The 237,979-nt window shown below is 57.8% G+C and overlaps 10 protein-coding genes across 24 annotated transcripts; 6 read left to right on the top strand and 4 right to left on the bottom strand.

The window, feature by feature from the left end:
• Positions 1-1,076: 1,076 nt before the first annotated feature.
• PRELP (proline and arginine rich end leucine rich repeat protein) lies at positions 1,077-11,615 on the top strand. The gene is made up of 3 exons (XM_071578909.1): positions 1,077-1,215; positions 7,415-8,366; positions 10,041-11,615. Exons 2-3 carry the CDS (start codon positions 7,430-7,432, stop codon positions 10,217-10,219), a joined length of 1,116 nt encoding a protein of 371 aa, XP_071435010.1. The 5' UTR covers positions 1,077-1,215; positions 7,415-7,429; the 3' UTR covers positions 10,220-11,615.
• Positions 11,616-12,742: 1,127 nt separating this feature from the next.
• On the top strand, positions 12,743-17,899 carry OPTC (opticin). 3 transcript variants are annotated; one of them, XM_071578649.1, is made up of 7 exons: positions 12,743-12,816; positions 15,065-15,359; positions 15,755-15,890; positions 16,735-16,893; positions 17,002-17,204; positions 17,343-17,438; positions 17,552-17,899. In XM_071578649.1, the coding sequence occupies exons 2-7, from the start codon at positions 15,138-15,140 to the stop codon at positions 17,720-17,722; spliced, it is 987 nt and encodes a 328-aa protein (XP_071434750.1). In that variant the 5' UTR covers positions 12,743-12,816; positions 15,065-15,137; the 3' UTR covers positions 17,723-17,899. The 3 variants fall into 3 exon arrangements, with proteins under 3 accessions (XP_071434750.1, XP_071434752.1, XP_071434753.1); XM_071578651.1 differs by lacking the exon at positions 12,743-12,816 and adding an exon at positions 12,831-12,996 and having other exon boundaries at positions 15,110-15,359; XM_071578652.1 differs by lacking the exon at positions 12,743-12,816 and adding an exon at positions 12,893-12,996.
• A 30,092-nt stretch (positions 17,900-47,991) lies between these two features.
• ATP2B4 (ATPase plasma membrane Ca2+ transporting 4) lies at positions 47,992-92,929 on the top strand. 4 transcript variants are annotated; one of them, XM_071578813.1, is made up of 22 exons: positions 47,992-48,149; positions 68,009-68,450; positions 71,078-71,275; positions 71,764-72,021; positions 72,877-73,002; positions 73,268-73,393; positions 75,102-75,137; positions 76,710-76,871; positions 76,979-77,193; positions 77,285-77,527; positions 77,637-77,878; positions 78,132-78,366; positions 78,882-79,061; positions 79,295-79,382; positions 79,504-79,610; positions 80,993-81,184; positions 81,473-81,686; positions 82,097-82,308; positions 82,785-82,892; positions 83,195-83,377; positions 85,360-85,449; positions 89,363-92,929. In XM_071578813.1, the coding sequence occupies exons 2-22, from the start codon at positions 68,255-68,257 to the stop codon at positions 89,666-89,668; spliced, it is 3,717 nt and encodes a 1,238-aa protein (XP_071434914.1). In that variant the 5' UTR covers positions 47,992-48,149; positions 68,009-68,254; the 3' UTR covers positions 89,669-92,929. The 4 variants fall into 4 exon arrangements, with proteins under 4 accessions (XP_071434914.1, XP_071434913.1, XP_071434911.1 ...); XM_071578812.1 differs by having other exon boundaries at positions 85,360-85,552; positions 89,363-89,487; XM_071578810.1 differs by lacking the exon at positions 85,360-85,449.
• A 3,413-nt stretch (positions 92,930-96,342) lies between these two features.
• On the top strand, positions 96,343-114,573 carry ZC3H11A (zinc finger CCCH-type containing 11A). Of its 3 annotated transcripts, XM_071578906.1 has the most exons (18): positions 96,344-96,457; positions 100,544-100,595; positions 101,796-102,013; positions 103,251-103,370; positions 105,017-105,140; positions 105,533-105,736; positions 105,944-106,060; positions 106,552-106,632; positions 107,047-107,157; positions 107,768-107,830; positions 108,064-108,165; positions 108,353-108,418; positions 109,268-109,759; positions 110,307-110,380; positions 111,114-111,435; positions 112,216-112,385; positions 112,749-112,816; positions 113,296-114,573. In XM_071578906.1, the coding sequence occupies exons 3-18, from the start codon at positions 101,960-101,962 to the stop codon at positions 113,558-113,560; spliced, it is 2,433 nt and encodes an 810-aa protein (XP_071435007.1). In that variant the 5' UTR covers positions 96,344-96,457; positions 100,544-100,595; positions 101,796-101,959; the 3' UTR covers positions 113,561-114,573. The 3 variants fall into 3 exon arrangements, with proteins under 3 accessions (XP_071435008.1, XP_071435007.1, XP_071435006.1); XM_071578907.1 differs by having other exon boundaries at positions 96,343-100,595; positions 106,552-106,629; XM_071578905.1 differs by having other exon boundaries at positions 96,344-100,595.
• Positions 114,574-115,474: 901 nt separating this feature from the next.
• SNRPE (small nuclear ribonucleoprotein polypeptide E) lies at positions 115,475-118,612 on the top strand. Its single transcript, XM_071578582.1, has 5 exons — positions 115,475-115,576; positions 116,436-116,462; positions 117,087-117,149; positions 117,367-117,445; positions 118,361-118,612. Exons 1-5 carry the CDS (start codon positions 115,523-115,525, stop codon positions 118,414-118,416), a joined length of 279 nt encoding a protein of 92 aa, XP_071434683.1. The 5' UTR covers positions 115,475-115,522; the 3' UTR covers positions 118,417-118,612.
• A 17,577-nt stretch (positions 118,613-136,189) lies between these two features.
• On the top strand, positions 136,190-159,209 carry SOX13 (SRY-box transcription factor 13). Its single transcript, XM_071578561.1, has 14 exons — positions 136,190-136,343; positions 151,579-151,780; positions 152,335-152,440; positions 152,628-152,714; positions 153,202-153,374; positions 153,955-154,023; positions 154,175-154,289; positions 154,415-154,497; positions 154,581-154,740; positions 154,950-155,059; positions 155,174-155,270; positions 155,353-155,496; positions 156,304-156,520; positions 156,976-159,209. The coding sequence occupies exons 2-14, from the start codon at positions 151,580-151,582 to the stop codon at positions 157,247-157,249; spliced, it is 1,836 nt and encodes a 611-aa protein (XP_071434662.1). The 5' UTR covers positions 136,190-136,343; position 151,579; the 3' UTR covers positions 157,250-159,209.
• Positions 159,210-160,148: 939 nt separating this feature from the next.
• ETNK2 (ethanolamine kinase 2) lies at positions 160,149-169,203 on the bottom strand. Its single transcript, XM_071578873.1, has 8 exons — positions 168,966-169,203; positions 165,173-165,432; positions 164,551-164,688; positions 163,306-163,448; positions 163,117-163,200; positions 162,542-162,711; positions 161,825-161,898; positions 160,149-161,679 (listed from the first exon to the last, which is right to left on the bottom strand). The coding sequence occupies exons 1-8, from the start codon at positions 169,182-169,184 to the stop codon at positions 161,607-161,609; spliced, it is 1,161 nt and encodes a 386-aa protein (XP_071434974.1). The 5' UTR covers positions 169,185-169,203; the 3' UTR covers positions 160,149-161,606.
• A 2,977-nt stretch (positions 169,204-172,180) lies between these two features.
• On the bottom strand, positions 172,181-177,162 carry REN (renin). Its single transcript, XM_071578639.1, has 10 exons — positions 177,056-177,162; positions 176,366-176,522; positions 176,132-176,255; positions 175,720-175,838; positions 175,406-175,602; positions 174,861-174,869; positions 174,390-174,512; positions 173,628-173,772; positions 173,449-173,547; positions 172,181-172,835 (listed from the first exon to the last, which is right to left on the bottom strand). The coding sequence occupies exons 1-10, from the start codon at positions 177,154-177,156 to the stop codon at positions 172,674-172,676; spliced, it is 1,236 nt and encodes a 411-aa protein (XP_071434740.1). The 5' UTR covers positions 177,157-177,162; the 3' UTR covers positions 172,181-172,673.
• Positions 177,163-182,203: 5,041 nt separating this feature from the next.
• On the bottom strand, positions 182,204-183,813 carry GOLT1A (golgi transport 1A). Of its 2 annotated transcripts, none has more exons than XM_071578697.1 (5): positions 183,707-183,813; positions 183,138-183,229; positions 182,865-183,043; positions 182,709-182,772; positions 182,204-182,544 (listed from the first exon to the last, which is right to left on the bottom strand). In XM_071578697.1, exons 1-5 carry the CDS (start codon positions 183,744-183,746, stop codon positions 182,506-182,508), a joined length of 414 nt encoding a protein of 137 aa, XP_071434798.1. In that variant the 5' UTR covers positions 183,747-183,813; the 3' UTR covers positions 182,204-182,505. The 2 variants fall into 2 exon arrangements, with proteins under 2 accessions (XP_071434798.1, XP_071434799.1); XM_071578698.1 differs by having other exon boundaries at positions 183,722-183,813.
• A 1,092-nt stretch (positions 183,814-184,905) lies between these two features.
• On the bottom strand, positions 184,906-231,422 carry PLEKHA6 (pleckstrin homology domain containing A6). 7 transcript variants are annotated; one of them, XM_071578472.1, is made up of 29 exons: positions 231,116-231,422; positions 230,659-230,735; positions 230,058-230,115; positions 202,577-202,657; positions 202,217-202,331; positions 202,016-202,120; positions 201,832-201,904; positions 201,299-201,399; positions 198,906-199,081; positions 198,200-198,694; positions 197,189-197,699; positions 196,737-196,823; positions 195,997-196,050; positions 194,063-194,143; positions 192,633-192,701; positions 192,184-192,264; positions 191,782-191,931; positions 191,309-191,404; positions 191,063-191,174; positions 190,777-190,916; positions 190,091-190,243; positions 189,378-189,495; positions 189,195-189,289; positions 188,677-188,859; positions 188,400-188,564; positions 188,065-188,198; positions 187,838-187,980; positions 186,956-187,079; positions 184,906-186,512 (listed from the first exon to the last, which is right to left on the bottom strand). In XM_071578472.1, exons 1-28 carry the CDS (start codon positions 231,196-231,198, stop codon positions 186,964-186,966), a joined length of 3,852 nt encoding a protein of 1,283 aa, XP_071434573.1. In that variant the 5' UTR covers positions 231,199-231,422; the 3' UTR covers positions 184,906-186,512; positions 186,956-186,963. The 7 variants fall into 7 exon arrangements, with proteins under 7 accessions (XP_071434573.1, XP_071434575.1, XP_071434576.1 ...); XM_071578474.1 differs by lacking the exon at positions 195,997-196,050 and having other exon boundaries at positions 231,116-231,421; XM_071578475.1 differs by lacking the exons at positions 194,063-194,143; positions 195,997-196,050 and having other exon boundaries at positions 231,116-231,420.
• Positions 231,423-237,979: the final 6,557 nt, after the last annotated feature.

Genomic DNA, 237,979 nt, shown 5'->3' with positions numbered 1-237,979 from the left:
TAAATATATCTAAGTGTTGTAGGGAGCCCAAGGCAAAATGGGGGAGTCCAGTCAGTGGGGATTTTGGGGGAGCTCTGATTTTGGCTGTTTGCCACCATGAACCAAGTGTGGAAGTGCAGGATCAGCCCCTCCTGGAGGGCTGCCAGGCCCTGGCAGGGTTTGGGCTGGGATTTCAATGAGCCAAAGCAGCTCAGGTTTCCTGGCCCCTGCTGCAAATGGGCTTGGCTGGAGAGAGGATGGTTGGTGGGGATGGAGGGGACCCCCAAACCTCACATCTCAGGGGGGCTGGGATGGGGGTGCCTGGAGGAGGGTGATTCCCATGGCTCCTGTGCCCCCCCAGGCTTCTCACTCCTGCCTGGGCTGTGTCTCAGAGCTGTGAACATGCAACAGGTCATGGTTTCCTCTGAGAGCCTTGGAGCAGAAATATCCCCCCTGAGCCCCCTGTGTGTGTTCCCTCAGTGCTCAGTGATGTTCCAGCCAGGACCTGGATGACTCTCCATGCAAACCCCAATGTCCTCATGCCCAGGGACACTCGGCTTGTGGCACTGCTGTGACTTCCCTTCTTCTCTTTATTAATTACCATCGGGATTTAAATTAAAGCTCATCACCAGCTGGGAGCAAATGAACCCCTGCATCGCGTTTTAGAGGTTCCATCTGCCAGGGAGGAGAGGGGACCCAGGGGGCTGGCTCCCTTCAGCAGGGCTGGGGGGCAGCTGGAGGTCACTCTGGGGGTGGCACAGGTGGGACATGGGGGGGCTGGTGACACCTGGCGAGCCCCTGCGCTCTGCTGGAACACCCCACCCCAAACACCCGCTCCTGGAAACCAGGGACTGTGGCGAGGGAAGGGCTTATTGAAATTATTAATGGGCTTTGTTTTTAAACACGGGCTGGGAGCAGCCTCCGCAGCAGAAGGGATTGTTCCCGAGCGCCAGCCCTCGGCGGGCCGGCCGTGTGTGCGCCGAGCCCGCCGCGCTTGGCTGCCAGAGAAAGACGTGATTGTTGTCATCGTGCCTCCGTCCCAGCCCTCCCAGCCCTCCCAGCCCTCCGCCCCCCGCGCTCCCACCGCCCTCGGCTCCCAGGAACAAAACCCCCGCGCTCGGCCCAGGCTCGCTCGTGGCGGAGCAGAAAGGAGGAGGAGGAGGAGGAGGGAGACAGCCAGAGAGAAACTTGTCTTGGGGATTAATAAGAGGCAGGAGGAGGGAGAGGTGCACACAGGTAAGCTGTGGGCAGGTGTTTTCCCCCAGGCTCTTCTCACCTTGCCTGAGCCTCCGACCCAGGACGCTGCGCTGGTCCACGATGCTCCTGCCCTCTCCAGCCTCCCTTACATCCAAAGCAGCATCTGTTCTTCCCCTTTTTTCTCTCTCCTCTGGTTGATTTTTCTGTTCTGAACACTTGGAGTCTTTGTTCTTTCCCCTTGCTCTGGTTGTCGGAGTTTTTCTCGGTGTGGGGCAGGTTGGGGTGGAGGAGGGGACTGGGGGCTGCAGAGTCGCAGGGGGGTCCCTGCGTGACAGAGTTGCAGTTCCCCCCAGGGCTTTCTGAGAGGAGTGAGGACCCCTTTGTGTGGCCCCCACACCGCCCTGTGCTCTCACACACTCACAACCCCAGGCACGTTTCACTCTGGCTCTGCAGCCAGACAGGGGCTGTTTGGGGGCTGCACAGCCAGACTGGGAGCGCTGGGGGGGCTGCACAGCCAGAACTGGGGGCTCGGGGATTGCTGCACAGCCCGAGCCATGCCAAGAACTGTTCCACGCCTTGGGAAGCAGGAGGGAAAACATGCAAGGAGTGGGGGGAGGCTGAGAGGGGAACGGACACCTCCGGAGCCAGGACTGCCACCAGGAGCCTCCGGGAGCGTCAGGTCACCTTGTCCTTCCCTGTGCCCGAGCTGAGGAGGCAGCCGGGGCTTGGAGGGCTGCGGAGTCCTGCTCCCATGGCAGGGGGGTGTGCGTTCCCCTCTCCCCGTGCCGCAGTGGGGACCAGGGAGCTTCCCTGCCCTGCGGAGGGGACCAGCATCGCGCTGCTTCTACTGGGAGGTGGGAACGAGCAGCCCAGCAGCGCCAGGGCCACTTCCAACAAGCTGGTTTTCTGCCCAAAATGTGGGGGGTAAAGCCCTTCTTTCCTGCCTGGATCACACAGAGCATTCCCAGGGCATGTAATCCCACTTTTCGTGCCTCAGCCATGGAGATCGGAGCCGGCTCAGCTCCAGGCAGGCGGAGAGGTGCAGCCCCCTCCCCGCACCCGCCACGGGGGTCTCTTTGTCTCTGCTGCGGCAGGAGCTGATGGGAGGAAGCAACAGGGCAGTGATGTTCGCTGAAGCCCTGGGGAAAGGGTTTTATTGCTTCAAAGAGATTCATCCCAAACCTGCCTGTTTGAGAGGTTCAGAAAAAGCATCTACAAAGCAAGACATGGAAATTCAACCCTTTGGCACTGAAGGCAAAGCATGAGGGCTTGGAAACTTTCCTGGGATCCTGCGATCCCGGCCCTGCCTTATGTGGTGCTCAGACGGCATCCCAGAGCTGCCTCCAGGGACAGCACGAAGGATGGAATGCTGGGTGTCCCTGCTCTCTGCGGAAGGAGGGGGGACAGGCTGAGGTTTTCCACCTGGGAAGAGATAAAAGTGCAGCCGTGGGAGGTTTCCTCTGCCCTGGAAGAGGCTGGAGGGGAGGGCTGAGGTGTCGGAGCAGTTTCCCACCCTGCGGGGAAGCGGCGCGGGGTGAGGAGGCTGTTGAGGCGGGTGGGGAAGCAGGGCGTGTGTGGGGTCCGGGCTGCCGGCGCTTTGGCAGCATCTTCTGCCATGATTTGCTTTTGTCTGTGTCCAGCCAGTTCCACTGTGTGTGGCAGAGGGATGTGAGGGCAGGCTGTGCCGGGAGCAGCGCTGGGAAGGGTCGGGACATGCCGGGAGGGAGGAGGAGGAGAGCGAGGAACTGCTGACACAGGGAAGGCAGCGGAAAGGTGTTCTCTGCCAGGGCTGCCTTCCCACGGACCCTGCAGTGGGAGGAGGTGGCTGCAGGGAGCAGAGGACGCGATGAGTCTTTCGCAACCAGTCTGGTGACTGTGGTACAGTGAGGAAACGCTCCTGGCACGCAGGAGCCCCGCATTATTGTCCCCATGTCCTGCCGTCCTTGGCTGGAGGGCGGCAAAAACCGCTGGAGAGCCCAGGAGCGTGTCCGAGGCGCTCCCTGGCAGGGTCTCCTGGGACACCCATCCCTGCAGGACGCAGCACCATCCCTGCAGGAGGAATGCGGCAGGACCGAGTCCCCGCGGCTGCCCCGGCTCCGAACGGGCTGCCTGTGGCTCCGCTGCTCCCTGGGAAAGGGCTGGGAAAGGGCGAGAACAGCGGGGTTGTTGCACCAGCGCTGTGCTTCCCAGGGGACCCTGGGGACGCCTGGGTGACAGCCCGCCTGCCCTCCCCTCTAGGACAGCCTTTTCCGTCATTCCCAGCGCTCTGGAGCTGCTGCATAAAGAGCTCCCTGTTTGGTTCCAGCTGATCAGACCCAGATTCTTGCAGAGACACGAATGGGCTGTGGCAGTTGGACACGAGGAAAGCCAAGGAGGGAGGTTTTCTGGATCTTTTTGGTTATTTTTAGCTTGCTCTCCTTGTTCTGCTCCAACATGCAAGTTCCCAAGCTGGGTGGGGGCAATTTCTCCACTAGGGCTGATGGAAACTGGAGGTCCCAGCAGGGAAGGTGTGAAGGAACTAACAATGGACTGGAAAGGACCCCTGTTCCAGCAATCCAGGCTCTCCCCTCCTGTCCCAAAGTTAGAGCTCCCTTTATCCCTCCCAGCCCCTCTGCAGGAGGGGGTCTGGGACAGCTGCTGCTCCCTGCATGTCTCACTGCTGCAAGAGGAGGGCAGGAGGCACCCAAAGGAGAGCTCTGGGATTTCTGCCCGTGTCCAATCCCCCCATGCCCTTTACACAGCTCCTTCCTGCCCTGGGGGGTGGTTTCTGCCTGCCCTTGGCACTGGTCCCCAGCCTGGCAGGGAGCACTGCTGGGACCTGTGGGTTACTGGGAGGCAGCAAAGGTAAACTATTTGGAAAGCAAACACCAGAAACACCAGTGGCATTTGGGGCTGGAATTTCCAGCTGTTGCACCGAATTTTTGTCAATTGTAATGGGATGACTGAGGGAGCAGCTGCCTCTTTCTGGGAAAAACCCTGGGTTGGGATCAGTTGGGTGCCTTGGTCTTGCACCCAGGCCAAGTTGGGCAGCACAGTCTGTGGCTCAGGAGGTGTCAGGACTGGTTTTGTCCATGAATTGAGCCTTTTCTCCACGCCAGGCAGTTGGTTTCCTGAATACATTCATTGCTTCATGATTTAACTTTATTCCAGTTGCACGGATTCCTTGTGGATAGCTGGGATCTGAGCTGTCCTGTCCATTGGGAACGATGACAAAGGTCAAGTGGAGAGGTTTGCAGAGCTGGGGCTGTGCTGGGGCTCTGGCCATGCCCTCATCAGCCACTGCTCCTGCAGAATCAGGGTGTGGGATTTGGAAATTTGGCTTCCTGCATTCACGCCAGTAAATTCAGCTGGGTGGAGAACAGACTTCCAACTGTGCTGGTTCCAGGGAGAGCTGGCTTTGAACCTTGCAGGGTGTTGGAGGCAATTGTGAAGCTTGTGGTGGCCTCGGGCTTGTTGCTTGCCCGTTGTTCTGGGGGCAGGGCTGTCAGCTGGTTTCCTGCACACTGCCTGGAAGGGGGTCCTGCTTTGCCCAGGCAGGCTGGGGAGGGGTGGGCAGAGCTGTGGCTTTGCAGAGAGAGGCTGGTGGGGACCAGCAGAGAAGGATGGTGACAGTGCTGGCTCTGCCCAGTGCCTTGGGTGGAGGGGCTGTGACAGTCCCCATGGGGATGTGGCAGCAGATAAAAGGGTCTGCATCTGCCTCCTGACACTCCCTTCTGTGCTGACAAATGCCACAGGATGCTGTCACTCTCCAGCCTGGATTTCTGGCACTGTGACTGTTCCTGCTCTGTGCTGAGCCCTAAACATCTGCACTGTTAAATCCTTCTGTGGAGGGGATGGTGCAGGCTCAGCCAGCTCCTGACATCAGCTCTCCCCTGTCCCCCACCCTCCCTGGGACATTGCTGGGTGGCCTGGGCTGAGCATCACTCACGAGTGGAGGGAGCCCAGCACCTCTCTCACAGTGTGTCCCAGCTGGCACAGGGTGTCCCAGCTGGAATGTCACATCCCAGCTGCCTCTTCACCTCTGCAATTGGCCACACACAGAGCTCAGCCCTCGCCACTCTCCTGGGCATTGTGGGTGTCACAATCCAGGTCTGAGTTTTGCACCAGACCCAAAATCCCACGGACTGGTCTGGGACAAGATGGGCAGAGTGTGCAGGGTTGGCTGTGGCTGGAGGAGGAGCAGAATGCTGAAGGAATGGGGAAGGAACTCCCTGTACAGCAGATCCCTGTCATGAACTGACCCGTTCTCTGCAGCCGGATGCTGAATTTGGGCTCTTTGAGACAGAAGCACATCCATCCCTAACAGGGACCCACTGCAGCTCTGCTGGGCTGAGGGTCTGGCAGCATTTGGCTGCCCCCCTGATCCTCCCTCCCCCCAGCGAGATGCCAGAGCCCTGATTGGAACCAGCCGGCATGGGAGGCGCGTGGGGTTAAACAGAGCCAGATGGGAGCCGAGCAGGCAGCGAGGAAAGGAACTGGCTGGGCCTGGAGGGGGGTGAGAACAGGATCTTTTCTTGGAGAAAGTCAATTACTTGGAGCCCCAGGAATGCGTGGGATTGCTTCAAAGGGAGCCTGGCTGGCAAAGGCAGCCCTGAGAGCAGTGGCACATCCAGGGACAGTTCTGGGTGGGATGTAGACCCCAAGGGGGAAGCTGAAAGCAAAAGGTGGTTGGTGTGGCCCCAACCCTGACCCTGGTCCCTGTGGCCACATGGCAGTGAGTTCAAATCTGCTGTGTCACATGGGAAAGCTGGAAGAGCCTGATTTCACTCCAAAATCAGCATCACCAGTTCCAGCATCACCAGAGGCTTCTCCCATCCCAGCAGCACTGGCTGCCACAGCAGACACCCTGTTTCCACATTTTCCTTTGGCTTTCCTGATCTTCCTCTCTCTCATCTCACTCCATTCTCTCTCTCACCCGGCCTCTGCTGAGCTCCTCCATCTGCCCCACTGTGCATCCAGCTTGGCTCTGATCCTGCTGGGGTGACAAGTCCTGCTGGGAAGAGCCTGGTGAGCACCTCCAGGAATGTGCCCAGAAGGCTTGGCCTGCTCCAGCTGGTCCTGGGAGTCAGAGCATCTGCATGGGGCTTTCTGGGGAGCTCATCTGCAATGAGCTGGATCCCTCCATCCTCCAAGGCATCAGCTGGAGAGCTCCCAACAAGTCTGGCAAGGATGATCACTACTGTTCCAGGCAGCAGCAGGGAGAGCAGAGATGGGACAGGCAGCCTTCACGGGCTTGATAACGACCCAGAGAAGAGGGAGGGCTGACGAGGTGTCGGGCTGTTGTCCAGAGGAAACTCTCTGGCTTAGGGCATGCAGAGACCTCGCCTGGTGCCTCCTCATCTCCCACTTGTACTATAACCATCCCTTCAGTGGGGCTGGAGTTGATGGATGGATTATTTGGGCAGCACGGGGAGCTGTAGAGCCAAACACCTTCAGTGTTGCCCATGTGTAAACTTGCAAATGCCCTTTTTGTCACTCAGCCTTGAGCAGGGGCTGTGCTGCCTCCCAGCCTGGTCCCTCAGCACAGGGCCATCCATCTCTGCTGCCCTGCTAACTGCTGCTGGCCTCCCGACACCCTTCTGCAGCCAATTTCCTACTGAATCATTGATTTGCTGGCTTAAGTGCAAAATTAAGCTTAATCCATCAAGACTCTGAAGGGGCAATCCATCCTTCGGGGAGAGGGGATGGTGATGTCCGCCCAGGGTGGGGGGCCAGGCTCTGTGGGGTGGTGCTGGGAGTGGCATGTGAAAAAACCAAAGAAACCAAATAAAACAATCCAGCATCCCCCATGGCATAAAGACTGAGCCAGAGAGAGGGACCTCCCTGACTCATGCTCTGGAGAGGGTTGGATTTGAAGATGACTTCCAAAGGGAAGGAAGGAAGGAAGGAAGGAAGGAAGGAAGGAAGGAAGGAAGGAAGGAAGGAAGGAAGGAAGGAAGGAAGGAAGGAAGGAAGGAAGGAAGGAAGGAAGGAAGGAAGGAAGGAAGGAAGGAAGGAAGGAAGGAAGGAAGGAAGGAAGGAAGGAAGGAAGGAAGGAAGGAAGGAAGGAAGGAAGGAAGGAAGGAAGGAAGGAAGGAAGGAAGGAAGGAAGGAAGGAAGGAAGGAAGGAAGGAAGGAAGGAAGGAAAACAACAAGTTACTGGCAGGGATTTGGGGTAAATTCCCACCTGTCAGTGGTGGGGTGATGACCAGTACCTAAACTGGGCACTTTTTAACCCACCTCCTGTTGCCTCTCTCAGGGAAACACGTGGACCATGAAGGTGGCCCTCAGGTTGCTTCTGCCACTGGTTCTTGTGCTGGTCTCGGAGGTGAGCGGGCAGCGGAGGAAACCTCCCCGGAAACCCACCCGCCCGCCCCTGCCCTTCGTGGAGCCTGTGGAGCCCACCGAGCTGCCCCCACCGCTGCCCCCAGGGCCCCCCTCCATCTTCCCTGACTGCCCCCGGGAATGCTACTGCCCCCCGGACTTCCCCTCCGCCCTGTACTGTGACAGCCGCAACCTGCGCAAGGTGCCCGTCATCCCGCCCCGCATCCACTACCTCTACCTGCAGAACAACTTCATCGACGACCTCCCGGAGGAGTCCTTCAGGAACGCCACGGGGCTCAAATGGGTCAACCTCGACAACAATCGCATCCGCAAGGTGGACAGGCGGGTCCTGGAGAAGCTGGAAAACCTCATCTTCCTCTACATGGAGAAGAACCAGCTCAAGGAGGTGCCCGCCTTCCTGCCACCCAACCTGGAGCAGCTGCGGCTGAGCAGGAACCAGATCTCCAAGATCCCTGCCGGGGTCTTCAACAAGCTGGAGAATCTGGTGCTCTTGGATCTGCACCACAACAAGCTAAGCGATGGGGTCTTCAACAAAAACACCTTCAAGGGACTCAAGAACCTCATGCAACTCAACCTTGCCCACAACATCCTGAGGAAGATGCCCCCTGGGGTGCCCAGTGCCATCCACCAGCTCTTCCTGGACAGGAACAACATTGAGGACATCCCCAGTGACTACTTCAAGGAGTTTCCCAACCTGGCGTTCATCCGGCTCAACTACAACCAGATCTCTGACAAAGGGCTCCCCAAGAACTCCTTCAACCTCACCAACTTGCTGGTGTTGCACCTGGCCCACAACAAGCTCACCAACGTCCCATTCATCAGTCCCAAGCTGGAGCACCTCTACCTGAACAACAACTCCATTGAAAGTGAGTTCCACTGGCTGGTCAAGGTGTTGGTGAGGTCTGGGGGGGAGGAGATGGGCTTGAGGAGGACGGGAAGTGTTTCATTGTAAAGGTCATTTTCACCCAGTGGGATGTGAACCCTTTGAAGGGGGATGTAGAGGTGAGAAGAGCTGGGAGCTCCAGGGTGAACAAGGAGCTGAGGGGGATGGATCTGCATGAGGGGGAGGATGGAGTGAGGATCTGGGTGATAGGTGAGGAGCAGAGCTAAATTCTCCCTCATGCTGCAGGGCTTTCCTTGTTCATTTTCATGGGCAGCTCTTTGGAGCCACCTGCCATCAAAACAGCTCCTTCCCCAGCAGGGCACCGAAATCGGGGTATTTTCAAAGGAGAGTCTGTGCACGTATTTTAGGAGCAGATGCCAAACACACAGTCAAGATGGTTAGAAAAAGCCCAGCTCAGCTCCTGAGCCTTGCCTGGCAGGGAAGGGACAGGAGAACAAGGCTGAGCTGGAGCTGCCTTGGCAGAGCAGCCGGAGCCTTTCACACCGTTCCAGGCACAGCCCTGCAGTTCCACGGGAGAGGTGCTGGCCTGGGAAATGTGTAAACAGAGTGAGCACAGATGGGAAGGCAAACCCATTGCATTCCCATTCAGCCTCCCAGTGCCTAAAGGTGCTCCAAAAGAGCTGGAGAGGGACTTTAGATAAGGGCCTGGAGTGACAGGACAAGGGGGAACGGCTTCCCAATGCAGGGGCAGGGCTAGGTTGAATATTGGGAAGAAATTGTTCCCTGTGAGGGTGGAGAGGCCCTGGCACGGGGGGCCCAGAGAAGCTGTGGCTGCCCCACCTCAGGAAATGTTCAAAGTCAGGTTGGATGGGGGCTTGGAGGAACCTGGTCTAGTGGAAGATGTCCAGTGACAGAGGGTGGCACTGGGTGATGTTTAAGGTCCCTTCCAACCCAAACCATTCCATGATTCCTGGCCTCCCCTGACGTTTCTGCTATTAGGGGTGCTGTCTGAAAGCAAGGGCAGGATGCTCTGATAAGTGTCTGGTTCAAATGCTGGATAATCTGCATTTTTCTCAAACACACCGAAATGGAGCTGTGGGGACCTTGGGGTGACAGTGGTGAGTTCTGCTGGCCTCACACACCCCAGTACCCAGGTTCTGGTGCAACTTTCCATGGAGAGGTGCCCTTGCACACCATGTCCCAGCTTTTCCTCGCCTATTTTACCCACTCTTTATAAGGTTTCTGTCCCTGGAGCTGGGGGATGACATAAGAATCCCTGGGTTTATTTTCCGTACTGCAGGCCCTGGGGTGGGGAGGAACACGTGGAGCTCCAGAAGCGAGAAACGAGCTGGGTACTGATGTTATCTCCAGCAGAGCAGGGCTGGAGCAGCTTTCCTTGATGTTTTTTTGGAAGTTCAGGGCTGGCTCGACAGGTTTCATGTGCCAAACGATCCCTTTTCTCTCTCAAATGACACTGCATCCCTTGCCACGCTTCGGATGAACGTGACCTACTTCGTTTCTGATCAAAAGCAAGATTTTCCTGCACCATCTTTGGGAAAAGGCTGAGGATTCTCCCCCTTGGTAGCAAAGCAGCCCCGTTTTGGGGTTCAATACACAGGCAGGGAGGGGGGGTCTCAAGGGAGGGGCTTCTCCCTTCCCTCTAACCCGCCTCCTGCTGTTCCTCTCCTCCCTGCAGAGATCAACGGGACGCAGATCTGCCCCACCTCGCTGATGTCCATCCAGGATTTCTCCCCGTCCAACCTGGATGGTGTTCCCCGGCTCCGGTACCTGCGGCTGGACGGGAACCTGCTGAAACCCCCCATTCCCTTGGACCTGATGATGTGTTTCCGCCTCCTGCAGTCCGTGGTTTTCTAGCCCAGCCCTGCCCCTCCCAGGACTTGGCTTTGCACAGAGACTTGACCCCTCTCGGCGTTTGACACGTGGGACCCCTTTGCCTCCCCTGCCCCTGCTCACGCCCTGTCTCCCTTCCTGTCCTTTCCCCCTTCCCTGCCCTGCAGTGGCTGTGGGTGGCCTGTGCATCCTTGGGGACCACTATCTGCAGGACAGCACCATGTCCCTGCAGCCACCCCAGGGTGCAGCATCAGCTCAGGGTGGCAGCCACGCTCACCCCAGCACCCTGGAGCTGGGCTCTGCTGTGCCCTGTGTGGGTCACACCTTCCCCTCAGCCACCACCACACACCCTGCTTTGGCCCAGCCCCTTCCCAGCTTCCATCCCTCATGGACTGATGCAGCTCCCCCAGCAGTGCCACAGCCCAGCCCCGCATCCTGCATCCTTCCCTCCCGATCCGGGGGATCGAGGGCTCAGTGCCTCGGCCACTCCCCACTGCAGGCAGCACCCAACACCCACAGGCCCCCGATGCCAGCGCTCTCCCCTGGGCAGGACCCCTGGAACAGTCCCAGCTGCTTTCCAGCAGTGCCAGCAGGACACTTGTCCTTGTTTTTGGCCCCTGGGGCCAGATGCTGATGTGGGTGTAAACCCAGGCTGGGCTGGGCTGTGGGGTCTTGGCTCTTCTCTCACACCCCTCCTAAATCCCACCTGCTGGAAGTTTTGCTCCCAGTCACCCTCTGAAACCAAGCACATATGAGTGGTTTTGTCTTTTTTATTAGAAAAAAAGGAAAGAAAAGGGAAGAATTACTCTTTGGAAAAGCTATTTTTATCCCTATTCTCCCTGTCCTCACATGTATTGCTTCCCTCTTTGATAGCTGTACCTGCATATATAGGGTGTCCGGGTTTAGGGGGGATTATTCTCTTCTTTTCTTCCTGATTCTCAGGATTTGGATTTAAGGCTGAGCATTAGAGGGGAAAAAAATCCAACTGCATTGAGCGTTAAAGCAATAAACCAAAGAACCCTCCTGTGTGTTCAGCCACCAAAACTGACCCTTCCCTGAGGTGGGCACGGACGGGCACCGTGTCCTGCTCCCTGGGAATGGGGCAGGGATGCTCCCCACAGCCTCCCTGAGATGCTCCCCCTTTCTGTTAATTAAAACCCTGTGCTAATTGAGGCTTGTTTTCTCAAGGTAAAAGCCTCTTCTCCAAATCTTCCTGCAGTTGGCTTTGTTGGGTTCGACAGGTTTGAGCCTTAAACCCGGAGCCCCTATGTATATATTTATATATAATGTGTATATAGACTGGTAGACTGTACAGATATATCTAGAGACATATGTACCTCTCGACTGATTTCAACTTAATGGTATTTTCACTCCTACTCTCTGCAGCAGTGAAAATAAAATGATTCACGAGGGACCCAGAGCCGCAGTTGGATCTTCCTCTCTCTGATCCATCCTCGTCTTCCTCAGGTGTGGGAGCTGCTGCTTCATTCAGGACCAGATTTCCTCTATTGGGGCCAATTCCCAACAGTCAGAGCCTTTGAGACTGCTGGGGGTTGGTGGGCTCGGGGGGGGGGGGGGGTCTGTGGTGTGCACTCCTTAAACCAGTGGTGGTTTAGATTAGAATTTGGGAAGGAATCCTTCCCTGTGAGGGTGGGCAGGCCCTGGCACAGCTGCCCAGAGAAACTGAGGCTGCCCCAGCCCTGGACGTGTCCAAGGCCAGGCTGGACAGGGGTTAGAGCAAACCTGGGCTGGTGGAAGGTGTGTCTGCCCATGGCAGGGGATGGAATGGGATGATCCTCCTTAAGGTCTCTCCCAACCCAACCCAGTGTGTGGTTCCATGGGTTGGACTCACAGGTGTCAAAGCAGCCATCACACCTGCAGCGTGGTGGTGGGCAGGTTCATGGACCATGTGCCTGCCTGAACAAGCATCCCTGCTAATTAAGAGAGCCTGATCTTGGCTGCAGCTCCCAGGGCTGTGGCTGCTGGTGGGTGTTCCTTTCCCTGCAAAGCGCTGGGAGAAGGCGATGGCTGTGAGTGCTGTGTCAGGGTGGGTGTGTGAACTCTGCCTGACCTGCCCCATGTCACCAGGGAAGCCCTACAAACACCCCCAGGGCGAGTTTCCCAGCATGGAGAAGCTTCAGGGTGTGTACAAAGTGGGGAGGCATCTCTGCCCCCCCAGCCACGAGCTGGGATCCAGCGCAGGGCTCCGGCTGCGCGGGGCGCGTGTGTTTCCACACGAGCAGAGTGGGCGTAGGCAGCGACTTCTCCTTCTGCCCATCGCCTCAGCTTCAGCAAACCCCCTCTCGCTGCTGCTCTCCCCACGTGGATCCCGAGCCAGCAGGGAGGACGGGCCGTGGGCGCGGTGTGAGCGCGGGGGCTGCTCACGGGAGGGTGCAGGGAGAGTGTGAGAGTGAGTGTGAGAGTGAGTGTGTGAGTGAGTGTGTGAGTGAGTGTGTGAGTGAGAGTGTGTGTGTGTGTGTGTGTGTCTCTGTGTGTTCTGTGTGTGTTCTCTTGTGTGTGTGTGTGCAGAGCAGGCACAGGCAGCCTCCTCCCCTCAAAATCGCTGTATTTTGTAACCAGGATGTGAATCACCAACCCCCAGGTGTGTATTCACTCCTCAGGTAAGTCAGCCCTGTCTCCTGGGGCAGCTGAGCACCCAAAACCTGGGGGCTCATTTCTTCTCCCTGCAAACAGTCGCCGGGCCTGTCAGCGAGGGAAGCCCCCACTGTGTGTTGTGGGAAAGCTGGAATCCCCTTCATTAGTGGGGCTGAGAGGGGCACCCAAGGGGGCTCCTCAGCGTGGTGAGTGCAGATCATCTTCCCGGTGCTGGGAGGGGCTGGATTCGGTGAGAGGCAGTTTGGAGCAGGGGGAGTTCTGCTCAAGTCGAGCTCCCTTGTAGCTGGTGACCCCCAGACCATTTGGGGGTGCCAGAGCAGGGACCTGCGCTGCTGGGAGGGTTTGCACTGTCCCATCCTTGCAGGTCTTTGCTGTGGCTGCTGAGGGGCCACTGAGGACAAGGAAAGAATGGGGACAAGGACAGGACTCCAGCAGCTTCTCCAGGGCAGCAAAACAGCTGCCCCGGGAGACCCATTTCCCTGGGGACCCCTCTGCTGTGGGGACCCCGCTGGCCTGGGGACCCTGGGCCAGCCCAGGCTGGGGCTTTGCAGCAGTGCCCCCCGAGCTGCCACATCGCCTCCATCACAGTGCCCACCGAGCCGCCTAATGAGGGGCTTAACCAAGATTAGAGGCTGCTCCGTGCTGAGCGGGGCTGGGGCTGCCCCGGTGGGGGGCACGCCGTGGGTTGGGGGCTGCGGGTGCGTGGCCAGAGCTCGTGCCCACTGGTGGGGGCTGCGGGGGTGTCCCTGCCCGCCTGGCGGGCACTGGCAGATGGGTGAGCTGCGGTGGGTGGGTGGGTGGGTGGGTGGGTGAGATCTGCCTGTGGAGACAAGAACATTTTCGCGGCGGTGGGTGGCTGTGTGTGCACGAGGCTTGCCCAGCGCTGTGAGGAGCTGCCGTGCCCACCCTGCCCAGCCCGGGGTGGCCGAGCCCCACAGGGCACATCCCTGGTGATGACACCCCCCCTCAGAGGATGGAGCAGGGCTGTGGACCCCGAGCTGAGCCCTCCGTGGGAGTATCAGGGAGTTCCCCTTGCCCACGTGGGTGCACACAGTGGGGACGGGGGGTGTCTCCCATCCTACCCCAGTGAGAGGAGCAGCACCGATGGACACAGCAGGACAGGGAGCTCAGCACATTTCCCCTCCCATCCACCCCACCCGTCCCCCACAGCCCTCGCCCCCAGTCTGGCCTTTTGGACGACAGCCACTACTGGGGCTGGCTCGCCCCTGGAGACAATATAAGTTCCCAGCGGGGGCTTTCGGGCTTGATTGGCCGCATCCTGCCTCTGCCCTCGGCGGCCATGCCAGGCCCCTCCGTGCAGCCCCCTCCTCCTCTCCATGCATTAAAAGCCCGACAGCCCTTCCCCAGGCGGTGCAGCAGCCCGTGCAGCGGAGCGGGAGGGCACGGGGGGTACGTCCATGCCACCTTCTTTGGCTCCTCCAGCGCCGAGCAGAGCCCCCCGGGCTGGGGTGAGCTGGGGGGCAGGGAGGGTTGGGGGCTGGCAATGTGCACTGCTAAAGGTTTGATCTGGGGGACACCGGCAGGAATTAGGGAGCAGCACCCTCAACTCAGAGTGCAAAAACTCTGGGCTGGGTCGTCACTTTTGCTTTTGGTTTGGGAGAAACAAGTGGGATGTGAGGAGTGCCGGGACCCTCCGGCTGCCCCCGGGGCGAGCAGCCTGGTGGGAGGGAGCGCCTTTGGGAATGGGCTCTGGCGGGTTTGGATGTGGAGCTGTCAGGATTGTGGGGTCCTGTGCAGGCAGCCCCTGTGCTCAGGGTGCAGTCACAGGCACCCTGCGGCCTCTGGTGCCCCAGGATGCTGGAGGCTCACAAGAAGCATCCTGGGATTTAGTCCTGGGTGTGGGAGCAGGGGGAGTGAAGGGGAGAGCAGCAGTTCCAGGTTCCTGGGGCCATTTCTGCCCAGCTGCTGGTTTGTTGGGCCAGTGACCAACTTCAGTCATCACCCCAAGGAACCAGAGTGGACCCCGACCCCCTCGTCACCTCCCGACCTCCCCCAGTGCCGTGGGGCTGGGAAAGTCGGGAAAGTCGGGAAAGTCGGGAAGCACAAGCAGCCCCGCATGGCCATGGGGCCTCTCCTGCACAGCCGAGCGTGAAATGGGCTGAAAAGAAAAGGGCCACGTAACGTCCCCGGGCCGGGGGCTGCCCGTCCCCCACGGCTGCAGAGCGGGGCTGGCTCCAGCCACATCCCAGCTCTGCATCCCATCCCACTCTGCTTTCACTGCCACCATTCCAGGACACCTGAGTCCCTCCCGAGCTGGCAGAGCCCTGTGTCCCCCAGGACCGCAGTGACCCTGGTTGGGTGCAGGATGTGGACCCTGGCCTGGCTGGGCATGGCCAGCCTGTGCCTGGGGGCAGCTTGGGCTGTCCCAGCCAAGGAGAGGAGGAAGGCTGAGAAGCCAAAAGCTGCTGTGGCACTCTATGAAAACCTGGATCTGGACAACTATGACCTGACATTGGACAACTACGGTGAAATCCTTGACCTGAGCAACTACGAGGAGCTCTATGACTATGGTGACCTTGCTCCAAAGGTGAGGGGGTGCAGGGAGCATCTGGTGTGTTGGGCAGCCCTTCCCTGGGTGAATCCAAGGGTTGGACGGGGCACAGCTGGAGAACCAGCCTCTTGTACAAGCCTACAAGCCCTGGCAGCTTTCCTGACTCTCTTGCTGGTGGTAGGAAAGGCTTTACCTGACCTAAGCCTCTGCCAGAACCTGATTGAAGCATCACAACAGGACCCTGGACTTGAGGCTTCCTGCATTTCCCTGGGCAAGGAGGGAGGGGGGATTGTTGGAGAGCTGGAGAGCTCTTCAGAGAGGGGCTGTCTTCTCAGTATGACCTACCCAGACCCCTCACCCCTTGCCCACCCTGGAGGGGAACAGGAGGATTTGCTCAGCCTCTCACCCTCACACCCAGGCTGTGTTTGCAGATCGAGGTTGGCACTCTGGCTCCTCGCCCCAAGGACCCCAAAACTCTCCCAAACCTGGATGCCACAGCTGAAACCCTGAAACTGCAGCCTCCAACCACTGCTGGTCCCATCCACCCAGCTCCCTTCCCTGTGCAGGGTGAGTGTGGAGCTCTGGGTTTGGTTCCTGTGGGATGCAGCCACGTGTCCCAGGGGTGGCAGGGCTGGGGCTCTGGAGGATAAGGAGCGAATTCTTGTGCCACCAGCAGGCAGCAGCAGCTATTGGCTCTGCCAGGCCAGCGAGGAGATGAGGTGTTGGGGGTGAACCTTCTCACACAGCAGGCAGAAGGGCTGCAGAGAGACAATTCTGGGAAACAAGAGCTCCAGCAAAGCAGCAACATTTTAATGAGCAGAGGCATTGCGACAGTCGGACAGAGTAGCAATTAGATTAGTGACAATTAAAATCCTGTAGCGAGGGATAAATATCTTTATTCATTTTCTGTCACTCAGGACTGGGACAAATTAAGTAGGAGGCAAAGGGAAATTGTTGCCTTGCTGCTTTGAACTCCCCCACTAATGGATGCAGAGTCTTGTGGGAGACTTGGATGGATGTGGGGGAAAGGGAGCACGTGGAGGGGGGACAGGACTTTACCCCTCCTGCCACCCCTGCCCTGTGTGTTGAGACCCTCAGGCAGCTGAGACAGATGTTTTGCTCTATGCAAAACTCTTTTTCTCTTGTTCTGTTTCCTTCAGTGGCCAAATCCTTCAGGGAGTTGACCCTGAGCAGCTCATTTATTAGCAGCTCTTTTGGCTGGGAGAGTCTGGCCCTGGCTGTGGTGCCAGGGCTGGTTCCCTGGTGAAGGTGTTGGGGCTGTGAGAGCTCTGCGTGATAAGGACCTCGTGTACCCACAGCATGGGCAGGGTGGGCACGTCCCCCCGCCTCGCTTCGTGCTTTGGGGGGGTCGGGGAGCTGTGCCATGCCAAGGGTACCTCTGCCCCCCCAGGGCTGCCCAGCTGCCTGCTCTGCCTGTGCATCGGCACCTCCGTGTACTGCGATGATGCCGACCTGGAGCACATCCCGGCGCTGCCCCCGGACACCACGTACCTGTACGCGCGGTTCAACCGCATCGGCGCCGTGCGCGCCGGGGACTTCACGGGGCTGAGTACGCCGGGGCCGAGGGGCCGGGGCAGGGCTGGGCTCTGAGCGGGGCAAGGGGCAATAAACCCCCCTGCCTTCGCCCCTCTCCATCTCCTCCCTCCACTCCCACCAGAGAAGCTGAAGCGAATAGATCTGAGCAGCAATTCCATCTCGTGGGCGGATGTGGACGCGTTCCGGCTGCTGCCGAGCCTGCAGGAGCTCATCGTGCCCGAGAACAGGCTGACGGCGCTGCCCGAGCTGCCCCGCAGCATCGTGCGCCTCGATGCCCGACTCAACAGGATCCCCAGCGCCGGCCTCCGGCCCGAGGCTTTCCGGGTGTGCTGGGGCTGCGGCCCCGGGGGTGATCCAGGCTGGGTTAGCCCAGCCCTGCCATGCCAAGGGCTAACAGGGAGGGTGCAGAGGGCTGGAGTGGGGTTTGGAGTGGGGAGGTTCATCTCTCCCCTCTTCCCACAGGACCTGAAGCAGCTGCAGTTCCTCCATCTGTCCGATAACCAGCTGGACTTTATCCCGGCGCCGCTGCCCGAGAGCCTGCGCTCCCTGCACCTCCAGGTGAGATGGACCTCAGCCCAGGCTTGTCTGCACCTGAGCCTGCCAGAGCCCACCTCTTCCTCCTCCCCCCCCAGCCCTTTGACTCTGATTTGGCCCTTTCCCACCTCATCCAGAACAACAACATCCAGACGATGCACGAGGACACGTTCTGTGACAGCCAGGACCACAGCCAGGTCCGCAGGGCGCTGGAGGACATTCGCCTGGATGGCAACCCCATCAACCTCAGCCTCTTCCCCGACGCCTATTTCTGCCTGCCCCGCCTGCCCACGGGCCGCTTCTCCTGAGCCCCAGTTCTGGGGGGCACGGGGGAACATTCCCAGAGCACTGTCCCCCCAGCCAGGGCCCTCGGCCCCTGCTGCCCGTGGAAAAGGCTGATGTGCTTCACCCTGGTGTGAGCTGAGCCTCTGTGTAGGGCCGAGCTCAGTCCTGGGGCAAATGGAGCATGCATAATAAAATGATAATAAAATGAAGACTTTTAAATGCATTCAATGTCTTGTTCTTGAGAGTGAGAGCAACGGGAAGCCCTTGCCCAGCCCCAGCCCAGCAGCTGTTTTGGGAACGGTGCTGGTTTGCAAAGATGGGACATCCCTGTGTCCCGTTTCTTCCTGAGTTCCCTCCCAGGGCCTTGGGAAGATCCCTTTGGGTCTGCTTTTGGGGTTTCCTGGATAGGGATTAGGAACTGTATTGCTGCAGAGAGGCAGGTTTGACCCGTCCCCAGGTCCATCTGGTGGGTCTGTGCAGTTCCAGAGGGTGTTGCACATCCAGGTTTGAGCTGTGGCCGCACCTGGACTGTCCCTGGGTGCTCCCAAAGAGGATTTAACAGGAAAACCCAGCAAAGGGCAACTGGAATCCTCCATCACCTCATCCCAGACCCACTGCAATCCCATGGGACTGGGAGCTGTCCTGGCACTAAGTGGGATCTCCAGGACAAGCTCTGCCAGGAGGGAAAGTGTCCCTGGGTTTGGGACTGCAGAGAAACCTGGAGCAGCACCAGAGCCCCCAGTCAAACAGCCCCAGGACCAGCAGGAAAATCACTCAGAGTTAAAATATCTCCTATCAGCCCAGCTCTCTACACCCAAAAAGAGCTGCCCAGTGGTGAGATATTTTAAATCTAATGTATTCATCCTCTATATTTTTATACACATGTAACAAACACGCACGGTGAGAGGGATGACACATCCCTGGAGATTCCAAACTCCTGAACTGAAACCACTGAGCTCAGCCCACATCCCCCAGGCCTGGGGAGGCAAACGAAGGCGTTTGGAGAAAACCTCAGAGGAGGATCCAGCTCCTCACCCGTGGGCACCTGGTGCCCAAGAGGCTGCAGCGCTGGCACAGCACTGAGAACATGTGTGGGCACCACCTCTCTCCCCTTGCCTTTCTTTCCCATGCAAACCCCAATTTAGAGATGGATTATGTTGATCTAAAAGCCAAGGTCCTTAGTAAATGGGAATTTGGAGCTAATCCAGCTTTTCCTTTCAGCCTGGATCTAAAATGCCAGGATTTATTACCGCTGCTGTCACGTCATCCTTGACACAGCTGCACCTCTCGATCCCTCTCTGTCCATCCCCACACCTCTGCTCCTTCCCCATCCATCCTTCTGACACCTTCGCTCCACCCTTTACCCCAGTGATGTCACCTGATCCCGTGGGATGAAGGATTTTGCCGCCAGCCCAGCTCGGTTCCAGCGGGACGGACTTGGGGCCAACTTTTCCCAACAACACGTCCCGGTCCTTCGCATTCGTCCCGCTAGATGGCAAGGCAGAGTGTGTGTAAACGCCTGACCTTAACTTCGGACTGCAAACTCCCTGTCTGCTGGTTCCCTCCCTTCTGGGGTGGTTTGGCATCTCTGGGGAATGCCCAGGGGCTGGGAATAGCCCAGGGGCTCCGAGTCAGCAGAGGAAGGATTAGCAGGAGCTGCAGAGGGGAGAAGGGTTGGTTTTGTGGGGAGGAGAGAGAGGTGGGTGAAGGGGCATCTCTGGAGCTCTTGGGTTTGCAGAAACCCAACTTTTCTAAGAGTAATGAGGGGTGTTGGTGCAGAGTTGAGATTCAGGGGTTGTCTTGCCTTGTGTGGCTTTTGGGTCCCCTCATCCCCCGGGGAGGAGGGAACAGGTTGGGCCAGCAGGTCTTTCCTTCCCGAGAGCCCTGGAGGGGGCAGAGAGGGGCTCAGCCCACTGTTTGCTGTTATTGATTGTGCAGTAATTGATAAGCCATTATTGACTGTGCCCTTGTGTCCTTGTTGCTGCCATGGTGGGGGAAAAAAGCAGCAACAGGGGGGCAGGGAACAGCAATCCCCTCCCACCACCGGTCCCACTGCCCTTTCCTGGAGGAAAAGTCCCTGGGGATGGACTGTCCCCAGGCTCTCCCTCAGCACCCCTGGCTGGCTGGTGGATCCTGCCCTGGTGCAGAGAGGAGACTCAGAGCCTTCCCTGAGGCTGGAGCTGGCAGTGGGTGCCAGAGGGGCTCTGCGTCCTGCCTGCCCCTCTCATTCCCTCCATCCCTCCTCCCTCGCCCAGAGAGCATCTCCGTGTGTAATTCCTGCAGCTCTGCTCCCTCCCTCCCTCCTCTCTCTGCCGCTCAAGGTCACCTTCCTCGCCTGGGCTGGATTTTCACATATTGATTGCTTGGCTCTCGCAGTGTTGTCTCCGAGAGCTCCCGAGCTCCCGCCAGCTCAGCATCTTGTCACTCTCTGGGAAAAGCTTCTCCATATGGGCCCCCCTCCTCCTCCATCCTGCCCTCCCCCTCCCTGCTCTCTTCCCAGCCCCAGCCCTGCATCATGAACCAGCACCAAAACACACACGGGGAAGCCTCCAAGCCTGGAGAGCAGGATCCTTCTCCCTCCTCTGGCTCTCTGTCTCCTGGAGAGCGTGACATGAGCACGTTCCTTCCCTTGGGCTGATTGAGGAGGAGCTGGGACAGGTGTTGTGGGACTCTGCTGCTGTGTCTGCCCATGAGCTGCCTCCCACAGGTTCTCATCCCCCACTGAGCAAGGAGCTCCCTCTCCCTGTTCCTCCCCCAAAGTTCTTCTCTGTTTCCCCCCACTTGCATGACCAGGAGCCACCTGGTGTCCCTTGGCCACCACCTGGGGACAGAGCCATCCTCTTTTTGTCCCTTTGCAGCTTCTCAGCCCAGGCTGGGGAGGTCTGGGCCAGCAGTGGAGCTGAGTCAGGGACCTGAAATAGGAATCAGAGCAGCAGGAGGAGGAGGATGGAGGCTTTTAGACTTCCTGGGCCCCAGGCAAGCTGGGAAGAGGCCACAGGGATGAGGCAGGTCTCTGTTTGGGACAGTGGTTGTGTTTCCCTTGGGAAGGCAACTGGTGGGTTCATCAGCCAAGTGCCAAATCAATGGCAGGCTGGAAAAAGGCCACTGGAGCAGGGATGCTGACAAGCTCCTGGCCTCCTCCAGGCTAGAAATCACCCTTGAACGCTGCTGGGGAGGAAATGCTGTGGCCCAGCTCGCTGAGGGAGTGAGGCACAGATGATAACAGTGTTATTTATAGCCCTTCACTGGCTCTTGGCTCAGGGCACTGGTTTGTGCTCCGCGTGCGATCGCCCAGGGCGGCTGTTTGTGCCGCTCCAGGCTGGACCAGAGCCCTCCCACCACCCACCATCGGGGCTGGGTTCCACGTGTCCCACTCCCTGCCCCTGTCCCAGGCAGCTGGGCTGGGACCAGGCTCCTCCAGGCTGAGCAGAAACTCATTTTCCTGCCTATAACTCACAAAGTACAGCATCCAGAGGGGTCCCGATGGGTCAGAGGGGTCTCACGTCCCCAACACTGCTGGAGTCACTGACAGCAGCCACCCTGGGAGAGCCCTGTTGCTGCTCCAACTCCACATCTCTCCCTGTTTTTCTGAAGGATCCCAGTGCTGGGATTCATTAGGTGGGAGCTGCGAGGGCTCTGGAGATGAAAGCGCCGTTCATGAATTATCTCCGGGGTGCAGACAGTTCCCTGGGTCCCTCCAGGGAAACTCAACAATGGAAACAGAGGGGGGGAACTGCTTAGGCTTTTCTTCTCCCCATTTTCCACTTCACCACTGGAAAAAAAAGGAGGAGGAAAAAACGCAGCAAAACGAAGAAAACACATTCTTTGCCTTTTCACATCCCCCTCCCCGCCAAATTGCGAATGTTCAGTGTAAAAATAATCTGTAGAAATTCAGATTTCTGCAGATCAGCCCCCTCCCTGCAGACACCCCGGGGCTCCGAAGGGATGGGGGTGCCTGCAGCACCCCAGGGCTCTCCTGGCTCCCCCCACCCTGCTCCAGAGAGGGACCCCACGCCCTGAACGGCTCCAGGGTGGGAGATGTGACCAAGACACTGCTATTTATAGCAGCGACGCGTTAGGTCCTGTCAACAGGAGCCCTGACGCCTGGGAAAGGCTCCGTGAAGGGAGCACGTGGCCCTGGGGAGGGGGGCCCAGCCTAACCCAGTTCCTGCCCAGGGGAGAGCTCTGAGGGGCCTGGCTGTGCAGGGACAGGGGGGGATGGAGCCCAGGATGGGGAGTCTCTGCTGGAAGTGCCTCTCCCACGGAGATGGAGGGGCTGGAGGATTCCCATGGTGTGGGAGCTGCTGTCCCTCTTGCAGGGAAGAGTGACAGTGTCACCTCTTTGGAGGTGACAGGTGAGTGTGTTCCCAAACAGAGGGTATCCCCACCCTGATGGGGATCCTGGATGCTGCCCCTGAGCATCCTGACCTGTTGCTGCACAGGGAAGAATCTCTCCAGCATCATTCCCAAGGTGACTCTGTTCCTGCACCAGCTCCCTTGGCTGAGTGTGCCAAGAGTCTGACCAGGGAGAAATGATGAAATGGAGGAAAATTCCAGTAAGTGACTCTTCCATGCTGCAGTCCAGGCTTTTCCAGGGCTGCTGGAACCAGGACCAGTGTCCTGCTGGGCATAAGGGTCTCCCTCTCTGGGAATTCATCTCCCAGCTCGGGGCTTCCCCACTTCTGACTTTAGATTTTTTCAAGCTCTTCCAAGCATGATTTGGGTGGTCACACGTTGGTTTGGGGGAGCTGCTCCCCTCGGGGAGGGTTTGGGGAGGCAGCAGCCGGTGTGTTGGTGAGCTGTGGAGCCAAATGGGAGGAGGGGAGCTGAGCCTGGCTCTGATTGATTGGTGCCTTTTAAAATAACCACCCGGAGCCTGGATCTTCCATTTCTGTAGGATGTGGAAAACCTGGAGAGGGGGAAGAGAGAAACAGCTTTGAGCGAGTGCAAGTATTGCTAATTTATGATCAGAGAAATATATGTTTGAGTTGGAAGATTACAGGGAAAGGACCTGGTGTTCAGCTGATGAGAAATCTGTTTTCTCAAGAGGTTGGGAAAAGGCTTCCCCACGGGGAAAATTGTGGGAACGCAGAACATGCTTACCCCAAATTGCTATTTGAGTAATTATTTCTACGTACCTGTCCCTCCCCTGGTGCCTTCAGCTGAATGGAGAGGTTTGGCTTTTCCTCTCCTCTGCTGAGCAGCCAAAGCCACTGTGCAGCTCCGAAGGGCTGTGCCAGCCCTGTCCATGGGGATGCACTTCCCTGCGAGGCTCTGGGGCTCTCTGCCATTCCAGCCCAGCCTGGCAGCTTCCCTTGGGCTGTTTGTGCCCTGACTGCTGGGCAGGGACGATGCTTTGTGCCACCACATTTGCACCCAGACAGACAGACCAGGGCAGGGGCATTTGGGCTATTTCCAGGGCACTTTCCTTGCAGAGAGGGCAGCAGAGAGACCCCCGGGAAGCCTCTGTGTGCTGCCAGGACGGGTTTTCCCCACCTGGATGGAGGCTGGAGGGTCGCTGGTTGCTGGGGACATGCAGCCCCCTCCGCTGTGCCCCCCGGGCTCGTGGTGATGAGGTAATGAGGGTTTTACTGCAGTGGGCCGTGGACAGCTTTGCTAAGCACCGTTGCTGAAGAGCCAGGCAGGCTCCCAGGCACATTAGGAATCGATGCACATCGTAAATGGATTGCCTGTGCTCTCTCCTCCACCTTTCTGTGCTCTCTGTCTCTGTGCCTGTGCCCTCCCCAGGCTGCCACTGGGGGCTGTGCAGTCGGGATGGGTGACTTGGGTCAGGGTCCCACTCAGCAGCTTAAATGCTCTTTTTTCTGTTTAAATGGAAATTATTCCATTTTGCTGCCTGGGTCCAGAGTGCCCAGGGCTGGCTGGAGAGGCACAGGACACGTGCTGGGGACAGAGGGACACCTCAGGTGGACAGAGAGGGCTGCGTCCCGTGGGGCAGTGGGTGGAGAAGGAGAAGCAGAGGGAGCTGGTCTCCAGCAGGTCATTAGGTGGCTTTGCCAAGAGGTTAATTACGCTGGGAGGTGGCAGAGCTGGGTTTGCCCTTCCCATCCAGGTGCCCTGCACTGCTGGCACGGCGATGCCCAGGTTTGGGGGGGCTCACGTGGCTGTGCTGCTCCAACTCGCCCGAGGACACACAAGAAATCAATGGCTGTGCCAGGGAATTAATGATTCCTGAGAGGATCGATGCTGCTGCTCCCTGTGTGTGCTTCATTCCTGAGGAACAGCAGCGGCAGGAGCGCGGGCAGGGCCACTGAGGTGCTGCTGTGCCCTCCTGCACCTCCCTTTCCTTGTCCTTTGGGTGTATTCACTTTGCATTTGCTCCCAGGGCTCCTTTAAGCAGAGAGCAGGTGGATCCCACGGAAAGGACCCGGTGGGTGCTGCTGCTTTTTGGGGGAGATGTTGGAAAGTGGCGCTGGCTCCGTGCTGGAAGGGAGGGAGGCTCTATAAATATGGCTGTGGGTAATTTCTAATGGAACAACACAGCTCTGGGTGCTGGCATGTGTCACTCCCTGTATTATCTCTGCAATTAGAGCTTTTTTCCCCACAATTGCATAAGGAGCTCTGGTGACTCACCGGGCTGGGGGGAGCGGCTCAGAGGCAGCGGCTGAGGTGTGAAAATCAGGACTCAGGTGCTCCGTGGTTTACAAACCTCACCCCAGCCCCCACCACTTGCTCCCCTCACAATGTCACCACCCCACCGAGGCTTGGGGACACCTGGCTGTGCCATCCCTGCCCACCCAGCATGGCCTGCAGCCAGAGGGGGTGATTTGTCCTTGCCATCGTGGCTCTGCTTGCACAGCCATGACCCTTTGGTGCCAATAGTGGTGTGTCCCAGATCCCTGACTAAAACCCTGCAGTGTCAAAATCAATAAACATCAACTGCTGAGACCATGATAAGTATAAAAATCCCCATTAGGGTAATAAATAAATAAATAATGGTGGGCAGAGTGCAGAGCTCTGGGGTGGTGATGCCATGGATGAGCTTCGATCGGCCCAAGCCACGGCAGGGACAGCATTTCCCTCCCTGACTGCTGTCCCTGCCATCAGCTGAGCCCCAGGTTGGAAAACTGGCTTTGCATCCTTCATTAATGGCTCTTTGGAAACGTGTTTGATGGTGGCACCAGCATGGGAGAGGGGTCAGGGCTCAGGAAAATTGCTTATCCTGCCCCAAAGCTGAAAGAAAACGTGAAGAGTGAGATTATGGAAGAGCAGGAGAAATTCCTGCTCTGACCCATCCTGCTGATTTTTCCTGCAGGGATTGAGTGTGGCGGGGTCAGGAGGGAAGGGACCTCCAGTGCCATTAAGTGCTTGCCTGGGAAAAAATAGGAATCAATATGTAATCGTGGCCATGCAGTTCTGCAGGAGGGTCCCAGCAGCTCCGGGATGGAATGATGCCAACACTGTCCAGGTGAAAACTGCGGAATTTTGCCTTAAATAGAACCAAGAGAGAGCAGCAGTTGTGGCAACCGGAGCAGCCACAGGGGTCCTTCACAGCAGGGTTGTTGTTGCTCCTCCAGGGCTTCCCCAAGGTGCTGGAATGATGCTCCTGGCCCATGGAATCTCCTTGGCCCCCTCCAGCTGCCAGAAAACACCTTCACCACCCACAAAGCTGCCAGCCAAGCCCTGCTGCAAGCCATGGAAATGCTTCCAGAACTGGGGAATGGTGTGAAGGGGCTCAGGGAGGCTGTGCACGTTTTGGGGGCAATATCAAACCACGTGCTGTGGGAATGAGACCAGGCCCAGGCAGAACCAGTTGGGAATTTTTAGACAAATTGTTTTTGCTGGAAAAATGGAGGTTTGTTGAAACCCAGCATGTTTGTAGGAAAACATTGGTTTCAACAGATTTCTGTCTCAACATGTTTTTCAGGAGGGAAAGGAAAGCTTTCCAAATTGCCAAAGACCCCAGTTGAACACTTTCTCTGCAGAGCATAATCCATTTCTCAGCTCCAAAATTACTTTTCATTTTGCAACGCAAGTAAATGTGTTGCAAAATCCCCTTTGAAAGGGGGCTGAAAAGCTGCTGAGGCGGCTGGGGAGGATCTGGGCGACAGACTGGCATTAACTCCTTCCAGCCAGGGGGCTGGAGTTTCAAACAATGCCCTTTTTCCTTTCTTTTCCCTGGTGGTTTTTCATCCTGCTGCAGGATGGTTAACACAGCAATTCTGTCCTGGGGTGGAAATTGCTTCGTGTACAGGCACCAAATGTTAAGGGCTGGCAGAGGACCCTACATGGGGGCAGAGCAGCTCCTTTTTGTGCTGGCTTTCTCTGCTTTCTCCTTTTTCTGCAGGATTTTTGTTGGACTCAGTCAGGGAGAGGATGCTGGGCAGTTATTCCTCCCATGCTGACAGGTGATGCTTTGTGGCCAGACCACTTGTTGTTACATTAATCCAGCAATAATTCCTTTCCACGAGCATTGGGATGGCATTTTGGGTAGGGATCTCCTCCATCCTTACCCAAGCCATTGCAATTGGAGGTTGGAAATGCAGACTCTGCTGATTTTCCTTGGGAGTCCAGAACAACTTATTTATTCAACTGGGACTTCCATAGATTTTTCACCCTAAGTATTAATCAAACTGGTAACTCCAGATTTTATGTTTGCTGTGGGAAAGATGATGGGGCAGAGTGAGGGCTCCCTGAATTTGCAACAGCTGGAGCCACAGGGATGCAGGAGGATCCAGGGAAATATGATGGTTTGTGTTGGAAGGGACCTTAAATCCCATCTCATTTCAAACCCCCTGCCAAGGGCAGGGACATTTTCCACCAGCCCAGGGTGCTCCAAGCCCTGTCCAACCTGGCCTTGGACACTCCCAGGGCTGGGGCAGCCTCAGCTGCTCTGGACTCCCGTGGGTTTGGGTCTGATGCCTCCCTTGCAATCAAAAAACCCGCAATTATCACAGAAGTGCATCTGTTGGAGTCTGGGATGGTTGGCAGTGGGATACCCAGTTCCCTGCTGGGAAAGGTTTGAGGAGGGTGGAAGGATGTGGGGAAGAGCCAGGAGCTATTTCAGCTCCCTGTGCCACCCCCTTCCTCCTTCTGCTCCAACTCCAGTGCCACCAAATGCTTCCCAGGGAGCTGTGCCAGCGCTGCTGGGGGCACACGGGCATCCCGTGCCCTGCCCCACACAGGGAAATCCCTTGGATGCTGGAATGGCTGAGGGGAAGGAAGGGGAGTGGGCACAGAGAGGGGCACGTTGAGCAGAGCCCTGGCAGCCTCTGTCACGTCCTGCTGCTGCTTTGCAGTGATTCTGTCGGATGTAGCAGCTGCAGCAGCCTGGCTGCCTCCTCCCCTCTGGAAAACGCTGTTTGCTCCCTGATCCCACAGCAGGAAGGGTCTCCTACAGCTGGGAAAGGAGGGAAATGCATCCCTGCCCTCGGGGGCTTGGAGAGGAGGAGAAACCCGCGTGTGGGGCGAAGGTGCTGAGCCCTTGGGATACAGCTGGGAGAAGGGGCAGGGTATTATGGATAAATCCCGGGGGTTTCAAGCAGCTCGTTGTGCTCCAGTTTTCCCCTTCCTTCCCAGAGCACAGGGAGTGCTGGCAGCAGGACAAGGCTCAGGTGGCCGCTGGGGTGTTTTCCGGGGCTGGGAAGGGCCTGGCCAGTGATGCTGAGGCTGCTCGGTGTTGTCACCAGTGACGCAGACGTGTCACCGTCCCGCGGGGTCCCGTCGCAGCCCGTGCCAGCTCCTGCTGTCGCGACAGTCCCCGGCTCTGCAGGCACCTGGGCAGGAGCGTCTGTGCCCACAGCGGGACCCTGGCCACGGGTCTGGGGAGGGCTGTGCCCCTGTCCCGGGGATGGAGAGCCCTGCCCGGCCCCGAGGGGCTCCAGGGGGGTTGGGGAGGACACCCTGGCTCTGCCGGACCCCTCGGACACCCCATTCCTGTGCAATCAGATGCCAAAGCTCCGTGGTTTGTCCCGGGCAGAGCTTGCATGTCCCAGGGTTTTGGCAGGGTTGCTGCAGCAGGATGGGGCAAGGGAGGAACTGGGGGGAGCACAAGGACCAGGGCATGTCCCCTTTCCCAAACCATCCTGGGAAATCAGGGAAGACACGTGGAGCTGGGGATAAAACCCTGGACCAGATCTCAGCAGACGGAGCAGCTCCAGCTCCAGCAGAGCCCACACTGTGCCTGGGGACAGATCCCATCGCATTCCATTCTATCCCATCCCATTCCATTCTAATCCCATCCCATTCCATTCTATCCCATCCCATTCCATTCTGTCCCATCCCATTCCATTCTATCCCATCCCGTTCCATTCTAATCCCATCCCATTCCATTCTATCCCATCCCATCCCATTCCATTCTAATCCCATCCCATCCCATTCCATCCTAATCCCATCCCATTCCATTCTATCCCATCCCATTCCATTCTGTCCCATCCCATTCCATTCTATCCCATCCCATTCCATTCTGTCCCATCCCATTCCATTCTAATCCCATCCCATTCCATTCTATCCCATCCCATCCCATCCCATCCCATCCCATCCCATCCCATCCCATCCCATCCCATCCCATTCCATCCTAATCCCATCCCATTCCGTTCTGTCCCATCCCATTCCTTTCCCTGCCCCGAGCCCTCCCCTTGGTGCCCTCACACACCCCAGGGGTGCTCCCAGTCACCTCCTGGCACTTTTACATGGAATCTGCTCTCCAGGACTGATCCAGGCGCCTGCCTGGTGGAGCAGCCCTGGGACCAGCCCCAAATGCCAGCACAGGTTTGGTTGGGAAGGCCAATGGCTGGTGGGATGCTGCTCCCATCCATGTTCCCACCCCTCTCCCAGGCTCTTCTCTCCCCCAAATACCCCCCAAACTCCCCCTCACATCTTGGTCCTCATTTCTGGAGCCAGGATTATTTCCAGGGGGTTCTCCAGGGACTTTGCTCCTGCCCTTCCCCAGCAGCCTCCCTGCAAAACCACTTTCCTAAAAACTCTTACATAAAAAAAAGAGAAAGAAGAAACAGCCCCCTTGTTCTGCAGAGCTGAACTGGCTCTTTTTCCAGTCACAAGGGTGAGCTGAAGCAAAACTTTCCATCCTGAGCAGGAACAGAGAGAGAGAGAGAGAGAGGGAGAAGTACCAAGCCTTCTTCCTTTACTATTTATTTTTAAAAATATTAAAAAGCACCAAAACCCCGAATAAAACTCCAAAGGCAGCAAAGTCCAGCGCTGCCTTTCCCCCCTGTCCCTCCTTTTTGGAAGAAGGGAGTGAGTTTGCAGCTTTAAACAGGAGCAGATGCTGCAGCTCCTCGGGCCGGGAGGGGCGAGTTGAGCCCGGGGGGGACGTGGAGATAGAAAACAGATTGCAGCAAATAGTTGGGTATTTATTTTATTGCAGAGCAGGATGGTTGTGTGAGGGGCACTGGGAGCCATCCTGGCACTGCTGGATCCTGTGCCTTGGGCACCTTGCAATGTGGTGGTTTAAGGGGGTTTGTTGGTGTGTGGGAGAGGGGGACAGAGAGCCAGAGATGTGGTTAAATGCTGAAGGTCCCTGTGAAGGCTCAGGATTCTGGAGCTGGGGCTCCCTGGTTGAGGAGAGACAGACACCAGGTGCTGCCTTTGGGCTGGGAATGGCTGGGAGCACCAGTGGGGCCATGCTGGGAGGCCTGGCAGAGGAGGAGGGATGTTTGGGTGCAGGTTTTTGGGGAATGCTGGCTCTGCAGCACCCTTTGGTGAGCAGAGGCAGAAGTGCCCCCAGGGGTGCCCAGGAGGGGTCCCATCCCTGTGGGATCCCTGTAGGATGCCTGCAGCCATCTCTGTTGCCTGGAAAGCACAGTCCTGGATACCCACAGTGGATATCCAGGCTCAGCTGGAGTGAGGGGCACAAAACCTCCCTCCTCCAGCCCCCTGGAGCAAGTCCCAGCCCTGCTCCATGGGCAGCTCCAGGGACAGCAGTGACAGCCTTAAAAGGGGTGACAAGAGCAGCAGCCGGGCTGGGATGCTCCAGCAGTGGCAATTCCCCAAGAATTTCCTCCTTTCACCATCTCGTTCCCGACATCAGCATCACAAAGAGGCCCAGGGACTTGTCCCTGCCCAAAGCAGGGATGGTGCTGCTCTGCCTGGGCTGTTCCCAACCCTCCCAGCTCCACAGGGAGCGGGGTCATGTCCTGGCTGTGACATCAGCACTGCCAGCAGCGCCCAAAACACTCTGGCAGCTCCCTCAGGAAGGTTGGATGTTGTTTGCAGAGATGATTTGGAAAAGCTGAAAATCCCCTTTCCCTGGAGATGGCCCTCCCTGGGGACACAGAGCTCGTTGGAGCTGCCTTCTCTCTCTTCAGGAAAGTGATGCTTTGAGCAAACTATTTATAAACTGAGTTTTCTTCAACTCCTGAAATTGAGCCATAACTTCAGACAAACAGAAAAAAAAATGAGAGAGAGAGAGAGATGTGGGCAAATTAATGCAGGCAAAAATAAACACACAGGCAGTTTGGATTGGCAGAGAGATGGTGATGCTGGGAAGGGTCTGGGCTGGGAGGTGTCACAATGGGGATGGTGAAGGGGCTTCTCCAAAGGCTCCAGTGGCCCTGAGGGGCTGAGGGATGGGGCTGGCACTGCTTGGGGAATGGGGTCAGGGGAATTTTGCCCATTGCCCAGCTCCACAACTGAAATTCTGATGGTATTTAAGCCCCACATCACCTTTGTCCACCAGTCAACACCACAGTGTGGCCACCAGGCTGCGTGACCTTCCTCAGCTCCCACCTGGGTCCATGCAGGGCATTTACAGCCCCAAATCCCTCAGATTTTAACAGGTTGGTTTGTCACCAGCACCCCAAATTCCAGCAGGGCTTGATGGCACTGCCAGCCCATGCCAGGTGCCTCAGGGCACGGTGGATGGCACAGGATGCTCCGCAAGGTTCCTGCATCCCACGATGCTCCTGCATCCACACGGCCCTGGGGCTGGTTTTGGGTGTGGGATGGTGACATCTCCCTTTCCTACCAGAGCCCCTCTTTTATTTTAAGCCTTTTCCCAGCTGGTGCTGCCATGGGACTCACTGGCACGTGCTCACCCACGGTGTGTCCGTGTCTCCCTCCCCACTCCCCCCTGGCACCCCCAGCCCACCCTAAATATTCATCTGTTCTGCTGCAGGAGGGAATGGCTCCGGGAAACAGCTCCATAAATCACTGGATGGCTTGGAAATAAAAATCATTATGGTGATGAATGGGGTTTTATTTCTCTTTTAAGAAGAAGGATCATGAAAGGGCAGGGACAGGGGGGAGAGGGAAGAGGAGGTGCTGAATTCTCCATTGGTGACAAATTAGGGGATAAAGCTGATTGCATGAGAGCTGTTGGGGGAGAGAGAGGGCAGAAACAAGGAATTGCTGAGCATCCCTTGCTGGGGATGGAGGAATCACGAGCAGGGGTGAGGCCTTTCTGTGAGACTCTGCATTATCAGGGTCGTCCTCATCTCAGAGAGGTTTTCTTGGCCATGGTGTGGTGCTTGGTGTGGTCCAAATCTGCAAGAAAATGTTGTTGCTGGCTCGAGGCTGGGGACAATAATCCACTCCCCCAGCACCCACAGGACCCACATCCTGCAGCACCCACATCCTGCAGCGCCCACATCCCTCAGCACCAGCTCGGCTCCTGCTGGCACTGCAGCCACCACAGGCTTGGGGAGCAGCTCCCACAGCCAAGGGGAAGCTTTGCACAGAGTGACTTCAGGATTTGGCCCTGGGTCTGCAGGGATGGGAACTTTTATTAATTAAGCATCGATGCTCCAAGTCACAGGGCATTTCCTGGGGATTAATGACTGGCTGGGAGGAGTTAATGACTTGAGATGAGTCCAAAAATCCCATTTACCCCGACTGGTGCTTAGTCCCAGCACATATTTTGTTCCAAGGTCAGCAGCACCTTTTCAAGTCAATTTTTAAAATTATTATTAATAAGAATAATAGTATTGGAAATAGATTTTCCTTCCCGCCAAGGCGATGCTGCTCAATATCCATGGGCAGGCTCTGGGGAATGGACATCCCTCATACTGAACCAAGGCAGCAAATGGGAACCCTTTCCTGGCTCTTCCAGCACCTCCTGGGGACAGGAGGGTGTTGGGGACAGGGGGTGTTGGGGACAGGAGGGGGTTGGGGACAGGGGGATGTTGGGGACAGGAGGGGGTTGGGGACAGGGGGTGTTGGGGACAGGAGGGTGTTGGGGACGGGGGGGGGGGTTGGGGACAGGAGGGGGTTGGGGACGGGGGGGGTTGGGGACAGTGTCCTCAGCCTCTGCTGCTCTTCCCAGCGCATCCCACCGGGATGGCGATGCTGGGGAGATGCAGGGGTGGTGGGGCAGGATCCGGCCTCTCGGCAATTATCTCTGATGAATGTTTGCGGGTTGTCATGGCAATGAAAGAGCCTGGCTAAGCCTTGGCTTTCCTTTCTTCAAAGGGAAGGAAGTTTGTGTACCTGCCCGCGGGCGGGAGCAGCGCAGTGGGACACTCGGGCTCGGCGCTCCCACGCGTGGGCACACACAGGGACACACAAACACACGCACACATTGGGCTAAGTGCAAACCAAATCCATCCCAAGGAGCAGGAGAGCCCTTTGCTCCCACTCCCCATTTCCATGAGGTGCTGGGCGATCCAGCTGCATTGGATTCCAAGGCCACTCCTCCCACTTGGGATCACCACTTGTTCATTTGCAGCCCCATTTGTGTCCCTGTTCCCCATTACTCGGTGTAGCACCGGGATGAAGCCCTGGATGCTCCTCTGGGCTCTGAGCTGACCATGGACAGGGATGGAGCTTGGGCCTGAATGCAGCTGATTTGGTGCCTGGGGGAAGAGGATCCAGAATAAGTCCAAGTATCTACTAAAGGTGGAAACCAGACCCTGGGGAAATCCTGCCCCTGGCTTTCCCCCTCTCTGTAATCCAAGGAGAGCAGCCCCAGCACGAGCAGAGGAATGTCCTGAGTGCCATGGAGAGGAGTATCCAGCCCAGAGAACATTCCCATCTCCTGGCCAAGGAGACACCTCCAGCCAAGAGCTCATCTCTGTTCCAAGTCAAAGGGAACTCAGCACTTTGTGAGCAACCAGGGATCATCCCTCCCCTCCTAAGGCCCACTGGAAACACAGCCCTGCTCCAGCCAGAGCCTCTTCAGCTCCTGAGCTGCTCATCCCACTCTCCCTCCCATTACTGGAAAGTTTTATGGCTGCACACTGTTTGTGATTAATCATTTTGGTTTAATTGCTGCTGCTCCAGCTGGCAGAGGTTCAGTTGGAATTTTATGCCTCTTGGCTGCTTCCCCCAGGTATGTTCCAGGGTGGTGAAACCCTGACCAGGAGGAGCCCTGCCATGGGGTTGGGGTGCAGGTTTGGGTGGTGCCCACACACCCGATGCCAGCTTGGGAACTGGGATCCTGAAGCAATCATGAGCTCCCCAGTAGTGCAGCCACACTGGGGCTTGAAAATGTTCCTTTTGGTTCAAATGCTCAGGGTTTGGGAGCCAGCAGAGCTGCCAACAGCTTGAGGTGGCCTGAGGTTCTCCCCGGACCTCCCAGTGGGTGACACTTGATGGCCACACGTGTGTCACACCAAGTCCCATCCTGGAAGGAGCCAGGATGCCTCTTTCCTGCCAACAGACAGCTCAGCCCCCTGCCCAGCCTGGGAGCAATGGAATCTTCACCTTGTCCAGGGTTGGGAGTGTCCCAGCTCGTGGTGTCCCTGCAGATCCCACTCAAAGGGATGAGCAACTCCAGAGCTGAAACAGCAAATCCAAAGAGCTCTGGAAAACCTGAGCATGGAAACCAGGCAGCAGATTGAGGTTTGCAGCAAGATGTCACAGCATTGCCCCATCCCAGGGAGGCTTTGCCTGGCTCCAGTGGCCTCTCACTCCCTGGGACAATTTTCATGGGAATTGCAATGATTTTGCCAGTGAAACAGCTCCATTCCTGGAGGGTTTTCCTTCCAGTCTCTTGCTGCTCTGCCCAGGATTCCCAGCCAGCCCCAGCATATCCATGTCCCACGTGGCCACCGTGTCCTTCAGTGACACAGCCCCGGCCACGGCTGCTGGAGCTGCCTGCACCTTGCCTGCACTTTCCTGCTGAATAATTGAAAGCTCATGCAACAGCCACAAATATTTAATAACCTGTTCATCAAAAATTTACCCTTGTTAAAGCTGACGTTTGAGATGTCTGATGGCTGCAGAGGAGGCACAGAGGGGACAGCAAGGAGGGGGTGCCCTGACCAGAGCAAGGATCAGGAATTTGGGATGCCACAGTCCCATGGGAAGCTGCTGGCCTGGGCAGGGGGATGTCCTGGTGATGGGACCCTCCTGCTGAGCACAAGGGGATCAAAAGGGATCTGAGTGTGGTGGTGCCACCAACTCATGCTCACCCCATCCATCTGCTCTGCTGCAGCATCCCCTGCCCTGGGGAGGGCATTGCATGGACTCAGACACTGCAATTAAATCCCAGTCCCATATTCCTGGCTCAAAGACATCCCAGGACCCCCCAGGACCCATCGTGGTGTTGGATGCACCCAGATGGTGCTGGTGGCTGGTTCCTCGGCTGGGTGCAGCCCCATGCAGTGCTGGCGTGGACATGGCAAGGGGGTGGGCACAAGGGCAGCCCAGCTTTCTCCTTGGCTGCCAGGCAGGCAGAGGGGATGGCTCGGGGGCCTGGAGCCTCCACAGCCCCCGGCAGCGATGGCAGAAGGAGATATAAAAGGCCGTCCTACTTACCAGGGTTTATATAAGGAGGCGTCTCCATGGCAGGATGGGAAAACAGACGGGAATTGGAAGTGATGCTTTGAACACTCTTTGCAGGGGAATCCCTGTTGATGGGTGAGGTGGCACCTGGAACCCGCTGTGGCACCCAGGGGGCTCAACCACCCCCTGCTTTGTCCTCACTGTGGCCCCTCTGTGGTGAGAGCACCCCACGAGGGGGTCCCCCAGGCAAGCTGCCCTTCTGTGGGGGGCACAGGCCAGCCAGCTCCTCTCCCTCCCACAGCCCTCTCATCGCTAATTAACTTTCATTAATTAACTCGTTGAACAGCTTCTCTGCATTCAGCTCACACAGAGCTGTGACCTGGGGGTCAGTCCTTGCTGCTGCGTTCAGGATGGGGAGCAGAGGTGCTGCAGGGGGTGGTTTGGGGGCTGTGGGTGGGCTCTCAACCCGGGCACCCTCCAAGGGGTGCCCAGCAGACCCTGGGCTTTGGGTTCTGCGGGAGCATCCGCCGGCCCTTCCCTGCCTGTCCCCGGTGGCCGCTGGCCTGGAAAGGCGCCGGGAAAGCAGCACCTCGGCCAGCAGGTTCGCTCCCCTTATGGAAAGGCATGTCGGAGCAGCCTCGGGATGTGTTTATTCCTGTCAGCCCTTGGCGGGTGGCACGGGGCAGGATTAGCCGGTGAGGAGCGGGCACCTGCTGCCAAGTTCCCCTGAAAGCCACACGAGGCTGGATGAGGGTGGCCCAGTGGCACAGGGGGCAACTGGAGGGTCCCGTTTTCAGGGGGGGTTGATGGGTGAGTGCTCTGCACCATCAGGGCCTTTGGCAGGGATTGCCTTTCCCCTCTCCCAGGGACCTCTTGCTCCTGGGAGGAGCAACCACAGAGGCTGCAAATTAAAGTGTAGGAAAGGGAAGAGAAAGTCCTGTAATTACAGAGCTCTGTGAGTGGAGATTTGGGAGAGGCAGCAGATTCCCTCAGCCTCGAGGGCACTGTCACAGCTGGGCTGGGGGAGCAGCGAGGGCTCCAGAGCACCAGTGGGGCAGCAAGTGGGGGGAGAGGATGCCCTAAAAAGCCCATCCCCAGAGGATTCCCCTGAAGAGGGACAGGGATGGCAAAAAAGTGCCCGGCAGAGCACGGAGCTCCACTGGAAACCTGCCACGGGTCCTGAGCGCTGCCTTTGCTCCGGTCCAGCCTCGCCAGCCCCCGGATCTTCCCGGCCAGGCTGCAGGGAATGCTCGGAAGTGCTCCATCTAATTAAAAGCCGGCTGACGTGGCCGGCAGGGCTGCTAGAAAAGCAGGTTAATGTCCCGGTGGCCTCGGGGCTGGCGGTGGCACAGGGCCAGGGAAGGCAGCGGGGTGGGGGCCAGGGCTGCAGCTGAGCTTGTTCCCTCAGCCCAGCACGGCTGAGCCCAAAGGCTTGTTCATTATCATAGTTCATGGTTATTATTCATTAGGTGGCTCTTCAGAAGGAGCACAGGTACACGTGCACCTCGCGCGCTGCCCCTGCCCATCCTCCCCTCCAGCCTCAGGGCACCCACCGCCCTGGCACCTGCTGTCTCCCAGTCCCTCCACACCCATCACTGCCCACTGTCTCCATTATCCATCTCTTTACTTGCATCATCTATTTCTCCACCTCACTCACCTCCATCACCTGCCCAGGTGCTGGCTTAGGGCAGACAGGGATGTTCAAGGGATGCTGCTTCCCCCTCTGAGTGCTCTCCTGAGCTTTCTCCTGGGTACCCTCACCCTCCTCAGTCAGAGAGAAGCAGCAAATGTCCCTCATTTGGAGCTGCCCAAGGGCCCGGTGATGGCCTGCAGAGCCCCCCTGCCCCAGGCAATCTGCTCTGCACCCCCCTGGCTCCCACTGGCTGGAAAACACGTGGATGTTGATGGGCTGCTGCAGTTTTGTGAGGATGGCCAGGCTTGGATTCGCTGCCTTGTGCACAAACCTGTCCCCACTGAGAGCACCATCCCTGCCACAGAGCCCATCACGGGGGCACTGGGCACGCAGCCTCGAGGGGCACCAGTGCCCAGGAGGGCTGGGACCAGTCCCGTCCCCAGCATGAGTCACCCTCACTTCCCCCGACATCCAGCCATAAACAGCTACTCCAGCTTAGGAGTTGCGTCCCAGTTTCTCGTGCTGTTTACATTGATCTGCCTTCCAGGGTTTGCTTTGCTCCAGTTTTTAATGTAATTTCACCAGCCATTAGCCCAGAACGCGGCTCAACTCCTCCCTCACTTAGCACACTTTTCCCCTTAATATCTCCATTTGAGATCTGTGGAGCTGCTTTGGTAGCAAAGACTTCAAGGGTTTGGGACCCTCCCTGTGGCCTGGTAGAAGTGGAGGGAGATTGGGACAATTATAGGAAATTGTTGAAAGACAACTGTAAGAGCATCCTCGTCCTGCTGGGAGCCTTGAGCTGCTGCTCCCCAACCCTGGCAATGACCCTGTGCCTTCACCTGCCCCCTGGTGATCCCCGGGGGGGTCTGGATGAGGAGGGTTATTTGTTTCCATGCAGATTTGTATTAAGAGGAAAATAAAATGCTGAGATGCAGAAAGACTCTCACTTCCCTTAAAGCCAATTATAGCACCCAGTGCTTTCGGGGTCACTGCAGCCAACTGGTGTCCTGTGCCTGGAGCCTGCTGAGAGGGTGGAGAGCTGGGGAAACTGAGGCACGGCAGAACTGAACTTCAGTTAAGGGGGGTTAGGAAATGATTGTGCTCCCCTTATGCCCTGCCTGCTCTGAGGGTGGTGATGCCACGTGTTGGGGGACATTCCCTGTCCTTCCACAACCTGACCCTGCTAATTTCTTGGGTCTGCAGAGCACCCACAGCATGGGGGAAAACCCTATGGGAAGTCGGGGAGAAAGAGGGGTCCTGCTCCCCAGCACTGGCCCTGGGCAGAGCGCTCTGCCAAAGCCTTGTGGTACCTGGAGAGGAGTCAAAACTGCCAGTTCCAAGCGATTGCTTTGGCAGGGCTGTTCCAACCCCAGCTCCCTCAGGGCTTGGCTGTGGTGAGGAGGCGCAGGCAGGCGGGGACACGGGGCTGGGGCAAGCGGGGACACGGGCTCTGCGTCACGCCAAGTGCAGCTCCTTGGGCTGCAGCGACAGCCCCTGGGGCTGCAGCACCCACGAGCATCAGCTCTGCAGCACTCCCAGTGCCCTGGAAAAAATCCCCAAATCCCACTTGTCCCAAAGCCAGGCACTTTCTGCTGGAAGCCGCCAGCCCTCGCTGTCCCCCTGCCAGGTAGAGGGACTTTGCCACAGGTTTGGACACTCTCTCCATCAGTTCCAAACTGATTAACCTACTCTGCTGCCTCCTCCAAACAGATCTGGATATCCAGGCACTAATGAAAGACTCCAGCAATTAATTGCAGGGGTGAGTCCAGTCCTAATTAGGAACAGATTTGGGGAATGAGCACTAGGAGAGCTCTTTGGCTCTTGGTTGCCTTTAGTTGAGCATGGGCTGGGGATTACAGTCTGTGGGGCTTTTTAATTAATAATTGAGGAGTTTATTAAGCCTGAGCTCGTGCACTGGGGGAAGTGGAGCTGTGGAACAGGAGATGCTGCCGTGGATCCTGTCGGCACCGTTGGCTGAGGATCCTGGCTGGATCCAGCCTGGCTGGGAGTTGTTCTGCTGCCAGGAAAGCAGGTGTGAAGGTGGCTGGGAGCTGCAGGGTGCCCAGCTATGTTGGGGAGCTGCAGCAAAGCTCCCGTGGGTGTGGGGCTTTTGCCAGCTGCTTTCAGATTCCCAAAATATGCTTAAATGTCTGAATTTTCCACTGTGTTATCAGGCTGGTACTGGAAGGGGAGCAGGTCTGTCCCTTTAGGATGTTTAGGTGCTTCAGGCTGGGGGCTGGAGATCTGCCCTTGGGTGGCAGCTTCTCCTCTGCAGCTCAAGCTGCTGCTCCTGGCTCCAGCTCACAAATGCCAAGGAAAGGGGAATGCTGCATCCATCTCCCTCCCTGCTCCCTGGCACCTGCCTGTCCTCAGCAGAGCTGTGCTTGGTAAGGCTGGGACCAGCCCCGGTGTTATGGTGGGCTGTGGTTTGCACCACGCTGTGCCCAGGGCTAGACCCCCTTTCCTGGGGACCTCAACGATCCATGTCAGAGCTGGGTGGGGAATGAGGGGCTTTTCTTTGTGGGTCTCCCATGCTCGGAGCAGAACGAAGAGAGGCCCATGCTGGGAGGCAGCAGAGCAGTGCCAGGGGTGATGCTCGTCCTGTGAGGGTCACTCAGGGCCGATGATGCCAAGAGACAGCTGGGCAGAAAGAAGCCCACCCAAACAAGTGCCCTGGAGGAGAAAGGGCCAGAGACAGGCCGAGTTTCCACGAGCGCTGCAGAACGAAGGGTCAACTGGAAAATCTGAGTAGGGAGAAAGAGGGAAGGAAGCAGCTTCTGCTTTCTGATAGTGGTTCCTGCAAGGGTGTGGGAGGGAGGGAGTTAGTCATGGTGGGCAGAGAGTGCTGCCTCATCCCTGGCCCCCCTGGATCCCCTTTGCCTCCAAAGGCACTGCTGGAATGACACTCGGCTGGCTCCGTGTCCCAGCACTGTAGGGCTGTTCCTCAGCTGATAATGAATGACAAAGAGCATCTGATCTGTCCAAACGCTGGACACTGATCTGCTGGGCTGCCAGAGGGAGTCACATCCCTCCTGCAGCTGCTCTGACTCCTTTTGGTTTGCTCCAGGGTTTGGGTGGAAAGCCACGTCCCCAGTCCTTGCTCAGCTCAGCTGGGGTTGCAGGCAGGGGTGGGAACAGGACAGGATGAGCAGGAGGAAGGGTTAGTCCAAGGGGGACCAGAACAAAGTGTAAGTGGAGGGGCTGTAAGTCAGGTAGGGCTGGAGGGCTCGGGCTCTCCCAGTCCCTCCTGGGTGGCACACGGGCACCTCTGTCTCCTCTCCCTGCTGCAGACACCTCCCTGCCTGATTCCCTCCTTGTCTGGGATGGCTGGGGAGAGCTGAGCCCCCACCTGCTGCCACGGTGCTCCCAAGAGACCACACCAGCCTCCTCCTCCTCCTCCTCCTCCTCCTCCTCCACCTCCTCCTCCTCCTGCCCGTCTGCTCGCGGCGCTGCCCACAGCTAATGACTGAAAGGAGAGTCTGTTCTCATCCCCGGTGCCCGGAGTGGGATCTGCAGCCAATTTCCAGCTCGGCAGAGCAGAACAATTTCAGTTGAGCTCGGTAAGGAGAGCAAAGGCTGCGCTCCCCAAAGGTCCTGCTCCCGTGCAGCCCATCGCAGGCACTTGGCTCATGTCCTCCCCTGAACATCAGGGGCTCAGTGTGTTTATAAACAGGGGAAGGAGCTCCAGGGCTGCCAGACCACACAGCACACGGCCCTGGGACTGCTGCATCAGTCATAGAATTGTGGAATGGTTTGAGTTGGAAAGGATCTTAAAGCTCCTCTTGTTTCACCCCCTGCCATGAGCAGGGACACCTTCCACCAGCCCAGGTTGCTCCAAGCACCATCCAACCTGGTCTTGGACACTTCCAGGGATGGGACAGCCACAGGTGCTCTGGGATCAGCCAGCCATGCACACAATGTCCTGGGCATGGGTTTGTATTCCTGCCTCCAATGCCTGCCCTGGATATTTTCACCTTTAAACATCCACATGCACCATCCCAGTCCTGCAGAGATGCAGCTTCACCCCCTCAGCTTCAACACCTCCTTCCCTGTGTGCAGTGTGTGTTTGGGGACCGATGCTCACTCACCTCCTGCCTGCACACCCCGTTGGCTTCCCTTCCCAAAGCCAAGCTGGTTGTTTTTTTCCTGGGAGCTCTTTTCCAGACCTATCCATACCCATCCTTTCTGTAAGCAACGTGTCATGCATGACCCAGGGTCAGCAGGAGCTGCCAGGGATGCTGCTGGCACGGCCAGCCCAGCCCGTGCCCTCTGTTAGCAGAATTGCTCCTTGGCAGCCCAGGATGTGCCAGCCCTTGGGCCTCCCAGCATCACTCAGGGTGCTTCATCACTGCTTGTCATGTCCTATATGGAGCAAACTGGGGCTTGGCAGAGAAAAAAGAGAAGGGAGGAAACATATTGGTGCCACTGGAAATTAAGGGCAGGTTCCCACGTCAGAGCTGGGGAGAGGATCGGCTGCCTCAGCAGTCAGCGGGGAAATGAGTTGCTGGCGTCACCACTGATGTGAGACACAGGCAAGTCTTGCAGGGGAGATACATCTGTGCCAGATCTGCAGCACAGGCTCCTCCAGCTCGTGTGTTAGTGTCAGGCACTGCGGTGTCAGGCTGGTTGGAATTTGGGATTTGAGGTAATTCCTGCAGCCAGGCGTGTTCACGGAGTCACAGGGCCACTGAATTGGGAAAAGATTTCCAGGATCTCTGAGTCCAGCCTGTGCCCAATGCCCACCTTGCCACCCAGACCAAAGCACTGAATGCTACGTCCAGTCATTCCTTGGACACCTTCAGGGGTGGGGACTCCACCACCTCCCTGGGCAGCCCCTTCCAACACCTGACCACCCTTTCCATGAAAATTCCCCCTGATGTCCAACATGAAACTCCTGTGGAGCAGCTTGAGGCCATTTCCTCTTGTCCTGTCACTGCTTGGAGTTGTAGAGAGTGAGAAGATCCCCCCAAGCCTCCTTTTCTCCAGGCTGAGCCCCCTCAGCTCATACTCTCTAAGTGTTATGGGGCAGGACTTGTTTGGCGCCAGCAGGCTGGGTCTGGTGTTGGGGGAGCAGAGCCTTCAGCATCCTCCTGGCTTTGGGGACCCCATTGCTGTGGCTGTGGTGCTGCACTGACTGTGCCACTCACACACATGGGAGCCTGGGAATGGATCTCAGTGTCCAGCAAGGATGGCTGGTCCAGGTCCCCATCACCTTTCCAAAGGAGACAAGGATCTCTCTTTCCAAGCCTAGCATTCCTGGATGCCAAGCCAGGATGTGGTATCTGTAGGGCTGTAGGGAAAAGTTCTGCCCTCAGCTTGGAGAAGACACATGAGACAGGGTGAGGGAAGGTGGTGCACTCACCCATACAGTGGCTGTCACCCAAATATCCCCCTCCACTGTGTGTCCTGTGCCTTGGCTGCTCTCCACTGAATGTCCATCCTTCCTCCTGGTGTGTCAGTCCCGGCTCCAGCCAGTGCTGGACATGCTGCTGCCTCTCCTCTTCCTCTCCTCTCCCTCTTCCTCTCCTCTTCCTCTCCTCTTCCTCTCCTCTTCCTCTCCTCTCCTCTCCTCTCCTCTCCTCTCCTCTCCTCTCCTCTCCTCTCCTCTCCTCTCCTCTCCTCTCCTCTCCTCTCCTCTCCTCTCCTCTCCTCTCCTCTCCTCTCCTCTCCTCTCCTCTCCTCTCCTCTCCTCTCCTCTCCTCTCCTCTCCTCTCCTCTCCTCTCCTCTCCTCTCCTCTCCTCTCCTCTCCTCTCCTCTCCTCTCCTCTCCTCTCCTCTCCTCATGCCCTGAGCTCCCTCTCTCCCTGTCATGACTCATTTCTCTCTCACTGAGGCTTTAATTTTTAAAGAAGCACTTGGAGGCACGGAGGGTTTAATACCTGCAGAGGCTCCCAGCAGGTGCCATTGAGCTTTTCCAAGTGGTGCGGATGGGGATACAAAAGAAGATGGCTGGGGATGATCAGGAAGCCCTCAGGACCCAGGATCAGTGTTTGCTCCATACCAGGATGGTGATTTGCTGTGCCCATGCATGGTGCCATTTGCTGGGGGCTCCTTCCCTGCTCCCTTCCCACCAGGGTGGGGAGGGGCAGGAGGTGAGGGAGAGCTGCCAGCCCAGCTCCTGGGCCTCTCTGCTCCTCTGGATAGCAGAGCTGCTGTTTGGACAGCGATAGCAGAGCTGTTTGCTCTGTGTGTTGGCTTTGGGAATGCCAGGACAGGAGGTGCTCCAGTGTTATTCTGTTCCCTGGGATCTCCTCTCCTGCCCTGTGATCCTGCCCACCAGCTGCTGGGAGGAGAGTTTGGGGGGTCCAGGACTTCTGCATGACTCAGATACTCACGGGTCACCCCCTCCTGTACCCCTAGAATGCAGGAGGGAGCATTTCCAGCCTTATCTGTGGGGCTCCTTGAGGTTTTCCTGGTAAATATTTGCACTCTGCGTTTCCCAAGGAACCGGCAGTGCCTGCACTGAACCTGACACGCTGCCAGCAGCACCGGGCAGAGGTGGGTCACCACCAGCAAGCCCCACCTGCACCTTCCAGAGCAAACCCCAAGCTGCCCATCCCCAGCTCCTGGGGACCCTCCTCGGCCGTGGGTGTTGGCATGTGCTCCTCGAGGAAAGTTTCTCCTCCATTTACGTGATTAATTCCTTCCTCCCACCACGGACACCCGCAGTCGCATCTATATCCACGGCTCCCCACTCCTCCTCGGCTGTCAATTATTTATAACCCCCCACATCAGGGCTCTTCTTCTTTCTTCTTGCCTTTTTTCTTCTCTCCTGCCTTCCAGCCAGGCTCCCCGGCTCTGCTGAGCTCCAGGAGCCACTTCATTTTCATATATCTCAGCGAGTGGAGAAGCTGTGAGGAATAATTTAGGTTTTGCTCAGGGAATGCAATGCTTTTTTTAATTGCAGTCATCTGCAGCTTCTTAGCAATGTATTATTGATGGTTATTATTCAAATAAAAGAGTCATTTCTGGTTTGTTTTCCTGCAGACGCACTTGGCAGTGGTTCTGGTTCTCCCTTCTCCCTCTCTCTCCATTTTGGGAAGAGGTCACTTTTGCATCTGATACTTTTTCCACCCACTTTCACCCCTCGTGTGGGTGTTGCAGGGACTGAGCTCATCCTGGCTGTGCCCCTTGGCATCAAAACCAGCAAAATACCAGGGATGCCCCTTAATGTTTCTCAGAGCCTCAAAAGCACCTTAAGATCAGGTTAGAGGGGGCTTAGCCCTTTGGAAGTTGGACACTGGAGGAGGTGACAGTCTGCAGGCTCAGGGTGGCTTTGCTGGGGTGATGCCAGGATGGCTGGGCCATGCTGGGGGATGATTCCAGGTTTTGCTGGAATGTGCAGGCTCCACATGTGACACCATGACCTGTGGCTGCTCTCCTGGGCTTTCACTGGTGCTTTGGGCTCCAAAAGCAGGTTTTTGGGAGCAGCAGGGTGAGCTGGAATTCCTTCCTGTTGGAGGGCTGCTCCTGACGCCACAGCATCTCAGAGGTGCCCCCCAGAAAGGGACCTGCTGGGGTTAACTCTGCCCTTGCTGTGCCCTCCCCATCCACAGGCTCTGCAGCATCATATCCCAGGATCCAGGATGGGACCAACAGCTTCTCCAGCCCCATCTCTGGAAGGAAGGCACCAAAGTAGGACTCGGGAGCTCCTCACCTCCCCAGCTCGGGCCTGACAGCTTGGGAGTGACGGGGAGCGTTTCTCCCGCGCTGTCACTTCTCTCTCCTCCCTTTCAGCACCACCCACCGCGTTGTCACTCCCGGCAGCAGGGACTTTCCTCAGGCCCACGAAGGTCCCCGAGCTGTTACCGTGATGCAAACACCGAGTACAAGGTTCCTCCTTGATGTGAGGAAGGAAACGAGGTCGGAACTGGAGGGAAAAATGTTCATTTTGAGATGGAGCTGAGGATCTCATTATTCCCCTGGAGCTGTTTCCCTGTGACTTCCTTGGGAGGGGAGTGGAGGGTCCTGCACATCTCAAGGGGGGTTGTGCATTTCCCTGAGCACAGGGTGCTCCGGTGGGATGCTCCATGGAGGAGGAAGGACATCAACATCCCTGCTGAGGTGTCACTGCATCCCCATGGCACAGCACTTCCCCTCATCCTGCCCATGGGGGCTTGGGAAGGAGCAGCCAAGAGGCTCCTCCTCAGCTGCTGCAAATATTGGGGGTTTAATAAGAGGCACTAATAGATTTAGAGCCTGTTGTGGCTCCAAGTGGGAATGTGTAGGGGTGGGGAAGGGAAGAAGTGCCGTCAGTCACAGGGCTCCTGGGGAAAACCCAGCCTGGCTGTCGCCTCACAGGCACTTGGGTGATGAATTCCTTAGGTGAGCAACCAATTTGGTCTCCTAATTACATCCATAAAGAAAACTGGGCCCAGATTCCTCCTCTTGTGTTTTGCTTTTCATGTCGAGCCCCTTTCCCCACTGAAGGAGCTGCTTAATTAGAAATTAACAGGGTTGTTAGAGTAATTGGGAGCAGGAACAGGCTAAGAGAGGTTTATTAGCAGGAGTGGTGATGGCTTATTAGCAATCCCATGGCTGGGGGGGCTTTCTGGGGCTCCAAATCCATGGGGAGCTGTCCTGGAGCAATGGGAAAGCCCAGAACTGAGAGGGGAATTGGTGTGGCCGTGGAGGGACCTGTGATGGGACCCTTCCCATGGCATCCTGTGGGCTCTGAGCAGGAGTCAGCCCTGCAAACAGGAATGTGTGGGTGCTGCAGCTCAGCAGCACGTGGGGATGAGCAGGGACAGGGAAAAGGGGCAGGAAAAAACCCCAACCCCCCCTTTCATCTGCCCTGCAGACATCACCTGGGGGCATCTCAGCCAGCTCTGCCACCCTGTAGGAGCCCTGTGGTCCCCCTGCCCTGTCCCATGGATGGGACCCTGGAGCAGCAGGACCCTGGTGAGCCCCTGGCATTCCCAACAAAGCCTCTCCAGGGTTTATTTCTCCCTGAGCACAGCCAGGCGAGTCGCTGGCGCTCTCTCTCCCTATATTTAGCCCTCAGATGGAGAGAGATTTTACAGACGCCCAACTCTGCCTTGTGCTTTCGAGTCAGTCACTGTTTCCATGAGAAACCCTGGGGGTCCAATCCTGCTCTGCTCGCTGGCACCATGACAAAACCCTTCCCCCTTGATTCCAGTGGAGCAATGCTGGATTTATCCTCACAGGGATGAGATCAGGATCTGGCCTCAGGTTTTGATGGGTTTGTAACTTGGCTGATACAACTCAGCTGATTTAATTCATTTTGGGCTAAAACTCCACCTACAAGTTCCCAGCCTGGGAGACATTGAAGGCAAATTAATACAAGTATTATATACTTGGTTTAAAGGGAAATCATCAGTCCTGATTTTTTTATGGAAGAACCTGGTGATGTTTTCTATTTTGGGGTTATTTATTTTATGTTGCTGCTGGTCTCCTTTAGGCCAGACACTGCCCAGGCTGGGGATTGCTCTGCTTTGCTTCCAGAGCATCCAGCAGAAAAGCATTTGGAAAAGAAAAGCGGTGCCAAAATATGGATAACAGCTGAAATTCTCATCACAGCAGGGCTGCCCACAGGGTTGAGGTCCCTGATGGTGGGCTCAGGTTCTGCTGGTCACTCTGGGAGTTTGGCTCCTTTGCCAAGCAGCAGGAATTGCCTGCAGAGAGGCGAGGGAGGAAAATTCCTCCTGGGATGAGATGGGATGGGGATCCTGCTCCTCTTCCAGGGGCAGCCCTGCAGGGACTTGCTGGAGAGATCCATGTCTCCCTTGGAGCTCACCTGGGAGCACCTGCCAAGAGCCAAAGGAGCAGCCTATTCCCACTGCCCCCCAAAAGGCAGCCTGGCCCTGCTGTCAGCTGAAAATCAGCCTGTCCCCACTGCCCCCGCTGTGGCTGCAGCACCTGGAGCCCTGGCTAGTCCTGGGGAGGTCCCCTCCTGCCCCTCCAGGCTGTGTCCTGCTCCTCCCTTTTCCAGGTGCCTCTGGCAGAGCCACGTGGGGCCACCCTTGTCACCTCTCCAGGGATGGCAAAGCCTCGTGTTCCCCCACCAGCAGGAGAAGGTGGCCTGAGATTGGCGGGGGTGGAGCAGGAGGGGTGGCCCAGCCAGGAGCAGGATCCTGGGAAATGGGGGCACAAGGAGGGGCTTCAGAGGAGACCCCAAAATATTCCCTGAAGGAATTTTTCCTTTGCTCTGCCTCACTTTGCCACTGTGTGTGTGGGGGGACAGGTCAGTGCTTGTTTGGAGGTGATGGTCCTGCTCCTGCTCCAGCCAGGATTTTCACTTTTCCTCCTTAACTATAAAATGGAAGGGGCTCTCAGCCTGTTTATGGTTCTCTGTGTAATGGAAACACACCAGGCAGGAGCTGCTGAGCACCAGCTCAGTAATTGCCGCCTGCCACTGATGGGAAGCACGTTTTCCAAATGGATTTTGGCTGGTTCCCTCAACAACAAGTGCCCCAGCTGTAAAACCTGCCTTTCCCCATTTCAGCCCAAGTCCAGGAGTCCAAGGAGGCTGCAAATTCTCAGCATTGCTGAACTGCCCTGTTAACAACAGCTTCCCTGAGGCAGGAAGGCTGATTTCCTTTCAGGAGTCCAAATCCAGATGGTCAGAGATTCCTTCCAAGCTCAGAAAACCTGTTTTAAAAGGCCATTATGTCTCAATAGCAGTTTTGCATCCCGGCCCGTTGGAAGCACTGCCTGCAGGCTGCTCCACCAGCTCTTTTCCAAGCTGTTCTGTGGTCACTGAGACACAATCTGGTTGGTGCTGTCTGATTTTCGTGGAGGGGGAGTTGGATACTGGGTGAAATCCACGTGTTTATTCCCATTTTCTGGGTTGGGCAAATATGGACCCCTTAAATTGAAGATGCCTGAGCTTGTTTTTTGAGACAGAATGTTTGCCCTTGGCATGGGAGTCTCCAGCCCTGGAGGGTTTTATGTTCAGAGGGAATGATCCCATCAACTCCCCAGGAAGATACAAGGACCCCACCTTGAGATGGGGTGGGAATTCCCAGCCCAGGGCCCTTTCCTCCCTTCTGCTGCAAAGCACAGGAACAGGTCGGTGCCTTCTGTGCTGCAAATGATGTGGAGACTGAACAACATCCAACACGGGCAGCTCTGATGTCATTCAGCTGACTTCAAATAATTTGCCCTGCGCCAAAACGGCCCCTGGCTCAGCTCACCTGGGCTGGCAGCTCCCTGGGAGCCGAGTGGAAGGAATTTTACTGCTCATGGATAAAGGCTGGGAGAGCACAGAGGAATTCCGGATCCACGGCCGGGCTCGGCTCTCCCAGCCCCTGCAGCGGCACCTGGGAGCGCTCAGGAATGTGGAATTCTCGAGGTGCAGGCCCTCAAGGGGGGAAAAAACCGTTCGGAGCGCTAATTAGGGCTTGTGCTTGCACAGATGTTCCACTGGTTTAACCTGAACCCGCGGCGTGCCCGGGCGTGGGGCGAGAGCCGAGTTAAGGTGCCCACACCCGGCACTGCCCCCAGCCCCGATGCCCAGCACGGCAGGAGGGAGTCAATGAGGATTTTTATCCTGGTTTCTTTACAAAAAGGGGTGAGGGTCGGATCTGTCCGGTGGGATCTGAAGCTCTCAAGGTGCCTGTACCCTCCCAAGGGGTGGTGCCCCACGAGGGGACAGTCGCTGTCAGGGGGTGTCAGACTGGCACACCCAACCCCTGAGTATCAACCGCAGTACCCAAAAGGAACCCCAAAACCACATTAACCCACAAGGAACCCAGATTTTGCCACAGGTCACGGTGCTCCTTCTGCACTATTGTCCGTGGGGTCTCCACATTGCCCGGGGGTCACCCCACACCTTCTCGGGGTGCACACCCCACTCTGCCCGTGGGGTTCTCCCCCTATTTGGGGCTCCATGCCCCACTCTACCCACGGGTTGGGGGGTTACACTACTCTCCGACTCCTTCCCGTCCCCCTTAAGCGGCCGTCGGGGCGTGCAACCACCTTAAGGGAGCCCCTCCCCCGGCGGGCTGGGACGAGCCCTCCCCTCCCTCCCGCCGTCCCCTCCCTCCCGCCGTCCCCTCCCTCCTCGGCCCGGCCCCGCACGGCCCCGCACGGCACGGGGGTTGCCATGACAAGCATTTTCTCCCGTTAGCTCCGGGACTGTTCCCCCTCCATCCCATGGCCAGCCGGGGGGGCTCCGCCGCCAGCCGGGCGCCGTGGGGGCTCCGCCGGTGAGTGCGCGGGGGGACCCTCGGGGTGGGGCACAGGGGTCCCGCGGGGGGTAGGGTGGTGGGTGCGTGGGGAGAGTCACGGGAGTGGAGTGGGGGGTCCCCAGGGGGAGTTGCTTGTGGGTGAGGGGGGCACAGGTGGGTGAAAGCGCCGCGCCCACGGTTCAGCCGGGGCGGGTGGGGCGGTGGGCGCGGCACTTTCACCCACCCCAGTTCGTCCCAGTGCAGCAGGTGGGACTGGGGGGGCTCGGCGTGGGTCCCTAGAGCAGAGGGGCGCTTGGAGTGGGTCCCCCCCGCCCTAGTCCCACGTGGGACATGGGTGTGATGGCGGGATAACCGCGCTCCGTCCGCTCTGCTGCGTGGGGGGCTGCGAAGCGCTGCAGCCCCCGAACATCTTGGAGAGGGGGACAACTCCCTGAGCCCCCCAATATCTGGGGTGGGGGGGACTCTCCGGTCGTGTCCTGCAACTTGTTGCCTGCCCTTGAGGTGGGGCGTGGGGTTCCCGGTCGCGCGTGCTGTTGGCTTTTTGGAAGGCAGCATGTTGTGGCATTGCGGGGAGGAGGAGGATGATGGAGGAAGGAAGAGGCGGGGGAAGGGGAGGGGGGCTTGCGGCAGCCCAAGGACAGAGGGGGGAAGGTTCTGCCTGGGTGGTTTGGATGGTTTTCCCCACCCGTGTGGCAGGAGAGGGGCTGCTCCCTGGCCGCAGTGGGGTGACTCGGGTGGGGTGTGCGTGGGGCTGGGGGTGGCACGGAGGGAGGGTGGGATGCCGGGGGGAGGCTGAGTGTGGTTTGCCCACGCCACGGCTGGGCACGTCCCCCTCCTGCCTGCACCAATCCAGCTGGTCACATCCACGGCAGAAAACAGGAGTGGGGAGGAAGAAAAAAAAATTAAAAAATAAATAAGGAAATAAATTAGAAGCCCCGCCGGGCTGTGGCCTTGTCCGCCTCCTCCTGCCTCTCCCCCAGCCCTCTCCCCGCATCCAGCCCCTGCTCTGGAGCCTCCCAGCACCCCTGGCCTGGCCCCGCGGGGCTGTGCCCGCCGTGGGGTCCCCGGCGCTGGGGGTGGGGGGACTCTGTGGAGCTGGGTGGTCCCTCCCTGTTTTGCCAGAGGCAAGTGGAGATATTGGGAGGGGAGGAGGGACAATAGGTTATTGTGCTCTTATCTCTGGAGACCTGAGCTTGGGTGGGGGTTTGCATTGCGAAGCTCAAACCAGTGCAGCCAGTTTCTGCCCGTGGACGTGGACAGGCAGCCCTGGACGTGGGTGGACGGGCAGCACCCGGGGGTGGAGGTGAGTGCTCTGAGCACCCCGTGGGGCATCCAGAACTGTCCTGGGGCTGGGGGACACCGAGCTGTGCCCCCACCTCAGAGGGGCGCGGTGCCACCACGGCCGTGGGCTGTGCCGCTGCCTGCGCCCTGCCAGGCTCCAGACACTGCCCTCAATCTTTCGCTTCCCTGAACACTGAAACGCACCTAAATTATTAAATGCTGAGCGAGAGAGGCTGTGCCGCCCCCGCGCTCCGCCGGCCCCACCCGGCGCGCCGTGGGGATCCCTCCCCGCTGCCCCCGAGGATGACCCTCCCCGGGAAATCCCGCCGTGCCCTGGACGGCTGCGCTGGGCGGTGGGTCAGGGGGTGCAGGTGCCCCTCGGATCGGGGTGCTGAGGGCCCTCCCGGCCTGCATGGGGGGTGTTGGGTGGGCTTGGAGGCCTCCCACGCCCTGCCTGTGCTGTGAGTCCCCACGGCAGGCGGGACTGGCTCGGACATGGCAGTTCCTGTGCTGGGGTCGGTGCCAGTGCCGGGATGGTGCGGGCGGAGCTGGGCAGCGCCCAGGGCATCGAGGCACATCTGCCCCGTGCCCCGGCGCGGCCCCTCGGGGTTCCGGCTGCATGCCCGTCCCTCCGGGAATCCTCGGCTCCTTCCCGGCTGGAAAGGGGGCTGCTGGCGCTGGGAGGTGGTGCGAGCGCTGCAGGTACGGGCTGGAGAGGGCGCAGGGTGTTGGTGGCTCTTGGGTGTTTTTTTCGGCGGAGATGCTGCTGCTGATGACGGAGGGAATTCCCTGCGCTGCCGGCTCGCCGCTCGCGTGCCGTGGGTCCCGATCCCTTCCCGGGGGATCTCCTCCCGTCGCCTGCGCCTCTGGAGCTGGGACCGCCGTGCCGGAGCCCCCGGGCAGGGGATGGGCAGGGAGGGAGGGGTGAGCCGAAGGATGGCACAGGTCCTTGGGCAGGATGAGTAAGAGCAGGGAGGGACGGCTGCTGCTCTCCACTATTGTTTTGCAGTCGAAAGCGCCGGGGTGGAGCTGAGCCTGGAGTTTCCCCTTGTCCCCGAGGCTCCCTGCCCTGAGAGGCGCCCCTGCTCCTCCCCTGCCTGCCCCTGGCCGGGCTGCGGATTCTCCGCACGCTCCCTGCTCCTCTCCTGGCTTGTTTTTTTTCTCTCTTTTCCTGTTTCTCCTCCCCGCTAGGCCACGAGCGGAGTTTTCCCGCAGTGGTCGCACACGCCTGTTCCAGCAGCACAGGATGGAGCCTGCGGGGCTTTGGGGACCCAAATCTCTGCAGTGGGGACTCGCTGCTGATTCCTGTTTGCTGCTGCAGGGCCCGGGGAAGGGCCGGCAGCTCTGGCTTCCTCCTCGCCCACGGCTCCTCCCCGCCGGGCTGTGCTTGGGAAAGGAGCCGGAGGAAAACCTGGGTTAAACCTCCGGGGATGCCGCTTGGCTCCGAGTGCAGCGGGGCAGGAGGTGCACCCGTTCTGGCAGGGACCAGGAGCCCAGAGAGGGATGTGGCTGTGCCTGGCGTGACCATGGCCATGGATGCAGGTCCTTGGGATGGGAAGTGACTGATGCTCAGTGTGACCATGGCCATGGATGCAGGTCCTTGCATGGGGAGGTGGCTGGTGCTCAGTGTGACCATGGCCATGGATGCAGGTCCTTGCATGGGGAGGTGGCTGGTGCTCAGTGTGACCATGGCCATGGATGCAGGTCCTTGCATGGGGAGGTGGCTGGTGCTCAGTGTGACCATGGCCATGGATGCAGGTCCTTGCATGGGGAGGTGGCTGGTGCTCAGTGTGACCATGGCCATGGATGCAGGTCCTTGCATGGGGAGGTGGCTGGTGCTCAGTGTGACCATGGCCATGGATGCAGGTCCTTAGACGAGGAGGTGGCTGGTGCTCAGTGTGACCATGGCCATGGATGCAGGTCCTTGCATGGGGAGGTGGCTGCTGCAGCACAAAGAGGTGCCACCTCCTTGGTGTTCCCCAACTCCTGTGTCTCACTGGCGACTTCTTGGAGTGGATCCAGGCAGAGTGAGGGGTGCTGTTGAATGCCTGTTGGCTACCTGGAGCATTCCTGCTCAGGATGGATTGGTGAGGATGAGCTGGAAATTTGAACCCATCCCTCTGACCCTCGCGTTGTGCTGGGTGGGAATAAAGACCCACCAGTGTGGTGCTGGTGATGGAGATGCTCCTGGGGGAAGCAGCTTTGATGTGAAAGGGTGGCAGACCCCTCCCCAAATTAGTGCAAGCAGAGGCCTCCTGCACTGGACAGTGACTGGCTGTGGGAGAGGGACAGGCAGGTGACAGGATCCTGCCCACCCCAGTGGCCCTGGGACAGGGAATGTGTTTCAGGGATGGGTCCAGCCCTGGGGTCCCTTGGAGCAGTTGGCTGTGGGAGCCACGTTCCCTGTCACCTTCTGCCAGTGCTGAGGCTGAACTAATGAAACCTCTGACTTTGATATTTTAATTAGTTTCTTTTGGCTTTAATGCAGAGGGATAATAGAGTTTCCATGGACTTATAAAACCTGCCCCTCTGTTTGCTCATTAGAAAACGGAAAGGGAGAAAAGAACAAGGTAACCCTGGGAAGGGAGAGGAGGGAAGCAAAGGCTTGAGTGCTGTGAAGCACATGACATCCCTCTGGGGTGTCACCCACCCAGCTGGTGACTCTCTTAAAGCACTAATTAAGCAACTTAAATCCTGGGAGAGCTCTCTGTGAGTAACAGATGAGTTCTGTGTCCTCCTGCATTTGTGAGCTTCTGGGAGGGGTCTTGGCTTTCAGTGTGGGGAGCTGATGCACAGTGATGTGCCCCTGAGGAAGTCAGGGATTGGGGCTGTGGGAATCCTGGACAGGAGAATCCCTCTGCCTGCCCTGCCTGGGCATGAAGAGAGAGGCTGCCCCTGCTCCTGGAAGTGTAGGCAGGTCACTGCTGCCCAGAGAGGTGGTGAGGGACATGGGGACCCTGCTGGGATGCTGAGTGCTCCTGGGCTGCTTCCCTTGGGTGTCTGGGCTTCTGGATCATGGCATCCAGTCCTAAGTGTTGTAGGGACCAGGAGGGTCGGGGCTGGGGAGGGATCACAGAGCTGTGACCCCAGTCCTGCACATGTTCCTCTGGCAAAATCCCGCAGCTGGATCACTTCAGAGGAAGGGAAGAGGCACGGGAAGGATCATCCTGTTGGGCAGTGCCAAGGGGCAGAGCTCCTGGAATCAGCAGATTATTCCTTCCCTGCGTAACAAGGATCTGTGGGAGCCCCTGGAGACACACCAGTCCCCTAATGAAGGGAGTGGGCCCGTCCTCTGCACCCCCTGCCCATTGTGAGCACCCGAGCTGGCACCTGGTGGGTGCCCAACAGGGTGAACTCCTGGCCAAGGTGGCAGAAGCCAAGCCCAAGGCTTGGCCAGTTGTCCGTGTTTTGTGCTGACAGGGAAACTTTTCCTTCTCCGCTTCCATGGCAGGGATGAGTCGGCAGCTGGGCTGAGCCGAGGGCGGCACAGGAGCCAAGCGCAGCCGCCGGGGGGCCGGGGGCGAGTCTCCAGCCCCGGTTTGTATTTCCTGCCGTGTCCCTGTGTTTTCCTGCTGCCAGCGGAGCCGGGGGCTGTGGGAAGCAGCGGCTGCTGGTGTGCCTGGGCAGAGTGCAGCGCGTAGGAGTCCCTACCCGGAAGAGTTTGTCCGTCTGGGCTGGGCAGGGAGGAATCCGATCCCTCCTTTTCCCAGGCTGGGATCCCAGTGCGTTTGGCTTTCCGTGGCCTTGGCTGGCTCCCTGTTCCCGAGCCCCCTGCGTGGCTCTGGCCTCCTGCTCCATTGGGAAGGGTCCCACACCAGCGATCCTGCGCCTGCTGGCACCTCCCTTTGAATCCAGCACGGAAAGGAAAGGTCAGCCCTGCCTAACTCAGCCTTGCCTAACTCGCCGTGATCCGTTACGGAGCTGTAAATAATCTGGATCCTTCTGCTGCGGGGCCATGGCAGCGCCGGCTCCTGGGCTGAGCATCCTCCTCCCTGGGCGAGGGATTCGTGCCAGGGAGGTGATGCCAGCCGGGGGTGAAGCCAGCGCTGCAGAGCCTGGGGGGCAGCGGGGTGGGCTGAGCCCCAGGGCACTCCCTGCAGCAGTGAAAGCAGCGTGCCCCATGCCAAGGGCAAGAGCTTGGATGGCAGCTCCCAGCTCCTGCCTTCCCTGGGCTAAAAATAAGCTACTGGCCCTCATGGTGCTGCCTCTGCTCGGTCTGGGGGGGCCAGGGGTGGGCAGAGGGTGTAGCCGGGCACAGGGGACCACAGGGCAGCTCAACCCTGCGGAACAGTGGCAGGGCCTGTCTGGGATTTGATGTGACCTTTGCTCTTTGAGCATCAGATCCGATGATCAGATTTTCAGGTCCGGGCTCGGATTTCGCACAGAAGGTGTCTGATTTTCAGCACCGATTCCCAAGATGCTAATTAAGGACCCTGCTGTAGCAGCTGGAGCTTTACTGTCCCTTTGCCACCCCTTGCTTGTCCGGGAGGTGCCGATGGCTCCAGCCGGCCCCACGGAATGCCCTCGGCTTTTCGCTTCTCGCCTTTTGTTCCTCCTTGGGAATGCTGATGCTTCTCCTCTCCGTGCTCCAGCCTTTCCAGAGGCTTAGTGGCACAGCATCCCGGCATTCCAGCTCTTCATCTCTCTTCCCATCTTCTCACCAGCCACTTAAAAATAACCCTGGGTTGCTTGAGCACTGCTGTGGGCAGATCCTGGGCTGCACAGATGCTCCGTAGCTGGCGGTGGGAGAGCTGCTTTCCTGCTCCTGCCATCCCACAGGCAGCCAAGGGACACAGGGATGAGAGAGAAGATGGCTCAGTCCTTGAGCATCGTCCCCTGTCATTCCCGCTCTGCAGGGGCTGAAGCCCCCACCTCACCGTGGTGCTGAGCTGGGCCGTACCCCAGGGGAGCAGGATGGCTCCAGGCGGGCTGTGCTGGCTGTGGAATTCAGGGCAGGGTGTCTGGCTGGCTCTGGCAGCCGCGTGGCACCTGGACAGCCCGTCTGCCGGTCCCGCGCGCCGCCTGCATACAAATCCCTGCCGTGACATATCGCTGCAGCTGCAGCCGGCGGCGCGTGGTGCTGAGCTTCCCGGGCTTCCCGGGGCTGCCCGTGCCAGGGGGGCTTCCTGCCGGAGCTGGGCTCTGCCACGGGCACGTGGCTGTGCTGGCAGCTGGGATCCGGCACGGCCTGGGTGGTGGGGACAGCCCGGGGCTGACCCAGGCTGGGAGGGAGCTCGTGCTCCAGCGTGAACCTGAGTTAGATGTTATTCCTGCCTTTGGAACAAGGAGGGATTAGTGCAAGGAGGGAGAGATTGGTGCAAGGAGGGGGATTGCAGGGAAATGAGGGCAGGCTGGATTTGTGGCTCCACTGGAGGCTGTTTGGTGATGCTGACAGCTGGTGATGCCGGGCTGGTGGTGGAGGAGCCCGAGCTGCCGGTGGGATGGGCTGGAGCAAGGCTGGAATTGTGCCTGGCGAAGGTTGGAGCAGTTGTGACAGCCCCGCTGCTATGGAATGGGAGGAAAGCTGGAATGCCAACCTGCATTGCTCAGTGGTGGGGATTTATCCCGAGTGGACAGGCCTGGCTGCCTTTGCCAGGGGCCACAGGGCTGAATCAGCTGCAGGGAGCCAGGACCAGAGACATGGCTGGGCTCAGAGGAGCTGGAATTGTGGCTGCTCTTTCCTGGGTGTCCCAGTGCAGACGTGGCTGTGAGTCACTGCATCCTGCCTGGGAAAGTGTGGGCACCCAAAAGTTTCATTGGAGCAGCTGTGCAGGGCACTGGGATGGGTCCTTGGAGGATTCTGCTGTACCCACTGATCCCGTATGGGAGCAAGGCTGTGCTCATCCCTAGGGACACATCTGTGGAGCTGGGGACCAGAAACCCCCATGTCCCAGCTGGAGCTGTGAAAGGGTGAAGCTCCATAGCCTGCATTTTCCAGTGTGACTAGTGCTGGCTATTTTTAGTTGTCCAAATTAAGCTTGCCTAAATGATGTCTTTTGAGGTTTATTTGAGGGAGGAGGCCTGGAGTGGTGTTATTTCCCAAGTGACGAATTGCTCTTAAATCTGAACCCAACTGGACTGGCCAAAAACAGAGGGAAGGACCAAAGCTGCTGCCTGTGTCTGGGAAGTGTCTCCTGCCTGCAGAGCTGCACCCGAGGGTGTTTCCCGAGTCTGCAGGAGATCTCCTGGGGGAAGGAGAATGCAAACAGCCAAGCCCCACTCGCCTCCCCGTGGGGGAAAACCAGCTGGATAACCTCACCCTGCTCCCTGCCTTGGCATCCCCGGGGTGCTGTGCCCTGGGGAGGCAGCCCGTGTGCGCTGCAGGGTATTAAATGCACGGGCTGCTCTTCCCAGGGGCAGCTTGGGTTGCTTGGCTTGTGCTGGGTGCCAAACACAGCCCACTGGGGCTCCCAGAGCAGGCAGCTGCTTTGCCTCCTGTGGAGAAGGCTGTAGCTGTGGGTTGGGGTGCCGGGATGTTGCTCTGTGGGTGCCTGTTTTGAGAGAGGCTCATCCAGGGGTGAGGGAGAACTGGTTGCCTTTGTGTCCAGTGGATGCTCCAGGGCTGGGTGCAGCCACAGGCCAGGCCCTGGTGAGCCAAAATCCTTCCATGCCGTGCTCCTGCTCCGTATCCACCCCTGAATTCTGTTGTTCTAGCTCCTGACCCACTGCCTTTCATCTTTTTCCATTCATTGCTTCCCTTCTTGGCATTGTTTTCCCACTCTTCTCTCCCCATCTGTGGATGCACTCACAGTCTGTGTGCCCGGTCTCACCATGCTGGGCACCTGCTTGGGCATCCCATTCCTGGATCTTGGTGTGGGAATGGCCCTTCCTCCTCCTCTCCATGCCTTCCCTGCAGCAGCTGGGCGTTTCTGTGCAGGTCAGCAGCCGGGGGATCCTCTGGCTCCTGCAGTTGAACGTGAAGTGCATCCAATCCTGGGAAGCTGTTGCAGATGGTGTTTCTGCAGCGTGGGGGGACCTGTGCCATGTGCAGGTGCCCTCTGCCCTCCACAGGCAGACACAGCCCAGAGCAAGGGGGCTGGAAGTGTTTGCTGCCTTGCCTGGAACCTCTATGCAGGGGACTGTCCCTTTTCTCTTTGGAAAGGACAATGAGGGATCTTCCCTTCCTCCTCCCACTCCCCCGGACGCAGCTGCCTGTCCAGACCAGACTCGTTCTTACTCAGCCCCTGAGACCTCTCTGTGCTCCAGCCCTGCTTGGGGCGATCCTTTGGGCAGAGCATCCATGGGAAGGGACCCAGGAAAGCTGGCAGAGAGTGGAGGAGCTTCCCTGAATCTCAGCCTGCTTTCCTGGGCCCCTGTCTGGCTGCCTCCCCTTGAGGGGCTGTGTGGGAGCAGGGGACAGAGCCAGTCCAGGTGGTGCTGGGGGACCCCAAACCGAGCTGGCACTTGCTGTTTGCATTCCCACTATCCTTGTCATGCAGAGAGCAAACCCATGTGCCCAGCCCCTGCCTGGACTCCAAGGAGGGAGCAAAAGGCTGATGGAGAGGGTGAGGAAGGACTCGGATACTGCAGGCAGCTGGGAAAATGAGGGGGCAGAGGAGAGGAGCCAGAGCCATGGTAGTGCAGGGAATTCCAGCATGCAGAGCAATCCTGGATAGGATACCCAGAGCAAGAGAAAGAATCCTGTCCATGCAAATCCCAGGTACTGTGTGGGTTCTGCGTCTTTCCAGCAGGATGGAGAGCAGGAATCATGACCCTTCTGCCTCCATGCCCTGGTGCCACCCAGTGCTGGGCTCTGGGGAGCTGGGTTGGGTGCCAGCCGCTCGCCGTATTCCCTGCGGATCGGCCGCGCCTCCTGCCAGCACAGCGCCCCTAACACCCGGATTGCCGTGGTAATCTGGGCCCTATCGCTGCTAAAGCTGCAATTAGCCCTGGATTAGTGCTGGTGCTTAGAGACCCACCTGGGCAAATGCCGGGGGTAGGCAGGGGCTGTGCCAAAGCCTCCCGTGGCTCCAGGTCCAGCCAGGACAAAGTGGCCGGTGTCCAGCTGTCACCTCAGGTGACCCCAGGGCTGGTTTGTTCCTCTTGTTTGGAGGCTGGACAGAGGCTGCAGGGCTTTGGGGGACATGGCTTGCTGGGGTGGGGGTGTCAGGCAGTGTGAGCTGCCCGTGCAGTGCCCTGTCCTTGTCCTGTTGTGTCTAGTCCTGGCTCTGCAGTTCGAAGCAGAGCTGAGCCCAAGCTTGGCATTCAAGGCCAGGTTGGACAGGGCTTGGAACAACCTGGTCTGGTGAAAGATGTCCTTGCCTATGGCAGAGGGTGGAACTGGATGATCTTTCAGGTCCTTTCCAACTCAGACCATTCTGGGATTCTATGATTCTGACTCTCAGGACTGTTGCAGGTTCAACAGTGGGGTTTGGGGTTTTTTTTGGAGGGTCTGACCTGCAGCACCGTGAGCTGTGGTTTATGAAACAAAGGACAAGTGTGGTGACAAAGCCTGGTTGGGTCAGTGCCAGAGGAGCTGGGAGACACCTTCCCACCCGCAGGGATGCAGGAGGTGGAGCCGTGCCAGCAGCTTCATGCTGACACTTGAGGAAAGGGCTATCCCAGTTTCCCTGGTTCGCTGGTGCCGCTGGGAGCCCGCGGGGCGTTGCCTGAAGCAGAGAGGGAGGAGATGCTGCATAAACAGGATGGCAGGTCAGGACGGGGCTGAGCGCCTGGGGCAGCAGGGCAGGGATGTGGAGGTGGGAATGGCAGCGCTGGGAATGGCAGCGCTGGGAATGGCAGCGCTGGGAATGGCAGTGCCTGGCACACCAGGGCTGTGTCACTGGAGCTGCAGTCAGGTCCGATTTTAGGGAACAGAAGGGACAGTCCCAGCCAGTTGAGAACGGAGCAAATGGTACCTCTGAGGAGGATGATGATGGTGCTGTTCTCACCAGCCTTTCCCCAGTGCTCAGCCCAGGTAGGGCAACTTTTAAATATATCAGCACTTAATTAAACCACATTGATGGTTTTAAAATGTGCTGACACCCGGGGTAGGCACAGGCTCTGATAACCAGGAGTGTGTTGGCTGCTCTGGATCCACCCTGGGGCTGTGGCTGGCGTAGGTGGGAAGAACAGATTGAACAGAGAGGCTCTGAAGAGCAGGTCTGGGTTTTTTCCTGTCCCTGTGGACCCTTCCTGCCCTGCCTGGGTTGGGGATACTCTGAAAGAAGGTGCACCCAAAGCACTGGGATGGTGGGATGCAGCCATGGGTGGGTGGGAGAGGCAGGGCTGCTGTGTCTAAGTGGGGTGAGGACAGTGTGGGTCACCCCTTGGGTAGGGTGGGTGCTCAGGGTGGGTGTCCTTTCAGTGCAGCCTCTCCCACCCACTACGGCATCCCACACTGTGCCACGTTCCTCCTGGCATTTCACACCCCACTGCCCTGTTTCTACCTGTGTACTTTTCCTTTAATACTTATTTTTCAAGCCTATTCCTGCTGTCTGCTGAAATACTTGGTTCTGCTGCTGTGGGAGGTGGGAAGTGGGGACCCTGGGAGGCTCCCAGGGGGCTGGGGGTGTATGTGCCCCCTCCCACAGCACTTGGCCTCATCCCAGCAACTGGCTCAGAGGAGCTTTTCCTTCCCCTGCCCCTCCCCGTGCTCCCCTGGCCCATCTGGCTCTCTCCTCGTATTTACTTCTACATATTTTCCAGGTTCTGATTTGCCTCTTCTGCCCGGATTTGATCTCCCGATGATATCACGGGCTTTGCTCCGCGAGGGTCTAATTTGGTGCCCGGGATGCAGCTTTTCTTCCCTCGTATAAATATTGCCTTTCGCTCTCCTGCGTCTCTCCCGCTCTCCCTCCCTCCCTTTAATTAGACTTCTTACTGCATGGAACAGTTTGCAGTTATATATGGAAAACAGCCTACACTTTCCCAGGAGCGGGGCATGTTGGGAAGGGAAACGGGAGCAGCCGGCGCGCTCTCCCTGGGAGCGCGTGTGTTTTTCCTATCGCACACACACTTTTCCCGACTTTATTTTTTAACCCTTTGGGGCAGGGAAGGGGCTCACAGCTCCCCTTCCCTCTTGTTGCTGGCTCTTCCTTTTCGCCTGGAAAATCCTCCCTCTGCTTGGACTTTGCAAAGGAAAGACATGGATGTGGTGCTGGAGCGGCGTGGTGTGAGGGACACGAGCTGGCTGGGATCGGAGGAGTTACGGTGTCCGTCCGGGATGTGAGCCAGAGCGGGACCCCTCGGAGCTGGCACGGTCTGGAGCTGTGGGTGCCAGAGCAGGGACACCCACCCTGTCCCCCTGGCCCACGTGGTGAGGGTGGCAGGAGGGGCTTTTCTGTCCCCAGCCCCTTTCTGTGTGTCCAGGACGGGATCTGAGTGCTGGATCCCCCCTCTGGCTCTCCTGATCTGCTCCAGGGACTGCTGGGGAGTCTGGACTTGCTGGGGTTCCCCTGGTGCACCCCAGCTTTGGGAGATCCCCTGCTCTCCAGATGGGATGTGCAGCCCAGGAGCCCCCAGCTTTCCCTGTGGTGTCAACCCCTCTCTGTGTCTCCTGCCTCAGTTGCCCCCACTGTGACCTGGGCAGGTATTTTGTTGTGGTTGCTGCTCTTCGGGGTTTTGCACCGGATTCTTCTCTTCACTGAGCCGGGAGGAGGAAGCAGCTCATTGACAAGGTGAGTGCTGTGCTCACCTCAGGGTGCCCTGTGGCACCCCAAGGGCTCAACCTCTCCTCCTCCTGACTTCCAGAAGAAGCAGATGCTTCTCCAGGCTGCGACTGGGAGGAAGTGACGGGGCCTATTTTAAGCCCCCAGGGATTTTCAGGGTAGGAATCCCCTGTCCCTGTGTAATCCTGCTAAAAATACTGTGGGCTGTGCCTGTGTGGCCCGGCCGGTGGTTCTCCCATTCCTTGGGTGTTGTTTTGCCTGTGAGACTCCCCTGTGCTCTGGGTCAGTCCTTACCTGCTGGCTTTTATTTGATTTCAAGCTAGGCTGTTCCTCTGCTTTCTGAATGGGATGTGGAAAGGTGGGAGTTGGGATTGCTGGGACTTCCCCCTGGTTTGGGGCTAGGAGAGGGACAATGCTGTGTTCAGGTGTGTGGCTGCCTCAGTTTCCCCAGCTGTGCGAGGTGGAGGGATGTGTGGGGAGGTGAGTTGGAGACCAAGTGCTCTCAGTGCTCATGGGCTGCCCCAGCCGATGGGGATTCCCAGGGAGAGGTGGGAATGACTGAGCTGCCTGGAGCATCCCTGCCTCTCCCTGGGCAGTGCAGTGTTGGGCTGGCAGCGAGGGCTGCGGGTGAGCTGGGTTGGGCTCTGCTCTGCCCAAGCTCCTGCCAAAGTCCCAGTGTCCTCTGGCTGTGCCTCTGCCCTAGGAATGGCTCCCGAGGTCTGTGGAGCAGAGAGTGCCTGTCCCTTGGGGCAGAACTCCGGGCTCCTCCTGTCCTGCCCTCTTCACCATCCTTGGTTTGGCTCCTGGCCCGGTGGCCCTGTGGCCTGTACCCTCTCCTGCAGCTGCCTGGACGCAGTTCCCAGCCTTGCTCTGGGCATCAGCACTTCTGCTGCACTGGGAGAGCCTCACTGGGAATGCCACCTGTGTGCTGGGGGATGGAGTATCTGCCTGGGAACAGGACCCCCAGCTGCCCATCCTGGTGGAGAGGCTGTGGGGGCAGCCAGGTGGGAGCTGCCTGACCTGGACACCTCTCTGCCAGGGCACTGCACAACGTTCACCTGGAGGGAAAGAAAGAGCTGGAGTGAAGAGTTGCCCAGTGTGTGCCAGCTGGTGTCATCTCACCCAGTGCCCACCGGGCTCCCAGGCTGGGAGGAACGTCTTTCCTGATGCTAAATGGGATGGAGAAGGAGTGGACAAAGCCTCACACTGCAGGACCAGGTGCCCTGGGGCTCTGTCATGTGCCCCCTCACCAGGTGCCTCTGCCTGGTGCTGATGTAGCAGGGCAGGAGGGGATGCTGTGCCCCTCCTGAGGCTGGGGGGCTGCAGGTATTTGCTGGTGCAGGATGGGCTGGATTTGCTCTCCACACTCCTGCATTCCTCCACCGGCTGTGCTACCTTGTAAAGCACAAAAGAATAATGAGAAGAGCTGGGGTGATTTAGTGCAGGCGCCGGGAGAGAAATACCAAGGCCTTAGATGGAAACATTCCCCTTGACAGCTCGCCTGGAGACTCCCTGCTTTTTCTTTCCTTCCACCCCCCTGAAATTCCTGGGCTGCTGCACCCTGGGGCGCGGGGAAGCCCGGCCGGGGGCGCGGGCAGATTCCTGAGGCTCCTCCGGCAGCTGCGCCGGTGGCTTTGGCACGTGGATTTGCCATGCGGGGGCTCCGGGGCTTGGACAGTGGGAGCCAGGACTGTTGTGGCCTCTGGGCTGGCAGTGGACTCGGGGCAGCAGGTTTTGGGGTTTGGGACACCAGGTTTTGGGGCTCAGGGCAGCAGGTTTTGGGGAGCCACGTCATGGATTGGTGCATCCCATGTGACCGCAGCGCCCGGTGCTCTCCAGCCCCTTCCCTGCCCTTTGCAGTTGCTAATTGCTGCCTGGGGTGTGCAAAACCCCAGCAGTTTTCCAGCCTTCGTTAACGTGAGGCAAAATAGGAGCGAAAAAGGGAGCCACAGCAGCTGTAATTAGTGGGCTGGTGGCAACTGCTTGTTCCCTGCGGAGTGGCTGGGGAAGGGATGCGTTTTTGGGGAAGGTCACCTCTTCCACCTTTCCCTTGTGGTTTCCCCATGATCTTGTCCCTGCTGCAGGGCTCAAAGTTGCCATATGTCCTTTTGGTGGCACAGGCTGGCAGGAGGGAATGGTGTGATGGTGTGACACTGCTCAGGGTGGGGTGATGCTCTGGTCACTTCCCATCCCTGGTGTCCGAGGTGTCACTGCACACCTGTCTGGGGCCGTGTCCAACCCCAGCCATGGAGGGGGTGACAGCCTGTTTGGGGACAAGATCCTGCCTTGTGCCACGCACGTGGCAGCCCCGGGCGCACATGCCGGTGGTGGTGGCCGCGCACGAGGGAAGCGCCGGCTGCGCTCCTGGCACCGGGCGGGCACTCGCCCCGCTCCGGCAGTGGGAAGTGTGTGCCTGGCACAGCGCGTGGGAGAAATACTACGGGCTGTGCCACCCGTGGGCTGCCGCGATTCATGCTGGGTCGGGGGGCTGGTGCCGGGGAGCTGGGGCTGGGGCCGGGGGGCTGTGGCTGGTGCCAGGGTACTGGTGCTCGTGACGGTGACATCGCAGGGTCTCTGATGGCACGTGGAGCCCCGAGCAGCAGAGCTGCCTACAGTGCCCGGCTGTGTCCCCCTCCTGCCCACCCTGGCAGCACCTCTGGTGTCCCAGCTCACAGACGGTGAGGTGAGGAGGAGTCGGCACTGCGTGGGAGTTGGGGAATTTTGACTGGGAGCTGCTGCTGCACCGGTGGGAACCACAGGGATGCGGGAGGAGGAGATGCTGCTGTTCCCAGGGGGCTGCTGTGGGGGCTGGTGTGGGAGAAATCTTGAGCTCCTTCTGATCTCACAACAAATTTCCATTGGAGTTGGCGTTCCTGGGCTGCAGCATCAGCCTTGTGTTGTCTGCTCTGGGACTCGATTTCTCTGGCACAGCGTTGGTGCTTCCAAGCTCTGCGAGGCCTCAGCACTTCCTGGGCATTTTGCTGGTCCTTTTCCAGCTGTGGTGCCCGAAGAGGGGCACGTTTAGTCCCCCTCACTCTTACAGGATGAAGGCTGAGAGCTTCATCCCTCTCTGCATTGCAAGGGGAATGAGGGGTCTTGCACTTATTGCAGCCCCCCCTCCCAGGCTTTGGCTTCTGTGTTTTCCCATGTGCCCCACGTGTGGGTTGGGTGTCACTGGGGGGTTTCCCACTGTCAGGTGCTGGGGTGGCCCCACTGGGGAGGGAAGTGCCACCATCCCCTCCTTCGACAAGTACATGCTGGTGAAGGAAGCGGATGCTGCGGTGGGAGGAGGGAACGCCCTGTGGGTGCCACAGGTGCTGCCCCGGGGAGCCCCGTGTCTGGTTTTGGCACCCAGAGCCTGGGGGAAGGCGCAGGGAGGGGCAATACCAGCGTGACTGGGGAAGGGGGCACAGATCCTGCTCCCACACTGAACAGGTGCTGTCACAGGGTGCTGTGAATGGAGCTCATGCCTGGCTGGAGGGGTCTGTCTGGGGTGTTCCAGCCTAGCATGGTCCCCCTTTGCCTCTCCCGTGCTGGTGTTGGGGTGGAGGACCAGTTTCCTTCACCGTGACCTTCACTGCCCGCTCCAACCTCTGCCATCCTGCGCCTCCTCCCTTGGTGGCTGCCAGGGAAGCTCTTGGTCCCGAGGGTGACAATCCTGTCTGGGATGGCCCCTGCCCTGCTGGAGCCAGCCCTGCCCCTGCAGATCATGTGGTTTGTCACAGTGAGTCACTGTGCTGGCTCCTTCCACGGCGGAGGTGACAGCACCCCGGTGTCCCCTCTGGGTGCCCTCCTGGGGCACCCGGCGCGGGAGGGGTTAAGGAGGGAAGGCTTCCCTTGCCAGGGGTGTTGCTGGGAACAGAGCAGAGTCTGCCATCTGCACATTTCGATTTGGTGAGTGTGCAGGGGAGGGGCCCTCACCCGGCCCCTGGGGTGCTGGGGCCCCCCTGTTTCCTGGGGAGAGGTGGGGGCTCTGCTGCGGCACCAGGAGGGAGGTGGGAGGCCCTCACAACCCCCCAGGAGTTGGTGTTGCCCTGTCTGACCACTTGCTCCACGTGTCCCTGCGCCCACGTCCCTCCACCAGGGGAGATGGACCTGACTCAGCCCCAGAGGGCACTGGGCTGGGGGCCATGCCCTCCCTGTGCCCCCCATGCCTATGAGACCAGTGTGCCCAAGGCTTTGCCCTGTTGTAGCAGGGCAGGTGTGTTGTATAAAGGTGCCAGTACAGACCCCCAGTGCAGGGAGCCCCTCACATTCCCTGGTGTGTCCCTCCCCACTGTGAGGGGCTGCAGTGGGGGACTCTTGCCCTCCCCAAATCCCTTCCACTGATGACAGCACCTAATGTGTCTCTCCCAGTGATTTTCCCAGCAGATGCAGCCATTCCAGCAGCCTTTTGTCTCCCCCTCCCCTTCCAGCATCGTTCCCATTGGGACCATAGCAGCTGATGGTGGGTGCTGAGTGCTGGTGGGGTCTGTGGGCTGGGAAGGAGAGCTGGGAGAGCTCTCCCAGGACACTTCCCAGCGAGCAGGCAGGGAAATGTGGTTTAGGTCCATTTTTCTGCTTTAATTGGCCCTTTGGCTTTTGGAACCCATGTGTCCATCTGGAGAGTGAGTCTGTCCATGCTCTGGGACTCAGTGCAGCCTCTCTCATTCCACTGGATATGCAGCTCAGCTTTTTAATTTTTAAAGAGAAAAATCTTAAACCCAAGCCAAGAAGGGTAATTTTGGGGGAGTTGTGTTTTTTTTCCCATCCCCACTTGGCAACATAAACAGCCTCCCTGACAGCTTTACATTGAGTTTGCCATGGCAACCTACAGCAGCCAAGTGTTTCCAGCACCCCATTCCCAAAGTGGGAGAGGAGCTGAACCCCAGTGGGTGCTGTTGAGGGGCAGCGTGTGGGGCTGGGCTGCAGGTGGCACGGGACAGGTGCTTGGGGAAGGTGATCCATTGTGGTCCACATGGCCTGAGGTTTGCTCCTGGACCTCATCCTGCCTCTCTGAGCTGCGATTTGTGGCTCTGGGCAGGGGATGTGGTGGCTGGTGTTGCTTTTCCTCAGCACGGTGCTTTCTGTCCTGGATGGTGGGAGAGCTCCAGGCTGGAGGGGAGCTGAGCTGGGGCACAGATTTCATCCTCCTGCATGGATAAAGAAGAAATACAGCTGAGCTTGGTCAGGGCTTGCTCCATCTCTGGTGATCTGCAGGGAGGACGGAGCAGTGTGGGGGTCTGCTCTGATGTGCTGAGCTGGGAGGATCCTTGCCCAGGGACCCAGGGATAGTCGTTGCTGCTGTGTGCCAGCTCCTGGTGCCATTGGCTGCACATGATGCCACTCGTGGCTTGGCTGAAGGTGTCATGTGTGACATGTCCAGCTGATCTATTTCTTCTTGTCCCTCTATGAGCACTTTGCTCTCCCCAAGCTTAAAAGCTGGTGGGTCCCTCTCCATGTGCCAGGGGGTCCCTCTCCCTGTGCCAGGAGCCAGGATGGGCACAGAGGGTGCACTGGTGCTGGCTGTGGCTGTGGCCGCTCTCCCTGCCAGGACAGAGGTGTCGTGCAGCCGTTTATTATTCCGGGCAGGTTCGCCTGCAGCACCACATCAGCTCCTCGCCGGCCGCTCCTCCCGCCCGGAGCACGCGCTGCCCCAGCCCACAGCCCGGCCACAGGGTCTACACAGCCCACGTCCTTCATCCCAAACTCCACAGAGCCCTTGTCCTGCTCGGGGGGGTCATTTGGGAGGTGACACGGCTCCCGTGTCCACACAGGGCACTCAGGCTCTGACTCTCCACCTGGGCTGTGTTTTCTTCCCAAGGGGGCCCTCGGAGAGCACTTGTTCCTCTCCAGTGCCTGGAGCTCTGGAAATGAATTCTTGGAGTGAAGGACAGCCTGCTGAATGCTGCTGGAGTCATTAGGAGCTCCTTCAAGTGATGGCTCTTAGGGAAGCCTGAGCACAGCTCTCCTGATCCTTCCCAGTTTGGCCAAGGAGCAGGAGCCTGTGCTGTGCTGGTGGGATGGGGCAGAGACAGGCCAGGGACGGGTCTGTGCCCCCAGATGGGCTGGAGGAGGATGCTCAGAGCAGACACAGGAGGCTTTTCCCCACCGTGGTCCCTCCTTTTTTGACGGGCAGAGTTGTGTGGTGTGACACAGGTTAGTGCTGATCGGTGCCCATGAGCATCTTCAGGGGTAATTATGGACCAGGCCATTACAGGATTAATTAACTGTCTTTCTCTTAACCTCTGAGCTCTCTTCAGACAACGTTGGTGGCTATGAAAGAGGAAAAAATTAGTGTGTTGGGGTGAGGGAATTATCTCTCTTTCTCCTCATCAGCAGGAGTCTGTTTAATTGGGCCTGCCCTCTCCTGCTTCCCGCTGCTGGGGGCTGGCGTGCCTGTAAATGATGGATGAGCTCAGCTCCACGAGGAGCTGTGGGGTATCCGGGCTGGGCATGGGCAGGGGTGCTGGGGTGGGAATGCTGCAGTTGATCTTTGTTTTATGGGGCAGCAGCAATGCTCTGCCCCAAGGATGCAAGTTTGGGTGTCCCAGGAGCCACAGTGCTCCCCATCCCTCCACTGCCTGCAGCTGGTGGCCAGGACCCTCCTGTAGCAGTGGCATTCCTGGTGTCCCTGAGGTTCAGTTGGTGCCTGTTCTTCCCTGATAATGTTGGGAGCTGCCCTGGGTGTTACTGTCACAGAGCGGATTCCAGGGGCCAGGCAGGGAGGGGTTTGCTTTTTGGGGCTCTTGCTGCCCCAGGAATTGCAAAGTCTGTGTGACTGGGGTTGGAATCAGGGTGATCTGCTGTGGGGTGATGCTGGCACAGCCCCATGATGGTCTGGTGCCAGTCTGTTGGGTCTGTGAGGGCTGGTGCATCCTGAGTATTCCTGGGAAGCAGCGATAGTTGTTCTCCCTCCATCCTCCCATTGTCTGGCTCCTTGTCTTGCCTGTCCCCTTGCTCTGCTCCTCCTGACCCTGTCTCGGGCTGATGCTGCTGTAGTGGCTGTTGCCCTTTTGTTACTCATTTATATTGCTCTAGGAAAGACTTTATTTTCTCTCCATGAGAGCATCGCTGCTGGCCTTGGAGCTTGGGAACAGAGCTGGAAGGCACCCTGGGTGACAAAAAACCCTTTTCCCCTCTGGCCTGTGCTGCTCTGTCTGCTCCCTCCGTGTCCCTGTTTGTCCCTGTTTGTCCCTATCTGTCCCTGGCACTGATCCTCTCTGTCTGGAATGCCAGTGGGGGATCCCAGACCCCAAATCCTTGGAGAATGTGGGAGCTGCTGGATGCTGTGTCTTCCTGGCCATAGCACTGGTCAAAGCATTTTTGGGGTTCCTCAACTGGCAGGGCTGGGGGGTTGTAACCCAGCTGGCAGGGCTGGGGGGTTGTAACCCAGCTGGCAGGAGTTTGGGGCTGCTGAGAGCCATTTGCTGCCTTCGAGGGCTCTCTGAAAGGGTCATTGATGGAAAAGCCTCTTGTTTAGAGTAACACACAGATTTTAGTGGCTTCTCTGGTTCCTGCAGCATCTCCCAGCTGATTGCCAGCCTGCTGGGAGCTGTGAGCCCCTCTCCAGGGGTGTGGGGATGCTCCTTACCTGCTGGCAGGGTGGAGGGCGGCACTCTGGCCCCGAGCCTGGCACCCTGCCCGCACAGGAAGCAGCTGTTTTCCACTGCCGAGGTTTATTTTTAACCCAAAGTGAATGGAAGTGCTTTTCTGGGCTGGGCAGCTGGGTTTGAGTGAAGAACCACCTGGGCGCCCTTCCTGCCCAGCCCCGCGGCTGCCGCTGCCGGTTTTCCCCGCGCCATGTCCACGCCGAGCCTGCCAGCTCCTCCCAAGCCAACTTCTCACCCAGGCTTTTTGGTCAAACCATGCTGGAGCCACGTTCTCCCCAGCAGGTGCCCACCCTGTGGTGCCACCGCCCTCACTCTCCCACCCCGTGGGGCACATGCACTTATTCCCAGGCCTCCTGACGCTGATATTTTTGTTTCCCATGCCTTGTTTTTGCAGCTCCAGTTGCTGTGGTATCCAGGGAGCCCTCCTCCTTCTGCAGGAGATGCACGCTGGTCGTTGCTAAGGTCGCCTCCGCGGTAACATGCACATCCTGTTTACACCTTTATCCGGAGAAGTTGGGCTCGGTTAGAGGCACCTGCTGCATCCCCAGGGAAGGGGCCGCACGGAGCGTCCCCCCGCCGGACCCTCGCGGGAGGCTGCACAGGAGCCGCGCGCCGGCGGCGCCGTCACCGCGCCGGCACCATGACGAACAACGTGGCCGACCACCACCCCGGGAACTCGGTTGCCGAAGGCAACCATGAGGGGGACTTTGGGTGCTCCATGGTGGAGCTCAGGAACCTCATGGAGCTGCGGAGCGCCGAGGCGGTGGCGCGGCTCAACGACTCCTACGGCGGCGTGCAGAACGTCTGCAAGAGGTTGAAGACGTCGCCAGTCGAAGGTGAGTGGTTGTCCCCTTGGTCTCGTCACTTCTGTGTCACCTCTGGGCTGGAGCTCACCCTGCAGGGTGGTGGCTCCAAGGCCTGTCCCGTGGCTGAGCTCAGTTGGTGCCGTCACACCCGGTGTCCATCGTGGAGATGGCTCCCTGTGTCTTATAACATGGTCATTGAAGGTGGAAAAGGAGGAAGAAGAAAGAGAAGCATCTTCCCAAGGGATTCCCCAAGGCATAGCCTGGAGCCCTGTGTCCCTAGGGAGGATGGAGTGGAGGCAGGATGAGGTCGGGGGTGAGAAGCTGATGGGGTGTAAGAGGGCATGGAGAGCTCATCACCACAGCCCAGCCACTGCTCTGTGCCAGCTTTACTGCAGGTTTAATGATTCACAGAGCCAGTGGCAGGGCTGGGTGGGGAGGGAGGGAGAGCGTAAAGGTCAGAGGTGCTGAGGAAGTGGCTTGAAGCTGTTTGAGGATCTCAGATGAGGAATGGGCATCGTGTCCCCAAGGGGGACAGGGAGGGGCACCCAGATTCCCCCTTATCTGAGAGGTTTTTAAGGGAAGACCTGCTTGGTGCTTCTGGACATCACAGTTTGGAGTGGTGGCAGTGATGCCTGTGGGTGCCAGGTCACCTCTAGGAGGCTTTGGTGGAAGGATGTTGGGATGTCACCTTCCCATGTGCTGGGAAGGAGGTCCCTCTTGTCAGTGAGGTTGATGGCACTGGGGGGCTTCACGTGTCTTTGCACAGTGATGGACCCCTCCCCTGGCATTAAAGGGGTGCAGGGGGGAGAGACCCCCTGGTTACAGCACTGAGGACTTACCTGGAGCTGGGAGCAGGATGTGGCCCCTTGATGGCTGTGAAGTGGGGGATGTGGCTGTGCCTCAGCTCTGAAAACTTGTGGGTTATTCTGAGTGCTGGAAGGTGGGGATTAGTGTGTTTCCAGCTGTGAGTGGGACCGGGAAGGGGAGACAATATCGGGATGTCATTAGAGAAGGGGGGGGAGTCCCGGTGGAAATACCAAGTCCAGGTCACAAAACAATGTGTTTGGTCCTGCCAAAGTGGGAACACGCTCCTTTGGGGGTGGGAGGAGAGGGGAGGGGGGACGCAGCCCTGAAAGGCTCTTTGTGGGGAGGTGAAGGGCTGTCCTTCCACCGCAGGTGCCACTGCTCAGCAGTGCTGGATCTTGTGCCCCCAGCACATCCCTGCACCATAACCGGACCCCCAGGCCCTGCAGTGGGATTTGCTGGTACCCCAGAGCAGTAGCACATGCCCGTGGCTGCTGCTCTGTGTCCACACAGAGACACTGATACCCTCCTCAACTGCCCTGGGAGGGTGGGGAGCAGCTCTGGGGTCACCCCCATGGGTGGGGTGTGCTTTGGAGGAGCCAAAGTCTGCGACCTCCCCTGCCCCGTGGGAGCTGCTGCATCCTCGTGTGGGAGCATGTGCGTGCCCGGCGTGCCTGCCCGTGGCACAGCCCAGGCTCCGTGGAGTCAGGCCACGGCAGTTTAGCCATATTTTCCATCCACTGGGTGGGAATTGAGGCTGGGACATCCCAGGATCCTGCTGCCTCGTCAGGGCTGGGTGGGGACGCCCGGGCTGCTCTGCCAGCTGCCAGCACTCCCTGTCCCCTCCCTGCAGCTGGGGTGGAGTCACAGCACAAAGGGGGGGGGCAGGGGGGTGCAGGAATGGGATTCATCCTGCTGCTTCCTCCTGTTTGGAATGACTTGGAGCTGACAGGAAGGGTATCCCCTGGAATGACATGGAGCTGGTGGGGAAGTGTCCCCTGAGGACCCTCACTGCCAGGCTGCTCCAGGCACTAGGATGTGTCCAGGGCCACTTACGCCACTTCCCAGTGCATCCCGGGAGTTGGCAACAACCTCACGGGGCATCTTAAGGTGGAGGAGAGTGGGGGGCTTGGTTAAGGTGGTGCTGAGCAGGGCAGGCTGCTCTCACCTGGGACCCTGGGAGCTTTCAATGATTCTAATGAGGGGTGGATTGGCTCTCCCACCACTGGCTCGTGGCCTTTTGCTCCCCATTTCCTCCCCTTTTGCCCACCTCTTGCTCTTCCCTCTCTCTGGGCTTGCTCCCAGCCATGGGAAGCAGCACCCCAGCTCAGGGCTGTCCTGCTCCTTCCCTTTCTCCCACCACCTCATTCCAGCAGGACCATCCCGTGGCTCCTCCACCAGCTCCTGGCAGGACCAGCCTGGCTGTGGCCGTGGGGCTGTGCTGAGCTCGGAGACGCTCCTGCTGTGCCCACTCGCTCTCTGCAGCCGCTGCTCCTCGGAGCTGGCAGGACAGAGGGATCAGGTGGCTCCGGCAGCTCCGAGCGCTGCTCCCGGTGCCAGATTTACGGCTAATTTGATGCAGCATGTAAACAAGCTGGCCAGTGCCAACTGGCATCGACTGGCACTTGAGAGGCTGCAGCACTGGGAGGGTGGCTGGGTGTACTCACCCCAGGCCCTGCATGTCCCCTGCCCCGGTGGGTGACAGGGGCAAAGCCCTGCCTTGGTTCCCCACTGCTGGCACCTTGTGCCCCCCATGCAGGCAGGGAGCTGCTCATGGGAGTCCCACGGGTGCTGCTGGGGGGCTATGGGGCAGTGGTGGGGTTTGCCCTCATCCCTGTCTCTCCACTCTCCAGGCCTGTCCGGGAACCCAACCGACCTGGAGAAGAGGCGGCAGGTCTTCGGCCAGAACTTCATTCCTCCCAAAAAGGCCAAGACGTTCCTGCAGTTAGTGTGGGAGGCACTCCAGGACGTCACGCTGATCATCTTGGAAATCGCAGCCATAATCTCCTTGGGCCTGTCCTTCTACCACCCCCCGGGTGGGGACAATGAATGTGAGTCCCTGGGGTTTGGTGGGGGACTCATGGATGCTGCCATGCCCAGCCCTGGGGGAGCAGGGATTTGGGGCAGAGTTGATCCTCCTGGCCCTGGATCTTGCTGTGGTTGGAGGTGTCGAGCAGGGACAGGGATTTGGAGACACAGGGAGATGTGAGATACAGGGAGATGTGACTCACTCAAGGGTCACGCAGCACACGGAGGTCCGGGTGCTGCAACTGGAAATAGAAGCCAGTTGTCCCAGCTCTCTCAGCCCAATCTCTGCCAAAAAGGAAAACTGAAAAAAAAGGAAAGAAAACCCCAAAAAGCAACAAATGCCTCGAGACATGTAAAAACCCTCTCCTGAGAGCAGGGGAATCCCTTGGACCAGCTTAGGGAGGAGGAAGGAGGAGTAGCTGTTTTCCAGACTCACGTAACTCAGAGCAATGCTGGTGTCTGGGTGTGCAAATGTGTCTGGGTGTGCCAACCAGCCTTCTCCCCTGGGCAGTGTGTGGGCAGTCGACAGGCGGCGTGGAGGACGAGGGCGAGTCTCAGGCCGGCTGGATCGAGGGTGCAGCTATCCTGTTCTCCGTGATCATCGTGGTGCTGGTGACTGCCTTCAATGACTGGAGCAAGGAGAAGCAATTCCGGGGCCTCCAGAGCCGCATCGAGCAGGAGCAGAAGTTCACGGTGATCCGCAAAGGGCAGGTGATCCAGATCCCCGTGGCCGAGATCGTGGTGGGAGACATCGCGCAGATCAAGTACGGTGAGTTGAGGGGGGTGGTGGCTGGGGGTCTGTCCCTCCCCTTGGGGGTGGCTGGGGTCTGTTTCTCCCCCTCAGAAACCCAGCAATTCCTCCTCTGCTTCTCCAGCCCTTTTGCCCTGAGGGGAAGCGTTGGCTCCTCCAGTTACTCTCTTACAGCCCCCAGGGTGATGGGGGTTGCTCCAATGGAGGTGATGCAGCTCCAGCTCACCTTGTCTCTGGCCCACCTGCAGTTGGGCTGGCAGAGCTAAGCCAGGCTCTGTGCACAGCTTTGGGCTGCTTTAGTGACCTGCTGGTCTCAAAAATGGTTCATTTTCCCAACCATGTCCTTGTTGGTGAATATTTCCTTGGCCAACAGATGCTGGTGAATATTTCCTCAGCAAGGAGATGCAGCTTGTGGACTAAATTAGGTCCTGCTCCTTGTTTACCAGGGGGAATATTCATCCCATGCAGCTCCTGTCAGGAAGGAGACTGACCCAACATCAAGTTTGTTTTTCCTTGGGGCTTTTTTCCTCCTCAGGTTGAATGGGATCCTGTAATGGTTTGGATGTATCAGGAGGCTTTGGGAAGGATCTGGTGTTGATTTATTAAAACTAGATAGGAAAGCACTGTCTGATTGAGCAAAATCAGCACAGTGAATCTTTCCATGCCTCAGTGAGAATTTTGGAGCTATTGGATGATATCATCTTACTGTACCTGTCTGTCTTAAAACCCACCTGCTGCTTCTCCTCCCTCAGCTTTGGTCTGAGGCTGAGTTTTGGATCCTTTTGAAGCCTTCCCATGGGATGGGGCAGGCAGAGGTGAGCAGTGGCTGCCTGGGCTGGGCTGGGCTGATCCCCCTCTTTGCTCCTCTTCCAGGTGATCTCTTGCCAGCGGATGGGATCCTGATCCAGGGCAATGACCTGAAAATAGATGAGAGCTCGCTGACCGGGGAGTCAGACCAAGTCAAGAAATCCATGGACAAAGACCCCATGCTGCTGTCAGGTGAGGGTCCTGTGGTTCCAGTGGAGTGGATGAAAGGCTGGGATGGTTGGTCCTGAATCCCAGTGTTGGGGAGGAGTTCAAGGCCAGGTTGGACAAGGCTTGGATCAGCCTGGTCTAGTGAAAGGTGTCCCTGCCTATGGTAGGAGGGTGGAACTGGATGAGCTTTAAGGTCCCTTCCAACCCAAACCATTCTATGCTTATATGAGGTGGGAATTGCCTGTCTTACCTGTCCCACCTGTCTCACCATGACCTTCCTGCTGCGCAGGTACCCACGTGATGGAGGGCTCTGGCAGAATGGTGGTGACTGCCGTGGGTATCAACTCCCAGACAGGAATCATCTTCACTCTCTTGGGTGCGGGAGAAGGAGACGAGGAGAAGAAAGTGAAGAAAGGTAAGGAGATCCACTGAACCTGCCTTTTCCCTCCCTTGTTGGCCTCTCTCCTTCTCCTGGGAAGTACCACCAGTGTGCCACAAGCTCCACATCCCTGGGCTGCAGTTGTGTGTTAGTGCCCGTGGCCCAGGCAGGTATGGTGAGCTCTTGGGGTTGAGAGAGTCCCTCCCTGTGCCCCTTCACCCACAGTGTGGGGCTGGTGCTGCCTGAGGAAAGCCCCCTGTGCTCCCAGGCTCTGCTCCCCAGCTTTTTTGGACATGGCTCCAGCTCTCTCTTCCCTGGCTGGATCCAGCCTGGAGCTGTGGGTTGGGAGGGGTCGAGGATCAGAGGGAAAAGTGGCCAGTAGTGCTGCCCCGTGGTGTTCATTGCTCACCTGTGGGGGAAGGTGAGTCTTGGTTGTCCACAGGGTGTTGGTGGCTCATCCAGAACCTTGAGGACTTGGCGGAGGATCTCTGCTGGCATTCCCTGAGCTCCCTGGGAAAGGAGTCGAGGCAGAAGATACCAGGAGGAAGGGGAGGGGTTTTGTGATGGGGTGGGAGAGCAGCCAGGCAGGCTGAGGTGTTCCTGATCGTGCTGAGACTCGAATGCTTTCCTGCTGCTTATTGCTTTGCTCTGTGCCAGCTCCAATACCAGCACTGGTACAAGCCAGGCTTGGGAAGCTCCTGTTCTCCCATGTCCCTGATCCCCTGCTCAGCAGGTTTGGGCTCACCAGGAGCAGCCACGAGATGCAAGGAGCTGGCAGGAGGGAGCTGCTGGCTGGCACTGTGGGCTGCTCAGGCATCCCTGTGCCAGGGAGCCCTTCCTGGGAGGCGATGCCAGGCAGGGAGAGGCTTCCCAGGCTCTCCTGGCAGCCGTTCCAGCTCTGGGCTGGGTGTGCTGGGTTCCTCCAGCTCTGCTCTCTCAGATCTCTGGGGTCTGGGGGCTGTGGAGCTCCTGGGGTTTAGCTGCCAGCTTGGAGGTGGGAGGATGAGGTGGAATGGGAATGGCACTGCTGTGGGAGCTGAGCAGCAGCTCCCTGGTCATCTGGGCAGCAGTGCTTGGTGCTTTCTGAGCCTTCAAACTCTGTCACTCAGCCCCACAGCAAACCTGGATCTGGGAGCAGAGTGGGCCAGGGGGTCTCACCAGCTCATCCCCAGTGTGGAACTGGGGAATGATGGGATGTATGAACCCCTTGTAACTCCAGGCAGCCGCCCTGTGCTCCCCATCAGGGACCCCTGTGTGCACACCCTGCCCACCACAGACTTTGGGGGTCAGAATCCCCTGCTATGGGTCTAGTGCTGCCCATGGTGGGAGACAGGTCTGTGCCTCCCTTGTGGATCCTCCTGCAGACGATGGCAGTGGGAGGAAGGGACCCGGAGCTGCTGCGAGTCAAGCTGCTCTCTGATTTCTTGTCCTCGAAGGTCTGAGGCACCGCTGGCACCCCCGAGGCACTGATGGGGGTTGTGACAGGTGCTTTACAGGTGGGGAAGTGTGAATCCTTGGGGATGGGGTGCCTGAGGGAGCCAGGGAGCTGTGGAGCCTCCCAGTGCCGTGAGCTGTGGACCAAGGCACGTGTGGTATCTGGAGGGTGACTGCGGGCGCTGAGCCCGGGGCACGGATGCCACTGGAGCAGCTCCTTGGAGCAGGGCTGATCCCAGGCTGCCCCACCAGCCCGGTGGTGAACGTGGGTCCATGTGCTCAGCCCCCCACCCTTTCTGTCTTTGAACAGGTAAAAAAAGTGGAGCCCCTGAAAACCGCAACAAAGGTAACCAGCCTCTCCATCCTTTGAACCAGCACCACACTAACTACTGAGCATTCCTCCTTCCTTCCTTCTTCTCATCAGTCTGTGCTCTTTGCTGCTCCGGCGGGACTCTCGCCTCGTTGTCCTGGGAGAGGGTGCAATGGTCCTGTGGCCGGTGGCCCTGGCACAGTATTGTGGTGCCCCCCGGCACCCCAGCACGGGGCTGTGCATGCTGGGATGAACCTGACCAGCCTCCCCCATGGCCACGTTGTCCCTGAGTAGGGAAAAGTCCCTGTGCAGTAAGGACAGGGCTCTTCAGCAGCCCGGACCTTTGGCAGAGCATCCCTTCCTCGGGGCAAGCTTCATCCATGTTGACACAAGTCACAGCAGTGATTTGGTGGCTCTGAAGCCCTTATGCCCGTCAGATGCTGCTTTTTCCCAGGGTTTGTGTTTGGACATGGCTGGGGGAGAGATGGAGATCCCTTCCTGGTGTTCCCAGGTGAAATGTCCCACAGGGCCTGGCCAGCATGACGGTTGCACCTTCTCCTCCCATGGCCTCGACTCCGTGAGCGTCTCCTCACCAGTGTTTCTCACACTGTTCTTTGCAGGCTGTGGAGGAAGCCCATTTCTGCACCTCTCTCCACCTCTCTCTCTCTCTCTTTCTCTCTCTCTCCTCTCAGCAGTTTGAGTTTCCCTCCTTCCCGTCAGACTGTGTCCGGGTGCTTGTTCTGTCCGTGTCGGGTCTGTTGTAACGTGGAGGTGTCCAGTGTGGAGCTGCCTGAGCTCCAGGGTGTCTCGAGCCATGGAGCAGCAGCAGCCAGGAGGGGACAGGTGCCAGGGCAGCAATGGGGCCACTGCTGCTCCTCCAGCTCCAACAGCTGAGGAGGAGCCTCTCAGAAGGGCTCCCACTCTCTTCCCACCCCTCTCCAAAACTTCCAGACTTCAGTTTCCCCAGTGCAGGCGTTCAGCTGGACTAGAGCAATTGTAGGAACAGGAAGCCTGGCAGTCTCAGGTCCTAAAGGCATGGTGGATGGCTCAGGGCTGGGATTCAAGGAGCTGGTTCCCTCCTCTTCAATCTCCATCTGAATTTCTAACTATCCCCTCCATCTCACCCCCTCAGTCGTTTCCCTGGCAAGTGATTCCTGCTGAGCTGCCCACAGGGCACTGCAGAGGTGGCACTGGGAGGGAGTGGGGATGTTCTTCAAGGGCCTGGGGAAAGTGGAGCATCTCTGGGATCAGCCCAAAGTGCTCCCAGTCTGCTGCAGGGTTAGAGGCTGTGGGAGTCCAGTCTCCACACTGAAACCTGGCCAGAGGGTTTCTGGCAGCGCTGCCTTAGAGGTGTGACCGGTGCCAGTGTCACCTCTGAGCATCCCTTATCTGTGGGCTGGGGTAGGTGACAGAAAACTACCCCTTAGAGAGGAGGCAGGACCCTGGGACACGGAGTTTCCATGTGCTCGGATGCGTGTGTCGTTGGGAGTGGTTCTTGTGCTGGGTTTTCTCTCTCTCCCACCACCATCTTCCTCAGTGGTGTCCTCCAGGTTTTCCTGGTCTCTCTCCTATTCACACGTGGTGTCTTATTTTGCCCTTGGGCTGTAGCTAAAACTCAGGATGGTGTGGCCTTAGAAATTCAGCCCCTGAAGAGCCAGGAAGGGGTGGAAAACGAGGAGAAGGAGAAGAAGAAGGTGAAGGTGCCCAAGAAGGAGAAATCTGTGCTGCAGGGGAAGCTCACACGCTTGGCAGTCCAGATTGGGAAGGCAGGTGAGTGGCAGTGGCCTGGCACAAGCCACCACCCCAGAGCTGGCGGAGAAGGGCTGTCCATGTCCCCTGTGTCCCCTCACCGGCCACTCTGCCTTGTGTGTCCCCAGGGCTGATCATGTCAGCCATCACTGTCATCATCTTGGTGCTGTACTTCGTGATCGACACGTTTGGGGTGCAGAAGCGGCCCTGGCTGGCCGAGTGCACCCCCATCTACATCCAGTACTTCGTCAAGTTCTTCATCATCGGTGTCACCGTGCTGGTGGTGGCTGTGCCCGAGGGGCTCCCTCTGGCTGTCACCATCTCCCTCGCCTACTCCGTGAAGGTGAGACCGCGGCGTTGTGGGGTCACTGGGGGTGTGATGAGGAAGTTCAGGCTGCAGGCTCTGACCTTCCTGGTCGTGGTGCCTGTTGCAGAAAATGATGAAGGACAACAACCTTGTGAGGCACTTGGATGCGTGTGAGACCATGGGCAACGCCACTGCCATCTGCTCGGACAAGACGGGCACGCTCACCATGAACCGCATGACGGTGGTCCAGGCCTATGTGGGGGACACCCACTACCGCCAGATCCCCGACCCCGAAGCCATCCTGCCCAAAATCCTCGACCTCATCGTCCACGGCGTCGCCATCAACTCGGCCTACACGTCCAAGATCCTGGTGAGCTGGAGAACCACAACCTCACACCCTCTGGCCTTCTCAGCGCTGGCCCTCCTGCAGCTCCATCCCCAGGTTTGGCAAAGCTTTTCCCTTCCTTTCCCCTCTCTAGCCGCCCGAGAAGGAAGGGGGACTGCCCAGGCAGGTGGGGAACAAGACGGAGTGTGCCCTGCTGGGCTTTGTGCTGGACCTGAAGCAGGACTACCAGGCTGTGCGCAACGAGGTGCCTGAGGAGAAGCTCTACAAGGTCTACACCTTCAACTCTGTGCGCAAGTCCATGAGCACCGTGCTGAAGAACAGCAGCGGCGGCTTCCGCATGTACAGCAAGGGAGCCTCCGAGATCATCCTCCGCAAGTAACTGTCCCCCCTCTCCCCATCCCGTGGGCTTTGGGCTCTCGCTGCCCCACGGACCTGCTCTGGGGGCTGAAGGGTGGAGAGGGGAGGTGACTGTTGGGAGGTGCTGCCCTGCAAGGTGTTCTAACTCTTTTTGGGTGGCTTTGGTGCAGCTGGAGGGAGTTGTGGGCAGGGGGATGCCCCCATTTTGCAGATGGGGGTGACAGGGGAACGTGCCAGCAGTGGTCACCCTCACCCTCCTCCTGGTCTTTAGGTGCACCAAGATCCTGGACAAGAACGGTGACCCCCGGGTGTTCAAGGTGAAGGACCGGGACGAGATGGTGAAGAAGGTGATAGAGCCCATGGCCTGCCACGGGCTGAGGACCATCTGCCTGGCGTTCCGGGACTTCCCTGGGGACGCTGAGCCCGACTGGGACAGCGAGAACGAGATCCTGTCCGACCTGACCTGCATCGCCGTGGTGGGGATAGAGGACCCTGTGCGGCCAGAGGTACTGACCCTGCTCTGCCCGAGCAGGCAGCTGGGACAATGCAACAACCCCCTGCTCCTGCCTCTGGGTTCCCATTTGGAGCTTGCCCCTGTGCTCCTGCCTTGCTTGCATCTTTTCCTGATTAGATGTCCAAGTATCTGGCTCTGGGAATTGCATTACAGATGCCCTGTCTGTGCTGGCTCTGGAGGCCCTTGATTCAATTTGCTAATTCCTCACTAATATCCTCTTCCCCCAGTGTTCCATAATGGATAAACCTGTTAGTGCTGCTGGAGTGGGGTGGGAAGGGGGATGAAACGCTCCTGTTTTTATGGCCATGCTTTGGTACCCAGTGGTGTGGCGTGACAGGGAAGTGGCACTGAGGTTCCCTTCCCCTTGGATGCAGGTTCCTCACCCCATCAGAGCCCTTTCCAGATCCTTTTAGGAAGGCTGTGAGAGTTGCTGCCTGGCTCCTGGGATGCCCAGTGCCAAGCTGAGCACTCTGCCTGTTTGCCCCCCAACTCTGTCCTTGTCCCCAGGTGCCAGATGCCATCCTAAAGTGCCAGCGTGCGGGGATCACCGTCCGGATGGTGACAGGGGACAACATCAACACTGCCCGTGCCATCGCCACCAAGTGTGGCATCCTGCTGCCAGGGGAGGACTTCCTGTGCCTGGAGGGGAAGGAGTTCAACCGGCTCATCCGCAACGAGAAGGGAGAGGTGGGAGAGCAGCCCTGGGCCCTGCTCTGCAGTGGGTGTGGGTGGCCTGGATCCCACTGGGTTTTCCTCCTCTCCTTGGATAATTGTAGCTGCTGGAATGCTCACCCAGCCAGACAGTGTGTCCAGGTGCTTTGGGTGAAGGTGCTGTCCTGTCCCAGTTGGGGTTTGCTCTCTGGTGGGGCAGAAGATTCCAGAGGGGTCACTTCCCTTTCTCACCTGTTTTTGTCCCCCAGGTGGAACAGGAGCAGCTGGACAAGATCTGGCCCAAGCTGCGGGTCCTTGCCCGCTCCTCCCCCACTGACAAGCACACACTGGTGAAAGGTGAGTGCTGCCTCTCCCAGAGTGGCTCCTCTTGCTCTTCTGGAGTGCTTTTCCAGCATAATCCATGCTGGGAGCTTGTTCTCAGGGTTTAATTTCTCTGCACTGCCTGTCTCTGCTTCAGGGATTATCGACAGCACCGTTGGTGACCAGAGGCAGGTGGTGGCCGTGACCGGGGACGGGACCAACGATGGCCCAGCCTTGAAGAAAGCAGATGTTGGGTTTGCCATGGTATGGAGGGGCTGTGGTTTTCCTTTGCTCCCTGGGATGAGAAACTAGTGGCTCACTTGGTTATTCCCAACACTGGTGAAACTCCTTTCCAAATCTACAGAATGGCTTAAAAACTAAGAAAGAAACTTTCTTTGGAGGTTTGATTTAATGTTCATGTATTGTATAGGCCTGTTAGCATGAGACTGGGAAGCAATTCCCTGGGAACCTGGCTTAGGAATGGGCTCTGTCCCACCTGGAAGGACCATGTTGGCTGAAGGTGACCCAGCACTTGCCAGAGCCCCCAGAGTAGGGACCTGCCTGACCCCATGTCTGAACTGGGGGGTCCAGGACAGCTGTGAGAGTCCAGTGACTCAGTTTGTCCCTGCAGTTCTTCACCCCAGCTCCAAGCAGAGTGCTGGCACTGGCTTTGGGAATTTATTTACAGTGGACAACTCTGATCCCCTGGGTTTCTGCTTTTTTTGCCCTGTCTGAAAGAAGCAGAAAAATAAACCTGTTGTTTTTAACAGGTTTTCTGTGGATTGTTTAAGTTTAGAGATGTGAGCAGGAGTCAGGTGCTGGGTGGAGCCTTGTGAGCTCATGTAGGGAGCTTTGAGCAAGTGAGAAATTTTTGGGGAGTCTTTTTAGGAATGTGTTGAATATCCAGGAGAAATTCTGGAGCCTTTAGGATGAACAGTAGAAAGTAGGAGACGGTGCCTCTGGAGCTCATGGCCTGCAACAGCCTGGGAGTTCCCATCTGAGATGGGATGGGATGTGACAAATCCCAAGAGTTTCTCTGGGAAAGCATCAGGGAATTGGCTCATTATGGACATCGCTTTGGTGCATTTAATTAGTGCAAGGCGAGCGCCTCGGTGTGCCCGCGGTGGGAATCACAGCGAGCCCAGTGCCCATCCTGCATCCCCAGTCCTTGGAGATGCTGCCGGTGATTTTTGGGAGGCTGTGGGGCTGCTGTCACCCTGGCTGGGGCAGAAAGCACTGGAACTTGACACTGCTGAGCTCTGCTTCTTTTGGGATCCCAACCCTTGCTTGCAGCAGAGATTCCCAGCTTGAGATGCCCATGTTCCCTGGCATGAGGAGGAAGCTGTTTTCCAGGTTTGCCCCACCATGGCCCTGTCTGGGACATGCACAGGGACAGACTGGAAAGGTGGGCTGACTCAGAGCTCTGGAGCTGAGCCACTGTCTGTCATTGAAGGCTTTGCTGCCTTGGAGCTCTGCTCTCTCTTGAGCGTTGGCGCAGCCGCTGCCGAACACGGGCTGGCACCGGCTCCTCTGGCTCCCTTGGATTTTCCTCTTGGGGCTGTTTCTGGGAAGAAGCAGAGCCAGGCAGACAGCGAGCGTGGAGCTCACTCCATGACTCACCCCACCGCTTTTCCCTGCTCCCCAAGGGCATCGCAGGCACGGACGTGGCCAAGGAGGCCTCGGACATCATCCTCACGGACGACAACTTCACCAGCATCGTCAAGGCCGTGATGTGGGGCCGCAACGTCTACGACAGCATCTCCAAGTTCCTGCAGTTCCAGCTGACTGTGAATGTCGTGGCTGTCATCGTGGCCTTCACGGGCGCCTGCATTACCCAGGTATGGAGCGCTGGGCTCGGCAGGGAGCGGGGCAAGGCACCTGGAGGTTCTAACAGGCTTTCTGTGCACTGTGAGCTGGAGCCAGGTGCTGGCTGGAGCCTTGTGAGCCCATGTAGGGAGCTTTGAGTAAATGAGCCATGTTTGGGAGTTTTTTTAGCAAGGTGTTAAATATCCAAGTGCTGTTCTATAGAGGGTTTCAGGAGGAGAGCAGAGGCTCCTGCGAAATAAGGAGGGAAAAGAGGGTGGTTTCGGTGGTGTGACGTGTTCTCCCCACTCTTCTCTCTGCAGGACTCTCCCCTGAAGGCTGTCCAGATGCTGTGGGTGAACCTGATCATGGACACCTTCGCCTCCTTAGCCCTGGCCACAGAGCCCCCATCTGAGTCTCTGCTGCTGCGCAAGCCCTACGGCCGCAACAAGCCGCTCATCTCCCGCACCATGATGAAGAACATCCTGGGCCACGCCGTGTACCAGCTCACCATCATCTTCACGCTGCTCTTTGCAGGTGAGCTTTGAGCCCCCAGGAATGGTGGGGGAAAAGGAAAGGCAGAGTCCCAGCCCTGCCTACAGTCCAGCATTCCTTTCCAAGGGGCCCCTTGTTCTCAGCTGGCACTCAGTGACCTCACGCTGGCCAGGATGGAGCTTGTTTAGTGATGGTTGGGAAGCAGAGGGGTGATATTGAGAGGAATCTTCTCTAGAGGCCTCCGGATACACAGACAGTTTTAACCTTTCAACATTTTTAAGGAAATTAGGGTTCAGTGGGTGTGGCACAGGGGACTCCACTGGGTCAAGTGATCTTTAGTGATGGTAATTCCTGGGATTGTAATTCCCACCTCCACCAGCGCAGAGCAGAAATAAGGAGCAGGATCTCATCCTCTCCTCTCTCTCCCTCCCCAAACCCCCTTGTCTGCTCAGGGGAGAGGTTTTTTGACATCGACAGTGGCCGGAATGCCCCTCTGCACTCCCCCCCCACCGAGCACTACACCATCGTCTTCAACACCTTCGTCATGATGCAGCTGTTCAACGAGATCAACGCCCGCAAGATCCACGGCGAGAGGAACGTCTTTGAGTCCATCTACCGCAACCCCATCTTCTGCACCGTGGTGCTGGGCACCTTTGCAGCTCAGGTGAAGCTGCAGGGGCAGCGTGGGAATAACGTGGTGGGGCTGGGAGGGGCTCGTGTGCTGCAGTCACTGCCCACAGCTCTGGTCTGGCCCCTGGTTCTTCTCCAGAAGCTTCTCAGTGACACAAAACCTGAGCCATCCCTGGAAGTGTTTAGGCCCAGGTTGGGTGGAGGTCTAAGCAACTTGGTCTAGTAGAAGGTGTCCCTGCTCCATGGCAGGGAGTTCAGACTGGGTGGTGTTTACGATCCCTTTCAACCCAAACCATTCTATGATTTGAGGTCTAGAGTGTGTTGGGAGGTGCCAGGCAGTGCCTTGAGTGTCCCATAAAGTTCCCAGCCTAGATGTGAGGTCCTTGTTCCTCTTGTAACCCCAGGAAGGAGGGAAAAGCTGTGTGGCCTGAGAGGACCTTCCCATGCCATGGCTGTGCTGTGCAGCCCTTGGAGCTCCCCAGTGCGTGACTTTTCTCTCCTGTGCTGTAGATCATCATTGTGGAGTTTGGTGGAAAGCCATTCAGCTGCTCTGGGCTCACCCTGAGCCAGTGGTTCTGGTGTATTTTTATTGGAGTTGGGGAGCTCCTGTGGGGCCAGGTAAGAGCCAATCTCAAAAACCTGCCCCTGTGTCTTCCCCTCCCTGCTGCCTTCCTGCCCTTGTTCTCCCCAGTGCTTGTTTAAGGCAGCCTTGGAAGGGGTGGGTGCTCCATCCCACACCCGCAGTGAGGAGGGGATGTTGCCAATCCACTCCTCACTCCCACCCTGCTTGCAGAGGGACACATCCACCAGGGACAAGTCTTGGCTGCACTCCCATGTCTCTCAGCTCCTGCTCCCCTGGGCTGGTGGGTCCTGCTCCCATGGCCTCAGGCTAAGCAGCTGCTCTCCCTGTCTCTCCCCAGCTGATCTGCACTGTCCCAACCAGCCACCTGAAGTTCCTGAAGGAAGCTGGGCATGGCATCACCAAGGAGGAGATCCCAGAGGAGGAGCTGCCTGAAGACGTGGATGAGATTGACCACGCTGAGATGGAGCTCCGGCGTGGGCAGATCCTGTGGTTCAGGGGTCTCAACAGGATACAGACACAGGTACAGGGGGGCTCCAGGGGCTGGGGGGCTCTTCCTTCTCTCTTTCTCTTTCTTTGTCTCCAGGGGATCTTTCTGGAAAGAGGTGACTGCTGCTGCCCGGAGGATGCCATCACCTCCTGGGCTAGACCTCTCCCACCACCTGTGCCTTTCTGGGTTTGTCCTGGTTGGGGAACCAGGGCAAGTCTGGCTTTCAGGACATCTTGGGGTGGGGGGAAGCTGTTCTGATGCAGAGCAGTGTCCTGTGGTCTGCAGGAGGCTGGATGTGCCACTGCTGGGCATCTTGTGCAGAAGAGGAGGTTTCTTGGAAGCTCTGAGGGGTCCATGGAGCCATCCAGGCTCTGTCATGCAGTGGGTCAGCACTGGAGCTGCTCTTGGTCACTGCTGGGATGCTGTTCCCAGTGGCGAATGTGCCCAGGAGGGCTCACTCTGCAGGAGACCCTCCCTGGTCTCACTCCTTGGCTGCTCTGTCCTTTGACAGCCACCCTTCTGTGCCAGCTCTCTGTCTCCTTACCTGGAGCTCTTGGCCCCACAGCACAGAAAGGGAGAACAATCTCTCTCTTAATATGCTTTTTACATCAGTTGTTTTCCTCTGACTCTCTTTTTTCCCCAAAAGGTTTTTTTTTTTGCCCCAGACTGGGCAGGGCTGCTGGGTGACCTTTGGGCCTCCTCTCTGTCCCTCTGACAAACAGAGAGAACCAAAAGGCCCAGAGACAGGGGTGGGGAGCACAGCAGCCAGGCTGTGACATGGTGACTTCCCTTCTCCTCTAGGAGACATTCCTTGATGTTCCAAGGTGAGGTTCAGTCTTGACTCCCTGCTCGTTGTGAGCAGTGAGGGGCAAGCAGGCTCTCTGGGGAGCCTGGGCAGTGCTGGAAACCAGTGGTTCCCTCCCATGAAGGAGGTGCTGGGAGCTCCAGGTGTGCTGGAGGCCTGGTAGGTGCAAAGGGCTGCAGTGCCAGCAGCCAGGTGAGCCTGGAGCCTCCCAGGTGCAGGTGTGGTGGGCCTGGGCTGAGATGAGCTCTTGCCCTTGCAACATGAGAAATGCTCCTGGATGCACATCCTGGAGTCTCCTAAGGATTCCCTTCTTGCTGTGGTGCCCAGAGCAGAGCAGGCAGGTCCAACCTGAGCATCTGGGGGCTTCTGTCCCCACTGTCTGAAGGAGAGCACAGGGCTCCTCCCCACAGCCCAGGCTGGGGCACTGCAGAAAGGAGGGACATCACACTGGGGAAGGAGCAAAGCTGTGTGTAAAATGCCTCCAGTGTGAGCCAGAGGGGTGTCCCTGCCCCAGGAGCTGGGGTGGCACAGGACTGTGCTGCCTGCACAGGGCTGGGGGCACTCCAGCTGCAAAGTGTCTGGGAAGCCAAGGTGGCACCTGGATCCTGCCTGGTTTCTCCAGCCTCAGAGCACATCCACAGACTGTGGCCCCACCACCAAGGATGCTTCTTGCTGCATTCCTGCCCCCTTCAGCTCTGCTCCTGAGCCTGGAAGAGGGGCTGAAACATCTTCACCTGGAGGCACATGGTGTGTCCCAGGATTCAGCCCCTGCAGCTGAACATCCCACAGGGCTGAGGGACCACAAACCCTTTCCCAGTGCAGTTTTCTGGACCACCGGCTGCCAGCTCACACCTCTGCCCACCCTCTCTCTTCCTCTGCTCCTCCTGCAGATTGCTGGGATAACTCAAGGTGTTTCCTCTGTCACTCCCTCCCATCACGGGCTCTCTGGTGGTGGTGGTGGGATAAATCCTGCTCCTCTCACTCCCCTGGGAGGGACAGAGGCTGAAGGTGATTTCTCTGCTCCCTGAAACATGAGCCAAACCCGCTGTGGGTTCAGGGGTGGGGGCTCTCTCCTCCCTCCTCCCCTCCTGTCCATCCTCCTCCTCCTTCCTTCCTGTCTGTGTGTCTGCCCGACCTCCCTGCTCCCCTCACCCTCCCCTGTCCCTGGCCCTGGCCGGGCGCCGCTATCTCACTCTCTGGTTCTTTGCAGATGGACGTAGTTTACACATTCCAGACCGGCGCCTCCTCTTTGCAGGGAGCCCTCAGGAGACAGCCTTCCATCGTGAGCCAGCACCACGATGTAAAAAATGTTTCTAGCCCAACCCATGTAGCTCTTTCCTCCGTCAATTCCACTCCCACCACTTCTGCTGTTGCTGCTGCTGCTGCATCTCCTCCTGCGGGCAGTGAGTGATAGTCTATTACAATGCATGACTTCTAATAACCACAGAGAGCACCTGCACCAACCTAACCCAGCCTGATCTCTCTCCCTCTAAACCTTGACTTGCACACTGATTCCCAACATGAAGGATGGGGCGGGAAAGCATTGAAAAAAAAAATGTAGTTTTTATGCTGTTGCATCTTTTAACAACCATTTTGGTCCTTCCCCCCCATTCCTTGTTGCTTCTTCTGGTTTTACCTCTTCTCCTCCTTTGCAGGGCTGACATATGAGTCCACCCTCCTGAGGGGTGCAAAAATTGGCAGTTCTTGTTCAAAGAACCTTGTGTGTTCATGGGCAACAAAAGCATTGCTGTGAGAAGGGCGACACTAAACCCAAATTCTGCTGGTTCTTTCCACTGTGGCTCTGCCCGTCCCTGGGGTGCCCCAGGAGGGCAGGGATGGGCAGAGGCATTGCTTTCCTGCAGCTGTAAATGTGTTTGGAGGCAGAGTGGCCATTGGGACCTTCCCCCAGTGTGCTGCAGGGCTGGCTGAGCCGTGGTAAGGGGGTGTGAGGAGCAGGATTTGCTCCTGCCACGGGTGGGAGGTTGGATGGTGCCTGTGAACAGCCCTTACTGTGGCTCAGCTGGCCTGTGGTGACACCTTGGGGTCGCTCCCCTGGTTCAGAGCTGGTTTGTAAGCAAGCAGCCTCTGTGTCCCACCTGGGGACTTGCATGGCATGTGGGGCAGAGCTGAGTGTGCCCTGTGCTGCCCTGGGGCTCCTGCTCCCCTGGCAGCCAGACCATCCTCAGCCTCAGTGCCCACCTGGTCCTGCACACGCTGGTTCTCAGTGTGTGCAGACACACAACTCTGCATGCAAACGGGATGGAAACCATGGCCCACTGATTTTTGCCAGTGGGAAACCTGGATCCTGGATCCAGCAGTGGGTTTCCAGGCCAGAATAATTCCTCTCTGGTGCAGAGCCCCTCTCTGTGCTCATCCTGAGCTGTGTGTTGGGGTTGGGAGCACGTGAACGTGAGTCTCTCTGCAGGCTGTGCCAGGCTGGGAGTAGGTTGTGTGTCTCTCCTTGGTAATTGGCTTTTTTATTGCACAGTCACTTTCCGTGTTCTCCTCTTATTAAAGAAATACCCTCAGTGACTTTCTGAATAGCTTTCAGTCTCCACTGTTTATGCACTGTGGGGGAGGAGAGAGAATTTTGGATAATTTTGTTTTCTCTCTATTTAGCTGACTCTGGTGCTTGGATTTGATTGTGTTTAACCCCAATGTTTCTGAAGCAGCACAGCTGCTTTTCTGCTCCCAGCTGCATCTGGGCACCACTGAGACTCTCTAATGGAAAAAAACCTGCTTAGGGGGGCTCAGAGTAGTGGGCCTGGGGGGCAAGACCAAAATGCAGGTTTTTTGCAGACTGAGCATTAATTTTCTCCCAGATTGGCAGCAAGGGAATAGATAATCTGGATAGATCGTGCCCTTCCAGGCAGCAAACTCCACCAGGAGCTAACTCAGGTCTCTAAGTCTCCCTCTGTTTTCTGCCTGGACTTCTCTATTTCCCTCTGCTGCTTCTCTCTCTCCCAAAGCGCCTCTTCCCTCCACACAGATCCATGGTGTCCCTCTGCCTCCCACTGCTCTCCTGTGGATGAGTTGGCCAGGGCTGGACCTCGCTGCTCTGTCCCTCCTGGGGTGGTGGAGAGGGAAGGAGTGACCTCAGGAGATGGTTTGCAGAGCTGAGCTGCTCTCCTGGGGAGTTCTGGTCTGGAGTGGGGGAGCCAGGGGTCAGCAGTGGAGCTGATGGGATGTTGTTCCCATCTCCATGTGAGCAGTGGGGTTTGCCCAGCACATTGTGGTGCTGCAGAGATGGTGTGAAATGAGAGTAAATTCCAAGCCTGGAGGTTGTGTGAAGGTTCCAGGTGGAGAGGGGGCGTGAGCAGGGAGGGAGGTGGGCTTCCAGCTTGGGTGGGGAGGGTTTTGGTTTTGTTTGCACTGCCTGGCTCATTCAGAACACATTTCCTCGCTGTTCTGTTCCTTTGACAAGGGAACAGCTGAATTAATTTCACAGCAGTTGCTGACAGAGATGGTTAAAGTAGGAAAATCTGAGGAAAGCTGCAGCAGAAGCTCCTCAGTGGAGCTGCAGGCAGTGAGGGGGTAGAGACAGGCTGGGCTTCAATGCTTGAGGTGGTGAGGCAGGGAGAGCTCCTGGGGAGCTGCTCCTACCTTGGAGCCTGTACTGGACTAACCACCTCATTGCTTTGGCAGTCACTGGACTCTTCTTGGCTCGTTTGGGTTGGTTATAGTTGATCTAGTGAGTTTTGCACCCTGCATTTTAGGGGTCAGGGATTGCAGGTGCTGTTCTCAAGATGCTGATGATGTGAGAGGTTGTCAATCTGGGTGGCCTGTGTGGTCCTGTGTGTTCATACTGACTCTACTCAGGGTCTCACATGTCATTAGTGCAGCAAACCCAGCTCTGAATTTCCATTTCCAGCTACATCAACCTTCCATTTTTGCAGGGCAGCTGGAGCTCCACCATCAGGAGTACCTGGCCCACACTCATCTCCTCATCAGTGTCTCCAGCACTGTGTGTGCTGGTCCATGTGTGTGTGTGCAAGAGCTGGGGGGTTGTTTCCAGCTGGGATGTGCTGAGCCTGTGCCAGGGGATGCCACCTTGCTGCCCTGCAGCACCATCACTCTGAGCCAGGTGTAGAGCAGACTCAGAAGGGCATCCCCTGGGAGAGGGAAGCTCTGGAGCACCTTGCAGGTAAAACTTCCAGGGTTCCAGGCATGAGGCTCTTTGAGTAACTTCTCTGGTCTGGTTTGGTGGGTGCTGTGTGTGCTGAGACTGTGGCAAGGGAGGGGAAGCCCTGGAGGGGTTCAAGGCTGATTTTCCAGAGGGTTTGGAGGGAGCAGTGAATCCACTGCAAGCCACCATTCGGGCTTTTTTCCAGACCTCTCCCTTCCAGTGCAGTAGAGGTGGTAGAGGCATTCCTTGGTTGTCCAAACCAGGCTCTGGATCTCCTGCTTGTAACATGTTGGCTTTTGGTGGAGCTTCCCCATGGGTTTCCCAGGAGCATGGGTGGGATTCAGAGCAAAGCAAGTGGTTTTCATGCAGAGCATCCAACAGACTCAGGTGCCTTTGGAAACCCCTGGTCTCCTTTAGCCTATTGGTGTAGGGAAGGATCCAGAGCTGCAGCTGTGAGGGAAAACTCACACGGATCTGGCTTCCTTCATGCATGTTTAGCTGGGTCTGGTTTACTGATCATGACATCCACTTGGATCTGGTGCTTCCCATGGGCTTGGAAAGTTGGCGACACCTTTTTAAAGCCCATTCCTTTCCATAGGTGTAGAAATGAACTAGACCAAACACACCCATGGCTCCCACGGTAGTGTTTTGCCTGGAAGTGAACCTGCTGTTTGTCTAACCCACCTCTTTTTTGAGTCGTAGTTCCACCTTGTTGTCCTCGTCCATCCCCACGAAACGCGTGTGCACACGTAATGACAACTAATGCATTTTGGCTTCCCTTCATTCGGAGTGGTCTGGGGGGGTTCAGTCGTTCTGTGTCTTTTCTTGCAGCTTCTGAAGTCGCCCCATAGTCGGTCGATCCCCCATCACACTCCCAGTGCCTGAGTCTGATCCATGTTGGCCCTCCTAGTTCACCATAGACCTCTCAGTTTGACTCAGCTGTGTGTTCAGTGGTGGTGACTTGTTGTCGTGGTCGTGCTTTTTGTTTTACCGTGTCTTTACTCTTTATTTTGGCTCTCCCCCGGGCGCTGTGGCCTCTCAGAGCCGTCCCTGACCCCTCTCTTCTATCCCCGCTCCCCTCCGGCAGATCAAGGTGGTGAATGCGTTCCGTAGCTCCTTGTACGAAGGCCTCGAGAAACCCGAATCCAGAAGCTCCATCCATAACTTCATGACTCACCCAGAGTTCATCCTGGAGGAAGACGAGCCTCGAACACCATTCCCTGACGGCGCTGAAGACGACCCCGAGAGTGACGGACTCGCGAAGCGCGGAGGGGGCAGCCTGGGTGGGCCACCAGCCCTCAACAGGAACAACAATGCAGTGGACAGCGACCGAGCTGAGCTCACCATCCCCGAGCCCGAGAGCCCCTTCCACAGCTTGGAGACATCAGTTTGACCTCGGAACTTGGACCCCTCCTCCTGCTCCTCCACCTCGGCCCCTCGCCCGGTGTGACATCGGCACCAGTAACTGCTCACACCCTGCGGTCCCCTCGTGTCAAACTGCTCATACGTATATCATTTGGGTCTTTTAGGGGGGGGTTTACTTGTTGGGGTTTTTTTTTTCCCTTTGTTTTGTTATTTTATTTTTTTTTACCATTATTTAGCAGTGGGAACTAGAGTACCACGATGCTGGGTGTTGGGAGAGAGGCTCAGCCAAAACTTTGTGCATCTCCATCCCTCCTTTTCAGTGGTACTCGCCCAGGTGAAGCAGCCAGGTTCTTTTCCTCTCCAAGAGTTGGGCTCCAGGCCTCTGTCAGGGGTTTTCACTTTACAAAATGCATGATCAAAGGAAATTCAAATTGTTGTAGTCTTACAGGCCTGCCCTCAGCCCGGGGGCTGGGCTGCACTTGTGACTTTTATTTTTATTTTTTTTCCACTTGTGGTTTTTAGGGTTTTCTTCTAATGTTGGGGTCTGTTCTTTGCTCGTGGGATTTGCCCCCAGGAACTTTTGCAGTGGGAAGTGGGGGCAGTCAGCACTCCAGTGTGAAAATTAAGGAATAAACAACAACTCCCAGCCAGAGGAAGGTGTTTACTCACAGGTTGAGAGATACAGGGATGTACACCAGTCTTCCACCTTGAAAAATGGTACCTGACCTTTCCAGCTCCTCCTCTGTGTGTCCACACACACTTTTCTCTCTGTTTCCTATTTGGTAGATGAGGAATGGAGGTTCCTTGGCTGTAACTTTGCTGGATGGAAAAGATTCTGATTTTCTGCAAAGGTGGAGGTGAACTGGCAGTGAAAAGGGGGTGGAAAAAAACCCCACAGTTGTGAGAAATGTGGCTCCTTCCTGGGGGCTCTTGATCAGGTGTGAAACTCTTGGTGAGAGCTCTGCCAAGGTTTTAGGGCTCCTGCCATGAAGAACAGAGGGATTTCTGCCCATTCTGGCTTTTCTGTGCTGTTGGGTTAAATAATCCTTCAGCCTTGGAGCAGCAGCTCCAGGGAACTGCTGAGGAACCTCAGAGGATGCTCCAGCTGTGCCCACCAAAAGCTTTCCCAGGCTGAACAGAGAACAGGCATCGGGTCACTGAGAGCACTGTGGGCCAACTCCCAAATCACAGAAGGGATGAATCAGGTTGTCTCACCATCCAGTGGAACTGGGGGAGGCTCCATGGCTGATGGAGGAGCCTCAGCTTTCTGGAGCTGCTTTGCCAGCAGAGGTGGCAGTTGCTTGGGTGACTGCAGGTCTTCCAGGGAAGGTGCTGTTGGAGGCTCAGCCTCACTTGCTGCCTTTTTGGAGGTCATCTCTTCACCTTGTGTCCTGCCTCACCTCCCTCTCCTGGAACCATTTAGGGACAGTCCTGAGTTTTTGGAGCAGAGGCCCCGGTTGGCTCTGAACTGCCCCTCTGGTGACCCTTGGCTCTGAGCAGGAGGCAGGATTTGCTTTGCTTGGGCTGAGTCCCCTCCCCGTGGGCTCCTGCTGGTGCTGCCCTGGCTGTGGCACCGGCCTGGAGGAAGCTCTGCTGCCTTCCCTCCCTCCTTCATCCCGTTTGGCTTGGTCAGAAGCAGAGAGAACGTGGTTGTAAGTGGCTGTCCAAGATCCTCTTTGCCCAGCCCCACCCCTGGGAGCAGGGAGGGTTCAGGGCCAGGCTGGGCTGGGCTGGTTCCTTCTCTCCTTTCCTTTCAGAACGCACAGCAGAATCTCCCGTGCCTTCTCCGAGCACTGCCTGCAGCACCTCCTGCCACGCCAGGGCCCAGTACTTTGCCAAGAAACAAGTGTTCCTTAAACCACAACACAAACCAAGTGTCTTTGTTTTGTTTCCAGCCCAGCACTGACTCGGCCCTTCCCTGGGGTGGGAGGAGGGAAGGACGAGGTCGCCCCATTCCTGCCCCAGGTAGTGAGGAAAGTTGCCCCTGCCGCGTGTCCTGCTCGGGGCTGGCGGGGGCTGAAGGCTGAGCTCTTACACTGCCAACTGCAAGAACAAATTGCCACCACTGCCCATCTCGATTGCACATGCAGTGTCAACCCTCTGCCCATCACTGCCCTCCCCTCTCCTCCTTCCCTCCCCAGAATCCACCTTGGGCAGGACCAGGGGCTGGGGGGGGTTCTTGGGTTAAACACGAGCAGTGACAGGAAAGACTAAAAGGGGTGGTTGTGGGGTTTGGTTCTCTGCTTAAAGGTGACATTGCTTAAAAAAAAATCACTTTTTCTATTTTAAATACTTGGAAAAAAAACCAAAAAAAAAAAGATGGTGTTCTTACAAGCTTACATAAATATTTATTAAATACTTATACTTTTGGGGGGTGCACCGATTTTTTTTTTCTTTTGATATTTTTTTAATACCTCAGACCTGTTTAAAAAATAAAAAAAAAAGACTTAAACCAACAAAAAGCCAAGTTTGGAGGCTCTCAAAGTCACTCCCAGAAATCTGTGACTGGCAGGTTACCACAAGGGTCTGGTCGTTCTTTAGTTGCTCTATTTTTGTCGTTCTAGTTTCCATATTAGGAGGGGGAGAAATAATTATATATAAATATTATGCAAAAAAAAAATCTAGTTTTCTTTAGGTCAGAAACTGATATTTTTACGTCAGCCATATGTATTTTGTTTAAAGAAAAGTAAATAAATAAATCTCGAGTCCCGCGGCTGCACCGGCGTGTGACTGTGACGGCAGGGCCGAGGGACAGGTAATTAATTCCATGGATTAATTAATTCAGCCATCGGATGCCAGTCAGCTTCCTTTTCTCTGAGCAGCCATCTTTCTACTAGATGTTAGTTGGATGACACAAATGGGGTTTTTTTATATATATATATATATATATAAATTATGTTGGTATGGCTGGTTGCTTCAAGTATAAACGTTTCTTGTGCATACAAATTTCCTGTAAAGTATTTTATTTTGTTTTTTAGTTTCAGTGATATACTGGCAGCAGCTGACTCTTGGCTTAAGTTATTGAGGACATTACAAAAGATTTGGGGGAGATTGGTGCTCCAAAAGGCATGGTCGGCGGCACGAACTTTTGGGGACTCTCTGCAACATGCCTTGACTGGGGGAGATCTCTATAAATATCTATAAATATTATTATTATGACTTTGTTTTGCTTTGTTTGAACTGCCACGAGCGCGCACGGGGACAGTGCCCGACAGGAACCGAAGTCATACCCTGTGATCCGTGTTAACTTGCCTTGGAATGCTTTGTTATTAAAACACTCTGAACATAATTTTGCATCCAGTTCTTACTCCCAGGAGGGTCTCTGGTGGTGGATTTTTCTGTGGAATAAATTGGTGGATTGGTACCAAAGACATCCCACCACGCCCTGTGTGCGTTGCTGGCCAGGCAGCTCGAGGCGTTTGCTTTCTGTGCTGAGGTTTCCTTTCTGATTTGCACAGGGGGTTTTACTTCATCTTCAGAGGTTTTGTGCAATAAGCTTCGAGGGAAATTTTGGAAACAATCTCAAGAAGGAAAAAAACTAAACCAAATTTTAGCATGGGCGGCCTTTGGCTTTCCCTCCACCAGGAGTCCGTGGCCTGTAATGCTCAGCCCCAGCTCCTGGGGGTGACACAGTGGGGCCACTGGAAAAGCCCCATCCCAAATCCAGGGAGGGCATTTCCAAGGTGCCATTGCCAAGTCCTGTTATCCTGGGACCACATGAAGTCCCTGGGAGGGCACCTGGTCCTGCATCACTTCCTGCTCCATCAGCCCCTCCGAGTTCATGGACATGGGGCACAGAATCCCTAAAACACCCCCTGCAGCCTCAGCTCTCCCCTTGGGGCTGTGGGGACCCCTCTCTCCTGCTCCTGCCCCAAACAGAACCACCCAAACAGGTGGGGTTGGCACCTGGTTCCTCCTCTCCAGCATCCCCTGCTCTTCTCCCACTTGCCAAACTCCTAATTTTCCCCCAGCAAAGCCCATGGCTAAAACTGCCTTTAGTTTATTTCCTCCCCTTCAATAAATATATATATATATACAGTATGAAATCAACATTTATGTGTGTGTATATATATTTATCCAGCTCTCTCACAGCAAAGCTTTCTGTTGGAGAGGGCACGCAGAGCCGAGTTTTTCTTTTCCAGTAACTAAGTATAATAAGCACTGGTATTTTTGTATAAAAACAGGAAAAAATACAAAAGAAAAGACTGAATATTATGTGGTATGCATGACATTAAACAACAAAAAAATGGTGGTTTCAAAGCAATATGTACCCTGGTGTGTTTGCCATATCCTAAAGTCCAGCTTAAAGTGCACCTGATCTGTATTGCATTTTGATATTAATCTCTATGTACAATGTTTTGCATGTAATTTATATGGTTCTTGGGAGAAAAAAAAAAGAATCTGAATGAACTGTCAGTTGGTTTATTCTGAGCAAACAGACTCCAAGCAGAGATGATACTCCAGGTGGAAGCAGCAGAGGGGTGGGAAGGGGGTCCATAGTTCAAAACCTGAGCTGGGGGAGAAGGGGATGGTTTGGAATCAATAAAGCTTTGGCTGTTGAGCAGAAACAATGCGAGTGCATCCAGAGAATAAAATGTGCCCACGTGTAACTGTGGCGTGCTCAGTGTGTCCAGCAGTTGTGCAGTCAGTGCCAGGTCCTGTCCAAGCACTGGAGGAATCATGGAAGGGATTGGGTTGGAAAAGACCTCTGAGATCATCAAGTCCAACCCTTGATCCAACCCCACTGTGATCACCAGCCCAGGGCACTCCGTGCCCTGGACTGGTGATCACAGTGGGGTTGGATCAAGACATGGTGGATTCTCCCTCAGTGCCACATCCACAGAATCACAGAATCATAGAATGAATTGAGTTGGAAAAGCCCTCCCAGATCATCAAGTCCAATCCTTGGTCCAACTCCAGTCCCTTTCCCAGATCATGGCACTCAGTGCCACGGCCAAGCTCAGTTTAAAAACCTCCAGGGATGGGGAATCCACCCCCTCTCTGGGCAGCCCATTCCAATGCCTGAGCACTCTCTCTGCCCTGGAACATGGAACTTCCCTTTTCCTATTCCCCTGGAGCACAGATCCCTCCTTGTCCCCTCCTCCTGGAGCACAGATCCTCTTCCCAGTTCCCTGGAATATGGAACTTCCCTGTTCCTATTCCCTTGGAGCACAGATCCCCACCGTGTCCCCTCCCAGAGCACAGATCCCCTTCCCAGTCCCCAGGAACACAGATCTTCCCTTGCCTTATTCCCTTGGAGCACAGATCCCTCCTTGTCCCCTCCTGGAGCACAGATCCCCTTCCCAGTTCCCTGGAGCACAGATCCCTCCTTGTCCCCTCCTCCTGGAGCACAGATCCCCTTCCGAATTCCCTGGAATATGGAACTTCCCTTTTCCTATTCCCTTGGAGCACAGATCCCTCCTTGTCTCCTCTTCCTGGAGCACAGATCCTCCCTTGTCCCAGTCTCCTGGAGCAAAGATCCTGCCTTGTCTCCTCCTAGAGCACAGATCCTCTTCCCAATTCCCTGGAATAAGGAACTTCCCTTTTCCTGTTCCCCTGGAGCACAGATCCCCTTCCTAGTCCCCAGGAACACAGATCCCTCCTTGTCCCTTCCTCCTGGAGCACAGATCCTCTTCCCAGTTCTCTGGAATAAGGAACTTCCCTTTTCCTATTCCCCTGGAGCACAGATCCCCTTCCCAGTCCCCAGGAACACAGATCCTCCCTTGCCCTATTCCCTTGGAGCAGAGATCCCTCCTTGCTCCCTTCCCCAATCCCATGTGGGGTGTCCATGAGGTGCAGGTTGTGATCTCCATGTCCTGCAGACCAGCTCTGAGCAATGTCCTCCACACCAGGAGGGTTTTGCCTCCAAGAGGCCCTTTGTCCAGGCAAGAAGGACAATGGGAAATAAAAAAAAAAAAAATCATAGAATCAACTGGGTTGGGAGAGACCTTTGAGATCATCAAGTCCAACCCTTGATCCAACCCCACTGTGATTCCCAGGTCATGGCACTGAGTGCCACATCCAACCACCAGCCCTTGAACACTCATTCCCAAGCAGGGTGACCACTCTGGAGCTGTTTTCCAGTGGCTGCTCAGGGTCTGGTACCCCCAGGGCTGTGCTGAGAAGATCCCACTGGTCTGTGAGGATCCAAAACGTCTCCGAGCCCATCCCTGGAGCTGATGCCAAGTGGCACAAACGGGGTGTAAACACTGGTGGGCCTGGCAGGGAAGGGGCACCGTTCTGGGATATCAGAGGGGATTTCTCCATGGAAAAGGCTGCCAGGGAGGTTTGGAGTGCCCACCCCTGAGGTGCCCAAGGGGCACTGGATGGACGTGGCACTCAGAGCTCGGGCCTGGGGACAAGGCAGGGATGGGGCACAGGGTGGGCTCGATCCCGGAGGGATTTCCAAGCTGTGATTCCATGAGCATGGGGCAGAGGTGGAGGGGAAGGGAGCACGGTGCCGTCTGCCCCACAGCGAGGGGCTCTGTGCCCGTTGGGAGCGTTTTTAGGGTGTTTGAGGCAGCGGCGAGGGGCAAGAAAACACAAATCGCGCCCGCCCGCGCCGGCCCCGCCAGCAAAACACACAAATCCCGCCGGCCCCGCCGCCCTTCCGGGGCCCGCCCGCACCGCCCGCGCCGGCGGCCGGAAGTGGCTGGTGGTGAAGCCATTCCGGCCGCCATCTTGGCAGCGGGCGGGCTGAGGTTGCGGGTGCGCGCGGCGCCATCTTTGGGCCTGGCACGGGGGACGGCGGCGGCCCCGGCGGATCGCGGGGACACGGCGGGGACACGGAGGGGACACGGCGGCCCCCGGGGGCTCGGTAAAGTCCCTGATCGACCATAAATAACAGCCCTTGGCGGCCCGCAGCGCCTGGGGGATGGCCTGTGGCCCGGCCCCTCTCCAGGCCGCGTCCCCGCGCTCTCCCCGCCGGGGTGTCCGCGGCCCACGGGACGGGGCCCGGGGGGAGGAGGGATGAGCAGGGGTGAGGGTGGAATGAGGAGGGATGAGCAGGGGTGAGGGTGGAATGAGGAGGGATGATATGGAATGAGGTGGGATGAGGTTGGGGTGAGGAGGGTTCCCTGCCCCGGGGGTTGGGGAGGGCTCGCTGCGTGCCCGGGTAGGCCCAGGCGCGGCCCCAGCGGCTCCTTCATAAATTCCCTTATTTCCAGGTCAAACCTTCTGTGTCCCTGTTGTAGCAAAGCCTTTAAGGGGCATCTCTAATGTAGTGATCCCATTGCTGCCCATTCCCCCGGGGAGCTCCAGGATGTAACTCGGGGTGCTCCAGGCCCGAATTCCTCCTCCAGGGGGTTCAAGCAGCCGGGGCTGTTCCGGTGGGTTTTGCTTCCCCAGGGTCGGAGCTCGGAGGTTTCTGTTTCCCCCCAGGTTGGTGTTTGTTCTGGGAACGCCAAAAGGGTTTTTTTATTCCCCTGTGGAGCCTCCAGGGTGTCTGAGGGATGAGCGCTGGGGCCACATCCCGAAATAAAGCCGGTTTATTTGGCTGTAAAAAAGGAGATTTCTGGGGGACAGAGGGGTCTGGAACGAAAACACAACACGGGGGTGAACTGGGCACACACTGGGCTGAAGGTGCTGCTGGATCTGCCCAGGAGGTCCAGGAAAAACCTCCTGGTGGAGCCTAAAATGGCATTTTTCCAAGTGGGAAATGGGGGTGACTAAAACATTTCAGTGAGGAGGGGGGACTTTCACAGCAGGGCTGAGTTCAGAAATGGGAAAAGAATGAGAGGATTTTATTGAATTATTCCTGTCTTATCCAGGAGGGGCTGTGTCAGCTCCCTGGAGCTTGGGATTGATTCCTGGTGCTGTTTGAGGAGGAGGAGCAGGTGGAGAGTGGGTGAAAAGGGGGTTAGAACTTGGAATTCCTGGGGCTTTTCCTTCCCTGGCACTGGATAAAAGGGAGGGTGAAACATCCAATATTATTGTAAGGAATTAAAGGCACAAATAGAGCAGCAGGGGAGACTTTTCCAGGGAAATTCTGGGGCTTTAAAACCAAAAATTCCCCTCGGAGAGGTGCAAGAAAACTCATTTCTGGGGTTTGTTGAGGTGCAAAAAAGATTTGTTTCCTTCTTGCTCCTCGATCAGAGGCAGGGGAGGAAAGTGGGAAATGAGGGAATGGGATCAGTTCTGGACCAGGAAGGGGAAGCTGCTAAAACACACTGGACAGACTTTCACTGTATTATTTATTTTCCCTTAAAATATACAAAGTTTATGTTGTTTTTTCATGTTTTTCCTGACCCTCAGCTACTGCATCAGAAGTTATTGTAATAATTTTTCATTTTTTTTTTTCCAAAATGGGTTTGAAATCTCTGAATACAAACATTTTACCAAAGTTCTGGACAAAAAGGTGTTTAAAATTCTCACCAAGCTTTTCTCAGAGACCTGCTGAGTGCTCCAGAGTTACTCATTTTTATTCAGATTTTCTGGGGTGACTTCAGTTGATTTTTGCCACTTTAAAGAAAAACAGTTTCAAATTAACCTTTTTTATAATTAAATTACCTGTTTGGAGTTTAGAACTTTGAGGGTTTTTTTTTTCATTGGGGTTTTTGGTTGATTTTTTTTGTTGTTTTTGTTACAGTTTTGTTTTATTCCCATTCCTTAAACAAGATCCACCCAAAGTCTGAACAGGAATATGGAAAACCAAACGTGGAATTTGGAAAACAAACTGCTGAGCTGGTTTAGTTTAAAGGAGCTCCATCCAAAGGGATTCTTTTCCCCCCAAGGTGGTGGGTGTGGGAACGTTGAGTTTTAGGAATGTCTCACTTCCCAGGAAAAGGAAATGCCACATTCCAGACTGGGAATTCCTCCTGCTTGGTGTTTGAAAGGCCCTTCATTCACTGAAATTTAATTTAATTCCCAAAAGTAAAACACTTGGAAAAATGTGTCTCCTTGAACTTCCACATGAAGGAACTCTGGGAATTTTTAGAATCAGATTCCAAGGAATGTGGATGGCACAGGCCAGAAGTGGATAATCCCATGGATGTGGAAGAAGGGAAGGAAATCCTGCACTTCTCTCCTGGTTTATTCCCTTTATCAAGCTGTTAAAAACCAATAACTCACATGAGAACCCAATTTCTCCTCTCTTTATTTTAGATTTGGGAAAATCCCCTGCCAAAAAAAATCCGTGGAAAATTCAGTAGTGTTTGTGTGAGTAAAAGGTTCCAACCATGTATTGTTGATCTCTAAGAACAACTTAATTCAGTTTTGCCCCCAGGAGTCCAAAATCTTGGCACAGGAATGTGCAGTGAAAGGGTCAAATCACTTTTATTTGAATTTCAGCTGATCTGGTTGCAGGTGAAAAAAAAACAAACAAGAATCCTAAAAATCAAATTTTATAAGAATATAAAAATAAGTGTGTGATTTCACATGGAAAAAATTGCTGTTTAATTTAGTTTTAATTCAGTTTTGCCCCAGGAGTCCAAAATCTTGGCACAGGAATGTGCAGTGAAAGGGTCAAATCACTTTTATTTGAATTTCAGCTGATCTGGTTGCAGGTGAAAAAAAAACAAACAAGAATCCTAAAAATCAAATTTTATAAGAATATAAAAATAAGTGTATGATTTCACATGGAAAAAAATGCTGTGGCTCAATAAAATCAGGTTCTGGTGGCACCAAGAAACCATCAGCTGGATGGGAGCATTCCCAGGGGATAATGATGGATGTGTGGATTAGGGAAGAGCAGATTTGCAGTCTGTGATGCCAAACCAAATTGTTCCCTCCAATCCCAGCAGTTCCCAGCCCGTGGTTTCCATGCAGCCCTGCCATTCCCAGCGGAGCATTCCCAGCTTCCCGAGGCTTGCTGTGTCCCTGCTCTGCCCCGTCCTGCTCCTGGGGTGTCTGAGGGGATGGACACCCTGGGGGTGTCTGAGGGGATGGACACCCTGGATGGACACCCTGGGGGTGTCTGAGGGGATGGACACCCTGGGGGTGTCTGAGGGGATGGACACCCTGGGGGTGTCTGAGGGGATGGACACCCTGGGGGTGTCTGAGGGGATGGACACCCTGGATGGACACCCTGGGGGTGTCTGAGGGGATGGACACCCTGGATGGACACCCTGGGGGTGTCTGAGGGGATGGACACCCTGGGGGTGTCTGAAGGGATGGACACCCTGGATGGACAGCCTGGGGGTGTCTGAGGGGATGGACAGCCTGGGGGTGTCTGAGGGGATGGACAGCCTGGGGGTGTCTGAGGGGATGGACACCCTGGGGGTGTCTCTCCCCTGTGCTTGGACAGGTGTTGGTGCTGCTCCCACAGCCCAATAACCCCTCTCAGCCCCCCCTCCAACTCACACCCGAATATTATGGAGATATTTCATTTTCCCCCAGTTTTCTCCAGGTGGGAGGCTTTGTCTGCAGCTCCATGTGTGAAACAGCCCCAGACTCTCGTTTGTGCTCTGCCTTTATTCCCCCTCCTTTGGGGTGTGTATAAACACAGCTGGGTTTATACACACAGGGTGGGTTTGCTGTGCAGGTCATAAAGGTGGGGGAAGGTTTTTGTGTTTTCTTAATAGGTGAAGAAATCTTGGAAGACCAGAAATTGCAAGTTACTGAATGTTAAATTATTAACCAAAAAAAAAAAAAAATTAGAAATTCCCCAGCAGTGGAAGATGGAGCCTCATTTTTGCAGCCACTTTGAATCCCAAGTTCATCTTTAAATGCGCTGGGGCTTTTTTTGGTGGTGTGTTGGTGGTTTTTTGGAAGAGCCAAATAACCCTGGCTGTCTCCAGGCTGGCAGGATTCCAATGGACTTGCTTCCTCCATTAGTTGTAAGATGTTTAAGAGCACATCCTAAGTGTGAATTGTGGATGAGGTTCCCCTGGCAATGTGAGAAGGAAAGTTCTTTCTACCCCTTTGTTATAAATTGATGGACTCAAGTGTTGGTTCGGCCCAACAGGAGAAGGGACTGGATGGCTGGGAAGAGCAAAGGCTGTGCTGAAGTTGTCCAGGTGGGTGATCCCAAAAATCCACAGGGGTTGGAGCAATGTTCACTGGGTCACTGTGTTTGTTAGACAGTGTTAGTTAATTAATCATGTCATAGTTCAACTGTCTGTCATTGTCCCTTCAAGAGATGGGATGTCATTAAGATGGGATGTCATTAAGATGGGATGTCATTAAGGAGTGATATTAATGTGATATTATTGAGCTGTAAGAGTAAAATATACCATGATTATTACTATTGTTTTTATGTGTGATTATTAAGGTGTAATTTCAGATGTAATATTGTGAATATCAATTATATTATCAATATATCAGTGTCAATTATATTATCAATATATCAGTGTCAATTATCAATATATCAATATCAATTATATTATCAATATATCAGTGTCAATTATATTATCAATATATCAATATCCATTATATTATCAATATTTCAATGTCCATTATCAATATATCAATGTCCATTATCAATATATCAATATCAATTATATTATCAATATATCAATATCAATTATATTATATCAATATCAATTATGTTATCAATATATCAATGTCAGTTACATTATCCATATCAATTACATTAGTGTCGATTATAATTTTCTTCATTATTAAGGTGTAATTTCAAATGTAATGTTAGAATATAAATTATATTATCAATATATCAATCTCAATTATATTATAATAGATCGATATCTGTTATATTATCAATATATCAGTGTCAATTACGTTATCAATATATCAATATCAATTATATTATCAATATATCCATGTCACTTACATTATCCATATCAATTACATCAGTATCAGTTATAATTTTCTTCATTATTAAGGTGTAATTTCAAATGTAATCTTAGAATATAAATTATATTACCAATTTATCAAATATATTGGTAATATAATTCATATATATTGGTATATATAGTTCATATTATATTATCAGTATATCAATGAATTATCAATATATCAATGTCAATTATTTTATCCATATCAATATAATTAATAATTTAATGATATTTTTAAGAAGTGTCTCACTTTTGCCCTTACAGCCACACACTGTTTTTAATCTGCTCCAAAATGTATAACTATTATTAAACTCACAAATATCTGACAAGACATTGTCCCCTCAAGAGATAAATTTGACTGACAGAAAACAGCAATAAAAATGTTTCTCTCAGTTATTTCTCACTTCCTCACCCCTTTCTTAGGGTTACTTTTAAAAAGAAGATTTCACTGCTAAGCCAGAAGAAGACTTTGAGTCCCAGAAAGTGAAGCCAGTTCTTGCCAAGGCTGGAGGAAGAGCCTGAGAGCAAACCCTGCGAGCTCATTCCAAGGATTCCTCCCAAGGATTCCTCCCAGGGATTCCCACAGTATGTCCAGCCAGGGAGACGACTGCTACTTCTACTTCTATTCCACCTGCAACAAGGTGTGTCTGGAGCCTTTCCCGGGGGGGTTTGGCTTTTCCCTGCTTAGTTTTTAGGGGAGGAGGGGGACGAGTGTGAGGAGACACACAGACTGCTGGTGACAGAATTCCCAGACTGCTGGTGACAGAATTCCCAGATTGCTGGTGACAGAATTCCCAGATTGCTGGTGACAGAATTCCCAGATTGCTGGTGACATAAATTACCAGACTGCTGGTGACAGAATTCCCAGACTGCTGGTGACAGAATTCCCAGACTGCTGGTGACAGAATTCCCAGACTGCTGGTGACATAAATTACCAGACTGCTGGTGACAGAATTCCCAGACTGCTGGTGACAGAATTCCCAGATTGCTGGTGACATAATTCCCAGATTGCTGGTGACAGAATTCCCAGATTGCTGGTGACAGGATTCCCAGATTGCTGGTGACAGAATTCCCAGATTGCTGGTGACAGAATTCCCAGATTGCTGGTGACATAAATTACCAGACTGCTGGTGACAGAATTCCCAGACTGCTGGTGACAGAATTCCCAGATTGCTGGTGACATAATTCCCAGATTGCTGGTGACAGAATTCCCAGATTGCTGGTGACAGAATTCCCAGATTGCTGGTGACATAATTCCCAGATTGCTGGTGACAGAATTCCCAGATTGATGGTGACATAAATTACCAGACTGCTGGTGACAGAATTCCCAGATTGCTGGTGACAGAATTCCCAGACTGCTGGTGACATAAATTACCAGACTGCTGGTGACAGAATTCCCAGACTGCTGGTGACAGAATTCCCAGATTGCTGGTGACATAATTCCCAGACTGCTGGTGACAGGATTCCCAGATTACTGGTGACAGGATTCCCAGATTGCTGGTGATAGAATTCCCAGACTGCTGGTGACAGAATTCCCAGACTGCTGGTGACAGAATTCCCAGACTGCTGGTGACATAATTACCAGATTGCTGGTGACAGGATTCCCAGATTGCTGGTGACAGGATTCCCAGACTGCTGGTGACAGGATTCCCAGACTGCTGGTGACAGGATTCCCAGATTGCTGGTGACAGGATTCCCAGACTGCTGGTGACAGGATTCCCAGACTGCTGGTGACAGGATTCCCAGACTGCTGGTGACAGGATTCCCAGACTGCTGGTGACAGGATTCCCAGGTTCTGCTCCCAGCTCTGACGGGGTGGGTGTTTCCCAGGCTGGGTGGGTTTGTTTGGCTGCTGTGCCTGACGTGCTGTGGTTGCAGGGGGACAGCTGTGCCTTCCGCCACTGCGAGGCCGCGCTGGGCAGCGAGACCGTCTGCACCCTCTGGCAGGAGGGGCGTTGCTTCAGGAATGTCTGCAGGTTCAGGCACATGGAAATCGATGTGAGTGTTTGCACACCAAGGCACAGCATGTTCAGTGCTGTGGGTGGGGGAATGTGAAGGGAAGTTCCACCCAGGTTGGTCTCTTCTCCCAGGCACTCAGCAATAGGACAAGGGGGCACGATGGGCTCAAGCTCTGCCAGGAGAAATTGAAGTTGGAGAGCAGGAAAAAATTCTTTCCAGAGAGAGTGCTCAGGGCTGCCCAGAGAGGGGGTGGATTCCCCATCCCTGGAGTTTTTTAAACTGAGATTCGCCGTGTCACTGAGTGCCATGATCTGGGAAAGGGACTGGAGTTGGACCTGATAATCTCAGAGGTCTCTTCCAACCCAATTGAGAAGAGCAACAAGGCTGGAGAAGGGACTGGAGCACAAGTGCTGTGGGGAGAGGCTGAGGGAGCTGGGGGTGTTCAGCCTGGAGAAGAGGAGGCTCAGAGGTGACCTCAGCACTGTCTGGAACTCCCTGAAGGGAAGTTCTGGCCAGATGGGGGTTGGTCTCTTCTCCCAGGCACTCAGCAATAGGACAAGGGGGCACGATGGGCTCAAGCTCTGCCAGGGGAAATTGAAGTTGGAGAGCAGAAAAAAATTCCTTCCAGAGAGAGTGCTCAGGGATTGGAATGGGCTGCCCAGAGAGGGGGTGGATTCCCCATCCCTGGAGGTTTTTAGACTGAGATTGGCTGTGGCACTGAGTGCCATGATCTGGTAAAGGGACTGGAGTTGGACCAAGGCTTGGACTTGATGATCTCAGAGGTCTTTTCCAACCCAATCCATTCTATGATTTTGTGATTCTGTGGATGTGGCACTGAGTGAGAATCCACCATGTCTTGATCCAACCCCACTGTGATCACCAGCCCAGGGCACAGAGTGCACAGAGTGCCCTGGGCTGGTGATCACAGTGGGGTTGGATCAAGGGTTGGACTTGATGATCTTGGAGGTCTTTTCCAACCCAATCCATTCTGTGATTCTATGAATGTGCTTTTACATGATAGATTTACTTGCTTTAAAGGGATATTGGTTACTAGGAGGGGAGTGGGAGGAGTTGGAGGAGGAAAAAATCAATTCCTAAGGGATATCTCTGCAAGAAATGTTTGTATTGGGTGCTGATATTATTTCCTTAATCAGAGGTGAGAGCAACCACAGAGATCACACAGCCTGAATGTGCTGGAGAAGGGTGGTGGGAAACAACCTCTGAGAGCTGGGCTGGAACATGGCCTGGCAGGGCCTTTGTGCCCTGAATTTCTCCAGATGACATTATCCTGACCTCTTGGAATAGTACAGGGAGGGGAGGAAAAAGATGGAAGGGAACCAATGCTCTGAAAGATAAACTCAGGTAGATTCAAACTGAGCATTTGAAGGCCTTTTTCCCTCTGAGTAATCCCATTATTTTGGGATTTATACTAGTTTAACCCTGAATTAATGTGTCAGACTGGCCTGCCTTTTCCAGCTGAGTGACAGGAAAGCAAAGCCAGACAATATTTAGTTGTTCCCCCCTACACCAACTCTGTTTATATGCCCTGGAATATATTTAGTGAGAAGCTGACCTTTGGAATGATATTTCAGCACTGCCCTGGTGCTGTGTGTGATATGCTGTGAAGTGGAGTCTCTCTGCAAACCTCAGGAAGAGGTGCCTGAGCTTTGGTTTCTGTTCCTCAGAAAAAGCGGAGCGAGATCGCCTGTTACTGGGAGAACCAGCCCGGGGGCTGCCAGAAATCCAACTGTGCTTTCCATCACACCAAGGGGCGCTTTGTGGATGGGCTCTTCCTGCCCCCGAGCAAAAGTGAGTTTCCCACGTCCATTTTCTTTATTTATTAAATATTTAGTTGTGAATGTTGGGGAAAATACTGTTGAGGCTCAAGGAACTGAGAGCAGGGAGAAATCTGCAGTCGTGGCTGTCAGCTGAATGGAGGGTAATTCTGGTTTTTAATTGTTTTTATGCTCAGCCCCTTTGTGATCTTTGCCTTTCAGGTTCCTTTCCCCTCATTTAATCCTTTCTGGGTGGGGAGATGGGTGTGTGAGGGAAATCACATCCATGGTGTAGGCAGGGTGGGGAATAAGGAAACTAAATTCAGTACCCAGGTGGGTTTATCTTATCTACCTTCTCTGTCATATCTGCAACACTGGGGTCAAAGTCTGACATGGCCACGTGACAGATGGTCTCCCTTTCCTCAGCTACACTCCCCAGCCCACCTGAGTCTGCAGAAGATGATGTGAAAATGGCTCAGATGTCACTGCAGCAAAACAAACTCTCTGTGCAGTCCAACCCCTCCCCACAGCTGAGGGGGGTGATGAAAGTGGAGAACTCAGAGAATGTCCCGAGTCCTACACACCCCCCTGTGGTCATCAATGCTGCAGATGATGATGAGGATGATGATGGTGAGCATTTTTTACTCATTGAAAGTATTTTTGCTGTAAATGAGTATATAAATCACATAATACTTGAATTTTGTAGTGGTTAAAACTACAAACAAGAGTCTGGAGTCCTAAATATGGGTTGAAGTGTCACTGTATGAGCTGCATAAACATGAACAATCTTGTCTAATCTGTGCTCCATAAATTGATAGGTTTATTTTTACCTTTCAGACCAGCTTTCTGAAGAAGGAGAAGAAACTAAAACACCAGTCCAGCAACCAGCCACAGAAGCCCATAATGGATTGAGGCTGATTTCCACCAGGAAATCCAATGCTAATGCAAAGCAAGGTATTCCAGCAGCTGTGGGAGGATGGACTGGGAGGAGAATTTGACTTTTAAAAGCAGTGTATTCTAGAAACAATAGAAATGGGGTCAGTGAAGGGGGTCATTCCCATCTGATCATGTTGTATGTCCTAAGGAGGTGAACTCCTCCTTGTTTGCTTTTGTGGAACAAAATAGAGCCACAGCATGGAGTTTAAATGCCTGCAGATGTGTCCTTTCAGACATTGTGCAAATGGCAGAGGAATCTTTCATCCCTCTCCATGACATTAATGCTTCAAACTGCAGATTTTACCCTGTAGGATGGGGGAGGGTGAGGGAAGGTGCCAATTTCTTACCAAAATACCATCTGTTCTGGTGCTGCTGTAGCTCCTGGGGAGTGTTGACAGGGTTGATTCAGAATGCTCTGGGGAAGTTCTGAGCTGTAAGAAGCTTGAGGATCTGTGCTCCTCAGCACGTGCCTTTCAGCCTCAGTCTCATTAACTGCTCTGTGCTTCCAGATGACAATTTAAATTTTGGAATAAAAACACTCGAAGAAATCAAATTGAAGAAGCTAAAGGAAAAAGCCAAAAAACAAGGTGGTGAGTTAATATCCCCTGTTTTCCTGTCCTTCTGCCTTCTGTTCACCTTATCTTTGTTTTTAATCCTGGTATTACCTGGATAGCTGGAATTTGCTGGGGAAGGAGGTTTTTTGCACCATTGGGCTGACTCTGGGAGGTGATTGTTGCAGCTGAGAGCTGCTTGAGGGACACACTTCCACCTTTTGTTGGGGGCCTTGAGGTACTTTGGCATGGGAGCTGTTTTCTTAAGCAGCTGGTGTTCCTGCTTGGAATTCCAAGGGCAAATCCAAGGGAAGTTGCTCATCTCTCCTATTTACTGCTTGTTTTGCATTTGGCAGTAATGAAGAATTTGTGTTCTTGGTCTTTGTGATGGTTCTGTTGTGGTTGGTTGGGTTGTTTTCCTAAACATCCTTATTTGTTCCATGCCCTGATCAGAAGGTCCTTCAGGAGTTGCTGTGGATTCACTCCAAGCTCGGACAATTCCTGTGCCAGAGAAGGAAAACGTCCGGACAGTGCTGAGAACTGTGACCCTCTCCTCAAAGGAGGGTAAGAGTTTCCATCCCTTGCCTCCTACACCAAACATTTAAGTAATAATTAAGATAATTCACACATGTTGTGCCACCTTTTCTAATTAAAACCACTGTATCCTTAAAGGCTCTGATTGTGTTGGAAAGCTTTGGGATTTGTAGGTGCTGGATTTGTTACACTGCAATAAAAGATCAAGAAGAGTTTTTTGACATTAAGCCATAACTAATCATACCACATCCTTCAGGCTCTCAAATGTGTTTAATTTGACTTTCAGTTGGAGTTGTAGAAGTGCAGGAGCAGCAGGGAGATCCTGAGTCTGATGGCCAAACAAGTGTGAGACTGCAAATGAGCAGTTAATTAAAAGTAGGAGTAATGAAGGAGAAGGATGGAATTATACAGGTGGCCAATTTTTGAAGCATTGAAGAGACTGACAGTGGCAGTTCTGTGGTATGAGGCTATAAATTCCTTTTAAAGAAAACAAACCTGTAGAACCACCTCTGCTCACATTCATTCATTTGTTACGGGCTTTGGCTACCAAAGGAGTGTCATTTTTAGGAGATGGGTCAAAGGATGATGCTTTTACTGGCTGCTGGTTTCTGTGCACTGAGCAGGTCATTCTGTGTTTTAGGAGAGGATCCTGTGATCCACCTGAATCTTCCTGACAGGCTGGGAAAAAGGAAAGCTCTCACAGGTGAGAGCTTTTTGTGAGCTGCTCTTTGAGTGCCCTCACCTAAACATGTTGATATTTAAAGGAATTTTTGCTATATGAGGGAAGAAAGTACATTATGGGCAAATTGTGTTAGCAGCTAAAAGGCAAATACTAGCAAATAAACCTGGAAGGATTGAAGTTTGTGGCTGACTGTTCTAAGATCCTCCTGTGGGGAAACATTCTGAAGGTATTTCTCCTTTTGTGTCTTTCTGAAGCTGGAAAGACTTTCCTCCCACTGAGGCGGAACGTCGCTGACAGGCTGGGCAGGAAGACAGAGCTGCTGGAGAATGCTGAGAAAGCCCCAAAGAGAGGCACAGGTACCAAACACACCTGCATTTCACACCCACACTTTCTATTTAGGTTTTCTGTCTCTCCTTTTGGTGGTTCTTTTTGCCTGTTGGTTGAAGGCTTGAGGTAATTCTGAATCCCACTGCAGTGATCTCCTGTCTCATCTCACTAAATCAGAATGCAGTCTCCCTAACTCTTTCTGTTCTGTTCTTTTAGTTCAGCTCCTGAAATCCCTGAAGGAGAGGCTGGGACAGCCCTCTGAGCAGAGCAGTACAGAGACAGGTAATAACTGGATATTAAATACACCTTGCCCTTTTTTATTTCCATGAACTTTCATACAGCCAGCCCTAAAAGTGAATTTTTAAGAGCTGCTGCTGCCCCTGCTGGGTTGCTGAGCTGTCCTGAGGCTGCTGTCAGAGATGTGGCTTCCACATCTGTCTCATCAAGGTTTGATGCTCCTGAACCATCAGAAGCTGCAGTTACTCACACACAAGTAGAACAGAACCATTCCCAGGAGCAGGAGTTTGGAGTGCCCACAGAGAGACATAGTCTGAGAAGGGAAAAAATAAGTGGCTCTGGTTTTCAGAAGTCAAGTGGCTTAAAGGTGGAGGAGGAGAATGTTACTGTTAATTGGGATTGTTCAGCCTGCAAAAGAGAAACTTTGTGGTGATCTAACTGTGCCCTTCTAGTGCCTGAAGGGAGCTGACAGGAAAGGTGGAGAGAGACTATTTACAAAAACCTGGAGTGACAGGACAAGGGGGGATGGCTTTAGCCTGGCAGAGAGTAGGTTTGGGTTGGATACTAGGAAGAAATTCCTCCCTATGAGGGTGGGCAGGCCCTGGCGCAGGGTGGCCAGAGAAGCTGTGGAAGTGTCCAAGGCCAGGCTGGATAAACTTGGAGCACCCTGGGCTGGTGGGAGGTGTCCCTGCCCATGGCAGGGGTGACACTGGGTGATCATTAAGGTCCTTTCCCACCCAAACCATGCCATGATTGTGCAGGTGCTCCTGTCCCAAGATGCATCTTGAGAGTGCTCAAACCCCCTTCCTTAGTGCTGTGACAAATTTTGGACACTTAACATTTTGTTGGAGTCTCTTTAACTGTTGGTGCCTCTCTCTTTCTTGCTGATGCCAGGCAAGGCTGCCAAGCCCATAGAGGAGATCCGTGTGAAAACCCTGGAGGAGATCCGGCTGGAGAGGGCGAGCCAGCGGCGCGCGGAGCCCCCGGCCAAGCCCCCCGGGGAGCCACGGAGGGGGGAGGAGCCCGGCCCGGGGGCCAGGCCGGCCCCCCCAGTGCGCATCAAAGCCCTCCTGGGAGCCCTGGCTGAAAAGAACCACAAGAGGGTGGAAGAAGAGAAGGGAAAACCAGAGGAGTTCCCTGCCAAGCCAAAAGCTGAGGGTGAGCCCAGGAAGAGCACTTCTGCTCCAGCTGTGCCCGGCAAGGTGCAGCTGGCAGAGCCAGGCAGAGCCAAGCCGGCGGGAGAAGTGCGTATCAAAACCTTGGAAGAGATCAAGAGGGAGAAAGCTCTGCGGATGCAGCAGAGTGGGGAGAACGTGCCAGCTCCTCCTGCACAGCCTGAGCCCGCCCTCAGAGGGAGGAAACTCCTGCGGGTCACAAAGCTCATAGGTAAGGAGGTACCTCCCTCGGGAAGTGCTTTCCCTCTGGAATAAACTGGGTTTGCTGAGGATACTCTTCACTTTTTCCTTCCATCCGTACTAGAGGAGAAGAGTTTGAAGGCTCCAAAGTCAAAAGGACCATGTTATTTTCCATGAATTACATGACAGTTTTCTGTATTTCCCACTGGAAAATTCATTCTTTGATGAGCTTTGTAGTCTTTAACCTCTCTCTTGTTTTTTCTGCCCTCAGTTTGTGGTATGGGATGTTCCCTGTGCTGAATCCAAAGTTACATTCCTCTTTGAAATATGTGTTGGTTATTGATGTATGTGTGTTTGGGAAGGTTTTTAGCAACTTTGTAATATGAGGGCATTAAAGATCTCAACGTTAAGATTATACAAACCACAGAGAATAGACGGAGGGAGAGGTGAGATGCTTTAGCCTTTCCCTTTGTCTTGTTCTAGACATGATAAAATAAATACACACAGAAAACCAGGTTTCTGTACCTCTGCTGTATACATGACAAAATACTTAATTTTCACTTTTGCTTGTTTTAAAGCACCTGGAAGAGAAGAAAAAATGATAGTGGAGTTGAACAAACCTTCTCCAAAAACTGTCTCTGCACCTGCAGAGGTGAGTCCATTGTGAAGATGAACATATATACATATATATACACACCTACACAAAATTTCTGTTGAATTTTATCATGTTTTGTTTGTATGCTCATAAAATTATAAAATTTCTGATCTGTTTTGTCATGTTTTGTTGGTAAACTCACTGCCTGCTCTCAGCTGGAAATCCTTCCTATCTTTCCTCATTTGGTAATTGCTGCAGTGAAGTCCTAAGTCCTGTCACTTCCAGGCAGCATCATAATCCTCACTTTTAATTAATTAATTAGAATTAAATTGTGGAATTAATCTGATTATACCTCACAATGAAACCTGTCAACACCAGAGGTTAACGTGGGAAGAATGTTTTTGTTCTCAGTGACTTTCTCTGGCAAACTTTTAAGGATGTCTTAAAACTCTGAGCTGAGTATTTTAATGACAACGCACGGAGCTTTGATTAGAGGAATGCAGGCTGGATGGGGGAGCTTGTGTGCCTTTATAATCCTTAAAAAGAATGGGTAGGTTGCAGTGAGTCCTCTCCATTAAAGCAGCTTGCTGTGTTGGGGATTGCAGGCTTTTGAAACGTTATTGCCAGAGCAAAGCAGGGATCTTGTTACAGGCAGCATTTTACGCAAAAAATGTTGGATTTCAGTGGTGCCACATGGAGCCATTTTGGAGGGATTGCCACCCAGATTTTCATAATGGAACCTCCATAGGTTTTTGTCCTATTAATCCTTTTCTTGCATTCTTTTTTCCAGCCCTCTGGTCAGAGTGCAGCTAATTCCACAGTCCAGGTGAAGAGCCTGGAGGAGATCATGTGGGAGAAGCGGCAGCTGAAGCAGCGCCAAGAGAATCTTCAGAAGGAAACAGCTGCTGTGCCAACTCCAGTGGAAAAACCAGCCAAGGATAAAACTCCACCATCAGGGAGCCCTGAATCCACTGTGGTTTCAGGACCAGCTTATCAGCTTGGGAGGAGGAAATTGGTGAAACCTCAGGAGGATGGGGTGGGAAGCCCAGAGAAGGATCCTGCTGTGTCTCCAGGGAAAAGGGCAGCTCAGCCTCTGGAAAGGAAAGCTAAAAGTGAGTGTTACCTGAGGGCACGTTATTGAGAGAGCCCTGGGGAGAAGGGCTGGGGGGATGGTTGATGGAAAGCTCAGCATTTGCTGGAATCCTGGGAACTGACCAAATCCTGGGCTGCATCCAAAGGAGTGTGCCCAGCAGGGCATGGGAGGGGAGAATTCCCCTCTGCTCTGCTCTGGGGAGATCCCACCTGGAATACTGTACCCAGTCCTGGTGCCCCCAGCATAAGCAGTACATGGAACTGGTGGAGCAAGCCCAGGAAAGGCCTCAAAGATAAGGGGACTGGAGCACCTCCCCTATGGAGACAGGCTGGGAGAGCTGGGGCTGTTCATCCTGGAGAAGGCTGTGTGGTGACCTCACAGCACCTTCCAGGACCTGAAGGGGGTACAAGGAAGCTGGAGATGGATTGTTCATCAGGAACTGAAGTGACAGGACAGTGGGGAATGGTTTCAGACTGACAGAGGGGAAATTTAGGTTTGATCCATGGAAGAAATTGTTCCCTCTCTGAGGGTGGGCAGGCCCTGGCACAGCTGCCCAGAGAAGCTGTGGCTGCCCCATCCCTGAGAGTGTTCCAGGCCAGGTTGGATGGGGCTTGGAGCAACCTGGGCTGGTGGGAAGGTGTCCCTGCCCGTGGCAGGGGGTGGTACTGGATGACCTTTAAAGTCCATCCCAACCCAAACCTACTCTATGATTTATGATTCTGGAACTATTAAGAACCTGCTGGTTTTTTGACTCGAGGCAGAGCAAGACTTTATTACTTTTTTCTTCCTTCTATTGCAGCCAAATCCAAGGCGTACCTGAAGCATTTGGATGGGAAAGCCACGTCCTCCCCACGGCAGAGCCTGAAACGTCACGGCACCGAGAGCCACCCCCCTGCCGTGGTGGCCGTGAAGCCCCTCAGTGCCACCGGTGGGGACACCAAGGAACCTTCAGCCAAGAAAGCAGCTGCGGTAAGGACAGTCCTGAGCCAGCCCCGGGTCCCCAGGGCCAAATCTTACCCTCTTCTGGGAGAAAAGGTGCAAAACTGGAATGTTCTGTGGGTTTCTGTTCCTGCCAAAGCACCTTCCTGCTTTTGATTGGATGAATGGCAGCATCTCCATAATTCTCTGCTTTCTCTGTAGTATGGAGGATTTTATCCATTAAATGACAAAAAGTCCTTAAAAAAGACCCAGTCATTAGTAAAATTCAAGGTCATACTCATTTCAGGAGGTGTATTTTGGTTCAAGCTCCACAGTGTCAGAGGAGAAGCAGCAAAGGAACAACCTATGGCTGCATTTTACCTTGGTGTCCTAAAAGCTCTTCCTTCTCCCCAGGCCGTGGCTCCTGCTTTGCCAGAGGACAGCCTGGTCTCCATACCTCGGAGGGAAAAACCCCAAACCAGGTAACAGCCACACCTTGTCCCTTTTTTTGACCTTACACTCTCATGTGAAACAGGTGGGTTTGTTCACATGTGGAAAATCTGAGTTTTGAGGCAATTATTGCCAAAATCCAACCAAGGAATTATATGAAATAATTTTTGTAGCAGCAATGCTTATGTAGGTTATTTTCTTAAAATGCTGCACTTGGGCACAGCTTTTCAGTGGCTTTTTGGGTTTTCTGAGTGCCTGCAAAAGTTCACTTCTTTTCCTTTTTATGGTCAAATTAGTAAAGGAGGAAAAGTCTCTCTGGCTACAAATTCTGCCCTTTCATTCCCAGTCTCCAGGTGTCTCTTCATGGATAAATCCCTAAACTGCCAACTGTGCCTGCTGATCCTGGTTAATTGAGTCACAATCCCTGTGTAAGGTCGAGATGTAGGAGGGTTAAATTCCACATAAGGAATGTCACACACTGATTTTTTTCCCTCTTCCTTGCTCCTCCCAGCCCTGATCTCCACCTTGGCAGCCAGGCAGACTCCCTGGCACAGTCAGAGGTCTCCAGCTCAACTTCAGCTTCCTCGGAAGTCCCGGTGAAGATGCGCCGTCTGAGCTCCACAGGCTCTGCCAAAGCACCTCTGTCTATGGAAGATGACTTTGAGAAGCTCATTTGGGAATTCTCAGGAGACAAACTGGAACCAGAAATCGACCTGGACCCAGGGAAGGACGAGGATGATCTCATTCTGGAACTCCGTGAGATGATTGACAGCTGAACTGCACCATCTTGAAAAGAAAAAAAAAAAAGCCACAAAAAAAACCCAACACCAAAAAAACCCTCATAATAAACCCATACACAACCCCCCAACCTGTATATTTTGTTGGATACTTGGAGGTGATCCTTTTCCTGGCTGAGGCTGAAGGCTCAGTTGGACTGGTGGGATTAGGCAGGATCTGCACTCAGTTGTCCTGATTTCAGTGGCCCTTTCCACACGGAGAGGACAAAGCCCTTGGGTTTTTTTGGGGACACAGAGATCCCATCTCCAAACTGTGGTGGTTGTGAACAGGTTTGCTGATTCCATGATGTCCTGAAGGCTTCAAAGGAAAACTTCCACCTTCCTCCCCGTGACACAACCCAGCGGTCGCCGCATTTCAGCGCTTTGTGTTCGGATTCCTTGGACAGTTGGTACCCAAAGCCTGGAGTTACTATGTCAACTCTTGAGTTTTAGTGCTGTATGCTGTCATTTTGACTTTAATTTGGGGAATTAATGACAGTGTTGGGGAGGGAGGGAGCAGATTAATTAGTATTTTGGACCAAACATGCTGCCAAGGGCGGTGGCTGGGGTGTGTCCATCCAGCCTTACTTTGAATTATCAGGGTGCTTTTTCCTGATGGGAACAGGATCCTGGGGTGGGCAGCCAGGATTCCTCTCCTCGTCTGCAGTAAATTGGGAAAGGAAGGATTGGTTTAAGTGCCTCTTGGTTCCAAGGATTGCTCCCCTGAGCTGCCGACCCTTTATCCTGCTGAAGGAATTCCTCACGCCGTGACATCCGCCAGCACCCGTCTTAGTGCACATGGAATGACTTTGGGAGAGAGGGAGAGGGCATGGAAGGGTTTCCCCCTCACTGCTTCCCTCCTCCTGCTCTATCAGCCCGTGGAGACGGGATTTGGTGTATCCCATGGTTTCTTGTAAATATTTTTTTCTTCCGTTTTATATTTGTATTCTATTTAAGGTATTAAACGTAGGCTGGTCACCTCTGCCCGCCCTGCTCGTGTCTGTACAGACCCAGTTCTGGTTTCTATGTGTGTTTTATTTAAGGAATTGTATTAAACATAGTCTGGTTGCCTCATCCTTCCCTGTAGCTGAGTATTTATAAATAAAATGAGGTGCAGGAGCAGGGGCTGAGGGGCTTGGGGGCTTGACCAGGACAGGGATTGTCCCCCTGTGACCCCTGAGGCACCTGCAGGGCTGGACACTCCAACCAGGAGGGACATGGAGGGCCTGGAGTGTGTCCAGAGAATGGAACAGAGCTGGGAAGGGGCTGGGGCAGCAGGAGGGGGTGAGGGAGCTGGGGGGGCTCAGCTGGAGAAAAGGAGGCCCAGGGGGGACCTTCTCCCTTCCAGGAGGGTTGGGCTCTGCTCCAGGGAACAGGGACAGGAGAAGAGGGAATGGCCCGTGTTTGCACAAAGGTGTCATGGTCACTGCTCCCCTTCCCTGTCAGCTTTTGGGATGGTTCATGGCATTCTGCTCAGACACGTGAGCTGCTCACTACCTGTGCTATTTCCTGCGGAAAAAATCATCCAAAAAATCCCTCCCTCGCTGTGGGAATGCAGCAGGATGAACCTAGAGGGGACAAACCTGGCTTGCATTAGCCCACCAGGGACAGGTTGGACATCAGGAGGAATTTCTCCATGGAAAAGGATGGGGCTCCCTGGGAGGTTTGGAGTCCCCATCCTTGGAGATGTCCAAGGAACACTCAGTGCTCTGGGCTTTTTTTTTCCAGCCCTGACGGTCTGACCTTCTTAAGCCATCACCTGTATGCAAAGAAAGATCCAGCGGGGATTCCCTGCCCAATCCCGGAGGGATTTCCCGCCCAATCCCGGCGGGATTCCCTGCCCGTTCCTTTCCCCGCCCATCCCGGCGGGATTTCCCGCCATTCCCGGCGTGTTCCCGCCCCCCGGCGCGGCCGAGCCGCGCATGCGCTGCCGCCCCACAGTGCAGCGGGCCCGGCTCAGCCATGGCGTACCGCGGGCAGGGCCAGAAGGTGCAGAAGGTGATGGTGCAGCCCATCGTATCCTGCACAGCCCCGGGGGAGTGCGGGGGAACGCGGGGGGACCGGGCTGGAGGCGGGGCAGGGCACGGGGGGCGCGGGTTCCACCCCCGGGAGCCGCGGGATGCAGGCCGGGGATCGCGGGTTCCATCCCAGGCCTTGGATCGTGTGTTCCATCCCCGGGAGCCGCGGGATGCAGGCCTGGGATCGCGGGTTCCATCCCCAGGCCTGGGATCGTGTGTTCCATCCCCGGGAGCCGCGGGATGCAGGCCGGGGATCGCGGGTTCCATCCCCAGGCCTTGGATCGTGTGTTCCATCCCCAGGCCTCGGATCGCGGGTTCCATCCCCAGGCCTGGCATCGCGGGTTCCATCCCCAGGCCTGGCATCGCGGGTTCCATCCCCAGGCCTTGGATCGTGTGTTCCATCCCCAGGCCTGGGATCGCGGGTTCCATCCGCCCCGGGATCGCGGGTTTCATCCCTGGGGGTCTCTGGTTTGATCCCTCCGGGATTTTATCCCCCGGGGGTCGCGGGTTTCCTCATCAGCGTCGCGAGTTTAATGCGCTCGGGGGTTCCATCCCTCGAGGGTCTCGGGTTTCAGCCCCGATTTCAGGAGGTCACAGGATTCATCCCCAGGGCTTGGGGGATTCACCCCTCGGGGGTCGTGAGTTTAATGCCCAGGAATGGGGAGTTTCACCCCCCGAGGATCGTGGGTTTCACCTCCCGAGGATCGTGGGTTTCATCCCCCGGATCGAGAGTTTCGTCCCTGGGGGTCTCGGATTTGATCCCTCGGGGATTTCATCCCCCGGGGGTCGCGGGTCCCACCCCGGGCTGTGTCCCGGGGGGTCTCTGGCCGTGCTGTGACCTTAACCCTCCCCTCCAGAACCTGATCTTCCGCTACCTGCAGAACGTGAGTACCTGGGGGTGGTGCCTCTTCCCAACACCCAACTTCAATCTTTGTTCCTCTTTAAAACCCTTTGAACTGTGAGGGGAACGAGCTCTGGTGCTCCCTGAGCACGTGGCCTGTGCTGCCACACCTGACTGGGCACTCAGGGTTAAAAATCCGGGTTTCCACTCGATTTCAGTTGAACTGAAGAACTCACAGTCATTCAGGGGGGTGAGAACAGCTCAGCGTTTCTTTCCCTCAGCCAGGAATTACCTTTGTGTCAGGTGTTGGATCCTGCAGTGCAGTGTCTGGGATGTTTTCCCAGAATGGTTTGGATTAGGAAGGTCCCTGAAGACCCTCCAGATCCACTCCCTGCCATGGGCAGGAACACACTGTTTGTTTCCTTGTGACAATTAAAATCTCTGCTGCCCTGTGTTTAATAATTAAATATTATTAATCCGTATTTCTTGGCAGTTATTATTATTTAATTATTATTAATTATTGACAAAACAGCCCAAACCCTCAAAAATACCAGAGACTCCTCTGAGAGCTGCAGTGGCTGTTGGAGTGAGGAGCCCTTGATGCACAGGAGGGAACAAACTGCTTGGGGTGTTTCTCTTCCTGTTTCACTCTCTCCATCATTTTTAGAGATCCAGGATCCAGGTGTGGCTCTATGAGCAGGTGAACATGAGGATAGAAGGCTGCATCATTGTGAGTATCAGTGTCCCCTTGCCACTCCTCTTGATACTTTTGGGGGAGTTTCAGGTTCATAAATCCATTTCTTCCTTCTTTTTCCACTGTTTTCTGAGAATGGGAGTGGAAATACTTAATGTTCCTCCAGTGGACAGTGGGAATTGCAGAGCTGAGGAGAGTTTGTGTGGGGGTTGCTGAATTTCAGCTCCCTGACTGTGTTTGGTGCTGTTTTCAGGGCTTTGATGAGTACATGAACTTGGTGCTGGATGATGCAGAGGAGATTCACTCCAAAACAAAGTCCAGGAAGCAGCTGGGTAGGTCACAGTGGCTGTGGAACCTGAGAGAGCCTGGAATCCAGGGGTGGGAGCCAGGGATCCAGGGGTGGGAGCCAGGGATCCAGGGGTGGGAGCCAGGGATCCAGGGGTAGGAGCCTGAAATCCAGGGGTGGGAGCCAGGGATCCAGGGGTGGGATCCAGGGATCCAGGGGTGGGAGCCAGGGATTCAGGAGTGGGAGCCTGAGATCCAGGGGTGGGAACCAGGGATCCAGGGGTGGGATCCAGGGATCCAGGGGTGGGAGCCTGAGATCCAGGGGTGGGAGCCAGGGATTCAGGAGTGGGAGCCTGAGATTCAGGGGTGGGAGCCAGGGATCCAGGGGTGGGAGCCAGGGATCCAGGGGTGGGAGCCTGAGATCCAGGGGTGGGAGCCAGGGATCCAGGGGTGGAAGCCTGAGATCCAGGGGTGGGAGCCTGGAATCCAGGGGCGGGAGCCTGAGATCCAGGGGTGGGAGCCTGAGATCCAGGGGTGGGAGCCAGGGATCCAGGGGTGGGAGCCTGAGATCCAGGGGTGGGAGCCTGGAATCCAGGGGTGGGAGCCTGGAACCAGAGTGGGGGGTCTGGAAATCAGGTGTGGGAGCCTGGAACTCACTTATGGGACCTGGAATCCAGGTCTAGGAACCTGAAGCTCATGTGGAGCAGACACTGGGCTCAGTTCCTGCTGTTTCCTGAGCTGGTGGGTGTGTTCAGTGTGCAGGAAAAGTGTCTGTGCCTGAGACCAGGTCTGGCGTTTCAAACAGCTGTAACAAATCCAGGCTGGAGGGGGTTTGGAGCAGCCTGGGCCAGTGGGAGCTGTCCCTGCCCATGGCAGAGGGTGGAACTGGGTGATCTTTAAGCCAACTGAAGCCATTCCAGAATTCTGTGGTCTCTCCAGTGCCTGTTTCCCTTGTGTTGCAGGTCGGATCATGCTGAAAGGGGACAACATCACCCTGCTACAAAGTGTTTCCAACTAGGATTGGCTGTTCCTCACTTCCAGCAGTGGCTGGAATGCTCTGGAGTGACTAAAGTGTCAGTGGGAGCAGGACTGGGCAGTGGGGAGGGATTTGTGATAACTGGGGTTGTGTCAGAGGTGGAAACTGCCTGTTCCTCTGGGGGGGATTTGTTTTGTAGTTTGATGATGTATTTTGCAAATAAACGTTTTTCACATTATCTGTAAATCTTGTTTTCAGTCTCAGGGTGTAGAGAAGAGTGGCCAAAGCAGCCTGAGAACAGGCAGGAGCTTTGCCTTTGTGCTCACAGGCTGCAGGGAGAGTGAACAGGGGAAAAAGGGAAGTTAGGGATAGAAATGGAAGCTGGAACATGTGGAATAAACCAGGATTTTGGAGGTCCCCTGCATCTGCTGCCTGTTTCATCCTCAGTATGCCAAGTGAGGCTCTCAGGGAAACAGGAATGACTGTCCTGGTAAATAATTCAGGTGTTGCAGGGCTGTAAAATTCCCCTCCCTCCATCATTACAGACAGGAGGGACTTGATCTAAAACTCAGACTACTCCATGTAATTTTGAAGCAATTATTTTTCCAATAATATATAACTTTTTCACTAATACTGTGTGCTTAAAAACCCCATTTATTTAATGCAGAAAAATAAATAGAAAAAATTATAAAAATGTGTTTAATTTGCTCTGCTGCTGAGCTGCAGTTTATCCAGTGAAATAAAAGTGGGAGCCTCCAGGGTGAGGCTGAGCACGTGGCTGGCACAGAGAAGAGATGGACAGGAGGAGAAATGGCTCATTCTTATCAGCCCTGCTGCTGCCAGCTCCAAATTGTGCACTTTGAGTCTCTGTGATGCCTCCAGAGCTCCTCTGCTCCTTGATACGATCAAATTAGCGCCGCTGGACGTGGATATTGGAGCAGGTTGATGACGGGAGGAAGGAAGTCCCGGCTAATCAGCTCCGAAGCATCTCCGATAAGGTCCCAAAATAGTCCCTAATTATGTGCGTGGGGGAGCTGCAGAAGGAAAGAGGCTCCCAGCAGGAAGCCATGAAACTGCAAAAAGGCTCCAGGAGAGCCCTGGATGTCCAGGAGGAAACACAGCCCCATTGTTTGAGCAGCTCCCGGCGCTGGAGCCTTGTGGTCCAACAACAGCTCCTGGGCACGGCCAGCCCAGAGACAGGGCACAAAAACAATCCCTGCCCAAGAAACACTTGTCTGTCCTCCTAAAAACCGCAGGGCTGACTCATCCAAAGGCTTGCGGAGTGTTTTAACCCTAAATCCTCGCCGAGCTGCAGGCGGGGAGAAGGTGACTCGGGAGCTGCTCCGCCTGGGAGCCCAAATTCCTGCGGGATCGGGACGGAGCGGCTGCCAAAGGGTGCGCTGGACAGAAGAGGGAGCTGCGGGCTCGGCTCCTCCAGCCCCTCCAGCCCGGGCTGGAACGCGCAGCTCCCCGGCAGCCCCACCGGCTCCCAGAAGACCTGGACGGAGCCGAACTGGGCGGACTGGTGCGGGGTTTGCTCTCCATGGTCCGGCCTGGATGTCCCGGGCAGCAGCAGCGCCTTCCCCTGCGGCAGGAGGGGATGAGCAGTGGAAGGTTCTGGGTGTGCTGAGCAGTGAGGAGGAGAAGGCAGAGTGAGTGATTCCCCTGGGGCTCTGTGTGCAGCAAACCCCCTTCCCTCCGGCTTTCTGCTCCTCCACGCCTCTTGTGTTTGCTTTGGCCAACTGGACTTTTCCATAGCGTGCAAATCCTTCTCCCTGCAGGGCAGGGGGTGTGGGGGCAGCGGGAGGGGGCTGGGGGGCTGTAAAGTCTGTTTTGGAGGGAGGTGTTGTGTTGTGGCATGACCAGGAGTGCCCAGAGTGCTGGACATTGCAGGGGGATGTCTCATTGTGGCACAAACCCCACTCTGGGGCATTCACACATCTCTGGGAATCAAAATTCCTCTGGTGGGACTTGCTGGGGGGGGTCTTACCTCTCCCAGCACTTGCATACCTGTCACAACCCCAAATCCAGCCGGATTAGACACCATCTCACCATTTCCAAATGTCTGTTTTATAGAAATAGAGCTGATTTTTCTTAGAAATGGAGTGATTGAGACGTGTTTCTGCACTCCTGATGCACAGACAGAGCTCCTGGGCTCCTCCCTGGCAGTGCCAGGCAGGTGAGAGCCCACTCACACCCAGGTGGGGCTCTGCAGTGTTTGATTTTTAATCTCTTTGCACTGGAAGGTGCTTTGAGCAAATATTTGTGCCTTTTCTCTGCCTGTGGCTTTGGGGTTCTGGAAAAATGCTGCTTTTCTTCCCTCTTGCACTTGGGAATTGCTTGCCCTGGCCCAGCCCAGTCTTTTTGGGGGCTGAGCTCTCTGTGCTTGTGAAAGAGCCCCTGAGGAGGGAGGCAGAGGGGTCCTGTTGTCCAGACAGGATCAGTTTGTGGTTCCTTGGTAGGACTTGATGATTTGCAGGATGATTTTGTGTGTTTGAACCTCAATCCCTGAGCTGCCTGCAGGTCAATGCAGTCCTGCTCAGGCTGTGTGGGATGCAGTGGGATCCATCCTGGGCAGGACAGGGGGTTGTGTTGGCAGGAGCTCTGCCAACACCTCCTGGGGCTGGGGCTGCTTCTGAGCTTGGGATGCCTCCAGCAATTCCCATCTTTTCATGCCTGTAACCCTCTGGGTGTAAAGCAAGTACACAGGGAGGAGTGGGGGTGAGGCTGGGTGGGGTTTAGGAGGGGAAAATCCCCTTTGCCACCACCTTTGATCCCACAGAATTCCCTTCTCCCACAGCCTCTCCACCCTGTGCTTCACTGCACGTTATCTGGGAACTTATTCCAGTGCTGGGATGTTTTAAGGATTGTGTGCCTAAAAATAATAGTTTGCAGCAGACAACAGTGGAAGGTCAAGGACTCAAAGGGGCTTAGAAACTGCCCTGGGGGCACCATCTGAGTGTGGAAAATGTGTGTGGAGGAGAGAGGCAGGAGCTGGGGGGGAGCAGCCTGAGAGCCCTGTGCTGCTTTCCCAAATTCCCTGCCTGTTCCTGTTCCAGCCCCACATTCCCTGCCTGTTCCTGTTCCAGTCCCCACATTCCCTGCCTGTTCCTGTTCCAGTCCCCACATTCCCTGCCTGTTCCTGTTCCAGTCCCCACATTCCCTGCCTGTTCCTGTTCCAGCCCCAAATTCCCTGCCTGTTCCTGTTCCAGTCCCCACATTCCCTGCCTGTTCCTGTTCCAGTCCCCACATTCCCTGCCTGTTCCTGTTCCAGCCCCAAATTCCCTGCCTGTTCCTGTTCCAGCCCCACATTCCCTGCCTGTTCCTGTTCCAGTCCCCACATTCCCTGCCTGTTCCTGTTCCAGCCCCAAATTCCCTGCCTGTTCCTGTTCCAGTCCCCACATTCCCTGCCTGTTCCTGTTCCAGTCCCACGTGGGGATGGGACTCTTTGGGATTGTTTTCTGCCATTTCCCCCGTGGGCAGTGAAGCTGCTCCTCTCTTTGCCTGGGGGTCGGTGCCCACCACGAGCACATCGGATGCCACGGGGAGAGGAGTTTGCTGAGCAGACATTTTGCCCTTTTTCCCCCCAAATCCTTGCAGAAATCCCCTGCAATCCCCACAGGACTCCCCAACTGGCTGCAGCAGGTCCTGGGCTGTGCCCTGAGCTGGCAGCCCACACACAAGGTGCCCAGCATGGCAGCCCCCCCGTCGGGCCCCCTCACATTCAGACCCACCAGGGGCATCATTCCCATTGTTTGTAACATCTCTTGGAAAAATGAGTCATGGGCGTTGTGCCTGCCCTCAGCGGGGCCGCTGTGCCACATGAGCAGCAGCTCCGCCTGCCCCCGCTGCCTCCTCCCAGTGCCCGCGGCCCCTTCCCGCTCCCAGCGCCACTGGTGGCACTGGGACTGCTCCATCTGCTGCTCCTCCTGCCACTGCTAACCTGGGCTCTTGCTCAGTGTGTTCCCTGATCCCCCTGCGTGGAGCTCAGCCCGAGGTGTTGTCCCAACTCCACCACCCAAACCCCCATTCCCGGGGGGGGGTTTCATTCCAGCTGTGCCCAATTTCCCAGCACAGCCAGACCTTGGGGTTCTGTTCCTCCCAACACAGGTGAGGAAAATAAACTGCCCAAGTCCAAATCTGTCTCTTGTGTCACGGTGGGGAATGGACTGGGGGTTTGTCCCATGATCCCAGTGTGTTTAGGGGGACATTCACTGCAGGCTGGGGGGGTGGGGGTGGTAAAACCAACACAAGGGGCAGATTTGGGCTTGGGCAGTTTATTTTACTCACCTGGGGGTGTTTATTAAGGCCCAGGTCCTAGTCTGGGTCCTAGTCCAGGTTCTAATCCAGGTCCTAGTCCAGGTTTTGCCTGGCTCACCAGAAAGGTGACAGAACAAGGAGGAATTGTTTGAACTGGCAGAGGGCAGGTTAGATGGGATATTGGGAAGAAATTCCTCCCTGGGAGGGTGGGCAGGCCCTGGCACAGGTTGGGCAGAGCAGCTGTGGCTGCCCCATCCCTGGGAGTGCCCAAGGCCAGGCTGGACAGGGCTTGGGGCAACCTGGGCTGGTGGGAGGTGTCCCTGCTCATGACAGGGGTGGCAGTGGGTGAGTTTAAGGTCCCTTCCCACCCAAACCATTCCATGATTCCATGTGTTTGAGCTCAGGTATGAGGTTTGCAGGAGGGTTTCTTGCTGCAAGGGCTGGATCTCCAAAATCAGGAGCTTTCCTGGCCCAACGCTGTTTCTGGCTGCTGCTTTTCCCAATTTTGCCTTATCTGCTCTTCTCCAGCCTCTTGTCTGCAGAATAGGAGCAATATCTAATAGTCCCCGGGGGGGGTGATGGCTGATGGAGTGGTGAGATATCCTCAGCTGAGTGGAACAGTCTCTGGCTCTCCTGCTGCCAGACAAGCTGCTCTGTAAATACACCCGAGTTTTCCAGGGATAATTCTCTCCTTCCCTGTGCTCCCTGCTGGGTGTTGTAAGAGTTAAGGAGATTATTCAGTGGTTTTCACCTTGTAAACTGAGCTGGGAGTAGCCTGGTGAGGGATCTTACAGGGTTGCCCAACCCTGGTTGGATTTTATTCATTAAGATGCTACAAATAGAGGGGAATTTTGTCCCAGACACCAAAGTCCCTCCCAGGGACACCCAGCCTGGCTGTGGTTTGTGGCACCTGCAGAACTGCCCCTTGTCACCTCAAGGAGCACAAACCCCCGTGGGCTGCTCTGGGGGCCCATGAGGGTGTTGGGGGGCCAGGAGTGCCAATGGGAGCCCGTTTGGGGGAGATGGGCAGGGGGTTAGGGCTGCAGGGAGCAGCATCCGCCCTCAGAGGGGCTTTGTTGGCAGCTGGGGCCCGGCAGAGCCTCTGCCTCCTCCCCAGAGCCGGATTTTGGAGCCCATCCTTTATCACTCATCAGCAGCACAGCCAATATTCATATCAAGGAAATGAGATAAAATCAGAGCCCAAGGTGGGCTCCGAACCGGGTGCATGAGACATCACCAGTCTGGGGGGAGAGGGAAAGGGGGGCTGTGGGGGGAGCTCTTTATCAGAGAGGAAATTGCACTATTTGTGGGGGGAAAGTGTGTGAGTGTCTCTGTGCACCCACAGTTGTGTAAATAACGCTTTTTGGGAGCATTAAAGAGCTCCCAGACAGGCTTGTGCCAGCTCTGCTGGCACCTGGGGCAGGCTGGCATCTGTGTGTGCCCGGGCTGGGGTCGGGTCTGTCACTGCCACCTCCCCAGGCTTGAGAGGATGGAGCAAGTCCCCAGGAGTGCCAGGGGTCTGCAGGAGCAGCCAGGGCTGTCAGAGCTCCCAGATCCACGGGGTTCAGCCCTCAGGGGATGGTTCCTGTGGTACCTGCTGTGCTTGGCCACTGCAGGCTGGGCCTGGGCTCCTGGAGGGGGGACACATCCCCCTGCTCCGTGTGGGACCCAGGGGAGCAGAAGGATGTGATTGGAGGCAGCAGTGCCAAAATCCTGTGTCTCTTATCACACCTGACCTGCTTTCCCCAAATAGCTTCTATGGATCCCAAACAAATCTTTTGGTGCTTTTTCCATAGATTAACCTTAGAGGCATTTCAGAGGCAAAGTCCAGCCTCATCTTCTGATTAGAAGCAGTGGGAATTCCCAGGATTAACACATAAACAAACCAACCTGGGTTCAATTATACCTTAATTAGCCGCAGTTTCTTCCCTCTGAAAAACCCAAACGCTGTTATTTGCTCTTGTGAAGCCGAGATTGAGCTGGGGCTACCAAGAGCTTGGGCTGGGCTTGTCCCCCTCGGATGGGGACGGGCTGGGGGGGTCGAGTGGTGCCCAGGGAGTACCAAGGGGCACGTGGGAAGCGGGGAAAGATCTTCTGCAGCAGCTGAGCCCAGAGCTTGGGCAGCCTCTCAGCCCTGGGGCAGGAAGGCTGTGGGCCAGGGAGAGAGGGGGGGCTGGGCCATGCTCTCCAGCTCTTCCAGATGGTTTGGGACCTCTCTTTGGGTTCCTCGGAGGGTGGTCAGACCCCTGGAGAGGGGTCTGAGCCCAGCTCCCTGAGTGGTGGTGAGGAATCTGTGCCAGGCTGATTTCCTGCAGGGTCAGTGTCCCCTTCCCCCAGCTGAGCTTGCCAGCAATGGCTTTTCCCAGCCCAGGCCCCTCCTGGGGCTCACCCCGGGCTCCCTGGTTGAATTCCTCCCTTCCCAGCTGTTGTGAGCAGCCTCCTGCTGAAAGGGTGTCTCTGGGGAGGACATATCTCTTTCCTGCTCCATCGATCTCCCAGCCCACCTCCTGCACCACGCTGGGCTCCAGAGGGGCTGGAATGGGCTCCCTGCTCCTTCCCCTCCCTCAGTGCTTGCACAGAACCCAGACTGAATTTTGTGTAGGGAAGAGCCATGGAAGTCAGTGCTGGGCTGCCTTGTCCCTTCCCATGTCCCTCTGATGGTGCCAGGCACATTTTCCTTGGGGATGGAGAAGTCAAACTCCCCTGTGTCTGTGGGATGTGGGTCTTTAGGGGGTGCTTTGTGATGGAGGAGGGAGGAAAACAGGGATAGTGTCAGTTGGGCACGGTGCCCTCCTGCAGGTAGGGTGGATGCTCCTGGAGGCAGATGGGGCTTCGGCTCCCACTGAAAACACTGGATGGGGTTTGTCCCCTCGCTCTGGAATGGGTTTGCTGGAGTCCAGAGGGATGGGGAGAGCCCCCCGAGGTGACCCCTCTGTGTGCCCCCCGCTCGGATGGGTGGTCTCGGCCCCGCTGCCCACTCTGTGCCGTGCCCTGGCCTGGCCTGGGCGGGCACAGGCGGCCGAGCCGTGCCGTGCCGTGCCTTTTTAGGAAGGGTGGTGGGGAGGGAACCATGCCTGCCTCGTTATTTAGTGTCCCACACACGGAGCCTGCCTGGCCCTCGGGAAACCTCCATGCACGGCGCGGCTGGGATCTGCAGCGAAAGCAAACAATGGGATCCCCAGGGACAACAATGCCCCATTGTCCTTTGAAGCCATAACAATGAGACAATAGTCTCCAGTCTGCTCCCTTTATTCCCAGGCACGCCCCCCCCCCCGCAGCCCCGTCCTGCGGCCCCGGGTCCGGCTCTGTCCGGGGGCTCCCCAGGACCCTCCGCTGCTGCCGCCGCCCGGCCCGGCCCGTCCCGCCCGCCCGGCTCCAGCCCTCGCTCCGGGGTGAGTCTCGGGGGTCCCCGCCGCCTCCCTCCCTCCCCCCCGTCCGCGTGGGCTGTGCCTTGAGAGGAGAAGGAGGTGGTTTCTTTGATCCTCGGGGTTTCGCCAGTGGGAGGGATGGAAAAGTCCCGTTGGGTCACGCGGTCCGTGCCCGGACAACAGCGGGGCTTTGTTGTCTCCGGGGATGGCCACTTGTCAGCTCTCCATCACGGCACTGCCTGAAGGTTTCCTGGTGTTCCCTTCTCCTCGTGGGTTTAGGAACAACCCCACTTCGGTCTCTGCAGAGCCCCCCCAGATGCTCGGCAGGAGCTGGTTATGGGGAGGAGGCAGCAGGGGATGGGGGACAGGGGGTCCCCACCATCCTGCACCTCGGGAGTCTGAGCTGCTTTCCAGACACCTCTGCTCTCATCGAATCCTCGGCTGCTCTTTGCATCCCTGTGGTCCCCACAAGCCGCCGGGGCTGTCTCAGAGCCCAGGGATGAATCCCTCCCTGCTTTTCCAGCTGGGCCACAGCAGCTCAGGGCACTGGGGGCTGGCAGTGGGGGTTGGTGCCCACCCTGCAGCCCTGAGGGTCCCTGTCAGAGGGCCCAGTCACTGTCCAGCACGGTGGGGCAGTGGGAATGCTGCTGCAAAGCAGGCTCGGTGTCCCCTGCCATGGAATGCTCTCCTTGTCCCTTCCCTGGCTCCTGAAAAGCAGGGATAGGGGAGAGCCAAGGCTGTGTTAAGCAGGGACAGCTGATGCCAGGGCTGGGACGGCTTGGCTGGGCTTGGATCTGGGAGAGGGATCCCCATCCTGGTGCTGGGTAAGGGATCCCCATCCTGGTGCTGGGATTCAGAGCTGGCTGAGCTGGGCCCAGACACCCCTCGGTGTGTGTGGCTGTGCCGCAGCCACGCTCCTGTCCCTGTCCCTGTCCCTGCCAGTGTCCTCAGCTGCTCCGCTGGGAGCAGGACTGGGCTCCCATTTGGCCTTTTGCTGGTGCTGGTTTGTCACAGGGGGAGGGGAGAACCCGGGGTGGGGGACATGGGGACTTTGGTGTCCCCAAAGGGTCCCCCCATTCCCACCCTCCCTCACTCCTCCCGTTACCTTTGGGCAAACAAACCCACCTGAATAGGTAGTGAATGGAGTGAGAAAAGAGCCCGGAGCACATTGTGCTTCCAGCGAGCCGGGAACAATTGCTAAATACAAATCACAGAGAGAAAAGGGAGAGAGAGAGAGACAAAAGCAAGAACCCCGGCACAAAGGAGAGGAATGAAATGGTAAGTAAAGTCAAACAAAAAGGAGCCGGGCTGAGACAAAAGGAGGGAACAATATCCCCGAGGCAATAGGCTCCTGAACAATGGGGACAGTGACAGCGGCACAAAGACACACTGTTTGCAAGTAGACGTTATCTCACACAGCCACTGGCAGGCCTGGCCCTGGCGCTTCTATTTTCAGGGATGCTTTTGTGCTGCGCTGAACAATATTCCTTGCATGGCTGCAGATAGAGAGATGAGGGGGGTTTGGGGCTTTTTTTTAGCCTTCCCGGTGCCAGCTCTGTAATAGAAGCAGGTTTAGCCCTTCGGAGAGTGGGGCAGAGCGAGGGGGGCGTGAGCAGAGTGGGCTGAGCCCACGCGGTGATGCCAAGGGAGGTGGATGGCATCGCCCGATGCCACCAGGCTGGGACCTTGCTCAGCGGGAGCCCACGGTGCTGTGTCCCGGTGTTTTAGGACTGACATCCAGGGCTTATCAGCCCCAAGTTTGCATTTGAAGAGCAGCACTTGAAGCCTGACACCAGGACCGGGCAGACCAGTAGAATGGCATTTCCCTGTTCCTTTTGTTTCAAGCACTTTGGTTTTTAACCTCTGAAAGTGCAGACAAGGTCCTCGGGTGCTGCTGGCGCGGCTCCCTGGCATCCCTTGGCACCCACCCCTGCTCCGTGGCTATGGGCAAGTCACTCAGCCCCGGTGAGAGGCAGTGGCGCAGTTTGGCACAGTTTGGCACAGTTTGGCACAGTTTGGCACAGTTTGGGGAGGTTATTCTGCAGGTCACAGCTTAGCCCTGCTCACCCAGCCCATCTGGACAGGGCTCTGTCCATCCTGGGTGAGGGTGTCCCTTGGCTGTTCCAGCCTTTTCCTACCAGGCTCAGGTTTTCCCACCCCTGGAGCCACGGGAAGGGTGGGAGGCAGCTCCCATTGGCCCTGGTTGTACTGGGGCTGGCAGGAGCTGTAAGGGCCTGAGGAAGGACAAGGCCCTGCTCTGTGCCCTCCTTGTCTTGTGCAGGTTGGAGGTCCATTCCCTGACATTCCCATGCTCAGATGGCTCCTTGGGATGTGCCATGGGCTGCTCCCACCAGACAGCTTTCCCCATCCACTGTGGAGAGCTCACTTGCCGTGTCTGTGCTGATTTGTGGGTTCATGGAGCTGGTACAGGTGTCATCCAGTTCTCTCCTGGAAAACCCCCCTCCAGGGCCTTCCCAGTTGTCTCTCATTGCCTGATTCTTCCCAGTGGTGTTCTGGCTGTGTGGGGAACCCTTGGTCATGGTTACCCCCCAGCACATTTGTGATTGTTGTTGCAGGGTGTGTTTTCTCAGCACCCCGACACTTTCTGATCCACTTGGATCCCTCCGTTTGGGCAGGGAGGGATGTCCCCCAAGGCAGTCCCTGGTGTGCTCCTGCCCTTTCCCCCTCTGGTCCCACACTCAGAAACCCACCTCTCCTCCACCACCCCACCATGAGCTGCCACAAACTGTAGGGACGTCACCGAGTTACGGTAAGTGAGGTGGGAGAGCAGAAATCGGGGTGCTGTGCCCGTATCGTGCCCATCTGAGCCGCCCAGTTCGAGCAGATGGGCTCAGCTCGCGCTTGAAAAGCTGCATTTTCTGATATCGATCACGTTATCTGAGGGCACATCCTGTTGCTAAGTTTGGCTGTTTCCTCTGTTCAACAGCTGGGGAGCAGCAACAGCTGCTCTGAACCTGTGCGGTGGGATGGGCCGGGCTGGGGGGGCTTTGGGTGTGTAAAAATGGATCTTGGGTTTGGTTTGGCCACGGCGTGATGCGACATTTCAGCACTGCCACCGTGAGCAGGGTCACATCCTGCCCTTTCCTGCCCAGCTGGTGGGTCACAGCGTGACCAGTCACCGAGGACGCGGTGCTGGGGAGGATATTTGGGGCACCAAATCAAAGCCAAGCGGCAGTGCCGGCACATTGAAGTTGTTCTCAGGAAAACGGCTCCCGAATCCCGACCGCGGGTATCTGATGTTGCGGTCGTGTCGATACACGTGCTCGGGGCTGTCTAGGGGTGCAAAGCGCTTGCGGGAACGGTCGTTCCCCCCAGATTAAAGCCTTTGTACCCTCTGTGGCTCTGCCGGAGCAGCAGCGCCGTGGTCCGTGTCCTGCCGACCCGCAGCCAGAGCTCAGCCATCAAACCCTGTGCAAATCTCCCTTTCCAAAGGGTGTGTTGACCCTGCTGGGTGATGGGAACAGGAAAAATCAACAACCCCAGGCAGTTTAACCCTCTCCATCCTCCCCAGGCATCAGCTTTGCTGGCGATGGGTCACGGGTTTCCCTGAGCTCTGCCATTCCAGGGAGTCAGCAGCGTCTGCATTTAGAATTCCAGAAGTCTGGATGATGCTTTTTGGTCTTCTTGGGAGAGGTGAGCCCACCCCTCCTTTCTCCCAGGAGCACTTTACGCCCATCACTCCCCCCCTCGGGGCTCATGTTGCTTCTGCTCATCCCCCGTGGCAGGAATTTCTCACTTCTCCCAACCCTGGTGGGCGAAAACAAGTCTGACTCTTTCTGATCGAATTTTGAGAAGTTGGAGCTCGTTGCCGCAATTAGCTGGTATTTAAACCCTCGCTAACCCTTAACATCCTAATGACAATAATAATGATGCTCTACACATCCCGCAGTGCCACGCTGCTAAAGATTACACTCGCTAATTAATTAAGTCCCGACCTCCCCCCCTGCCTCCCTCACCCAGGAGAAGAAATCGCTGAGAGTCTCTTAAGAAAGGACATAAAGGCAGGGAAATTCAGGCACCAAAACAAGACAAATGGGGATTTGAAGACAATCCGGGCCGGGTCCATGTGACCCGAGGAGTGGACCAGGCAGGAGAAAGGATAAAAATGCCAAGCACAGACCGGCCAGGGAAAACAACTGCCAGCTTAAAAACCCGGGCAAAGAAAAGCACCAAGATGAAGGGAGTGACAAAGCATCAAAGGGAAGAGAAACCAAAGGCGTCGGAACAAAGGACAAGCTGGAACAAAGGACCAAAGAGGGGAGAACAAAAGCACTAAATAGAAAACAAAGGCGGACGACAAGAAAAGCCCCTCTGTGGGGCTGAACTGGAGGGTCCCGGCCCGGTGGGAGGTGGGTGGCACGGGGTGCTGCTGGTCCCCTCTGGAGCCGGGCTGGCGGAGGGTGATGGAGCCTGGGAGCAGAGGCCCCGAGAGCCCAGTTTCGCCTTTGAATGGTCAGCGATGGGCTCGGCCCCCAGAGCCGTCCCGCCTGTGTGGAGGTCGGGGCGCAGCTTCGCCCCCGCTGCCCTCCGGCCGCGGCCCCCCCGGTCCCGCTGTGTGGTCCGGCCGTCCTCTCCCTCCTCCCCTCCCTCCCCACGCGTCTCTGCGGCTCAGGCTGCTCAGCATCGCCGCTCCGAGCGCCCTCCCCGCGCTCCCCCGCAGCCCCTGCCCCGTCTGCCGCCCCAGCCCCGCAGCGTGGGCACGGCTGGGACGCGCTGGGGACATTGCCAGGGTGGCTGTGCCGTCCCACCCTGTGGCTTTCCCTTCGGAGAGGAGCCGTCGGCTGCGTGTGTGGCTGGGCTGGTCCAGCCTGTGCTCCGGGGAGGACAATCCGCACCGCCTGCATTAAAAGCAACCGCGGCGTTCAGGTTGGGAATAAAAGAGTGGCAGAGGTGCCGCTTTGTTCCCTCTCCCCGTCGAATCCCTGTTTGGAGCTGGAAGTCCCTGGCAGGGTTGTTGCCCACACGGGGCCCGGCTGTGGTACACGTGCTGCATCGTGGGGGGACACAAAGGGCACCCCCGGGGGCCACACCCGGTGTGGGGTGAGGACAGTGGTGTGGCTGGGAGCCTCACTGGAGCTGGGGTGCTGGGAGCTGGAACTGGGGGCGCTGGGAGCTGGAACTGGGGTGCTGGGAGCTGGAACTGGGGGCGCTGGCAGCTGGAACTGGGGTGCTGAGAGCTGGAACTGGGGTGCTGGCAGCTGGAACTCGGGCGCTGGGAGCTGGAACGGGGGTGCTGGAAGCTGGAACTCGGGCGCTGGGAGCTGGAGTCGGTGCTCTGCTCCTCCTGGGGTACTTTGGTAACTGCAATGGCTTTGGAAGCAGCGGGTGATTCCAGTGCCCTGTGGAGGTGCCACTCTGGCAGCTGGAGAGCCCAGGGCTTTCTGAGAATCGCCCTTCCAGACCCAAAATGTGCTCCCTGTCCTGAGTCTGTTCTCCATCATCCCTCCTGCCCACACACCTTCCTGGGGGGATGTGTGATCTGCCCGCCACTGGCACAGCACCCTTGGAGGCTGAGCTGGGAAGAGGCCGGACAGTGGGATGGATGCAGGATTTTACCAGGATATCCAAACACTTGCAGCCACAGCATCGTGTGCTGTGCCTGCCACAGGGAGGATTTCAGGCATTCCTAAATGTCCTGCCCAGGTATTTCTGCCCAGGCACCACCTGGAGCTCACCTGCACTTTCAGCCCCTCAACCTCAGCTCTGCTTTCCTGCAGTATCATTATTTGCTCAGATTTACTTGATTTTCAGACGAGCTCTCCCTGAGCTGAGGTCGGAGCTGCTCCGAGTGCACTCCCCGCAGAGCAATCCTGGAACATCTTGGGCTCATTATGCCCGATTAGAGCCTGTTGCGCTGTGGGCGGACTCGCTCGCCCAGCCCCGGCTCGCTGCAGTACCCGGGCACTGCCAGCCCCGGGAAGGCAGCTCGGAGTCCCAGCCGCTGGAATTGCCTCGCAAGTGGCCAGGAAATATTGTGGCATTTAGCTGGAAATGATTGGTAGGTTAATTCCTGGGAGTCTCCCACCCAGGGCAGGTGGTGACAGGGAGCAGTGGGAGAAGCTGCTGGTTTAGGGAAAAGTTTGGGATGTGCTCTCACAGCCCGGCTGTTTTCCCACCTGGAGCCCCAAAACCAGGGGTCAGGCAGGCAAGGGCTGGAGAAGCTGTGCTGGTGAGGCAGAGGCAGACAAAGGCAATGCCATGGGGGCACAGAGTGGGTACAAGACCGCCAGGACCAGCTGCCCATCCCCTGGGGTTGTGGAGGGATAGGAAAGACAGATCACTGGTGAATCCCTGCCCTGTGTCACATCCCTCATCCCTGTGGACTATGAGATCCAGGTGCAACAGGGTGAACTGAGGACAGCCCCAAAACTGCCACTGTTGCAGAGCTTCTCTGTCATATCAGTTTGGGTTTAATGGGCTGCAGATGTCTGTCTGTGTGTCTGTCTGCCTGTCTGAGGCCACAGCATGTGTGCCCAGAGTGGCTCCCATGGGCCAGATCCCACCACGTGGCATATCCAGGGACCCAGTGCTGGGTTCACCAAGGCACATCCAGCCTTGGAGCCTCTTGGCCAGGGGCTTGCTTCTGAGGCTGGGACATTTCTGGGTCCCTCTGCTCACTCTGCCAGTCCAGACACTGCCACCACACCAGCCTGAGCCAGCTGAGGGCACGTGGGGAGTGGGTGGCAGTGACCTCATGGCAATGGCAGTGCCTTCATCCTCATCATCCCGTGATTTTCCCAGGTAGAACATGAGGCTGGATCATGGGGGTGGCTGGCAGGACCCTGACAGCTTTCCTGCCTGTTCCCAATCCCCCTGCAGCTTTCCCAGGCTGGTGAGGAGCAAAGCACATGCCCATTCCCAAACAATGGGCCCGCTTCCGTGCAGGAAGCAAGGTCCGATTTGTTCTCCCTGCTTTGCCCCCTCTGGCCAGTTCTAAAGGGGCCAAGCCATTGTCTGAGCCATTTCCATGACTCAGTCCCAGTATCCTGCGGTCCGGGGGACTCTGGGCCAGCCCAAAGCCGGAGGCAGCTCCGGTGGCAGCGGCACCGCAGGTCGGGCAGGGTGGGGGGCTTGGGAAAAGGAAGGCGAGCGCTGGCCGTGCCTTTCCCCTCCGTGCCCCTTGTGCTGCAGGCAGTGGGATCTTTGCCCCCACCAGCTTTCCTGGTCTGGCCACCCATTGTCCCGGCTTCCTTCTGCTGCGGGAAGCAGAAAGCTGGGGGAGGGATTGCAGGGTAGGAGCAGTGCTGGGTCCTGGCCAAGGTACAGCCAGGTGGGCAGAGATGGAGCAGGAGCTGAGCGGGTCCTGTGTGACCCCATCTGCAAGGACAGGGACTGTCTCGGTACCATCATCTCCATCCTGGCATCTTGTGCCTGTGCTCCTGGACGTGCCCAGCAGGTCCTGAAGATGTCCAGCAGGTCCTAGGAATGCCCTGTAGGTGCCCAGCAGATCCTGGGAATGTCCTGCACATCCTAGAGAAGCCTGGCAGATCCTGAGGATGCCCAGCACATCCTGGGAATGGCCTGCACATCCTGGGAATGTCTTGTTCATCCTGGGATGCTTCCTGCATCCTGGGATGCCTCACAGTGAGGTGGAGAGAAGGAACGGTGGATGGAGCTGCAGTGGCTCAAAGGAGGACATGGGGAGGAGCAGAGTCAGGATGGGGACAGGACTCGTGGTGACACCTGGGGATGGACAGGTGGGCCACCATGTCCTGGCCCCAGTGGGGGCTACCTGAGGGGACCTGCCTGGCGCCGGGCAGGGACGGCCCCCACGGCCACTGGGGACAGGAAGGAAGGAAAGGAAAGTGAAAGTCCGTGGCTGCTGCTCCGGCCTGGCTGTTGCCATGACGACCCGAACAAAGCTCCCGCTCCCTTTTTTGGCTCACTTGTGCAGGTCCTCGGCCCCTTTGTTAATTGTTTCCCTGTCCAGTTTGGGGTTGCATCTCCCGCCTCCTCCTGCCCCTGGGGCAGCTCTGGGGCCTCGCTGGGGCAGCTGGAGCCCGAGGGGCACATGGAGGTCACTTGGCCCCCAATAACCATCTCCCTCCTGTGACCTCTCGGGGTCTTGTCCCAAGTCAGTGGGTGACAGAGCAGGACTGGTGGCTTTGGGGCCACATGAGGCTGCCTGCAAGGGGTGGCACTGGGAGACCCTGTCCCTCCAGCTGGGGAGGGGGTTCATGGGGACTGGGGGGGAGCTGCCTTTTTGTCCTGCCCTGCTGCATGTTTGGTACATTCCCAGGCCCTGGGAATGCTGTGTCCTCCCTGGGCCTCAGTTACTCCATCTGTGAAATGGAAATGTGTATCACTGAGCTGCTTTAGGTTTGGGGGTCTGTGGGTGCAGCCCACTCACCACCTTTCATGTTTAGTCCTCTGGGGGAAGTTGCCAGCTGGGAAACCCTCCCAGGTCACTCCTTGCCTGGCTCTGCCCTGCTCTGCTCCTTCCTGTGATGGGAACAGGGCAAGGGGAGGCTCTGCTGGGGTGGATGTGGGGTGTGGGTGCCCAAACTGCTCCAGAACCCCCATGTCAGTGGGGCAGCCATCACTCCTGGGAGCTCCACCTCTTCTCCTCTGCTCCTGGGTGAAAACAATGTTTGGAAAAAAGAAATTCCCAGGGAAGAAAATAACGGTGTGGGGGAGGAAACAGCTTCGAGTCAATGGGAACTTTCCCGGCTGGTGAAACATAAACAGTCCTTCCATGTTGACATAACATTTCAGAGATTTCATTACAGAAAAAAAGACTGTTTGTCAACATTTGTCTGCCCACCCCACCCCCTCTCACTCCGGCTGCACCGGTTGGATCAGACTGAAGTGCTTTTTTCCCTTGGGAAGGGGGTGATGGCATTCCCAGTGGAGCTGTTGGTGGGATGAGGAGCGTGGGGTGCTGGATGTGGGGCACAGGGTGAGCTCCTGAGCAGCCCAGGGCAGCAAAAGCCCTGCCAGGGGGCAAAGTGGTTTGCAGGGGTTTGTTACAACAACGATTTAACCACAGATTTGAGGCAGTAACATTGATACAACCCTCAATTCACACACCCACAGGTAAAACGTGTTTACACCTATTTCTAGGTGGGTAAAGGTATTCCTCCAAAATTCCCTTCAGTGAAATACTCCCATCAAATCCCTGGCTTTCCAACGGGCTTGAGGAGCCTGGAGATGTGTGTGAGGGTATTGCCAGCTGTGGTCCTTAGAGCATCACAAACCTGAGGCTTTGGGAGCTCAGAGAGGCTCTGAGGGAGCTGCTGGTGCAGCTCCAGGTGAGCTCCAAGGGCCTCATCTCAGCCTGCTGTTTGTAGGGCTGTGAGATGATTGATTTCAGGCATCAGTAAGTTTCCATCCTGGCCATAGCCCAGGCTGATGACCACTGGGCTGGGAAAGACTCCCAAAGTGCAGTGACAATGGTCCCGTTCCACTCGGGCTGCAGCTCACAATGGTGCTGCTCCATTCGGGCTGTGATCCAGGGGAATGCTTGGCCAAGGGCACAAAGGATAATTGCTCATCCTTTGTTTCCCACCTTCTTGGGCGGGTGATGTTTCCGATTGTTCCCACCTTTACCATGCAGGAGCTGCAGGTATGATCAGGGAGTGTTACACGGCCCAGCTGGGCAGTCAAGGGTTTGGGTTCGCTCAGGGCTCACCAGCAACTTCCGATGTGGTGGAGCAGGAAAAGGGGGCTGGGATGGGACACCACAGCGAAGGGGCAAAAACTTGGGATGATACGGGAAGGAGCAGCTGGAACTGGGCTTTGGGGTCTGTGGCTTGGCATGTTTTGGTTTTGGGACCCTCCTACACCTTGGGACTGTGCTCTGTGCTCTTTGCAAGGCAGGCACAGCTCCATCCCCTGGCTGGGGGCAGTTCTCTGGGGTCCCTGCTCGGATCAGGGTGCTGGGGGGTCTCACGGTGTCTCATAAGACTCCTCCGAGTCCTATCTCCGTCCTTCGGGGGTCTCAGCCCCTCCACAGGACTCCAGGTCAGAGCGCGGGAGCAGCGCAGGCTCCCGGCGGTGTCACACGTGGGTCCCCCGGCGGGGCAGGGGGTCCCGAGGGGAGGGGACGGGGCAGAGGGGCCGCCCCGGAGCCGGCTGCTGGCTGGCTGGACCGGTGTCCCTCCTCCTCCTCCTCTTCCCCTCCTCCTTCTCCTCCTCCTCCTCGCTCCCTCTCTCCGCCCGGCGCCGGGGCAGCTCCCACCGGAGGCGCTGGGGACATGGAGCGAACCTGAGCCGGGAGCGGCGGCGGCGGAGCCCGCACGGCACCGGCAGCGGCGGCACCGACGGCAGAACGGGCAGCGGCGGCGGGCCCGGGGCACAGCGCTGCAGCGCGGCGGAGCCGTGAGTGCGGCCGGGGGCACGGGAGGGGGGCACCGGCACGGCCCCGGCGTGACGAACATCCTCCGGGGCCGGCGAGCGTCCTCCGGGGTCGTGGCCCCCGGTCCCGGCTGGGCTGAGCGGGACTGGGGGGACCGCCTGGGAGAAACCTCCCTCAAACCCTCTGCTTGAACAGGAGAAGGAAAAAGGGGCAGTGGGGTGCGGGTCCGTCCCCCGCGCAGCCCCGTCCCCGCTGCAAAGTTCGGGGCTGCGAACTCCTCCGAGACCCCCGTGTGGGCCGAGGGAAGCCCGACAGGAAAGGGGTTAATCCACGGGCACCCCCTGGAACTCCGGGTTAATCCCTCAGGGAGGATTTTCGTCCCACTGGTGACCGCGGCTCCGGGTGGAACCCGTCCCCTTGTCCCGGGCACACAGCCCGGCCCCCGCTGGGTGCTCTGGGCCAGGGGCTCAGGGGGCAGCCCCCCAGACGCGGTTTTGGGGATCACAGCACAGTGTGCACGGACAGACGGACGCGCTGTGCTGGCACAGACAGACAGCGCGGGCACAGGGCCGGGCACACGCGAGTGCCCGCGGGACTGGGGGCTGTTCGCACCGGCAGACGGGGCGGGGGACGCGTTTCTGCAGCGCTCAGAGGTGCCGGGCTGGGGTCTCTCTCACTTGTCCCGTTCCTCATCCCCATCCCTCATGCCTGTCCCTCATCCCCATCCCTCCGTGGGACGGAGGACACACTCGCGCCCCGACGTGCATCTCCCACCGCCCCTTCCCGGAGCGCCCCGCGGGGAGGGCGATACCTGTCCGGGTGACGGGACGGCCCCACCGGCCGCGCAGAGACGGGATCCGGCCAGGAAAACTTGGCCAGTGCCACGCACGGCTGTTTTCCAAGAGCAACTGGGGTTGTTTCAACAAACAGCAGCGACACGGTCGCGATAGCACGCGACCAGAGAGGGGGTTTGGGAGCGGGGACGGACCTTGTCACCGCGATCGCGACTTCCCCGTCAGCCATGGCGGGTCCTGCCGGCGCCTCCGAGCGGCGTGTCCGACCCGGCCGGGGCGGGTTCGGGCTCGGGGGCGCTGAAGCTGCTGCACAACGGAGCCCTCCGGGCTCTGGGACTTGTGCCACGAGGTCCTGGGGTGGTTGGCGGGGCTGTGGGTGCAGCTTTGGGGGGTTTGAGGGGTCTCAGTAAACCTCAGCTCATGGAGCAGCTGCAAAAGCGCATCGGGACCTGCCCAGTTAAACACCAAAGTTGGTGGTGAAACAGAAAACCAGAAGCTGCGTCGCCCAGGGAGCCGTAAAGGAGAGGGTTTAATGAGAAATGCACAAATAAATACAAAGCTTTGCTTCTTTCCACCTCTGCCTAATGATTTCCAAGGTTTTGCTGCCAGGGAGGGATGATGCTGCCCAGGAAAAATTACACACCGTGGCCGTGTATTGTTCAAGTCTCAGTTACATCTTGTGAAGTACCTTCAGCAAGGAAAACACTTGACTTCCAAAGCAAATCTGGAGTAATAGATTTTAGGAGTGAAAAAGGACCATTAGCTCAGCTAATGTGATTTTCTCCATAGCACAGAGCAGATAATGTCCCTCTGTTACTCTCCTATTGAGCCAATAACTCGTGTTTATAATTCATGCAATTTCCTTTCAGTTCAATTTAATTTTGTACAGAATCCATTCTGTTGACACTGATACAGTACTTTTTCTCTCCTCTTTTTGAAAGCCTGCGATTTCAGGGGCTTTGTGTTAAAAATAGCAGCTGTCCTTTGACAAACGTGGGCAGGCTAAAGACACTTTTTCTAAGTCATTTGCAAGTGACACATTTTTACCAGCATCTCTCTCTGGGCTGGTTATTTGTTTCCTTCTGACGGCAGAGTGGCTGCCCTTGGCATCTGAGCTGTCACCTCACAAAACCCCTTTGAAGCAGACGAAGAGGTAGGAGCAGAGGTCCCAAATTTTTAAAAATCCCTTTTCCTCTCTTCGTGCCATCAGGCAGCTCAGCTCCCCCTGCGTTGCTTTTTTTCCCTCTGCCAAATCAGAGCGCCCAAACCACCCCACCCCACCGCGTCAAAATCCTTCTTGCAGCGCAGTTTGTTCCAGCCCGGGTGTGAGATGTCCTGGGGGGGAATAGCTGGACTTTTTGTCTCGCTGCCGAAATGTCCATTTTCCGCGGGGGTGCCGGGGGAGTTGTGCCCTGGCACGTTGGCACGGGGGGAGATGGAGCAGCTCGTAAACTTGTTATGTGCTGGAGGGGGTTTAATTTCGTTGATGGGCTGCAGAGGAAGGGTTTGTCCCTCCGTGCAGGGAAGCACAGTAGATCTACTCTTTCAGTGGGTTTATTTTTGTATTTGCTGCTTGGTGGGGTCTCCTGAGCCTGTGTGGAACTGGGACTCGCTGGGGCTGTGAGCAGGTCGGGGTGAAGGGCGGCTCTGGGAGTGGCAGAGCTGTGTTTGCACCCCCAGGTGAGTGTTTTGGGGGAGAGGGTGGAGGGAGCCCGTCCCTGCTGCTCTGGGCAGTTGGTGGGTGCCACCAGCCCTGGGGTGTGGGTCACAGTGGTGTCCCTGAGCAGAGAGAGCACCCTCGGGGCCACAGGGGCTGGTGCTGCAGGAACTGGAAATTTGCTGGTGAGCAGATGAGGTGGTGAATCCCTGTGGGATCCAGTGGGATCCTGGGCAAGGTGAGTCCCCCGCTGCTGTCCCAGCCCTCCACGTGCCGCTGCAGCCGGGGATGACCAGCACACAACAACCCAAACAAACTTTGACAGCTGTTGGTGTGGTGCTGGTGTGGCAGCAGCTCTGCTTTTGGGGGGTCTCTCCCTGCCGCCCCCGTGAATGGGGGGGTCGTGGACCCTCGGGGTGGGCAGAGCCTGTGAGCCCGTGGCCTCTTTCCGCAGGGGCTGGTGCGGAGCGCGGGGAGCTCCGCTTTGTGCCGGGCTGTGTTCCTGCTTGCTCCAGCTTTATCCCATTGTAAACACTTCGGGAGTGTTTTGTGCTGGGCTGGCTTTGTGCGCGCACGTGGAATTGCCGAAATCCCCAAAGCTTTGATCACCCAGCGCCCACCTTTGGCCGCCGCGGGCGGGCGCGGGACGCGCTGTCGGTGCCGCTCCGGTTTCACACCCTCAAGTTCCCAGCCGTGCCGGTAAAACGCATTCTGCTTATTTTCCTAAAGAAATACATTTATTGGAACGAAATAATCCCCTCACAAGCAGGGCAGTTGCTACCTGGAGCCTGTGATGCTGTGGAGGAGCCAAGTGCCCTCTTTTGTTCTCTCCCGCGGCCGCGCTGCTCCGCAGAGCAGGACCAGGGCTGAGATACCTTCATTTCACAGAACCACAGAGTCGTTTAGGTTGGAAAAGACCTTTAAGATCATCGTTAGCCCAGCACTGCCAGGGCCACCACCTCATTTTCCCTCAGCTAAAAAATGGTGGTGGGTCAAAGCCGATTCTTTTTGTGAGTCTGAGCGTGGCTGGGTCTGTCAGGGAGGATGGAGGGGGAGATGGGCTTGGGGTTCACCGAGCAGATGGGGGGCTCAGGAGCAGCTGGGGGGCTCAGGGGTGGGAATGGAGGGGCTGGGGGGCTCAGGGCTGATGCAGGAGCTGTTCTGGGGGCTGATGGAGGAGCTGGAGGGCTCAGGAGAAGCTGAGGGGCTCAGGGCTGATGCAGGAGCTGGGCTGGGGGCTGATGAAGGAAGTGGTCTCTGGGCAAGTGGAGGAACTGGGGAGGCTCAGGAGGAGCTGGGGGGCTCCAGGCTGGTAATGGAGGAGCTAGAGGGCTCACAGCTGATGGAGGAGCTGGGCTTGGCAGGAGGGAGAGCCCAGAAAGATGGGCAGCCCCAGGGTTGGGTGTTCCCCAGCTGGGGGTCCCCTGAAGCATTGTGGCCACCCCTGACCAGCCAGGGCTGGCCTCTCCTGGGCTGTGCTGCTTTATTTTTCACAAACTTCATGGAGTTTTTGGTTTCATTGCACCGCAGGGAGGGAGATTTGGGCCACTCTGAAGTTTTGTATGATGCATCACTCACTTCCACCCCATTTTAACCCAGGACAGAACACGCAAAAGGGAAATAAATTAGTGCAGTTTATGACAATCCTGCTGGAAAATGTGTCTGTGCCTTTGCCCCGTCCTGTGCTCTTTGGGGAGTAACTTCAGGAGTGGAATCTGCTCCCAGGGGGCTCCTCATGTCTGGGTGCTGCTGTTGCCAAGCTGAGAAGTGCGTGGGCTCCTCCAGCTCCAGGAAAGTTGGCAACGTCCAAGGCCTCAAGTTTTGGAAAATGTTTTGCTGCTTGGAAGCCCTCCTGCCCTCTCTCCCTCCCACTCCATGCCCACCTGCTCCAGGCCCACATGTCCCAAGCTGGAACTGCTCCAGCTCTGAGCTCTGCTGCAACAGCCTCATCCCCTTTGCCCCCAAATGCCCCACCAGCCCCTTGGACCCCAAATGTTTCTGCAGCTGCTTTTAGCTCAAATCTGTTGTTTTCTGAGGGAAAAGCTACCCCTGTGAGCATTGCACTGGAGGGAGGGTCCTGTCCCTGCCTCCTGTCCCACAGCCCTTCAGCCAAAGAATGCAAACCGGGAGATGGGTCTGAAATATTTGAAATTCTGCCCCTCCATAATTAAATGCTCCATTAGCAGCCAGGCCTGCTCCTGGCATGTGGCTGGGCAGCCTCGGGCCACCTACCCCGAGTCTCTTATCAGAGAGGGACAAGATAATGTGGCTCATCATTAAAGTCACCTGAAGACCCCTGAGAGCACCCACCAAAACCTGCTGGCCTCGGGTATGGTTGGTTTAATTCTGCCTGGTGAAGGCAGGTCGTGGCTGTTCATTGCTGGGTGGAAAGAGGGTGAGATGTGAATTCAATACAGCAAAGAGAATTGAAAGCACGAGGCAGCAGCGAGCCCAGTGGGGCATTTGATCCTCTTTGCCTGTAGAAATGGGGTTATCAGGAGCTGGAGACTTACAGGGAAGGAGGAGAAGGTGCAGAAGTGGGTAGATAGAAATTCAGGTGGTGTTGCTGCCACGCTGCTGGTGCTGCTGCTGTCCCAGCATTGAACCATCCCAAAGCTGGAACTCTTTGTGTGTAAAACTCCACATGTCCTGTTCAGTGGGGCTGGAAAGGCAGAGCACAGGCAGGTGACAGTGGTGGGACAGGCAGGGACAGAGCAGAGACATTTCCCAGCAGAGGTGGGACATTTTCCAGCAGAGATGGGACATTTCCCAGCAGAGATGAGACATCTCGTGTGGCCACACTCGGTGCCCATTGCAGAGCAGTCCCCTCGGTGTTGTCACCACGTCACCTTGCCTGGTGTCTGGCTGGCTGTGGGTCTGCAGTGAGCAGCCTTCATCCCCTGTAGTCTTCCTTGTTCTGTCTGGGTGTTTTGCAGCCTCAGTCAAGAGCCCAGAAAAATGGCTTGTTTAAAAAGCTGAGTGGGGTGACAGTGTGGCTTGGATGAGTCCTGGGCTCCCACCTCTGCTCTGCCCCCCACGCCAGCTGGTGAGGCCACCAGGGACCATTCCCCAGTGCTGGCCACCCCTTGTCCCTCCTGCCACCACCCCAGGGTGCTCTGTCCCCACCTGGTCCCTGTGGGATTCAGGGAGGAGAAGCTCAGGGTGGAGGGAGGATGGGGCTGAGGATGGAGCTGGTCCAGGCCATCCCTGCTGTCCCCAGAGTGGGGACATGGGGCAGGGGGAACTGGGGACCACACAGGAAGATGTGTGTGGAGTGCAGGAGCTCCAAACTGGGCAGGAGGGCCATTCCCCCTCAGCAGCCCCTCCAGGTCACCTGCTGAGAGGGAGCTGATGTGGGAAGGGTTTAGAAAACCCTTTGTCCTGGCCCAGGGTGGCAGCCCTGCCTGCTGCCTGCCCACGAGGGCAGGGCGTAGGGAATGCCAGAGCCAGGGGAATGCCAGAGCCCGGCTTATCTTTTGTCTGGAACAATGGAGGGCTTGGCCCTATTGTTCTCATTTCACGCCCAGCGGAAAGCGGGTCCCCTGGGGCAGAGGCTCGCACAGGAGCGTGCCTGGCTGCAGGAGGGGATTTATGGGCAGGGACAGGGACAGGCAGGGCTGGCAGGGCTGGCAGGGTGGCCAAGGATGGTCAAGCTGTGCTGCATAGCCCTGTGTGGGGGCTGCTGCCCGTGGGAAGCTCTGCCAGTCAATTCCCCACAGGGAGACCTTTCCTGCTGTTTTCCTTGGGACACGTGGCTTTTAGGAGAGGGTTATTCTGGGGCAGATCCCCAGTGCTGTGCAGTGAGGCTGCACGACCCATCTGTACCTGTGCAGGCTGGGCACTGAGAGCAGGAGCTGGACTCCTGTGCCTGGTCCTTCCTTCTGTGTTTCCTCAGGTCTGTGGGTCCATCCTGGGAACTGGGTTTGGGGACACACATTTTTCAGGGGGGGATGTTGTGTGTGTGTGTTCTCAAGTAAAGCTGGGCCTGGGGGCTGGGTACCAGCCCTGGCATAGCCCAGGAGAACAGGCAGCAGGAGCCAGCTGTGCCCATGCCATGCTGGGATGCAAACCACAGCCCCACAGTCCCTCACAGCCTCCTCCTGCCTTCATTGAGTGGGCAAAGCAGGGCTGACCCATCCCCATGAGCTCTCAGTGCCATCTGCACAGCTCCAGTAGCCACGGGTGACTTTGCCAGGGTGGCATGAAATGCCTCAGGTCCCTTTTGTTGTCCCCACGCTGCCCAAGAGCCACAGCAGTGACAGCAGCACAGTGGGGGGGGGGTGTGCTGCCTGTTCCTGCTGGGAGCATGTCGGGACATGACACGTGGAGCCTGGAGCTGGCAGAGCCCCTCGCTGGAAGCTCAGGGACCCCGGGAAAATTGGGATAGGGCAGCAGGGGGATGACACAGGTGCCACCAGGCACAAAGAGCCCCTTGTGTGCTGCAGGGCACAGGGAGTCCCGGGCTGGCTGGGGGCAGTTGGATACCCCCTCCCAACGAGGAGGGCTGGCAGCTTCCTGCTCATGTTCCTTGTCTGTGCTGTGTTTTTGTTGTGCAATGAAAACCACCCCTGTGGGTCAGTAAAAGCTCATTCCTAAATTTCTCTGTTTTCCCAGAGGAAAGGAGCCAAATAGGAACTGGATTTCATGGGCTTTAATTCCTCCAAATCCAGAGGGGAGAGAAGGGCTGAGGTGCAAACCCAGCCTGGTGGGATGGTCATGGTTTGCAGGTCGCTGCTGGTGGATCCCTTGGGTCCTTCAGTGGGGTGGGTGATGGATTGTCCCCTGCCCCAGAGCTGAGGGTCTCCCTGGTAGTGACAACAATGGCTCCTGCTCCCTGCTGCAGTTTCTCTTGCAGGTGTGGGACCTGCTGCAGTTTCTCTTGCAGGTGTGGGACCTGCTGCAGTTTTTCTTGCAGGTGTGGGACCTGCTGCAGTTTCTCTTGCAGAAGTGGGACCTGCCCAGCAGCCCCAGAGCCGATGCTGCTCTCGCTGCCGCCGGATGCTCTGGTTCACCCCAGGGGGGACGAGCTGAATCCGCACCCTAAATTTGAGCAAACACCATCAAAACAAGTGTGGCTGAGGGGGAGAAGTCAGGCCAAAAGTGTTTTTCTCTGGGCCCTTCATTCAGCCTTGACTCTTGTGAGACAAAGCCCAGCAGGAGCAGAGTCAGGGCTGCCATTAGTGAAGGGGATGGTTTGGGGCAGGTGTTGGTTTGGGGCAGGTGATGAACAGCCCCTGGCACCAACACCCGTCCCTCAGGCTGCCTGTTCCTTCAGGGGTTGATGATGGCCCTGACAGCTCGTGGGGCAGCTCCTGACACACCAGCAAAACAATCTGTGACTGGAATGTGAAGCAGCACCAGCAGCTGGAGCTCCTCATGCCCCAAATTTGGGCAGCAGCTGAGAGGAGTGAGTGGCTCCAAGGACCCTCTGGCCCTCCATGGCCCAGCATGTGGCAGCTCAGGCATAAAGACCTGGTTATTGCAGCTCTGAATCCCAAACAAAGAGATCCCCAAAGTTTCTGGGGTTCTGCTGTCTGTGGGGTGGGAGGTGGAAGTGCAGCCCCATGATTTTTGGGTGCCACATGTGAGGGGCACCAGGGCTGGCTCCAAGCACCCTTTCCTGCTCATGTGTGTTCCTGGCTCTCTTAGGGAACACAGGATGGGATTGCCCCCCTCAAATGGGAGCCTGGATAAATAAGGACATTAGTGGGATGTGTGAAATGGCATGAGAGGCTCAAAGGTGAGGGGTTACGACATGGGTGATGCCGTGGGATGGACCTGGGGATGAAACAGCACCAGGGTTTTCATGTCCCCACTGTCACCTATGGATGGATTCCTTGGTGTGGTGCATGGAAAAAGGGTTTGGAAAACACTTCCCTCCCAGCAGCTCCAGCGGGAGGTGCAGGGCAGGTCGTGGTGAGGTGGGTGAGCCCCGGGTTGGTTTTATTTTTTTCTAAGCAGGAGAGGAAAAGGGTCAGATGTCTTGGCCCTCTGTCATGCGATAGGAAAGTATTGTTTACGAAGCAGCGAGTCAGACGTGCCCCCCGCTCTGCCTGGAAACGCTGAGTGAGGGAAACGACACCAAAACGACACCGAGATTGGCCTCCCTGATAAGCCCCAGGGCTGCTTTGGGGTGAGGGGAGGCAGGGGCTGAAGGAAAGGAGGGAGACACTCATCGCCCTCCCTCGCCGTGCCAGGGTCACCATGCCAGGGTCGCCGTGCCAGGGCAGGTGAGTTGTCCCCATCCTCCTCCTGGCTCCACTGACCTCCTGCATCCCATGAGGATCTTCCTTTATCTCTCTGGAATTTTTAAGGTTTCTTTCCCATCATTGATTGTTTGGTGCAAATTGGTTCAGTTGGGGAGTGGGGAGATGGAACGAGGCGATGGGCTGGGATGGCTGGAGGGGGTATGGGAGCCATTCCAAGGATCCCTGCTGGATTCCAGGGATCTGGAAGCTCCCCTGACCACCCCTCACCCCTCTGTGGGTGCTGCTGGGACTGTGGGGCTGATCCAGCCCCCTGGTCCCCTGGGTGTACAGGCTCAGGACCCCCCAGCCAGGTGGGTTTTCTTGCTGATTTTTGCACCCAAAACTTCTTTTAAAAAATTATTTCTGATGCAGGAAAAAGGAAAGAAAAGTAAATACCCATTTTCCAGAGTGCCAGACTTGCCCTGCATCCTCCCTCCTTAATGTGCTCTGGTGTTTCTGGGTTTCCTTGGCTTGTAATGCAGGGAAGATGGGAAGGGCAGAGGAAAAGGGTGCACAAAGAAGGGGGCTCTGGAAATGTAAAGGTTGGAGAGTTTGTGCTTTTCCCTGGAGGTTTAGACCTGCAGGGAAGGGGATTTTCTGGGAGGGGGATTTTGTGGGCAGGGAAGTTTGTGCTCTCAGCATTTCTCCCACCCCGATCCCTGCCCATGTTGCCGCTCAGACCCCGCTAAAACATTTCCTTCTGCTGAACATTCCCTTTTCCCAAAGATCCTTCCAGCCACAAAACCTTCCCTGGACACAAACCCATCTGCCTGCAGGGCTGGAGGTGGTGCAGGGAGTCCTCTCCTTATGGATATGCCTTCTGGAGTGGAAGGCCAAGCCCAGACCATCCTGCAGACTGTGTAGTCTCGGGGCCAGGAAACGGGAATGACCAGTCCTGGCTCACGTGGGCCGTCCTGGGATCGTTCCTGTGGCTCCTTCCCTCGGGCTTTGCACGGCTTGAAAGAATTCCAGCGCCGCGGAGTTTCCTCTGCTTCCCTGATGAGATCATTCCCTGGCCAATAAATCTCGCGGCCAGGAAGTTCCACCTGAGGTTCAGGCGAATTTTTCCCCCTATTTAAAGCCTCCCTATCACTCATCCCAGTAAAGGAAAAATGTGTTTGGGTCGTGGCTGTGAAGATGGTGGCCCCGGGCCAGTTTACACCCAGGGAAGGATCCGGATGCCTCTTTGTGTCTGATTTTATTTGGATAGTTGTAAACCTTCTGGCTGGGCTTTGTTGTGTCCTAACACAGCCAGGCTTGTGGGAGGCACCATCCCAGGGTTTGGGGTGTGGAGGAGGGACCCAGCAGAGCCCTCGTGCTTGGGGCAGTGTGAGCAGGGAGAGGCTGAGGAATCCTGGGATCTCCTGGGGTCCAGAGAGGGTGGAGGACATGGAGCATCCAGGATGGAGGACATGGAGCATCCAGGATGGAGGGCATGGAGCATCCAGGATGGAGGACATAAAGTATCCCATGAAACAACCCAGATCCTTCTCTTCCCCCTGCTGAGAATTCATCTTTTCCTCCCTGCCTTGCACTTGAGTGAATTTAGTGATTGCTAAGGGTTGTTTTCCATCTCTCTCCTCAAGTTTTGGATATCTGGATTGACTGGATTTCCCCCAAACCTCTGGAGTTTTCTCTGCTGGCTGCATCAGGGGGAAATGCATCTCATCAGCAGAGCTGGGTATGGCCTGGAGGCCTTTGCAGGAGACAGGTTGGGGTTTTCAGGGCAGAATTAGTGAGTGCTGGTTGTAATTGCTTTAGGGTTAAATCTTCCAGTGCACTGCGGTCACAGGAGACCTGTGTTGCTGCTTTTGATCTTAGCAGATGGAAAATTGATGCTCCCCCAAGGAAAAAAATCCATAATGTGTCAGTGCTGAGGCTGAGGCACCTCTTCTGGAGGCCAAGGGGGAGATATCCCCCCATGGGGACACCAGGATGGGGGTCCCACACCCCTGGAGAGGGCACTGGTTGGAAGGTGGGGAGCTCAGGGTGGCACATGCAGAGGGGTGACCCCCCTGCTCCTTCCTGTGAGTGCCCTCACCGTGGTGAGCTTTGCCCTGACCCCATGGAGACATTTCTGGAGGTTGTTATCCTTTGGGGGCAGAGAAATTCCTTCAGGGAAGTGATGGTGGATGGAGGTTTGGACAAAGCCCCATCTGTTTTGTGTGGACAGAGGGAAACCCCAGCTCCTGCTCAGGCCAAAGCTTTTCCCATGGGACCCCAGGTCTCATCAGAGTGGAGAGGGGCAGTTGGGTCTGGAGGTCCCTCTGGGCTGGTTATTATCCATTGGATACTGCTGGGCAGGACGTGCCAGGAGATTCACGTGGGCACCACCCTGCCTGTGGCAGTCTTGGCACACCAGTGCCATCCTGCTGCCCAGTTCAGCTCTTGCTGGGCACTTTCTGCTGCTCCTCTGCCCCCTGGGGCATCACCTTCCCCAGATCCCCCCGTGCCCACCAAAGCTCTCCCTTCTCAGCGCTGATTTTGCAGCTTTTCCGGCCGCAGAGCTCTCGGCCCCCTCTGGGCAGAGGGAGGTTGTGGCTTTCCGTGGGAGCACCACAGGCAGGTGAGATGCTGTGAACATCTCAGGATGGGGAAAGCACTGGCTCCTGTTCCCCAAATTCAGAGCATTTCTGCTGCCACAGGGCCCTGGTTTGTGGGGCAGCAGGGTGGGCACAGCCCTGCCAGGGAACACGTGCTCCCAGCAGCCTCCATCCTTCCGGGACACGTGGACATGTGGCTCTGATGTGCTGGAGCCATTGCTGGGGCTGAAAACACTCAGCATCCCATTGCCTTTTGGGTTTAAAACCAGCTTTTTCAGAAGCAATAAACCCTGTGCTCTTACTCTGTCTGCTCCAGGTCCCCCATGGATGGATGAAGATTCCACATCCCACCCTTTTCACCTTCCTGGGGAATATCCCCCATCGTGGGATGCTCTGCATCCCTGGGGAGGGATGGCAGCCCCATGAACTTCCCCCAGGCAGGGCCACTGGCCCCGGCCATGCCTGCCCATCGTGCCCGGGGCTGGTGCAGGAAACCATCCATTCTTTCATGTGCGAAGCGACACCGGGAGGAAACGCTTGGAAAGGGCCCCGAGAGGACATTCCAAGTCTGGCAGGAAAGCAGCCTGCTCGTCTGGCAGGAGATGGGCTATTGTCTGTCCCGGTGGCCGGCAGGGATTCCTCAGGTCCTGCCTGGAAGAAGAAAACGTCTGTGTGTGCCTTATTTTTTCCTCTGCCCCCTCTCTCGGGGGTGTTGGGGCCGCGGGAGCTGCGCGTGGCTGATGTGTGTGCTGTGCTGGTGTTGCTGCTGTCTTTGCTCCTCTGGGGTCTCCTCCTGGGGCTTTTTTTTGGCCTGTGATTCCCCCTGGCTGGGTTGGTTACTGGTTGGGCTGTGGTGACAGGATGAGGCCGTGGGGCCAGGGGTGGGTGGGTTTGATTTGGGATGACCACACTGGGCTCCTGAAGGGAAGAGTCACCATATCCCATGAACTGAGAACTTTGTGCTGTAACTGGGAGAGGGAAAAGTGAGAACCCCAAAAGCCTGGTCGACCTGATGGGCAGGTGAGGGGAAGATCATCCCAAAAATTTTGGCAGCACAGCTTTCATAGAATCATAGAATCATGGAATTGGTTGGATTAGAAAAGACCTCTGAGATCATCAAGTCCAACCCTTGGTCCAACTCCAGTCCCTTTACCAGATCATGGCACTCAGTGCCACGGCCAAGCTCAGTTTCAAAACCTCCAGGGATGGGGAATCCACCCCCTCTCTGGGCAGCCCATTCCAATCCCTGATTACAAAGATTTCCCAGCCAGTTATCCGAGTCCTGCAGTGCCTGGGCAGGGTGGGGGTTTGCTGGCACCTCATGTCCCCCAGCCTGGTCTTTGGAGCTGTTCTGCTCCACACAAATGGGGCAGATAGGATCAGGCCTGGCTGGCAGGCAGGAAGGGTGGCACGGCCACCAGGAGAATTGCAGGACGTGCCGTTCGGGGGTACGAATGTCGCCATCCCAAAAATCTTGGATGTGCTGGGCTGGAATCTGGAATCAAGGTGGGCACTTTGGTGCCTGTGCAGGGTGGGCATTTTAGGGCTTTGGTGCTTGTGAGATTGACCCTCCAAAACACTGTATGGGGAGGGAGCAGCCCGTGGGTCCATCCCTGAGGATTCGTGGCTCCTGAGTGGGTGTATTTTGGTCCTCCAGGCTGTTCCTTTGCATCCCAATTCCATTCCCTCCCTTCCCCTCCACCCGGCATTCAACGGGGAACATTAAAGGTGAAGAAGATCTGTTTCAGTCGCGGTGCCAAGGCAATTGTTCCCTGCCTTTTGTGTGCCCCAGGCAGCCTCGGAGCCCACACCTGAGCCCTGGGCACAGGGACCAGCCTGTAACGAGATAACGGGGCATTTTCTTTTTCCTTTTTTTTTTTTTTTTTGTTCGGCAGACCGTATAATAAATCCTCAATGAGGCCTCTTTCAAACAGAGCCCTATTAAAGCACTGGCCCCATTTTAAGAGTAAACTTCCAGTGGCACCGAGAGGTTAAACACAATGGAAATGTGACCTGCTGGAGGGTGGGACGGGGCTTTGTGTCTGTCCCAAACCAAAGGCATCGCTCGGGGCCGTGGCACTGATGCTGCTGCCCCTTTGCTTGGGCACACGGGCAGCATCCCAGGGATGCACCGAGTAGGGATTTTTGCCTTAAAAGCCTGGAGGGAGGGGGCGGCTCTGCACCCACACCTGAGAGTGCCCCGACTATTTGCGCCTCAGTTTCCCCACCTGTAGCACATCCAGCTCAGCCGGGTGAGACAAATCCCACCTCGGCGGGTGGCAGGAGCGGGCAGAGCCCTGGGCACAGCTTCCCACTGGCCTCTTGCCATCCCCGCGGCGCTGCCAAGCGTGTCCCGAGGCGGGCGGTGGGTTTGGGGGCTGGGTCGCCCTCCGGGCCGGGCAAGGTGGGCAGGGGCAGGAAGGGGCGGCGCGGGCGGGGCCGCAGGATGCGCAGCCCCCGCGGGCGATGCTGAGCCGGAGGAAGCCCCCGGGGCCGGCGGAGGTTTGTTCAGCGCAGGGCAAGGGAACTGAGATTAAAAAAAGCCCCGCTAAGATCAGAAAGGCTGGCGCGCACAGTGCCCTATTGTGGAGCTGTCACACTTCCCTTTACTTTATTGCTTTTGTCCAACACCCCATTGTTCCACTTCCTTTTGTCCCCTATTCACAGCCCTGGCTTTTCATTACCCAGCCGGCCTTGTTGTTTTCATTTCTTTTGTTTGAAGTTCCTGAGAGGAAGGTTTTATTTTCAGCGGTTTGATTAATTCGCAGCTTGAGCTGGGCTTTGTTTGTTATGTAATTGCTGCCCTGAGCCCGGCTCAGCCCCCCCAGCCCAGTTTACACTCTCAAACTGGGTTTAGACTGGGATGATCCCTGGGGGCGTGGGGGGGTGAGAGGGTGCTGGTTTTAGGGTGCCAGCAGGCAGGCATGGTGCCATCCCCACCCCACCTCGGCGGCCCCTGTGGTCCCACAACCCAGATCCCACTCCTGGCAGTGACTGATGTAAATCCCTTTCTTAACAGCCTCCTTTTCCCATTATTCCTGCCTGAAAGGAGAGCTTTGGGAGGGTAATGTTTGTTCCCATTCTTGCTGTGTGGTGTGAGGGTTGGTGGCCCCGAGAAGGCAAATTCACGTGGGCACTGCCCCGTGCACAAGGCTGATCCTGGCGTGCCCAGCACTGGCTCTGGACAGCCCTGCAGGGTCCAGAGAGCTGGGGCTTTGCAAGGAACGTGCCTGTGACACATTTTTTGGGACAGACCCCACGGAATACCAGCTCTGGCCATGCTTGGGGACTGCTGGGGTGTTACATCATCCCCCATAACACCCTCCATCACTTCTGCAGTGCCCGTCCAGCAATGCCAGGGGGTTGGATTGGCACCCACAGTGTGTTGGTGGGGTCAGGGAGAGCCATTGCCAGGCCCAGCCCCCTGTCCTGGCTGGGGCTCAGCCGGTCCCAGGTCCGTGCCCTGCCTGGGACTCCCAGAGGAGCAGTTCTGGTGACTGTCCCAGCCATTGTTCTACAGGACCAGGATTTCCATTTCCCGTTGGAGTGGGAAATCTGCCTGCTGTCCCACTGGCTTTCTAGGCACAGCACCTGGGCCAGTGAGGGAGGAACTTGGGCACCCCTGGGGTGCTGGAGCAGATCTGGCCCAGGTCTCTGCCCTGGTAAGCCTGGGATTGCCCCATGCCAGCTGCTGGGTGAAGCACAAAGACACGTGCTCGTGTTATCCCTCAATCCCAGGCCTCTGGGCTGTCATCTTTAGGGATTTGTTGCTTCATTCCTTTCACAGTCCAAAATGTGAACTTTGTTTGCCTGGGGATTGAGCCCCAAATCTGCACAAACCTGAGCTTAGGAAGCCACGAACAAGAGCTCAGCTTTGCCAGGCCATGGCAAAATGCAAGACTGCTGTCTGTGGAAAAGCAGCACTGAGGGCACCCCAGTGTGGGGCCGGGCTGGGAAAGGGGTGTCCATGTCCAGGGGTGCCCCAGGGCTCTGCTGATGGCTCTGCTGTCCTGCAGGATGTCCATGAGGAGCCCTGTTTCCCCGCACCTGGAGCTGGATGGAGCAGGCAGCATGGTGAACTGCACCATCAAGACGGAGGAGAAGAAGGAGGGTGGCTACGAGTCCCCACCAGGGGCTGCCCCCAACACTGAGCCCCGTCCCAATGACCCCCCAGGGCCACCACCGAGGGATAGCACTGACCCCCAGGCCCTGCCACAGGTGGGTGCTGTGTCTGTGCCAAACAGGGTCCTGGCTGGGCAGTGCCCCATGGCCATCCCTGCCCTGTCCCAGTCTCCATCCCCTGGCAGAGGGGTTGGCTGTTTCCCTGGGTGGTTATTCCTCATCCTGAGGAATCAAAGCTGCCCTAAGGCTTTCTGGCTGCTGTTGGTGCCCTCAGGGGGTTTGAATGTGGAGCCCCCCACAACCACCTCCAGCTGTGCTCCATCCCTTCAGCCTCCCTTTGCATTGCTCTTGGGTTTTCCCTGCCCCTGACCAGCAGCCTCAGCTCTCCCACTCCCTGGGCTGCCTTCTGAGGGGAAAAGAGCTCAGAGGAGCTGGGCAGGCTGAACAAATAGTAGAAAATTCCAGCAAACAAGTGTTTATGGCCTGAAGAGCAGCCATGCTCTCAAACCAGGCTGGGGGGAATGTGCCTGGCAGAGTGTGGTCCAGCTGGGCTGGCTCTGAGCATCCCACCGGCCCAGCATCTCCTCTCTGGACACCTGGGGATGCCCCTGGCCATGGCAGCAGTGCCCAATGACCCGTGTGTGCCGCAGGAGTCGCGCTCTCCCGCCGGAGATGTGCCGGAGCCGCGGCGCTCGGCCTTCGAGCCTGCTGTCAGCAGCCAGGACAAGCTGGATTTCAACAGGAACCTGAAGGAGGGTAAGAAGGTTTCTGAGTGGCCTCTTGGGATCCCTTCCTGCTCCCTTCAGGCTTCTTGGTATTTTTCCAAAGCTGCGGGGTGGGATGAGCCACCCCATGCTGTGGTTCAGAGCTTTGGGCTGTGCTCACCTGGTTGTTCTTCCCCTCTCCCTGCTCTCCCAACCCTCGTCTCTGCCAACATGGACAGTGATGCCAACCATTGAGAAGTTACTGTCCAGTGACTGGAAGGAGCGGCTGCTGGGCAGAAACACCACTGAGTCCAAGGAAGTGAAAGGTGAGATCTGTTCCCAATCACCCTCCTCCACCAACCTCCCTGTGCCCAGCCTGGAAACAGCATTTCCCATCATAGCAGGAGGGGAAATGTCCATAATTCATAGGGTAGGTCCTTTTTTAATTTGATTTTTTCAAGGGTGAGCATTTCTGATGGTAACTTGCCTCTGACTGCACAGAGGGTTTGGTTCAGCACAGGATCTTTCTGCCCCACACACATTAGACATTCCCTGGCCACGTCTCCTACCAGCACCCAGTGGTGGCATCAAGGGCAGTGGGACTTCTCTGCCTGCACAGAAACCCTCTTGTTTTCTGTGCTCATCCCAAAGGCTCCCCATCTTGTTCCTTGGTGCTGGCAGAATGAGGGTCAAAGGAGATGGGAATTGCACTCGCTAAATTACCAAACCACACCAGATCCTCCCCACCCAACTGTGCTGTGACTCTCTTCACCCTCCACAATCCCCAAATCTCAGCCACTTGTTTTTTTCCAGGAACCCAGGAGAGCCTGGCAGAGAAGGAGCTCCAGCTCCTTGTCATGATCAACCAGCTGTCCACGCTGCGGGACCAGCTCCTGACGGCCCACTCAGAGCAGAAGAACATGGCCACGATGCTCTTTGAGAAGCAGCAGCAGCAGATGGAGCTGGCACGGCAGCAGCAAGAGCAGGTGGGCTCAGACCCCATGGGCAGCGTGCCCAGGGGACCACCCATCCCTTTGGGGATCCCTTTGGGGTCTGCTGGCTGTGGGTGCAGGACCAGGACAGTGTTCCCTTGGGAATGGCAGGGAGGTGGCTTTGGCACTGGGGGCAGCAGGATTTTTGCCTACCCAGAAACCCTCCCGTTTTCTGTGACCATCCCAAAGCCTTCCTGTCTTGCTCTCTTGGTGCTGGGAGGACAAGGGGCAAAGGAGATGGAAATTGTGCTCCTTAAAAAACTCACTGGGCCCTGACTATGTCTGCTTTGTTCCTTGAACACCTATTTTAGTTCTCCCATGGCCTGAGCAGTGCTAAGGGCAGGGGTGGCACCTCAGCGTGGGAGTGACACTTCCCTCCCAGCCTGTTTCTCCCCCAGTGCCCCTCGAGGTGGCTCAGGGTCAGCTCAGCCCCTCCTTTTGCCTCCCCATGGCCCTCAGGACCCTCTGCAGACCCCTTGTCTCTGTTTTGGTGGTGGTGGGTGTCTCATCCCAGGCTGGGGTGCAGCTCAATGCTGCCATTGATGTCACTGATCCCCCCTGTCCCCTCCACCAGATTGCCAAGCAGCAGCAGCAGCTCATCCAGCAGCAGCACAAAATCAACCTGTTACAGCAACAGATCCAGGTAAAGGCAGGGGACACTCCCCATGTCCCCATTCCTGTGTGATTGCAGCCTCCTCGTGTCCTGCTGTCCCTTCTGGGACCCATGAGGGGATGTCACCCTCCTGCAGTGTCCCACAGCTGTTATCTGGTCTCTCTGCTCCTCTCCCCTCCAGCAGGTCAACATGCCCTACGTCATGATTCCTGCCTTCACCCCCAGCCACCAGCCACTCCCCGTCACCCCTGACTCCCAGTTAGCGCTGCCAATCCAGCCCATCCCCTGCAAACCAGGTGAGAGGAGCCCCCAGGGACTGCCCCAGCCCTGTGGGGTGGCCTTGGCCCCCAGCCCTGTGGGGTGGCCTTGGCCCCCAGCCTTGTCCTTCACCCCCCAACCCCTGTCCCTCTGCTCCCCGCAGTGGATTACCCAGTGCAGCTGCTGCACAGCCCCCCTCCTGCCACGTTGAAGAGACCCGCCGGCCCGGGCCACCTCCAGATGCAGGTACAGCCCCAAAGCACCTCTATGCCCCAGGCTGGGGGGCTGTGGGGGCTGTGCTTCACCCTCCATCCCCTCTTCTGCCACAGGAGACCTCACAGCCGCTGAACCTGACGGCCAAACCCAAAGGTTCCGACCTTCCCAGTGCCTCCAGTTCACCCAGTTTGAAGATGAGTGGCTGCCAATCCCTCACGCCAAGTCATGGAGCCACCAGGGACCTGCAGACCAGCCCGTCCAACCTGCCTCTGGGTGGGTTCACTGATGGGTGGTTCCATGCCATCCCCTGGTCACCTTTGGAGACAAGTGACCCCCTGGTTTCCTGGGGCACCTCCTCCTTGGGGTGGGCACCCACTGCTCTCTGCCATCCCCAGGGCACAGCTGTGGGTGGGAGGGGTGCTGTGGGGGGTTGGAGGAGTGGGTGCTGGTGCTGAGGGGTGCCCATGCTGGTGTCCTCCCAGGGTTCCTGGGTGAAGGCGATGCCATCACCAAAGCCATCCATGACGCGCGGCAGCTGCTGCACGGCCACGGCGGAGCCATGGAGGGGTCGCTGGGCAACCCCTACCGCAAGGTGAGGGTCACTGCAGGGTGGTCACAGTCCCCCCTCCAACCCCACTGTCACCAGTCCCAGTCTGTGGGGAGGTTCCCTGGCTGGGAGCTGCTTCCTGACTCCACTGTCCTGCAGGAGCACGTCGGGATTGATTCCTCCCCGGTGAAGGAGCGGATGGAGGAACCTCCTGCCCACCGGCTGGACGAGGCTCTGCTGACCTGTGAGATGGACGGTAAGGGTGGCTGAGAGCACCGTGGGGACCCCACACTTGCTCCTTCCTCTGGCTCCTGACCTTGCTGGGGTGTCCCTCACAGGCTCACGGCACTTCCCGGAGTCCAGGAACAACAACCACATCAAGCGGCCCATGAACGCCTTCATGGTGTGGGCGAAGGACGAGAGGAGGAAGATCCTGCAGGCCTTCCCAGACATGCACAACTCCAGCATCAGCAAGATCCTGGGTGAGTGCTGGGGGGCTGGGGCGGGACCCCCTCTGCATCCTCATCTGCTCTCTCTGCTCACCCTCAGCCCCCACACTGGAGTGATGCCCACCAGGATGATGCTGACCCTGCCACAGTATCACTCTTGGAGGTGTCTGTAACAGCACGAGGCTCATCCAGCCAATGTCTCCCACCCTCCTGGTCACACCAACCCTGCCCTGTGGCCATGGGCAGGGGCCTTATGTGTCTCTGTGCCTCATTTTACCTGGACCACCTGGCTCATGGTGCAAGTGTGTGAAGTGGAGCTCCCTCGGGGTGCTGGGCCATGTTAGAGGGTGAAGAACACCCAGGAAAGGGGCACACAGAGACTTACAGGTGGATTTAGGTGATGGGAGTGGTTCACTGGATGTCCCCAGCCCAAGGGGACTGCAAAGTCCCATCAGGATGCTCAAGGCTGTGCCCTGTTAACTCTTGCACATCTCCAAGGATATTGAGGCTCTTCAAGCACTTCCAGCTTGTTCTTCTACCTCCCAAGCTGGTCCAGCTCCAGCCTGTCAGGTGCTGAGCTGAGGGGATCAGTCCCTGGAGGTGCTTGGAGAAGGTCAGGGCTGGGGACCTGTTCCAGTGTGCTGGGAGAGCTGACTGTGGCACAGACCTCCCACCAGTACAGCTGTTCTCACCAGCTGTAAGTTCAGGTGCTGTTTGCACAGGGAATGGCATCAATAATTGCATCAATTAATTAATGGCATTAATTAATCCTGTGGAGGGAGGCAGGATTCTATCACTCAGGCAGGCTGTAAGGACACTCTGCCGCTCCTCCCTGCTCAGGTTCCCGGTGGAAATCCATGACCAACCAGGAGAAGCAGCCGTACTACGAGGAGCAGGCGCGGCTGAGCCGGCAGCACCTGGAGAAATACCCCGACTACAAGTACAAGCCCCGGCCCAAGCGCACCTGCATCGTGGAGGGGAAGCGGCTGCGCGTGGGCGAGTACAAGGCGCTGATGAGGAACCGGCGGCAGGACGCCAGGCAGGGCTACTTGATAGGGTAACCCAGCCCAGGGGGCTTGTCGGGGTGCCCAGGGGTTGGGTGCCCACCTGGTGCTCATGGGGTGGGTGCCCACCTGGTGCTCATGGGGTGGATGCCCACCTGGTGCTCATGGGGTGGATGCCCACCTGGTGCTCATGGGGTGGGTGCCCACCTGGCACCTGTGGGGTGGGTGCCCACTTGGTGCTCATGGGGTGGATGCCCACCTGGTGCTCATGGGGTGGGTGCCCACCTGGTGCTCATGGGGTGGGCACTCACCTGGTGTCAATGGGATGAATGCCCACCTGGCACCTGTGGGCTCCATGTTCATCTGGTGCTCATGGTGTATGCGCCTACCTGAAACCACTGAGGTAGGTGCCCACCTGGCACCTCTGGGGTGGGTATCCTGGGAGACAGAGGGAAAGAATGGAACCCCTCCATGCCCCAGTGAGTGATTTGCACCCCTTGTCCCGCAGGCCCCAGGGCACGCAGGTGCCCCCCGGCTCCTCGGACGTGCTGTACCCACGGCCCGTGGGTGTCCAGCTGCCGCCCCCCCTGATGGAGCACTACCTGCCCCGCAGCGTGGACCCCAACATGCCCGTCATCGTCAACACCCGCAGCCTCAAGGACGGGGACGCCGGTGACGACGGGCACTCGGTGGCTGACGGGGACATGTTCCGCTACAGCGAGGAGGAGGACTCGGAGGGCGAGGACAAGAGCGACGGCGAGCTGGTGGTGCTGACAGACTGAGGGGGGCACAGGGGGTGGTGCAGGGTGGGTGGCAGGACTGGCTGCCACTGCAGGGGAGGTCCCAGCATCTCCTGCTGGATGGGACTCAGTGAAGGGAGTGGAGGAGAGTGGCTGCCTGCCTGCAAATGGGTCCCCTGAAGGTGGGCACCCAAATTTGGGTGGTGGCGGGTAATGGTGCCATGCAGGATGTGCTGATCCTGCTGGGCAAGGTGGTGAGGGCTGGCTCAGCCTTGTTCCAGGGGCATGGGGAGCTGAGGCCACCCAGCCTGCAGATGTGGGTGCCACAACTGCTCCGTTGTCACCCCTGGGGGTGACCTGAGGGTGTTGGGCTGCAGGAGAACCTCCAGAGCATCTCCCAGCCCTCCAGAACCTGTGGTCTCTACAGAACCTCACCTGCAGCAGCTGGGACACAAGATGTGGGTCTGGGATGGGGACACACTTGCCCCTCGCTCAGCCTGGCCTGACCTCCCTGCCATGGTTCCCACTTGGTCTTTCAAGCCTGCCAGCAAATTCCCACAGAGCCATTTTTAGCCCTCGCCTGGCCTGAGCTCCAGCCAGGGCTCCTCAGAGCCCTTTGTGCTCCTGACAGCTCTGGCCCACTTTGTGCATAAAGCAGGGGCTGTTCCTGCTGTGCCAGCCCCCCACCCTGCCCTGGCTGTGGGGGGACGTGCCTGTGCACCCCCCTGGCACCTCTCACAGGCTCCACCTGAGACCTGCATGGTGAGACCACAGAGGGAGGGAAAACAATGGCCATTAGGGAAAGAAAAAAACCCCAGAAATAGTTATAAAAATTACCTTGTTCTGGTCAGATCCCATTCCAGGGGTGTTTGGGGTGTGGTGTGGCCAGGCATGTGAGGAGCTCAGGGGTGAGGTCATGGTGTCCAGGTGAGTGTGCAGTGTCCAGGTGGGCATGAACAGTGTCTGAGTGTGCACGTGTGGTGTTTGAGTGTCTGTGCAGTGCCCAGGTGTGCATGAAATGAACAGTGTCTGCGTGTGCACACACCGTGTGTGTGTGTGCAGTGTCCAGGTGTGCATGAACAGTGTCTGGGTGTGTGTGCAGTGTCCAGGTGTGCATGAACAGTGTCTGGGTGTGTGTGTGCAGTGCCCAGGTGTGCAAACAGTGTCTGGGTGTGTGTGTGCAGTGTCCAGGTGTGCATGAACTGTGTGTGTGTGCAGTGTCCAGGTGTGCATGAACAGTGTGTGTGTGTGTGTGTGTGTGTGCAGTGTCCAGGTGTGCAAACAGTGTCTGGTGTGTGTGTGCAGTGCCCAGGTGTGCATGAACAGTGTCTGTGTGTGTGTGTGTGCAGTGTCCAGGTGTGCAAACAGTGTGTGTGTGTGTGTGCAGTGCCCAGGTGTGCATGAACAGTGTCTGTGTGTGTGTGTGTGCAGTGTCCAGGTGTGCAAACAGTGTGTGTGTGTGTGTGCGTGCAGTGCCCAGGTGTGCATGCAAGGTGTCCAGGAGTGCACTAACAGCATCAGTCTGTGTGTGCACGATGTGTGTGCAGTGTCTGTCTGTGCACAGGTAGTGCCTCTGTGTGTGTCTGTGTGTGTGTCTGTGTGTGTGTGTGTGTGTCTGTGTGTCTGTGTGTGTGTGTGTGTGTCTGTGTGTCTGTGTGTGTGTGTGTGCAGTGTCTGGCTGTGCACAGACAGTGCCTGTGTGTGTGTGTGTGTGTGTGCAGTGTCTGGCTGTGCACAGACAGTGCCTGTGTGTGTGTGTGTGTGTGTGTGTCTGTGTGTGTGTGTGTGCAGTGTCTGGCTGTGCACAGACAGTGCCTGTGTGTGTGTGTGTGTGTGTGTGTGTGTGTGTGTGTGTGTGTGTGTGTGCAGTGTCTGGCTGTGCACAGACAGTGCCTGTGTGTGCGTGTGTGTCTGTGTGTGTGTGTGTGCAGTGTCTGGCTGTGCACAGACAGTGCCTGTGTGTGTGTGTGTGTGTCTGTGTGTGTGTGTCTCTGTGTGTGTGTGTGTGTGTGTGTGTGTGCAGTGTCTGGCTGTGCACAGACAGTGCCTGTGTGTGTGTGTGTGTGTCTGTGTGTGTGTGTGTGTGTGTCTGTGTGTGTGTGTCTCTGTGTGTGTGTGTGTGTGTGTGTGTGCAGTGTCTGGCTGTGCACAGACAGTGCCTGTGTGTGCGTGTGTGTCTGTGTGTGTGTGTGTGTGCAGTGTCTGGCTGTGCACAGACAGTGCCTGTGTGTGTGTGTGTGTGTCTGTGTGTGTGTGTGTGTGTGTGTGTGTGCAGTGTCTGGCTGTGCACAGACAGTGCCTGTGTGTGTCTGTGTGTGTGTGTGTGTGTGTGTGCAGTGTCTGGCTGTGCACAGACAGTGCCTGTGTGTGTCTGTGTGTGTGTGTGTGTGTGTGTGCAGTGTCTGGCTGTGCACAGACAGTGCCTGTGTGTGTGTCTGCAGTGTCTGGCTGTACATCCACTGCATCCCTCTGTGCACAGACTCCGTGCACCTCCCTGTGGCCACAGCCAGAACAGGCTCCGTGGCTCTGCCTCCAGTCTGACCGACCCCACGGGGACCTTACTGGGGACACAAAGTTGCTGTATCACCCCGGCCTGCAGCAAAGGCTGGGGGGAACCAGCCCTGCAGTCCCCTGTCCCCAGCCCCAGGGTGGGGGTCCAGAGCAGAAACTCCACAGCATCAGGGCCCTGGTGCTGCTCCACTGCCTTTGGGCCATCCTTTATCCAAGGGAACATCCTGCCTCCTCACCTGCCCAGCAAACACCCCTTTCCTCTCTTGCCCTGTGTCAGTGCTTTATTTATTCCCCCTCCCTGTGCTGGGGTCCCTGGGGAAGGGTCCTGGTTTTCAGGGTGGGATGGGCTGTGCTGCAGAGGGACTGGAAGCAGATGTGCCCCACAGCTGCAGCTCTTCCTGTCTCTTTCATTTTATTTTTTTTTAAAAGATTGTAAATATAGATAGAGCTTTATTTTGTTAATAAGACGATGAGTAACTTAACCTGTATATTTCACATACCTGTTTACAATCGTCCCCCACTCCCTTGGCACAATAAAGATGACTTTTTGGAGCAGAGATTTGGACCTGGACTTCATCAGTTTGGGGTTGAGGGCTGGATGGGGAGTCCCCCTGCAGGGGACACCCTTCAGCTGCAGAAGAGTCAGGAGCACCCCAAAGCCCCAGGGATGCTGCTCTTGCTCAGGAACAAGCTCCACCCAGATCCACCATCCCCAATTTTCAGCTACCAGCAGCTTTTATTTTGCACCAAAACAAACACAGATGCAACAATAGTCCTGGTTCTTGCTGGGGGAGGTTCCTGTGCCCATAGGGAGGGGACAGTCACCAGCCAAGGCATGAGCAGAGGGATGAGTCCACCCTCAGGTGATGCACAACCACTGTGATGAGCTGGACAGTGCTCAGCAGGCCAAGATGGGCCTCACAGAGCTTGTGGTGGGGGAGCAGCCAAGTGCCAAGGGGGTGAAGCTGTGCCCAGCTCCTGGAGCAGGTCAGCTCTGTCCAGCCTCCTCCTGGGGGGATCCCCCACAGGGACACAGCCAAGGGAGGAGCACAGGGATGGTGAGGAGCAGGGTGAACCCCCCCTGGCCCTGGGGGACACAGGGAAGGCAGAGTTGGGAGCCCCTTGTTCCAGCAGCACAGGGTGCTACAGGGGAAGCCATGAAGCTAATGGGGACAGGCAGGGCCAGCCACGGACTGGGCACCCTGCAGGGGGTGCAGACACCCAGTGCCCACCCACAGCACCCCCCTGGTCCCAAACCCATGTGGCTCATGGCTGACTCTGCCCCTTTGTCCCCTGCACTACCCCAGCTGGAGCACAGCACTCCCACCCCTCATGGAAAAGGGTCCCATGCCTGGGATCAATACTGACCCAGGGAAGGTGCTGGTTTGGGGGTGGGAGCCCAAGTGACACCCAGGGCATGGGGGGACCAAGTGAGCAGTGAAGGCGACGGGCACAACATAAGCATTGGGCAGCAAAGTGACTGGGCAGCACTGGGGGCTCCTGAGCGGATTGGGGGGACCCGTTTTCCCCCTCCGGGACAGCACAGAGGGAGCAAACCAGGTGCCAAGCCAAGCAGCAGCAGTGCCAGCAGGGCACGGACCTGCCGGGCACCGGGGCCGAGCGGGGCTCGGCATTAAGGCGATGGTGAGGCTTCCTCGTGTAGGCAGCAGCCTCTCTGAGGCCACGGGCCTCTCCAGCATCTCACGGTCCAGTCTTGGGCATGTCCAGGGTCCCCTTCCATCGGTGGCCGGGTCAGAGCTCCTCTCCTCCCCCTTCCCACCCGTCAGGACCTGCCCTCGTCCCCGGCTGGGTGGGGAAGGGCGAGGGGGATGCGAGGGCTGTGCACGCAGCGAGGACAGAAGAGCTCGGGGGCTCGGGGCCAGTGACGCTATTTGGACACCTGCAGGGCTGTCACCACTGGCTTCATCTTGAAGTACTGTTTAAACCTTAACTTTGCATATCTGCCAAGAGACCAGAGAGGGGCAGACCTGAAGCACTTGTCCCCCTGGCCCCATGTCCCCTGGCCCTGGCACGGAGGGACCACCTGGCCCCTCTGGCTCCAGGGAGTTAACTCTGAACTGTGCTGGGAACAAACAGGGGACTCACCTTAAGAAATTAAAGTCTATGGTAGAGTATTTAGCCTGGATCAGGCCCCAGCATGCCCAGAGGAAATGGGATGCCTGCAACAGACAAAACAAGGATTAGAAATGGGCACGGAGCATCCCTGCCCCTGGGATGAGTTGCTCGTGCCTCTCCTGGTCTGGTTCCAGAATTCCCATGGCTGTGATGATGGGACACAGGGCAGCAGCCAGCTGGGGCTGGCCCACACCTCTATTTTTATGCCCTCCTGAGGGCTGGCAGCAGGAAGGATGCTGAACCCAGTGTGCTCAGGGTACCAGCCCCTGCCCTTGCAGGGATGTCCCTGCTGGCAGCTCCAGCCAGGAAAGCAATTACATTTTGTCCTGTTTCCAGAAAATTGGCTCAGGTTGCCCATGGCATTTACCAAAGAGGATTTCCTCATGTCTGGCCTGTCTGAAGGGATGCCCAAGGCCATGGCTATCAGAGACTGCCGCCCCTTGGCACACATTGGTGGGTTGCAGGCAGCCAGCGCTATCTGTGACCTTGCCCAGGGGCTCAGTTCTCTGAGGTGCTGCCAGGCTCTTTGGGACAGCGTGCCCCAGTTGCCCTCAAACCCCCAGGCTGGCACCTGCACCTCCATCCTCCCCAGGTAAGCTGCAAGCCCAAGAGCAGATGAAAACCCATCGCCTGGGTTGTGTTTTCACCTCTCGAGAGAGGTTGGTTCCTCCCACCTCCACCACTCACCAAAGAAAACTTGTTCACTTGCACATAAAGAGCCTCCAGCTCCTCCTCAGACACCCTGGGGCCTCCTGGGTCACTCTGGGTGAGCTGCTTGTAGGCCTGCAGGTAGGAGTGCAGCCACTGCAGCTGGGTCTCCTTGCTGGGGTAGAGGCCATAATCCACCTCCTTCACACCTGTGAGGGGAGGGGGGTCAGCGATGCCCGAGGGGCACAGGGGCAAGAGGGAGGGTTTCCCCATGGCAAAGGGATGTGACCAAACCAAGGATCGACTGCTGATTCAGAGCACCCACCCAGCCTCAAGGTTAAGGGCCAGGCTCATGTAGGAATTGCATTCCAGGTGCCCAGTGCCACCAGAGACACCCTTCACCCCTCACACATCACTCTAACCCTGGGCATCCCCATTTCCCACCACAGGGCTGGGGATACAACTCCTTCCTCCATCCCCAGGGATGGGGAGACCCCAGAGCAGCCTCATTTCCCACCATGGGACTGGGGTTGTAACTGTCCCCATGGATGGGGAGACCCCAGGACAGCCAGTGCTGGGGGAACCTTCAGTGCATGGAGAGGAGCCCAACTCACCTGCAAACTCGTTAAAGTGGTTCCCAATATCAAAAGCCTGGTAGTTGTACCCGGTGTACTCGTAGTCTATGAAGCGAACGTGCTCTGGGGAGGCAAAGGCAGGATCTGTGAGGGGGGATGGGGGTGACAGCCCCGGGGGTGGGCGAGGGACAGACCCCTCGCTGGGCAGACAGAGACGCTGCCACAGACCTTGAGTCCTGTCGTAGATGATGTTCTTGCAGAGCAGGTCGTTGTGGCAGAGCACCACGGGGGAGCCCAGCTGGGACAGCGTCTCCTTCATCCAGGCCAGCTCCTGCTCCAGCGTCTCCAGGCTGGGCACATCCTGCTGGAGGCTGGGGAAGGGCATGGGTGGAATCACGGCTGCTCACCGGGAGCCACCCTGGGGGCAGAGGGGCAGCGTTGCCCCGGCTTCCCTCGGTGCTCATCAGTGACACAAAGAAGGGCTAAGGAGGCTGGCGTGGGGAGGGGGAGGTCAAGTTTGGCTGCGTGGTCCTGGGGGAGCCTGGCAGATCCCCCGGCCCAGCCTCAGCCCTTCCTTTCTCCCCAGACCCCACATCCATCTCCCAAATTCACCCACTCTGCCACCGAACCCCCCCAGTGCTCACTCTCCAAACACCCAATTAACCCCCAGGCAACGGGAATGCTTTGGACTCTGCCAGAGCACGTAGCCTCCCAGTAACCTCAGGAGTCTCAGTTCCAAGAAGAGAGCTCGTTAATGATTGCCTAATTGGCTGCACTGAAGGTGCAGGCTTGGGTAAAGTCTGCCTGCGGTGGGGCGAGTGCTGAGAAAAGCCCTTCTGCCTCTTACCACAGGTTAATGATTCCCTTGCCTTGGGGTTCATTCACCTCCTCCGCCTCTTGGGGCTGCCCGAATCCTTCCCAGACACCCCAACACTCACCTGGGGTCAACCCAGCCTCCCAGAGATGGGATGAGCTGGTTTGAAGTGGGAACTGGCTGCTTTAATCTATACAGGGTTTCTAGTAGTCATTGTCAGCTCAGCCCTGCTGCTCAGGTCCCCACCGTAGGCAAGGCCTGAGCTCCAGATTATTCTAGGCTTAAATTGCAGGGAGAAGGGGGACAAGGAGGATTAGTACAGCAGGTGGGAGTCCATGGCTCTGGCTGGGTCCTGCCTGGATGCTGTACAGACACATCCCTGAGCTGCCTCTGCCCTAACACAGCAAAAATCACCTGCAGACTGGCAGGAGGAAGGTGCTGGAGGTGCCTCCATCCCACCTGCTCTTGGAGTTGAGAGAGGGATCGTGATCCAGAAGTGGCCACGTGGCCAAATCCAGCCCCAAAACCATCCCCAGATTCCCACAGAGTCTTTACCTGAGAACCAGGGCTCTTCCCCCTGGTCCTGTACAGACCTAGAGCTGAGTGGGCAGCGGGTGCCCAAGCCAGAGCCTGGCTCTTTGGGATCCCTCTGCCTTTACCTGGGGTTGGATACCTTTGGGCTGAGCTCTGTCTTCACGAGGGTGAGGTATTTGTGCAGCTTCTGCCAGAGGATGGGCTTGGGGAGGCTCCCGTTGGCATGGATGGCGTGGACTCGGGCCATCTCCTGAGCCACCAGCCTGGGGGAAGCACAGGTGAGGGGTGAGAGGTGTTCTGAGAGCTCCCGAGAGGAGCACTGCTCAAAATCTTCCTCAAGACATCCCCCAAAACCCTTTGGGATGTCTTGAGGGGGATTCCCCAAAAATAATGTTTAAAATCACAACATCAGCACAGTTGAAACTGCCTTCCATGTCAGCAATCAGCCTCTGAAGCATTTCAGACAGTGCACACCTTTCCAGGGCAAATCCAGCCCAAAGCTCCCAGTAAACGTCTATTCACCTAAAGCTGATGCTTTAAAGATCTGGTGAGGAACCCAGTTGCAGTTTGGCCCATTTATACCCCCCAGCACCACCCAGGCCTGTACACACAGCGATGCTCGAGAACCAACTCAGAGCCAGGGCAGGGAGAGGAGCTGGAAACACGGACCCAACCCCTTGTGTCTGGATAAGCCCTGATGTCACCACCCTGTGGCTCCCCCAGGGGGACAGGAGGGTCCCCACACACCTGAAGATGTGGGGGTCCCGCACGTGGTCGGGCCCCAGCGCGATGCCCGGCAGGAACTGGTAGCAGAGCCCGTTCTGGAAGGCGCAGTACAGGTCGGGGGCACAGCCGTGGGCACGCAGCACCTGGAAGTTCCTCAGCTCCGTCTCCCGGTCCACGAGCAGCTCCGTTTTCCTGCCGTAGACACGGACCAGCACCGCATCCGCCATCCCCTCGTCCGTGTAACAGGCCACCAGCTTGTTGGTGATGCCATCGGTGAAGAGCTGCAGGGGCAGAAGGGTGGTCTGCACATCCCTGCCATGCCAGGTGGGAATGGGGAAACCCCTTCCCACCAGCAGATCCCAGGGGGGGAAGCAACACAGCAACAACGGGCAAAAGAAGGCACGAGGCAGCACAGCCAGGAATGCTCCTGTGGGAGATGACGTGAGTTTGCAAGGCCTCAGGGTTCAGGGGTGAACTGGGGTTCTGCACCAAGCTGGTGGTTTGGGTGGAAATCCTGCTGCTTTTTTCACCTGGCAGCTCAGGAATAGCTCAGGAACAGCTGTGGCCAGATGTGCCGCCAGCACTCTTGGCACACGAGCAGCCCCGGGAATCGCTCCCAAAAAATCAGCGTAAATCTTTTGGCTCAAAATAAGGAAAAAAACCCAGCAAGGCAGAAAACAACCCGGAGCAAACAGCACCACCCCCTCCCCTCCTCCGACCCTCCCCGCGGGGCCGGGGCGCTGATAGGCGGAGACGTCTCTGCTGGGGACGTCTCGTGTCACTGCTCTGACGGCTCCTCGCAGATGGAAAGGGAGTTTTGTTCTCCCATCACTCCGCCTTGGCTGCCTGCCCGTGCACATGCCAGGGCTGCTGCCCGGCTCCGCTGCCCATCCCGGCGGGATTTCCGTCACCTCCAGTGCACCCGGGGGTTGGGGTCTCCATCATGTCACGGGAAGCCCCTGCCCCATCGCCCCCCACACTGCAGGATGCTCAGCCCCTCGTGGTCCTGGCTCTGCACCGTGGGGTGCTGCTGCTCCCCGTGGGAATGACTCCTGCATCCCTCTGGGCTCGGGGAGCCGGAGCAGGTGTGGTGCTGGCGGAGCAGGAGGGGGTGAGGGCTCGTGCTACGGCAGCCGCGGAGCTCGGGGATGGGACAGATAATTTTAGACATCCCACTCAGCAACCCACGCTCCTATATAGGGTGCTATATATAGGGCTCCCCGTGCAGCCTCCCGAGGGAAACTCAAAGCATGGAATGAGACCCTCAAAGTTCGATGGTGCTCACAGCCCCTGTTCCACAGCTGGAGGGGGATCTGGGGGGAGGCAGCCACCGTGTCCTGGGGGGCTGCTGGGATGGGCTGAACCTTCTCAAGCTGCTTTTCCCAGGGCAGATAATCTGTGTTTCTACCACAGTGCCATGCTCAGCTCTTCTCTCCTTGTCCTTGCAGGCCCAAGAGGCTGGAAATTCGGGAAGCAGAGGTGCCATGGCCCATCCATGCAGGAAACGGTGTCCCCCCTCAGCCACACACACCTCGGCCGCAGGTGAGCGGCTCCACCTCGAGATGCTCAGCAAAGTCCTTGTGCTGCTTTGTTTTGCTGCCCAACAGCCTGATCAGCCCTTTCCAGCAGGTTTAACGGGATTACTGAGCCTTATCCCCCCCTGAATTCCAGGCCACTAACTTTGGAGACGCACACGTGGTTCCTCAGCAACCTGCAGGCAGGGGCTCGCCTGGGTTGGAGGCGGCAGCTCCTCCCGCTCCCGAGGAATGAGCGCAGCTGCTTGGGAGGTGCCTGGTGCTATTCCTTGTGGATTCAGACTGCAGTCACCCTGCTACCAGCCCAAATCCTTCCCTGCTGCAGCTGTGTGACAGCAGGGATGGAGGAAAAAGCGTGTGTGACAGCGTGTGACTCCACACCAGGAGCTTCGCAGCAATTAAATGTGAAGCGACACCCAAGCCCTGTGCAAAAGTGCTGAAGAGAAGCAGCAAAATCCAACACCTGGTGCTGCACCTGCTGGAGACCCCTCAGCATTCCCAAGGCACCACTGTGCTGGCTGGCTCAACTCCCCCAGCCCGGGGCCAGGAGACTTGTTGCCAAAATCAGGCTAAAAAAGTCCAACCATGCCAGAGTGCTTGCAGGGGTTTGGCTCCAGTCGCTGCTGCTCTTCTCTCTGGATGGGGGCTGGAGGAGTATGTGCTTCCCTGGGAGCTGGGTGGGCTGACTCACTGGCACGGAGATGCTTAAAGGATGAGGAGCAGGAGCCCTGGGAAGTGGGCAAACCTGGAGCACAGGGGGCTGGAGCCCCCAGCAGGGAGAGGGCAGGAGGAAGAGGTTGAGCACCCAGATCCTTCTCCCCGCGTTCCACACCCTGCCCTGAGCTCCAGGAGATTTTCCTATGCCACTGGCACAGGCTGGTACAGCCCCTGCAGGCAGCTGTGCACTGACACCGGGCAACGAGGTGGTGAGAACCGGGCACTGCTCCAGGGCACCAGGAAAGGGAACAAGGGAACGGGAATGCTAATGGGAACCAGCTGAGGACCCTGCACCGCTCCAGTCCCCTCCGAATGGCTCAGCACTGAGGGAAACGCAACAGGAGGGGTTTCCCTCCACTCCTAAGTGTGGGCTTTGCTTTTTTTTAAATTAAAAACACACACACGTGTGAACACTGGTGAACACTGACTCCTCCAATGCCTGCAGAGATACCAGGGAGCCGCCAGGGTCCTTCAGAAACCAAGGTCTGTGCTCGGTGCTGCACAGAGCAAGACATTTCCTGCCCCTACAACCCCAACTCCCAGCTTCCTGCCTATTGCCATCTGCCCTTTCAGATGTATTTTCCTGCAGCTTCTTGTATTTAATTACACTTGGCTATTAATACATTTTTAATGGCACTCCAGGCACACGGGAAGCAAGTGCCTTCGGAGGACACACACACACGTGCAGGCAGTTTAAGTGCACCCAATTCCAGCACCTCCTCCACACTCCAGTGCCCATCACCAGGAGACTGGAGAGGGCACAGACACCACCAGCCTGTCTCTCCCCAGCTGGCACACCTGGGCAGAGGTGAGGAGGAGGAAAGGGATTCCCATGCCAGGCAGGTGCCAGCCCTGCTCTGCCAGCTCCACACAGCCAAGCCCTGTCCCGTGCAGGGAACCCAGAGCTGAACTGCAACTCCCACTTGAACTGCAGCTCAACCCACGCAGCCTGGGAAAGGTGTGAGCCAACAAGTAACCCAAGCGAGCCCAGCCCCTGCAGGCACTCTCCAGCCTTCACCCCCACCCTGGCAGCCTGGAAGGACCCTGGGGACACACCTGAACTCACAGTCACCACTCATTGAGCACCTGAGAGATCCCTGAAGCTTGTGGGGATGTGTGTGATGGGAGTGTCACCCCTTTGCACACCTGATGGGGCCACAGTTATGCTGTAAGAGTGGATGGGAGAACCAGCCGTGGGGGGACAGGGTGTGACACCCTCTTTGGCAGGTCCTAGAGCCCCCCATGGTGGGTTCTACAGTCACCCTTCTATGAACCTTGCAGCTCCCCAAGACTAAGCACCTATTGCTGTCCCAGGGCTGGCCCCATAGCTCCACAGGGTGAGCCCCCCTTGGATAAACCCCACGGTCCCCCTTGGGTGGACCTACAGCCCCCCGGAATGAGCCTCACAACCCCCTTGGGGAAGACCCTGTAGCCTCCCTCCCCCGGGTGAACCCCTATCATCTCGGGCAGACCCCACAGCCCCATACCCCGCACCCCGGCCGGGCTGTGCAGCCCCCCGGGCCGATCCCCGCGGGGGTCTCAGCGCAGGGTCCCCCCCGTACCTTGGTCTTCACCCTGGCCGGCTCCCAGCCGGGTCTCAGCTCCCGCACGATCCGCAGCGCCCCGGGCAGCACGTCACCCTCGTCCACCGCAATGCCGAGGTGGGGCACGGCGGGGGTCCCGCCGCCAGCCCCGCGCTCCGGCCCCGGCCCCGGGCAGTCGGGGCAGCGGGCGGGCGCTGCGGCCATGGCCAGCTCCGCGCTGCCGGAGCCGCGGCCCATGTGCCGGGGGCTGCGCGGGGAGGAGCCGCCCGCCGTAGGGAAGCCATGAGTCACCGGCCCGCCTCCCGCCCGCCTCCCCGGCAGCGGCAGCGCCCGCCCGCACCGCGACCCGCCGGCGGACCCGCATCCCACCCGCACCGCACCGCACCGGCACAGCGGGCACCCGATCCGCACCGGGACCGCGGGCAGCGGATCCGCATCCCATCCGCACCGGGACCGCGGGCAGCGGATCCGCATCCCACCCGCACCGGGACCCGGGCAGCGGATCCGCATCCCATCCGCACCGGGACCCGGGCAGCGGATCCGCATCCCACCCGCACCGGGACCCGGGCAATGAATCCGCATCCCATCCGCACCGGGACCCGGGCAGCGGATCCGCATCCCACCCGCATCCTGGGCAGTGCACCGGGATTCTGTTGCCGGTTCTCTCGTCCCGTATGTCTCCCCCATCCATTCTTGGAACCTCTAAGTCATCCCAGGGGACCCGCGCCGGGATCGGGACCGGGACCGCCCCCCACCACACCTGCAGCCGGTGCTCTCCACCTCCCCGTCCATGCCCTGAGCCCCTCAGCCGGCCCGGGGGGCTCCGCACAGGCCCCCACTCCATCCCTCTGGGAATAAAAAGGATGAGGATGCCACGTGTGAGATGAGCTGGCAGCGCCCAGGGCTCCAGGTGGAATGTATCCCCTCGGGGTAATCTCTCCAGCCCTGCTACCATCGTGCCCACCAATACTGACCTCCCACAGAGATTTTTGGATGGGCTGGGGAGAGGTTGGGTGGATAAAGATAAAGCAGGACTCGCTCTGTGGCAGAGCCCGCACGGCTCCTCTCCGGCTTCATTATCAGAGGAAATAACAGCGGCACAGGGCTGGGAGCAGAGAATGCCCCCTCCAAAGTTTACAGCTGGCTGCGGCTGAAATCAGCTAAATGGACCATGGAGACCTGGGGAAAATCATTTAAGGAAGAGGGGAAAAATGCCCCAGCCGGGTCCTGTGTTCTAAATATAGAGCGAGCTCTGTCAGTGTTAATAGGATGGTCATAATTGCTCCCGGGCTTTGCTGGGCTGAGCGTGGCCTAATTGCTCGCCCGGCACGATCTAATCCGGGCCGTGGCGGGTTATGGTGCCTCGCAGCCAGCGCTGCCTCAGCCACCGGGAAATTGCCCCTGGAGCAGGCGATTAGAGGTGTTAATAGCCTGGCTTAAGGGGCCCAGGAGCAGCACCACAAGCAGCCCCGGCGTTTTTCCTCCTGATGCTTAAAACAACCGTGCTGAACAGGAATAGAACTGGATCCACAAAAACATCCCATTTTAGGCCAGCCTGAGTGTTTTCCAGCCGAGGGCTATGGCAGAAACCAGGGTAGGGGCTGAAGTCACCCGGTGCATTTGCAAGCTCACATCCACTCTTGTCTTCTCCAGACCAGAGCCTTTGTGGTGTAACAGAGGGCAGAGGAGGCTCAGTTATTTCCAAGTGGAGTTTCCCTGCGGTTGGAAGGAAAAGGAGATCCTTGCCAGCATCCCTGTACATCCAGAGGGTTGTGGAGAGCACGAGCTGTAGCTCCAGCACTGACCTGAGCAGATTCCCCCGTGCTGAGGGTCTCGGGGCATCTCTACCCTCCCTCCCATCCCTCCCTGCCTGGGCTGCCACCGCTTCCAGTTCCTGGGGTTTCCTGTGCTGATGAGCAGCTGCCTGGAGCGCCCGGGCGTGCTCAGGAAATGCTGGATGAAAGGGAGATCCTCTGGCTGCTGGGGCCCCTTCCCTGCACTGCCAGGCCCCAAAGAGGAGCTGCCACCGCTCCCCTCGCCCCCGTGATGGAGCAATGCTGCGGAAGGTGATGGAAACAAGCACATCACGCTTTGGGGTGCCTTAAATTTCCCATTTCTAGAGATCCAGGGCTGTGCATCCCAGCGTTAAGAGGTTTAAATGCTACATGGTTGCAGAGACTCTCCCAGGAGGCACAAACATCCGCTCAGCCACATCCTCTCTGCCCTAAGGCTGTTGTGGGGCAGGGCAGGGAATGAGGATCTGTGGAGAGAGGGATGTGGGGCTGGGAACAGAGCAGAGGCTGCTGCATACCTGGCTGGGAAGGTCACACAGCAGCCCCTGCTTTGCTGCTGGCAGGAGCATCCCTCTCCCAAACATCCCTGCAGGTGAGGCAGCTCTAGGAGTTCATCAGCTCTGGGATTTCATCGGCTCTGGGAACCCATCAGCACTGGGAACTCCTCAGCACTGGGAACTCATCAGCAGTCACTGCTGGCTGCAGAAATGAGGATGAGAAGCCTCTGCAAGGGGCTGCACTCCCATGGTGAGACACTGACTTGCTCCAGGTCCTGCTCAGGAGCTCAAGCTCCCCTTTACAGACATCTTTCCCAGTGCTCAGCTGTGGACATGGCTCTCCCAGCACCTGAACTGGTCAAACTGGAGGTGAGAGCACTGCAAAGCACTTGGCATTGGGGAGCCCTTGGCACTGGGGAGCTCTTGGATTCGCAGCTGCTGGTCTGGAAGTGCTGCAGCTCTTCAGAACTGGAAATGTCAGCCTCCAGCTGGGAACACTGGTCTGCCCCTCCTTCCAGGCCAGCTGGCACTGGGCAGGCAGCTCCAGAGGGATCCAACATGGCCATGAAAACAGGCTCTGGGGCAGCCAGAACCACCTTCCTGGTGGGACATAGACCAAAGAGCTGTGTCCAGCCCTGTCCCTGTCCCCTGGAGTGCAACCAGTGATCCTGAGCCCCCCTGGGAAGGCAGACTGAGTCTTGAGTAGCTCACACATCATCTCATCTCCTGCAGAAAGAGCTTGTTTGCTTTTTGAAAAGCCCCTGATTTGCCTACAGGTGGCTGCTGTGGCAGCAGATGGGAGGGTGTTGCACTCCTAGGAAATGGAAGGACATAAATGCAATAGTAGATCCTGGCAGAGGAACATTTGCTGTCCAGTTCCCTTCATAAATCTGTCTGATCTCTTCCCTCTGCAAGAACAAGCCTCCACTCAGTGTCCTGTTGCTCTAAGTTGTTTAATATTAAAGTCATGGGAAGGGGTAGGGATAACACCAGCTAAAACTATCATTAAACACAGATTATTTTTCTGCCAATTAAGGAATCAGACGAACTGTAACAAATGATCCTTGCTCAGCCTGCCTGGAACCTGCAGGCACTTCCACACCAGCAGCAAATCCTTGTGTGCTGGTCGTACCACTGCATGTCATCCCAGAAGTCCCTGGAGGAGCAGCTCTGGACACAGATCCCACTTGGATTTCCAGACTGAGCACTCACCACAAGATGTGCTTCAGGCTCAGCTCTCCCAGCAGCAGAAGCTCCCGGGAAGCAGCGCGGGGGTTTGGGAGTGGGAGAAGGAGAAGTTTGCAGTTGCTTCAGTGAAGAGAGGAGGTGGCTGAGCTGGGAGGGAACGCTGTTCTCGTTTGCACTTCAAATCGCTGCTTCCTGGTGGTTCTCCTGCCCCCAGGCTGGGTCCCCCCACCCTCTCCCAGCCCCCGGGATCAGCGGGCTGTGGCAAAGCCGATGCGGTTGTTGCGCCGGTCGAATTTGGTGTAGTAGTGCCCGATGAAACTGGCACCCAGGATCCAGAGGGGACCAGCTGGAGGTGGGATGTCCAGCCCTGAGAAAGCCACCACACAGACGTCCTCCCCATACTGGGATTGCTGCAAAAAGGAGACCCCAGTGGTGATGGATGGCAGTGAGCTCCACCCTCTGCTTGGCCATGGTGTTCCTTCCTCATAGAATCACAGAATACCCTGAACTTGGAGGGATGTTCCAGCTCAGGATATTTGGATCATCTAGTCCAGCTCCTGGCCCTTCACAGGACAACTCCAAAAATCACAGAATCACAGAATATGCTGAGTTGGAAGAGACCCATGAGGACTATTGAGTCCAACTCTTAGCCCTGCACAGGACCATCCCCAAGAGTCATACCATGTGCCTGGGAACCTTGTCCAAGCATTTCATGAACTCCTGGTGCCATGACCACTTCCCTGGGGAGCCTATTCCAGTTCCCAACCACCCACTGGGGGAAGAACCTTTTCCTAATACCCAGACTCCAGGGAGGAGGATCCCTGCCCATCTTTGCTCTTTGCTGCTCACCCCAAATCTCTCCAGAACCACCCAAGGAAGAAACAACAGGTTGGTCTGGCTTGTGTGGACACCTCTGCTGAACAGGAGGGTCTGGGGCAAAGAAGGATCATCATTCTGGGGCTCATTTTGGCTGCTTTGGGGGAGCCAGGAGGGTGCAGGATGCTGCAGGAGGGACCAGCTTACCCGGAGCACGTAGGCTGAGCCGCTGAGCGCGTAGACCTTCCCACCCAGGTGGAAGGAGATGTTGGGCAGCTGAGGCACCTGCTCACAGTCCACCACGTACTGCAGGAGGGGGAGATGGCCCTGAGCCCATTCCCTGGGGTTCAGGCAGCCCTGTGCCGTGGGGTGGGTGGGTTACTCACCTTTCCCTCGGCCATTTCGGTTGCACCAATGGCTCTCATGAGCACGGACACGGGCCCGGCGGGGCCGGTGACGTAGGATGCCCCGGTGTCCACAGCCACTGAGCAGCCTTCCTTGCAGAACAGGATTTCAGCCCCTACAGACACCCTGGAGCGGGAGGGAAGACCCTGAATATCCCATGGTGATGCCATGAGTGCTCACAGGAATGTGATGTCTTTCTCCAGGGAGCTCTGGCCAGGCAGAGCACGTGCTGTTCCCAGTGCCTCCGGAGCACAAACTCTCCAGCAGCAGCAGGAACCCCCTTCCAGCTTTTCCAATGTGAAAGCTAAGCTTTGTCATGTGTGGGGTTTGTTTATTTTTATTTAAACAAAGCAGAGTTGTTTCAGTGACGCTCCTTCTGCAGGACTGAAGGGGGTTAAACTCTTCCTCTGCACCTTCCACGTTGAATCAGCCCACGGTGCCACCCCCTCTGCATTCCCAGCTCTCCTGGCTCCTTGCTGTGTGTGGAGAAGCTGGAGGAGCCAACCCCACTCCTCTCCAGAGGGGAAAAAGCATCCACCAGCAATGCCAAGTGAAACCATGGCTCCATGGACCACCTTCCCTGGGTCCCAGCCTGACATCCCACCCCCTCCCGGGGTCTGCAGGATGCACTGCTGGGCTTGGCAGTGCTGGGTTAATGGCTGGGCTTGAGGATCCCAGAGGTCTGCCTGACCTAAATGATTCCATGGATGCTGGTGCCATGCAGAGGCTCTCCCTGCCCTCACCCCTTCATGCTGATCTGCCAGTAGCCACTCTTGCTGACGTTCAGGTAGTGGAAGTCCCCGGTGTAATAGGCTGGGTCGCTGCCTCCGAGGATTATCTCCCCCCCGGGTTTCAGAGGAGCATTCCTAGGGTACAAATCACAGTGCAGCCATTCCCCCTTGGCTGCTGTCCCCAAAAAACCAGACAGGAGGGACCAGCCATGGCCATGAGGCTCTGCTGCCCCGGTTAGGAGTGGTGGACAGCAAGCAGGAGCAGAGAAACCCTGAGTTAGAGCAGTGAGAGGGGGTGACACGTGCAGGGGTCTCTGAGCAAGCAGGAGTGTGGACAGAACCCAGTGAGGGCATCTGCAGTGTGACAGCTGGACCAGGGCTGGCCTGGGGCTGGCAGGGGGAGCAGGGGCTGTGCCCACCCCGGGGCACAGGAGGGCTGTTAGTGGGTGCCATCGACAGCGCTCGGGCTTTGTGTCTTCTTACTTCGAAGCTCTGCAAAGAGAGAGGTGCTCCATGAGGCTGTGGACTGGGGGCAGCTGTGCCCCAGGGTGTCCAGGGGACCCAGGTGGCACCCAGATGCCAGTTGAAACCTCAGCCTCATCATCAGGCTTTTTTATGCACCTTTTGCTGAGGTCAAGAGGTACAACATCTGATTAGGGGTCTGTTTGATTTTTGGTGGGTTTTTTTTAAATTTTGCCTGTAGATGGAACACCAAATCCCCTCCTGGCTGGGATTGCTGCAGCCCCACTCAGAGCTGGTGACTGTTCAATCTGACAGTAACAAACGAGCCGGGAGCAGCCACTCCCCCTCGGCACTCCCTGCCCAGCAGCTCCAGATAAGCCTCCACCCAACTCTGCCTCCTGTGCTGCTCCATTCCACCCCAGCTCCTCCAGGCATCCTCCACAGGCTCATGCCCTCCCTCCTACATCCCACAGCCCAGCTGGGGGCTCTTTCCTAATCCCAAGATGCAAACACAGTTCTGATTCCCATGCCCTAAAAACAAACCACCTGCTCCCCCCGAGACCCACCGGCTGTAGTAGACGGAAAACACGTCCTCCTTGAGGATCTGCTGGGACAGGATCCTGTCGAAGACGGGGGTGATGCCATCGATGGCCTGGCTGGGGTAGCCCATGCCCAGCACCCCGTCGAACCTGGCAAAGATGAAGGGGAAGGCGGGCAGCACCGTGGCCTCGGCAAACACCTGGATGATGGGAATGTCTGATACCTGCGGAGGGGCACGAGGGTCCTTGCAGGGAGCTGGGGGGCTGGAGCCCCCCGTGGAGCCCCCCAGGTGTGAGCAGCTCCTTGCTGAGCAGGGTGTGAGTGCCAGGCACGCCCTCACCGTGACGATGTCCTGGCTGAGGAAGCCTTTGATGCTGCCGGTGCCGTAGCGGATGGCGAAGCTGGTGCCATTGGAGATGTATGTCCGGGACTTGGAGGAGTCATAGCGGCTGTGGGAGACTGGGGAGAGGGAGAAGGTGCACCAAAGAAAGTCAGGGAGGGGCACAGAGGACTGGCTGAGGGTCTTTGCTCCCCCAGAACATCCCCCATGTGACGATGAACCCACCCTGTCCCAGTGCCAGCACACTGGGCAGCAACAGACAGACCCCCCCGTGCAAAGGTCTGCCAAAAATGAGACAGACCCGCACACCAGCCCACCCTGAGCAGCCCTCGAGGTGGAGGGACTTGTCCATCTTCACTGAGCTGAGGCTGGGGGGGGTCAGTCCTGGCCCTGGCTGTGCCCCCCTACTCACCACAGGCACTGTAGAGGGGGGAGCACTTGTAGGATGGCACCCACAGGTTGGCTGAGCCCGTGTCAAAGACCACCTTGAAGGTCTGCGGGGGGGTCCCGATGGTGATCTCGCCGAAATATTGAGTCTGGAAGGGGCACAGGATGAGGAACGGCTCAGACAGCCCCGAGCCAGGTGTGGTCCATGACGTGACGGGGGACACTGGGGGGACAATCCCCCGCGCAGGGACAAACTCACGTCCAGGTAGTTGCTGAGGATTGTGGGAGCCGTCCCGTTCCTGGGACCGGCCCCGCCGCTGCGTCTGCCCTGGCGGAGCTCCGGGAAAACATCCCACACGTTCACCCCCATCTCCTGCAGCGTCTGGCGGATGGAGGGCATCCTGCGCAGCGCGATCCTGCGGGGGCAGGACACGGCTGGTGGGCTCCAGGAGAACCCCTCCACCCCCAGCTCCCTGCCACCCCTACCCCGGCAGTCCTGCCTCGGGAACTCCAGCCGCGTGGCTCTAGATGGCAGCAGCTCCCCGCAGCACCCCGCGGGTCCCGCTCCCACCGCACCCACACGGGGGATGCGCCCCAGCCCACCCGGGGCAGGGACCCCACGGGAGGTGGGTGCTGCAGGAGGAACCCACCGACCCCGAGCTGAGCCCAGCCCCACGCTCGAGGGAAACGCTTCACCTTGGCATCCTTTGTTATTTGGGATTAGGTTGGAAAAGTCCTCCAGGACCATCCAGTCCAACCATTAACCACTCGGTGCTCAAGGAAAGAGAGGAAGGCGAGTGAGGAAGAGCAGGTGCAGAGCAGAAGAGGAGGAGGAAGGGATTTCCCAGCGTGGCTGAAGCAGGAGAGCCCCACAACCTCAGCCCCAGCCCCCAGCAAAGAGGGGATACAGCTGGACCCAGGACGATTTGGGCCCCACACACTCTGCTACCTCTGCAAAGCCTGGGCTGGTGAGGGGGCAAAGCTGGCACCCCAAGTCACGGCCAAGACCACCAGGTACTGCTGCACCCTCCTGCTGTGTCCCACCGGCATCGTGTCCTCCAGGGCAGCCACCTCCTGTGCCAGCAGCTCCTTTGCATCCCAGAGGGGAGGATGCTTTTATAGCCCGGGTCTCTGCATCCCTGTGGGTTTCTCCTCCCCTGGCTGGGGGAGGGCTGGGAATGCCACGGGCAACACTGGGCAGGTGGCTGGATGCTGGCTGTGACAGTCCCAGCCAAAGGTGGCACGTCCAGGAGCCCCCTGTGGCAGGTGGGAACGACTGGCAAGGGGGGCTGTGAAGAGCTGGGAGCACTGAACCCACATTCCTTGTGGTTAATTGTTCCCTGGCAGCACCAGCCCCTACCATGACATGTGCAGGGCACCAACAGCTGCTGGTGTCAGCTGGGAGAGCTGGTGGGGGTGCCGGTGGTGACACAGGTGACAGTCTGGCCAGAGAGATGTCAGGTGCCACAGAGGAATGATGGGGTTTGTCCCAAAGGCCTGGGGGTGGGAATGGCAAAGGACACTCAGCCACAGCCCCCTTAGCCATGGAGACACCAAGTGAAGACCCACCAGAGCCCCCTGCCCTTACAGGGACTGCTCTGTTAAACCAGTGAGGGAGCAGAGCCCAGGGCAGAGAACAGCAGAACTCATTGCAGTTGTTGCATATGATATGAAGCCAAGGAACAAACCCAGCCCTGCTCTGTGTTTTGGGAAGGAGATGCTGCCCAAAGCCCTCAGTGTGGGGACTTCTCCATACCAGGTGCATCCCTGTCCCCCAGGTCACTGTGTCTCCCCCCTGGCAGTGCCCAGCCCAAGGTTGTGGGTGCTCCGTGGCTCCCAGCCAGGGCTTGACCTCTGGGAATCTTGATTGGAAATTACTGCAAACGCCATAAAAATGTTCTTGGAAGAAAGCTGATGACACACTTGCCCCTGCCCTGAAACCCCCAGCTACACAATCACACTGGCCCCCTCCTGCTGAGGATGGGATTTGTTTAGGGCACCACTGTCACCCTTGTCCAGGGGACAAGCAGTGCTGGAGGGAGGACACCCCACAAGACACAAACAGCTTCCCCCCAAAACTGGGGCTGAGATGCCTCCTTGCCCTGTGGGATTGTGGTGCCCGGGGAGTGCTGCCCCTGGCAGGCAGCAGGGCCCAGCCCCACGGTCCCACCCCGCTGCCCCTGCCCTGACGTTGGTTCCCACGGTGGCCCCAGCCCTGCGTCACTGCGGGAGCCTCGTGCCCCACAGGCTGGGGGGGTGCAGAGGTCAGCAGGCAGCAGCCCAGCCCGGGAGCCACAGCGACGTGAGACAGCCTGGCAGGGCGCCAGCAGCCATAAATCCCCTTCCCGGGCATCCCGTGGGCTCTGCCTGCTTTGCCAAGCCCCGTTCCCCGAAGGAGAGGCGGGGGCTGCAGTGACTTCAAAGCAAAGGGACCACGTCAGTGGGGGAGGTGGTCCCAGGGCTTTGGCGTTTCCAGCTCCCCTCTGACCCAGGGCCAAAGGGAGGCACCTTTGCAGGAGCCCTGAGGGGTGTTGGGTGCTCTGGGCATGGCTTTGTCCCAGGAGGAACAGATGGACACCTCTCCTGGGGGGCATCCAGAGCAGGACCCAGCTGGGAAGTGTGGAGACCCCCGGGGAGTGGGGACCAGGGGGAAACAACCCTTCCCTGCCAAGGGAATGGCAGCACAACCCCCTTGGAAGGGAAACCGAGGGAAAACAGGCAGAACCAACTTCCTCACACCCACCAAAGAGCTGAGGGCTGTTCCCTTGCAGTGGGCAGGGGCAGCCCTGAGACTGGCTGTCCTTGCTCCCAGTGCCAGGGCTCAGGGATGTCCCCAGCACAGGACACATTCCCTGTGCATGGAAAACCCCCAAAGGCATCTCCCAGTCCCCTCTGCCAGATCTGAGCAGGGAGGAGCAGCTGGTGCACGGGAGCAGAGATGAAAAGACCCGATGAGAGACTTTAAATAACCCACAAAGGTGCTTTTGTGCCCAGGGTTAGAGGAACAGGGGAATGGGAAGGACAGACACAGGGACAGAACAGGGGAATGGGAAGGACAGACACAGGGACAGAACAGGGGAATGGGAAGGACAGACACAGGGACAGAACAGGGGAATGGGAAGGACAGACACAGGGACAGAACAGGGGAATGGGAAGGACAGACACAGGGACAGAACAGGGGAATGGGAAGGACAGACACAGGGACAGAACAGGGGAATGAGAAGGATGGATCCAGGGGCATCAGCCGGCTCTGGGCCCATTCTGGTTTTATTCCCAGCCCTTCAGGTGACCCAGACCTGCAGGGAGGATGCACAACTCTTCCCACACAACCTCAAAACATCACTTAACCTGAATTTGCAACGACAGAAGGTGCCAGGGCACCAGGGAAGGCTGCAATCACCCCACTTGGTCCATGTGCTGCTGTGGGAAACCTGCTGCAGTTGGCTCCAAAAGCCTGGGATTTGATCAAGTTACAGATCCAATAGAGAGCAGCTCATCTGGAAATAGCAGGGGAATGCTCTTCAGTCATTTCCCTGTCTGCTTTCAAGGAGTCAAGTGATTGAGAGAATTGAAGGAAAATGCTTTCCAGAGAGAAACAATCGCTTTCCTGCCAGATAAATTTGTTCCTCTCATGTTGGGCTGAGCAATTGCTTTTCTTCAAATAAAATCTGAGATATTAAGTATTTCCCTCTCTAAATGGAATCATTAGGAAGTTTTACTGAACAGCTTTTATTTCTTGAGGGATCTGTTAAAGCAGCACAAGAAAGAAGGCACATTTCTGGCCTTCCCACGCATTTTACATGATTTCCTAGTCCATGACTTTGTTGGGAGTGAAAACACACTGAGCTTGTGAGGATTCTTATTCCAGATGACCGAAAAGCTCCAGCGTAACAGCAGCTTTTGGGAAGGGCTTAGAGGGGGCTCTGGGTGGCACCAGCACTGGGGGAATTCAGTATTGACGTCAGCAGAGCCAGGGCAAACCCAAAGTGTTTGCTTGAAACCAGAACTGTTCTGGCACAGCAAAACAGGGATTTACTGAGCCGGAGGGAAAACATTCCCTGCAATGAACTTCAGGAGAGCAGCTCTGGCTTGGTGCTGAGAGAGGCCACAGCCATTCCCTGGGGCTCTTTGGAGCCTGGAAAAGCTGTGGCTGCCCCATCCCTGGAAGTGTCCCAGGCCAGGTTGGACAGGGCTTGGAGCAAACTGGGCTGGTGGGAGGTGTCCCTGCCCATGGCAGGGGGTGGCACTGGATGAGCTTTAAGGTCCCTTCCAAACCAGTCTGTGATTCCATGATCCCTCAATGCCACCCAGGGAAGATGCTCCATCCTGGCTTGATATCCCCAGCAGGGTGAAGAGATGGGACTTTACAGCCCCTGGCTCATGCCCTGCTCATCCACTCTGGCTGCCACGGGAGGGGGCATGAAACAGTGGGAATCACCTTACCCTGCACACGATGCCTCAGAGACTGATCCTCTTTCTTCTGGTCAAGGCCCAGAGATGAATTTTAACCAGGAAATGTTGCTGTGGAGCCCAAGAGGGAATTCTCAGGTGAGGCAAAGCCAGGACAGGTATAGGATAAGCACAGGCCAGGCTGCAGCCCTCATTGCCTGGACTGTGTTCCTGCCATGAAGCTCATTTTCCCCTTCTAAAGAGCCTTCTGCAGCAATCAAAGTCAAAACACCCAAAGCCAGGTATCTGCTTCCCAAACCCAGGGATCCAATTCCCTTATCCAGCCCTCCCAGGGATATGAAGCAGCCACAGGTGCTGGAGGAGCTCTGCCCCTTTTATACCTGCTGGGAGCTCATCATCTGTAGCTCTGGGGCTGGGGTGCCCACATGAGTTAACCCACCTGCCCTGAGCCCTTCCCAGCTCTGCTCTCACCTGGTGCAAACCCCCAGCACAGCTGGGCAGTGGAGCTGTTCCTGCTGAGGGCCAACAGGCACAGCCACCAGCTCCAGGAGCCTTCACTCCACAGGGAACAGGTTTAGCTCAAACTCGTTAATTAATTCTAGCAAGTTAAGAAGGGTTTCTGCGCAGGGACCAGCTTTGATGTGATTGCTTTGGTTTAATTAAGCTGCTGCTTGCACCCAGCTCCCCCAGTGCTCCCAGAAACCTGGCTGGGATCCATCCAGCCCGTGTCTGATCACACAGAGTCGTCCAACCAGTTCTCTGGCAGCGCTGGCTGCGCTCCTGGGGAGAGGAGTTCCTGCAGCCTGGACAAAACGACTCCTTTAAAACCATCTGAGGGGAAGCTGGGAGAGCTGAGAGCTGGCCCCAGTGTGCCACCTGCCGTGAAGGTGTCCCTGGTTTCATCCTCTGACCCCTCACACAATGGGATGCTCATCCCATGGAGCATCCAGCAATGTGGGTCCTCTTTGAGCAGGCATGGAAGCACCTGATAGCTGAGCTTACAGTGGGCATCAGGTGCTGGAGGTGTTCTCCTGGCTCAAACCCTGGCAGAGCTGCCCCAGTGCCCACCAGTGCTGTAAATCCCACCAGCTCCATCTTGCAGGTCCAGCTCATCCCACAGGACACAGTTCTATGGGAAACACAAGTCCTGGCCCACGATCAGCTCTGTGGCACTGAGGGTTTGCTCCAGGTCCCCTCCCACCCCAGCATCCCTCATTAATTAATAATTCTGGATGTCATTTGCTGTTTCATGGTGGCAGAGTCTGACTGGGGTAATTTACTCCCCTCCAGTCAGGTCAGGAAATGTTAATGCAGTTTAATGGGTGTTTTCCTAACCCCCTCTGCCCTCTCCCGTGGCTCCTGGGCAGCCTCATCCCCATGGGATGCATGGGAAGGCAGTGCCACGGCCCCTGCCTGTGTGCCAGGGCTGCCCCAGCTGCCTGGGGCTGGTGGCCAGGGCAGCCAGAGGCCACAGCCACCAGAAGGTCCCTGTGCCATCCCCAGTCATGGCCATGGGAAGGTCCCTGTGCCACCTCCAGCTGTGGGAAAGTCCCTGTGCCATCTCCACCACTGCCATGGGAAGGTCCCTGTGCCACCCCCAGCCATGGCCATCCTGCCTCTTGGTGACACTAAGAGATGCCAGAGCTGGAACAATCCCTGAGCCTCAGGAAAGGAGCACAGTCTGAGCTCAGTCTCAGACATTTTTTTTATTAAATCTTTCACTAGGAGAAGACAAAAAGAATTAAATAACTATCATGGTTCCAGAATCCTGTCTGACACGTTTGGACCCCAAGCCTCGCTCAGGAGCCACTCCTGGGAGCTCCATGGGACAGTGAGACACCGTCCCCATTGTGGGGTCACTCTGGACAGCACTGAGGGTCCCAGGGCTGAGAGAGGCAACAGCTCAGCAGGGTTTGAGCCAGGGCACAGCCAGACCCAGGGCTCACTCACACCATCCCATCTCAGCCAGCTGGCCCAGCCCAGCTCAGGTCACACCATGGAGCCGCTGTCTCCCATCTTCTGCAAGAGCTGCAACAGGGACAGATCCGGATTAGCAGGAAAATCCACCAGTGCAGCCTCAGGGGGCTGTGGGGACACCACGGTGACCTTCCCTGTCTGATCCCAACTGCAGGGAGGGGGACTGATCCCACCCAAGGAGTGCCAGCCCTGAGGGGCACATCAGCCCTGCTCACCTGGCTCAGCAGGGGAATGTTTGCCAGCGAGCCCAAAAACCCAAAAGCCACTGGGAAAAAGCTCCTGTGACAACACAAAAGGTTCAGTTAAGCTCTGAGGAGGATCACCCAGCTCCACTGCCCATCCTGAGGCACCCACAGTGTGCCAGGACGGACCTGAAGAGGGTGATGAAGCCATAGGCCTCCAGCAGCATCCCCAGGATGGGCCAGCGCATGAGCACGATGAGCAACCCCCCAAAAAAGAAGCTGGTGCCCTTCAGCTTCGGCCGCTGGAAGAAGAAGGTGAAGGTCCTCCTGAAGCCAATGATGAAGACCAAGCCAGAGAGGAAGAGGATCTGGGAGGAGGAAGGGGAGCGGGTCAGAGAAGCTCTTTGCTCCATCCTGGGCAGCAGAGCTGGCTGTGGGGAGCTCCAGCCCCGCCATACTCACGTTCCCAAAGGCCAGGAGCACCGAGTCAAAGTACAGGAGCATCCCAAAAAGGAGGAAGAAGAGGCCAAAGCCGACCAGTCCCACTCCAATCCCTGTGGAAAATGGGAGGGCTGAGACAAGGGTTTGGTTTCACACCTCAGGACCCATGTCAGGCTGTGGTCACTCTACTCAGCACCTCCTTGTCCCTTTCCCTCCCAGAAATACACTTTGGATTTGTCTCCAAAGCTTAGAAACACCCTTTCCACCTGCCCAGGCCTTGGGGAGGCTGTTGGTGCCCTAGAAATCCTTCTGGCCTTCTAAAGAATAAACCACAAAGCAAAAATAAATGAAAATGTCATTTCCAGCCTTTTCCAGCACAAATGTGGCAGTGCCAGCAGCGACAGAGAGGATGGAGATGATGCCCAGAGGATCCAGGCACCTCCCCAGAGCTGGTCCCCACATCCCCCTTGCCATTACCCCCCTCCCTGCCCCAACCACCCCAGCCAGCAGCTTCCAGCCCCTCTGGGAGCTGCCAAGTACCCCCATGGTGTGCCCTGGTCCCACAGGGATGGGCATCACCCAGGGCTCACCCCGTGCCCACTTATGCTGGAAGTCGGTCAGAGACACCATGTTGGAGGTGCCGGGGCTGGGTGAGGCCGGGCGAGGGTGGCCCTGGTTCCATCCACAGTGACCCTTGGAAAAGCCCTTTAGTCCCCACGTCATCCTGCAAATCATTAACGGCCCCGGCAGCGCCCGCCCCGCGGGCACAGCACCTCCCCCAGAGGGGACACGGTGCCCGGGCCACTGGTGGCCACTGGACGCTGCTGGTCCTGCCCTCCCTGCCCAGTGCTCAGCCTCCTTGGCATGGGACGGACAGTGCTTGGAGAAATCCCTGAAACAGGGAGCGTGGAGCCTCTTTGGGGTGTCTGAGTGGCACCTGGGGGTCAGGGACCCTCGTGCAGGTCCCTGCAGCATCCTTGTCATTCCCAGCTCACATCCAGGCTGCTCCATGGGAGAGTTCTGGGGCTGTTTCATCCCCTGGGGTTCGCTGCCTGGTGTGGGAATAGTGGCCCAACCAGACCCTCTGGCTGTGGCCAACACAGGGTCCCTTCATGGCACGTGTCACCCCCGAGCCACCCATGGGGACCTCTGTGCCCATGACCCTCCATGAACACCCAGCTCTTCCCAAACCCCTTTTATCCCTTGGCTTTACACAAACTGCCCAGGGACAGGTGTTTTATTCCTGCACAAGAACCAGCTACAGCCCAAACTAAACCCCATTGGGCAAATGAACTCCAAAAACAGGGAGAGGGAGGAGAAGGTGCCTGTGGAGAGAACCACGAGCAAGGTGAGCCCATTCCTGCTGCCACTCATCCACTCTTTCTTCAGTCTGATATTAAAACCAACATCCAAGGTCATCTCTAGACAAAAGACACACACATGTTGTTGTTTCATAGATACTTTTATTTCTCTAACACTAGCAAAATATCCCAGAAAACAAACACCTCCCATCCCACCCTCCCCAATGCATAAATAGATTTCCTCCCGATGCAAATCCTTTCTCGGTTACAAGTTCACTGGTATATGAAGTGTTATGAAAAATAATAACCAAAATAAAATTAATTAAGGTTGTTTTTTCTTAAAAAAACAAAAAAAAACCAAAACACCAAAACAAAACACAAAAGCACAACTGGGTTCCAAGGCCAGCCATGGCTGGGGTGCCCACCCTGGCCATCCCTGCTGTGCTCAGGGACAGGGAAATAAAGGCGTCATCTCTTAAAACTTACAGTCTCTGTATATTTTATTTTAAATAAATTTGCTTTTAATAAAAGCAGAAAAAATATATATATTTTTAAATAGGTTTTTTTCTCTTTTTTTTCATTTTTTTTCCCCTCTGATAAATTGGCAAAGAATCTGCTTTTGTAACTCATGGGCAGGGCTGGTGCCAACAACCCTGCGGAGAGAGAGAGCTCGGCACAAACAGTTCCTCCCAGGAAAGAAGAGAAAAACAAATATAGATATATATTATAAATGTAGAATTTCCATAAAACATATATTAAGGCATGTAATAGCAAAATAAAGGGCCAGCTTTATGAGCTAAGAGGGCCGAGGGAGGCTCAGGAATGGGGTTTAGGGTTCCAGGGGTCCTACAGTATTGCTAAGATGGGGGCAATGGGGTGCAGGGGTCCTTGGGGGGCAGGATCAGGCCCGTAGGGAAGTAGCTGTGGGATGGACGGTATCCAGTTATCCAGCTCCTCGCTCCATCCTCCCTGCCCAGCCCAGCCCCAGAGGGGCAGCCCTGCCAACCACACGTCCTTCCAGGGATTCTGCTTTTCCAGGCAGAACCCGCTTTATTCCACCCTCCAGAACGTTAAAGCAAAGGGTACATTTGCTACAGGAAATCCAAACAACTGGAAGGGGCTGGAGTGCAATGGGAAGGGTTTGGAGGGGATGCAGGGCCAGGTTTTTGGAGGGCTCAGAGGTGGCAGCGGGACAGAGGCAGCTGAGGTGACCCCACTGCTCCCTCCTGGCCCCTTCCCCTTCCTCTTCTCACCACCCTCCCCTCCACTGCAGAGGGATCCCTGAGGACCCCATGGCTTCACCATCCCACCTGGCACTCAGTGCCCTGCACTGCTCCCATCCATCATCCCCAACCCTGCCCAGACCTTCTGCTCTGTGCCAGCAGGGCTCTGGTGCCCCAGGCAGCCCTTGTACCACCCTGACCCCAGGCATGGCACTGCCACGGGCACCTCCATGTCCCCCCAGCCCCACCTCCCTCCATCCTGTTCCCAACATGGCTCCTTCTTCCTCCAGCTGAGCCCCAGCACCAGGAGTGATGGGACTGGCCAGGCCAGGGGGTGTGCAAAGCAGGGTCAGGGCTCAGGGAGGGCAAGAGGCATCGAGGAGCTGAGATGGACCATCCAAGTCTGCTGGAAGGTGGAAGCACCATCCATGGTGGGGACTGGCTGGTCTCCACCCAAAGAGCCCCTTCACAGACCTTTGGGATATGTCCCAGGAGTCCTACGCTCCCCAGGGATGCCCTGGCAGGGAGATGCCCACTGTGCCAGTGGCTGCTGTCACAGATGTCCCTGCCCAGCTGCCCACATGGGCCTGACGCCCAGGACATGGCAGATCTGTCTCTGTGTCCACTGCCAGCCTGGGGGCTCCTTGGGGACAACCTCAGGCCCCCTCCACGTCTCCTGGGCCGGGGCAGAGCGGCGGGTCCCGCTGGTGCCGCATCGCCCTGCTCGGCCGTGCCAGGTGGTCTCACCGCCGGAGGGAGGGAAGGGGGTCCAGGAGAACCAAAAACCATGGCGAGAGGTTCAGTGTCGTGTCAGGGGGGCTAAAACGTGGCCCCGTGGAACTTGGTGGCGCCGGCAGCAGCCAGGGCTTGAGCTGGAAGGAGGGGAGAGGAGGACTGAGCGGGGTGGTGGGTGGTGGGGCAACCCTGTGCCCACCCTGCAGTCCCCTCCCTGCCCTGCACAGGAGAGCCTGACACAAATTTGGGTCCACACCCCTGGCTCCTTGGGGGAACCTCCAATCGAGCAGGGGGACATCGTGTCCCCCCATTCTGAAGGCACAAATTTCATCCCAGGCATGAGACCCCCTTTTTCCTCGCTGCGTAGCCCCCCTGTGCCCACACCGGGCTGCCCCCCAGTGCCCTGGGGGACACTTGTGTTGGTCCATGGAGGAGACGGGGCTGACGTGGCTCAGGGAATGGTTGTTAGCTGGAGCAAGCAGCGATGGACGGAGGGGGGGCGCGGAGGAGACACCCCCGCCGGACCCCCGGGATGGAGAGGGCACGGGATGGGATGACGTAGGAGAGAAGAGGTGCTTACGTCATGGCTCACACACGCATTAAATGGCTGTTGTCGGCACCCCGGGGCGTCTCGGCCGAGAGGGGGTTGGTCGGTGGAGTCGGGGAGGCTGGGGAGGTGGGAGGGCTGGGGGTAGCGCACTGGGCTGGAAACAGAAATGGGAGAAGGGCGTGAAGAACACGGGCTGTGGCAGCGGGGAGGGCGAGGGGGCACCAGCGAGGGGGCACCAGCGAGGGGTTAGCAGAGAGGAAAGGGACAGGGAAAAGGAAGCAAGAAGGAAGAGGGAAGCAAGCGCGGGCAGGACACAAAGCCACAGCAGCACCCGGTCCCGGCGCGCACACGTGAGCTCCCTGCAGGGCTCCTCATGGACAAGGCACATCCCCTGGGCACGGTGACACCAGGATCCCCCGGGCATGGGGTGCCACCACAACCCCCTGGGCATGGGGTGCCACCACAACCTGCCTGGGCATGGGGTGCCACCACAACCCCCCGGGCATGGGGTGCCACCACAATCCCCCTGGGCAAGGGGTGCCACCATGCTCGCTCAGCCAAGGCGTGCCACCACATGCCACCCAGCCAGGCAATCCCACCCTCACAAATGCTCCCAACACAAGGTGCTGGAAGCTGTGCCCGGCTGGAAGAGCTGCTCCATCCCAGGATTTCAGGGGAAGGCAACCCCAGGTATGGGGGGCAGGATTTGGGAGCTGTTGGTTCTCCCACTGCACAGGGATGCCCTGCCCAGGATCGGTGCAGTATTGACCCCTCTCCTGCCCACACTGACCCCTTGCTCTTGTGGCCAAATCATCATCCCATGTGCCCAGCCTGCCCTCACCCCTCCTGCCAGCCCAGCAGGTAACCCTCCCTGGGGTCTGCAGGTCCTGGCCCCCTCGCTCCCCTCCTTACCCGAGAGCATGCGCCCGCGGCGAGAGGCCTCGGCAGCCAGAGCACACGAGATCTCGATCCTCTTCTCCTGCTCCTGCAGCTGCGTCTCGGGGTCCTGGGGGGCGTCCACCTCCCCCTCGCCCAGGGGGATGACGTTCTGCAGGCTGTGTGGAGCACCCGCCATCAGCACCCGTGCCAGGCCCCTCGGAATGCCCCTGGGATGGCTGACATGGGCACTGCCGCCTCACCTGGATTTGGCAATGAGGGTCTTGATCCTTTCCACCTTCTTCTGCTTCTCCTTCATCTCCTCAGGGCTGAGGGGTGATTCGGGCTCCAGCTCAACGTACCGCTCAGGGATGAGGACTTTGTCTGGCGTGGAGAGCTGGGGGCAGTCAAAAGGGGTGAGTCCCATGCCGGGCATGGGGGACCTGTCCCCCTCCAGCACCCACCTGCCCCACTCAGCCCAACATCCACCTGGGCAAGGGCAGGCTCTGGCTGGGCACAGCCAGGATCCTGACTGAGGCAGGAGGGTGGATCAGCCTCTCCAGGGATGCCCCACACCCCTGGGACACCTCGTGCTCACCTCCTTGTGGATGTCCACGTCGTAGTGCTGCGGCTCCAGCTCCATCTTGCGCAGTCGGGCGATCTCCTCCTGGGGCGTCTCGTACACCTTGCTGGGGTCGTCCGAGCGCAGCGCTGCCTCCAGGTCCGAGATGTCCACCTCGTGGATGCTGCGGTGCCGGCGCACCTGCCAGGGACCCCAGCCCCACTGAGCCCCTCCACATGGCACCTTCCCCAGCCCCCAGTGTCCCCTCTGCTCCTCAGGGACCTCGGGCGCTCTGCCAAGTGCAGGGACTCACCACCTTGTAGGAGGTGGGGGTCCTCGTGCCGGGGGGCTCGGGCTGCTGGCTGCTGGGGAGCTGCAAACTGCGCCGCTTCTCCTTCATGGAGCCACTCTGGTGGCGCTTCATGCGGTCGATCTGCTCCTCCACACTCATCTTCACCTTCGTCTCGGTGGCGAACACGGCACTCTTTGGTCTCTCCTGGAGACAGCCCAGCCCCAGGTCACCCACCCCTGCCCACAGAAGGGTCTGGCCCCATCCTCCCAGTGCCACAACCCCCTGCCATGGGCTGCTGGGCTCAGCCCGCTCTCGGGGTGGGGGGAAGGTGCTGAAATCCCCCAGGAGGGATCTCAAGGAGGAGGATGGCAAGACGTGGAGCCACACAGCAACAGGCTCCTCTCCAAAGGCTGCAGCACAGCCTCCCATGGCTCACCCAGTCCTCCATCCAGCCCCCAGTCACCCACCCAGGCCCCCAGCCCCCCACCCAGGCCCCCAGTCCCCCACCCAGGCCCCCAGCCCCTCACCCCGACCCCTACCCGGGAGCTGAGCCCGTTGGCCATGCCACCAGCATTCCTCCTTGACACCACCTCCTCCTCTGCCGGAGACTTGGTCCTGGGGGGGACGATTCCCACTGCAGAGCAAACAAAAACACCAGGCTGAGCCCTCCTGGGGACCAAGAGCAGGGTCCCAGCACGGCCCTGCTGTCCCCAGTGCCATACCCTTGTTGAGAGCCGCTTGCTTCTCTGCATCCTGCTCCTGCCGGAGCCCCTCGGCCGGGGGGCTGCTGGGGCTGGGTCGCTGCACCTCCTTCTTGCTCTGCTCGAAGCCTGGTTTGGGCTGTGAGAGGGAAGCAGGTCCCTGGTGAGCCCCCCATCCTGCCCAGGAGCCAGACACGCATCACCACCCCAGCTGCACGGACACCAGTGTCCCCTGGTGTCCCCACCTGGCCCTTTCCCCCAGCAGGAGCACAGTGAGGCACCAGCAGCAATTCCCAAATCCAGGTTTGCCCTGGTGGGGAGGGGCTGGGGGTTCAGCCCCACCAGCAGAGCCTGTCAGCACCACACAGGGGAGCAGTGCCACGGAAGGACAGTGAGAGAGGTGAGGGCAGAGAAAAGCAGAGGGGGCAATGCCAGGGGCCATGGCAGCCTCAGGGGCTGCCCAGGAGGGGACAATCCCTGTTCCCAGCGAACACAGTGAGTGCTGAGGACCTGGTGGGGACATGAGGGCCATGGCAGGGCTGCTGTGGGGACACTGCTTGTTGCTGCCCTAGGAGAGGGCAGGTACAGCCTCAGGCTGCTGTCCCCATGCCAAGTGCCACCTCCACACTGTCCCTGTGGACTGGGCTGGGCACCTCCATCTCCTGCCTCATCCCAGCCCTGCCACATGTCGGGAGGAGGAGGATGGGGTGGCTGCTGCGCTGGGGGTTCGGTACCTGTCCCCGCTTCGCCTCCCCACCGCCCTGCTGCCAGGAGGGGGAGGTGGGGTAGGGCCACAGGCGGCTCTCGCTGGGCAGCGGAGGAACAGCCGGAGGAGACTCCAGGGGGATGTAGGACTTGGGGAGGGGAGGTCGAGGCGGGCCTGGTTCCTGGGGTGGAGCACAGCGTGAGGGGTGAGAGCAGAGAAGGAGAGAGAGTTAGAGAAAGACTGAGACAACACACAGTGGAAGCATCGAGACAAGGAGCAGAGGAGGTTCCGTGGTCTGTGTCTCTGGGAAAAGAGGGACAGTGAGTCCCACCTCACTGTTTGCCTCTGTCCAAGTGAAGCTGGGGAGGCCCCAAATGCCACCCTAAATGAACTTCACATGGATGAAGGTGAGACCAGCACTGCTGGACTCTGAGCAAGGGCAGTGAGAGGGGCTGTGGTGGCAGCAGGAACTGGTCCTGAAGCCAAAAGCTGGAGCTGAGCAACTCTCATCCCTCAGGGCTGCTCCACGCCAGACTCAAAGGCTGCACAGCCCAGGACAGCCCCTGCAAGGAGCCCGATGTGACCAGGGAACACCATGGCCCATTCATGTGGACAAACCCATGTCCCTGGGCAGAGCCACCTGTGCTCCATGCCTGGTGCCCAACATCCCCCAATCCCACTGGTGGCACAGGAGGGACACCCCTGCTCACTCACCTCACCAGGTCCAGGCTTGGTGGGTGAGCCCTGTGAGCCAGAGATGAGGGAGAAGGGGCTGAGGGGGCTGGTGAGGCTGGCAGAGCTCAGGGGGCTGGCAGGGCTGTTGGAGCTGTATGTCCCTGAGGGACCCAGGGCCACTGTGGAGAAGAGCAGAAATAAGTTAATAATAAGATAAGAACCAACATGTCCCTGAGCAGGAGCTGCTGTCTACCCAAAGCCACCAGGGTCATGCCATGCCATGGCACATTGGGGTCTTGGCTGTGCAGGGACAGACCTCACTCACCTCTGTGCTTGGCAGTGTCGGTGCCACGGGATGGGTTGTTCTTCCTCAGCCCCTCCATCACGTCCTGGATCCGCCAGATCTCCTTCTGGATCTGCCGGTTGAGCATTTCATTCTGGATGGGGAGAAAAGGCAGCGGTCAGAGGGGTCCCACCACTGCCAGTCAGCAGAGGGCTGAGGGAACTGGGGGGCCTTCCACCTCTGGGACCTCCCTGAGGGACCCCAGGTATGGCAGGGGGACCCACTCACCTGGATGTCCAGGTTCAGCTGCTCCCAGAGGTCATCGTGCAAGGTGGACACCTCGCTCTCCAGGCTCTCATACTCGGCAGTGCTGTTTGCCAGGGCCTGGGGGAGAAGGTGGGGTCAGGGGAGTCCTTGGTGGGTTCCTCTCCTGGCTGGGAGCAGCCCTGGACTACCCAGGAAAGCAGGAGGAGGCTGCAGCCAGTACAGCCCCCTGAGCTGGGGAGGGGGTGGCAGCAGTGGGGACAAGTGTCTGTGGGAGCCCCTGGTGCCAACAAACACCTGGAATAGCAGGGATGGAACTGGTGGCTGAGATGGCACCTCGAGGGTTAGTTTGCTTTGTGCCCAGTGAGATATTTTGGCTCCTCTGGTCCCCAGCCAGCTGAGGGGAATTCGAATTCCCTTATTTTCCTTCCAGGAAGGGAGAAAAGGGACACAGTGGAAGGTGTGAGGGTCCCCAGAAGAGGAGGGACCCCCATTACCGTGCTGGCCTGAGACAGCTCCACACGGATGTTGATGAGCTGGTTCTGGAGTGACTCCTTCTTGTGCAGCAGCTTCTCTGGGTAGGCAGGTTGGCTCCCAAACATCTCCAGTTCCTGGTGTGTCCCCATCAGAGCACTCTCCAGGCTCTCCTGGATGGAGTGGGAGGGAAACAGAGCTGTGAAACCCTGGCTGGTGCAGGAGCTCCAGTCCATCTCCTGAACAGGATATGAACACATGGGGAGTCCCAGGACTGGGGCATTGCCAGGGCATCTCCCCCAGCTCAGAAACAACCCCACTGAGCTGTCTCCATTGTGTGATGACAGGGCACTTCACCACGCAGGTGCTGCCTGGGCATGGCCATCACCTGTCCCCAGGTGGCCACTTGAGCTGTCACCACGTACCTTCTCTGCCCGGAGCTGCTGCACCAGCCTCTCCTGCTCCCGCAGCACCTTGTTCTGCTCACAGAGCTTCCCCAGCAGCTTCTGTGCCAGGAGGGAAAGAGAAAGGGAGAACAGGATGAGGGGGGCGAGAATCCAGCCCAGTCTCTCAGCTGGGAGAGACAGGATGCAACCAGGACATGGCCCACAGGGTTGGGTTGATGGGATGTGTGGCCTTGGGGAGGGTTTCCAGCATCCTGCTCTCATTGCAGGGGCTTCAGCCCCAGCCAAGGTGACAGGGGACAAATTGGGAGATGGGGCCAGACCTAAACTCAGTGGAGTCCTCCCTGAGGAGCACAAACTGAACTGGGGCAGCTCTCATATGTGGGAGCTCTGGGCACAGCTCTCTCCATGGGGACAGCAGACCAGCTCTGGGGACAGGGGGGACACACAGGACAGACATTTGCTCTTACATCGGTGTCTTGCTCGCTTATCTTGTAGGGATGCAGAGTCTCCCTGTAGGCCTCCGGGAAGGGCGTCACCTGCAAGCAGAGTGTGGGGTGAGCCCAGCTCTGGGACCCCCAGGGGAGGTGAGGCACTCCCAGCCCCTCTCTCCCATCCCTGTGAGTGGGGAAAGAGAGGCAAGAGCCAAGTCTCGAGGTGGTGGGTGCTCTCCATCCATCAGGAGGCACTGAGATGTTGGTGCTGGAGAGCGCTTGGATGAAGTCACAGCCTCTCTGCCCATCACACAGGAATTATCCACAGGAGCCAAGGACTGAGCTAAAGACATGCCTTGTGAATCATTAACTGCCACCATTCCAGAGGCAGGGAAACAAAGGCAGCGAGATTGAGCTGTAATTCCACTTAGCAGAGTGGAAACACCTATAAATCAGCAGCTGCAGCAGGGCCTGTTTACCCCCACCCGGCTTCTCCATGAGTCATTTTCCTTTCCTGGAAATCTAAATTACTAATGGGACCTCAGCAATTAAATGCCTCCAAGAGCTGGAGATGAAAGGCATAAGATAGGAAGAAGGGGATCATTATTGCTAGAAAGCAAGATGCTACTTTAGAGCCATTTAAACTATAGGATAATGCAAATGGACCCGAATCTGGGAAATGCCAGCGGGGCTGGAGGCAGAGCCTGGTGGATTGGGATGCTGCTGCCTCGGGGCAGGGAGCTCAGCCAGAGAGAGCATCCCAGGAGCTCTGGTTTCACCCTCCAGCATATCCCTGCTCACAGCAGATGGAAACAGGAGCCTTTTTTGTTGGAAAATCCCAGCAATCTCCGAGCTGCTGGCACTGCCAGAAGGTGTCCTGGGAAGCACGGCAGGATCCCACAACCCCCTGCCAGGGGTGGGTGGCACGGTGGGCTCGAGTGATGGGCCCTGTCTGTGCTGGGACCTGCAGCCCAACACCAGTGGGAACATCCCGATGCTGGGAACAGAAGGAGCCAGAGCCTCGGGGGCTAAAAGGTTGTTTCCTCTCCCTGTTGCAGGAATTATTGCAGTGGTTTAAGAGCCTTGGGCTGCATTCCTGTCTCAAATCATCCCACACCTTCTCCTTGCATCATCGGATGGCAAAACAAGGATGAGCCAAGCCCCAAGTACAGCCCAAACGAGGATGAGCCAAGCCCCAAGTACAGCCCAAACGAGGATGAGAGTCCGGCACTGCCGCGTCCCCACCTTGCACTCTCTCTCAGCACAAGGATTTACCGGGTTTTAATGACTCATGAATGGATTAGCAAAGCCTGAGATGGACTAGCAGGTCCCCAGAGGGGTTGATGTGCCGCGTGGGTGCTGCATCTGCATGAGTGGCGATGGCAGGAGGTGACCCCGGATGGCACAGGGTGGCTGGACCCGCTGCCATGCACGAGCCATGCGGGGCCCGGCGGCCAGAGCCTTACTTGCATGTAGAGCTGGGCCCTAGGGGAGGAGGTCTCCACCATCCTGTTCACCATACTGATCAGGGTCTCGCTCTCGCTCATCTGCGGCACACAGGGAAGGAAAGGGCACAGGTCAGCGGAGACGCGCCCGCGTGCCACCGGAGCAGCCGGGCACATCACTCCAGGAGCCCTCAGATGCCAAATGCCACCTCCTGACATGTCCCAGTGGCTCGAGACACGTGGGGACAGCTCCCCCCGAGGCTGCCGCTGCTCCGTTTGGTGAGCCCAGGGCTGGCAGAATGCCCTGAACACCCTGGTGAGGGGAAAACACAGAGAGAACGGAGCCAGCTCGGGGCTGGGCGGCTGCAAACGGCACAGACAGACACGAGCTCGGACAGACGCCACGGCGGCAGCACAGCAGGTCCCACAGACAGACAGACGGACAGACCCTGCTCTCACTCTGGTTGATGGCTCTGTGCCCAGCTGGGGCTCTGATGGCATCGGGGAGCTGAATGAAAGCCACGCTTGGGGACAGCAGCATCCCCTTGTCCAGCCCAGCAACCTCCAGCAGGGTGGAACTGGGAGATGGCACACTGAGGCTGTGCTGCCAGGCATGGATGTGATGGGTCTGGCATCCCTGTGTGCACTCAGAGTTGCAGCCAAGCCCTCCAGGGGGGCAGGACTCCAGCCAAAGGTCCCTGGGGTGCACAGCCAGCAATGGCCGTGGGTGATGGAGCCACTCAAGTCACCAGCACTGGAGTTCTCACAGTGCCTCTGCCCATGGAAGTGCTGCAGGGACTCACAGCCCCGAGCAGACCATGCCATGGAAGCCCCTCACACCCAGGACCCCCAAGATCCAAGGGGTGACAGCACTTTGAACACAAACCAGAGACAGAACCCCAGCTGGGGGGCAGCCATGGGAGCTGTGCCCGCAGCTGGACGAGGATGGAGAGAGAAAACCAAGCAGCAAGATGTCTGAAAAGACACTTGACAGTGTCACTCCAAATTAATCTCTCCAGAGGTCGATGGGAGAGGAGGAGGAGATGCAGAGCCTTTTTAGGGAGTGTTTTAAAGAGCCTGGGAGAGGCAGTGATGCTGCTGGTGGCTGTGAAAGAGCCCAGAGAGCTTTTATTGCAGCGAGTGCTCCTGCCTGTCCCTGGCCCTGCTCCAAGGCACACAGATCGTGGCGATTGCAGAACCGGTGGAGATTTGCAGACTAATGAGATTGTCTCTGGAGCAGCTCCCTCAGTGCCAGCCTGGCATGGCAGGCGAGCGCCTGGGCTGCAGCACTGGCCGGCAGCTCCTGTCCCTGGCTTTGACTTCAACCACCGCCTGGACACATTCCTGGGGTCTCTCCCAGCTGTATTTCCCCTTGCCATGTTCCTGGGATGAAGTCAGCTCTCACAGCTTTCACCCAAAACCCCTGGCATGCAAACACCTGAGAGCTGCCACTTTGGTGTCAGTCCCGGTGGGCACCACACGCCCACTGGCATCCACCTTCCACCTTCGAGCAGGAACGGGGCCACCAAATCACCGAAATCACAGTCCCCATGTGTCACCTGGCCACCCCCTGCATGGGGGACACCAGCATGGCCACACCTGGCACCTTGCACATGTCCAGCACTGCCCGGGGGGCTTTCAGAGCCGCTGCACCCTCTGAACCCCAGGACAGAGCCTGGGAATTTAGGAGGCTGCTCCAGCTTCCCCCACACCCCCCCATCTCCAGCACACCACACAGAGGCACTGTCAGGGGGGACTTTCTGCCAAGCAATGAGCAACCCTACGGAAGGGGAGGATGGAAGAAGCAAACCAAAGACAACTCGTGCTGCTGGAATGCCAAGAAGGGTGAGGATGGATGTGATGCTGCGCTGGGAGGGAAGGGGAAGCCGCTGGGGACGGGGCACATGGGGACAAAAGCAGCTGGTGAGGTGGGGCTGGCAGCCAGCTCTGCCTACCTGCTGGTCCAAATACTCTAGGTTTCTTTGCAACTGAAGGTCTAAAAGTTCATCCTACCAGGAGCCAGCAGGCACGCGGCAAGAAACGAACGGCAAAACATATAAAAGAAGAAGCAAAGCAGTTAGGTGGAGGCTATGGAAAGATCTCTTGGCTGGGAAACGAGGCACCTCCGTGGCACAGAGCTGGGAATGCTGCTCCGGATGTGCCCTGTGGAGCCCAGTCACCCTCCTGGCATGGCCCTTCCTCCAGCTACGAGGATGGATGGCAGCATGGGTGGCTTATGGTAACTCAGGCTTCTCCCTCCTCCGATGGTCCTGCCCCGTGATTTCAGGACTGTGCTCTGTGGAGGGACCTCCCAGTGTCATCCCACAAGCTCCAGCCCCTCTGAGAGGAAATGTAAGGCAGGAAAATGCAGCAGCTGTTGCCAGAAGTGAGGAAGCAGAGGGGGAGAGGTGGGGGGTGCACCAGCCTCAGCCAGGGGCCACCCTGGGGAAGGTGGGGGCCCAAGGGTGTCCCACTGCTGCAGAGCAGGGACCAGGGGCCTTTTCACCTGCATTTCCTTCAGAAATGGCTGAGAGGGACCAGAGACAGCGGTAAAAGGACCTGCAGTCCTGACCTGTCCCAGAGCAGCCCAGCTCTGACCCACAAAGCTGCCCCTGGAGTGCAGTGGTTCCTCCTTGGCCATCTGAGTGAGGACCCCCCAGACTGACCCACCTCCCCAAACCAGCAGTGCACGTACCATTTTGTCATGGATGGTGGGGGATGCCGGGAAGTGGTAGGGATACACCCCGGCCGGGACGGGCCGCCTGTCGCCCAGATAGTCGTACTGTGGAGAGAGGAGACCCCACCCCAAAATCAGAGATGTGAGAGGAGGCTGAGAGCCAGAAAGCACAAGAGAGGGCACACCTCGGGCCCCAGCAGGGTCAGGCCTGGCTTTGGGACAGGAATGCCAGCACTCCCAGCTTGGGAGCACATCCCTTGTGCTGGCCATGAGCACCCCATCCCATTCATCCATCCCTTCCTGGGAACAATCACAACCAGGATGGCAAGGAGGTCCCCAGAGCCACCACCTGCTGTAATTCCATTTAGCACTTTGTGCACAGAGAGGGGACACCCCGTGCTGCAGCATCCCTACCCTGACCTCTCTGGCAAGGGTCCCCCTCCGTCCTTGGCATCTCGACGGGCACTGACCTTGGGAGAACTGATGGATCTCCTCATCATGAAGGGCGTGGGGTCGGCGTAGATCTCGTCGCCGCGGGGCGGCAGCCGCTCGAAGCGGGCGCTGGGCGAGCGCACGGGCGAGTACACCCGTGCCCGGCTGTAGGAGCCCTGGCTGGGAGAGCGCGGCACGGAGCGGGAGCGCGGCTGCAGCGACATCCTCCGCAGCGAGCCCGAGGCCGCGTCCACCTCGTCCAGGTAGGGCGGCTGCCTCCCGGCGCCGGGCAGCCACAGCGGCACGTCCTGCCGCCCGAACCCCGCGGGCTCCTTCCAGTCCCGCAGCTGGAAGGGGCCTCCGTTGCGGAAGGAGTGGCGCTTGTCCTCCAGCGCCCAGGGAGGGCTCACCCGGTCGAAGGCGGGCATGGAGCAGATGCTGTCGGGGCGCACCCCGGGAGGGTAGTACTGGTACTCCTCTGGGTACTGGGGTGAGTAGGGGGAATAGTAGTCGGGCACCCGGCGGGACACAGGGTAAAACCTGGTGGGGCTGAAGCAGGGAAAAGAGTTGTGAGAGCCAGGCTGGAGGGCAGGCAGTGCCAGGGGGCCAGTGGGCAAAGACAGCCTTACAGCAGGCAGCTCATGGCAGCCCTCCTTCCAGGGATTCCATGGTGCCCACCCATCCTGGCATCCCTCTTCTCAGGAATCCTGTGGTGCCCTCCCCTCCTGGCATTCCTCCTCCCAGAGATCCTGTGGCAGCATCCTCTCCTCATCTCCCTCCTTCCAAGGATGCCATGGTGGCTTCCTGTCATGCCATCCCTCCTCCCAAGGACCCTGAGGTTCCCTCCTATTCAAAACCCACCCTCCTTGGCTTTTTAGGGCATCCCACACACAGCTCAGAGCTGGCATATGGAAAGAAAGGAGGGCCAGAAAGGAGCCCGGGGGAGGACATTTTCTAACCCCAGAAGGGGATAAAGCAGATGGAAAGGAGAAGAACATTCCCAGAGCATCACATGAGGGACAATCCCAGAGGAAAGGAGCAGGTCTCACCTCCTCAGGTCCTCGGGGGGCACGTTCCCCCGGCGCGAGTTCACCCACTGCTGCAGCTGCGTCATGGAGCTCTTGCGCTGGGCGATCTTGTCGGGGTTGGAGCGGGGGGCACCGCCCCGGCGAGGGGCACCACTGTCACCATCGGGGGGCGGGTAGGCAGTGCTGCCAGGCCGGCTGGGGGACGGGTATGGCCACCTGTTGGGCTGTGGTGGCCGCTCGGCGCTGCCTGGTCCCCGCAGTGCCTCAGGGTACGGGCTGCCGGGCTCCGAGGGCACCTCCTGCCCGGCGATGCCATTGGCCTTGGCCAACGGCTCCTTCTTGCTCTCCACCCGCTCTGACTTCCTCTCCATCTTCTCTGAGCCTCGGCCATCGCCCTCCCCGCGGGTCTTGGCGTCGGGGTCGGCTTTGGGGTGCTCACGGTGGGTGCTGTTGCAGTGGTGGTGGTGGTGGTGGTGTTTGCTGGGGGGGATGTTCTCCGAGTCCGGCTTCTCGTGCCTGGGGACAGGAGAGAGGGGTCACCTTCCCTTGGCAATGCCCCTGGAGTGGCCAGCAACGTCCTGACCTTCCCTCAGCCTCGGTGGGCAATGCTCCATCAGTGCCCTTCTCCAGAGGGTCCCTCATGCTCCCAAAGGTCCCCGGCCATGACACACCACCCCATCCTTCTCCAGGAGAGCAGGGTTGGCATGGGGAGATGGAGGGTGCTGACCTCTGGGTCGGGGGGATCTGCACCCGGGCGGCTTCGCCCATGGCTTGGATCCAGGATTCCTGCTCCTCCGTGTTCTCGGCGCTGAAGAAGTAGGTGCGGATGCCGGCGTGCTCGGCCTGGGGAGACACGGACTGCCCGTTACCCGCCGGTGTCTCCTCCACCCAGCACACCGTCACCTGCAGGGGGGCACAGAAGGGGGAGAGAGACAGGAGGGTGAGAGCTCCATTTCCACCCCAGCACGAGGTTCTGCCAACGCAGGACAAGCCAAGAATGGTCCTTCCCCACTGCACGAGCCTCACAGCCACATGCACCCCCCTGCTGAGCAGGAGGAAGGCTCTGCAGGCCCCTCACAGGGGGATTCCCTGGGGTCATGATCCCCCCAGGGTCCCTCCCAGAGATGTTCAGGAGCAGATCTCCCCAGAGCCCCCCACCAGAGGAGCAGCACCCCAGTACAGAGGCTGCTCCACCTCAGTATTGAGTGGGTCCCTGGGGGATACAGGGGCTGGTGAAGGGTCTATGTCCCAGCAAGAGCAGCAGCACTGTTGGAGCATCATCCATGCAGGGTTAGGGGGAAGGTGGTTTCTTGGCCCAGCAAATATTTTTTGGGGGGGAAAAGTTTTGCTTTTGCTCCAAGATGTTGGTGCCCATTCTCAACCCAGAACATGCTGGAAGGCACATGCTTATTTAGGGCCTTTTTGAAGCTCCCACCTTCCCCCTCTTTGGAAAAGGATGGAAAGATGCAAGGAGGAAAAAAAAGGGAGGAAGAAGAAGGATTTTTCCCCTTGAAGACTTTTAGGACTCAATCTCTTAAAAAAAAATTTAAAAAAATGGTCATCTGATTAAAACTCTCACTTGGATTTCCATCCTCCCCAAAACATGCAGCCACTGTGCCCAGCCAGGGATCACCTCCTGAGCCCCTCATGCACTCCTGAGCCCCCCATGCACTTCTGCCTCTGCAAGCTCTGCAGCCAGAGGAAAAGATGAAGTCAAAGGGATTCATCTCCTCGATTAGTGGGAGTGGGAGGAGTGGAGCATGCAGATGAGCCTGGGGGTCCCTCACCCCCTGCATGCACCAGAAACACAAGAAGGTACTACCTAGGTAGTGGCTGGGTGCTGGTGTGGTGGGTGGCACGAAGAGACCCCTCCTGTCCGGGCATCCTCACCCACAGAGAGAGGAGGAGGAAATACAGACACGGGGTCAGCGGCAGCAGGGCAGGAACAAACCTCCCCTGGCCCTCGGGACCCTCTCTACCCTTCTCTGCACAAAACCATTCCCAAACCCTGGGAAACACAAGCATGGAGCTGCAGAGCTCAGCTCGTGGGCAGCAGCTTTGCAAGGCTTTTCCTCACCAGTGACACAAGGCAACAGAGACATTTCACAGAATCTCAGGAGGCTGGAAAAGACCTCCAGGATCTCTATGAGTCCAATCTGTGACCCATCCCCACCTTGTCACCCAGCCCAGAGCACTGAGTGCCACGGCCAGGCATTCCTTGGACACCTGCAGGGATGGGGACTCCAAACCTCCCTGGGTAGAACACGGGAGAGCCCATGTGCAACCATCAGTCACCTCCCTCAGCCCTAAACCACACTCAAGTGCAGTTTAAATGCAGGTTTAAGGGGGGCAGCTACAAAAGTCTGTCCCTTGGACTGGAAAACCTCCTTGGCAGCGCCCTGCAGGGACTGCAGTACTGGCTCCAGGCACAGGAAGGTGCATGTTGGGTTTTTGCACAGGTGTGCACAAGTGCATGGGCCCATCAAGTGAGTGCCAGCATGGCCCACGACCACGGGCAGCACGAGCAGCTGTGCTGGTGAAGGTGCCTGGTGATGCCAACAAGTGTCAGGGAAGCTCCGAGCCTGCTGTGATGCCAGGGATGGATGTGGGGGAGCAGCAGCTGCTTCCACCTCTCCCTGCTCCCCTCTCCATCCCCACAGCACTGACTCATTATGGGCTCCTCCCTTCCAGTTACACTTCCCAGGCAAGCAGCACAAACAGAGCTGGGGCTGGGGACACCTCCATGCCTGGCTCTGGGAACGCTGCCAGCAAGCGCCGCAGCAGCTGGTGGGACAGGCTGGTGGGAGCAGCGATGGAGAGGGGAAAGTGGGACAGGGAGAGGGGCAGGAGCCTCCAGCAAGGCCCTGCACCCAGCTCTGCTGCAGCCCGGGGATGCTGCTCTGCCTCAGTTTCCCCAGCAGAAGGCAGATCCACACAGCGTATCCACAGGGTATCCCAGGGATATGCAGTCAGCCCTCGCCCCAGCTCGCTCCAAGCCCCATCACCAAGAAAGCCAGAAGAGCAGCAGGGACCCTGCCAGCATCACCACTGCCCCAGTGCCACCCCAGTGCCATCTCAGTGCCCTGTCCCCTCCAAGCCCCGGCACAGCCACGTGCTGACCTTGAACGTGTGCTTCCTGCTGATGTTGTCCGAGGGCTGCACGGCTGCCACACGGAAGCTGAGCAGGGGGATGCTGCCCAGGATGTTCTCCTCCTTCTCATCTGGAGTGGGGAATGCTGAGGTTACACACGTGGAGGGGTTGGGAGCAGAGATCTCCCATCCTGTTGCTCCTTCCCAGAGGGGCACACAGGCAGCCCACCTGTGGGAATGCACTGCCTGCCTGTTGCTCCCGCAGCTCTGCCTGGCTCACAAACAGCCTCCTCAATTATTGATGCCTGCCCAGGGCTGAGCCCAGGAGCTGCCAGGCAGGCAGGGAAGGCTCTGCATTAACCCCTCTGGTCCCTGGTGCAGCAAACACCCACACAGAGGGATGCTGGAACCCCTAGACCTCTTTGCCCACCCTGGCACACCCTCCTCTGAGCATGGAAACAGCCTGGGATTGCATGGAGGCATCTGGCTGGTGGGCGCTGGGCCATGCTGAAGGTGGTCACACGAGCTTTGGGGGGCACTGGGACTGGGGCACGTGGTTGTACCTTTGTAGTAGAAGAGGCATCGATCCACCAGCACGAACCAGCGCTTGTTCCACTGCTTCACCCCCGAGCTGGCCTGTGAGAGGGGGCAGTGAGAGCAGCACCCACAGGGAGGGGTGGTCCTGGGGGTCTCCAGGGGCAGGAAGGGGGTGACACCCCCAGGAGGGCACCCAGCATGGCAGGATACCTGTTTGTAGAGCCACCCGCTCTTGGTGACGGCGGCGTTGGGGTTCCTCTTCATGGAGTTGGAGCGTTTCCCGAAGGCGATGCCCTTCCTGGAGGAGCGCGGGGCCTGCAGGGGGGGAGAGGAGCTGCTCAGTCCTTGGAGGGGTCCCTGGCACCCCCTCTCTGCTCCTCCCTGCCGTGCCCCACATCGCCAGGCACCTACCCGGCCTGCGGGGCGCTCCGGGGGTCCCTCTGCCACCATGGCGTGGTTGGGGGGCTCGCTGGGGACGGTGGCCGGCCGCTTGCTGCCCGCTTTGCTGGACATGTCCGAGGTCGGTCTGCAGCACAGGAGAGCTCAGTCAGCACTTCTCTGTCCCTCCACCCCATTGGAGCTGTCCCCCACCATTCCCAGTCCCACACCATTCCCAGCCCCTCACCATTCCCAGCCCCTCCACCATTCCCAGCCCCTCCACCATTCCCAGCCCCTCCACCATTCCCACCCCACTCCACCCCAGTCCACCTCTCCCCCCCATCACAAGTCGCTCCCAAGCACTGAAATCAAGAGAGTTGGGAGCCAACTTACTTCTGCAAGTCAAGTCTTGAGTTGTCCTCGGGGACCTGTCCCGTCACTGGGTGCAGGAACGTGTTCCGCCTTTCATTGTGGCTGCAGAGACAGAGGTGGGGTGGTTGTTGAAGAGTCCCCATGTCCCCCACGGAGTCCCTTCACCTTTGGGACCATGTTTGCTGCTCTGACACAGCACTTGTCCATACCAGCACTGTCCACACTGGAGCTGGGGCTGGAACCCCCACCTTGCCCACAATCCTGCTAACCCCACGCTTGGAACCTTTCATGGAATCACAGAATCACAGAACTGTGAAGGTTGGAAAGCTCTCTAAGATCACTGAGTCCAACCATTAAGCCAGCACCACTGTTTTTACCACTAAACCATGTCCCCAAGTGCAATATCCATGTGGGCCATGAAGCCTGATCCTCACGTGGCTCCATCCTCCTGTCAGGGAGTTATGGAGAGCAAGAAGGTCCCCCCTGAGTCTCCTTTTCTCCAGGCTGAGCCCTCCCAGGTCCCTCAGCCCCTCCTGGTGCTCCAGACCCTTCCCTAGGTTTGTTTCTATCTCTGGACACACACAGATTTCATGGGCATTTCCCAGAATGCACTCGGCTCCCTGGTAGCCAAAACCAGGGCTGTGGTGGCCAAGCTTCCTTCTGCTGCCACATCTCAGGTGTCACCAGTGACCCCACTGAGGAGTCGCTGCAGCAGCAGCAGCAATGGCCCATCCTGGGCTGTGCCTGCAGTGACATCCCCAATGTCACATCCTCCCCTTGCTGCTTTTAGAGCCATTTGCCAAAGCACCTGGAGGTTCTGAGCAGTCACCTGGCCATGGTGGGCTGTGCACCCCCAGACCCCCAACACCAGCCCAGGACCCCCAGCACAAGCTGTTGCTGGTTCAGTGGTGCTGGTACAGCTAAAGGTGGCTGTGCCAGCAGTGCAGGGATCCCTGGCAATCCCAGCAGGAATGAGACTCAGCTCCTGCCAGGCTCAGCTGGCACCTTGTGCCATGTCCCTGCCCCATCCCACACAGCTGGTATTGTTGGGTACCCCAGCACTTCACTGCTCCACTTGGGAACTCCCTCCCACGCTGCTTCCCCAGGTTCTCAGTAGCTGTGCCAGGAGGAAAGGACGAGGTTTACCCACAGGAGGTTTGCATGGGATCCCATTCTCATGACACCCCTCCTTCCCAAAGCTGCTGGGCACCAGGACACAGGTACCCCCCGCCCTCCACCACCAGCAGCCCAGCACAGCATCAAACTCCTGCATGTCAGCAAAACAGGGGAAGTTTGAGCAAGAAAACGCAGCTGCCAAGACCATCCCATCCAGAGCTTCACCCCAACCTGGGCTCCTGCCAGGCTCAGAAGACATTAACCACTTACTACCCAAAAAAGCACTGCTGAGCTGCTCCCCCTTGCAGGTCCCTTCCTGTGCCTCCCACAGATCTGACCCCTTTCCAGCACTCCCCGTGCTCGGGGGCACCTTAAAAACCTGGAGGATGTGTGTGCACCCCACAACGAGGGGGTCACTGCCCAGACCCCCCTCCCAGCGCCCAGATTGTCTGTGCCATGATGGACCCGAGTTATCCTGCCCAGCCCACGCTCCAGCAGCAGCTGAGGGGGTTCTGCCACTGGGGCTGGAGCTGCTCCCAGACCCTTTTTGTGCGACTTTGGAGAGGTTCAAGCCCGGTACTGGGGCAGGTCCCAGGCCCCCCATCCCTGACCACGACCCTGCTTCGCAGCAGGTCTCTGTTCCCGCGGGCTGGACTCTCCCTTCTCCACCGCCAAACCCGGGACACCCACCCTTTGCAGCACCCGTGGCTTCTCCTGCCACCCACCCCGGTGCCACCCCAAGTCTGCCCCCACCCTTAGACATGGCAAGACCCCAGAAACATCCAAAGGAACCTCTTTAAACCACTGTCCAGCAGCAGCTCCCTGAGCTGACCCCGCTCCAGAAACTCCCGGGTTCCCATCGCTTCCCAAGCACTGCAATGCAGCAGCCACTGCCCGGGCTGAGGGTCCCCCACCGCCGCCTGCCCGCGGGCCCCCTGGGGCCCCCCAGCCCATCCCGGGCTCCTACCTCACCCTCCGGTCCGCCCGAAACTTCAGCATCGTGCCAGGGCCCCTCCCGGCTCAGCGCCAGCTCCCGGCTCCCGGCATGGCCACGGCGGGCACTGCCAGCGCCGGATGTCACCACGCTGCGGGGCGATGGCACCTGCCAGGGGGGCAGCCCCGGGCGGGCAGAGGGATGCGGGTGGCGGGCGAAGGCTCTGGTTGTCCTTTTCCAGTCGTCCCAGTCCCCCGCGCCCCGCGCCCGTGGCATTGGCGTGTCCCGGTGGCGAAGGAGCTCCGGTGGCCCCGGTGGCGCCGGGGCTGGGCAGCCCCGGTGTGCGGCAGCCGGCGGGCAGGCGACAGCGGCGACAAACAGCTCCCGCTCGCGTCCCCGCGCAGAGGAGAAGCGAAGGGCAGCGCGGCACCGCCGCCTCCCCCAGCCCAGGTGCGGAGCCGCGGAGCAGCCGGAGGCAGGCGGAGCGCGACAGGGACGGCTCGGGGGGCTGAGGGGGCTGCCGAGGGGTTCTGGGGGGCTGGCAGGCCCCCCCACCCTGGCAGGGCAGCAGAGCAGAGGGGCTGCTGTCTGGGAAGGGCGGGTGTCACAGAGAGGGAGCAGCCGCGCTGAGATGAGCTCTGTCGCTGCCCTGGATTCAGTGGCTGCATCCCTCCCCCCTGCTTCTGTCCCCAAATCATCCCTGTGTGTCCCCCCCCGCCCCGCCGCGGGTACTCCTTCCCCAGGTCACGCCGAGAGAAAATCCCCAGAAGACGATGGGCGCAATTCCGACCAACCCAGCAATGGGGAGGGCAGACCCTGCAAGGACATCAACACCCCCAAATTCCGGGGAACCCTTCACAGCCCAGCAGGTTCAGAGTGGGGAGCAGAAGGATTCGGGGTGACCCACACTCAGCCTGGCCATTGGAAAGTGAATCCAAATCCATCGTGGCTGGTACAATCCTTGGGAGGGAGGGCAGGAGGGAGGAAGGAAGGCAGCGCTGGCATTTCAAAGAAACCTCCAAAGAAGGAAGCGGAGCACGGGAAGGCGCCCGGGCTCCATCCTGCTCCCACAGCACCCCCGCGGGGCACTGCCCACCGGGCCTCTCCTGCCATCCCAGCATCCACCTGTCCCTCCCAAACCCCAGTGCCACGAACTACACCCCACGGGGGTGAGCTCAGCACCAGTGCCCGGCTCAGCACCAGTGCTTGTCTCAGAGATGCCCCTGCTGCCCCTCAGCTGGCACCAGTGGTCCTGACTGGGAGGGTGGTGGGGAGCAGCCAGGGACAGGAACCACGTCCCCAGCTTATGCCAATGCCGTGGCATCACTGCTCCCAAACCGACTAAATTCACTTTTTTAAGGCTCCTCTGGCATGGAGTTGCCATGTGGTGCCATCACTGCACTCCCTGCTGGCATGGGGTGAGACATCCACAGAGAAACCATCACCACAGTGCCCAAGGGCAGCGTCAGCCTTGTGCCAGTGACAATACCACTGGCAAAACCCCAGTGTTGTTTGTCCCCATGTCCCCACATCCCTCCATCCCAACAACCCCATGTTCCACCACAGCCACTCACATGCTCTTCCATCACCACCTCCTGCCACAGCCAAGGAGACAGGGTCAAGGTCCTCCAACGGCCACGGGGACGTGCCAGCTCCCCAGTGTGACAAAGCCAATGCTCACCTGGTGGCGTGGCCACCACAGTGCAAAGGGACCTGTCAGCTGAGGTGTGGCCCCTTTGGGGGATGGCAATCACAGGGGACAATGTGGCAGGAGCAGCAAGGGGCTGTGGGGGTCCTGTGTCCCCCAGGGTTGGGGTTTCACCCCAGGCCAGTGCCACGGGGGGCTATGCCAGGCTCAGGAGCCTTCAGGGCGGGTTCAGCCCCGGTGTTCCAGCCCAGAGCAGGCCTGTGCTCCCGGCACAATCCAACTGTGCTCCCGGCACAATCCAACTGTGCTCCCGGCACCAGCTGGGCTGTTTCACAGTCATTGGCGCCGGGGGTGGGCAGGGACGCGGCAGCTCCGTGGCCAATGGACTGGACACACTTCAGGGCTCCAAAAAGCATCCTGGAGTGGGGTTGGGGGGGCACCCCCAGACCTCCCAAGAGGGCCAAGGGGGAGAAGAGTGTGCTCTCCCTCAGGGTAAACACCGAAGAAAGCTCCTCCAAACCTTCTCTTGTTTTCCCATAAAGATACAGAGTAAGAGAAGGGAATAAATGCAACAACTGAGGAATGAAACTTTCACTCAATGCCGCTGTTCTTCCCCTTCCCCAAAGCTGGAGTTTGTGGGGAACACAAAGACAGCCCCTCTGGCTTCCCTCACCATCCCACAGCCCATCAAGGTCACACTTTCCAGATCTTCAAACCACAAAGAAAGGCTGGGGCAGGTCCCCAAGGATCCCAGAGCTACCAGCACTCCGGGTGCCACCTCCCTGTCCCCAAGAGCCCCCAGAGCCACTGGCACTGTCTGGGTGTCACCCCACACCCACACCATCCTGTTCCACAGCAGGTGAAATGCTGACAGGCAGGACCTATTTCCTGGCACCAGCCCACGCCAGAGCTCGGTGCATCCAGAGTGCTCTGGGGAAGTGGGTGAGGAGAGAAGTGGCCCCTCAGCACACCCTGCCATGAGGCAAAGCCCTGCAGGTGATGCCAGTCGTGCTCCTCCTGCTGGATTCCCAGCTGGTATGACGGGACCCCTTCTTGTGGGGAATGTTGGGGAGCATCTGGGAAAAGCTCCTGGTCCTCTCCAAGAGCACAGACAGCAAGCCTGGCTCAGCTCGCTGGAGGCAGCTCAGCAGCCCCTCCAGACCCCACAGTGTGTGGCCAAAATCAGCTAATGGGAACCATTCTCATTCCATGGCCCTTCCTGGGATGTCGGGGCTCCTCTCCTGGCTGTTCTCTGGCAGTGGGAGGAGGGGAGGTGCAGGCTGACCCCCTGAGCCTGCCAAGCCCTAAATCCAGAGCAGAGCAGGGGGGGTGTGGGGTCCCTGCCTCACCCAGGGCACGATGCCAGAGCTGTAGAACTCCATCGGAGCCTCCCCCGGGCCAACATCCTCCCTCCAGCTCCCAGGCTGGCTGGGAGCCACTGGGATTCAACCACTGCATCCTCCCACGCCCCAACCCTGGTTCCAGCTCCAGCAGAAGCCTCGCTGCCCCCACTGCCTCAGCCCCTCGCTCGGGGGGCAGGAATGGAGGGGTCCCTGCTGTGTGGCTGCTGGGATCTGCCACACTGGGGTGGGGTGGAAAGGGGCAGGGGGAGGCACTGAGCCAACCTCCCCGAAGTGACAGTGAAACCCCTTCATCCAAAGGTTTACCATGTTCCCAGCATCCAGGCAGCTCCCAGGGAAGGGGCTTCTGTGGCCACCAGCCAAACACGCCCCGCACATTGGCCTCCCTCCTCTGTTTTTCTAGCCCTTCCTTCACCTCTCCCTCTCCTCTCGAACTACATCCCTCCCCTCCCACTCTGCAGCCCTTGAAAATCCTTCTCTGCCCATTAACTGCAGCACTCAGCACCCATGGGAAGGGATGCAGGGTCACCCTGTCACCCACAGTCCCTCTGAGCGACTGGCAGGGAGAATCCACCCTTGGATGAGCAAGTGCAAACTGCCAGATCCCAACCTGCAAGAGGAGCCCAGGGTGGGAACAAACAGATTATAAGGCACTAATTAAGGAGAACCCCCCCAGCCCAGATCCATCCCACTCAACACACGGGTGCAGGGGCTCAAGATGCCATAGAGATGAAAAAAATAAATTGAATTAATTTGGCAGGTGGAGGGCAGGTGCCAACAGTTCACCTGCTCCAGCGTCTCCACATGGGGCCATCCCAGCTCTGGCTCTGCTGAGACTCCAGGTCTTATAAGAGTTCCATGCCAGCCCTGGGAGAGGGCAGGAGAGGAGGAAAGGCTGCAGGGAAGAGGAGATGGAGGGAAAGAAGGGATGGAATGCTGCAAGAAACTCCTGTGCCTGGCTGGGCACCACATCTGAGCCGACCACCAGCCTGTGGATTTGCAGCACAATCTGGGAATAAAGTGGCTTGTGGGTGCTCAGAACCAGCTGCACACTGAGGTTCCCTCCACCCCATCCTGGCACAGCAGGGACCAGCAGCAGGATCTTCTCCTGGGCCTCATCCCTGCCCTAATCCCGGCCCCACCATCCAGCTGAGCCAGCGTTTCCAGCCTTGCATCCATCAGGGCTGAGGGCCAGGGCAGCACAGCCCTCCTGGATAACAAAACCCACTCCTGCCTCTGCACAGCCTCCTGTGCCCACGCAATGCCATCCCCAACCACGGTGCCACCTCCAGTGTGGCTGCTGCTGGGATGGGAACAGGGAGGCTGAGGGAGTTGTTGCCTCCTGCCCTTGTTTGTGCTGGTGCTGCTGTGAAGCAGCTCCAAAATCAAGGGTGCCAAAGTAGTCCCAAGAGAGAAGGTGCCAGTCCAAGTGCCCTGTCCCTGTTGCCACCTCACCCTCATGACAAACTGCACCCCTGAACTGCCACCACAGTGCCCAGACAGGGACCACCCCTGCTCACTGGCCACGACCAGAGTTGGCATGAGCCTTCTTGGAGCCAAAACCAGGGCTGTGGTGGCCAAGCTTCCTTCTGCTGCCACATGCCAGGTGTCACCAGTGACCCCACTGAGGGGTCGCTGCAGCAGCAGCAGCAATGGCCCATCCTGGGCTGTACCTGGAGTGACATCCCCAATGTCACATCCTCCCCTTGCTGCTTTTAGAGCCATTTGCCAAAGCACCTGGAGGTTCTGAGCAGAGTCACCTGGCCATGGTGGGCTGTGCACCCCCAGACCCCAAACACCAGCCCAGGACCACCTGGTCCTACAGGCACCCCCTGGCCACCAGCTCACCATCACCCCTCTGAGCTCCCGCGGGAGCCGTGCTGGGAGGGAGGGCGGAAAAGCCTGAGCTGGATCTGCTGGGAAGCAGCAGGGCAGCTGTGCCGGGCTTGCCAAGCCGGGCAAAGTCCTCGGGAAGGGCGGGTGGGCTCCTGTGCACCCACAGCCCACGTGGGACGGCACCACCATCACACAGGGCCATGTCGGGCAGGGCGCGTGGGGAGGGAGAGCGGGAGAAGAGCCGGTGCCCTCACCACGGCAGGGCGGGATGGCCGGGAGGGAGCAGGGAAGGCAGGGATGGCCGGGAGGGAGCAGGGATGGCCGGGAGGGAGCAGGGAAGGCAGGGATGGCCGGGAGGGAGCAGGGATGGCCGGGAGGGAGCAGGGATGGCCGGGAGGGAGCAGAGACGGCAGGGATGGCCGGGAGGGAGCAGGGATGGCCGGGAGGGAGCAGGGAAGGCAGGGATGGCCGGGAGGGAGCAGGGATGGCCGGGAGGGAGCAGGGAAGGCAGGGGATTTCCAGAGAACAAAGCGGCTGCTGGCAGCCGGCGTGGCCAGCGGCGGGGAGGGCGAGTCCCCCGCTCCCGCGCCAGCTGGGGTCGGGGGAAAGCACAAAAAGCACCGGGAGTTTGTGTTTTATCTCCCTAGAAACGCCGGCTCCATCCCAGCCATGGCCACGGCGGCGGCCAAAACGCGCTGCTGCTGGAGACGGAGAGCTGGAGCAGGCGCAGCATCCCGGATCCGGGGGGTGACATTCAGGAGGGTGACAGCCCTGTACTGGAGTGGCCCAGGCCCCGGAGCAGAGCGGGTGACAGTCCAGGCTCCGGCAGCGCTGAGTGCGTGGCACTGCTCTAACCAAGTCACTCCATTGTCCCTTCCCGGGGACAGAGCCCCAGCCCTCTGTGTCTGGGATGGCCAAGCTCCCGAGCCACCATTCCCACCAACACAGCCTGCCAGCTGCCACCTGGACCCGCACCTGGAGGGTTTAAACTCTCACTAAGCTCTTTAAGAAACCACTTCCAGCAGCAGGAATACCTGTCCTGAGCAATCCCCGGCACGAGGCATCAAACGGACCCGGTCCCAACCCCTCCCCTGCCAGGCCAGGTCAGGTCAGGAGCGGGGATTATGGCATGGGCGCCGCGAAAATCCTGCTGGGACAAATCCTCAGCACCCGCACGACCCATTGCACAGGATAATCACACCCATATCCCGACAGACGTGCCTTCCCTGGCATGCTCAGCCGTGCCAGCCACCTCGCCGGCTGCCCTCGGGGCACCGGCTGCTTCTGGCCGCAGACAATGGCCCGCGTGTGCCATGGCTGGGCTCTGTGTGCCATGACCAGGCTCTGTGTGCCATGTCCAGGCTGCCTGTGCCATAACCAGGCTGTCCATGCCATGGCCAGGCTCCGTGATGACAGGGCACACACAAACACAGACACGCACTCACCGCTGCCACCGCACGTCCCCTCTGTCCGGTGTCTCTCCCGCAGCCCGGCCGGGGTAGGTGATTTTCCTTCCAAGCCCGTGGAGACCGTCATTGGTATCAATCATTAACAGCCCCGGTAGCTGCCGGCAGCCTTAACCCCCTCGGCTCCGAGCTGGGCGGGATGAGCACCGGGAGACATCCTTCGCTCCCGCTGAAAGCGCCTTTAACGGCACCATGACAGGGCAGGTCACTGCAGGACAACGGGCTGGGAAGGAAAAGGGGCTTCCAAGGGGCTCCACACCCCACGGACCTGCAGTCGTTCCTGCAGTGTCCTGTCTCCGTGCACCCCTGCCCTGGGAGCAGCTCCTGCGTGTTCCTGTGCCGCCCCAGGGGCCGTATCCTGCCTCTGCAGCCCGGTGGGAGCTGCAGGAGACCCTGCGCTCTCCATGCCCAGAGACGACTGGCAGTGATCATTCTGAGGGGCTGAGCCCCCGGAGAAGGGGGCAGAGGGCAGGGGGCTGCTGCTCTCAGCTGCCCATAGAGGCAGGAGGCACATCCACCCCTCAGTGCGGGAGCTGGAGCAGGAACTCAGCTCGGGGGTCTCGGAGCTCTCTGTCCTTTCACTCAGCTTTTCCAAGGAACATCAATGGCTGTAACTTTATCCCAGCGTGTTTACAACCCAGCTGCAGCTCTTGGCTCCCTGAGCCGTGCCGGGGGCCAGCTCAGCTCCCGCTCAGCCGGCACACGGAGCTGCCAGCCCAGCCCCCGGGCCAGGGTCTCCCGAACGCTGCGGTACCCACGGCGCTGTCCAGATCACGGCCACTGCATCCCCATGGAGACGGGGCACAGGCACCCGGCGATGGAGGAGGAGCACGGGCGCTGTTCCTGTGCCTGAAGTCTGGGAAGCGGGTGGACAGATGTCCCTGTCACCCCCCCGCCGCTGGCTGCGTTACCCAACCTGCCAAGGGGTTGAATGATTAACCTCCGGCTGCGCCATCGTCGGGAGCTGGCGCGGCCCTGCGCTGTCCCTGCTCTGTCCCTGCTCCGTCCTTGCTTGGTCGCTGTTCTGCTCCTGCTCTGTCCCTGCACAGCCCTGGGGTTGCAATGGCACTTGGGGACCAAGCTGTGCCCGAGCCCAGATGATGCCACCAGCCCGCAGGAGCACCCCATGTCAGGTGCCACCAGCTTGGCCAGCCCGCAGCAGCCACGGCTTCTCCCTACAAACAGAGAAGGGCTCAGTCCCTATCCCTGTCCCATCTCCCACGGGTCTGGAGTACTCACAGCGCCGGCAGCACAGCCCACCTCCAGCTTTCCGACACGGCCACACAGGCAATTTTGCCTTCTCCAGCCTCAGCTGCAGCGCCGGGGGCGGCTGGGCTGGAATGATCATAAATAGCCTTGGACAAACATCTGCACGGCACCACCCCGTGTGGCTGGAGAGCAGAGGGCGGTGCGGGATGGTTTCAATCATGATAAAACCCATCAAATGGCTAAAAGACCAGAGGGGATCGAGCTGTGGACACAGTGGCTGATAAGACCAGCTGACTGTGGGACTCAGCTCCGTGTCCCTGACGTGCCACGCATCGGGCACAGCTTTTGGAATTTCCATCCTCCACACCCACGTGGGACACGAAGCCACAAACTCCTTGTGAACACCCTGAACTGGGAGCACTCAAGGGCTCAGGGCCTTGAGCAGGGTGATAAAATTAAGCATCTCCCTGCTCTCAGCAGTGAGTGCCAGGGCTCTGCAGCACCAGGCATTGCTATTGCCATTCTAAGCCCACCAGGATGGGGTGTGGGGTGAGCCCCGGCCTGGGCTCCATCAGCCACAGCAGGTTGTGCCACTCCCTGTGGAGTCTCCTAAATTTTTTTGTCTAAATTCCCAATTTTCCACTGTTAAATCTCCACAGGCAACTCAGACAGGTTAAAACTAAAGTTGCAAGAGTGGCACCTCAGGGTGTGGGGGAGACGACACGGGCACAGGCACTGCCAGCCCCTGTGTCACTGCTGCCACAGCGGGTTCCTGCTTCTCAGCAGTGTTTGGGATTGGGACAGCTCTGGATCAGGAGGCTGGGCTGCCCTGGCTCTGTCCCAGCCCAGGAGCTGCACCGCTGCCAGCCCTCCAAGTGATTCATCACAGGGCTCTGCGCCCCGACCTCCTGCAGTCAAGTCCCGACGCATTCGGCACATTCCTGGCATAGCCGGCACGGAGCCCCACACCTGCCAGAGCCGGGGGCTGGGTGGGTGCCAGCGGCACGCTCGGGGCTCTGCAAAGAGGCTCATGGATCCCAGGCATGGTCCCAAGCCTGTGATGGCCCAGCAGGGATGGAAGGGCCATGACAGAGCTGGCCCAGGCTCAGGGTGTCACCGCGGGCAGCCTGTCACCCTCCCCAGCATGACGAGTGTCCCAGTTGCCTTCCTGGTGCAATGCCACACGTCCCTTACGTCGGCCTGGGTGTGATGTTGGTGGATGGGGAAACTCTCCATTTTTAGATCTGATCCTGTACCTCTGCAGGGCTCGGAACAGTTTGTAACCGGCTGTGACGCAACACGCACGGTGAGGGTTGTGCAAGTGCCTCGCACCAAACGGCTCCCAAGGACGGGGTGAGCACGGGATCCGGGTGGCACCAGGCTGGGCACGGCTCTCAGACCCCACATCCACCTGCAGTGTGTCCCACGGCCCCAGAAGCTGCCCGTGACTGTGGTGTGGGTGCCAGCAAACGTGTGGAGCAGCCCAAAGTGCTCTCAGGTGCCACAGCAGATCCCAGGAGCTGAGCCCAGCACCTGTGGATGCCTCCAGTTCCTCCTGCTCCAGCACCAGCAGCCCCCAGCCCCAGAGTTACCTGGGCACGTGCCTATCCCACCAGCCTCTGTGTACAAACCCAGCAGGAACCAAAAGTCCCACAAACCAGGAGGTCTGTTCCTAAGCAAACAGAGCAAAGTAAACATGCACAGGCCCTTCCAGATCCCAGGATCAGGCTCAGGAGCTACTGCCCTTGATGAGCTTTGCTCTGGCTTAACAGTGGTGCCATCCCAGCATGGAGCATCCTGGGGGACCCACAGCAGTTCCCTCGCTGCCCTTGTCCCCAGCCCACCACACCCTGGTGTGGCAGGACCATGGCTGGGACTGATGGGAGCAGCTTCCCGGTGAATCACTGCTCGTTCCCAGCTTCCCAACCGCGTCCTCATTAGTGCACAAAGCCGAGAACAGCCCCGGGGAGCAGCTGCAGGGGAAACACAAGGAATCTTCCGAGAGAAAAGCAGAGGGAGCTAAAAACCCCCTGCACCCACCCAACCGGACCCTCAGAGTCTCCCGGGGTGGCTCAAAGCCAGCGTGGGGACAGGACACACCCGTGTGTCACCGAACAGCCCTCCCCGTGTCCCTCGTCCCCCTCCCGCAGCCACCCCCGCAGCGCCACGGGCGGGTGTAGCAGCGCGGGCAGCGCCGGCTCCGCAGAACGAGCTCAGCCCCTGAATGAAGTTTAGTCACCGTGGGATGTTTCCAATTGGAAATCAGGACAGTTCCAGGCTGAATGCACGCCAGCCTTCCACTTCCCAGAAATCCCATTTGCAAGCAGCCTGTTGCCAGTTCCCCCTCCTTCTCCCCAGCAGCACGTAAATAAATGCGGCCCCAGCCCGGCCTGCAGCCCTCGGGGTCTGCTGGGCCTGGGGAGAGAAGCTGGAAGGACGGGATGGTTGAGCTGGGCTGGTGCTGGAGCTGGGCCAGTCCCAGCCTGGAGAGAGCCCCTGGTGATGCTCACAGGATCCCCCCAAGGATGTTCACAGGATCCCCCCAAGGATGTTCACAGGATCCCCCCAAGGATGTTCACAGGCTCCTCCCAAGGATATTCACAGGATCACCCCAAGGATATTCACAGGATCCCCCCAAGGATGTTCACAGGATCACCCCAAGGATATTCACAGGATCCCCCAAAGATGCTCACAGGGCCCCCCAAAGACATTCCCAGGCAGCCAAGACCCAGGAGCTGCACCAGGGTTACCTGAGGGGACTAAGTGCAGTGGCTGCCCCTGACGAGGAACTGGTTTGCTCAGCACTGGGAAGAGCTGGAGGCTTGTCCCAAGTTTCCAGAGGGCAGAGATGGGATGATAATGTGGAAGAGCAGCCGGGCACCGCAGAGGTGGGAGGTCACTTCAGCAGGTGCTTGTGGCACAGTGGCTCCTCCTTTCTGTGGGTTTGGGGCTGGGAGGATGCTCCACACGCATGGAGACCAGTATCCCCAGCCCAGACTGGCCCAGAAGTGACTGGGAATTGAGGGAACATACAAGGGAATGTGATCACAAACCTCAACTCCTTAAGAAACCAGTTAGTGGGAAAGACATCCATGTACTTGACTTGACCTGGTGCCTTTTCCCTCCCTCCCTCCTTTTGCTGTCCCAACAGGATGGAGAAAGCACCACATGAGGACAACAGAGGTGACACCCCAGCTCTGGGCACCTCCAAAAGCTGCTAAAGGTCTCTCCTTGTAACAACATAATTAGTGGCCCTGTGGCACTGGGATGGAACAAAGGACACGCTGATGGGAGGAGGGAGCCCCGTTCTTCACCCACCATCGACAGAGCAGCAGAGGAGGAGGGAACAGGATGGTACCAGGGTCAGGCTCAGCTTCAAACCAACCACCCTGCCAGCACTGAGCAGTGGGGAATTCATTCCCACCTCCTGGGCATCCCTGCAGATGGCTGGGGGCAACAGGATGGAAACCACAGAGGGTACCACAGGGGGGGAGCACTTCAAAAGAATCTCTATTAAAACATCCCCTTAAACTGAACAAAGCAGGTGACACAGCTGTGCCTCTCCCCTGACAAGTGATTCTAAGCAGCACTTCCAGGAGATTACAACTGGAATCTCCAGGACATTACCAGCTGACTCACTAAGGACAGCAGCTCCCACTCGTTTCAGAGCCAGCCCCTGGCACAGGGAGAACTCCCCAGCCATGGCCCACAGGGTGGGCAGGATCCCTCCTGCATCCTGGCAGGAAGCAGAGCTCTGTGTAGACACTGCCTCTGCCCCACTGCTGGCTCTGCCAGCCTTATCGTGCTGCCACACCTTCCCTTCAGCTCCTGCCAGGAGTTTAACCCCTGGCAGAGCACAGCCGGGCTTTCCCGCGCGCCATGGCCGTGCCCGTGTCCGGTGTGACGTGCCACCTGCCCATGGGAATGGTGGCAGTGCCTCTCCCGTGCTGACATCCGGGGCTGTGTTCCCTCCCCACGAGCTCTTGCCCCGGTGAGCAGCTCCAAAACACGACCCTCGGCTGCCCTGGCATAGCACAAACCCCTCTGGCACCTCCAGCCTCTCACTCCAGCTCTGGACTCTCCATCCATCCCCTCGTTCCCTTCCTTAACCCCAGCACGGGCCAGGCTGCGAGGACGGGGCACCCACAGCTGGCTCAGCCTACCTGACCCCGGAGCTGCCGTGGGGAGGGCAGTGGGTCGGTGCCAGGGTTGGAGCCTCGGGGCTGGTGGGGAAGGCACGGAGAGAAGCGTCTGCCGCCTCCAGGATCCGCCACGTCCGAGCGCGGCAGGAACAGCCCCGCTGATAAGCGAGGGCTGAAACCTGAACCTGTAGGTTGGCTCCTTCCTATATAAACACAAACACACCCCCGTGTGCGCTGGCGCTCACGCCACTCCCGCTGCTCCCGGCCACGCCAGGCTCTGCCAGCGCTCCGGCGGGCACGGCCGCGCTGCCCGAGCCCCCCAGCACCAGTCCGGGGCGCCGTGAGCTGGCACCGCCTCAAGGTGAAGCCTGACACCAGTTCAGGTCGTGCCTCAGGTGTGTTTTAACTCCATGGTGTGCTCCGGGCAGTGGGCTCTGTTCTTTGGGAAAGGGGCCCACCGGTGGGCAGCGGATTGGCACCACCTTCCTGGCAATATGGGAAGAAATGAGCAATGTGGGAAAAGCAAATAGTGCAGTTTTTAACCTCATAGAACAGTGGGAGGGACTCGGCACCACCAACAGTGGGAGGGATCAGCTGGTGGGGCACCTGTGGAGAACTCCCCCCTCACGGAGCAGGTGATGGGCAGCGATGCCACAAGCACGACCCGGGGGGGTGGGTGCCCACTGCCCCCCGGTGGGACCCTCCCTGCACCCACCAGGGACATGGCTGAGAGCCAGGACGTGGCCACACTGTGGCACCGCAGGACTTCCTTGAGCCACCGCGGCACTTCCCTGTGTGGAAGGACTTCCCGCACTTCCTCCCGCAGGTCAAAACACCGCAGAACACAAAACCCTGCCCTGTTTTTCCCAATTCTCGCGGCTCAGCCCAGAACTGGGACAGCCACATACCAGCAGCAAGGCTGGGCTGCACCCCGGCTCCAGCCCCCGGGGCGAGCGGGGCCGTGTGGCGTGTCCTGCTCAGGGACACAGGGATGGTCCCAGGCCCTGCCCAGGGGAGAGGGCAGTCCCAGAACTGCCCTTCCAGCGGGGGGGAAGCCGCTCCATGGCAGGGAGAGGGTCCCGGTGGGCACATCCGCGGGGTCCTCTCCATCGTGTGGCCGCACGTGGAATCTCATCGGGATGGGGAAGGGGCAGCTCCTGTTCCCTGCGCTCCCGGGGCTGGATGTGGCCCCTCGAGGAGTCTCCGTGTGGGCTGCAGGAGCCCCGCAGTGCTCGCAGCTCCCGCCCCGGTTGCACAAGCGGCCCTGGGGCGCACAAACAGTCCCAGCCTGTTTCCGAGCAGCAGCATCGCCCCAGCCACCTGCCTCCCCAGCTGCCAGCCCTGCCTGATCACGGGGAGGCACGGCAGGAGCTCCTGGGGCACCCTGTGCCATCCCTCCCTCCCCGGGCAGGGCCACCACCTGTCCCCAGAGCCCCACAGACATGCCACGTCCCAGCACAGGCACCCGCACACTCGGTCCAGCCTGTGCACACCCTGACCCTCAGCATCCTGCAAAGCCACTTTGGAAGGACAAATTTGCCTTTGGAGAGGCAGGATTGGCTGGGGATGAGGGGGATGAGATGGCCTTGGGCAGGGATTTACTCCCCAGGGCCACCCCGAGGGACTTGTGCCTCCTGGGACAGGACCCACCATGCCCTGTGAGCACCAGGCAGTGCTCGGGCACAAACATTCCCCCTCTCCAGCTCCTCTGGTGACACCAACAGCGACCAAAATCATCTTCTGCCAGCAAGCCATAAATCCCTGGGAACAGAGCAGAGACCTCCAGCATGGTCCAGGCACAGAGTGAGTTTTGGGAACTGGGGGAGAAGCTGGGGCTCCTCCTCTGCCATTCTGAATCCACCACTTGTATTTAAGCATCTGGATCAGCCCACAGCCATCAAATCGGCCTAAAAATGGATTTTTCTTCAATTTCTTTTGCTTAAAGAGAAGAAGGGATGGGGCTAAACTTGACACAGCCCCAGTTTCTGCACCATCCATGCAAGGAAAGGTGCCTCGTCCCCTGCCCATGGGAGCTTGGAGGCTGCAGGAGGGGCTGCTCTGTGCCCCCACCCTCACACACCGAGGTTTTGGGGGACACAGAGGAATCCCCCACACCTGAGGGGGGGTTTAGGCCTCCCAGCACAGCCCTGATGCCCACAGTGCCCCAGCACTGGGACACCCAGCATTGCCCCCAACAACAGCCCGAGTCTGAACCCAAGGTCCTGCTTATCTGCAGCACAAGCATGTCTGGTGATAAGGCCAGGGATAAGATAAGGCCCCAGAGAGCCTCACTGATATCCCAAACCCTTCCTCCAGCCCTGCAGCCCAAGGCTGAGGGGGGCAACATGCCCCAAGCACCCCCTCAGCACCCTCCCTGCAACCTCTCACTTTTTTGAGCTTTAAAAGATTCATCACATTCACTGCTGCTTATTGTTTCCAAATCAGACAAACCAATTGATGCAGGGGGAAAGGGAAAAATTAAATTAAACCCAAACAAAACCCACCAAAAACCACACAGCAGAGCAAATAATTTGTGGGGAGAATCCTGAGAGCACCGGGGGGCAGGGGGGCACCCACAGCCCTGCTGCATTAGGCTCGCCATAAAAACTGGAATTGCTAATCATTGCTGCTCAGCCGAGCTGAAAGGAGAGCTCTGCCGAGGAAAACAAACCCCCAGGAGCGAGCAGGGGGCACGTGGACTTCACCCGGGGCTGGCACACGCACCTGAGCCTTCCTCCTCCCTTCTCCTCCTCCTCCTCCTCGCTGCCTCTCCGCACATCACCCGCCTGCGCTGTGGGAACAGGCACTGAGCATCCCCCGTGGGGCAGCACAGGGCACACCCCAGGGCAGGAGGATGGAAACCCACCCCAGGGAGGGCAGAGCAGCTCCCGGGCTCACCCAAAGGGAGAGGCTCTGCCCTGGTGCCCGTGCCCTTCTCCCTCTCACCTGAACTCGCTGTTACACGGGGCGGGCTGGGTTGGCACCCTCGGTCCCGTTCCCGGGATGTGCACATGGGATCTGCCAGTGTGTGGGCACCCTCACCCTCGGCAGAGCCAGCCTGGCCTTTAAAATAGGAGGATTAAGGGGAAAAACAGACCAAACCAGCCCCCTCCACACGTGTTTGCCTCCCAGCATCCGTGCCGGGCTATAAATACCCAGCACTCTGTTCCACTGCGGGCTGGAGGGGGTTTAATGGGATCCGAGGGTGGGAGGAGGGGAGAGGAGTGGGGCACCCACTCAGTGGCATTGGGGGGACACGGGGTCGGGGTGGGGGTGACTCTTCCCCTGGGGCAGTGCGGGAGGAGGGCACAGTGGCCGTGGGTCTGGCAAACGTGCCCCTGCCAGCGGGGTGGCTGTGCCAGCAGGAAGGCTGTGCCAGTGGGGTGGCTGTGCCAGCAGGGACAAGCGGGGGCGAGGCAGAGGAAATCCCCAAAGGGCCCCGGAGGCAGCGGGGAGGGTGCCAGGAGGGAGTGAAAGGCAGCGCTGAGAAAAGCCGGGGCAGGCTGCCAGGCTGGCACGGGCACTGCGGGGACACGGCACCACCCAGGGCCCCCAGTGCCACCCACTGGGAGAGGACAGACGCAGACGAGACCCCTCTCCGGACACGCAATCCCAAATCTCTCCATCCCGCTCCCAGGAGCCAGCAGAGACCACCCGGCACCCACCCACCCAGCCAGCATTCCGTGGACGGGGCCGGGGGGCAACCCTGGGGGGCTGCGGGGAGCAGCTCGGGGCAGGGGAAGCCCTTTGAAGTGCAGACGTGCCGCAGGATTGCTGCCTCATTAGAGAGCAATTACTGACTAATTATATGATGGCAACACCCAAACCCGATCAGGAAATGGGGCTGCTGGGTGCCAGGGAGTGCGCGTGTGCCCGGGCACACCCCCCCTGGAACCTCGGGAGCTCTCTGGGGCAGGGATGGGACAGTCAGGGGGAGGCACAGGAGGTCATGGGCTCTAATTCCTGCTGCGCTGGCTCCGTGCCTCAGTTTCCCTATTTAAGGCATCCTGCTCCCAGCTGCTGCCCTCCTCCCCCCTGGGCACCCACCAGCACCAACCTTGCCCTGCACCCAAAGCCACGAGAGTGGCTCTGCCTCGGTGAGGAGCAGCCCCAGCCCACCAGCCCCAGCCCACCACCCTCCCCTGGCAGCGGGATGCCCCCATGGCAAAGGGAACTGGGGTCTGTGCTACTCTGCTGCCCACGAGGATCCTCCTGGGAGCCTGAGCCTGCTCCCACCAGAGCCAGGGCTTGGTGGCACCTGGACAGGGGTCACCCTGTCACCCAGGGACAGGACAGCCCTGCTTTTGGTCACCCCAAGCCCCGGGAGGCTGTGCCAGCACAGCTCCTGAGGCCAAGTGAACTTTAACCACATAAATAACATTCCTACTGGCTCCTGGTTATCTGTGGTGGGCCAGTGCAGGCCTGTCCACAGCTGGAGAGGCCACCAAGGCCACTGGGGAAGGGGACAGATGGCCGGGAGCCAGCGGTCAGGGCAGGAGCCAGCCCATTCCAGCGGCACCCATCGCTCTGCCCGACGTCCACCCCACACTGCCCATCCCAGGGCACCTTCGGGGGCACGGGGGGGGGTTGTGCCAGCAGCGGGGACAAGGTCACAGCTGTAACAGCTCGCAGGGAGCAGAGAGGAGCCGCGGGGGGAAGGGGCCAGGCTGCGGAGCGGCAGCGCTGATGGCTGGTGAAGGGCCTGGCATCTCTGGGCACACGGGGAGAGACGGGAAACGAGCTCTTTCCTTCCCTCTGGGAACTCATCACCACGATTGCAGCTGAGTGTTGGAGCCCCGAGGCCCGGGAGTTCGCACGTAGCTCCCGCATCCCTCATCGCGCTGACAGGCGGGGGAGCAGCGGCGGCTCCGGGCGGCCCCGAGAAAGGTCACTGCCTTTGCACATCCACAAAACAGGCGTTTAGAAACAACAAAAAGGAGCGAAAAGAAACCCCCCCGCTCGCGTGGCAGAGGCGGCAAAGAAGATCGAGGAGTCAGAACACCAGCCCAGCCCTGGGACCCCCCAGCCCCCCGGATCTGGCACACTGGCACCAGGCGGTTTTCTCGGCAATAATCACACAGAGGCGAAACGGGCAGATTTCTATCTCCTGATTTGCCTGAGCTTTCTGGGCCCCGAGGGTGCAATCGCCTTTTCAAATTCTACAGAAGAATAGAGGCTGGAAAATTAGTTTCAGTACATCAAGCAGATGGCTGGGAGATGGGCTCTGGGGGGTCCTCCTGCTCCCCGAGCATCCCCCTGCAAAGGGGGAGCAGAGCTGAGCCCCTCTGGGGCAGATCCTGGCTGAGGGACCCCTGAGGGCATGGGGGACACAGGGACAAGGGATGGTGACTCCAGAGACCATGAGGACATGAGTGAAAAGAGAGAGCAGGATGTGAAGCAGGAGCTGAGCCACCTCTGGATGTGCTCTCGGTGTGCCAGGGATGCTGAAGGTGCCCAAGTGCAGCCATGCTCCCTCCAGCGTGGTCTGGCTGCCTCTGGCCTCATCCTGCACCTGCCCACCGGGTCCTGAGACACACAAAAAGTCACAACCCTGCCACTGCCAAAGGATTTTCCACTGCTGGAAGTAGATCCCTGCAAAGCTGGGGAGGAGGAGGATTCACCTCCTGTAACCGCAGAGAGGGGCAGAGGCGGCAGAGCAGGAGGGGAGGATGGGATAAGACACTGGCACTGGGGATTGATGGTGCTGAGGCCACACTGAGCTGCAGCCCAGCTCGTCCTCACCAGCCCCACTGAGTTACAGAGCCCTCAGAACCCATTCATTCCTGGCTGGCATCAGCCCTGTCCCGATGGATCACTGGCACCACATCACCCACCACCAGCCATGTCTCAGCACCCACCACGAAGGGTCCTGGAGCTCCCACCCTGGCCAGATCCCTCCAAACCCTCCTGGGTGCCCAGCCCAGAGCAGGGTGTGAGGCTGCTGGGGGAAACGCCAGTGGGATGGAATTTTCCAGCTGTTCCCCCCAGCCTGGGATGCCGTGCCCACACCCCTCATCCTCACCTGGCACGGAGCACCGTCCCCAGCACCCACCGCATCGCCCGGGCGTGCAGCAGCTCCATGTTCCAGGGAGAGGTGCTGAGCACAGGGCTCACCCCCCGGCGGCTGCGGGACCGGCCCAGCAGGGCTGGCAGGCGCCCGGTGCTGCCAGACTGGTCGTGGCTGTTCTGCCGGGCGCCAGCCACGCACGGGAGCCCGACCCACGGCACGGCATTCCCGGCGCTCCCGCCCCGGCTGCACGTGGAGAGGCATCTCCTGCTCGGCCCAGCCGGTGCTGCTGCTCCCACCGTGCCAGAGGGGCATCCAGCTGCCACACACCTCCTCCCAACAAGGTGCTGGTGGCCTTTCCCTGGGTGTGAGGTCCAGGCCTTGGTGCCACCGAGCTGCCAGAGCTGCTGCTGGCGTTACGTAAGGAATGCTCAGAGAGGAACGCTGGCTCCGCGTTCCCGGTGGCTGCAGGCAGGAGGAGAGTAAGAACAGCCTCTCGCTGCTCAGCAGGAACACACAGCCCTGCTGCCAGCGGCAGCGCCACGAACATGGGTGCCAGAGCAGCAGGAAAATGTGGGAAGAAGCAGGAGGATGCAGGAGGATTCTCTCTGCTCGGTCACCACCAGGACAAGCCTCATTCCGCAACTCCAGTCCCCCAGGGGTGTGGACACTACGAGGATGGGGAGGGATGGCACATGGGATGGCACATGGGATGGAGGTGCAGCCGAGCCCCGCACTGGTTGGATCCTTCCTCCCTGCTCCGAGAACAAAGGGCTGCTCTGAAAGGCTCCGGTGGATTCACCAGCGGGACTCGAGGGCTCGGAGCAGCTGCGCAGCCACCGCGTCCCTCAGGACAGGGACGGGAGCTCCTCTCATCCTCTGGGATTCTAAGAAACCTTCAAGCTGCCCCAGTCTGCCAGGCTGGAGCAGCCAGGGAGATGGATTAGTGGGGACACAGCCCGGCGGGACCATGGGCACACCATGGGGAGGGATTATGGGCATGGCACGGGGGGATCACCAACATGCACGGGGGGATCGTGGAAATGGCACGGGGGGATCGTGGAAATGGCACGGGGGGATTGTGGAAATGGCACGGGGGGATCGTGGAAATAGCTCAGGGGTTCCCCAACATGCACAAGGGGACCATGGACACGGCACAAGGGGATCATGGACATGGAATATCACCAACCCGCCAGGGTGTTTGGAGAGGGGCGTCTGTCAACCAGGCTGCCACTGACACACAAAAGGCGTCTCATTATCCTCTAATTAGTGCCTTGCCAGCTCCTGCAATTAACACTCATGCAAGCGGCTGTTGTTGAGGTAAACAGAGGGTTCGAAGCCCATGAAGAGCAGGGGACCCTGGCAGGGTGCAGACACCGAGGCACACACCGAGGGCAAGGAGACCCTGCTGCTGAGTCCAGAGGGTCCAACCAATCTCCTGAGCCCCAAGAGGAGATGGACAGGGCACTGTTGCCCTCAGTGAGAGTGTGGCAGTGGCAGGACCTTGCAAAGCTGGTGGCACTGCCCAGAGCATCCCACAGCTTCTCTGGACAACCTGTGCCAGGGCCTCACCACACTCAGAGGGAAGAATCCCTTCCCAATATTCCATCTAACCCTGCCCTCTCACAGTGGGAAGCCATTCCCCCTTGTCCTGTCACTCACCACCCTTGTCCAAAGACCTTTCCAGATCTCTTGGAGCCCCCTTAGGCACTGGAGGAAGCTCTAAGGTCTCCTCAGGCTCAACACCCCCAGCTCTCCCAGCCTGTCTCCAGCCCCTGGAGCACCTCTGTGACCTCTGGACTCACTCCAGCATCTCCACTTTCTCCCAGAATCATCCTATGAGTCAGGAGCAGCTGGGGCTGGACTCTGGGCTGCAGGTCCTGCCCCAGAGGTGGCAAAGCCACACATCCTCCAGCATAGCCCACTCTGGCCAGGTGTATTCAAGTCCAGGTGTTTATTCAAGTCCAGGTGTTTATTCCAGTCAACTTCCTTGAAAACATCAAAGGAATCGCCCAGGTCTTAAATGGCCTTTCTCTGCCTGACCCAGAAAGACGGATCAAGAGCTGCCTCATCCCTTAATTGAGAAGTTGGTGACTTTGAATCTTTATTAAAGAGCTTTAGCAAATTCACAGATTAAGGGCACAACCAGCCACGGCCATCATCCAACCTGATTCCCTGGATCCAACCTGATTCCCTGCATGCCAGGGCTGGAGCCACCTCACCCTGCAGCCGCTGCTCCCGAGCCCTTGCCAGGCTCCAAACAGGCTCCAAGTGCTGCTGCTGAGGGAAAACCAGAATCAAACCAAATCCACGCTGGAAACCAACAGGGCACTGACCTGCCTGCAAAGAACAACTCATTCCCAGGGTATTTTCCAGCTTGGGATGGTGAAGGGAGCAGGCAGAGCTGGGCAGGGGGGAAACACCACACATCCCTCCTCCCTCTCTCTGCAGGTTTCCATCTGCCTGTACCACGTGCAGGGCGATGCTCTCCATCAGTGCCAGGAAAACAGGGATGTTTGGGAGCAAAGGCTGGCAGGGAACGAGGCACCCACCTCCTTGGAGGGCAGTGGGAAGGGACTTCCCTGGGTGGGTGTGGAGCTGTGAATCCTGGGGAGAAACGAAGCTGAAGAGGAGACAGCACATTCCTCAGCGCCTTCCTGCCTGCTGCGGATTATCATGTTTCCAGCTAAGGAAAACAGGAGTGGGGGATGCTACTACTGAGGCTGAGAGAGACAGAGAGAGGAGCAGCGATGCCGCCGGAGCGGCGCTTTCCCTCCCAGCCAGCAGAGCCAGGCAGGAGAAATGCCCAGCCCAGCTCATTCCCGAGGGCACAGATGGAGCAGAAAACAACCCACAGCCCTGCCCAGCTGCGACGGGTTCAAAAGGGCTCGGGGGGATTAAACCCCTCGCTGCCCATCTGGGGTGGTGTTTGTGCCCAATGCCAGGCCTGGCTGCGGAGCAGGGGAGTGAACACACAAACACACACACGTGGTCTTAACACACACGCTCCTCTCATGGCACAGTGACCCACAGCCAGGGCCATGCTCGTGTCCCTTCCCCACGGCAAGGAGCAGCAGCCGGTCACGGTCAGCAGTGCCCTCGCAGCACTTGGCACCAGCGCTGTCGCTTCACCCCGGCAGTGCCAGCCATGGAGCTCACCCTCCGTGCCCATCCCTCCTCTCCCTCATCCTCACCAGCCCAGCGGCTGCTCCCGCCTGTTTCTATGGGAACTCAGCAGGAAAACACCGTTTCCAGCAAGGCCGATGCCAGCCCAGTGCCAGGCGTCACCCTGTCACCGTGCCTGCCTGGAGAACCCCTCCATCAGACCATGCCCAGGAAGGCAGGGACCCCTCCCCACGCCCCTGAGTGAGGGGTCACCGGGAGCCAGGATGGCACTGGGGGCCCAGTGCAGCAGGGTGAGTGTCAGGGCCTGCTGGGGTCCCTGGCACGGGCTGGGGGTGCTGGGGCTGCTCCCCCAGCAGGCTGTGGCCAAGGCACACACAGAGTGGCCAGAGGGGCCTGGCTTTGTGCTTCCCATGGGATTTTCCCAAGACTTTTAATGCCTCCTCTCCGGGAGTCCTAATCCTGGCTCAGGGTCCCTGAGGGGGTGGCTCGAGGTGGGTGACAGCTCTGGGTGCCCCCCAGCCGTGGTTGTGCCAGGTGGAGGAGGGAAGGAGCTCCCTTGGGAAGCCTCTCCCAGCAGAGGGAAGGGGACAAGAGGGACTGGCACAGGTTGGAGCAGGACAGGAGCTCTCCTTCCCAATAAGGAAATGCCAGCGGGGTTCAGGGGAGGGAAGCGGAGCAGCCACACGCAGAGTCTGACACACGTGAGCACACGCGTGTGCACAGCCACACACCACGGGATGGGCCAGGGGCTCCCAACCAGGGATGCAGGGTGGGATGCACAATGGGATCCACAGCGGGATGTGCCGGGGGATGCACAGGGGGATGCACGGGGGGATGGATGCACGGGGGGATGGATGCACAGGGGAATGGATGCACGGGGGGATGGATGCACGGGGGGATGCAAACGCTCCTGCTGCACAGGAGTGGGAGAACCCCCGGGAGCTGCCGATTCGGCTGCAGATCCGCGCGCGGCGCCGCAGCCTCCCCTGCCTGAGGGACGATTCCCGCAGCAAATGCCACCCTGGCTCCCTCCATTCCCGGCCTCCCTGCACCCCTCCTGACCCCGGGATCGCCACGCTGCAGCTTCCCTCTCACCTCCCCACACGCAGGGATTACAGAGCGGCTCCCGCGACCATCTGGAGCGGGGATCGGCCCCCCTGCACCCAAGGGACCGCGGCACACGCCACGGGGGAATGGCAGGGCCAGGTGGCACGATCACACCGAGCACACGGGGTTCGGCCCTTCCCCTCCACAGCCCTCGGTGGGTGGCAAAGACCCCGCACGGAGGTGATGGAAGGGCCGAACGCCCCGTGCACGGGGCAGCGCTGGGGTCCCCACCGAGACCCAGGGGAGGGCGGCCGGTCCAGCCCCTTCCGCTGGGGTTTAATAGACTGGTGGCGTATTAACATGCCCCATCATGTGATGAATCAGCCCCTGTTTCCTCAGATCTCACAGCGGCGCAACAAAGCTGCGATTGAGGGCTCAGGGCAGCGGCTGCGGCTCGCGCGTCTCCGGTACCGCCAGACACCCACCCGGTGCAGGGGGGCCCGGGGGCGCAGAACGCGCAGCAGCGCAGCCCTTCCTCTCCACCTAGGAGGAGGAAGAGGAGGAGGAGGATGGCTCCCCGCTGTCAGCAGGCAGCAAGATGAGCCACGAAGCCATGGGAAGGTCTCGGATCCCTGGGAAGCGCCAGACGACATCTCAGCTCCATCCATCACATCCCGTCCCGTGCCCTCAGCAAAGCGCCCGGCGCGGGGTCCAGCCCGGCACGCAGGGCTGGGGGGTCTGGCCCCTCCGAGCTCCCGGGCACCATCATGGGGTTTGGGGATGCTGAAACAGGGCCCCAAAAGACGGGTGTCATCCAGACACTGTTTGCCTGTGCATGGAGTCGGGTCCAAGCCTGGGGGTCTGAGCCTGAGGAGTCCAAACCAAGGGGGTCCGGGGGCACAAACCCAGCGCGCAGCACAAACACACAGCGGGGGCAGCTGGGGGGCCCCACTGCTCACCCACAGCTCGACAGGAGGAGCAGGGGCGCAGGGGGAGTCTGGCCCCGGCCCCTCGGGCAGCGGGGGGTGCTGAGACCCACAGCGCACCCCGCTTTGCCCACGAGGCTGGAGCACAGACACCCCCCTTTCCTCAGAGAGCCCCCCCGGCACAGCCGCTCCACCGCGATGAGGGGGATGCTCTGCCGCTCCGCGCCCCCCTGCAGCGCCCGGGAGGAGGAGGAGGAGGAGGAGGAGGAGGAAGAAGAGGAGGAGGAGGAAGGGAGCCGCGCCGGAGGCACTCACCGTGCGGGGCGGGCAGCGGCCGGTCCCCCCGCGCTGCCTACGGGCTCAGCATCCTCCCGGCCAGCCCGAGCCCGAGCCGGAGCCGGAGCAGGAGCCGGAGCGGGAGCCGGAGCCGCAGCCGGAGCTGGGCATGCTCGGGGCCACCAAGCGGCACGTGACGCCGGGCTGGCACCGAGCACGGCGGGGGGGCCGCGCCGCCCCCCACCTCAGCATCCCCCAGGGGCACCGCACCGGCCCCCTGTGCCCCACCGGGGGATACGGGACCCTGCGAGGGGGCTGGACCTCGCTCCCCCCACCCCCGCACACACCCCCTGCATCCCTGGGGAGCAGCCGCGGTCGCGCTCCCCCGGCACCCCGGAGTCAGGAGGATGGCCTGGACCACACTCCCCTCTGCATCCCCGAGTCAGGGAGCCCCCCACCCCTGCATCCCATCAGCAGGAGGACAGCCTGGCCCACGCTCCCCTCTGCATCCCAGCGTGTCTCAGGACAGCCTGGACCACGCTCCTTCCTCACTTCCCAGAATGCAGGGAGCAGCCAGGACGGCACATCCCAGTGCATCCCTGGGGAAGCAGCTGGGACCGTGTTCCCCCACTGCATCCTGCAGCTCTCAGGACAGGGAAGCCCATTTGTTCCCAGCCAGGTCCTGGAACCCTCTGCAGTGGGTCAGGCAGCAATCCCAGACTCTGCATCCCAGGATTTCTGCCCGCAGGGAGAGGATGCAGAAGATGGGCAGCAAGACAGCTCTCATCAGCCACAGCATCCCTGGAGCACAAAGGCCATCCCTCGCTCCCCTGGGCCATGCCAAGGGCCAATGAAGGCACAGATGGGGCTGGCAGGACCTTCCCCCGCCCTGCTCAGGCCTCCAGCCCTGGCCCAGTGGCAGGGTGGCTTCCAGAGCTGGGCACAGAGGCACTGGCACTGCAGATTCCAGCCCTACAGCAATGGCACCGTGCCCTGATCCATGGCACTGCCCTAGTTCTGCCTGTCAGAGCTGCTGAGCCCATGGTGGGACCCTGCCCAGCCCAGGGGGTCCCTGCCTGCACCCACCTTGGCCTCAGACCCCACAGGGACCTTCCATCCTCCCCTCTGAGCTGGTGGGGGGAGACACAGGCTCTCCTGGAAGGAAAAACCTGCGGCTGCCTTTGATCCTTTAATCCCCCCATTAGCCACAGGGTGTTAGAGGCTGGGCAGGGGGTGGCTTTCACTGGGTGCTCTGCCTCCTGTGCCCCCACAGCGGTGGGTGAGACCCTCCCTCCCTGCCAGCCCACAGCAAGACCCCCGTGTCCCCCCTCCAAGGCCACTCTCCCTGGCCACCGCTCAGTCCCTGGGCCATGATGGCTCAGCCGGGGCTGGCAGGACCCTCCCTCATTCCTGGCTGCCACCCTCCAGCCCAGATGTGTCCCCTGCTCCATTCCCAGGAGCTGTGGTGCATAGGGAAGGTGATCCCTGCCCTGGGGAGCATGGCAGACGTGCTGCAGGCACACACAGCTCCAACCCGACCAGGAAGTTCAGCAGCAGCCCCAGCCCCACTCCCGGCCCCGTCTGGGACTGCACGGTTTGAGCCCGGGGCTGATTCAAGGACACCTTGTCTGTGCTGCACAGATTGGATTGGATAATCCCGGTCTCCAGCCCCCAGCCCGCCTTGGGATCTTTGCTCTCGCCGGGTTTATGGCCGTCTGGGCACACAGGGAAAATCGCGAGTGCCAGATAGGGCCGGGCTCAAAGATCCCGGGGTCTGGAACACCCCCACCCAGCGGGACCCAGAGCCCACACGAGGCGAGGCACAGCCCGCAGCTCAGCCTGTCTAGACACCAGCATTGCCCCGCCACGGGCCCAGCTCCTGCACTGCAGGCAAGGAGGGGGCAGGAGGGAATGGGAGACAACGCGCTGGGATGAACCAGGAGCAGCCCCTCGGGCTGGATCCTCACTGGGTTACACTCCTGCTGCTCAGCTCAGCCAGCACAGCCAGCTCTGCGCTGCTGCCCCGGGCAGGGAGTGCCCCAGGGACCCTCTGCATCACCCACCGCCCTCCCAGAGCTGCAGGGCCCTGGAGAACCCCCCCCACCCCGGGCTCTGGGGGATGTTCCCCCCAGGGATGACACGGGGTGGGGGGTTGGCTGGTTCGCCCACACCACCCTGGAGCTCCCAGAGCCCTCAGAGGAGACTTTTGCATCCGAGACAGTGACTTGGCACAGGAGCTCCTTGTGTGCTGTCCCAGCAGCACCAGGTGCAGGATCCAGGTGCAGGACAGAGCCCAGAGTGGGGTCTGGTCCCTGCTAATCCTTGCAAAGACCTGCATCCTCCTGGGATGCAACAGTGCTTGGGAGAGGAGTCAGAGGCTTCTCCCCCCCAGTCCCTTTCCCACTTACTTGATGAAGTAGAGGCCCCCGTGCACCGTGGTGTCCACCTCCCAGCCTCGGGGCAGCCCTGCAAGGACAGGGCAGAGCCAGGGGTCACCCTCCTCACCCCACACAGCCCCTGCCCTCCCTGCCAGCCCTGCTGGGGGCTGGGGGCTGCACTGGAGCAATGCCCAGTGTCACACTGAGGCTTCTCTTCATTGGGGAGCACCCACAAAAGGGAAACCCCTGGCAGGAGGCAGCACTGGAGAAGGACAAGAATTAAGGGGTGATCATGACACTTGTGGGCTGCTTTGTCCTGCAGTGGTTGGCTCTGATATGCTCAGACTGCAGTTTTAAAGCAGTTTGTGTCTCCTCTCCACCAGCAACAGGTCTCAGAGACCACAAGGAGTCTCTGTAGAAGGGAAAAGCCCCCCATGAATCTCTCCAGCTGGAAACCCCATGCTGGATAGATGCAGCCTCCCCTCCCACCTCCCTCCAGGTGCCCCCAGCCCTCCCCAGCTGCAGACAGCTGTCCTGGCTCAGCTGCTCGGGGTCTCCATTGCATTTCTGGAGGGTTTCATGCCACACCTGCAGCCCCTGCTCACCCCACGACCCCAGAGCCATCCCTTACCAGCGCAGGAGAAGTGCCCACTCTGGATGGAGTAGCCTGTGCTGGGGTGCACCCAGCTCGTGGACTTGGTGTCGTCGCTGTGGAACACAAGGAGAGGGGCCCTCAGCGCCCAAGGGGGTCCAGGAACCCCCTCCTATCACCAGGGAAGTGTCTTTGCAACACGAGTGACTTTTCCAGCCAAAGGAATGCAAGGACTGGATTTTAGGGCCAGAGGGGAACAGTGTCCACCCAGCTGGGACAGCTGTGAGCCCCAAAACCAGAGGAGTGGGGGGAAAGCAGAGGCCACAGGAAAGCAGCCACATGCAGAGGTTTGCAGCAGTGGGGGTGTTTTGTTTCCACCCCAAACTAAGCCCTGCAGCCCCCCAGGAATGCAGCCCACTCCCCACACCCCCAAAATGTGACCCCCAGCCCCGGGCAGCCCCCACCCCACCCCAGCCGGGTGCCAGGAGGGACGTACTTGATGAAGAAGACGCGCCCGTCCCCACAGACGCCGTAGGTCCACCTGCCTGGCAGGTCCAGCCAGTCGATGTCATCCCCCATGGGGGTGGCACTGGGGGGCTCGGGAGCAGAGCAGCTCCGAGCTGGGACAGCACCCGACTCGGGAAGTGCCAAACAACTCCCAGTCTCCCCAGGAGCAAACACTTGCTCAGCTCAGACCTTCCACCCAGACTGTTTGCTGCAAATAACCGAGGAGGGAGGGAAAAGAAAAAAAATTCCCAACCAACCCCATGGAGTTTAACCCCCTCGGAGCCGGGCTGCCACCCTGCCTGCGAGGAGCAGAGGGCACCCTCCCAGCTCTCCTGATGACTGTTCAGGGCCAGCCTGTCACAGCTTCCTCCACTGCCTACTCAGTGTAATTACCATCAATTAACTCAAGGTGAGTAATTATGGAGTTGTTACTTCCCTCTCCTGTTCATTTTAAACAATGTCAGATTCTTCTCCCCGTGTGATCTCGCAGCCAAGCCGTATGTAGGGCACCCTGATGATTATCTGCGGCACTTTGGAGCTGCCCAATGGGTATGTGCTCTCTGCCTCTTCTGAGCCGTCAATTAAACGTCTTTCAAGGGGAAAGGTGGGGTCTGGGAGGCACCTGGGCTGCTGATTGAAGGAGGCAATTGCCCTCCTGTCTCAGCGGCGCCTTTGCAAAGCTTCCCATGGCAGGAAGAGGAAGGTGCTGGCTCAGGAGGGCCTGACAGGTGGAAAAGTTCCCAAAGTAGGGAGGAATCTCAGAATCACTAAGGTTGGATCGAGTTCAACCTTCAACCTCACCATGGGCTACTAAACCATATCCTGGAGGAAGGGGCTTGTCCTGCTGAGCTGGAGCTCAGTCCCCACATCAGAGCAGTGCCCTGCCAGGATTTGGGAAAACCAGTTCCCTGAAAGCTTTTCCTACAGTTCTTGGAGCCACTGGGTAAGAAAAACATGTCTGGTTAGTCCCAGTGAGCCCACTGGGAGAGTGTCCCATGGGACCCTGGCAATGCCACAGTCCTGGGCATTCTTTCACCTGGAGAAACTCTGTTCCATGGGACAAACTTGGTTGCAATCCATGGGCCAAGTTCATGTCCTGCCCATGGATATGACCTGAGGACTGTGAGGGAGAGCACGTGCTCAGACCCCAACACTTGCAGCTCCGGGGGGGCTCAGAGCACCAGGAACACCTTGTGCTTTGGATTTTGGAAGGTGGATTGGGCTGGGTTTGGGCTGAGTGGGGCTGGCCCCGGTCCAGGGTCACACCAGGGAGTCACCACCCTTATCTTGTTACCATCTGTGAACCTGCTGCAGAGTAAACCTCAAGTCACCACCCAGTTCATGACCACGAGAGCTCCTGCTGTGCCCGAGATTGGGGAGGTCACAGCATCACCCAGGAGGTGGTTCTGCTTCCCCTCCACCTCTGCTCCTCAGGGTCTGCACCCCAGAGCCAAATCACAGCCAAGAAATGCCGTGGCCAAACCTCGGGAGCTCCCTGTGGTGCTGCTTCATCCCAGGGCAACTCCAAACCTGTGGAAAAATCTGCTGCATCAACCTTTTCCATGGTGGTTTCTGAGGAGTCTCCAAGGCCAGCCCTGGCCAGAGATGGTTTGTGGCACGTGTGGGCTCAAGGCAGAAATGGTTTTATAAAGTCAAACACAGTGAAAGGCTGTTCCTAAGCTGCCCTAATCCTATTCCAGTGCTGGGAAGGCTCTGTGGGGATAACCACGGAGCTCCTGGGATATGGCACTGCAGGGATAACCACAGAGCTGCTGGGACATGGCACTGCAGGGATAACCACAGATCTCCTGGGATATGGCACTGCAGGGATAACCTCAGCTCTCCTGGGATATGGCACTGCAGGGATAACCACAGATCTCCTGGGATATGGCACTGCAGGGATAACCACAGATCTCCTGGGACATGGCACTGCAGGGATAACCACAGAGCTGCTGGGATATGGCACTGCAGGGATAACCTCAGCTCTCCTGGGATATGGCACTGCAGGGATAACCACAGATCTCCTGGGACATGGCACTGCAGGGATAACCACAGAGCTGCTGGGATATGGCACTGCAGGGATAACTGGGACATGGCACTGCAGGGATAACCTTAGCTCTCCTGGGACATGGCACTGCAGGGATAACCTCAGCTCTTCTGGGATATGGCACTGCAGGGATAACCTCAGCTCTCCTGGGATTTGGCACTGCAGGGATAACCTCAGCTCTCCTGGGATTTGGCACTGCAGGGATAACCTCAGCTCTTCTGGGATATGGCACTGCAGGGATAACCTCAGCTCTCCTGGGACATGGCACTGCAGGGATAACCTCAGCTCTCCTGGGATATGGCACTGCAGGGATAACCACAGATCTCCTGGGACATGGCACTGCAGGGATAACCTCAGCTCTCCTGGGATATGGCACTGCAGGGATAACCTCAGCTCTCCTGGGATTTGGCACTGCAGGGATAACCACAGATCTCCTGGGATATGGCACTGCAGGGATAACCACAGATCTCCTGGGACATGGCACTGCAGGGATAACCTCAGCTCTCCTGGGATATGGCACTGCAGGGATAACCTCAGATCTCCTGGGATATGGCACTGCAGGGATAACCTCAGCTCTTCTGGGATATGGCACTGCAGGGATAACCACAGATCTCCTGGGACATGGCACTGCAGGGATAACCTCAGCTCTCCTGGGATTTGGCACTGCAGGGATAACCTCAGCTCTCCTGGGAACAGTGGCTCCTCTGGTCCCCCTGCCCTTGCACTGGCTCAGGGATGGGGTTTTCTTCATGGAATCTCTGGCATTGGAAGGGACTCACAAGGATCATCCAGTCCAACTCCTGGCCCTGCCCTGGACACCCCAACAATCCCACCCTGACCCTGAGAGTGTTGTCCAAACCCTCCTGGAGCTCTGCCAGCCTCGGGGCTGTGCCCACCGCCCTGGGGAGCCTGGTCAGTGCCCACCACCCTCTGGGGGAAGAGCCTTGTCCAGAACCACATAACTTGGCTCTGTGGTGCTGTGTCAGGAGCTCTCTGTGCCTGCCCCTCACCCTCCAGCCCAGGGCTAGACCTCTGCAGTTACAGACTATCCTCACAGGTACCTCCAGGGAATGTGGGAGCAGGGGCCACGCCAGGTAACTTCATCTGATCCTAAGAGATTTCCTTCCTTCTCTGGTAACCACCAGGGAGGGATGTGTTTCCCTGGCCATGCATATTCCCAGAGTCCCCCTCACTTTTCCATGGCAATTACTGGGAATGGACTCATCAGACACACTGGGAAGAAGGAGTGAATCACGCTGAGGTTGTTGGAGGGTTTGTAGGACCTTCAGCCAACAGCCCCAAGCAGCTCCAGCCTCTCTCTTGCCAGGTAAATAAATCAGCTTTTATTGCTTTCCACAAGGGAATTTTTCCTCCCCTATTTCCTTCTATCTTAATCCAATGGAAATTCAAAGGGGAAATACCAGTGGGGCTTTTTGTTTTCATTTGGTTTATAGTCCTTCTAAAAGCTCCTCGTTCACAACCATCCAGGTTAGGGGGGTCAGCAAGGGGCACTCGGTGAGGCTTTCCATGCAAAACCACCCGTGTTCCTTGTTGCTGAAGATTCCAGGGAGCCTCCTGCAGGTCTGGGCACCACCACCACCTCTCCCTGGGCACCACCACCACCTCTCCCTGGGCATCACCACCTCTTCCTGGGCACCACCACCACCTCTCTCTGGGCACCACCACCTCTCTCTGGGCATCACCACCTCTGTCTGGGCACCACCACCTCTCCCTGGGCACCGTGTCCTTCCTTTAGCAGGTGCAATGGTTGAGTGGGTCTCTTCATTTTCTTCACAACTCCACTTCTGACAGGACTTCTTCCATTCCAGATACTGTAGGTCCCACAAGCATTCTGGGATGTGAGGGAATCCCAGAATAATTTGGGTTGGAAGGGACCTTAAAGCCCATCTCATTCCACCCTCTGCCATGCACAGGGAGACCTTCCACTATCCCAGGTTGCTCCAAGCCCTGTCCAGCCTGGCCTTGAACACAGACACGGGCTTGGGTAGGAGTTTGCTCCCAAAGTTTCATGAGCAGCCCCTGACAGCCTCCTCCTCCTCCTCCTCCTCCATCCACACATCTCCAAGCCCTCGCCCGGGGCCACGGTGGGACCAGGCAGAGAACAAAGGGCAGAGGGAGGGAGGCACGCGGAAAAGGGCCGTGTGGGGTGACAGAGCAGTGCCGTGACCCGGCTGTGGGCAGGGAGGACACACGGTGACCTCCCTCCAAGTGCAGCAAACCCAGGCTGGGGACGTTTCCTGCCAGAGCCCTCTGGGTCAGACTTCAGGAATGTCACAAAACCGGGCGCTTCTGCACACAAAGGGAGGGTTGTTGTGCTTGCCCTGGATTTACCCATCCCAAAGCTCACCCGGAGCGAGGCAGAGGAGCACCTGTGAGTGGGAGGGGTGAGAGGGAGGGAGGACACCCAGGGACACCCTCAGCGGGGTGGTGGCACCGGCAGCGTCGCTGGCTGAGCGTCCCCTCTGCCGCACAGTTCTGGCACCATCTCCTGGACAAAAGTGTCCCAGAAATCAGACCAGGAATGCAGCGGTGCTGGGGCAGGTGCTTCAACCGAGCCCAAATGGTGCCCCTCGAGATGTGTGTTGTTCCCCTTCCCCACTGTCATAGAAGCCCAGACTGGTTTGGGTTGGAAGGGACCTCAAACTCATCCAATCCCACTCCCTGCCATGGGCAGGGACACCTTCCACTGTCCCAGGATGCTCCAAGTTTATCCAGCCTGGCCTTGGACACTTCCAGGGATGGAGCAGCCACACCTCTGGGCATCTGTGCCAGGGCCTGCCCACCCTCACAGACAACAGCCTGACCCTGTGACTTCCAGCTGTCCTCTCCTCCCTCCTCTTTCCTCCCCACTCAGCCCATCCAAGGTCCCACCTGGGGACACAAAGGCCACCCCACCACTGTGCCCCACAATCCTGGGGTCTCTGCTCCCTCTTGGCTTCCCCAGCTGGAGCCCAGAGCCCAGTAACGACCCCAAGTGAGAGAGAGTTGCTAAGCAAAAGCACTAATTGCCTCGTGTTCTTTATGTCTGGTTGTAAAGTGCTTGTAATTCGCCGGATGGTGCCCGGGAATGGCACTGCCGGGGCTGCTCCTGGTCCTTCCTGGCTGCATCAGCCGAGCCCAGACACCCAGACTGGGAGCAGATGTTTAACAGCCTCTTATCACCAAGCCCAGTAACACATTTACCACCAGGCACAGCAACCCAGCGCTCCCACACCCACCCCGGAGCTCCAAGCCTGGTTTCCATAGCTCCCAGAATCCGGCATGGAGAGATGCCAGCAAACCATCCCCCCAGCAAACCATCCCCCCAGCAAACCATCCCCCCAGCAAAACATCCCCCCAGCAAAACATCCCCCCAGCAAAACATCCCTCCAGCTCCACAAGTGGAATTTTTTTAACCTGCCCCTGCTTCCCCCTTTGCCAGAACCTTATTCCACCTGGGATCTGGCCTGAATTATCTCAGCACACGGAACAGCCCGGACCGAGACGTGGGGAGCATGACAAGGAACAGGAATAGGTGCTGAATCCAAATGTCCTGCTGGGGCTTTGTTTCTTCCCAGCACAAAGGTCTTTCTCTTCCCAGAGACCTGGGCCTGTGTCCCAGTATCCCAATATCTTGGCTGCTGGCAGCCCAGGGCTGTGCTTTGCATGCTGAAGGGGTATGGCTGGCACTGGGTTTCCTTTCTTGATGAGGTGCCTTTTCTCTTGGGATGGGGAAGAAACCAGGAATGGAGAAGGAAGGGGGGATGTAGAGGGAAGCAGGAATGGAGAGGGAAGTGGGGATGGAGAAGGAAGTGGAGATGGAGAAGGAAGGGGGGATGGAGAAGGAAGGGGGGATGGAGAAGGAAGGGGGGTTGGAGAGGGAAGCAGGGATGGAGAGGGAAGTGGGGATGGAGAAGGAAGTGGAGATGAAGAAGGAAGCAGGGATGGAGAGGGAAGGGGGGATGGAGAGGGAAGAGGGGATGGAGAGGGAAGCAGGGATGGAGAATGAAGGGGAGTTGGAGAAGGAAGGGGGGATGGAGAAGGAAGGGGAGTTGGAGAAGGAAGAGGGGATGGAGAAGGGGAGATGGAGAAGGAAGCAGGGATGGAGAGGGAAGCAGGGATGGAGAAGGAAGCGGGGATGGAGAAGGAAGCGGGGATGGAGAAGGAAGCAGGGATGGAGAAGGAAGCAGGGATGGAGAAGGAAGCAGGGATGGAGAAGGAAGCAGGGATGGAGAAGGAAGCAGGGATGGAGAGGGAAGTTTCCCTCACAGCATGAGCAGCTCATGCTGCGCTGTCACAACCTCTCCAGAGCAATTTAAACCTGCTGCTTCCACCACCCACATCCCACAGACCCATCCACCACCAAAGCTTTGTTTTCCAAGCAGGACCTTCCGTCACTCTGGAGCACCAGTTACTCCTTGTGGCAGGTGCCTTCCTGAACAGGTGTTCAGGTTGGGCTTAAGGTACAACCCAAACTGTATCCAGCAGGAATTTCTCTCCAGCAGTTTCCCTGCACTACCTGCAGGCCAGGATTGTCCTTGGATCAGTAATTTGTGCTGAGAAAAACCTCCCTTGGCACAGCTGCTGTGACATTCCCAGTCCATTCTGCCAGAGCCAGATGCTCCACACAGCACATTCCCACAGCCAGGGATTTTGTGGGATTAAGTAGGTTTAGATTGGATATTAAGGAAGAAATTCCTCCCTGGGAGGGGGGCAAGGGGCTGGGATGGATTTCCCAGAGAAGCCGTGGCTGCCCCACCCCTGAAGTGTCCAAGGCCAGGTTGGAAGGGGCTTGGAGCACCCTGG

The sequence above is a fragment of the Pithys albifrons genome, chromosome 28 (assembly GCF_047495875.1).
Source record: "Pithys albifrons albifrons isolate INPA30051 chromosome 28, PitAlb_v1, whole genome shotgun sequence".
In the NCBI taxonomy this organism is placed as follows: domain Eukaryota; kingdom Metazoa; phylum Chordata; class Aves; order Passeriformes; family Thamnophilidae; genus Pithys; species Pithys albifrons.
This window is presented reverse-complemented; position numbering and strand designations above follow the sequence as displayed.

What these genes read in the sequence shown, in the direction of transcription:
- PRELP (XM_071578909.1), top strand. Translation starts at nt 7,430, where the DNA reads ATGAAGGTGGCCCTCAGGTTGCTTCTGCCACTGGTTCTTGTGCTGGTC. An exon ending in GAACAACAACTCCATTGAAA is followed by an intron (nt 8,367 to 10,040) that starts GTGAGTTCCACT and finishes TCCTCCCTGCAG; the next exon opens with AGATCAACGGGACGCAGATC.
- OPTC (XM_071578649.1), top strand. Translation starts at nt 15,138, where the DNA reads ATGTGGACCCTGGCCTGGCTGGGCATGGCCAGCCTGTGCCTGGGGGCA. An exon ending in ATGGTGACCTTGCTCCAAAG is followed by an intron (nt 15,360 to 15,754) that starts GTGAGGGGGTGC and finishes CTGTGTTTGCAG; the next exon opens with ATCGAGGTTGGCACTCTGGC. An exon ending in AGCTCCCTTCCCTGTGCAGG is followed by an intron (nt 15,891 to 16,734) that starts GTGAGTGTGGAG and finishes CTGCCCCCCCAG; the next exon opens with GGCTGCCCAGCTGCCTGCTC.
- ATP2B4 (XM_071578813.1), top strand. Translation starts at nt 68,255, where the DNA reads ATGACGAACAACGTGGCCGACCACCACCCCGGGAACTCGGTTGCCGAA. An exon ending in TCCGAGATCATCCTCCGCAA is followed by an intron (nt 77,879 to 78,131) that starts GTAACTGTCCCC and finishes CCTGGTCTTTAG; the next exon opens with GTGCACCAAGATCCTGGACA. An exon ending in TGGGCACCTTTGCAGCTCAG is followed by an intron (nt 82,309 to 82,784) that starts GTGAAGCTGCAG and finishes CCTGTGCTGTAG; the next exon opens with ATCATCATTGTGGAGTTTGG.
- ZC3H11A (XM_071578906.1), top strand. Translation starts at nt 101,960, where the DNA reads ATGTCCAGCCAGGGAGACGACTGCTACTTCTACTTCTATTCCACCTGC. An exon ending in AAAAGCCAAAAAACAAGGTG is followed by an intron (nt 106,633 to 107,046) that starts GTGAGTTAATAT and finishes TGCCCTGATCAG; the next exon opens with AAGGTCCTTCAGGAGTTGCT. An exon ending in AAAAAGGAAAGCTCTCACAG is followed by an intron (nt 107,831 to 108,063) that starts GTGAGAGCTTTT and finishes GTCTTTCTGAAG; the next exon opens with CTGGAAAGACTTTCCTCCCA.
- SNRPE (XM_071578582.1), top strand. Translation starts at nt 115,523, where the DNA reads ATGGCGTACCGCGGGCAGGGCCAGAAGGTGCAGAAGGTGATGGTGCAG. An exon ending in TCTTCCGCTACCTGCAGAAC is followed by an intron (nt 116,463 to 117,086) that starts GTGAGTACCTGG and finishes CATCATTTTTAG; the next exon opens with AGATCCAGGATCCAGGTGTG. An exon ending in GGATAGAAGGCTGCATCATT is followed by an intron (nt 117,150 to 117,366) that starts GTGAGTATCAGT and finishes TGCTGTTTTCAG; the next exon opens with GGCTTTGATGAGTACATGAA.
- SOX13 (XM_071578561.1), top strand. Translation starts at nt 151,580, where the DNA reads ATGTCCATGAGGAGCCCTGTTTCCCCGCACCTGGAGCTGGATGGAGCA. An exon ending in CCCGTCCAACCTGCCTCTGG is followed by an intron (nt 154,741 to 154,949) that starts GTGGGTTCACTG and finishes GTGTCCTCCCAG; the next exon opens with GGTTCCTGGGTGAAGGCGAT. An exon ending in GCTGACCTGTGAGATGGACG is followed by an intron (nt 155,271 to 155,352) that starts GTAAGGGTGGCT and finishes TGTCCCTCACAG; the next exon opens with GCTCACGGCACTTCCCGGAG.
- ETNK2 (XM_071578873.1), bottom strand. Translation starts at nt 169,184, where the DNA reads ATGGGCCGCGGCTCCGGCAGCGCGGAGCTGGCCATGGCCGCAGCGCCC. An exon ending in CCAAAGGTATCCAACCCCAG is followed by an intron (nt 163,449 to 164,550) that starts GTAAAGGCAGAG and finishes GCCCTTCCCCAG; the next exon opens with CCTCCAGCAGGATGTGCCCA. An exon ending in AAGTGAACAAGTTTTCTTTG is followed by an intron (nt 161,899 to 162,541) that starts GTGAGTGGTGGA and finishes TGTCTGTTGCAG; the next exon opens with GCATCCCATTTCCTCTGGGC.
- REN (XM_071578639.1), bottom strand. Translation starts at nt 177,156, where the DNA reads ATGCCGGTGGGACACAGCAGGAGGGTGCAGCAGTACCTGGTGGTCTTG. An exon ending in CCAGCCCAGGCTTTGCAGAG is followed by an intron (nt 176,523 to 177,055) that starts GTAGCAGAGTGT and finishes CTGCCCCCGCAG; the next exon opens with GATCGCGCTGCGCAGGATGC. An exon ending in TCAGCCAGGACATCGTCACG is followed by an intron (nt 175,603 to 175,719) that starts GTGAGGGCGTGC and finishes GCCCCTCCGCAG; the next exon opens with GTATCAGACATTCCCATCAT.
- GOLT1A (XM_071578697.1), bottom strand. Translation starts at nt 183,746, where the DNA reads ATGGTGTCTCTGACCGACTTCCAGCATAAGTGGGCACGGG. An exon ending in TGCTCCTGGCCTTTGGGAAC is followed by an intron (nt 183,044 to 183,137) that starts GTGAGTATGGCG and finishes TCCTCCTCCCAG; the next exon opens with ATCCTCTTCCTCTCTGGCTT. An exon ending in ACATTCCCCTGCTGAGCCAG is followed by an intron (nt 182,545 to 182,708) that starts GTGAGCAGGGCT and finishes TCCCTGTTGCAG; the next exon opens with CTCTTGCAGAAGATGGGAGA.
- PLEKHA6 (XM_071578472.1), bottom strand. Translation starts at nt 231,198, where the DNA reads ATGGGGGATGACATCGACTGGCTGGACCTGCCAGGCAGGTGGACCTAC. An exon ending in GGGCCCAGCTCTACATGCAA is followed by an intron (nt 192,702 to 194,062) that starts GTAAGGCTCTGG and finishes CTCTGCTTGCAG; the next exon opens with GTGACGCCCTTCCCGGAGGC. An exon ending in AGCAGCTCCGGGCAGAGAAG is followed by an intron (nt 191,932 to 192,183) that starts GTACGTGGTGAC and finishes CACTCCATCCAG; the next exon opens with GAGAGCCTGGAGAGTGCTCT.